This window comes from Rhamphochromis sp. 'chilingali', assembly GCF_963969265.1.
Source record: "Rhamphochromis sp. 'chilingali' genome assembly, chromosome: 11".
Classification (NCBI taxonomy): domain Eukaryota; kingdom Metazoa; phylum Chordata; class Actinopteri; order Cichliformes; family Cichlidae; genus Rhamphochromis; species Rhamphochromis sp. 'chilingali'.
The window spans coordinates 24,206,538-24,470,440 of record NC_137938.1 but is presented as its reverse complement, the minus strand read 5'-3'; the positions used below and the strand labels follow the sequence as shown (position 1 = coordinate 24,470,440).

General features: G+C 41.5%; 21 protein-coding genes across 33 annotated transcripts; 12 read left to right on the top strand and 9 right to left on the bottom strand.

Annotated features, from left to right (window-relative positions):
- The first annotated feature begins 253 nt into the window (after positions 1–253).
- arhgef5 (Rho guanine nucleotide exchange factor (GEF) 5) lies at positions 254–14,456 on the top strand. Of its 3 annotated transcripts, none has more exons than XM_080896387.1 (16): positions 256–859; positions 1,395–1,911; positions 3,313–4,078; positions 5,520–5,565; positions 6,293–6,342; positions 7,014–7,375; positions 8,226–8,386; positions 8,719–8,871; positions 11,469–11,598; positions 11,692–11,766; positions 11,920–12,009; positions 12,170–12,312; positions 12,508–12,651; positions 12,741–12,811; positions 13,565–13,669; positions 13,767–14,456. In XM_080896387.1, the coding sequence occupies exons 2-16, from the start codon at positions 1,417–1,419 to the stop codon at positions 13,907–13,909; spliced, it is 2,934 nt and encodes a 977-aa protein (XP_080752513.1). In that variant the 5' UTR covers positions 256–859; positions 1,395–1,416; the 3' UTR covers positions 13,910–14,456. The 3 variants fall into 3 exon arrangements, with proteins under 3 accessions (XP_080752512.1, XP_080752513.1, XP_080752514.1); XM_080896388.1 differs by having other exon boundaries at positions 272–859; positions 1,395–1,579; XM_080896386.1 differs by having other exon boundaries at positions 254–859; positions 1,395–4,078.
- A 6,315-nt stretch (positions 14,457–20,771) lies between these two features.
- On the top strand, positions 20,772–24,941 carry LOC308405699 (gamma-aminobutyric acid receptor-associated protein-like 1). The gene is made up of 5 exons (XM_080896408.1): positions 20,772–20,960; positions 21,859–21,948; positions 22,606–22,684; positions 23,512–23,630; positions 24,440–24,941. The coding sequence occupies exons 2-5, from the start codon at positions 21,859–21,861 to the stop codon at positions 24,503–24,505; spliced, it is 354 nt and encodes a 117-aa protein (XP_080752534.1). The 5' UTR covers positions 20,772–20,960; the 3' UTR covers positions 24,506–24,941.
- Positions 24,942–30,697: 5,756 nt separating this feature from the next.
- Positions 30,698–33,206, top strand: LOC308405697 (C-type lectin domain family 6 member A). The gene is made up of 6 exons (XM_080896405.1): positions 30,698–30,893; positions 30,974–31,081; positions 31,365–31,493; positions 31,852–32,003; positions 32,139–32,236; positions 32,517–33,206. The coding sequence occupies exons 1-6, from the start codon at positions 30,794–30,796 to the stop codon at positions 32,644–32,646; spliced, it is 717 nt and encodes a 238-aa protein (XP_080752531.1). The 5' UTR covers positions 30,698–30,793; the 3' UTR covers positions 32,647–33,206.
- On the bottom strand, positions 32,931–42,506 carry trpv6 (transient receptor potential cation channel, subfamily V, member 6). Of its 2 annotated transcripts, none has more exons than XM_080896393.1 (17): positions 42,389–42,506; positions 42,068–42,215; positions 41,875–41,972; positions 41,665–41,787; positions 40,957–41,097; positions 40,697–40,795; positions 37,163–37,338; positions 36,922–37,068; positions 36,736–36,815; positions 36,495–36,630; positions 35,639–35,725; positions 35,468–35,544; positions 35,210–35,375; positions 34,991–35,057; positions 34,624–34,892; positions 34,423–34,529; positions 32,931–33,470 (listed from the first exon to the last, which is right to left on the bottom strand). In XM_080896393.1, exons 2-17 carry the CDS (start codon positions 42,196–42,198, stop codon positions 33,239–33,241), a joined length of 2,136 nt encoding a protein of 711 aa, XP_080752519.1. In that variant the 5' UTR covers positions 42,199–42,215; positions 42,389–42,506; the 3' UTR covers positions 32,931–33,238. The 2 variants fall into 2 exon arrangements, with proteins under 2 accessions (XP_080752519.1, XP_080752520.1); XM_080896394.1 differs by having other exon boundaries at positions 42,394–42,482.
- A 7,491-nt stretch (positions 42,507–49,997) lies between these two features.
- On the bottom strand, positions 49,998–99,465 carry ephb6 (eph receptor B6). The gene is made up of 19 exons (XM_080896390.1): positions 99,370–99,465; positions 88,400–88,464; positions 82,055–82,327; positions 74,476–74,645; positions 74,093–74,388; positions 61,047–61,202; positions 60,373–60,644; positions 59,939–60,020; positions 59,085–59,209; positions 57,505–57,667; positions 55,809–55,923; positions 55,667–55,722; positions 55,301–55,417; positions 54,960–55,207; positions 54,649–54,867; positions 54,409–54,558; positions 53,148–53,332; positions 52,878–53,036; positions 49,998–51,346 (listed from the first exon to the last, which is right to left on the bottom strand). Exons 1-19 carry the CDS (start codon positions 99,425–99,427, stop codon positions 51,241–51,243), a joined length of 3,015 nt encoding a protein of 1,004 aa, XP_080752516.1. The 5' UTR covers positions 99,428–99,465; the 3' UTR covers positions 49,998–51,240.
- Positions 99,466–101,660: 2,195 nt separating this feature from the next.
- Positions 101,661–112,219, bottom strand: slc2a3b (solute carrier family 2 member 3b). Its single transcript, XM_080896396.1, has 12 exons — positions 111,863–112,219; positions 111,341–111,409; positions 111,088–111,203; positions 108,163–108,267; positions 107,478–107,638; positions 107,131–107,371; positions 106,543–106,705; positions 106,168–106,355; positions 104,315–104,419; positions 104,118–104,219; positions 103,820–104,023; positions 101,661–103,708 (listed from the first exon to the last, which is right to left on the bottom strand). The coding sequence occupies exons 3-12, from the start codon at positions 111,109–111,111 to the stop codon at positions 103,457–103,459; spliced, it is 1,545 nt and encodes a 514-aa protein (XP_080752522.1). The 5' UTR covers positions 111,112–111,203; positions 111,341–111,409; positions 111,863–112,219; the 3' UTR covers positions 101,661–103,456.
- Positions 112,220–129,684: 17,465 nt separating this feature from the next.
- On the bottom strand, positions 129,685–132,778 carry cox6b2 (cytochrome c oxidase subunit 6B2). Of its 2 annotated transcripts, none has more exons than XM_080896726.1 (4): positions 132,625–132,778; positions 132,046–132,215; positions 130,412–130,512; positions 129,685–130,042 (listed from the first exon to the last, which is right to left on the bottom strand). In XM_080896726.1, the coding sequence occupies exons 2-4, from the start codon at positions 132,149–132,151 to the stop codon at positions 129,989–129,991; spliced, it is 261 nt and encodes an 86-aa protein (XP_080752852.1). In that variant the 5' UTR covers positions 132,152–132,215; positions 132,625–132,778; the 3' UTR covers positions 129,685–129,988. The 2 variants fall into 2 exon arrangements, with proteins under 2 accessions (XP_080752852.1, XP_080752853.1); XM_080896727.1 differs by having other exon boundaries at positions 132,567–132,656.
- Positions 132,779–135,023: 2,245 nt separating this feature from the next.
- On the top strand, positions 135,024–143,077 carry rasip1 (Ras interacting protein 1). Of its 2 annotated transcripts, XM_080896043.1 has the most exons (16): positions 135,024–135,311; positions 135,985–136,106; positions 136,352–136,803; positions 136,977–137,237; positions 137,347–137,588; positions 137,668–137,832; positions 138,362–138,566; positions 138,813–139,111; positions 139,217–139,378; positions 140,302–140,342; positions 140,621–140,775; positions 140,925–141,037; positions 141,835–142,129; positions 142,337–142,500; positions 142,588–142,729; positions 142,832–143,077. In XM_080896043.1, the coding sequence occupies exons 2-16, from the start codon at positions 135,985–135,987 to the stop codon at positions 143,008–143,010; spliced, it is 2,997 nt and encodes a 998-aa protein (XP_080752169.1). In that variant the 5' UTR covers positions 135,024–135,311; the 3' UTR covers positions 143,011–143,077. The 2 variants fall into 2 exon arrangements, with proteins under 2 accessions (XP_080752169.1, XP_080752168.1); XM_080896042.1 differs by having other exon boundaries at positions 142,588–143,077.
- Positions 143,078–150,317: 7,240 nt separating this feature from the next.
- Positions 150,318–161,133, top strand: il11a (interleukin 11a). 2 transcript variants are annotated; one of them, XM_080896529.1, is made up of 6 exons: positions 150,318–150,352; positions 152,107–152,153; positions 156,332–156,489; positions 159,140–159,235; positions 159,359–159,520; positions 159,619–161,133. In XM_080896529.1, exons 2-6 carry the CDS (start codon positions 152,132–152,134, stop codon positions 159,796–159,798), a joined length of 618 nt encoding a protein of 205 aa, XP_080752655.1. In that variant the 5' UTR covers positions 150,318–150,352; positions 152,107–152,131; the 3' UTR covers positions 159,799–161,133. The 2 variants fall into 2 exon arrangements, with proteins under 2 accessions (XP_080752655.1, XP_080752656.1); XM_080896530.1 differs by lacking the exons at positions 150,318–150,352; positions 152,107–152,153 and adding an exon at positions 155,173–155,582.
- Positions 161,134–161,560: 427 nt separating this feature from the next.
- On the top strand, positions 161,561–171,730 carry znf628 (zinc finger protein 628). Its single transcript, XM_080896004.1, has 9 exons — positions 161,561–161,699; positions 162,152–162,716; positions 165,202–165,274; positions 165,362–166,300; positions 166,913–167,083; positions 168,043–168,376; positions 168,525–168,679; positions 169,065–169,307; positions 169,407–171,730. The coding sequence occupies exons 2-9, from the start codon at positions 162,331–162,333 to the stop codon at positions 171,402–171,404; spliced, it is 4,299 nt and encodes a 1,432-aa protein (XP_080752130.1). The 5' UTR covers positions 161,561–161,699; positions 162,152–162,330; the 3' UTR covers positions 171,405–171,730.
- Positions 171,731–174,336: 2,606 nt separating this feature from the next.
- On the top strand, positions 174,337–176,375 carry nat14 (N-acetyltransferase 14 (GCN5-related, putative)). Of its 2 annotated transcripts, none has more exons than XM_080895631.1 (4): positions 174,337–174,546; positions 174,982–175,149; positions 175,258–175,563; positions 175,647–176,375. In XM_080895631.1, exons 2-4 carry the CDS (start codon positions 175,069–175,071, stop codon positions 176,088–176,090), a joined length of 831 nt encoding a protein of 276 aa, XP_080751757.1. In that variant the 5' UTR covers positions 174,337–174,546; positions 174,982–175,068; the 3' UTR covers positions 176,091–176,375. The 2 variants fall into 2 exon arrangements, with proteins under 2 accessions (XP_080751757.1, XP_080751758.1); XM_080895632.1 differs by having other exon boundaries at positions 174,936–175,149.
- Positions 176,376–179,401: 3,026 nt separating this feature from the next.
- aicda (activation-induced cytidine deaminase) lies at positions 179,402–181,137 on the top strand (the record flags this gene model as incomplete). The annotated part of the gene is made up of 5 exons (XM_080897070.1): positions 179,402–179,463; positions 180,103–180,268; positions 180,379–180,661; positions 180,803–180,915; positions 181,029–181,137. The coding sequence occupies 5 exons, from the start codon at positions 179,402–179,404 to the stop codon at positions 181,077–181,079; spliced, it is 675 nt and encodes a 224-aa protein (XP_080753196.1). The 3' UTR covers positions 181,080–181,137.
- A 605-nt stretch (positions 181,138–181,742) lies between these two features.
- Positions 181,743–189,824, top strand: LOC308406128 (adaptin ear-binding coat-associated protein 1-like). Its single transcript, XM_080896995.1, has 7 exons — positions 181,743–181,916; positions 182,842–182,942; positions 184,935–185,039; positions 185,509–185,590; positions 185,715–185,823; positions 186,023–186,170; positions 188,218–189,824. Exons 1-7 carry the CDS (start codon positions 181,816–181,818, stop codon positions 188,328–188,330), a joined length of 759 nt encoding a protein of 252 aa, XP_080753121.1. The 5' UTR covers positions 181,743–181,815; the 3' UTR covers positions 188,331–189,824.
- A 100-nt stretch (positions 189,825–189,924) lies between these two features.
- mfap5 (microfibril associated protein 5) lies at positions 189,925–193,466 on the bottom strand (the record flags this gene model as incomplete). The annotated part of the gene is made up of 7 exons (XM_080896831.1): positions 189,925–190,429; positions 190,920–190,993; positions 191,803–191,890; positions 191,971–191,997; positions 192,092–192,124; positions 192,236–192,310; positions 193,259–193,466. The coding sequence occupies 7 exons, from the start codon at positions 193,464–193,466 to the stop codon at positions 190,317–190,319; spliced, it is 618 nt and encodes a 205-aa protein (XP_080752957.1). The 3' UTR covers positions 189,925–190,316.
- A 4,449-nt stretch (positions 193,467–197,915) lies between these two features.
- sbk3 (SH3 domain binding kinase family, member 3) lies at positions 197,916–202,969 on the bottom strand. Its single transcript, XM_080896471.1, has 4 exons — positions 202,505–202,969; positions 200,715–200,862; positions 200,116–200,318; positions 197,916–199,197 (listed from the first exon to the last, which is right to left on the bottom strand). Exons 1-4 carry the CDS (start codon positions 202,508–202,510, stop codon positions 198,412–198,414), a joined length of 1,143 nt encoding a protein of 380 aa, XP_080752597.1. The 5' UTR covers positions 202,511–202,969; the 3' UTR covers positions 197,916–198,411.
- A 9,698-nt stretch (positions 202,970–212,667) lies between these two features.
- epn1a (epsin 1a) lies at positions 212,668–230,278 on the top strand. Of its 5 annotated transcripts, none has more exons than XM_080896468.1 (15): positions 212,697–212,738; positions 213,479–213,528; positions 213,686–213,731; positions 217,125–217,285; positions 217,564–217,665; positions 218,041–218,199; positions 219,526–219,654; positions 219,985–220,105; positions 220,210–220,367; positions 220,534–220,605; positions 221,798–221,881; positions 223,110–223,389; positions 224,027–224,191; positions 224,427–224,669; positions 228,215–230,278. In XM_080896468.1, the coding sequence occupies exons 5-15, from the start codon at positions 217,597–217,599 to the stop codon at positions 228,679–228,681; spliced, it is 1,947 nt and encodes a 648-aa protein (XP_080752594.1). In that variant the 5' UTR covers positions 212,697–212,738; positions 213,479–213,528; positions 213,686–213,731; positions 217,125–217,285; positions 217,564–217,596; the 3' UTR covers positions 228,682–230,278. The 5 variants fall into 5 exon arrangements, with proteins under 5 accessions (XP_080752592.1, XP_080752596.1, XP_080752594.1 ...); XM_080896469.1 differs by lacking the exon at positions 212,697–212,738 and adding an exon at positions 212,745–212,966; XM_080896466.1 differs by lacking the exon at positions 213,479–213,528 and having other exon boundaries at positions 212,668–212,738.
- A 3,179-nt stretch (positions 230,279–233,457) lies between these two features.
- Positions 233,458–239,361, bottom strand: foxj2 (forkhead box J2). Its single transcript, XM_080895481.1, has 10 exons — positions 239,017–239,361; positions 238,338–238,703; positions 238,151–238,225; positions 237,959–238,051; positions 237,220–237,378; positions 236,630–237,131; positions 236,379–236,540; positions 236,185–236,286; positions 234,691–235,026; positions 233,458–234,373 (listed from the first exon to the last, which is right to left on the bottom strand). Exons 2-10 carry the CDS (start codon positions 238,659–238,661, stop codon positions 234,261–234,263), a joined length of 1,866 nt encoding a protein of 621 aa, XP_080751607.1. The 5' UTR covers positions 238,662–238,703; positions 239,017–239,361; the 3' UTR covers positions 233,458–234,260.
- Positions 239,362–239,495: 134 nt separating this feature from the next.
- On the bottom strand, positions 239,496–242,552 carry isoc2 (isochorismatase domain containing 2). Its single transcript, XM_080895484.1, has 7 exons — positions 242,414–242,552; positions 242,118–242,230; positions 241,630–241,754; positions 241,328–241,540; positions 240,690–240,760; positions 240,451–240,568; positions 239,496–239,635 (listed from the first exon to the last, which is right to left on the bottom strand). Coding segments are annotated over exons 2-7 (594 nt in total). The 5' UTR covers positions 242,119–242,230; positions 242,414–242,552; the 3' UTR covers positions 239,496–239,569.
- atg12 (ATG12 autophagy related 12 homolog) lies at positions 242,479–247,235 on the top strand. Its single transcript, XM_080895486.1, has 4 exons — positions 242,479–242,710; positions 244,882–245,018; positions 245,125–245,187; positions 247,046–247,235. Exons 1-4 carry the CDS (start codon positions 242,617–242,619, stop codon positions 247,103–247,105), a joined length of 354 nt encoding a protein of 117 aa, XP_080751612.1. The 5' UTR covers positions 242,479–242,616; the 3' UTR covers positions 247,106–247,235.
- A 106-nt stretch (positions 247,236–247,341) lies between these two features.
- On the top strand, positions 247,342–254,350 carry LOC308405070 (germ cell-specific gene 1-like protein). Of its 2 annotated transcripts, none has more exons than XM_080895482.1 (7): positions 247,342–247,850; positions 249,232–249,926; positions 252,998–253,180; positions 253,312–253,359; positions 253,468–253,620; positions 253,761–253,872; positions 253,973–254,350. In XM_080895482.1, exons 2-7 carry the CDS (start codon positions 249,731–249,733, stop codon positions 254,343–254,345), a joined length of 1,065 nt encoding a protein of 354 aa, XP_080751608.1. In that variant the 5' UTR covers positions 247,342–247,850; positions 249,232–249,730; the 3' UTR covers positions 254,346–254,350. The 2 variants fall into 2 exon arrangements, with proteins under 2 accessions (XP_080751608.1, XP_080751609.1); XM_080895483.1 differs by lacking the exon at positions 247,342–247,850 and adding an exon at positions 252,799–252,872 and having other exon boundaries at positions 249,880–249,926.
- A 1,379-nt stretch (positions 254,351–255,729) lies between these two features.
- Positions 255,730–258,906, bottom strand: LOC308405072 (visinin-like). Its single transcript, XM_080895485.1, has 4 exons — positions 258,868–258,906; positions 258,232–258,773; positions 256,254–256,365; positions 255,730–255,865 (listed from the first exon to the last, which is right to left on the bottom strand). Exons 2-4 carry the CDS (start codon positions 258,610–258,612, stop codon positions 255,777–255,779), a joined length of 582 nt encoding a protein of 193 aa, XP_080751611.1. The 5' UTR covers positions 258,613–258,773; positions 258,868–258,906; the 3' UTR covers positions 255,730–255,776.
- Between the last annotated feature and the right edge of the window lie 4,997 nt (positions 258,907–263,903).

Here is a 263,903-nt window from a genome sequence, read left to right as displayed (position 1 = left end):
ACCCCTCCCTTAGTTTCCCCCTCTGTGATTGCTTCATCTCTCTCTCTTTTTAAATCATAAGGAACAGTTGGTGTTTCTCCCTCCCTGCTGCCTCCCTCTGTACAACCTCTCCAGGGAACGCAGGCAAGTTTTACTAGGCCTCTGTTTGCTTTGCTCCAAAGAAGTTAGTATTTTCAAACCTACTTTCTTCCTCCCCTCCCCCACTCTCCTTCAGCGCCCTTACCTGGCTGTGTGTGTCCGTGTGTGTGTGTAGCGCAGACACACCCGACTACCGCATATCAACCAATCACTGATCCAAGAGAGGCGCTCCAAGGAGGTGTGCTTCCTGTACTTCGTGTGAGACAGGAATGGTGCAGGAGTGCGTAGAGAGTTGTGTATTGTGTGATTTGTTTTGGGTTTTTTTTTTTTTTTTTCGGGGGGTCCACAGAGGCGATCTCATCGGCGGAACACGGGAGTGAAGGAGTGAAGCCGTGGACGCACTCGGTTCGAGTTTTGCTTGATTTATGAGAGGTCTCCCTGTTCAGCGACTGCGAGGACAAGACTGGGAGAAAAAGGAGGGCAAAGATAAGTGTCAATCTGTTGAGACTTGTTTGGGAATTTGAGCGAAGACGGGAGGTGGGGGAGAGGCAGCAAAGACATTTTAGGCGTAAACATTAACTTCTCACCAGAGGAAAAGCCAGAGGAGATTTAAAGCTGAATGTATGTATTCTTTAAAAAAGGAGAACTTTTTCTTGGGTCAATCTGATAATGTGAACGCAAGGAGGGAATTTTCTGTGTTGTGCAATCCCATGTTTTTGAGCTGAGCTGGGGAGGAGGAGGAGGAGGAGGAGACCAGATCTTCACCGGATACAACATTCAGGTGAGTTGTTTATTATTATTATTATTATTATTTTAGATGGATTAAAAACACCACGCTGTAAATTGCTTCTGCTTTGAAGACAGATTTAGATCTGGTTAAGCTGCGAGATGTGGTTTGCATGCTACATGCCGTGCCTATGTGTCACTGGGCCTTGCTTTCTCGAAGGCTGCTTTTGGTATGCTGTTCTTTGCAGGTCTCTAATGCATTCTTAAATACTGTAAAAGGGTGTCCCTTTCTTCCACTGACTTGCTTCTTGATTTCCTGTTGTTAAAAAAAGATCTTGTCATTGATTTTTGTTTAAAGTGCAAAACTTGTTAAAAATGCAGACAGAAAACGCACAGATTATTGTCCAAGTTATAACATTTTAGAGGCTGTGGCTCTCCAGATGATTGATATGTCACTAATAGTCATTCAAATTTTTATTAAGCTTTATACTTTACTTAATTTGGTCAATATCGTAGTCATTTATCTGACATATTGGTTTGAATCTTAATGCAATGCAATTTCGAGACTGACACTGACTGCTCTTTTCTAGGTTCTCCAATAACAATGGTACTATGGGGACCAAAAGGCCCAGTTGGACCCTCTTTGACACTTTAACAAAAACAAGCAGGTCTGACCACAAGCTTCAGCCAGGTGGAAAAATCCCCCTGGATTCAAGTCCCAGACCAGCAATGACTGGTTGGTTTAAGCGAGAGCTAGAACGCACGACAAAGAAAGGTGACACATTTCCCAGAATGAAAAAAGGTCTTACAAGTCCTGATAGAAGATTGTGCACTGAGATGGATGAAGAAAGAGGGGAAAGGAGGTGGAATGACAGGCCCCCCAAAAAAGCAGAGACTGATGTCTGGGGCCAAGAAAGAGAGAGGACATTCCAGGTTGAGAAGGAAAGATATGAGGGTAGACGCAGAGAAAAGGATGAGGGGAAACCCACTGGAAGAGGATACATAGAAGATGAGAAGTTACGCCAGAGGGGACGATATCAGGAGTTGTCTGATATTAGGTTTCAAGACGGCAGAAGAGAGGTGGATGAATCTTGGGATAGAAGAATGGTAAGAATGGGTTCCCCGCACAGAAGAAAGGAGAGAGAGAACTATGCAGACAGAAAGGAGAATGAGAATGCAAGAAGAAGAGAGAAAAGGAGAGACATCAGGAGTGAAGGTGATGATGATGAGAGAAGGCCGAGGAGGGAAAGAGGGAGGGACAGAGAGAGGGAGGAGCTGATACTTCAATACAGCAGAAGTGAGGGGGACTACATGGGCAAAATGGCAAATGACAGAGATCGAGAAATGCAGCGATATAGAGACAGAAACAGAGACAAAGAAAGAAGGAAAGAAACTGACAGGCAGGACAAGGAAGGTGGGAGAGACTTAAAGGAAGATAGAAGAGACAGAAGAGAGTACGAGCCTGAGAGAGACAGGAAAAAGAGGGGAAAAGAAGCTGGTACTAGAATAGTTGATGCAACAGGCAGGAGCAGTCGATCACCGAAGGAGTGGGCTCCCGGTCCGCCAGCACGAGCTCACAGCAGTGGAGAGTGGAGCAGTGATCCTGACAATGAGAAGAGACACAGAATATACAGGGACAGGTATGAAGAACGGGAATCAAGGAGAGACAGCAGTTTTGAAAAGAAAAGAGAGAGAGAAACATGGAGGGATCAAGACAGAACTGCTGATAAAAGTCAAAGGCAAATAAGAAATGAGAGACAAGAGAGCGATAAAGGAGAAAAGACTGGCAATATGCCAGAGCAGAGAAGGATGTGGTTAGAGCCACAGAGGGGCAAGAATAGCACAGACAAATTTGTAGACAGCAACAGGCACACAGAGCGGAAAGAGCTACGGGGAGAAGGAGAGATGAGTATGTACTCCCAGACGGAGAGAGGAAGAGATGGGCGACCAGTAAAAGAGGAACCAGATTGTGAAAGAAGGCAGGGGGGGAGAAGTGAGTACAGGGAACAGGAGGGAGTCGGTGCAGATCAGGAGAGTGTGGGGGAAATCAGGAGAGGGAAGGAACATAGGTCTGACAATGATGCAGGGGTTGAGGAAAGCTGGCAAAAGGATGAACAAGGAGACAACGTCGTAGACGACAGAGAGGATGAGAATGGGAGCAATAACTGGCCACCCTCTGAGAGTGAAGGAGGAAGTGAGGCAGGGTGGAAGAAAGAGAGAAATGAAATGCCATCCACAGAGGATGGCTTCGTGACCGTGTCAAGTGGAGGAGAGGACAGTGAAGAAGGGTTTAGGGACTGTCAGGAATTCCAGGAAGGTGGAACCCAGGCACCTGCTGGCTTCCAGGGGTTTGTGGGAGATCAGAAGAGGGAGGAAGGACGGACAGTGGGGGAGGTGGAAACAGCTGACGGGGAGGATCAGGGGGAGGAGAAGCAGCCAAAGTACGTCTTCTGTGTGGTTGGGCAAACTCTTCCCCGATCAAAACCCAGCAATATTTTACCATTGCAGGTTGATCAGATTGGAGGAGTGGAAAGAAGCGACACGAATTTAGAAACTCACCATGAGTTGGTTGATGACATCACTCAGCAGCCTCAGAAAGACTTGCTTCAGAGATCATGTAGAAATGATGAGCACCCAATGATAAACAACTGGGACACAGGAAGTGAGCATAAAGTTCAGAGGGAGGAGAGGCTCTCCACAGAAGAAGCAACTGAAAGCAAAATCCACTCCAGAGCGCCTTCAGCGGTTCATAATTTAAAATATAGAAAGGAAATGAGACGTAAAGTGAAACAGTCATATTCTGAAATGGGAAGAAAGGACTCAAAAACTGAGAGACTTCTCCAGGAATGGAGAGAGAAAACTAAAGAGCCAACAGACAAAAAAGAGATGCAAACTCCAATTTCTCAATCAGCGATAGATCAACTGCAGCCCATCTTGGATCAGATAAACACTACAGGAATGAGTCCAGAGGAGGTGGAAGCTATTCGGATCAGACTGAGTGGGACATGGAGCGTGTCTGAGGAGCCCAAGCGGCATTCCCAAGCCCCCCACCTTAAATGGGCTAAAAATGTGGTCCGTGAGATCCTGGGACATTCAGAGGAAGAACCAAGCACAGAGGCCCAGGAAGATCAACCAGCTGCCAACCAGACTGAGACCAGCAACGCCAAGCCACAAGAGGAAGTTGCAGAAGAAACAAGGGAGGTACCTGCGATTAAGCTGAGTATGGAAGAAGATGACTTAGAGCCAGAGCTGGAAGAGCTGTTCGATGCGAGAGGTATGGGGCAGAGCCAAGCCCACATGCATGCTGACCAGTTCACGGCTATGCATGTTGTAACGCATACACACACTCATGCTGACACGGCGCTAGAATCAGAAAGGAAGGAAGATTGCAGCATGGACAAAACAACTTTAGAGCCTTCTGGTGAAGTTCAGTTAGGAAAGTCAGACATAAAGGTGACAGTCAGTGAAACTGAAGACGATGAGGTTAATTTGAAAGAAAGCGAAAAAGAAAAACTCAGAGAGAAGGAAGCAGAGATGTATTTAAGTGCGAACAACACCCTTTACAAGCCTAACAGCTGCCCTATTCTTTATCATGACTGCGAGTCTGAGCTCCTGTGCCCCTCTAGTGAGGGTGAGAGCCAGGGGGTGGACTATGGAAGGGATGAAAGTGAAGAAGAAAGACAAGGAAGGGAGCCTGAAGATAGGGTTAATGCAGTGGACGTGATAGTACCAGAACTGACTGAGGTGAATTGCGTAGAGGCAGAAGGGCAAGTAGGGAATCTGGAGAGCTCCTACAGTTCTCAGAAACTGGGTTCCAAAGAGCCGTCTCGAAGAAAGGGAGTCCATAAAACAACTCAAAGAAGAAATGTAGACGTGGAAGAAGATGAAGGTGTTGGAAGGGATCGCAGAACCAGAGTATTTTATGCAACAGGTAAAGAAAGAAGGTTGAGGATGGAAACATTGTGGCTGTCTTCTCAGTTCAGTCCTAATGTTTCCAGGAAAGCTGCATAGTTACCTCACCTCCCTCCTTTTTACTCATTTTTTTTTTAAACAAAAAAAACGTCTTTCCTCTTTCAAATCAAATGGCAACGCATGAAATTTTAATCATTTAATCAATGACATTTCAAGATAGACTGACCTCAGAGGAAACTAGATTTAAACGTCTCAGGATTTACTCATGCACCAAATGATGCTTCACGACTGTGTTGGTTTATTTATTTTTTTTAAATGAATTTTACTTAATAGTCATCTTGTCATTTCCACTTACTTGAAGCCTTTACTTTTATTTTTGCTCCTTTTTTTTTTTTTTTTTTTTTTTTAATAATTTTTTTAAATTTAATTTAATTTATTTTGAATCAGTCACGGGGACCTCAGATCATAGGCAGACTTCAGTGAACATTATCATTACCCCGATCTGAGCACAAAACGCTACCTTCATTGGAAACTACGTCAATGTTGAGTATACAGGTAGTGGGAGGAGATAAGAGTAGGTGGAGATGGACAAACTCCTGCCCCGGGAAAACCCAGAGCAGGAGTTAAAAAGTCACAGTTGAGCCACAAGAAAGACACAAGAAATAAGCTTTGGACACACTAATCTCTTCAGTTATTTATCAAGCTTACTAAATTAACCAGCTTATTTATTTAAATTATTGCCTATTTAAATGCAACTATGTTGCTGTACAATGTGTCAACAAATGGATACTTTTATATTGCAGATGATGAGGATGATCGGAGCAAAAGCTTGAGCGAAATGGGGCTGAGGTGAGAATAACTGTCACATATACTGTGTGTGTGTGTGTGTGCGTGTGTGCGTGTGTGTGTGTACAGATGCACATATATATGCTCTTTTTTTTTCTTCTTTTTTTTTAAACATTTGATGTACCTGATATTAAGAACAGTCTTGTCTTAACTTGTCTTAACTGTGTTGTTTGAGTTTGGGAGTGCTTAACAAATTTATTAGACAGCTTGTGTTTAAAACTAAAAAGGGTATATTGTTATTTATTAGGGCAAATAACAAATTTGAACTGGCACTCTGCAGTTCTCTGAAAATTCAGAATAGCTATCAATTAATTCATATCAATTAAGTAATCAAGCATATATAATCATTTTTCTGTTAATGAATGTAATTAAATTACTAATTTGGCATCTCAAAGAATAATAATATGCTTTACTGTGCTGTTTTTTTTTTCTGCTTTTGTGTAAAACAGTAAATTTGAACATTGGTGGAAAGCCACAATAATTCGTTTTAGTATTAAAAATATAATTTTGATTAAAAGGTTTGGATATTACAGAAGCATTAAAAAAGGATTTGGGCAAATGCTGTTAGGGCGGCTGTGGTGGTCTAATAAATTTGTTAAGTACTGTACATATTTCAGTGAAAGGTCACTCGTAATGTAAATTAATAAAAGAGAAATGCCTATAATTTACTCATTAATGCAAATAGGTCATGTCACATTTCTTATATTTAATTTCCTTCCTGTCGCTGTAGGAATCTTTTGGGCACAATCGAAAGACAGAAAAGTAATTCAAGGTTCTACAGTGAGTATCTCTGCTCTACCTGTCTTTTTTGCTTCTTTACCTTTTTAAAGTAGCCCATTATATATACTTTACATACAAGCCGAGCACATCAACTCAGTTCTTACGATGATTCATTGGAAGAAGGCAACAATATGTCGGTAACAAAGTGACAGGTTGTACTCTGCTCTAATTACAGTCGGGAAAAGTGTGATGCAACTTGAGTATTTCCCTCGAATGTGTGTGATTCATTGGCTTATAACTATAAAGGCCATAAACTTCGAGTGCTGTATACTAGTGCCTTGTCACGTTTATAAATGATGACTTAAAAGATCTAAAATGGCAGTGGTCCTTTTGCCTAATGATATTATGAAATGGATATTGGGAGAAATGGGGCAGTAATGTGTCTTTGGCTGCACTGTATATACCGGTGTATTTGAAAGTCACAGGCGTGTTTCTGCAAGCGTTCATATTTTCTAACATGTTGAGAGGAAACACAGCTGCTTCTACAACTTTGCCTCCACACACCTACTTGTTGGAATGCAAAGACAAATGCAAACAGCTCCTTATGGGTAGTGCTGTTCCTGTCTGGCCTGTTTTCCTTTGCTCCTTTTAATTTAAAAAAAAAAATGTCTACCTTATTTTTCTCTCGTGCACTCTTTATTTATTCGTCTCTCTTCCTGCCTCTCACCCAGATGCTGCACAACTCTATCAGCAATACAGTGAGGCAGCCCAGAACTCTGAGATCCTGCGTCAGGCTCGTTCTGAATTCCTCTCTGTGAGTGAGGACCAAACTTCGTCTCCTCTTCCCTCACCTCCTCCTGCCCGCAGAGCTCTTCCTCCCATTCCCCCACAACCACATCCCAAGTCCTTCTCCCACACAGGCTCTTTCCCTATCCAAAGCTTGCATCTCCCTGAATGCCCCAGGGGTGAACGTAGAGCTTCTTCCCCACGTCTGTCAATCTCACAGTCGTCCTCGCTGTGGCGAGATCTGCCGGGGGTCAGGAACAGTGCTGAGCTAGATGAGCTCACAGAGGACCAGAGGCGGCTACAAGAGGTAACTTTGACTTAATCCACATATGAAAGGGTCGGCATTTGATTGCATAAAAATCATCACAAATCATGCATTTTCCTTTAGACTTCACTGGAGCAGGAATATTATGCAAGTAACTTTCCATCAGATGATCAATAGCAGTAATATTATTAGTCATTTTTTCATAGATGGGCTGTCTTAATAGCAGCTGTTTGCATCACAGTTATCTGTGACTTTCCTTACAGACTTCCTCTTAAGCTTCTGAGCTTGATTTAATTGTAAATTTGATATTTATGTGTAAATGTTAAGGATCAGTGTAACAGTCTGTATTTGCATTTCTGGGGAAAAAACTGGCAAAACATTTTTGCGTAGTGGAAATTCAGACTCCTCCAGATACTTAAATGCCGTTTTTAACATTTCTAGACTTACTCATTGTTTCTTTTGAGTTTTTCTTAAGATTGTAGTGATTCGGCTCTTTTTGCTCAATGTTTCATACAAGTGCTCAGATTGCATTTTACGTTGTCAGCTTTTTAAAAACTGTTTATAGGAAGTCACGTGACTTACGTGAATCAGCTTTTCATTATCATTGCATCACACTTATCCCCACTCAAATTGTCTAAATTATTCCTTGTATTATTCCACACTAACCCTCCGGGTTTTCTACGTTTTACTGGCAGATGTGCATCTCTTGCGAGAATATTCAGTTGCATAAACATGTGCATTTTTCCTTGTAAACTCCCAAAGACTTGTTGTGAAATTGTGCTCCTTGGAAATTTCCCAGCCTCTAGCAGACTGACAGCAGTGTGGTTATTAGCTGCAGTTTTTGGGCAGTTGACACATGCTTAACGTTCGCACTTTTGATTTTGGTTTCAAGGTGAGGTTTGAAGTTATTACCTCAGAAGCTTCCTACTGCCGGAGTTTGGAAATTGTCGTTGACCACTTTGTCAAGTCTAAACAGCTGGGGGCACAGCTGACCACTCAGGACAAGAACTGGCTCTTTTCAAGGCTGGTTGATGTTCGTGCCATTAGCCACAGGTCAGAACTATAACTCTGCTATACATTTGCATTTACTTGAAATAGTTGTCTTTACATTTAGATACAGCTATGAGACTAAAGCCTGTCATTTACTGCTTTTTGTTAGATTTAAGATTAAAGCTGTCTGGATCAAATTCATTATTAAAATATGCATTTGCTCAAAAACCTCTTCTTATCAGTTACATGATTGTAGTTACTCATCATAATAAAGGTGTACTAATATATAGTAATAGTTTTGGCATGCATCGATATTCTTGTGCCCATTGTGCTTTGCAGGCACAAAGTTTGAAGTCGTTGGTTTTTAAAAAAAAATGCTGCTTTGTGATTTTTAGTTTTCTGTCAAAACTGGAGGAGCGGGTGGAATCAGATGTAATGCACTTCACCGTCTGCGACATCATTTATCGGCAGTGTCCGCTCTTCAGAAAAGCCTATGTGCCCTACCTCACCAACCAGTCCTATCAGGATGCAACTTATCAGAGACTCATGTAAGCCACTGAATCATGCTGTGTTTCCTCTGTTTGGTTCTAAAATCTTGTATCGATTTATTTTATTTTATTTTTATTTATTCATTTGTGGTGTGTTGGCTCCATCTTTTGGTCCCATTGAAACGAATTTCAAACTTCATTTGTGGTGTGTTGGCTCTCTCTAGTGGTATGCCTAGAGTGGTACGGCCTGTCTACCCTTTCAGGAACCATTGGAATTCTTTAGATTGCGCGAACTATTCATTAGTTAAGGTAATGGAAAGGGTGTATGCTTGGTGGAAAACTCCATATCCCACAATTCATAGTACGCCTCTGCCGAGTCAAACAATGGCGGCCACTACTTTGTTTTTATATTGCTCTTATTACTGTTTCTAGGTCACCAAATAAACTTTTAAGACATTTTCAGGCGAGAATGTTGCTGTGTAAACTTCAAATATCTGCTCGTTTTACCAATACATCCCATATTAGCAAAAGTGTTCAGATGTCGTTGGTGCCGCCTGACCGCTAACTCCCTAGCTAGCTAGTGCGGCTTGGCTGACAAGCGACAGCCCGGCCTGGATGCCAGCAAGGGCGGCTCACTCTCTCGTTTCACCCTTTCGTGATGAGTCTGGGTCACAGCTGGACTTATTTTTTGTTTATATGGGCCGTTGATTTATTTATTCAGTGAAATGTGGTGGATCTGCCAGATGTTAACTTCAAATATCTGCTCGTTTTATCAAGACATCCCATATTAGCAAAAGTGCTCTGACGTTCTGCAAAGAGCTAGACAGCTAGCTAGCTAGCCCGGGCTGTCTGACAACGATCCTGGCTAATTAAAGCCAGCGAGAAAACCTCACTCTCTGGATGTCGTTTTCTCTCTCTCTCTCACACACACACACACACACACACACACACACAAACACCGGTCTTTCTCGTTGACTCTGTGTCATATATGGACTTATTTTTCATTTTTATGGGCTGATGATTTATGTATTCATTTTAATAATGGTGTATAACAGTAGAAGGTGGTGAATTGTCCAGATGCTGGTCAATGTGAAAAAATAACTCAGTTCTTTGGTGGTGGCTAACGCGGAGCTCCAGCAGAGGCCAGCCGTTTTATGAAACAAAGGACAAGCAGAGACCCGAGGGCCACCGGTCCGAGTGTCAGGTGAACTTAACTTCAGGTGAGAAGTTTTGACCTGGAGTCTATCTGGGTCTGATATAAACCAAGTTTAGGTGTAGTTTAGTTTCGTTGTGCTGACTTTTTACAATCAGTTACAATAACTCGTACTGCGTGCTAGCTAGCATGACAGAGTTTCTATACAGCTGTGTGCGTGCTATGTTACTGATGTTGAACTTTATTTTATTCATAAGGTTAGTTAGTAGAGTTGCCAACCATCCCGTACAAACGGAATCATCCTACATTCAGAGAAAATATTACTGTTTCGTATTGAGCTGAAAAGGAACACAGTTTGGCCCGTACTTCAGCTAGAATGGGGGGGGGACACAAAGCTGGATTTATTCTGTCATTACGCTGCACAGCTGCCTCTTGTGCTGTCATTCTATCCCTCTCTCGCCTGTTGTAACTTCAATCATGAAACTGATCAATGATCAGCTGATCGGCTTTTCTCTCGTGTTTGTTTATCGCCCACTTTGCGCCAGAAAGAGGAAACCAACGGATATCGTGCTAAACAACAGCAGCGCGTTTAAGCTTTATCAGCTTTTGTTAGAATTTATTTGATATTAATTTCTAGTATCAGCTGATGTTTGCTGGAGCCACAGCTGTAAAAGCTGCTGGTCATTATGTCGGTTTGGATATCCTAGTGAGAGGGGAAACATGAAGATGAAACCAGGAGATGTCCTTACTGAATCATCAGAGCTGAACAGGTGATGGAGAAACAGGTTTACCTTTTAGGTGACATGAATGAGTTGAAGGGAAGTTATGAACGGTTTCTGAAAGACAAATAACACCAGGATCCTTTTCTACAGCTGACAGCAGGTAACTGTGCAGGAGCGGATCTGGCAAAGTTTTTGCTAGGGGGGCCAGATAGGGCATTAAAAAGGAAAGGGGGGCACAAAGAAATACTTTTCTTTCTTATTCTCATTTAATATCTAGCTTTTATTAAATAATTATCTGAATCTCACAACCAAAGTTTGTATAATAATGCAAAAGATTGGCTGTAGACCATTGTCAATCAATCAGAACGCTGTGTAAAAATAACAAACAGAATAGTGAATGCAAAATTGTGATGTACTTGCAGCCTCGTCCTCTTGTCTCTCTGTATGCTGCGCTGCATATAGGAGAGATCAAAATACAGTTTACTTTGATTTGCGCCTTGACCTGAATTTTAAAAATATTTGGGGAAAAAGCACTATGCTGCAAAAAATGAAAAATAAATATTTGCAAAATATCTGGATAAATATTTATTTTACGTGTTTGATGTGTGTGGCGGGGTGTGGTCTGCAGTGTCGCTGCAGGGGAGGTGGACCCACCTGAGCAGCATCTGCAATCGCGCCTCTCCGGGTTAAAGTCGGACATAAAGTCCCGCATAGGCACACTTAAAATTTCTTCTGAAATTTTTGCTGTCTAGTTATGGTTAAAATTTCTCTTTTCCTTCCAGGAATGAGAATCCAAGGTTTAAAATGATCGTGGAGAAAATAGAGAAGAATGCTGTTTGTCAGAGACTTCCTCTTCGCTCCTTCCTTGTGCTTCCCTTCCAAAGGATTACAAGACTTAAGTTGCTGGTCCAGGTGTGTATGAAAGCTCTCTGCAGCAGTTTTAGTTGACGTTTGGTCCTTTTTGCTATTTTGTCACCTGAACACATTCATGCTGTTTCTGTCCAGAATATTGTCAAGAGAACAACACGCGGCACGGCGGAGGCAACGCAGGCCATCAAAGCTCTAAAACAACTGGAGAAGGTACAGCGACACACTTTTTTTTTTTTTTTTTTTTTTTTTTTTTAAATTCACTGAATATTTACAAATAATAGCAAAATTACAGTTACTAAAAATAAGCGGAATATCTCAAGACTACTTGTTGTGAAATCAGTGTTTTATTTGTCGCTCTTCTAGATTATTCAACAAGGTAATGACAGCATCTCTCAAATGAAAAGCATCGAGTCTCTGGTTTCTCTCAGTGCTAAGGTGGACTTTGAGTGCAAGGTGGGTAATTAACGACCTTCCAAATGTGTCCAGTATGCTTCTCAACAATCAAAACTACCAAATCTCTGGAGTTAATTTTTCCCCATTTAAATAGTTTGGCATTAACAGTTAATATCTGCTTTATCTTCCTTTTTTTCTTTGTGTATTTTTTCTATTGCAGACTCTTCCTTTGATTAGCCAGTCTCGGAGGATGGTTCGAGAAGGTCCTGTCACTCAGCTGATGGATTTCTCTCTTAAGGAGACAGAGAAAAATGCTTATTTGCACCTCTTCAATGACTACTTGCTGCTTTCACTACCAAAGGAGTAAGAACAATCACGCTGTTTTGTGAATGCACAGTAATCCATCACAAGGCATTAAGCATCTCTCTCATTATCATTTGGTTCATCCTGTTACCCTCATATCTACTGTCTTATGTCGTCACCTCTTCAGTAATCAGTATTTCCTTCCGCTGTCTCATTTCTTCTGTGATTTTTTTTTTTTTCTCTTGCTGTTTGCAGAGGGGGAAGATTTACGGTAATTGATCACTGTCCAGTATCAGAGCTGCGTGTTGAGAACTGTCGTGTCAAACTTCACTCCCTACAGAAGAATCTGTTCCGGTTGTATATGGCACAAAAATCCCTGCTCCTCAGGACTGATGCACCGTAAGAGATTGGATAGTAGCAGTAGTGTCTGCAGTGTTTACCGCATAATAAAAATTTGTATAAGATGCATCTTATTTGTATTTTTCCAGGAGTGATAAGCTTCGTTGGATATCCGCCCTCTCCAGGCCCCATACTGAAGTAGATTTTTCTAGTGCACAAGGTAAAGTTTTCACCTTGGGTTAGATGTTGCAATTTGTTTAGTTCATGGTTAAATGTGAGTGAAACCCTTGAATTCCCTTTATAGCAGTCAATAAACCCAACAGTGTGTTAAAGATTCTTCTCCGGTTTATATCATCAATAACAATATGAATTTGTACATGACAGTAAATTAAACATCCGGCTAAAGCAAAGCATTTGATGTTTACCAAAAATAGGAACAGAAATTTTTTTTTAAATCAGATTTTTCTTTCACAGCAGTGCTGAGATTTGGAGAGTCTAGCATTCAAAACAGAGGCCTTTAGATGCAACATTGTAGACAATCTTGTATGGGCAAGTGATCTCAGTCTTAAAGGGAGAAAAGACTCTTGTCTGTTGTCTGTAATGTGACGTTCCTGCACCTAATGCATTTTTTCTGGGTGCTCTGCTTTCCTCCCATAATCCAAAAGCACGATTGTTGGGTTAATTGGTGACTAACTAATGCTAATGTAACTAATGTAACTACCTATTGCCCAATGTCAGCCGATGCATAGTTGGATGGACTACTGCAAAGGAAAACATTAAATTTGGCCCAAGATTTTGATTCATACAACTGTAGCATGATGATTTGTCTAAACACACATCAGTCCATTCAGTACTGGAGACAGCATCCCACAGTCTCCTGCAAATAACCTAAATATGTAAACAGTGGGAAACTTTAAGACAATAGTGTGTTAACTTCCTTTAACTTTTATCCTTTCCATTTTTCCTCTTGCAGATTTCGAACAGATGCAATGTATCCGAGCTTTTTTTGCTCAACAGCCAGATGAGTTGTCCTTAGAAAAAGCTGATGTCATTCTGGTGCACCAGGAAAGCAGTGATAGTAAGATCATCTCATTACTTTCATTGTCATTCCCAACTAGAAATGCCTACAAGTATTTGAAGAAATCACTTATGTTGGATTCTATCCTTTTTTCCAGACTGGGTAGAAGGGACGAAGCTCTCTGATCGGCAACGTGGATGGGTGCCCAAATCCCATCTGGAAACCATAGCCAGCTCCAGAGTCAAGAGTCATAACCTGTCAGATGCTCTCAAACTGACAGCGGCCACAGCCACAGCCTGACCCGAGAGTGGACACTATAAAGGATCAAACTCAGTTATCTGATTCAGGAACTGCTGGATTAAAGATGATGGACATTCAGTGACATTTCTAGAGGACAATGCAGCAGCTCAAAATGCTATAAGATTGCATCTCAGTGTAGCAGTGGCTCTCATTTGTTTCATGTGTTGAAACAATGTATTCACTTTACTGCATGAAGCAGCAAAGTGAACTGCTGAAGACTGCCAGAAAGGGGGTGTGGGTATTATGGTTTTTATCTGCTATGCACAGTACATTACAAATATTGTGTGTACATCAGTAGATTTGTTTTAAAAAAATATTTTCTTATGGAAATGACTTTTTCCCAAGAAATATTATTCTTGGAATCTGTATTATTTTTTGTTGTTGTAATATACGGTTTTTGAAAAATGGGCCCCTGCGTGCAGGAGAGAAATCATGAGATGTATCATAAGAGATCTGCCAGACAATTCCAAGACGTACAAGGAGGTTCATAGGTTACATGGGACACATTTCAGTAAACGCAGACTTATGAAATAAAAACATATTTGAACATTGTGTGTGACTTGACAATGAATTGAGGCTGATTTCAAGCTGAACTTTTAAATTTTAAGCTGAACTACATCAGCAGACGGACACAATGCCAGGATTCTGATTTTCAGGTGGGCCACAGTACTTCAGGTTGGGCCTTGTAATTACATAAGTAAATGGTTTTAATACTACATTCATAAATTATTACAAGCAGGCACACCCGGGTTTACAAATTAAGGAAACAATACTCAATCTATCACTCATGTCTTTGTTGTAGACCAATAATTTTCCTGTTGACTTAAACTCTGAGATCCGTATTGCAATAATTCTGTCACATTCAAATGATTATAGCTGATAGACTGGGTGAGCTACATTGAGCAATATCACAGTGGAGAGAGAGCTCAACATACCACAGATTCATAAATGAATGTCAATAGAAACTGCACGTTCTAAATGTTGTCCTACTTTTAATAGAAAATGTAGTTGCTACATTGAGTGACTTCATCCTTACTCTAACACAAATCCAGTTAACACCTGAATTATGCTTATGTGCTTTACCAGTTACCATTCGTTGCAGCCACAAACTGAAAGAATTTTCCTACTGCAAAAAATGTGAAGGCCTGAATAAAAATGCAAGAAAAAAACATATCAGTTAGTCAGAGGTGATCTGTGATCAAAAGCACAGCTGACATTGAATAAAACACAAAGGAAGTGGTTCTCTTTTTTTCATAGTTAAAAACTTAATATTCTAACATTTTTCACCATGTTCGTGTAAAGTATAATGTAGTGTTTAGACTCAATGTAAGCCTTTGTCAGCTGATTCCAATTTATTATTCCTCTCGAACACAAAACATCAGGGGAAAAAAATAGCTTTTTTGAGGAAAGACACAAACCCAAGTGTGTTTGTGTGACACGTAGAGGTCCACAAATTTGGAGTGAGGGTCAAAGCACTACCAGCAAAGACTACGAACATGTTAATGTCTTCAAACAAACTTTAATGCAACAGTTGCTGCTTAAATATGTTTGATTTTGAAACAAGTCAACTTTGATGAAGTGGCACTGTCTCACAATTCAACTACATAGTCATAAAAATCTAAATTCAGTAAACCTTCTCATGACATATAGGTCACTATTACATTTACAACAACACTGAACAGTCAGAGTTCACATTCTCTGACTTGGTCATTTAAAGCTTGTCTCATGTCGTGTTTTGGAGGATGGTGCTGCAGTGTTCTTGTTGGTTCCCAATAATGGGAGAAAACTCAAGATAATGCTGCTGTTATTTGTGGGTTAAGACTAGTTTATGGTGCTGCACCTAAACAAAGACAATTTTGGGAATGTGGCCGACAGGGAAGCTATTGAGACACCGTTATGTCCACTAAAGATTCAGTCTTCTCTATAGAGAGGTTAAAGCCAACAGCTCAAGCATAAACAAGAGTATAGCCCAATTTCCAGTTGAACCACATATTTTTTTTAAACTGCAGACAAGTTTCAACAAAAATCTACTCTATCTAGACTTGCCTGTAAACGTTTGCCCTGCACCAGTGCAGGCATAATGGTGGAGCCTTGAATTACTTCACTTTATGTGCTTAAATTGCTGACCAGTTTTAACATGTTAACTGTTGATGATGTTTTGGAGACATAGCAAGTGGCTGCACCTCTCTTTCTCTCCACGACAGGAAATTGTAAACTAAAATTAGGACTCCAATAGGAATACTAGGAATCTGAATATTTGTCCTCTGACAACAAATATTACGCAATTGTGTGTGCTGTGCTCCCAGGAATAGACTCCTAGAGTCCCGCATTTCCATAAAAACAGCCTTTTTAAAAATATAGAAATATGTTTGTGTTATTACAAGTGACGCAGTAATAGAGGAAATTAAATCGTCTAGATGATGTTGAGTTCACCTGCAGTTTAATTATAAAACTATGAATTTGCAATGAGAAAGTACAGTGAGCAGAGACATGCAGCTGGTCTCCTCTGAGTCCTCATGTCAGCAGCATGTTGTCCATTGTCCTTGATATTGCAGACAGTTGTCTTTTTGTTACGACATGGTGTAAACTCCACAACACTTATTTGTTGGTAGATTTAAAACTTTGGTAAAGAAATTGTGCTTAGAGAAGATCGCTTATTTATTATTTGTCTCCAATCCCAGTTAAACGATGTGTCATTAATTTGTTGATTGTTTTAAGCCAACTTTTATTTTGGCATTTAAACAAACTGATCTCAGCTTATAATTTAAATCACTGTGACAAATGAAATTCATTAAGCCAACTGACCTATGGAAAAAAAAAACAATAAATTAAATTTTAAAAAAATCTAATCTATGTCTAAACCCAACGATACAAAGCACACAGGCACACACACAAAACAACAACAAAAACACAGATCCTATGTCTCTTGTTTTCTCACACTGTATTTCACTTCCTCATCATCTCCTGTTTTCTCCAAAGTCCATTTTCACCTCTTCCAGTACGCTCACAGCTCAGCTTACAGAGTCCCACACCTTCAGCTTCCACTCAGGGTCTCAGGGTACAGACTACAGCATCCCTGGGTGTCTGCGACGTGAGCAAGTAGTCAGTCGGTGGGAAGATCGCGCATGCTCTCTGTGGACTATCTATGTAAGCTGGCTCTGAGATCCACTGCTTTTTCTTTTCTTTTTTATTTAAATTTTAATTTTCAAAGTTGCCAAAGGGAATACTAATTACAGTATTTAATATAAATGTAGCGATACATGTACATGTACTGTATCTGTACAGATAAAAATAAAGGGCAGGGTGCGACATTAAATTAAAATCCACATATACAAGGAGGGCGGGAAACACAGGTAAGATATATTTTATCTCATACGTCGAATTCATTGGGGAAAATAAATGCACTATAACTTAATAATACTGTAGATGCATGTTTGCTATTAGACATTTAATATTAGCTTGAAACTCAGGGAACCTGATCAGACTTACATTCTCCTTACTGTAAATCATTACAGAAATATCTGAAATATCTCACAAACAACAGGAGGGTTAGTGTTAAAAAAACAAAATCATGCCCAAGATATGCATTCACAGGAGTATCAGGAGCACCAACGAAGCTTGCTCCCCCCTTACTAAACAAATAAATAACCAGCTAGCACTAAGTAGACATTTTTCGAGGCAGTATCTCAAAATTTCGACATATCTCTCTAGTAAATAAAGTTTTATGGCTTTTGGATAGTTAAAAAAGCAAAAAACAAAAAAGCTTCCTTATTAATGAGCGCTTTTTATCCGTGCAGTCACGTGCCAAATGGGTGTGCTACAAGTGTAGATCAGAACACATCCAATGAATTCTGGATTTTTAACCTTCAGGTAGTGTCCTTTAGTGCAGGGCTAAACTTTCCACTGCACATTTTATGGTGACGCACCCACAGAGTAAGGAAATCGGCTACTGATTAGATCTTTGTTATTTCCTGAATTACAAAGCTCAACAAAACTCGACAAATCTAACAATTGTCTGAGCTGATAAAAAATGAAGGAAAGTTGCTTATTGTGAACAGAATAATGACTGTATGTGTCAAGCTGTGATGCTCACTTATTAAAATAGGTCATAAGTGTTATACAGCTCACAGAGTGAACAGCAGGCAAACTCAATTATCAATCAAGGAATCAATGGTGTCACAGGGTTAACATCCACCTGTGATTGTTGGCACAGAGGCACAGTGGTACGCCCCTGTCATCCTGTCTCACATTATTGTCTGAAGGTGATGTTGACATGGATTTGGCACAAACTTTTCATGGAATTTGTTTTTTCCTGCAATGTCTTTAATCTCATAAATTTTATGACGTAATTTGTTGCTGTTAGTGGGAAATGATGAATCTGTGTACAGAAATAACTGGAACTCAGGAAGTATGTAAACACAAAAGAGGATCCCCAGTTAAACTGGGCCCTATACTACGAAACAAGTTCAAACTATCTAAGATATCTTTCCATTCTCTGATTCACTTCACCTAAATTGGGATAAACAGCCACACATCAGCATGCTAAGTCATCCCAGGGTTTCCCCGGTCCATTCATGGACAAGGAGTGGTTTTGGCAGCATCTGGTCAATCTAAGAGGGACATGTCACGGGTCATATGACTTCACAGGAAAATGTCTTGGTGGTAGGTAGTAGGTGTCATATTTTAGGATTGTATATTAATGCTTATAGAACAATATAGAAAATTGATGTAAAATTGTTTGCTGCTAAAAGAAGAAAATTAAGAAAAAAAATTGGTAGAGGAATGTATATTTTAAAATTGTGCTGATTCTTATTTCATACACTGTTATCACGATTAACCTTTGCATATTTCATCTTTCCTGTTTTCTGTTATCTGACCTGAACATGTGCATGCTGTTTCGGACCAGAATATTGTCAAGAAAACAACACGCAGCATTGCAGAGGCAACAATTAAAACTAAAACTTCTTGAGAAGGTAAAGAAAGGGGCTCCTTCAGATTTTTCCAAAGGTGTGGCCATATGGGGGCCACTAAAAGGATTCGGGTGGCACGCTAAAAGCGGAATTACAAGTTTTATTATGCTGTTGTCAAATATAGGTTACTTGAAAAATACGACAAAAAAGAGAGAAAGAAAAGCAAATTGGGCCCCCCCCTCCCCGCGGTCCCCCACTTGGAGGCACCCCTGGGTACAGCAATGCTCTCTTTTCACAAAAAATACCAAGATAAAAGTTAAATAGAAAGTAGTCTGAATATCTTCGACGTCTTGTTGATAAATCTCTTTTTCTTTCATTTTCTTCTCTTCTGAATTACTCGAGTAATGAAATCATCTGCTAAAGTATTGAGTCTCTGGTCTCGTTTAAGGGTGGACTTTGAATGCAGATTAGATGCAAGGGTGGCCCAAATCTCTGCAGAATGCCTCCCACAGAATATCAGAAGCACTGGATCTGCATCACAAGGAAATCTCTCATTACCAGTTGTTTCATCCTGTTAGACAGTTTTGTGTCGTCATCTTTTCAGTCTTATCACAGTTTTCCTTCCGTTATCTCATTTATCTTGTATTTTTGCTTTTTGCAGACAGTGGAGATTTACAGCAACTGGTTACTTGTCTGGTATGAGAGCTGCCTACAGATGATGATGTTCCAGTTGAATGACACAAAACTCCTTGCTTTTATGGGCTGATTCACCATAAGAGACTTAGACAAGAGCAGTTGTGTCTGTCACCTTATTATAAAAGCTTGCATAAAATGCAGCTTTCTTTTATTTTCCCAGGAGTGATAAGCTTCTTAAAATATATATGTCGCCCAAGGTAAAGTTTTCATGCTGGGTTAATGTTGAATTGTGTTTACTTTATGGTTAAACGTGAGTACAGCCATTCATTCCCTTCACAGCAGTCAATAAACATTTAAAACTTCTTTAGTTTGCATTATCAGTAACAATGTATAACTTATGATAGCAATTTACACAACTAGCTAAAGCCAGACATTGAGTTGCGTGAGTTTTAACAAAACAAAAATGTTAACGTTTCAACTTTAATACACTTAAAAAGGCAGAATGTGCCACACGGAAAACATAAATAGAGAAGGCGAGCAGCAGAAAATGTTAACCTCACCTCCCTAGTTATAATTATGAGAATAATTGCATGGTTTATAAACATGCCTAAACTAAACTTCTGTGGATTCGTATTGGGAAATGCAACTGTCTAGAGCTATTATAAAAAAATCCACAATCCAGCAAACAAAGTTTCCATACCTGATACACTGCATTAAGTAATCGATCTTGCAATCTTAATCTTTATGTGGTGTATTTTTTGTGCATTGTATGTTTTTGAAATTGGGCCCTGCATGCAGGAGAGTGGACTCATATAATGCAAAATCTACAGGACATATCCAAGATGTACATACAGCAGCATAAAACATAACAAAACAATGTACAACACGTATTTGAACATTGTACAACACGCTTGGAGTTCTTTCAATCAATGTTGTTTTTTGTAAACAAAAACTTCACCACCGGCGGTAATTTTGCACGTACACAGTAAGAGTTCACTTGCATTAAACTGCTGGCATGCGTCTGCAGGAGCTGTTTCTAGAACAAAATGAACAGTTCAGATAAAGAAAAAAAATCACGCTGTGCACGTAGCCAGACTGTGTGCGATCATGGGTGTGGGGCATGGCTCAAGTGCAATCTCACATACAGCCACATATTGGTTATGTCTGCCGTCACTCAAGGAATATGAGGCGGTGACAACTGGTCACGGATCGAGAAATCCACCCAATAGATTCCGTGCTTTCCGCTGTCAATCTACTTGCTCGTCCCCGATTGGCTAAGTTTACAGTGGGCGGGGTTTAAAGTGTTTGTTGTTGTTTTCGTTGAACAGAATAAGTAGAGCGGTCGACATCTTTGACAGCGATAGCCGTCTCGTGCGTGATCGTGCGTTTTTTATTAGCATTTAAAAAGAATTCTGGTTATTTTTGGGGGGGAAATTTGAAAGCCCAGAGCATCACTGGAGTATATCTTTTTTTCTGACCTGTTTTGACTAAAACTTGTTTTAAAGGTATGTGAGCAGTCAGTCTTGATACGTTAGCTGCCGTTACTAGCATTACATAGCATCGTATCGGATTTCTCTCACTGTAATTACGATCGGCCTTTACATGCTAGACTTGGAGGCACTTGGACTTGAATGATTTTAAGGGTTTGGTTGTTTTATGGTTGCTTAACATACGGGAAGCGAGCTTAGTCCGGTGCTGTTGTGAGAAATGACGTGGCCTAACTTCATAATGACCCCAACCTACGTGAACCCACAAACGGGTGTAACCATGATCACAACGGTACATCTGTACAATCTGCACAATCTCTACACTGATAAAAATCAGTCAAGGAAATGTCATACATTATTTTTGTCCATCAGGAGCAACCTGACTGAACCTAAAATGCGTTTTAAGTCTAATTGTCATGGTCGTGCCCTGTTTTAGTAGAGTTAATGAACATGTAAACATTGTTTTGTTTCCTAAAAATAAATCTAATCAAAATAAAATAAAAAATTAGCCCATCATAACTTTGCAGAGCTGACTGTGAGGTCTGCAAAGTTTGACAAAAATAAAAATACATTTCCCGTTCCAAAAACGGCAATGGGTATTGTGCTGTTGACAGATAGATTTAAGGTACAATTTTGTGTTGTTTTTATTTTAATGGAAAACTCTAACCCTGCTTACAAAAATATGCAATGTACACAATGTCCATAATGTCCACAATTCCTAATACGACCTTTGCAAAACTCTTGACCTAAAGATGGATTGATATTAAACAATGATGCACTCTTCCAGCTGTCATCATCACTTGTTAACTGAATGCACTGGGCACTGAAGTCAGTCCACCAGTGTGCTTTCTCCTTTGTCTACTGCATAAATATAGCTATTGTGAGAAACTTCATGTTTCCCTGTGTATGGTTTCAGATGGGCAGTCAGTACCAGCGCTCAGTACCACTAGAAGTGAGGAGAGCAGAGGGAGAGAGAGTTCGGGCCAAGCATCCCGACAAGATACCGGTGAGTACAACAACAGTGACTTTTTCCCAGTAGACTTGATTAATTTTTATAAATTTATACACGGACAACAAAGTGCCTTAACAAGTTTAGCAATTTACTCTTGAAAATTATGCACAGCTAATTTAAGGTGGACTTTCTATGGTCATTTTAAGCATTTTTTTTTTAAATTCTTGGGCTCTATTAGAGTATCTTCGGTTAAAAAAAGATCTTTGTTTGTCTTCTACTGGACCTCAGTTCATCATCTCTCTAAAGCAACTGTTGTAGCCACTCTCCCTTTAAGACAACTTTCATCTGATTGGCTGGCACTTTAAAGTGGCACTTTTGCCTCTCAGGGATTATTTGGACATCTGCTGACCTCAATATTTGGAACTTTGGCCATGTTTAATGTGAGCACCCACCATTGTAACAGTATATATGTGACAGAAAGCAAATAAAAGTGTAATAGATCTACTTCATAGGTTTGTAATAAAAAAAAAAATGACAACAACATTATTATTCTTTAAGACTCATTTTAATTGGTGGTATGTAGACTGCTGTTTTATATATATATATATATATAAATGATAAATGATTTTTTTCTTGTTTATATTCAGGTACTTGTTCTCTGTGCCTTTGTTTGTTAATGATTGCTTTTTGTTTCGGGGTGTGTTTTTGCAGATCATTGTTGAGAGGTCCCCGAGGTCACGAGCTCCTGAACTGGACAAGAAGAAATACTTAGTACCCTCCGATTTAACAGGTGAAACGACATTACAGATATTTTGAAACCAAAGGAAAAATTAAAAAGTGAATGATTGAAGAGTATTTGTAAGCAGGACGTGTTATATTTTAACAGGGCCTGACAAACTATGCAATGTCAAAGCTGTTTTCAAATTACTTTAAGCCAGTGTCAACTTTGCTCTTCTGGTTTTGGTGATCAGCCAACACAGGACTAAACAGCAAATATCTGCTCTATCCACACAAGCCAACCGTATCTCCTATGATGTACTTTCCAAAGCTTTTGGACCAGACAGGATGTCCCTAATAAGTTAAAAGCTTTTGCGGGCATCTTTTTAAACATATTTAGAGATTTTCAAGTGTCAGTGGAGGAGCAGCACAGCAGGAGGCCATTCACTTTGATTAAAACAAAACTAACCACCTCCCATTACCAGTTTTAATGCATTTTTATGTAAATCAAAAGTGAATAAAAAGTACTATTTACATATATATGTAACTGTACATACTCATAATTTCAAACGAAATTCTGCTATTACTGCAACCCTCCCGCAGTACCTTCCCTGTCAACCAGGGGGCACCAGCCACACTTTGGGAATCATAGGTCTGTTTGATAATAACTCGATAAAATTACAGAGAGCTCTCCAGTTCTCCTTTATTGGTCTCTTTAATCTATTGGTAGTTCTCTTAACTTTACAGAAGTTTTGTTTTACGGTAACTGGTTGAGTCACAGACTGATCTGTGACTTGTCATGATCAGTTTTTTCCTCCTTTCTCATCTTACATGAAGTGAAACTCCTGTGTCTGCTATACACTGACCATCCACTCCTTTATCTCCTTCCCCTTTTTTTAGTCGGCCAGTTGTGCTTCCTAATCCGTCAGCGTGTGTCTTTGAGACCAGAGGAGGCGCTCTTCTTCTTTGTCAACAACTCTCTTCCCCCATCCAGCTCCCCTCTTTCTGCAGTATATGAGGTAAACATCTCAGTGCACGCACGCACAGACTCACAACAACAGTTATCCACATTTAGAGATTGCTTTCCTTTTCCAAAACAAAAAATGCAAAAAACACTACACTGTGGAATAGTCTTGAGTAGCCCCTCATTTCTTTATATTTTTCTAGGAAAATGGAAAATAGGTGCAGAAATGTATTGAAACAGGCACAAACCGGGAATGTTTTTAATAGATCCAACTAAAGAAATTAAAATTGGTTCTCTGCTAATTTGTCTGGTATGTATAGACACAACACTGGTTCATCCCTTGAGTTCGGTGCCTTTTTAATGCTTGAATAATTTGAAGGTCCATGTTAAGTGGCTTAAAAAGTAGGAAAAAGCTTTAAAAAGTTGCTGCTCTGGGCATAACATACTGAATTTGTCTTCACATTCTGAAACTCTTTTGGCAGATCTGCTTAGGCAGCAGTGTTACTTCGCTTTTTCTAATCCTATTAATACGCGCCTAACAGAAAGTAAACAGAAGTAAGGATGAGCTAAGTGATATTTTATCATCCGAAAAGTGATGCCAAAATCAGAATATATAGAAAAGAGAAGTGAACATCTTGATACAGTTGAGGGTTTGATTAGCTCTAAAGGTAACGTGTAAATGAAGACACATTTTTTTCCCATTCTTTTTACACTTCGTCAGAGAAGGAAGTTAGATAAATTGCTGACTTGTTTTATTTCACATCCAAAATAAACTTCTGTTTTTCATTGTTGTTGTGTGTCTCCAAGTTCACAAACTTTTCATGCTCATTTGTGGATTATTCCCTGCTATTTTAATGTGTTCAGGAGCACCATGAAGAGGACCTGTTTCTCTACATGACCTACAGTAATGAGAGCGTGTACGGTGCATGAGGACGAACGAAAGACTCAAGCAAGCAAGAGAGCAAATGAGAAGAGTGATATGGGCTGAAGAAAGAATTGGGGCTGTTTCGAAATGCTTCACATCCACCTTTTATTCTCTATAATAGTAGCTTTGATAAGTAACTACCGTGCATGGTGGAAGAAAAGCTTTGTATAAAACAATGTGGTGCTGGCATGGTTTTAACTTTCAACAGTATTTTAAGGGGAGAAGGATGGGTAAGTCATGTTGATTTCCTTACTCAGTAAACAAAAACACAGGAAGGTTTGAAAGCACGAATTCTTTGTAAGAAGTGGAACTTATTGCAATTATGTTGAGAGAGCTCTTTTTTTCCTCACTTACCTGTATTTAATGCAAATAGTACTTTTGTTTTTGTAAATTATCATAAACTTTTGTGGAAAAAAAAAGAAGCCATCCATTGTGTGCGTTCTTTTCTTATTTGTTTGCCACTGAACGGCTAACGTGAAGTACCCCTGAGCAAGGTACCGTCCCTACACATTGCTCCCCAGGCGCCTGATTGGTGGCTGCCCACTGCTTCACTAATTGAATGGGTTAAATGCAGAGAGAGTAATCCCCACGGGGATCAATAAAGTGAATATTATTAGTATTTATAATAATAATAATATGTGTGTGTGTGTGTGTGTGTGTGTATATATACATATATATATATATATATATATATATATATATATATATATATATATATATATATATATATATATATATATGTAAAACAGCAGTCTACATACCACCAGACGCTAATGTTAGATCAGCGCTTGTCTACCTGCATCCTGCATGAGTCAATCTCCGAACAGCAACGGGCGTGTCCAGAGGAGTACACATTGTTGCGGGGACATCAACAAAGCATGCTTAAGAACTGTGCTGCCTAAATTTGTTCAACATGTGAAATGCCCTACGAGAGGGAACAAAACTTTGGACCATGTTTACTCAATTATTAACCAAGCCTACAGATCTGTTCCCCTCCCCCACCTGAGCATGTCTGACCACCTCTCTCTGCTCATTGTCCTGGCATACACACCACTCAGGAAAAGGACAAAGGGCACCAACCAAACTATCAACACCTTTTTTAGGAAGCTCTGGCTCAGCTGCAGGACTGTTTTGCCTTCACAGAGTGGAGTGTCTTCGAACATGTCGACCTAGAGACTCGCACTGCTGCAGTGCTAGGTTACATCAAGCACTGCATGGACACTGTCACCATGTAAAAGCGGGTACGGGTAGACCACAGCCATAAACCCTGGATGACAAGTAAGGTTCAGGCATTATTAAAGGCACGCAACTCTGCATACCAATCTGGGGACCAGGATATGTAGAGCAGAGAAAGAGCAGACCTTAAAAAAAGCATCAGAGCAGCAAAACTTGACTATTTAAATAAACTATCGGATCGCTTCTCAGATAACAACTCTAAGAAGGTATGGGAGTGCCTGAAACACACCACAAACTACAAAGGCAATAGGGCAAATACAGATAAAATAGACATCTCATTAGCAGAGGAACTTAACCACTTCTTAGCCTGCTTTGAGAGAACTGTAAACACCCCTACCATTCACACCACCCTGCCCATAGCCGCCTTTGAGCACAGCCCACACACATTTACTCCCCAAGAACACCAGGTTTACAATGTGTTCAAAGCAGTTAATCAGAGAAAAGCCGCTGGCCCTGACGGAATACCTGGGAGTGTCTTCAAAGTCTGAGCTGACCAGCTGGCTCCTGTGTTCACCAGACTATTCAGCCTCTCCCTGTTACATGCCACTGTCCCTCACTGCCTGAAATCAGCGACAATAGTACCAGTCCCCAAGTCCACCATCATCAGTGGCCTCAATGACTACAGACCCATCACACTGACACCAGTGGTTGCAAAGTGTTTTGAGAAGCTGGTCCTAAAGCACATAAAGGACTGCCGCCCACTCAGCTTTGGCCCTCGCAGGTCCACAGAGGATGCTGTTTCCACTGCCCTAAACTCTGCTTAGAATCTTGGGACTTCAGTAAGGAAGTCTCTTCATTGATTTCAGCTCGGCTTTCAATACCATCATCCCAGACATCCTTATAGCCAAGCTGGTAAACTTAGACTCCTCCCCCCGCTACATGTGCATGGATCAAAAACTTTATCACAATCTGTCATCAGATCGTCCTCCCTGTCACTCAGCACTGGCTCACCATAGGGATGTGTGCTGAGTCCTCTCCCATACACCATCTACACCAGTGACTGCACCCCCCGCAACCCCGCAACATCATCATCAAATTTGCAGATGACACCACCCTGATGAGAATCATCACCAACGTTGACAACACAGACAGAGGTCCAGGGTCTGACAGAATGGTGTGACCACAATAACCTTACCCTAAACACAGGGAAACCACCTGTCCCCTCTCCATAAAAGGTGACTACATGGAGAGGTTGTCCTCCTTCAAGTTCCTCGGTACCCACATTTCTGAGGACCTGTCCTGGACTACAAATACATCAGCCTGAATGAAGAAAGCTCAGCAGCTCCTCCATTTATTGAGGGTTCTGAGATGCAACAGGCTGCAGACTGACCTCCTAGTGTCCTTCTATCGTGCCACAATCGAGAGTGTGCTGGTGCACGCCATCCCTGTGTGGTACGTTGGTTGCACAACAGCCAATAAGGAGAGAGGGTCATCCAGACCCTCTCTCCTTATTGGTCATCAAAACTGCAGAGAAGGTGTCTACTCTCCATTCTGGACTCCATTACCAGCTCTAGATGTCTCTCCATTTAATGTAAAATGTCTTTTTTGTGCAATATTTTGGCAGATGTGCAGTTTCCATCCACCCTTTTTTATTATTTGTTATATTCTAGTGTACATAGTGTTCCTATATATTTTTTTCTTCTTCTATATTGTCTTTTACTTTTAAACCTTGTGGTCTTGTTACGTAATTCCATTGTGCAAGCAACATTACAATGACAATAAAAGGTCTAAGTCCAAGTTCAAGTCTAAGTCACTTAGTGTCTGTGCAACTGCATGACAAGTTACATAAGCTCATTATCAGTTGACTAGGCAGGTCTGAAAAGCTCCAGCAAAATCGAAACTGTGAGAAAACAAGAAGAGGGGAGCCATGGAGATGCAAGAGATCCCCAAAGAGACGGAAAAAGCCAAAGAAGGGGATGAAGGACCGAGCGAACCGATGCTGGAGGTGAAAAAAGAAGGTAAAAAAAAAGAAGCTGTTTACATTGTACCAAAGTCTAAATTAAAATTATGTATACAAGTCATGCAAATGTTATGTAAAGTAAGTAAACTGTGCAAAAGATTCAAAACTTGTTTAATAAAAAGAAAATCCTTAAAGTTTTGAGATTTTTAAAAAAGTTTACTTTAGAAAATCCAGATTATTTGAAAGCCGACCACAGTTGGTTCATTTCTCTTGCTAAAATGTGTCCATCTGTATTTTTATCTTTAGAGGAAGCAGAACAAGACCACTACGCCAAACTGCAAATTTCATCTGAGGATGTCTATTCAGAAGCTTTCTCTGCGGCTGGTTCACGAAAACAAATACTGGGTACAGTTTTACACAAAATATTTGTGTCTTCAGCTGGTTGGTTGCCCAGTTTCGGCTCGTTCTTTCTTTTTTCAGTACGTGCTTTAGGTAAAACACAGGATTTAGTATCATTATTATACAGAATAATAATAAATGTGTTTTTTGTCTTTATAATCTACCATCTGGGAGATAAATTAAAGCAGTAAATATTTTGGTTTCTCACAAAAAACGATTCAGCCAAAGAGAAAAGAAAAAAAAAAGCAGAAGTGGGTTTTTTTTGGTAATCTTCAAACCGCATCACCAGTTACAGTAAAATGTGTATAATAGTAACCATTGCAGTGAAATTGCGCATGTTTAAATCTTTGTAGAATTTACTGTAGAGTCTGTATAATACTATTTTTTAATGTTTTTGTAGGATTATCAAATAAATATAGTACTGAATATTTGATATATGGTATTAAATGTTTCAGTTTGTAGTATTTAGGGCTGTGACCGTCTTTTTATTTTTAGTGATTTATTGTTGATGTTTTCTTGTTTTACACTAAAACTTACAATGTAGAGGCAGATTTCTTGTCTTTATTAAGACAATGATCTTTGACGTGATACATTATTTGTTGCTTTTCAAAACAAATGAATTTATTGACCATTTTGTCCTAAGTAAATTGTTTCGGCATAAAAAGCTCCCTCAGTTTTTCCCATGCATTTATAATGCTAATGATATGCATCAAGAAAATGTGTTTTTACTAATGTCTGGAGATATTGCAATATATATAAAAAAGAATTTGTGTTAAAAAGTAGAAAAATGAAAATCACTGCGGAGTAACAATGTAAGTTTACCTGAAATATAAGGTACTCTGAAATATTGCTGTCTTATAATTAGAAGCAGTATTAATACAGCTGCCACTGCTAATAAAACTGTTACTTAACATAATCAATAATCTTACCATTAAAGAGTAATATACAGGAAAATAGAACTAGATATATTGGTGGCGTTTCATGATTTCGCAACTTATGGTGTTATTGTCATGCGCTTTCGGTTTAATTCGTCTAAATCACATGGAAATTGTGCAATTTTTAGTATCTAAAAATGCTTTTAAGCAGGCTCAGCAGAACATGGGATTCAGGATTTTCTGTTTTAATGGAGAGAAGAGAAGAAGGGTGAAAAAAATGTTTTTCATTTAGTGTGTACTTTGGGATACTTTAGAGAAAAACTTATTGTGCCCTCTTCTTGTTTAGTTTTTTAATTGTATAATCATTTATGTTATCATATAATGAATTAATTACAAAAATATTTTCTTTATTAATCATTTGTTTAGCATTAATTTTCATGTCTCTTATAGAGTAAAATGTGATATAGAATATTTTACTAATAATTACCTTCTATCTACACGTTAGTATCAAAGGTACTGGCTGTATCGTCAAGGGTCTGAACCTCCCTTACTACATTATAAATATATATTATATTACTATATTATATTAAATAAGATAAAATAATAGTTTCTCTTTACTCTTCTCTTTGTAGGTATATACTGGAAACTGTCCAGAATACCTATAGTAATTAAATTTCACGTATGTCAACTGTAAATGCTAAGTATCACTAAAAGTAAGTATGTTTAGTTAATCAAATTACATCCTAAGTCCAGAAGAATTACTTACGTAATTGTGTAAAATTACTCTGTAAGATCTGGGCTTTGTTATGAAATGCTACTGCTATAATTTATGTTGGTTAATTAAGCTTAGTTCATGAGTTTTTCCTTCATCTGTTACATCATTTTAATCCAATTTGCGTGCAACCATTATGATAAGACCACATGTAGTTTGAGGTTGCTGTGCTGTTAATGTAACCCAGTGCGAATAAAAATTCGCCCACAGCCTGAAGGCAAAACGGTCTGACAGGAAATCTGTCTGTTGTGTGTCTTTACAAAGAACAATTTTAACTAAACTTCCCTCTAACCACATTACTCACAACCTGTTGTAGTTTGGCCTTTGTGTTGAACTTCCATCGTTCTTTATTGTTGTAGTGAGTCAGTTTAGTCGTTAAGACAACAACAACAGCTGCATAAATAAATAAATAAATAAGTACATAAGACGGCATGACAACATGGCACAGCAATGTGTCTAACTTTTTTATGATCACTAACCCGCAAAAAGGCAACAAAGCCAATTAAAGCTATCACAGCACGAGTCATGTTCTTTTTTGCAATTTGGTGAAATCAAATAATGGTTTTGTTTACAAGAATATGTTGTTAATTAGATTAATGGAAGATATTTTTATTACATTGCTGAGGTACAAACAAACAAGTCTTGCTCTCTTGTGCTTCATTAAGTCGTCACCCACGTCCTCTTTCTTTGCAAAACCTTGTACTATAACATGATATTTACAGACTAATGTTTTAAATCTGCATCAGTGACGTGTGCATCCTCCGTATCTCCAAAGCATTAGACATAAATACTGATCTGAAATTAGTTATCTGCTGTTTTGAAGGAGAAAGTCTGCTGTGTCTGTGTTTTTCTCAGAACTTTGTCACACACACAGACTAATGTTTAAAATGAGAGAGACAGGAAGAGAGTTTAAAGTTTGGGTCATTCAAGGACAAGCCAGGCACTGTGCTCCATGAATAACTTAGGAATCTATGAAGGTCAAGTTGCTATGGTGATGAGACAAAGGGGGCGTCCTATAACTGCACTGTTGCAGCCAGTCTTGAGTCAGCAGAGAAGACGGAGCACAACAGAGCAAACAAGCTTTCTCTCAAATACCAGGACGTTTTTCTCCATGTATATTAAATTCTGCCGCAGTTACGGTGAGGATAAGAAAGATGAGGCTGATGAAAACTTGCAACCCAAATTATCGGTTGAACTGGAGGGGAAGAAAGGTAGGAAGCTGCAGCTTTTGCAGGCTTCATGGCGGTCTTTGTTGTGCTCATTAACATTTATCTGATGTCGTCTTCCTCAGGCAAAGAACCGACTGGAGGAAATGTGCGTCTGTACCGTGGAGTGTGCTTATTCCTCACCTTAATGTGCATCGTCCTTCTGGTGGTTGTCATTATCCTCAGCCTGAAACGTGAGTAGCTGCAGCCATGGATCTGAATTCATGTCAGCGCTGTGATAACAAACCCTTCCTGGCACCACCATGTTTATAACACCAAAGCAGATTACGTAAGACTGAAGGTCCTGGCAGAGCAGGATCAAAATGGTGCACAGTTGTTTTCAGCTATGGATTTTTAAAATTCTATTTCTCATAACAGTGCATAACAAAGGAGTAAAACTATTGCTTATTGCTTTGCTGCAGCCTCAGGGCATTATTCCTTCTCTCAAATCTCCTCCCATTGTGCTCTGATTTCTAGTGCAAACTGGACCCACAGTCTGCCCGGTGGTAGAGGAAAGTGCAACAGCTAAAGAAGCAGTACCTGCGTTTGCTCCAGGATGCTCCTTCGAGAACTGCCAGGCCCAGTTCCCAGCTATTCACATTAAACGTGAGCAGGCACAAAAAGTGGGGGGGATTCTTTCTCAATCACCTTGTTTTTAGCTATAGTTCTGCTTTCATAATGATTCAAATTAGTTTTTAAACAAGTCTCGACTCAAGTTCGTGTTCTTCTTTGGCTTCTTTTTTTGTTTATAGAACAGGAAAAATTGAGACTCTTTTAGATTTCTGTGCAACTGAAAAAATACATGCATAAAGATGAAAATATGATGAAAATTAAATCACAAGCAAAACCCTTGAATATGCAAAGGAAAAAAAGAGTGTGGGAAGCTTCAGGTCTGATTAACAGCTTTTTACTTTTTCATTAACCTGTTTTTTAAATAAGCTTTTCCTGTTCTCTCTGTTTCCAGATCATGGCTGCCGGCTGTGTGGTGATGGGTGGATGACCTTTGGCCGATCGTGCTTTTTCCTGTCGACTTTTAGACTGAAGTGGCACCAGAGCGAGCAGAACTGCACCTCCAGAGGGGGATCTCTGGCTGTTATTACAAGCAAAGAAGTTCAGGTGAATCTGATAACTTTTATGCCGCTCTCTTCCTTCCTTGAGTTATTAACTATATGCTTATATATTACAAGCAAGCAGTTTATGAAGTGGTAATAATTGCTAATAGTTACGCATCAATGGTGTTTTTTCTTTTAGGACTTTCTGACACAGAAAGGGAATCTCCAATACTGGATCGGCACCATTAAAAAAGGCACTGAATGGACCTGGGTTGACAGCACAAAGCTGCAAGAGAGGTCTTTATTCTATAAATGATTCTATAAATAGTTATTAAAACAGACAATTGACTAGTTTAGACATAGTTGTTTGTGGTTTAGATCAGGGTTGCCACTATTGCACTGTGCATATTGGTGTTTGTACATGTGTTAATAAGCTTATAAAATAAAACATTTATTGCACAGCTGTCAAATTGAATTACAAGTGTACCTAATAAAGTGGACACTTTGTTCAAACAAAGAAAAAATCCAGATATAGATTGCAGAATAATAGTTAATGACTCTTTCTTTTGTTTTGCAGCTATTGGGCAGAAGATCCAAGAACTGGGAATTGTGGGATCCTAGACAGCACAGGCCCATCTGCCAGAAACTGGATTAGAGCTCCCTGCAACGTCGCCACTTACTTCATCTGTCAGCTGCAGCTCTTGTAAAAGAACCGCGAGCAAATCTGTTCCGCCAGCAAGCATCAAATTCAACAATAACATGCCAAGACATCTCTTTCCATTATCCAGCAAAGAAATATAAACAAGCTTTTTAGATAACAGTTGCTAAGTCTGACACTTAGCAGTTTATTTACAGTAGATTTTCTTGCAGCTTAGTGTGGAATAATTTCTGCTCTAATATTTGATTGTAAAGCTTTGTAAGTGCCTTGCTCCTTTGTTTTGTATGATTTTATTATCTGCTGTCTGCTTTACAAATGAAGTGACAGTGAAACTGTTTTAAGAAAGTTTTATTCTCATATAAAATTACTCATTACCTACATGATAAGATGAATCTCTATGTTGTTGTTTTTTAGCATATATTCCTGCTAGACATCTTTCATATTTCTATAAAAATCACAGTCTGTTCTATGGCATAATACTGCGGAAATAATTGCACTGTTTACTATGTTGAAAAATCAAGATAGTGTGGTTCTTTCACCCCAAGGTCACTGAAATTCAGCAATTCTTTACATCTACTTAATATGTATATGACTCAAAGTTGATGATAGGAAGGAACTTCTGGGTTAGATGGCATCTCTCTCTAAACATATTTAATGCTCTGTTCCTCCTCTGGCTCATCCTGTTCCATCTCCAAACCTAAAGCGCTGTGTCGAACCAGCTCCCACCATCCTCCTTTGTTTTTAAGTCTCAGCTTCAAGGTTCCCTTGAAGTCAGAATTTTCATCTCCCTCCGTTTCCTTTTCATCCTCTTTGGAGAAGACGTTTACGTAACGCCGCATCTTTTGCATCATGGAGTCATTTCTTTCCTCAACCCTGCAAAGAAGACGAATAAAGAAAAAGTCACGCATGTTTCAAAATTAATTATGTTACACTCTTCTTTTTAGTTTCCGTTTTTTTTTGGGGCCCCACCTACAAAACAAAAAGCTTATTCACTTACAGAAGGAAAACAGTTTTGCCCACTGACACTAAATGAAAGCCTTTGATGGACTTCACCCATGAGTAATGCTGTGCCTGCAGTGAGAAGCACCATTCTTATCGTATTACTAATACTATATTTTTCCCCCTACTTATACATACCTACTATTACACTTAAAAGGGTGTATTATGCACATTTTCCCTGTCTACACTAGCTTTCCATAACTTGCAGTTCAAAATGATCCTTATTAGTCTTATACTGGCTTGGAGCAACTCATATTTGTCCAATTCACTTTAAACTACCTGTCTTCTGATTGGTTGGCCCTCACAAACAGGAGCTTGTGCTCAAACAAGGGCTTGCATTCAAAGTTGTATGTCAAGAGTAGAAAGAACTTATAAAACTGAGTTACAGCACTTCGAATTTCAAGCTTTTGGCTTTTGTTTCATGTTTTCTTTCATATGAGCATTCACCACTTGAGATAAAATAAGAAAAAACACAACCAAAGGAATATTTGATGTGTTGAGAAATAGACTGAATTGATTTGTACTGAAAGGCAGCTTTTGTTAGCCAGGCTGAATGTTTTTCCTTTTTAACCTTGATGAGACGGACGCAAAAATGAAAAGAATCGACTAAGAAAAACATGCAGTGTAGCCTTAGGAGGTGTGAAAGTAATATAAAAACTACAATAAAAAAAAAGAATTGAGCATTTTATAGCGTGACATGAGCTGTGGCTGTCGTTTCTGTACAAACTTCCTGTTTGACTTTATTTTTAAAGATAACATCCCTTTCTGCTGTGTTAGGTGATTTCTGTGGGTTTCCGTCTGTTCCTGACACAAGGTTGCATCTTACCTGAGATACCAGCACTCTTTCAGGCCATAGTTCAGCCCACAGACCCCAAGTCGAGGCCAGAGACAGCGAGGAAGCCTCCTCTCCAGCATGAGCGTCGTGGCCACCACCTGAATAACAACATTACAGCTGTAAACATGACACAGCAATGCTTAACGCACGCTGAAGAGGTGATTACACATGTGTGTGTAATAACCCTGTTACCTGAGTCCTCCAGAGCTCATCTCTCTCCTGGCCCACCCTCCATTGTGTGTCACTCATCATGGCGGTGAGCAGATTTAGCAGAAGGATGTGGGAAACCAGAGAGGAGGTGCAGTGCAACACATGGACAATCGCAGGTATAGGGATGGTGTGGTCCACAGGCAGATCGATGAGGCCAACGCTGAGCTCAAATTGGGAGAAGAGGCTGATGGGATATGAGCGATACGCAGGAAGGGAATCTACCTCCTGAGTCATGTAGACTATCCAGAGGGCTGAGAAGAAAAAAATGTTTGTAAGAGAGCAGGAAGGTCTCCTTTAAAGAATGTTTTGTAAAATTTGTGTTTATTTTTATTGCTAACAATATACTCACAGGTGGAAAAGGCAAAGAGCACAATGGAAATCAGCCACATAAACTTTGTCAGGTCTCCAAATATAATCTAGGGGGAAACGAGACACAAGCGAGCTCAGTCTGAAAATGTAAAACCTCAAAAACCAAAACAACAAATGAAAACATGTGTGAGCAGGTGTGTGAGCAGAGCAAACTCATGTTTTTGTTACTCATGGAGCTCGTGTAGAAACCCATCCGCACCTTCTGTATCGTGATGACGTAAGGGCCAAGCATTTCGAAGCCACGGGCGAAGAACATGACATTACACCAGCCGAGGACCAAACACACTGCCATCACCTCGGCCTCCCTCTGCACCTCACAGGCTCTGAACACGCACAGCAGCACCACCAAGCAGGCATAGCTGATACTGGTCAAAAACAAGAGCAGCAGCAAGGTTAGGCAGTGTTCCCAAACATTATGCTTTGCTTGGGTTCTCAGAGGGTGTGTGTGCTTGCTTACAGGATAACATGGAAAGGGCCTCCCAGTGCCGTCTGGCCAAAGTAGCGCTTTGCTCCAACTCTCAGAATATCTGGGATCTGTTAGGAGCACAGGGGATGCATGAGGTCAGAACAGTTCACAGTAATGTACTGTTGAATATTTTTAAACAAAAAGCATATTTTAAATGTCCACCTCCAGCACAAGGATGACAAAAGCTCCAATGACGCTGATAATCTCTCCTGCGAGCCGCACATTATCCCCATGTGTTGTATAACTCTCCTGAGGTGGACAAAGAGGAAATGATGCTGTTATAAATATTAAAATCTCATTATTGTCTGACAGTGTAACTTATGTAGGTGTAAAGTTTGGCATTTACACATGCATTTAGTGGATCTTATGTATTTGAATTTTTACGTAAGTTATGGCTGAAGTAATTTGGGGCAAAAAAACCTCTGGTGGTGCTGTAGTTCAGGAAGTACTAACTGCCAAAGTAGAAGTGACACGCTATGAAAGTGTTGCCTTCCTAAAATGTGTAGCAGGCCCCAGTGCAGGTGGGGACTGGGAAAATAGGGGGTAATAATGGATTCAATTAGAGGAATCTGAATTTTTAGTGGGGACTGACCTAAACATCTACACCCAAAACGTCAACTCCATAAAACTCATGTAATAGAAGTACAAACTGAAAAAATTAAACAAAGATAAGAGGGTAGAAAACTAAATCAAAGTACTCATTATGCAGATTCGGTCGACTATTTGGATCATAATAATTAGTACTAACACGTGAGAGCTGGTTTAATGTTACTTCTAGGCAGTCAGTTTTATAAATGTTCATATTTTATTTCCAAAAGGTTAATCTGAAATATGACTCTTTAAAATAAATGTGCTGTAATAAAAATCTAATTATATTTTTGGGATAGTTCAAAAACAGTCAGCACATTGAACATAAAAATTTCACTTTAGGTGTCTCATTCAAACAGTATAGTGAGTAAAATGTTGAGATCTGTTTAAGGTTTTCTAATGTCTATGATAATTCATAGTTCTGGCCCACCTTGAGCGTCTTCTGTACCCAGACAGTTTTGTCTGCATCTGACGTTGTGTAGTTCTCTGGAGCGTTCTTTAGGGGGCGAAACATACAGCACATTGTGAAAGTCCCGATGTACAAGAGATACAGAAACAGCAGAAACCTAACAACAAAAAGGGAGGAGGAAACCCAGTGTGTTAAACAGCAATAGACATGTGTACAATTCAAGTATTTTAGTTCAGATTTAACAAAACTAACAAAATCTTACCTGAAGTAATGTTTCCCATACAGGTTCCACTTCAGACTAACCAGCTGCCTCACAGGAGTGACCTCCAGGATCTTCCTTGCCTGGAGAGCAAAAATAGAAGAGATATAAAAAATCTCAGAGTCAGAACTAACTTCCTGATAACAATTAGCATTTTCTCCTGAATGCTACCTACATATTCTTCTGTACCTCTTTCTGCTGGCTGGCCACAATGACCTCCAGCACTGACATGCTATCGGCCCACGAGTCGATCTCGGACAGGTCATACAGGTGAGAGGTCAAAGGGCCCAGACTCCACTGGACTACACGCCTTTTGTTAACTAGGTGCTGGAATATCTTTAAGAGACAGGGGGTTAGGATGAGATTAGGAACAATCTGTTCCACCTTTCATGTTTGGGTCACCATGTGAATCTTCCATGGTACTACTCACCACTGTGTTTCCCTCTTTTGCAGCCAGCTTAAAAGGTGTAAGGCCTCGGGAGTTGGGAACCATATCAAGGGGCACTTGCTGGTCCAGCTCTGCATCGCGTGCCATAATCAAGTCAATGACCTGGCAGGCAATGTTCTTGTTGGGCTGCAAGACCAAAATGTGAAGCACTGTGTTGCCTGTATGGAGAGTGTGTACGCAGGAGGCACAAGAAGACAGGAGAAAGCTATTAATTGTTAATAAGACGCTCATATTCAGATATGCACAGCTGGGTTAACCTCCTGAAGGTCCCCATAAACCAGAAATCAGTCATTACTCTGAAACATTTAGCTATGTGAGCAAAAACTGGCAACAATTAGTTTAGCATTTAAAAATGTTTTTTTTAATTTTTAACCTATACTCTCGAGGTACTTCAATGATCTTCTTTTAATTACTGACTCTGGGTGCCCCGCGGCCTTAGTTTTGTTGGACCTGTCCTCTGCTTTTGAGCTGTTGGACCATAACATTCTCTTAATAAGGCTTGAACATCTGGTTGCATTACAGGTATGGTCCTTGGTTGGTTTAATTCCTACTTATCGGAGAGGTCCTTCTCTGTCACCATGGGTACCTACTCCTCTTCCATTGCCCCTGTTACCTGTGGTGTCCCTCAGGGGTCTGTGCTGGGTCCTATGCTGTTTTCTCTATATATGTCACCCCTTGGTCATATTATTGAAAAGTACAAACTCTCTTATCATTGCTACACGGATGACATTCAAATTTATTTTGAATTGACTGAGGGTGATACTTCATCAATGCTTCGCTTCTTCGATTGTATAAGTGAAGTTACCCACATAGCAAGCAGTTCTGGCCCGGATCTGGTATCAAGCCGGCACTGCTGGCTGACTTCTGGCATGTAAAAACATATGTCATCCAGATATGGGCCAGGCCTGGCATAGATGGCACTGTCTATGCGATGGCATGCCATATCTGGCTCAATTGTGGTTTGGTTTATGTGGCCCGGGCCCATAGAAAACAGGTCTGGCCCAGATCTGGCATCAAGGTGGCACATCTGACTGACCGGTGTCATGGCAGGGTGTATGTCAACCAGATGTGGGCCAGGTCTGGCAATGGTGGCACTATTTATGTTCCTATTTTCCTATTTTAGTTAGAAGACCCAAATGCCATGTTGCAATACGATACTGCTATGGTAGCCAAGATTTCAAATGCAGGTTTGACAGGTTTGTGAGTGTACACTTTATCCAAAACCAAGTGACGGTTTACTCATCTTCACCAGTGGGTGGCTGTAGCTCAGGCGGTAGAGCAGTTTACCTACTGATCGGAAGGTTAGTGGTTCCAGCCCTGGCTTATCTAGTCTGCATGTTAAGAATGTGAATGTGTATGAATGCAGTTAGGTAGCACTCAGTTAAGAGAAAGTATGTGTGATTGGGTGAATGTGGCATGTTGTATAGAGCACTTTGAGTAATCCGGGAGACTAGAAAAGCGCCATATAAGAATCAGTCCATTCACTGTCTGAACAGAGTTTTCTCATGTTATGGTAAATGGTAAATGGCCTGCATTTGTATAGCACTTTTCTAGTCCATAGGACCCCAAAGCGCTTTACACTACATTCAGTCATCCACCCATTCACACACACATTCACACACTGGCGATAGCAAGCTACATTGTAGCCACAGCTGCCCTGGGGCGCACTGACAGAGGCGAGGCTGCCGGACACAGGCGCCACCGGGCCCATGTTATTTACTATTATGTTCCGGCACATGTTGTTATTACATGCCTTGATAAAGGTACACATTAGGCTGACATCTGGGGCCAGAGCTAAAACTGTTCTGGGGCAGCACAGGGCCAGCACTGTGTCTACAACTGGCCCGTGGTTGCACACAACTTACACATGGCTCACATACCGCAAAGAATGACGGCCCTTCGGTGGCCCAGATCAGGTTTGCTAGACGCAGTCCACACATGGACCAGCACAGGACCACCAGTGTGTCTGCAACTGGCCTTGTGCTGGCCCATGTGTGGGCCACATCTGGCAAACCTGATCTGGGCCACCAAAGGGCCGTCGTTCTTTGCGGTATGTGGGCCATGTGTAAGCACATTGTGTGGGCCAGATCCGGGTCATACCAATTTTGCTATGTGGGTAAAGACTGGCTGCTGAGCAATTCCCTTAATGACAAGAAAACAGAAATTGTAATCTTTGACAGTCACACCCCTAGAGCCCATCTAACTGGTGTCCTCGGGCCCTTCGCTGATTATCTTTCCGATTCTGCAAGTAATTTGGGTGTTTACCAGGACGGCTCCTTTAAACTTGACAAGCATGTGTCCTCTGTTATTAAATCTTGTTTCTATCAACTTCGTTTAATTTCTAAGGCCAAGCCATATTTACCATGTGAGGATCTAGAAAAGCTTATCCATGCCTTTGTCACATCCAGGTTAGACTCCCTATACACTGGGATTCATTCTGCCCTTCTTCATAGATTGCAAGTCGTCCATAACGCCGCGGCTCGCCTTCTAACTGGTACTCGTAGGCTTGAGTCTATCACCCCAATTCTCACTGGCCTCCACTGGCTTCCAATTAAACATCACATTGATTTCAAAGTCCTACTGCTTACTTGTAAAATCATAAATAATATTGCACCTAGCTACCTTATTGATCTCCTTAGCGTGAATACTCCCAGTAGAACACTGAGATCGTCTTACTTTTGGTGCAACCTAGGTCACGGCTGCAAACCAGAGGTGACCGCACCTAACCTCTGGAATAACCTCCCTCATACTATTCACGCGTCTCACTCGATCCAGACCTTCAAGTCTCGATTGAAAACAAACCTTTTTAGCTTAGCCTTCCCGGCCTCCTAGAGCATGCCTTTTAATTGTACTTTCTTGCCCTCCCCTTTCCTCTCTTTTACTCTTTTACTTACATTGTTTTATTGTTTTTATCGTTAAGTCTTGCTTCCTTATCTGCGTACTTGTGTACTTGTATGCTTGTTTAAACAATGCCGCCCACCTGCTAGCTTATCCACCTTTGTACTTTACTACTGTTTTATTGGATTATGTGAAGCACTTTGGCAACCTCTGGTTTTAAATGTGCTATACAAATAACGTTTTATTGTATTGTATTGTATTGTATAATGCCTCAGTAGTGTCTTTGATATGAACAGTCTCCTCAATATAATTTAGCTTTGACAAAAAAGAAGCCTGAAACTTTTACCTTTTCAGGCTGATGTCAATTTTTCTTTTTGCATTTTCAGCTGTTGGTTAGATAAGAAAATTGCTAGTTTGAGCCTGACAGTAATTCTTGAGGTTCTTTGAGTTTAAATTACAAGACCAGTGCCAGAAAGCTGCAATTAGTGGCAAACCCATCAGGGTTGATTTTGTCCTTTAGTGGTGAGAATTTTAGACAATGCTGTGATAAATCAAATTAAAAATAAGACCCTAATAACACATGGGATGCAGAATATTTTGTGGCTTAAGCAGTCACACAGTCAAATTTCCTAGCAGTGTAAAATAATACTTGATCTTCTCTCACTCAAGGGCTCATACCTTTGTAATCCTGGATCCTGGTGCTGGCGCCTGCATCGATTACCATGGAGATGATATCCATATTCCCAGCACAAGCAGCAAAAGACAGGATGTGCTCGCCTGATGAAAAGCCACGCGTTTTGTTATTTTGCACAAAATCTCTCTCTGCCTTGTTTTTATCACATATGTTGGGACCAGTTTGGGGTTTTATTGTCCTGCCACTGGCCTTGTAATTAATGGTTGAAACATTTCTTTACGTAAGTTCACTCATGCTGGCTTACCACAGTACATAAGTCCTCCTATCCTCTTCCTGAAATACAGACCAGTGACTCTAGGTGTGGACACGTCACCACCGCGACTAATCAGATGACGAACCAGGTCGATGTTCTGATTCACCACAGCAATGTGGAGAGGAGTAATCCCTGAGGCGGAGCACAGAGAGAAAGTGTACATCAGTTCACTGCCAACACACTGGTTTTCGTTTCACCAGCTTTGGTAAAACCTACACTTAATGCTTTTGCTTTATCCACCACTGTAACCCTGACAGGGTTTGCTCTCCAAAAGCAGCAGATGAGGCCTCATAATTGGAATTTGTTGCCCTTTATCGATTTATTGTTAGATGAATAAAATAATGAAGTAAAAAAAAAAAAACCTCAGCGATATGATTTGACTAATTAAAATATTTTTTAAAATATTAGGGAGCTTAGAAAGAAAGTGACTAAGACTTCTTTAAGTTTCTTTAAGTTTCTTCAGTTCGCTTACTTTCTAAGGTCCTTAGATTTTTTAAAAACCTGCTTAAATTGTTGTGTTAGGCTTTTACATGCCCTTGTATCCACTGTATCAAAAATCTCACAGATTTTGCTAATAAGCTGAATTATTTGAATTGCAGACCAAAAAGCTGCCAACTTGACATCTATATAGTTACACACAGCACTCAGTCTGCATGATGTGCATTGGTGTTTTGCAGTTATGAATTTCTGCATGTCAACCTTGGAAAAGTTCAGAGGTCATGGGCTCGTTAATGAGGTCAGGAGCTCCATCCATCAGAGCCACAGCAGCATCCAGGTTATCGTTCATAACAGCAACGTGAAGGGCCGTCTCTCCCAGGGAGCCTGAACAAGAAGATACACCTTCTAAAATCACGGAAAACACACCAAAAAGGCAGCAATGTAAGGTTTAAACTCCTTGTTCAGTCGTACCTCTCTCAAAGATATTCGTGGATGCACAACCTAGCAGTTTCTTGATGCAACCAGCACTGTTGTTTTTAGCCGCATAGAAGAGAGGAATGTCATTCACACTGAGGGACAGAAGGACAGAAACAAGAAATCAGATTTATGGTAAAACTTTAAACAAAACTGAATGTACTGGAAAGTGGTGTCAGCAGGAGTTTACCCTTTTGTGTAGAGCAGAAATGTCTCATCCAGCATTTCATTCCATCCTTTTTTGTTCTGAAGGCGAAACTTCAGCTGGCTCCACCAATGGTTGAGCTCGCTCGGAGCAGATCTGGCTAAAGACGGTGACATTGGCACCTGAGGTTTGACTAGAATTGTGAAATGAAAAGTTAGGAATGTTTTTTAAGAAACTCAAGAAAGACAAAAGTAGAGTGGGTGAAAAATAAATGCTATGGAGTCTAAATCCACAGGTGGAAAAAAAAATTGTTCATTTTGGTAGTTTTTTCTATTAATAAATTAAAGTAAATCTTTTCAGTCTTACCTCACCCTTAAGCAATGAAACTGCTGCTCCTCAATCTCTGGTGACACTGAGAGAAACACTCAAAAGTGGACACACCACCTTTAAAAATGTCCCCGAGGAGAGATGAAATCCCTGTGGCATCACCAATATATATATATGTCCCAGCCAAGAGGGAGGAGATATGAGAGCAAATGGGTGGAGAAGGAGGATGCGTGGAAAGCTGACAGGTAAGAATAAGACAGTGACGCAGTAATGAGCAAGGAGACTTTCACTGGTCAGAAGTGCCACAGAGAAAGCTGTGCTTCAACTCCCTGTTGACAAGGAATTCCTTTGTCATGCTGATCTAAAATTATTGGCTTGATCTCCTTAAAAGCAAAGTGACAATGGTCCAGTCCCCAGTTCGCGGATATCTATGCAATCACCAGGCCTCTCAGCATTCCTCTGACTACCACCGAAACCTGCATGGCCACTATGAAAATTCAGCAAGATCATGACAGTCAACACACCACTTGTAGTGAACTGTTAAGAAAACCTGTTTGGAAATTGCAAGCATGCTGTTCTATACCTCGCTTTATGGCATTGCGTTTTAGTTTGGATCTTTTTTTTTAATGAATGAGCAAAATCCTCAGAGTGAAACTGGAATTATTTGGAAAATATGGAGATTATAAAGGATTTTCCACCATGCTGCTTCTTGGACACACAAACACTAAACATCTAGCTTCATTCACAGTGATATAACATGTTGAGCACCATTCATGTGTCAACAGGAATGATCCCAGATGCAGTAATTACTGCACTACAAAGACTATAATGATCATCTAGAGGCTGGCAGCAGCATCATGTTCAATGAGAGAATGTCACTTTTCTCTGAATGTGGAAAACAAAGCTAATGGCGCGTGTTGTTTTGTGAAACTGCAATTAGTTTCAGAGTTGACACATTCAGCTGATAAAAAGCCACAAATTTCATTTACAGAGATCTGATTTATTTACAAACTATTGAATCAGCGAACATTTAAATTTCTGGTCACCTCGGCTGTAGTGGACACATATTTTTCTGCACCATTTTTAGGTCATGACTAAAAAGCTGGTTAACCACTGGATAAACAGGGTTTAGGAAGACTATAGGAGGCCCTGATAATGGCTGCCGATGTGGCCATCATTTAGTATTGTGGAGATAATAGCTGTTTACCAGACAGAGAGCACCATCTTTAAGCAGTGTCATAAAGACCAGTAGTTTCAAAACTGCTAAGGTCTTTATAAGAAAACAATAACACTGTAAAAAAAACATGATTTTGTGGCTTTGGTGTTCACTGTTTCTGGACATGTGTAACAACACTGAGTTAATTTGAGGTGAGACACCACAGAAAACAATTATTACAGAAATCTTATGACAGCTGACTCCTGAGTCCAGAGTGACTTAATAGTACTTGATGACCGTTATTTAAGAGCCAAACCAAAACGAAAGTTAAACTAGCCGTAAAATCCCACAAACTGTTTAGTGATAGAAATGCAATTAAAATGAAAGAAATCTTCAGGAAATATCTTTTGTAGTTTTTGTGAACTTGGTCAAATCTGTCAGGACAACAAGGATCAAGAGGAAGAAATTAACTGAGACTGATTCCTTATAGCTGTGAGTCTATAAATGTGTAAGGATTACATAATCCTGAATATCTTTAAAAAAAAAAGAAATATCCTAGAATGATAAAAAGAAAAATAGACCAGCGCAAAACCTTTTTTGACCCTTCCAACATATTTAACTTTGCATACCCCAAAACATTTTTATTTTTTAAAAAGCATTAATCAAAGCATTAAAATAGAAAATGATACAACATAAAGAACAACATGATTAACAAAGTGAATTGTAGAGGAAGCACTTGTGAGATATTACAACAAATGTACACCTCTGCGGCCTGCAGGATAAACACACTCCGTCTCTTAGGGTCACAGGTGAGTTAGAGGCTAGTGGCAGGGTACACCCTAGACAGGTCAGCCAACAATCTCACTGATAACCTGACATGCATGTCTTTGGACACAGGGACACCCACAGAGTCACAGACAGGACGTCTCTAGAGTGACTCTACAAAAGTCCCCTGACTGGCCAGAGATTTGAACCTACAACTTTCCACACATGGGCCATTAATCAAAGTAATTTGAAAAACTCTTTGAAAAACTGTAAGAATGAAATAAAATAAAAAAACTTCCCCCCGCATGCTTCTTAATATCCAAACTTTAATTATTCCTAATAGACTGCATTAAATGATATTGCAAGTAAGATGTATTATAATATGTATTTTAAATCATGATTAAATTGGATTATGTAAAACCATCACCCTCTGCCATCTGGAAAATTCCAGGTCACATGAGTCATTCTCATATTACTCTTTAGTTCATCATCAGATTTTTCAGTGTTAAAAAATATTTTGAATCTTTCTTTGACCCCGTAATGCCAAACGTGTCATATTTTATACACACGTTTTGAGACGTCAATGCGATTTTTTTTACCCCTTAAAAACCAGATGTGTAAAGTTAACACATAAAGTGTGAGCAAAAAATATTAAAACTCATATATGTGAATTAATATTTAATTTCTTGTTTAAACAAAATTGTCACAAGCTTCAATAAACACATAAAAAGGCAGTTATTTCATGGTTCAGGCTTCAGATGGTTACGATAATAATTCAGTAGGACGAAGTAAATGTTCACTCACGACTTTGCAGAAAATATTTTAATTTCATTTGCAAGGTTATACTGCAAATGAAATCAAATATACAAAACATAATTTTTAACAACTGTTCAGCCTACATGAGTGCAATGTCGTTGTAAATGAAAAAAAAAAAAGGTCTGTTACAAAAATAATGCTATTTTCAAAATTTGTGAATTACTGTTTCCTTAAAGTTTTTAGAGAGGGTAATTAAAATTAACGTTTTAGATTAAAGCGGGTTGTCTGTCTTTATGTGATCAGAATTGAAATTAAAGCATATTTTTATTTAAATCTTAAACCAATTGCACCTTTTTAATATTCTTCATCTTCATCAACAGTCTGACATGCACAGTGTTTATTTGAGCCTTTGTGTTTAACTTAATGTCAGTGGAAGATAGTTTATATGAGTTAAATTTAACATAGCACCAAGTAAATAAGTAAAATGTATTTATGTAGAACCATTGTAGACAAGGATCACAAAGTTATTCACAACAATAATCAAATAAAAATATAGACATTAAAACACAACAATAATATTCATAATTTAAAAGCAAGCCTGTACAAGTAAGTCTTGAGCTACTTTTTAACCGTTTCATTGCAGCCCACAGAAACGAAATCTGAACTGTAGTGGTGGTGCATACCATAGTTAAGAAGCCACAACCTCAAACAGACAGTCTCTTTTAATGTTCAGTCCAAAAAGATGAACCACCAACAGGTTTTGGTCCAAAGATCTCAATGACCTGCATGTTTTATATGACTGCAGTTCACTAAGTAAGTAGGCATTCAACCATGCATAGCTCTGGAAATAATCACAAAGATACATAATGCAAAGACAGCAAAATAGGTGTCAAGTGAGATCACTAGCGAGCCTAATAAGTAGCTGCACTTTGCAGTGAGTGATTTGTAAGTGATCCAAAAAGGACTTCCTGAGGCCAACGTACAGTAAATTACAACTTTGAGGAAACAAAAGCATGAATTATCATTTCTAATTCTGACTTGGACACCGTTCGACTGAGGCGGGCAGCATTTCACAGATAAAATGCAGGATCAAACAAGGCTATTGATATGTGTATTAAAACTAAGAGCCTGATCAAATCTGACACCTACATTTTTGACATTTGATTGAAACAATGATGAAGACCCAAGACTAATAATCAGAGTGCAAACAAAGCTGTCAGTAGCACAAACAAAAACTTTTCTCTGTGTTAACTGAAAATAATTAGCAGCCATCCAGTTCTGTATGGCATCAATACAGTCTTAAAGGATGGATATTTTTACAACATTCTTTGGAGTAAAAGAAATGTACAGTTGGATATCATCTGCATAACAATGATATGAGACACATTCAAAGGTGTTGAAGTGATAGCAAATACATATTGATGCATTCTCAATCACCCAGGAAAGTAAATCTCCAAAAAGTTGATTCTGTTCATCTGGACGTAGCATTTTGTGGGAGAAACGTTTCGTCACTCATCCAAGTGACTTCTTCAGTCTCAGCTGACTGCAGGTTACAACCGCTGCCCAAGCGAAAGCCTGTAGTGATCCCATGTGATCCATGTGATCCCTTTTTTTCTAAACACCGGGTCTCTGTGGCTTTTAAACCCCAAAACACGCTGCGCCAAAAATTGGTCCACCCCAAGGATCGGGTCCCCCGACACAAACAGAGCAACATAGTGTACGCTGTTAAGTGCCAGAAGGATTGCCAGGATTTATACATCGGGGAAACCAAACAACCTCTGGCAAAGCGGATGGCACAACACAGAGGAGCTACCTCGTCAGGCCAGGACTCTGCAGTCTATTTACACCAACAGGCCAGTGGACACTCTTTCAATGATGAGGATGTACACATCCTGGACAGGGAGGAACGCTGGTTTGAGTGCGGAGTCAAGGAGACCATTTACTTGAAAAGGGAAAGACCATCTCTGAGTCGAGGAGGGGGCCTAAGGGTACATCTGTCACCATCTTACAATGCTGTGATTGCAGCCATTCCCCAACTCTCTGTGAATGGTACTCATGGCCATTGATCAGTGGGTTTTGATCAGTGGTCATGAGAATTTGCATAATTAAGATTAAGGAACTGACCTCCCAGCCCATTGTTCCTCAGTGGGCTGGTTTCAGTCATTATCCAAATGTACTGTTTATAAGATTTGGGGAAACCTGCAGTCAGCTGAGACTGAAGAAGTCACTTGGATGAGTGATGAAACGTTTCTCCCACAAAACGCTACGTCCAGATGAACAGAATCAACTTTTTGGAGATAGCAAATACAGTGCAAACAGAACAGGTCCCAAAACAGAACCTTGGGACACACCATAGCACAAAGTTGCAAATGAGGACGCCAAGCTGTCAGCAGCAACTGAGTAAGTTCTGTCTGGAAATAAGAATTAAAAACATTTTAAGTCTGATCCAGAGATGCCCAGCCATGTTGCTAACCTGTCAATCAAAATACCATGATGAATTGTGTCAAATGTAGCTGAACAACGTTTTCATCTGCATCTCTCTTCACTAAAATGCCACGAGAAACTCTAAGAACAGCAGTTTCATTAGGGTGATAGATCCTAAAGTCAATAGTTCAAATTATTTGCAATTGAAAAGGGAAAAAAAAATCTGAATTCATTGGAAGGTCTGTAAATGGTTTTGTTGTGTATCTTTCGCTGATGTTGCTTTTGTGCTTTAATTTAAGAACAGTTTCAGTAAAGACTTAATTTTGTACCATTGTAAAATTTTTAACGTAAAATCCTAGTCTGCAAAAATAACAGCTGTTAATAGTTACCACATAGATGTGTAATTTTACTCTGCAATGTAAAAGAATAGAAAATGCATGAAGTTGAAAAGATCTTAAAGCTGTCTGTGGATGATAATTCCTAAAGTAAAGTTTTGTTGGTGTAAATATTGTTATAATTATCCCGCAGTTTGACATTGGGATGCAATGCTCTGCAGTATGAAAAATATATATACAGTAAAATACAGCAAGGCGCCAGCCAGATTACTCTGGCAGCCATGACATGGAGGTTTGTGTAGTCTTTATATCAGTCCAGATCTGCTCTGATATCAGCACCACTGGGACATGTGGGAGACCTGTTTCTGTTCTTGGATTACTGCTGATCCCAGCAGATCTCTAACTCTGATTTCACACAAACCTGCTGATGTGTGGAACGTGAAGTGCGAGGAGTTCGAGAAGTTCACTTTTGGACACTGTGAAGGTGATATTAGCGGAACAAGGTGAGCCTTGTTCAAACCAGGGGAAATGTTTACATATTTTTTCAAGCGAAATGTGACCATAAATATGTAAATCTGTGACCATGTTAGTCATTCTGTTGCTTTGTCCATGACCGTGACATGCCACTTGTGTTTATCTTTTGTTACACAATCTTCCGACACTATTGTTTGACCATGACAGATAGATAACTTGTTTCTATAAACTATTCTTGGTCAAAAACCATGCAGACTGCTGTCATGCTGTATGTACTGTTTGGCTCCTTTGAGAAGGTAAATAAAGCTACCACAACCATAATGTATAATACAGTATTAGTTTTATATTTGAAAAAGTAAAGTTTGAAAATAAATGTCATAATGTAACATATCTAAGAAAAACTTAAAGGTGCCAATCCATGAACTCATGAGTAATTTGCACCTTTCTTTCATTATCCTTCCCCGTGGCTGCAACCTGATTTTCTTCCTCTGTCTCACATCTTTTGCACCAAACATGATGTTAAACAAGAAAAATCTATCATATATTCTTTCTTCTTGGTTATATGGGCAATTTGTGTTGCTCATTCTTTATTACTGCCATCATGTCAAATTCACATCAGTCAAAATTAAACAAGAATTACTATTGTTAAGCAAAACAGTCCCAGAGCACGATGCTTCACTGTTTCTTCTCCAAACATGGCTCTTGTCATTGCGGCCAGCTCAATCTTTGTCTTGTCTGACCATAAAACCTTTGTCCAGCTGCAAGTTTCAGTCAATTTTTAAGGTGCTGATTTTAGAAACAGGTTTCTTTCTTAGTCGGCACCCTCTGAGTTCACGGCATCGCTGTCCACTGTGACACCGGTGTTCCAGCTATCCCTGGTTCATGGCATGCTTGAGGCTCGGTGGCTCGTGGGTTAATCCTGAGCATACCAACTAATTTCCTTTCATCTGAGGGTGACACTTTATGTCTCCTTCCAGACCTTGGCAAATTGTTGACACAGCTGAATAATTTGTACTAACGTATAGGTTGTTTTTGACGATCTTGTAATCTGCGGTTGTTTAGAAATAACTCTAAACTTTCACAGCTCTCCTTAGATCTTCACAGAGTTCCTCGGATCTTCCAATGAGTATTAGATTTAAGTAAATGTATGTATATATTTGAACCTATATGTATCCTTTTGACCCAGGGTTTATTAAAGATCACGATGACTAAATTACATGACATTAAATGGTAAATGGCCTGTATTTGTATAGCGCTTTTCTAGTCCCTAAGGACCCCAAAGCGCTTTACACAACCTGTCATCCACCCATTCACACACACATTCACACACATTAATGCCAATGATGAGCATATGTAAACTTACGACTTGCCAAAGTGTATATTAACAATGGTTTAGTCTCAGGATTCAAAACATATGCTTTGTGGTGTTTGCATGTGTGGGTGGTGTCATGCTTGCGTCTTCTGAACTGAAGCATTCATTTGCCTCCTGAAAATGACTATATTCATTATTTTCTTTTTGCAAGTCATATTTAATATCACAACTGTTTCCAGATAATTATTATTTTTATATAAGAGCAGAACGGATGAGAAAGAAAATGCAGGAGACTCCTTCTTTAAATAAAATCATATTTATTTTACAAATTTGCACAATTACGGAACAGTGGTGAACATTCATACAAGTAAACACCTATAAATGTGTGTAGCCTGACACACTTGTCTCACACGCGCGCGCACACACACATGCACACACATCATGTACAGCATGTACGCAATAACAGAGTTTCATATACAGCACACAGACATACGGGCAGCTACCTACAAAGCATTTTGCTTCCTTCCTTCAAGTGTAAATCAGATCAGATTTTGTCCATCTTGCTCATTTCACACATTCACAATGCTCCAATGACTCAGTGTCGTTACTCTAGCAATCAAACAAAAGAGGTGAAGTGTGAAATGCAGACATACTGTAAAGGTGGGTGCTGTTAGCTTCTGTGTCCAGCGCAGGCAGAAGCTCGTGTTTGCAGCTGAGGTGAAGTTTGTTAAGTGTTTTAGAGTAAGTGAGCTCTGCTGTCACTGAGAGGCTCTACAGTGAGTTGCACAAACAGGGCAGCTCTCAGACCTTGGATATGTCTTCTAAAGGCGGATTAAAAAAAACAAAACAAAACATGGCTTACATTTATTAAAAGCCTTTTCGTGCTTAGGTTTGATTTTCCCAATATTATGGCAGTGATTGCTATATAACTTTAAGGATCTGCAGTACCGACTTTGGACTGGTGGTTCATAGTATTTGCTGTAACACTGAACAACCTATACATTTTTCTGACAGCTAACGGTAACACCTCATTAGGTGATTCATTAGCTGCTAGGTAACACTGTTTGTTTAGCATTTGGCATTTAAAGTGGAGAGGAAGTGATACAACTTTACAAATAACTCAAAAAAAAAAAAATAGAAAAAGGCTTTGATTGTCTTCACGCAATTCTTTGTGAGGAGAGATCTCCCTAGATACTTTAACAAAAAATACTTTTGTGGTTTTATTGAGCACAGAGGAAACAGAAGCATTTCAGGCAAGGTGAGTAGAGGAGGAGGAAGGGAGAGATTGGACTGCAGAGGGGGGAGGAGAGGAGAAGGCAGACAACAATAAAGTGAAATCTAGTGGAAAAACATAGAGGAATCTTTAAAGTCCTCCTTGTCAGCAACTTTCTAGCCTCACTTTGAGTTGGGCCGCAGCTCCTGTAGTGTATCTCTCTTCTGTTAGTCGTCTTGAATGACTGGCTGAGAAAGTCTTTTCTCACTGCTTCTGGTTGCAGTGTCAGGTATATCAGAATAGACAGAGTGGCACTGTTAGCTGATTATCTCGCTCTCTTTTTTGTTACGGTTAAAATGTGCACCATCCAAATAAAATGTTGCCGAAACTGGACGCAACAAGCAAAGGAATGTGAAGCCCATAAATCCACAGCACAGGGTGTATTGCTGGTAGGTTTCAGACCTCCACCTGCCCCTGTGTCAGGTGAGCCCTGAGCTGCTGGGCTGCACTGACGATCTTCCTCTGGTGTCCCAGTAGGTTCACGCCGAGATCCTGGACGTCTCTGAAAGAGAGTTCAGACAACAATATTCAAATCTTGACAAAATCAATGTGTAAGAGCAACATAAAATTACCAAGGTAATTTTCTAACAGTTTGGATTATCCCAGAAAGTTGAGTCAGTTCACCTGGACGTTGCATTTTCTCCCACTGAAAATACAACTTTCTGGAATTTCCTTACCAGGATGATTCAGCATCAATTTTCCCATCCTACTGTTGCCAAAGTCCATCCATCCATCCATCCATCCATCCATCCATCCATCCATCCATCCATCCATCCATCCATCCTTTTTGCTTAGGCTGCTGCCCCTGCGACCCGGCCTCGGATAAAGCGGATGAAGATGGATGGATGGATGGATGGATGGATGGAAGAAAAACTTTTGAGATCAACAAAAAACCTGTGCGAAGCACACAGGTGTAATCTACAAAGTTTTATGATGATGGTTGAAATCGGAGCTCAAGCATGGGTTCTTCATGCATTCGTTCCTCTTGGACCTTCTTGGACCCTCGTGCTAACTACTGGCCCACCATTCTGTCCCTATTCTATTCTAAGATTGTTTAAAGAATTAAATCTGCAGGTTGCAGAAGTTTCTCCTTTCCTTATCTTATGGTGACTTGTTTTGGTTATCAGATACCTACAAAAACTGCAAAATCCTCTCGGCTATTTGTCCCTCATCAGTTGCACCATCAGAGCACCTTTATCTTATGGTGTCTGTTTCATAACACTAATGGAGTGCTCAGTGAGTTGCAATGAGACACCTACAGGTCCTGACCAAGCACCAGTATGCAGGGCTGCTCTGAAATGTTTTTGTGCACTGAAATGCACAAAAAAAAATCGGCCTTGTCACTTTTGTTGCAGTCGGTCTATCGCGTCTCTCTCTCTCTCCCTTCTTCTATTTTCTTATTATTCTAATTTCATTTCCCTCTGTCTGTCTCTCACTCTGTTTTTGGGACTGGTGTCCCTCCGCCTGCACAGCTTCTCCACAGCTAGTGCTACAGCTGCCTCCTGTGTCTATGAAGGCTCATTACTGCTTGTTGCTGGTACATTACTACTGTTGACGGCGCAGCAGCAATTGCCCTGACAGCTAACATGTTGCTCAATTTGACATTTCCTGTATCTATTTCTAGCTTCTCTTTCTTTGTCTCTCTTAGCTTTCAGCGCCACCTTTTCAGCTCTTCTTTCACACTAAACTCTGTTCAATAAGGTGTGTAAGAGCACAGCAAAGATTGGGGAGGGTCCAGTTGCATAAAGAGATTTGATAGGGAAATACAGTAATGAAAATGAACAAAAAGGCTGCCAGTGCTTCTGGCACAGTCTAAAAGTGCGTCGGCCCACTGGGCTCTTTACCACTATGCGACAACTCGACTTGAGGATTCAGTGGATACCAGGTGGCTGGTGTGCTTGATAATACTCATGACATAGCTAAAATTAAATTAATGACTGATCTAATTAAATCTTAAGTCAAGAAGCCAGCTTTAAAAATGTTTGATATATTTTTCTGTATTTTTACGTTTGTAACTATCCATGCATACTCACTCCATCGTAAGCTTGCTGACGCTGTCTAATGTGTCCAGGTGCGCTCGATCAAACTCATCCTGATACCTCTCCATCCTCAGCGCTTTCAGCCAATCACTGACTGTCACCACTGACGATAAGTCTGTGGGAGTGGGGCTGAGCAGCGGCTGGGAGCAGCTTCTGTAAATGTCAAAAATGAGAGCACGAGAATCCATAACTGCAGCAGATTGTGCATCACCTGCTGCCTCGGATATGCTTTGCAGGTGCGTTTGCCAGGAGCTGGCGTCTCACCGAGTTGGCTCAGCTTTGAGGGACGCAGGGTGCCTGATGAGTCGATCCAGAGAAGACAGGACTGAGTCGAAACCTGGTCGGTCTGCCCGCTCGGCCTGCCAGCACTGAAGCATTAGAGAGTGGAGGGCAGGGGGGCAGTTGTGGGGGGCCGGGAGACGGTACTGATCTGCTACTGCCTTCATCACCTGCAGACACAAAGAGGAAGGCATCAGACAGAAGTAGGGCAGATGGAGTCTTGTGCAATTAGCCTCCATGAAAGGTCACAGATCTCTCAGAGCTTTCAAGAATGACTAAGAGAAAATTATGCAAATTTCATCAGTTTGGCATTTTGTCACCGTTTAAATATGCCTGTTGTGTAACAGGAGGAGGGGGAGGAAAGTACATTTAAGTACTGGAGGGCCACATTTGTGTAATAATACGTTTATTCCTCTAGATTACTGAAATATTGTACATAATGAAGGCTGTTTTAACAGCTTAAGCATTTAAAATATGATTTACACAGCACAAATTCATCTTTATTTTGCAGATACAGTATTTTCTGCATCTGTCAGCGTCGGTAGTGATTTGATTTTATTGGTACTTTATTGCTACATGATGCACTGAATGCAAAATTTAGGAGATTTTTTGTTAAAAACTTCACATTGGCTGAGAAAGGCAGATAATAATGCCTAATCCATGAGCTTGGCGAAACTTTAATTTGGGCTAAAGAAGGACTTGATTAGATCACTGTGATCCCATTTATTGACTTCATGAGCACCTCATTCTTATGAATGATATGAATGCTATAGCTCAGGAACAGCTGGAAGGAATATTTATGGTGCAAATATCCGTTTGTACTCGAAGATGAAGTTCAAGATCACTTTGATGTCACGTTTTTGGATGTATCTGAAGAACTTATATGCAAAATATGAAAAGAAAATCCCAAAGGTCAAAAGTCAGCTTCACTTTGACATCATAATGTTAAATACACTTTTCTGTCTAATATTTAAAACATGAGCAGAGGGCACCGTTTAGTCCAATACTGAATTGCTTTTGTTGATATGTAATTTCTTGAACACTTTATTAAATTATGTATTATAAGACTTTTAAAAAACTCAGATGTAAATTGCCACCTGACAAGTTAATGGAAGAACACAACAGCAAAGCAGTAATTCAAGTTAACTGTATATTGTTACACCATAATAAAGATAAGTGCACTATACCAAGGGTTTTGCACATTTGCTTCTTTAACAATTCAGGAAACATTTTTCTTCATACTCACCTCTTGATTGCTCATGTCCCAGTACGGACGCTCTCCGTAGGACATAACTTCCCACATCAGTATTCCAAAGCTCCAGACATCACTAGCTGAGCTGAACTTGCGATGCTGAAATGCTTCAGGTGCCGTCCATCTCACAGGAATCTTACTGCCCTGATAGATGAAAACAGAGCAAAAAACATATACAGTCACTCAGTGATGATGGAAACCAAGCTAAAAGGCGCTCCTTCCCTTCTAACCTACCAGTGAGGCAGTGTAAGTTGGTATGTTGTGGTCCAAGCCCCTCATAAGCCTGGAGAGGCCAAAATCAGATACTTTACAGACCAGGTTGGAGTTGACCAACACGTTCCTGGCCGCCAGGTCTCGGTGAACAAAGTTTCTCTCAGAGAGGTAACGCATCCCTGCTCCAACTCCCCTGAGCATCCCGACAAGCTGGAGGACACTGAACTGACCTTCGTTCTCCTGAAGAAATTAAGAGACATGATGGAGAAAAAAAAGTCTCCAGTGTGGTGTAACATGTGCAGGAATTCCTGACAGTGCGTTGTTTTTCTCACCCTGAGGAAGGCATCCAGGGGCCCGTTCTCCATGAACTCAGTGATGATCCTCTCTGGAGGGGTACGGGTGATAACACCCTCTAGTTTCAGGACATTGGGGTGGTCAAACTGTCCCAGGACTCCTGCTTCACTGAGGAACATCCCCTTCTCTCTGTCTGATGCCCCCCAGCGCAGAGTCTTCACTGCTACCAGCACTTCCCTGCGACCCAGCGGATGGTAACGACCACGAGAAACCTCGCCAAATTGGGCTGTAATGGAATAAACACGGAGGAGATTACAGTGTGCTGCTGCCAGCATGTAACAACAGCAAGATTTAAAAGAAAGGAGACCATGAAACGTACCTGCACCAATCACCTCCTCGATCTTGAGGTGAGTTGGGTCGATCTCACGGGCAAATTCTTTGACGGCCTCGCTAGGGTCCTCATAAGTGGATGGGTCAACGTAATACTTAACTCCACCTGGGAACAAGAAATCTACTTTTGAAAAACTGATTCAGAACTTTTAGTCCTTTACTTTAGACATGTAATCCCAAAAACAAGGTAAAAATGATCTTTTATAATGCAAAGCTGATGAGCTTTACTTTACACACAGATAGCATTTCTTTGTATTATTCATTTAATAATAAACATATAGAGCATCTTTATTTTTTCCTGTAAAAAAACAATGAATCCCAAAATAAATAATTCATTTTATTATATTTCACTCACCTCTGTTACTGATGTACCTCTGGAGTCGGTCACTGTATGGACTCTCCCTCCTCTTACTGCCATGTAAAAGCAGTCAAAAACTGAAATATGAGATTAAAACATACATGCATTCATCTGTTATGGCATTTATACCACAACCAACCTGCGAAACACCACCACAACCACAATGGCTGCCACGACAAGGAGAAACGCGGCCCCACCCATGACTGAGCCCACCAGCAGAGGAAGCCGGGTCTGGATTTGCTGTGAATGCTCCTCTGCGGGAGAGAAAATGAAACACCTTCAGCTATCAAGTTCAGATGTGCTTTTATTGGATATACAGACCACTTTATCTTTAGTTACAGCGATATATGTTCTATTTGAAAGTTTGATATTGATGTTAATACTGAGGCAGAGATGTTTTCTTAGTATTAAAAATGACAAAATAACTACAGAGAGATGTTTGCTGTGTTCATACCGAGGTGTTTAACCTCTTAATTTTTGAATTCAGGTGTTTTCAATCCTATTCCCACAGGTGCAGCCATGCAGCCTGTTTTTAGAAACATCTGTAAAAGCATAGGTCATTCTAAATGCCCCACTGAGGTCGAGCGTGGGAACTTATTCCTCCTAGCTATTCCACAATCAACGGTAAGTTGTATTATTGCGAAGTGAATACGCTCAGGAACCACAGCAGCTCGGGCAGGAAGTGGCAGACCATGTTAAGTTATAGCACAAGGTCACTGAGACGCACCTTTCTGCTGATTCAATAACTGCTGAGTTTCAAACCTCTGACGTTAACACCAACACAGAAACTGGTTCACGGTGTGGGTTTCCATGGCCAAGCAGCTGCTGCAGGTGAAATCTGTAGGTGGCCCAGGACATGTATCCATATAGTGTAACTTTGGCCCTTCTAGTGGCACCATCCCGGTTCTAATTGTGGGTTTTTGAGGTTGAATTCTTTCTTTTTCAGGTGTTCAGAGTTTTGTTATGTCTTTTTTATTTTTGAGGATTTTTGGAGCCTTTAGTTCTTGTTTTAATTTAGTCAGTTTTAGAGTTTAGAAGTGTTCCTTCAATAGTTCCTGTCTCAACGTCCTGTGTCTGCTCACTCTTTAGCTCCGGTTTCTAACTTACTCTTTTATTTTGGCAGTCATTTCTCTCCTGCGCTTCGATTCTTTCCCCTCCTGTCTCGCTGTCTTTGATTATTATCACCTTTAATTTTGCTACCCTGGTGTGTCCACTTTTTCTAATTATATCACATCTAGTCGCTGATAGCTGGTTTTGTGCTTCTGGTTTGCAACACAGTCTTCTCATTTCTACATGATGAAGTTTACATTGAGCAAAATAAAGTGCACTGAAAATGATTCACAGTTTATTCTTTGTTCCCTAGTTTCTCTAACTGCTATCCTGAATTTATCATGCTATCCTGACATCTTCCTCTGGTCTTACTCTTACTATTTTTTATGTGAATGGTAAGGCCTTATATTAACCGCTAAGCTTTGTATTACATATAGTAATGCAACTTCACTGAGATGAATGTAACTGCAGTTACAGTAATTGAAAGCTGCCCCAGCTTTTGTCTGTTTTTCCTTTGTAAATGCTTGTTTTTGTACTAAGTACAGTTGTGCACACCCACACTCAAACAACAGCATGTGCATTTATTTTAATGCTTATGCCAATATGATCTTTTGACAGTTTTCTATAATCATTTCAAATCAGTTCAATTCAGTTGTATTTATATAGCATCAAATCACAACAACAGTTGCCTCAACATGCTTTCTATTGTAAGGGACAGACCCTACAATAACAGAATATATACTTTTTTCTTAAACTATAAAAAAATTAATGACTGTGTGCATTACCTAGAGGCAGCGTCGTGAAGTAGATGGTGTTGCTGTAGGGCCCGTAGCCTCGCTCATTTCGAGCTCTGATCTGGAAGGCGTAGATGGAGCCGGGAATCAGAGACTTGACGGTCACTGTGTTAGTCTCACTGTACACAGTCAATGCGCTGTCCACGTCTGAACCCTGACGAACAGAGAGGAAGGGTCTGTTGTTTGGGCTCAGTTTGTTTTGTGTACAATCACGGCCAGTATGTTCAGTAAAGGATGCCTTTGTGTGTATTTACCCAGCGAACACTTAAACCACCGTTGTTTTGTTGTTTGAATGCCATACTGTGTTATGGTGGAAAAAATGGTTCCATTATAAAACATCTTGTTGCCTGCGCAGGCTGGCCATTGTGAACACGAGTTAATGTTCTTCTTGTAGTTTCTAGCACATTTTTGTACATTATAATTTTGTCAGTTAAACAAAGAAATCTAAATAATTCTGGTAATACTGGAAGAGTAAGACAGGCTGCAGTCAAAACAGCAAGATCATGCTCACTGCTGTGAAAACAGGCCAGCTCACTAATAAAGAATACACCACACGTCGGGTAGGTAGAGAGATGCTTGTAGTCACGGTGAAAGTCAAGAGGCCCATAAAAGCTCACCATCCAGTACAAGATGGTCTTCTGATACAGATTTGATGTGTATTCAGAGATGCTCTCTGCATACCAAGGCTGCAACAGGTGGTTATTTGGGATGATGTTACTTTCCAATCAGCATCAAGGAGTTTGACTATTCTCCTTTGACTTCTGGGATCAGCAAGACATTTTCACCCAGAAAACCTGATCTTTTCTCTTTTTTGAACCATCCATCCATCCATTCGCTTCCGCTTATCCTTTTCAGGGTCGCGGGGGGCGCTGGAGCCTATCCCAGCTGTCATAGGGCGAGAGGCAGGGTACACCCTGGACAGGTCACCAGTCTGTCGCAGGGCCAACACACAGGGACAGACAACCATTCGCACTCACATTCATTCGCACATTCACACCTAGTGACAATTTGGATTATCCAATTAACCTATCCCCACAAGTTGCATGTCTTTGGACGGTGGGAGGAAGCCGGAGTACCCGGAGGGAACCCACGCAAACATGAGGAGAACATGCAAACTCCACACAGAAAGACCCCGGCCTGATGGTGGAATTGAACTCAGGACCTTCTTGCTGTGCGGCAACGGTGCCAACCACCGTGCCACCGTGCTGCCCTTTTTTGAACCACTCTCTTTAATTTCTAAAAACCATGCCACGTTCAAAGTCACTGAATTCACCTTTCTTCCTCATCCTGATGCTCAGTTTGAATTTCAGCTGGTTATCTTGACCACGTCTACATACCTAAACGTGCTGAGCTTCACGTAATTGGCTGATTAGATATTTGTGTTAAAAACATGTTTATGGCAAAACCAGTCCATAGAGTTGATACTGCATCTGTCTCATCACAACCATTTCGTAACCAAATAACTTGGTTTTGTAAGAGAGGTTGTGACGTCCCCTCACAACCAGCTGCTATCAAACTGAAAAACGAATGCTGAAACCTTCTGCCGGTATGTGTGACTTCACTGAACATACCTTGTCATAGTATCTGAGCTGATACTCCAGGATGTCTCCATTAGGCCTGTCTGGCTGAGGCCACGACAGAGTGATGGAGTCCGGGGCCCGGCTCAGCTGGTGCATCATAGGAACGGTACTGGGAACTGTGGGTGACAAGAGACGATACTTGAGCACGTTAAAACAGGAGAGCTGTTAGTTCACAAGTGACAGTGCCCACATGAGGGCAGTGTTACAAAACATGTAGACAGAATTCAGTTGAGCGTAAAAGTGAAGTAGGAGTTTTTATGGTGCACCAGTCAGGATCTAGTTTCACTCAGTGAGCTGGGAGCAGTTAAAGGGAACTTTCTGGCATTCCATTCATTTGATCAATAAGCTCTGAGAGCACTCACAGGAAGATTTTAGATAATGTGAGCTCATTGAACCTCCGAGCCAGTCTTGATCGGTTTCATGGAAAATTGTATAATGGTGTACTTGGTGTGCACAATGCCCCATTCTCCTCTCCTTTGCCCACTCATCTGCTTTCATCTTTCTTTCTCTCCGTCTCTTTGTCTTCCCATCTCTCATTTGTCCCTTTCTTCCTCCACAGTGACCATAATGGGATCTGACAGGATTTTGTAACCTCGAGCAACCTCCCGTTCAGAGAGCAGGAGCAGAAAACATGGAGCAAAGAGACCGAAAGAGAGGGGAGGAGGGGGAGAGAAAACTGACACACACACACACACACACACACACACACACACACACACACACACACACACACACACACACACACACACACACACACACACACACACAATCTACGCAAACGTCATCATCAGAGCGTCTCTTCCTCTTTCATCTCATCTTTTTCATCGTCTCCGTCCTGTTCTCACCTGACTGGCTCGTAGTGAAATTGATGCTTGAGTATCGAACTGGGAAAGGATTCAAAGCTGACACTTCATTCATGGCTTGCACCTGTCAATACCAAGAACACACAGATGTGAATTTCAAAGCCTTTTTCTCCCCATTTATATTTATGACACGCTTCAACGTTTGAGAAACAAAGACAGACACGTGCAGCGTCCACTATGACAGGTCAACAAACGCCAGGAAATGGGGAAATATCTGTCCATTATGAATAAGGAATAAGCGATGCTTTAGTCAAGGTATGCCGAACTAAATATTAAATGTTGGTGTGTATTTACTGATGCGGCACTTATAATAAAATAATAGAGCACAGTGGATTCATCTCATCTGTGGGTCCAGGAAGTGCTTCAAACTTTGAGTGAGATAAGACAAGGAAGAATCTTCCGTTTTTCCACAGCACCTGTATGAGATACGTGACCCTGGTCAGCAGGTTGTTGAGGGTGACCTTGGTTTGTTTCAGGTTGGTCTGGGAGGGGCTGAAGGTGACGCCCTCCCCACACCAAGAGCACAAAGCCGAGTTGGTGAAGGTCGGTGACGGACAGATGCGACACACCACCCCGTACCACACCTCACTTCGGCCTCCCATGTCCACCGGAGGGCGCCACCTCAAGGAAACCCCACCATCGCCGCTCTCATACTCCCAGGTCAGAGAGACAGGAGCAGACGGAGGAGCTGCGGAGAAAGCAGAGATGGGGAGAATGGGAGGAGTTTGACATACATAATGCAAGCGGTGGACTCTAAGATGGAAACATCTGGTAAAATGTTTAAGATATGAAAGAACCTGCAGGCTGGCAAAGACATTTATGCAATGAAAAGTAATGGAAAGAACTTTATAAAATAGTTTGATGGTGAGGCAATTTCGTATGAACGAGCGTAGGAAAGTTTCATTCTTAACAGGTTTTTCTGTTGGTGCAATTTAAAGATTAAAATAGTCTTTAAAAGCAAAAGGATTTTGTTCCATTGACTGTGTATCTCGGTTCTCACAGTCTGAGCAAATGACAAATGACTCCAATGAGGCCCCTTGAACGCCTCGCAGAGGAGCCAGGCGTAAATAAACAAACAGACAAAGCTCACTTGTGCAGGCAGAAGAGTTGGCATCGCTGGCGGCCCGGTAAAAGCCGCTGCGACATTCACACACACTCGATCCCTCATGGCTGGTTCGGCTGTTGGATGGGCACACAGTGCAGGGAATAGAGCCTGAAATAGACTTAAAGTAGCCCACAGGACAGGCTGTAAGGAGACATGAAGACAGAAGAGAGGTTGTGTTTTATTAACAGCTTGCGGTTATATAAATAAAGTGATCACTGCTCCATTAGCGGTGTTCACTGCTATGAGTTTGCAGGTTTAAACTATGAAATGCTGCAGCTGCTGTTAAAGAAACAAGCTTAAATTTGGGCTCAGATGCACATACCACTATTTTTTTTTATATGGTCAGAAAATAACACACTGATAACATTCAAGCCAGTTAAGAATAGCCAGCACTTGGATTTGTCGCTGAAATACATTAATAAAAGTTCAGCTGACCAAATATCTTTTGCGCTCAGACTAGCTTCTTCTGGACCTTTCAGTGATATCACACCGTCTTTCTCAAAGCTCAGTTGTCAGTGCACTGTTGAAGTAGATAATGGAAAGTAATCTGCATGACATTCAAAGCAAAAACTTGGGAAGACCTCAGCAAGCGGACCTTCGGTTAAGATTGCTTTGTCAACTCTGATTGCAAGGTGCAGCTGATACTCACAGGTTCACTGAAAGTGCACGTGTACATCATGTGCGACGTAGTTTAAATTGAACATCTGGCATTATTCAGACAATTCAGATTTTGTTTTATGTAAGGTCTTTGCGATCTGTATTATGTGCAGCTCAGAAGTCACGAATATCAAAAAAACAAACAAAAAACCCTCTTACTTAATCCCTTTTTATTGCTCCCCTCATTTTGTCCAGAACAAACTCAAACTGCAGTAACTGGTTTGGGGTTAAGCATCAATTTCAGCTTGGCTTGTGGTTCCCATTGGTTCAAAAGTTCATCTGAAAGGCAGCGGTCTCTTGTTTGTTGTTGGCTTAACCCGGAACTATCATTAACTTTTGTTTATAGAGGAAGTGGCCAGCAAACCGACAGTCACATACACACACACAAAGACACACACGAAAGGTCATAGTGAGCGTTTTGAAGGTGGAGGTTGACTTATTTACCTCATCTGCACCACTCTCCTCCTGGACAATAAGCAATACGATGATATTACTTACAGAAGCGTTAGTTTACTTCAGCATAAAGACTGTAAACAGGAGGAGACGGTTTAGCCACAGTCTCATGTGGTAAAAGCAATTAATGATAAATATTTATACACACCATAATTAGGAGTTTGAGTGTGTTGATTTGTGAGCTGTAAGGCTGCTGTAGGGCAGATTTGTCTCACTTTGGACAGAATTGGATGTTTTTATTCTCCTTTTGCAGTATTTATGCTAACCTGGCCTAACCGACTGCTTATATGATTTGTATTTATCGTACAAAGAGCAGCAGAGAGAGTGGTGTCAGCCCTTCTAGCAAGTAAGAGTAGAAAATATTTTCCCTAAGTGTTAAAACACTCCTTTAAAGTTTTTTAACTTGTCTAACTTGTCTGAGTTAATATCGCAACTCAAGCGTGGAAGATCGTTCTTGACCTACCTAACAATAACCTCTGTAATCCCTTCATGGCAGCAGTTTTTGTCTGACGACGGTGGTCTCTTTCAGCAGAGTAATGCACCCAGTATTTGAGGAATATGTAAAGGAGTTCAAGGTGCTGTGTAGCCTGTATCAGTGTGACAGATTCACTTTCACCCTACCGAACTTCAAGGATCTGATGCTAACGTCTGGTGCCTGATACCACACGACACCTTCAGAAGTCTCGTGAAGCCCACGCCTCGATGGATCAGAGCTATTTCAGCAGCACGAGGGAGGCCAACACAATATTAGGATTGTGATTCTAAAGTTGCGGCAGAACTGTGTAAAGATATTTATTAAGTACTAAACAATCCTTCTACAGTACGGTGCCTTATATAATGAGCCACTCCTAATTTCTTTATATTTTCTTAAAAACGAGCCAGATTTTCCTGTAATTTCTGTAAAGTTATCTTGAGCATTAGTTCTCTTTCAAGGTTTTTCTTTGCACGCTGGTTGTTTTTTTTCACTCCAGTCCTTGTACATACCAAGCCATTTTTAGAGGAATATTTTTTTGCTTATTAAGCCACTTAACACCGACCTATGAATCAAGTACAAAAAGGCACCAAAGTCAAGGGATTGACCAGTGTTGTGTCTACACATAAGAGATAATTTCACAAGGAATCTATTTTAAATTGTATCGTTAGGCAATTTGCTCATCCTGGCCTGTCACAAAAGCATAATTCTTTTCCTGTTTCTTTAGACGAATCTTTAAAAATGGCAAAGAAAGCACAATTTGTTGGATTAAATAAAGTAGAGCTGCAATGTGTGCGATGTGTCCTCAAAACTTTTGAGTAAACTGGAAAAATAAATGACAAAGTGAGAAGTGACAGGTCTAAAAAACTATCTACAGCAGATAAACAGTAGCTGAAAGTCCTCAATAAATACATAATGAAGAGCTGACACAGGATCTGAGAGATGAATCTGACCCCTGCGATAGAAACAAATTGAAGAATAGAACAAAAATGGTCTCAGTAAAGGGGTGGGTGTTAAGGCCTAATTGCACAAGAACTGAAATTAAGATCAGTGCTAACAGGTCTTATGGAGTGATGAATCAAAATTTGTGATTTTTGGTTCAAATTATCAACATAGAATAGAGACAGGTACAACAACGAGTGTCTGCAGCCATCTCTAAAACGAGGTGGAGGCTCTGTCATGGTCAAAATTGACAGAATTATGAACACAGAAAAATATGATACACCATGCAAAATGACCTAGTAAGTGTTTCATTGGCAATGACAATGATCCCAAACAAACTAGCACTGTGCAGTAAAAGCATACCTGGATAGAAAAATACACAATGTAATGCTATTAGTCGTGGATTGGCCTCTACATTGACCTTAACATTATTGAAGCACTGTGAGATCATCTTGACAGAGACCAGAACAAAAAGGCAGCCAACATCCAAAGAAGAGCTTTGAATGTCCTTCATGAAGCCCGGAGAACGATTCCTGAAAACTTTCCTAAGAGAGTTTAGGCTGTGTGGTCATACCAATTATTAACTTTCAATGCTTACTTGTTAGAACTGTACAAGCTCTCTTGTTCCCTTATATAACAAATTTCCGTGTATGTTTGGACACATTTCAATAATTCGCTGCACGCATTTCTCATTCTCCAAGCAAAAAATAAAGAAACAAGGGTTTTCTCAAGACTTTAGCACATTACCGTAACAGGACCACTTCATTCCTAGGCAAATATTTCCCTATTAAAACATTTTATTGGCCTTTTTTAATAAAAAGGCCTACTGTCCTCATATGTATTCAGGAATCATGTGCTGGAATTCATAATCCATTGGAACTGTCAAATCAAGTCACATTCAAGCATAAATTGATTATTTCTCTCGCTCTTTCTCTCTCATACGCACACTAACACGCACGCACGCACGCACACAAACAAATACCATTTGAACCTGCAGGCTGTGTTATATGACAGAAAAATCTGTGAAATCTGCCAGTTGTTAATGTCAACTGACCGCTGAGGTCAAGGTGACTGACACATGACTTCATGCTGCTGCCAGCCTGAGCCTCGAGTGCTCGTACTTATGAGGATTTTGAGTCCACAGCCTCCAGGTTGGTCTGCTGCCATTTTTACACTGCGAGTGTGTGTGGGCATGTGAGTGCCATTAAAGGAGTGTCGGCTAAAGGTTGCATCGTTCAAAATGTGCTCCCTTTGTCTGAAAGCTAAATGTAGAGTATGTGCGTATCCTCAGACAGACAACCTCTTGTATTGTTGAGTGCAAATGGCACACTAAAAACAAAAAAACATGACCCAGCAGTTTCATATGTTTTTGGAGCCTTACAGTACCCTCGGAGTTGGAGAATGAGAGCGAGGGCATCAGTGGGAGCAAACCCCTGACCTCGCTTATATAACCTTGTCAAGAATGCGTAGCATGTCTTAAACTTGACGTGCTAAAAGAGCGCACGGATGCATTTATGCATGCTTGGCGCTGGTGCAGCAGTGTGGGAGGGGAAGATAAGAAGGCACAAAGTGGAAAAAAAAAGTGGAGAATAAACAGATAAAAGGCTTCCTGTGTTCTCACTTGTCTCTGAGAGCGCACCTTGCTTTCAAACAGGTGTGAAGTGAGAAAAAGGAAGGGGGACTAAAATAATGCGAAGACAACAAAGAGAGAAACCAAACTGGGGAAGAAGTGAACATGGAGACGGATGGACTGAGACAGCTGTAGGATGAACAGCAGAATTATGTATATAAGCCTGAGATGATGGGTGACAATGAGGAAATTGAAAGTGGAAAGCAGCAGGAGGGCGACAACAGAGGAATAGAGAGGAATATAACTTCCTCCATCTTTTATGTCCCAGATGCACATTAGCAGACGTGTTCTCCTACAGCACTGACATGAAACATGACTTTGCTACAAAGCCTCTCATCACCAGCGTTATGAGCTCCCTCAACCCCCTCCTCCTCCTCCTTCCCCTCCCCCTCCTCTCCCGCATCCGCCCGATTTGAGCAGCCAATGAACGTGCAGAGCCCTCTGCCCTCTTGCTTGATCTGCATCCCTCTCTCAGTCACCCACCCAGCAATAAAACAGAAAGCGTACCACCATTATAAGCTCAGTCACAGATGCCTTTACATTACAAGTGTGCAAAAGTGCACACAGCAAAGTCCCAGCGAGCCCTGCCAACAAAACAAACGAGCGTCTCTGGCAATGACAGATATAAATATCGCTCGTTTGTTGAGGTGACTGAAAACTGAAAAGATGACACGATTAAGCGTCAGAAAATTAATCTCCGACTACACACACTTTGATAATTTATTTGTTTTTCATCTTTTCGAACCAAAGGTAAGGATTTTCTGCTTAAGTACAGTTAAAACTTTGTGCTTTTGATAGATGGAAATAAGCAATTAGCATTTTGAAAAGGGACCGTTCGCAAACAAACAATAGACGAGCTGAAAATGTGAATACCGATGTGCTTACAGCTTCACCCTAACTTTACACAAAGAAAAAACTGAGGTCTTATTTTTAAATATATAATACCTTTAAGTCTTGCTTCAAAAATCCCTGCCATGTTTTTATCATAATCCAGTGGATTACTAAATGAAGGGCAATGAAATGAAAAGGAGTGATGGGAAGAGGGCAGTGTGTGAAGGTACTGCATATAAACAGGAGCCAACTTTTATATGTCATGTTTTTCTTAATTTGCGGGTCATTTTAAAACAGCAAACCGCTCTGAAAGCAGTCAGGGATGAGATTAAGGTCATAAGGTCAGTTTGTGGCATCATTTATGAAACTAACTCACAACAAACACGACCGGGTGTGTTATTCGTGTGCTATTGCCACAGTGCATTGATGTTTACATGCAAGCGTGTATGTATTTACTGATAGACGGATGGGCGGGCGTATGGGGATAGGGATTAATTTGACAAAGGCTGCATGGAAAGAGAACGAGATTAGGCAAGAAGGATGACTGAAAACTGCATTTATTTTCTAAAGAGATAAAGAGATAAACACAAGCAGAAATAAGAAAGCCACGAGCTGAGTAATTTGATGTTAACATTGTACGTTGGTATGTAGATCACTGACCCAATTTCTGTCTTTTTTTCCTCTTCCTCTCCCTCTTTCATGCACTCATTCCCTCTTTTGGCTCCCAGCATAATCTCTCTCTGTTTCTCTCTCTCTCTCTCTCGCTCAGACGCACAACAAACGCACGCACACAAACACACAACAGTCACAGATGCGACCACACAACAGACTACATTCGGTAATTTAGTGGATCCTGAAAACAAGACACACACTGAATCGTGTGCTCTAATATTGTCTCTCTTCCTCGTAAGCTCCAGCAGCACTCTACCACACGTGAAAGCAAAATAATCCTTTGTTGGATTTTCACCGCTGATGCAGCGACAAAGAAAATGATTTGAAGACTCCCTCTTACATATCTTGACAAATTACTGCATTAGGCAAATCCTGCATGTTCACAGAAATCTTGGAAGGATTCAGGATTCACCGTCGCTCCCACGGTGAACATCGTGCAGTTTAACGAGGCAACCTTTTGACCTGCACACTCTTTGTCGAGCTGATGTAAACTGATTCAAAAGACAACAGTGTGCACTAAAAATGGATGTTACATAATGCAAATGTAAATGAAAGTGTACAGTGGCTTTTTTACTGAAAAAGGAGAAGTGGCAATGAACTGAACTCTGAAATTTGCTGTGATAACGTTTCATAAAGCTGGAGGATGTGCGGATTCACGTGACAGTTTTTGAGAGCCCGGCATCCCCATTTCACATGAATGTTTAAAAAAATGATTGTAATTTCTCCACCGAACTGCCCTGTGAAATATAATGAACACCATCATAAAGAGTTTTGACTCATGTAGCGATTGATTTGATATGATGTGTATGTATTCAAGCTGATTTATCACCGCTGCATGTCAACACCCTACAGCCCAGTCGATACAGTACGTCATTGATCATTTCACTCAACTGTGTTTCTCTCAGTACTTGACCTTTACTAATAGACTGGAAAATCAATTGAATTCCAGCGCTGCTGATGAGTAGGCTTACTGACGGCTTGATGAAGAAGGGGACACAACTGCAACTGGGAAAATGTAGTCGGTATATTCTATGAGACGATTATCTACTTTGTTATTTGGTGAAGAGTGTCTGTTTGGGACTAAAGCAGACTCAAAATAATGTCACACTTGCACTCGTACGTCCTCCCCTGGCCAAATGTTCTTGTTTCTCACCACAACCTGCCTCGGGGTAGTTGGTGGATGTGTCTGTGCTGAGAGTAAGGGCTCTGGGCAAAAAATCAGGACAAACTGACATGTTGAATATTTCAGGACGTAGTCTCACGCCACATAAAATATCAACATGGCTTCAAGTAAGCTCAAAGCTCCATCTGAGCATCCGCCACAATAATCTTTGTCCTAAACCATCAACAGTCGCTTAAGGGGACTCAAGCAGAAGGTGTGTATCTGAGGATGATGCACATCCAGCAGGGACCAACTCAAGCTGCCTCAAACTACAGAACTGTTTCATGTTTGGCTGAACAGGTGTAACTGTGGCTTATGCTCGGTCATGTTTCTGCCTGTCCTCTCTACGTCTCTGTCTCCCTTGTGGGATGCAAATGTCAAAGGAGAAAAACGTCCTGATGCTGCCTGGCAGAAAAATAAAATAACAGCAGGCAGCTGCTGCGTGACGTCTGCCTCTGTTCTTATCGTTTTATAAAAGACTCCAGAAGAGTTTTTATCCCGAACTGACTTCTGAATATTTTAGTGATCATATAGAACTTGGGTGTTCTTGTAGACTTACTTGTGATAAACAAGCTCATAAATAATCAAGGGATGATCTTTTAATGTTTGTCTGCCAAAGGGCCGGCTGTGTTTTTTTAAGTGTCTGATTTTTCAGTTGGATTCTCAATTTATCATCGGTCCAAATGTCGGAGTGTTGTTTTGGTGAGCCTGAAAAAACAGAATAATCAAGCATCATGCCCGCAGTAAACCGACTGAACTATGATGCCTGTGGTGAGTGTCTCTCACCAGGGATTTATTTTAAACCCATGGCAATGACAAATGGTTTCACAATAGATCTGACTTTGGGAGAACATCACAAGATGCAGCTCTTATTAATAACAAATAAACCTACTTTTTCAGTCAGTTTCTCACTAAGAGATGTGATTAAAAATGTATGTAACTGGCTCTATAACAAAGAGAAAACCATATGCGACTAAAAGTTATGGTTGCCATCTCCTTCAAAGTCTCCTTCTGACCACTTAAACATATGCATCTGTGACTCTGCCACAGATCTCAAGCTGCACCATCAACTTCACAGTCAAAGTGACCTGACCTTCTTTTAAAGGATCATCACCAGGAATGAGAGATGCAGTTATAAACAGAGACTTTTAGAAAAAGCTGCAGTCTGCAGCGCAAAGAAAGCACATCAGGACTGAAATCAACCAAGACCAGTACTCATCATCTGCCCTATTCAAAGGCTGTGGCTCCCTACAAGCTCTTCCCCTTTTTCCACAATGAAATTTGACTTGAAGTGCTTTTTTTGACACAGTGGTCAAGATCCAGTGTGTGCAGCGATTGCACACCTGTAAGTGGCCAGAACAGGTCTTCCAATCAAAACATATTTTGCTGCACAAGATTACAACCTTGAAGCAGATAGGAGGCATATTTTTTTTTATAGTTTCTGCCTACAGGCCCAGCCTCTAACCTTTTTGATTGCACCTCATATGAGTGACTAGTGGCACTGTACAAAACTATATCTATACGAAAAAAAACTTTTAAAGGAGTTTTAAAAACTATTCTTTCGTTTTCTTTTGTCCTCTCATTTGAAAAAAAAAATACCCACTATTTAGTCAGGTGTGTGCAAATTTTTTAGCAATCCATTTAATAGTGTTATCAAATCTTTCAAAAAATGAACATCCATGAAGCCATGCAGTGCAAATGCATATGGACCACACTTAAGAAACGTACGTCCTTGCCATATTAATCTGGTTTTGCAAATAAAGGAATGCATGATCTTGCCTTGGATCTAAAAATAAAAAGCTATTAGTGCTGCATGTAGTTAAAGGCAATCATTTAACACCGATCGTAATTTTCCCATGAGACTGAGAGGTGGGATCTGATAATCTCCTACGTGCCCCTAAAAACGATGTCTTGCTTGAGGTGACAAGCCTGAGTGTGTGGTTGTCAGGTGGATTTCCAACAGCATTCATTTACATTGTAGGAGTTTAAATAGCAAGTGTAATGCAAATTTTTGTGAAAATTAAAATGAAATGCATTTAATGAAATGCATGGGCATATTAGTTAAGACTGGACACTTGAAGGCAGTGGAAATTAGTGTCAGTCAACTTCTTAAAGTGCTTTTCCCTGTATTTAAAGTGCCAGCAGCATAAAAAAAACATACAGCTTCAAACCAATAATTCAGTGCAGCACAGCTGATAATTTGCTCACTTTGCGTTACTATTAAACAGCCTTGATGTTTAATTTAAACACGAACAAAATGTACAAGTTGTTAGAGTTAAGGAAGTTCATGCTCCAGTTTCCAAAGAGAACAAGGATCGGCTACTGTTAATAATCGTTGACGGCTGCATTGGCAGTTAACCATCTGCCTCTTTTCTCGACGTTCCCAGGGAGGCAGAGAGGACAACAATGCCAATCCACATCATTAGTCAGTGAAGTGACCAACAAAACATAATCATTAAAAAAAGAAAGGAAAGAAAGAAAGCCGCAACGTGTTTGATCAGTCAGAGACAGTCACTGGAAAAGTCTTCGCTCCGGCAGCCGAGCAGCTTCGAGGAGTGATTTGTCAGTAGTTATCAATCAAACAGAGACAAACGCAAGTGGCAGGTCGGGTGCAGATGTAAAGCAAAAAGAGCATGAACACATTTCACAGCTGACTTGGCAGGACTGGAGGATTAATTGCGCTGCCATTAGTTAGACTTGAGGAATTACAGCCGTTGAAATTCCTGTGAGAATACAGTTTTTTGACTGTAATCCTCAGACGTATGTGGACGGGGTGAGCATCGGCGTCCCGGCGAGATACGCTTGTGTGTACTCACACATTCGCACAAAGACAGTCGCACAGCCCTGCCGTCACGCCCTCGGTACTTTTTTGCCTGCTCAGTTCTTTAAAGTCATTAACTTGCATCCTCCTATCTTTCATTCTCCTTCCACGTCTCCCTATTTTCCCTCCACTCTCTCTCTCCCCCTGCGGTTTCTGTCACTTGTTCACAGACGAGTGGCCATTACATCGCTATGACCTAAATGTGTCACAGTTCTCTCTCTATGACTCTCTCCCTCTCTCCCTCCTCTTGCTCTCTCCCTGCATCCCTTCATGTCCGTCTGGACATCTATCAAATTTTTCCCCACTTCTTGCCCCTACTATTTACACCCACTTTTAAAAGCGCAACACTTTTTGACCAGTTTTGCAAATGCTGACCTCAGTATTATTGGCCTGCCTCTCCTTTGTCTCTCTGCCTCTCCACTGAAAGTCACTGGAAGAGTAAACAGTCAATATAGCACCTCTGATTTAACAGTTTCTCTGTATTTGTCCTTAAAAGTCCTGATGCAGTTGTTAAATCCCTCCAGATGCATTGCTTGGATTGTCTCGTCCTTCTTCGTCTCATCTTATCCTGACCTGACCTGTCTGCCCTCATCTCCTTCTGGTCTCTACATCAAGCACAGCAGAGTATCGGGGTGACAGCAGCTCCATTCAGTATTGATCCAGATGCTTATCTCAACAAATATCACAAAAAAAGAAAGAAAAAGAAAAGAGAGCTGGCAGGAAATCAAGCCTGGAGCTTAAGTTTTATACGTTTAGAACCAAAGCATTGCAACAGCAGTTTGTGGGTTTATCAGATGTTTCGAGCAAGATTTTTTCTTCACCAGCCACAGTGACCTCCTGGAGTCCTGCCAGGCAGCCAGCTTTGAATAAGCGCATTACCCGAAACACCACACGATTACTTTAATAGATCATGTTTGTCCCATTCAAGCAACTAAGAGAATATATGAAAAAATAAAAGAATATCTGCGATTTTGACCTTTTTTTAAATCTGTCTCTCACAGCTCTGTGACATTTATAAAAGCCTGTGTGGGAGGTGATCTGTGACGACCATGGAGAGGACATCGACAGCCTTACTACATGCATTACTGACTATATTAATTTCTGTGTGGATAACACCGTACCTACCAGGACTGTACGGTGTTTCTCCAACAACAAACCTTGGATTACCCCAGAAATTAAAGCTGTCCTCAAGCAGAAGAGGAGGGCCTTCAAATCCAAAGACAAAGAGGAGTTGAAAAGGGTGCAGAGAGAGTTGAGGGGACTGATAAGGAATGGGAAGGACAGCTACAGGCAGAAGATGGAGAACCAGCTTCAGCAAAACAACGTTGGTGAAGTCTGGAGAGGCCTCAGAACCATCTCAGGCCACAAACAGCAGAACTCTCTGCCTGGGAGGTATGTGAGGTGGGCAAATGAACTGAATCATTTCTTCAACAGATTTGATTCAACCATGAGACAGTCTACAACATCGGCTGCAGACTCACCCACCCCCACTGCTGCTGTTCCACCTCAGACACTTCACACCTCCTCTATTCACCCTGCTCACTCCCCCCCACCCCCAACAACAGCATCCAATACACACTCAACACAAGGCTCCAGCCTGTCTCTCTCAACCACCCAGGTTAGGAGGGAACTGAGGAGGATTAATGGCAAGAAGGCAGCGGGCCCAGATGGCATCAGCTCGAGGGTCGTCAGGTCCTGCGCGGACCAACTGTGTGGGGTGATGGAGCACCTCTTCAACCTGAGCCTGAGGTTGGGAAGAGTCCCACAGCTCTGGAAAACCTCCTGTGTTGTACCAGTGCCAAAGACTTCACGCCCCAAGGACCTCAACAGCTACAGGCCGGTGGCTCTGACATCCCACCTGATGAAGACCCTGGAGCGGTTGGTCCTGGCTCAGCTTCGGCGCCTAACAAGCTCATCACTGGACCCACTTCAGTTTGCCTACCAGCCTGGCATTGGCGCGGATGATGCCGTCATTCACCTCCTACATCGTTCCCTCGCTCACCTGGAGACCGCTGGAAGCACTGTGAGAATCATGTTCTTTGATTTCTCCAGTGCCTTCAACACTATTCTTCCCTCGGTTCTGAAGGACAAGCTGGAGAACTCTGGAGTGGACCATCACCTCACTACCTGGATTTTGGACTACCTCACCGACCGACCACAGTATGTGAGGACTCAGGGCTGTGTGTCGGACAGGGTCGTCTGCAGTACGGGGGCCCCACAGGGAACGGTTCTGGCTCCGTTCCTCTTCACCATCTACACTGCAGACTTCTCCCACAATTCCACCCAGTGCTTCCTGCAGAAGTTCTCTGATGACTCTGCAATAGTCGGCCTCATCACTGATGGGGACGACAAGGAGTACAGAGGACTGACTCAAGACTTTGTGGACTGGTGCCAGCTGAACTACCTCCAGATCAACGCCAGTAAAACCAAGGAGCTGGTGGTAGACTTCCGCAGGCACAAGCATTCTCCACTGCAACCACTGAACATCCAGGGTATGGACATTGAGGCTGTGGACAGCTACAGGTACCTTGGTGTTCATCTGAACAACAGACTGGACTGGACTCATAACTCAGACGCCCTCTACAGGAAAGGGCAGAGCAGGCTGTACCTGCTGCGGAGACTCAGGTCGTTTGGGGTGGAGGGCCCACTCCTGAAGACCTTCTATGACTCTGTGGTGGCTTCTGCTATCTTTTATGGTGTGTTCTGCTGGGGCGGCAGCATCTCTGCTGGGGACAGGAAGAGACTGAACAGGGTGATCCGAAGGGCCAGCTCTGTTCTAGGATGCCCTCTGGACCCAGTGGAGGTGGTGAGTGACAGGAGAACGGCGGCTAAGCTGTCATCCCTGTTGGACAACGTCTCCCACCCCATGCAGCAGACTGTGACAGCACTGAGCAGCTCCTTCAGTGGGAGACTGCGGCACCCACGGTGTGGGACGGAGAGATTTCGCAGGTCTTTCCTCCCCACTGCTGTCAGACTCCACAACAAAGACTTTAACTGAACAAACACACACATCCACACATGTGAAATAACACTAAGTGCAATAATCTTTTCTGGCATCGTTGTATTTTTACTCAGTTGTATATAGCATTCGTATTCTATTTTTATCTTATTGTATATTTTTATTCTATTTTATTCTACTGTATATAGTATATTATTTTATTCTATTCTGTACAGCTGTGTACTGTATTTATTCTTATTGTATTCTAATTTTTGCGTCATAACTTTTGCACTGTCCACTTCCTGCTGTGACAAAACAAATTTCCCACGTGTGGGACTAATAAAGGTTATCTTATCTTATCTTATCTTATAAAAGCATATGTCTAAGCTTTGCATCAAAGAAGCATTGATTTCTTTAGTGTCCGTCAACCTGAACAGTGTCCACCGGACTCACCCAGACAGGCAGATCCATTGAGGTTCGGCTCATAACCTTCATCACAGACGCATCCACCGACGGGCACCATCCACTCTCCTTCAGCATTGCAGTGCATGCGAGGGGGCGTGTCTCCTTGTGCCTTACTGTGAGGGACACACGTCCCAGTCACAGGCACTAAAGCAGTTGGCTCGGCACCCGAGGGAGTCGGTGGATACGAAGCTAGGTAGAGGCTCGTGGCTGGACAGCGGCGGTAGAAGATAGACACCCCCATGAGGGAAACGCAAGCTCCGCTGTCGACGACGGCCAAGACAAATCTAAGAAGAAGGGGGTCAGAGAGCATTCATAAGGTTTAGTGATGCTTTTAAATCGTGAGAAACAAAGTGTCGTACAGAAATGATTACCCTTTGCGTGTGAGGGGAGCAAAGCTGCGTGTCTTAATGTTGATACGGCTGTATCTGTTGGGCTGATACTGGTGAGGTGAGCTGGGCTCCACCTTGGAAAAACTCTTATCGGCTGCGATGGTGTCGATCTTTACCCAGCCCTCCCTGGTCTCCCTCTCCCCGCTCGATGGCTGGAGAAAACACAAATTAGACAGGAGACCAAGAAAAAAAGGATAATTATTGGTCAGGAGGAAACAAAATAGCTTAAAGAGAGTGTGGCTGACATCAAGTAAACAAGGGGGAAATTATGGAGGCACTGGTTTACATATAAATATGGTCTGGAAACACATGGTAAGATTAAAGATAAGCTCAGATCGTGCTTTTTTAGTCGCAGGCATATGCATACTATGAAGTAGTTTAGTATGCAGTGTAATCACTGACTTAAGATCTGTGCAGGTCCCAGTGGGGATTCGTGCTGAAGTCCCTGCAAAGACTTTCATCTCTGCACTGCTTCCTGCTCTTCTAAAGCCCTCCTCTGATTCCTCATCAGGCTTTGATTTGCATTTTTAAAAAGCATTTGACTTCCCCAAGGAGAAATGCATTCATCTATACAAACAGAGAATCCCTCCCACTGATGTCTCCTGATGTAGTTCAGGCAATTCACAGACTCAGTAGCTCGAAAAGCAGCAGAGGAAAAGCACTAAATTAAACAACACCAACAACGCTAAGTGCTTAAATAAATAAATAAATCATATGGGAAGTGTCAGTCTTCACTGACAACACATGGGGTTCAGAGATTTTTCCGCACTCCGTAGAAAACGTTCATTGTATGTGTTAAGGATGTAATTAGTGGGGCTGAAGTGACATTTATGGAGACCACAGTGACACTAGATTGTGCTTCGCACCAGTGTAGTCTGAGGATGGTGTCACTTTTTCTTCACCAATCAGTGATTATACAATTGCTCAGTACCATGGGACATGATAGGATTCATTGTTTTGATGGAGCATTAGGGGAATAACAATCAATCACCAACACAGCTCGAGTTTAATGACTCCGTCTGCAGGTGGCCTTGCAGCAAGCGGTGACAAAAAGTCAGGATTTAACACTTGTTCAAATCAACTGTGGCCATATGAGACTCAATTAGAGATTAGTTACTCAACTTTTTATATTTCCAGTTGATGTGTTTGTGTAGTTCTTGGAGGATGCTGAGCAGCAAAACCAAACCAAAACAAACAACAGGATATCTCAGTGCAGTCTGCAGCCCAGCATGTTAGGATTAGTGCACGCAAACTGTGACGTGACTGCCTTGCAACAAGCTTTGTAAACCCACTATTACATTTGTATAAAACTGCTAAGTGCTAGAGTAAAAACTAGATAAAGTGGTGAAAGAGTTTCAAGTGGGAAATCTGTGATTAGGAAGACTTAACAGGCTGTTTATCGTCCTAATCTGTCATTGTTAGTCTATTATATGTGGTTTACTTATTTAGAGATACAGTATGTTTATTGAATGTAACGTAAAAGTCTTGATAGTTTCTATCTAATGTATCAATGTATATTTCATCTGGATGAAATATGCAAAAGAATAAAGTTAGAATAAACAACACTGATGGAGTCAGTGAAAAACATCCATCTATCCATCCATTCGCTTCCACGGGGGGCGCTGGAGCCTATCCCAACTGTCATGGGGCGAGAGGCGGGGTACACCCTGGACAGGTCACCAGTCTGTCGCAGGGCTAACACACAGAGACAGACAACCATTCGTGCTCACATTCACTCCCGCATTCACACCTAAACAGTGCTAACCACTGTGCCACCGTGCTAACAGGTAACTGTTTTCTGTCTCGCTCATGATTGTGGAGGAATTTTGCCCCATTATTCTTTACAACATTACTTCAGTTTATTAAGATTTGCAGGCAGCTCTGTTCAGGTCCCTCCACAGCATTTCAGACCTGGACTTTGACTTGGCCATTACGACACTTTGATTCTTTTCACTTTCAGCCATTCTGTTGTAGATTTGCTGCTGTGCTTGAGATCTCTGTTCTGCTGCATAACACAGTTTGGGCTAAGCTACATCTGTCTTACATTTGATTCTCAAACTATTTGCTATACAAAGAAATTAATGTTCGACTTAATGGCCGCAAGGTACCCAGGCCTTTTGGCCATAAAACAAGCCCAAATCATCACCCCTCCTCCACCATGCTTGACAGCTGCCCTATTCAAAGGATGTGACAAGACAGAAGTCTTGCGGTTTATTCACATGTAACTTTGCAGACCTGAGCCGAGCTTAGACAAGAGCCTTTTCTCCTGGGAATCCTTCTAAACAAGCCAGTATTCTGTCTTTTTCTTGATCAAATGTCATGAACTTTAACTAGCTGAGGCCTGTAGATTCAGAGATGTAGTTCTTGGGTTTTTGCCATTTCTCTGAGCATTGCATGGTCTGACCTCGAACTTGCTGGAACATCCACTCCTGAGAAGATTGCGACGTTATCTTAGCACACACCTGAATGCTCTAGAGCAGTAAACTGCCAAAACATCTGTTTTTATTGAGCTGCTCGCACTTGTTGTTGAGCAATTAATCAAATACATTTGACTTGCAGCCTTGCTGCAACTCTTACGTCTTCTGGGTGCACTGTTTCTACAGGACTACACAGAGTCACATGAAAACTTTCTTTTTCATGTGACCATCAAACCCCAACCTGAAATCTTTAATTACCAGTCATAAAACACAAAAGCCTCAATAAATACTCACTGTTGTTACAGTTGCCATATTTAGTCTGTTTAATACTACATATGTAATTTATTTAACACTACAATTTGGCTTTTTTTTTTTTAACATTACTTACAGGTGGATTATATAGTGCGCATGCGCCAACCAGCGTGCAGCCTGTTACAGTCGCTCCTGCTTTTCTCTTTTCTCTTAGTTTAGCTCTTTTTTCTTACGTATTCTTTTTTTTTTCTGACTTGTATTTTCCTCCGTTTTCTATCTCTTACTCAATCATGTGGATTGAGAGAGTTTTTGTTCTTCTGGTGGCCGTGGAACTGTTACTTTTATCATGGAACGGGACCGCGGCACATCTCCTACACGCACGGACTGTTTACTCCAGAGATCAGCTGATCGCCCTGATGCCGGCCGGCTCGCTGGCCAGGCCCGCAGAAGTGCCCGCAGAAGTACCAGCTGAAATTTGGAGGAAAACACATCGGGGATGCAGAGGTCAAGGACAGAAGAGAAGAAAAAAGGTGACGGTGAGACAGCGGAGGCTCGAAGCGAGGAGGAGGTTTAAACCGTGTCTGCCGTCTATCGTGATGGGAAATGTGCGATCGTTGGCAAGTAAAATCGACGAGCTCTCAGCACTGGTACGGAGTCAGAGGGAATACCGAGAGTGTAGCCTGATGTGTTTCACCGAATCATGGCTGCACCAGGTCATTCCCGATGAGAATGCTTCCGTGGAAGGCTTCCACACTGTTCGGGCGGACAGGGACAGCATCGCTAGCGGTAAGCGTAAAGGAGGTGGGCTTGCTGTTTTAGTTAACAACCGGTGGTGTAACCCTGCCAACATAACAATCAAAGAAAGGATTTGTTGCCCGGACACTGAACTGTGTGCTGTTGGACTCAGGCCGTATTATTTACCCAGGGAATTCTCTCACGTCATCTTGGTGGCTGTTTATGTTCCCCCCTCTGCTAACCCCACAGCTGCATGTGACACTATCCACTCTGCCATAGCTCGGCTACAGACTCAGCACCCGAGTGCCTTTATTGTGATCTCGGGTGACTTCAACCATGTATCACTGGACAATACACTACCAACATTCAAACAATATGTGGACTGTCCCACCAGGGGAGAGAAAACTTTAGACTTACTGTATGCTAACGTCAAGGATGCATACAGCTCCTCCTCCCTCCCCCCACTTGGTAGGTCAGATCATAACCTGATTCACCTCACCCCCCGCTATGTGCCAATTGTGAGGAGGGAACCTGTGACCACCAGGACTGTTAGGAGGTGGTCAGAGGAGGCAATAGCGGAACTACAGGGCTGTTTCGAGGTGACCGACTGGGAAACACTCTGTGAGCCTCACGCCGAGGACATCAATGGGCTTACTGAGTGTATCACAGACTACATAACTTTCTGCACCGACTCCATTGTTCCAGCTCAGACTGTTCATTGTTACCCAAATAACAAGCCGTGGGTGACTAAGGACATCAAAGCCCTCCTCAACAACAAGAAGAGGGCTTTCAGAGGGGGCAACAAAGAGGAGGTGAGGAAGGTCCAGGTGTTACTAAAGGACAAGATCAGAGAGGCTAAGGACAATTACAGGAGGAAGCTGGAGTGGAAACTCCAGCAGAACAGCATGAGAGAGGTGTGGAGGGGCATGAAGACCATCACTGGATTCAGGCCAACCAACAGCAGGGGAGCTGAGGGAGGTGAGAATAGAGCCGACGAGTTGAATCTGTTTTTCAATAGATTCGACACCACAGTGTCTGCTCCCACCCCCACAACCTCACCTGCAGTCAGCCTGGAATCCAGAGCCACACCACTGTGCCAGCCTCTCTCTTCACATGTTGCCTCCTGTGAGATTCCTGACACCCCTCCCCCACCCATCACCTTCACTCAATACCAGGTTGAGATGCAAATGAGGAGACTTCACTCAGGCAAGTCTGCTGGACCAGACGGAGTGAGTCCCCTTGTCCTCAAGACCTGTGCCCCCCAGCTGTGTGGAGTCTTTCATAAACTGTTTATGCTGAGTCTGAGTCTGCAGAGGGTCCCGGTGATGTGGAAGACATCATGCCTCGTCCCTGTACCAAAGACGCCTCGTCCCAGTGGCCCCCAGGATTACAGGCCCGTGGCACTGACCTCCCACATCATGAAGACCCTGGAAAGGCTCATCCTGGACCAGCTGCGACCCATAGTAAGACCACATCTGGATCCCCTTCAGTTCGCTTATCAGCCTCGTCTCGGAACTGAGGATGCCATCATCTACCTGCTCAATCGTGTCTACACCCATCTGGACCAGCCGGCGAGCACTGTGAGGGTCATGTTTTTTGACTTTTCCAGTGCTTTCAACACCATCAGGCCGACCCTCCTGGGTGATAAGTTAGCAGCGATGCAGGTGGATGCTTCTCTGGTGTCCTGGATTGTTGATTACCTGACAGGAAGACCACAATATGTACGTCTCCCACAGTGTGTGTCTGACAAGGTGATTAGCAACACAGGGGCACCACAGGGGACTGTCCTCTCCCCCTTCCTCTTCACCCTCTACACCACAGACTTCAGCCACTGCACAGAGACCTGCCATCTTCAGAAGTTTTCTGATGACTCTGCGGTGGTTGGATGCATCAGCAGGGATGATGAGACAGAGTACCGGGCTGTGGTCGACTCCTTTGTCACGTGGTGTGAGCAGAATCATCTGCAGCTCAACGTGGCAAAGACCAAGGAACTGATCGTGGACTTCAGGAAGACCAGGAAACACTTGACCCCTGTTTCAATCCAGGGGGTCAGTGTTGACATTGTGGAGGACTATAAATACCTTGGAGTACACATTGACAATAAACTGGACTGGGCTAAAAACACCACAGCACTTTACAGGAAGGGCCAGAGTCGTCTCTATTTTTTGAGGCGACTGAGGTCCTTCAACATCTGCCAGAAAATGCTGAGGATTTTCTATGAGTCTGTGGTGGCCAGTGCGATCCTCTATGCTGTTGCATGCTGGGGGAGCAGGCTGAGGGTCGCAGATGCCAACAGACTTAATAAACTGATCCGTAAGGCCAGCAATGTTGTGGGGATGGAGCTGGACTCCCTCAAGGTGGTGTCGGAGAGGCGGATGCTGTCCAAGATAAAGACAATGTTGGATAACACCTCCCACCCACTCCATGACATGCTGGTCAGTCACAGGAGCTCGTTCAGTGAGAGACTGAGATTACCGAAAAGCACCACTGAACGACACAGGAAATCATTCCTGCCTGTGGCCATCTCCCTGTACAACGCATCCACTTAACACACTGTTTGCTGCTACAACTACACATGTTTCTTTTCCAAATATTTATTTATAAGTGACTTATGTATGTATGTATGTATATATATGTATATAGTGTACTATTCTTAGTTAGCGTATTGTCTGTCTTGTCTTAATGTTGGTTTAAAATGGAGCACTGTAACAAAAAATAATTTCCCCCAGGGATCAATAAAGTATTCTGATTCTGATTCTGATTCTGATTTTCAATCGAAGCTTAGTTTTATTAAAAATGTCTAGGTTAGAGTCCATCACTTGGGTTGCTGCTAGTTTCTTTTTTTTTTCCAAGATCAGATGAGTTTGTTTATATCCAGATGTTAGAAGAGTGTTTCTAGAAATACTGCCAGAACTGGGTGAGTGTTTGCTGCCAAATTAATTGTTGGGCTTGTGAGGATGTTAAGCCCTGTGACCTGAATTTAGGCTAATGCACGAGTGGCACAAGCTTAGGCAACAAAATTTCAAAACATGCCCATCAGAGGAGAAACCTTTCTTCATCTTTTTGTCATTTTTGAGCCCCGTGCAGTAGAGACAGACAGGAAACACAGCAGGAGACAGCCGTGACATGACATGCAGTCCTACCAGCTAGCTAGAAGTCAAACATGTGCTGCTAAGGACATTTTAGCCCATGTGGTGCACATGCTTTGAATTTAGCCATCAGATTAGCTTTTCTTTTAGAACTTTTCTTTTGCTAGGTTCTGGTGCTAACCACAAACACTTTAAGGGCCCTTTTCCAACTCCAGATTATTATTCTTGAACTCTGATAATGTAGCTTTGCATTGTTCACATTTCAAAATAATTATATTTATCATATCCTGGATCTTAGTGCAGCCTATCAGTCCATCCTCTGTCTGAAACAATCAGTTTTTAGCGCTTCTCCTTTTAAGCCAACTTTCTTCTGATTGGCTATCCCTCACAATTAAACTAAGACCAGCACTGCCAAAACAAATACCAGTAAGGACACTTTTAAGCTATAAACGCAGGATATTTAGGGGAGAGGAGTGTCTCATGATTTATGAAATGAAACATCATCAATTTGCAAATTCTGAATATTTTAAAGACCACTGTGATTTTCAAAGAGTTAACACAAGAAAATGCACCTTTGAGGTTTTCATGTATTTTGAAACTCAGTTTTTTTGAAGACCTGAGATGAAAATGTGCCCATCTCTAAAGCGCCTCGGGTGAATTTCTGTTGTTTAAATGTGCTATAGGCTATAAATAAATGTGACAGTCAACACAAAAAAAAATGTTCATACTTTTTTCATAGTGCATGTATAAATAAATAATTTATTTAACACAACACACAGTGTGCTACATACTGAACTCATGGGAAAGAAACGAAGTACCGATGCTTTCACGCGAGTATCAATCCAGGGACATTTGGCTCGATCTGCCAACTTCTAGTAAAAACTTCCTGAAGCTAAACACTCAGAGCAGCCTGAAGCTGAGCTTTTGGCTCCCATATGATTGAAGCTGCCCATGTTTAATATGAGTAGCCACCACTGTAAAACTATTTGACAGAAAATTAACAACAGTATAATACATCATCTTTAGAATCAAATGCATCATCGCAGCTCATCCAGTGTGTCACCTTACCTCAGCTACCCAAGTCCTCTCCAGCTCCCTCTGGGAGTCGGCCTGCTTGTAGTATAGAGTGAGTGTCTCCCTGCAGGCGGGCGACGGTGAACGCAGGCTCGCGCAGTCTCGCACAGAAAAACGCAACGTGACGAACACCCGTGGAGCCAAGTGGCGGTACAGGAAAGGAGTAGCCAACCAGTTGTCCTGCTGACGGGGATTTTGGTTGACATTGCAGACTTCAAAGGTTCGTATGAGCTTCCCTCGGTCATCCAGGACACTGACCTCATCCCACTGGAAGACAGAAACAATATTATGAGCTTGTGTAAACTGACCTCAGCAAAACAGAAATAAAACTATAAGCACAGGGCTCCAGAATAGGCCTGTATAAACTGTTAAAACGCCGGTATGTTTATGACTTTTCCACAGCCATGAATCTTACTCATGACTTAGAAGGCGGTTTACATTTTACAAGGTAAATATTGAACATATTGCTGCTGTTGCTGACATCAGCCTTGTCCTTCACTGGGTGTTCTCTATGGAGGCTACTTGAGATAAGTCTGATAGAGCAGTTGTTTTTTTGTTTTTTGTTTTTGCTGTAATATCACAGGAAAAGCTTTTGTTCCCTGTCCTCACTGATCTAGGTCGTCTCTATAGTGCTGCAGAGTAGGCTCTCTAATTACTTAATCAATGATTAAAAGAACAGTAATTTAATTAAACAGCTCCAGCCTTTCATTTAGAGCAACATGTTTCAGGTAGTGAAGACAAAACTGTGTTAACAGGGACGGTTCAGCTCTCACTGTGGTGAAGCCTTTGAGACTTTAGTGTTTTGGTGATTTTTGCCTGTTTGTGGTGCTTAAAAGTGACATTTAACAAGACTGATGCACAGCAGCACTTTTACCTAAATGCTTACATTGGCATACTAGCTAGCTATTATTTGGTACTTATTCTAGCATGGTAGCATGATGACATTACACAGAAAAGCTATCATTAACTGACATATTCAACTGCACCGTCTTTTTAATGTTTTTTTGTTTGTTTTTTTTGCATTTTTAATGTCTCTACACTGAAGTATTTTTGGAAATTGTGCTGTATACATGGTTTTAAATGTTGCAGAACCTGATTGTGACCTGACAACAAGGGATCTACATAGTTATTATTGATGAAAATTGCATTACGGATTCTTGCAACAAATTTAAATGTTATAGTCTTGTCCTCATGAGTGAAAACTAAACATGCTTAAAGTTGCTGAAATAAACATAATATATACAAGAACTGGGATTGTATGTGAAGATCAGATTGGTCCACCTATTGAGGATAGATGCAGACATATATATGCTCATTATATATGATCATTATAGTAAGGTTTATCAAATGTGATAATAATTAATGCATGTAATGAACCTGTCTCCAAACACTCATGGTCAGGACTTGGACTGATTACATTCACTCTCAGATCGGCGAAGGTTTGGAAGTAATTCTGACCTAATTTATAAACGCAGACAGATTCCCAACATGTTGCATTCAGTCCGGGTTAGACTGCACCAGTTGTATTCTGGTTATATTCCTATATCAAAGCAAGTGTGCAAAGTGTGATTTTGCAGTTTTGCAGCATCTGCGTCTCTGTTTGTGGAGGAATTTCTAAATTTCTGTTTCAGATCTGTGAGGTTCTGATTCGACTTGTGTATGTACACAATACAAGTCACAGTTCATCGATGTCATATCACAAACAAACTGCATGTAACTGCCAACTTGACTCCATTCTGTTGCAAACTGATAGCAGACCTTTTTTAATCACCTTCTTGACACACCAAAGTCACTCTGAAGATGACTTGGTCCCCATCTTCAAAGCAACCAAATGTATTAAGGTCATAATTTTATCGTCACAGTTGTTGTACTTCTGGTCTTCAGCCACTGTTTTCCCTGGTGTGACTGCAGCATTAACCAGTCATTTCAGCTGTGAAGTTTTGGGGAGTATGGATTTCTGTACTTTCATTCACCCAAACTTTGTTGAGATATTGGACTGAAGCGATGACCATCATCCTTCATGTTAAAAAAAAGGATAATCAATGTATGGTTTCAAAAAGTCTGCACTGATTATATTTGTTAATCAACAGAAGATAATGTCAGTGGACCATTTCCTTAGTACAAAGTACGAAATACAGAGCAACAAGGACGCCTGTGAAAAGACATATTGATGCTAGAATTTCTTCGACGCTCAGATGAAAAATAAATTCTATTTGCAGCTGTTGCTCCGAGGTGGAGGCCGAATTATCAGAGACACATCTGAAAGAAATAAACTTTTTTTTCATGCCTTGACATATCTAAAGGAAAGAAAGAAAGAAGTTCACGGGCGATGCTGGCACTTTGCAATTTTAATATGTTACAGTAGTATAATGCTGTATTATAATAACAATTAATGCGTATTATACAGTGACATGTGCTTGTTTTTTTTCTCTTGCACTAGTTTTGGCATTTGCATGTGCGCCATTGTTCACATGTGACAGGTGGCAGACACTTGTGTGCCTGACTTAGGGCAGCTGTTGTGCAATAAAATCAGCAGATTTTGTTGCATTTTTCGGGAAGATGAATCCACGGTAGATGCGCAAATGGATGTGAGTAAAAGAGAGTCGCACATGGAGAAAATGGAGCAGCCCGGAGACAAGGCTCTGGATGAGACTTTGTAAGATGAGACAAAATGTTAATGTAGCCGCAGGGTTTAGTTTCACCAATTATACAGTGCGTTGCGTTGAAGGATGAAAAGGATCTGCTTTAAGCCTGTGTAGCCCTGAGTGACAAGCAGGGTCTTTTCTGTTGTAACACAGAGGAATTATGTATTAGGCCTCATCATCATTATTCTCCCTATGACAATGGCAAGAGGACAAAAGGTCCTGACACCCTATCAGGGTGTATTTAGAGTGTGTGAATCACTGTTTGTGCATGTTAGTGTATCTCTGCATGCTCATGTCTCTTTCTCTGTGTGGCTCTGACAGCCAGTGTGAACAGAAATCTACTGAGCATTGCACCATGAGAGAATGCATTCATATTTGGTCCAGCTGAAATAATGATAAGATCAGTGAGGAGATAGAAAGAGCCGGAGTCGCTGTCAGTCTAATGGAGTGAAAGGGCAGTTTTCTCTCTCTCAGGCTTTGGTTCACTCTGTCAGACCAGTGTATGAGGGAAAACGGACGAAAGAGTTGGATCACACCGAGCTCATGGTGGGATGCAGGGATGCGGATGGTAGAGGGAGAAATGTGGGAAAAATAGCAAACAGAAAGAGTGTATGAGCATTTTTTGTGACACGCGGCGGTGGGTGCGGTAAAAGCTATGCTGAGTATGTGGCCAGGCAGGGACTTTTAGGTGGAAAGAGAAGCCGCCGTTGTTCGTGTGTGGCATCGCGTGCAGCTCGCTTCTGTACCTTTGTGAAAAAAACACAGCTTTCATTTGTTTTCTGACCCTACACCCCCACCTCACTCCCCCTTTGTCTCCTGCCCCCTTCCCTATTTTTCCACATCTTGTTTTCTTCCTCTCTTATAAAGGAAGAAAGAAAAAGAGGAGGAAAAAAAACGGGCCAGATTGGGGAGTAGGGGGCGGATGAATCGTTATAGGGACGACTCATCTTTGTGATTTAATTTGAACCGAAATGCCAGAGAGCCACGCAACCTCTGCAGTGACAGAGGACAGGGAGGGGCAGGGCCTCGGACACAACCGTGGACACACAGACACAGATACACGCAAGCAGAGAAAGGCACATGCGCATATTTATACACAAAAACGAAGAGCGGGGAGTGAAAATAACAGGAGGGTGGAAAAAAATAAAAAGGAAAGTCTGCAGTGAGACTAGAAGTCTCTGCTGGTTTGACACTGAAGAAAAATAAGGGCCAGAGTGGAGACTGACTTGGGGGATAAAAAGAAAAAAAATGAGGCAAAGACCCAGTGGCTCTGTGGCTGTGAAGGGCAAAGGGAGAAAAAATTAAAAGAGGGAGGAAAAACAGGCAGAGATGAAGATGCTTGTCAGTACATTGTAAAAATGGGAAAGAAAGAAAGAAAGAAAGAAAGAAAGAAAGGAAGAAAGAAAGCGCAGGAAGAGAGAAAACACATTAAAGAATATCCACAGACCCTAAAGCAAAAGTAGAGATGGGGTGTGTGGAAGGGGTTAAAAAAGAAAACACACACACACACAAAGACACACACACAACCTCTCTCGCTCTATCCCCCTTTCTTGGTCTGTCTTTCTACTTCTCTCAGCTTGATGCCCCGGGTCAAATAACCATATCTCCATCTCAGAAGCACTTCTCATCCAGGGACTATAAAGGGAAAAAAAACTCATGCAAATGCTTGACTTGCTCATGCACACACACACGCACATTCAAACACAATTGGATGCTCTCCTATTAGCAGCTGCCATCATGGTTCACAAGTTCCTAACACACATGAGGCCCTAATTATTCAAACATCATGTACAATTAGGCTCTGACACTGGAGGCCAGGCGAGGGTGGTAATGTATTCCTGCCAGATGTTGGTTAGTAGCTATTAGACTCCATCCTGACAATAGCTGGTCACAAGAGTCAACTCAGTTTTGTTTTGTTTGTTTTTTTTTTTTTGCCAAAAGTAACAAATAAATGTTTAGCATTCAGCCTGTTGTGGTTGAACAGGTGATGTCCATTTCAAACGGAGTCTAATAGATGCATCATTGTAGTGTTTCAGTAGGAAGGGTGTAACTACGAGCCGTATTAGAACTGAGATGCAATCACAAAGAAATGAATGAATTTAACAATCGGATTGGCCCCCAGGAGTTGACCCTCGCACAGTCACGCAAGTGACCTCCTCCTTCCTCCCCCAAACCTCCATACACACACACACATATATTTACACAGCTCAAGGCAAAGCAACAACCTTGAATACAAATCAACTCAAAAGGGAGATGGGAGATCTACGGCTCAATCTGAGAAGTTTAATTATGAATGACGACACACACACACACACACACACACACACACACACACACACACACACACACACACACACACACACACACACACACACACACACACACACACACACAGTGGAGTAGAACAACAGATAAAAAGAATTGGGGGAGCATTTAGACCTTCAAGGTTATCTTAAAGGAAAGGTGAGTTCCTGCCCCGTCTAAGACTGTGTTCAGCGCACTTGAGGCATTACCAGTGACATATGCCAGCCATTCAGGAAGATAATAATCCTTACCTCAAGCCATAACTAAACATAAAGCATTTATAACCTAATTCTTAATAATCTTTGATCTGCGACTTCTGTAAACTCCAAGTGCTGTTGTGGAGGCCTGCTGCACATCTCAGTCACTCTAATCTCTCCACTATTCAAAAAGTCCCAGAAAGCCCCATCCATGCTTGATTTTTATGTGTGAAAGTGAAAAGATGGTGGGGAGTGGATTACATTCATCAACAGATGTTGATAACCAAACAAACTGATCATTCATGAAGGCAGTCGTCTGCATATGTTTGTTGTTCTGGTCTTAAAGTGTTTTATTAACTGAATGTACAGTAGCTCAAACCTAATATACTGAATAACAAGGCACAGGTGATAGAAGGACACAGGTGGAAACAATCCACGGTGGATGCATGATGAGGTTGGGGAATAAAATCCCAAAGGCGTGAACGGAACAGGAAGTAAAACTAGAGCAAGACTCTGGAGAAAACTCACCTTCGAGGCACAAAAGAAAGAAATGAACGAAAAGTGGCTAACACTGAAACATGAAAGGTAACATTAATATGTGATGACAGACCAGAGAAACTGGAAGAACCACAAAACCAGCCAGCGTAACAAACCAAAACACAACACAGACAAAACAAAACCATGACATGTCTACAGATCTGACATTTCCAATATCTTCAATCTGTTCAACCTCACCCAAAAGACTTTTATCTGAGTTTAGTGACTGGCATCTAATGAATTTTGAAAATCAATCAAGATTTTCTTGTTGTTCAATGAACATCCTTGGCTTTCCATTATTTTCTAACCCGCATGTGCCGAGCAATAAATCCAGAGTGTAAACAGCAAATCGATCAGTATTAAAACGAATATCAGTTGCAGTCCTGTACCATTTATCACCATTATCGATTTAATGTCTAAACTTTACCACCAGCTGCCTGACAGAATGATGAAAAACGTTATAAAACTAAATGTATTATTTCATAGCATCCTGTTTTAAGCCCTCATTAGCATTACAGCACAAGGCCCGACTAACAATGCGATTATAACCCGACACTTCAAACATCAGCATGTGCGACACGTGTATAACACATTCTACAGATGGCTTTAATGCTGCAACAGCTGGAAAACGCATTGACACTCAGCTCCCTGCTTACCCCCGTATCTGGATAGGTGATCCAGCCCAGCTCTGAGGTAGACTCTGTTGTGTCCAGCAGCATCACTGTGGGACGAAGAAGCAGAGACAAAGATAAGGTTAGAAAAAACAGACAGGAAACAGTTGCGTATGCTTTCATTTTAACGCAAAGAAAACAGGCAGACGTGTGCGCGAGCTTTCAGTTTAAACTTTGATTTCAGCTCAAGAATTTAACTGAGAAACGGAGTCGGTGCTATAAAAGCTAAGTGACTGTTAAACAGAATTTGTAATCATGAGATATTCTCTGAAGGACTGAAAACCAAATAGTGTGTGAGGCTGTGAGGCCATAAAAACATATAAAACACGGATTTGCTCCAGTGAAACTGAAGCAGAAAAGCACTTTGCAGAGTATCCCTTTTGAAGGCGGTTGTATAATTAATCCTTTTTTTTCCTTTTGTAAAATACCACAAGTTGTTGGAACCATTAGTCCCATTTTCTTTGATTTTTCTCCCACCACATCCAATAAAATCCAGGAGAGCTCCAGCTGTGTGCATCTGTCAAATTTAATGACTGCTATAAAGTGATGATGCACTCTGGCACACTATTCTGGTGTTTGAAAAATTAAACTGATTGACCTGATGGGGCACTGTGATTAAAGGTCAAATTTCCCAACTTTAAAAGGCCATAACAGTTACTGTCACGATTTGTTGAAACTTGCCGTGCTGATGCTTTTCATAGCTTGTCCCAAAGGGAACCTTCGTCATGTTTCGGGGGGGTTAATATGTTCTGTGTTCCTCTTTTGTTGCAGGTTTTGCTCATTAACCCTGATCAAGAGCGAAAGCACAAGAATAGCATATGAGTTTTATGCTGGAGTGTGTTTTCCCATAATTTGCTTTAAGTGCTTCAAAAAGCAAGCTGGCAAAGAAATTACACACACAGACACACACATGCAAAGTGACTTTAATGCTGAGTGTTGCGTGCTGACACATGGCAGCTTCCCACACAAAAACTGAAGCCCTTGAATTTTCCATTAGCATTCCAAAACCGTGGTGGCTGCCGCTCCTTCAGTCTGGCACAGTCTGCGCTCGGTGCTGTTCAAGAGCCACCGACTGAACGCGGGCCAAAGTTTGTCGTGTACGCAGAGGTACCAAAAACATCAGACTTCAGATTTGGATGCTTGCACAGATGGAGGTAATGGAGGAAAACGCTCAGTGCCTGATTGCATCAAGCACAACGCTAATCAACTAAAGGGCTGTAGACACGTATACACACGAGACATTGTGGGAGGCCGGCGGCATTCGCCTCTGTTTACAAATAAATAATTCTTCTCATTGTCGTTATACAATTTTTATGTTTTTGCTTCCATTGCGTGTCACACAATAATTCACCAGAGAAAAGGGGCCTCTCTTTTTTCCTGCCTCTCTCGCTGACAACCAGACAAAGGGTGGCGGAAAAATATTATCTACATAATCAGCACTCGCACACGGGCATTTGAAAAGGTTCCCCGGTCCACCAAAACACCAATAGATACATTGTGTCTCTCTCCTTCTGCCAGTCAAACACAGAAGTACCCAGTGGCACCGTGAGCACACTCAATCCTGCCGCATGCCCCAATAAATAAAACAAATAATAAGAAAACTACATTATTTGTGGCTCATGACATGAATCGACCCCACCCCTACTGTTCTCTGACTGCTCTGTAAACAGATTTTTTCGGATTATAGTCACAGATGGACACCCCGCAAATCTGTGCTTCAAGCCTTCCTTTCCCTCCTCTCTTTTTCCCCCCTTTCCAAACCCCTCAGCCTGTCTATCCGTTTTCACCCACTGGCTGGTCTTTATGTCACTCTTAGTAAATTCACACATTTTTCCATGGAAGTGCTCCAGGATTTGGAGTGATATGAATTGTATCAAGAAGAGAATACAAATAGACTGTGACAGCTAAGGATTATATGCAGCCACAGGCATCAGAATAAACAGTTTTTAGTGCCGCGCACGTCTGGGAAGCTTGGCTAGTGGAATTTTTGAGGCAATTGGGATAAAATCAGCTAAAGGAAGAAAGCTAAACTCACCAAGCCAGGGATGCTTAAACCTCCGAATTTTGACAGTATCCACCAGTGAGACACCTTTCATGCTTTGTTTGACTCTAGCTGGAAACGGTGTACAATTCCAGCTGTGCGTGATGGCATGCAAACTCATTATTGATTAGTTTCTTGGCCCTGTGAAAAATAATCTTCAGTTTGTCAGATTGACTAACATGTTATATGTGACCTCATTAAGCACCATTTGATTTATATCAGATAAGCAACAGACACAAATGCTGCAAAAGTGTCATTCCAAATTCAATTAACCTTCTGCTTCAGGGCACAGTCATGCATAAATAACACGGAGCAAACTATTTTTGACATTAATATTTATGCCTCTACTATTTAGTTTCTTGTCGCTGGGCCTTGGGGACAGAGGTCCTTACATCGCCTCCGCTCTTTCTTCCCGGGATAAACCTGTACATGAAGATTACATGGAGGAGCGTTCAAAGTGCTTCATGCATGTCTCGTTGCGTGACATTAGCATGTTGAATAATTCACCATGACATCCTAAGATTAGCATTGAAGTGGTGTGTTATGCACACCTTTCAAAGATTAGTTGGAGCTTGGGCACCGTGGCTCTGGTGCGCGTCTGTTTGTGTGTGCGTGAGACAACCATGAACAAAAGAGAGGGACATTTACTGGCAGGTCCACTTGGCAGTAAAAGCCCCTTTATTTAACTCTCAGACAGCCCACTCCATGTGCGCAGAGCACTACAGCATCTCCGTTATTGGTCCATCCGATGGCTGAGATGCTCGAAGTTTGTCCCTGACAGTTTGACGAAGTGCTGAGTCTGCAATCTGAGCCTGAGTGCTGCGTTAATGCACGCTGGCCTCTTACGTCCTCCTGTTCCACTCTGATTTTTTTTACTCGCTCTGCTCGATAACTCTACCTCCATTTTGTCCCTTGTCCCTTGTATCCTCCTCCTCTTTGCATGTGGATATTATTCCTCCAAAATGTGACAGTAGGGTCTGTCAGATAAAGAGAAACACTCTTCTCCGTTACTGATGGCAGCTCTGCTGTTTGTGTGGAAAGTGGTTTGATACTCAGAGAGAGAAAAGGGGGAGACAATATAGTAGACAAAGCATCATTATGGAAGGAGAGGCTGGCGGGATTGTGTTTGCGCATATGAATGTGTTTCTTTTGCTCTTTCCCCCTCTCTTTCTGTCCACGGTGTGGGTGTAAATGCTCTTCTGCCTTGTTATAGAGGTGACCTGCATTAGTTCATGAATGTCCCCTCCGCCACTGGAGTGCTCACTTCAGCTGAGTGACCCTCTCTGCGCTCTCCATCCATTTCTCTGAGTCCAACACTTTTCCTCTCTGTGCAGCCATGCATACACCGACACTCTCCAGTGCTAAGTGTAGTGCCGTTGTTCATGTCACGCCTCTTCGACAGCAGATGTATGCTACTTTAACGCCAAATTTTGCAAGGCAGTGGAGCCCCTCCTGACTCACTCTGAAAAGAAATTTGCTGTAAATATTAATGCCTACTAGAGGGATCCGAGTGTAAATTATGCCTTAACACCAAAGTGAATGCACCAGCAGAGAAGACATAGTCAGCGAGCTCACAGGTAACAACACGTTACAGAAACACACTCATGCACACACACACAAAAAAATTCCCACAGTGCCTGCAAGCGTTTTGAGCAGCGGTCAGCTTGTGTTTTGTCTTTTGTCCACTCATCCACCCATCTCCACCCTTTCTTGATACACTCCAGATGCTCCCTCCCACAGACAGTCAGTCAAGGACAAGGCCCTTACCAAACCCTCATTACAAACAACCACAGTGAGAGAGTGATACGCCAAGTCAGAAAGCGAGCAGGAGGAGGTTGGACGAAAGGAAGGAAGGGGATTAACATGTCTCCAGAAATAAGCATGTACATGTCAAAGGGAGTTATCTCAAAAAAACTGAATGAAAGCGCAGCTGCACCAAAGAGCACAAACAACCAGGTTAGATGATCAATCCCTACGTGCAGGCAGCAACAGGCACAGGTAGGAGGACACATCAAAACAACTGACTCTCTGTCTTGATTACAGCATGTTTGCTAAAGTAAAACTGGCAGACATGAAGATTTTAAAATTATAGTTTGACTTCTTGAGAGAAACAGTTATTTGCTTTCTGTCAATCTTGTTGCAATAAAAACCTGTTTTAGTTGTTCAGGCAAGCTCGCAGGCAGATTGAAATAACAGGCATTAGTGGGATGGTGGCAAGCAGCAACCACTGCAGTTGAAAAAATGAAGCCAGCACAAAGTGCCAAAAAGTGCAGCTCAAATGGCTGACTCCAAACGTGACTGAATCCTCACAGACGCCATGTTAAAATGTCCAAATAAACATGTTACAGGCTGGTGCAAAACACAACAGCTGGATGGACTTTTTTTTTTTTTTTCAAATTTTCCAGTTTAAAATGTATTTGCTTTTATTTTCTAGCAGTTATGCAGCCAATGTGTCACCTCAGCTAACTAAATTGGACTTTTGTTGTGTTTGTGCTGTTTGGGCCTTTTACATGTTTTTAGAACAATTATCTGACAGTTAAGAAGAAGTCTGTGCTCCAGTTTTGATGAGTGAAATCCTAATGTTTTATTTATTTAGCTCGCACTAATCAGGTATCTTTAAGGTATCCATACAGTCTATGGATGCACATTGCTAAGCTAGCTAGCTAGCGGTACTTGATAACTTAGCACTCTAAATATAGTCAGTTCTAGCTCCAAAAACCAAGATGGTGACGTTAATGGGTCTCTCAACATTCCTGGAAGAGATTCATAGTGTTTCACTTTGTTCTTCACACTGAAAGTGCCACAAAGAGCTGTAACAAATGAAAAAAGTAAGCTTGGGAAAGAAGTTCAAACCCAGCTTACTTTCACACTTCTTCATAGCTGGCCAATCACAGTGTGAAGTGGGTGAGAATATTGTATTGTCAGTTTCAGAAAGTCACAGAAATGGTCCGACAAAGGCCTCCAAATCTGAAGGTGGTAAGGAATATATGACTAAATAAATTGTAAGTGAACTAAATTTAAATGTGGAGACTGACTCTTATGTCTGGTGTTTAATAGGAGACACAAACTGCCACTTAACTTAGCTTAGCAATGAAGGTGGAAGGTGGGTAAAATCTGCGTGCCAGTTCTCAAAACCTCATAACAAAGGATTTGTTATGATCTAGCCTTTATTTTTGGCTAGATCTTTCAGGATTGATATACTGTGGGTCTGGCATGTTGTATTTCAAGGCCAGGGTAGCAGTTTCCTGTGTGTCTGTGTGGCACTAAGGCAAGCATCTGCAGGTTCTGATTTAATGTCTGCAGTGCAGACATGAGGGTGGCATCAATTTTATAACCTCAGTATTGTGACAAGAGCAGATAAAGGTATAACCTACTAAGTTAAAAGTATTTACTCTTTCTTTATGTCTGTATCTAATAATTTTATATTTTTTGTGTTTAATCTACGTTCACATTCACACCTGAGGTTGCCCATGGTAACCCCATGCAGCTCTTTGTGTTGTGGAAGAAGCTGGGGAGAATGTGCAAACTCCACGCAGCAAGCCTCCAATCTTGATTCAAACCCAGGACCTTGTTGCTGTGAGCTGACAGTGCTAACCACCACACCGCCATGCCACCCTGCATCTCACCCTGTAACAGCAGGGAAAGGCTCCAGCAGCCCTGAATTAGGTAAGCAGAAGGAAATGAATGGATGGATCTGTGCCATAGATATGTCATAATTACAAAAAGTATTTGACATGCAGAAATATGACTAAACGTCATCCTCAACCAGCACACGATTAAACATGTTGCCAACTCCACTACCGAGGTATAACTCAGGTGTAACTTTCTCCTCTTCTTTGATCAAAGGACTTGATTTTAAAGTCAGGAGCAGATCAGAGATATTTCACTTGTTCATTTTTGTCTGAGAATTTCAACGTTTTGGAAAGACAAAAACAATCGTGATACAAGTTTTTACTCATCCACCAGGTCAAAAGTGACGAATGCTAGGGGTATAGTTAGAGTTGAGCTTTGTTAAATAGGCAAATGTCACCTTTCAAATAAAGTTTCATATAATTATTTTGGCATAACAGCTTCAATTTTAAATAGTTTTCACTTAATCCAAATAAGTAAAAGTACTATAAAAAGTGGGGGACATTAACCCAACCTAAACCCTACCCCTCACCCAAACGCTAAATGTTTTGCTAGTGGCATGTTGGTTGTTAAAAGGATAATAATTCACTCGAGTGGAGTAATGTGTACAAAGACAAAAGCGTAAAAGTTTCTTCTAAACAGGCTTGACTCCTCCATTAATAGATATCCAGTTACCACCAAAAACAGAAGCCGCAAACATCATCTTCTCCACCCTCAACCCTCAACCCTCACCGCTGCCAGATGAAGGAATGCAAGAGATCAGTTTAATTCAAACCCACTGTGTCATTTCTCATTAGTGAAGCCTTCAACAGCCTAACTCAGCTCTCTGTCCGTTCGGTTGGTGCCAGCACCCAAACTGCCAGGCAACTGCTTTAATGTGAAATTCAAAACTAAAAACTGCATTCCAGTGTTACAGCAGCCCATGCCACGTGTTCATCTTTTAGTATTTTTTTATTTTTTTTGGCTCTAACTTGTTGCCTGTCCACACAGGCGTATTATCTGTGACGCTATCTGCCACGACATTGCCTGGCTCAAAGCGGAGAGTCTTGGCTGAACCTCTTATATCACAAATGGCAGATGTGTCATTCATTTTAATAAAAGTGGCCTAATGTCATTACAAAGCTCTCAGCATGCTGGAACTAAAAATAAAGCTGGGTCACAGTTAAGTGTTGTAGTGTCAATGATGGGTTGAGTTGAGTCCTCCACTTCCCACCAGCATGTGATTTCTTGGTTACTGCAGCCCCGTGCACATGCAGGATGGAAGGACGGGCGCAAGAAGCTGCTGAGGGCTTTTAGCGGCATCCGTTCTGCAGCACTCCCACTGTGACAAGCATGCCATTTATTTTCTTATCACACTTTCTCTAGTTGATCATGTCCTGAAAGAGTGGCTTATTACGCCTGGGATAGGGAGGGCACTCTGCCTAATTAATACCCAGTTAAAACCAGAGACAGCAGGAACGATGGCCCAGATGACCTTAGAGTGAGAATGTCAACATGGCTTTAAATTTATGCAGTCTGGTGTTTCAAGAAGGATTCATGTCCTTTATTTAATTTAAAGCAGCAGTAAAGCAGTATGTATAGAGTGGCTAGCTAAAAGGATCTTACTTGCAGAAAAATGGCCTCTTACATCATTATATCCATAATACTGATGCATCAGTCTGTAAGCAGCATTGTAATGATGTAGCTGTCACAGTATTTGAAAGCAGGACCAAAATGCAGGACCCAGGCAGACACCAAATGACAAAAATGGACCTTTATTTAGCTGGCAGTCCAACTCCCAAAAAATAAAAGTCCAAAATGAAAACAAACCGATATCCAAAAGGCCATCATAGGGAGCCAGGCAAGATTGACAGATGCTATGACAATGCTTCACAGTGTAATAAGGGAAGTGGAAATCAGAAATAGGTGCAGAGAATAATGACAGTCAAAAGTCAAAGTCAAACAAAGGTGACAACAACTTCCAAAGTTAAACAGGTAAAAGCAAAAGAACCCAACAAAGTAAAGAGAGGCAAGAAAGCAGAATAGCATAAAGAAATCAAAACAGTGGCTGCCGGTGGAAACTGCGCTACTGTTGGCTGAAGGTAGAGAGGGATGAGAAGATGAAGTCAGAGAGGCAAGCCTGCGATGGTTCGGACATGTGCAGAGGAAAGATAGTGGATATACTGGACAAAGACAGAAGGAAAAGGACGATGGCTGTAGTGAAAGAGGACATGCAGAGGGTTGGTGTGACAGAGGAGGATGCTAGGGATAGGGTGAGATGAAAGGAGATGATGCACTGTGCCAACCCCTAAAGGGAGCAGCCGAAGAAAGAAAAAGAAGAAGGAGAAGGATAGCTAACTCAAAACGTAACCAACAGGGAGACAGTAGGTTTTTATACTTTTATAGTGCTGGTGTAGGTTAGTGGTAGATTCACAGCACATTTGAAGGGCGATGAAACAAAGTCTTTCTGTACAAATTAGTTTTTTGACATTGAAATGTTTCAGATGTGATATTTAAATGGTGCTATTTGGTAAAGTGGTAACAGCTGGCTGCTTTTTTTGTAAAAAGTTATGCAAAAATTTAGGGAGATATTTTATAACATCATAAGGGTTTTTTTTGTAAAATCTTTATGTGAAGCCCTGCAATAGACTGACAACCCGTCCACTCACCCTATGATGGTTGGGATAGGCTCCGCCCATCCTCACTCCCAACCGATGGCAGGTTATGGCTGCCCCTCCCTGAGCCTACTTCGGTTTCTGAGTTTTTCCTTCTCAGTGTTGGGAAGTGCTTGCTCATAGGGCGTAGTCTGATTGCTGGTGTTTTCTCTGTAATATCTTCCTCTACCTCTTTACCTTACAATACGTATTAGATTTGGAGCTATAGAAATAAAATGGAATTGAATGGAATTAAGTGTAGGGAGTTAAAATATATTGCATTTTTTTCAGAAATGTAATTAAGTAGAATTATAGAAGAAACGTTTTATTTTACGTTGAGAGAAATGCATGAATTCATTAATCAATGTTGTCATTAAAATAAAAAATCGATACATTTTTTGAGCAGCCTGTTGCCATCTGGTGATATTCAGAAGAGATTACCTTTTCAAGGCATGAAACAAGTTTAACTAACAGTGCAAGGTTAATTCCTGGAACTGCATAGTTCAGTGAGCATCGCTGCAACTCCGCTCGTCTATGACAGAAAGGGCCGGAGGGGCATCAGGTGTGTCTCCCGTTCAGGCCCTTCCTTGGGTGTGAGGTGTTAATCCAAAGTGAACACGCAATCCTCAACACAGATTCGTAAGGTTCAGAGGCTCCACATCAACAATGCATGTGGGCGAATGGAGCAACACTTACACATGGCTGCATTTGAGAGATGCAAATCAGTTGTCGCTCACTTGTGATTTGTCTTCATGAGAAGCGGCAAAGATTTAGGTTTTTTTTAACCTAGAGGAAACTATTGAAAAAAATGACACTTCCTCATATCTTGTGACATAAAAATAGACAATAATTCGGATTTTTGATGCAGATATAGTGTACTTGAAAAGCAGATGGCTCACATTTCACAATAGAAAGAACGACTTTAAAAATAGTTAACGTGCAGCTATATCCAGCCGGTCCAGACGTCATTTGCTGCGACGAAAGCTGAGGCAGATGCCAAACCGTCCATTCACGATGTAACTGGATGTTTCACTTCATGTGGATTTATAGGGACGCCCATGCTACTGGGTTAATACTGTATTATGTCGAGCTCTGTTTCAATTACACAGTCAGTATGGGCTCGTTACACTGCCCGGCCTCTCTCCTCGCAGTCATTCTGTCTCATCTTAGTCCAAGCCATCTGTTACAAGCGCGGCTCGAATCCACGGCGTGAGGCTGACATATAAGTTACCACTGTAACAGACTATTACTGACACACACCTCGCAGTAAACTAAAGCCAAAGAAGAAGATGAGCACGAACAGGTGCAGCTCTTTGCAACATAGAGACATATCCTTTGAAAGTAATTGCGTGCTGACTGCTGACACCCTCTCTAGTGCTGGGGACAGGGTGTAGGAGCGGGAGCTATGTATAGGCCAAATCTAAAGGCATGTATGCACCTATAGCCAAACACATATGGAGACGCACACACACACACACACACACACACACATATATGTATATATACACATGTATGTATATACACTTATATGTATATATACATATATGTGTGTGTGTGTGTGTGTGTGTGTGTGTGTGTGTGTGTGTGTGTGTGTGTGTGTGTGTGTGTGTTTGGCTATATATATATATATATATATATATATATATATATATATATATATATATACACACACACACAAAGCCAGTTTGAGTCATCATGTTTTTGCAGGTTTCTCAAGTCAGCCCACTCTGATCTGACAGAACACTTCATAGATGGAGTCTCACTTAATTATCCATCTTTTTAGACTGTCTGTCACTCGCTCTCTTTCTCTTTCTCTCTCTCTCACACACACAAACAGTCACTCAGTCTTGCACTTTTTAAGGCATACATTCTTTCCATTTATGTAAGCAAAGCATTAAAAGTTACCAGGAGAGAACTGGAGAAACAGGAGAAACAGGAGACACGCTTTAAGGACACCAGTGCAGAAGAAATAAAAAGGGGGGGGGGGGGGGCAATGATAAGAAGAAGAGGGGGCCTGCGGCTGTCACATCCATGAGATCATGTGTGACACGGGAGGGGGGTGGTAGGTCACCGAGTGCATAGCAAAGAGAAGGGGTTATGCGGCTTAATATTCATTTGTCTTCTGCCTTATTTCCATATCCTTTTGTTGCCGGATCTTGATAGGTCCTGGCACGCACCTGGCCCTTCCGTGCCAACAAACTACTATCTGATGTGCTTCTACAGTGGTGCACACAAGCATCTGCATGCATATTCACGTGCACTGTTGCTTTGAGACACAACACAGAGCCCAGAAAACTAAGGGCTGTCTAAGCAGGGGTAAAGCTGGTAATTATTCCGGGGGTCCCAAGGTGCAGGTGGAGGACTCATAATCCAGGGTGGCTTGACTCGTAGCGTGGCAGACTAATGTGCCACAGTTTCATACATTGTCAAAGTCCCATTAATTCCCACAGAAGCTTGTTCTTAGAGAGCTATAACAGTTGCATACTAAGTGCCCATCCTTCACTTGTGGACTTGTTTCAGGAACGTGATGAGAGCGCTGTACAAACACGGCATCAAGCTTTATGACCACACACACACACACATACACACATACACGCGCGTGCAGTCACAGGTTTGACGTGAATAAATGCAATCAAAAGTTTGGTTCTTACCTTCCTCAGCTGAGTTAGGCTGGAAAAACAGACAGAGAGACAGAAAGACACTCCACATCTCCACTACAGAATGACACTGACAGGGAGAGAGGGAGGGAGAGAGTATGAAAGAGAAAGAGGGAGATAGAGTGAGTGTGACAGAGCAAGAGGTGGGGGGTGGTGGAGTGGGGGTGGAGTCTGTTTGCTCCCTTTATCTAAGAAAAAGAGAGAGAGAGGATGGGGGGTGGATGGATGAATGGATGAGGGAAGCAGAAAAATATTTACAGAGCAGCAGATACAATAAGTACGCTGCCAAGTGAGGAAGTAAACAAAACACCGTTGTCACAGAGACAGGAGGAGAGAACGAGTGAGAGGAGGAAAGTGGGAGAGAGGGTTTATTTTCTTATATGGGAGAAACAAAGACAGAGAGGAGAGCCAACAAGAGAGTGACAGAGAGCGAAGGGAGAGAATTAATAAACAAGTTTTTCTGGTCTTTAAAAAAGCCGTCTAGACACGACTAACGGCGTCCATTGCAACGCTGGCTGGCAGGCTGTGGCATCCCTCTCATGTCTGGACACTGTGCTAACCCGCATTTTTTCAAGCTGTGGCATGTGAGAGTGACCAACTTTTTATTTTTTTGCTGTTTTTCTTGATCTCACTCAGCTCAGCCTTTATGGAAAATGAATGTCATTTAGACATGTTTTTTGGGACGCTCGCCATCCTTCATGTGGCTTCATGCTCTAACACCCCTCCACCACAACCACCACCCTACTCTCTCAGACACACTCCTCGCCTCATAGGACAGCTCATCCAGACAGTATGCAGACTCACACTCAGGCACACACACACACATCTGAGCAGCCCTTCTGGTCTGTGCACGCCACTAGCTGGCCAGCCTGCAGTACTGCAGCTTGTTGATGGGCTTTCATGCTCCAGTTCACTGCTGTGAGTAACTGCTGTGGACTCTTGCAGGGAGATGTGCTGTGTGGGTTTGACACAGTTAGATGGCACCATTCCCAGCCAGCTGGGGGGCCCCTTACCAAAGGCTGTGTGCTTCTTCGATGGGCTGAGGTACACAAGGTAAAGCCAAACAGGAAATGGAAGATTATATTGTATAGCTAAAGCGACCAATCAGACTGAAGCTTATCTTGTCCATCGTCAGAAAATTTTTGATATAAGCAAAAAAGGGAAAAGGGTAATTTCAGCTTTCATTCAGAGCAGGTAGCTTTACATCTTGGATTTAGCAGATTTTTATGCCAGATGGCCCTCTGACACAACAGCCAAGGGATTTGTGTGTCCTCATGGAATCAAACTGGGCACCTTTGTGCTTGTCAGACAAATATGTAAACATCTACAATTGACTTGTGTGCCCCACTAGGGGAGAAATTTCAATCTCAGTCTGGTTGTCCACATATAGGTGCTTAGAAATGAGATCACCCTTTTGGAGCACAGGTATGGGGTTTAGTCTGCCACACAGACCCGATTCAGTGTGACTCCGATCATTGTGAATAAATGATTAATCTGCTTAGAAATCATGGAAAACTGGAGTCGCTAACAGCTTTTAATGAATTCAGTGTGATGCAGGCACGTAAACAAATAGTGGGATGTAAAATATCTGTAGCCCACAGGTACTCAGCAGATTCTTCATCTGTCAAAGCATTATGGAAATTTGAGCCATGATCGCAGCTTAAACTGAAGACGGATAATGTATTACAAGACTAATGACGAAAACCTTTAATATCAACTTTCGCCTCAGTTTTGTCTGCGAGCAAATTCTAAATGAAGCATCGTAATCAGTGTCTTTTTGCTATTCCGAAAAGCGAGTCCCTTTGGATGTGACCTCACAAACACGAGATCAGTGATTTAAAAACAGATCACAGGAAGTTCCCTCTGCGTCTTCTGATTTGATTTTTGAGCTCGTAACAAAAATGTCAACACAACACCCAAATGTATTATTTAAACCCGATTCATCAACAGCGGCGCTCGTGGCTTGTGTTGTAATACCGCGCCTTACAGCTCACTGAGGTTTTTCCACAGCGAAACGAGAAGGAAACGCTGCAGTGGAGAAGTGGTTGCCCGATGGATTACCACGGAACGACAGTTAACATTAAACATTCATGATAACTAACTGGCTTTGACTTGTGGCCTTATAAACTCACAAAACTTATCATGTTCACGCTCATTAGTCAGGTGGCGCTTTTCCCTTGAAACATGTAAAACTTTTTCTTCTTGGTTTCTCTAAGCCAAGTGTCTCGCACGAAATGCAGAGCAGCAAAGGTCATCTCTAACTCTGACACACGCTCAACTTGGCTAAGTGTTTCTGTTTATTTACACAAACAAAAAAAGAGATAACAAAAGAGCAAAATATACATATTAAAAATGTGAAAACTGCAAAGCAACACAACTGCATCTGATACAGTGACACTAGGAGTGCAGAGTGCAAGAAAAATCAAGGTGGAAGTAACAGGTTTCACAGGACAGGTGAAAACCGCAAACCTCTCGAGCACGTGCGACACATTTACATGTAACGGGCGCAAACAGTATGCGCAATCATTATTCAGTAGTCTGACTGCCAAAGTGCTAACATAACCCTGTTAAGCTCATCAGTTTGTGCACACCCAGAAGAAGATGCTGCTCTGCAAACACCGACACATCATGTGCTGCAGCAGCTGATCAGTGTGCAGTAACTGGAGCCTTTACAATATATTCACATCATTTCAAACATTTAGAAACAAATGCAAACAACGACTCTTCGGTTCTAAAATAAATACAATTCACGTAGTGTTTTTTTAATTCAACATCGTCAAGCGTGTGTAATGACCTGTTTTGACTGAGATGTGTGTTTAGTTATCAGCAGACCACAATGTGCTTCTACACATCCCTCAAATGAGGTAACAGTTTCACACTAGCAAATACTTTAAAACACTGCTTTAAAACTGTATTTTATTTTACGACCTACTTTGCAATAGCTGCTTCTCTCAAATGCTCTACAGATGTGGAAAGAGTTTCAAGTGCAGTGGTGGATAAATATCCTTTCTGTGCTGTAACAGTTGGGAGCTATAAACATACACAGTTGGCCACCTGAGTTTCTAAAATCCAATCTGAGCTGTAAACGCCAGCATTTTTTTTTTCTCGTTCTACTTTGTACCCTGCAGTGAAATCTGCAAACTAAAGAGGTAAGCTTTTGTTTTTTTGAGAAGCCTTAAAGAGGCTTTGTTCAGGCTTGGCGGTGCTGGACTACGTCTCTCTCATCCTCACACAAATATTACATTTGATGCAGACGGCTCCGGCTTACAGAACTCGCCTTGTTTTGTTTCTTTCTCGGCACAAAAGCTGTCGCATCCAAACAGCGGACAAGCAGAGACATCCTCTGCTGTCAGGGTATGTGGTGCTACTGCTGGATGAGAGGAAGTCTTTGTTTTCTACATACATAAATATATTTATTCAAAATCTATATGGACCTGAAGTGGAGAGGAACTGCTGCTAAACCCCCCTCAGTGCTTTTTTTCTGCCTCAAGGCAGGCAACAAGGCATTTCAGAGAGGACAGCAAGTCAATCTTTTCTTTTTGGGGGGTCAAACAACCGAACTCCAAATCCGTCTTTTCAAGCTTGACCTCAATACATAAACCCCCAAATCCTGCAACCTTTTAACACTGTTGGTAGCTGAAGACCTCACACAGAACATATGCTGATCCTCTTATAAGGTAAAAAAGGATGGGAGCTGGCACCGGAAATGTCAACAAACCTTAAATACTGGTAATTCATTTAAGTGTAGACCGTGTTTAAAGCAGGATTAAAGAGGAATTCAGTCCATTAATTAAGCATTTCTAGCTGGGAGGGATCTTTAAAAACACTCTTTCATTTTTTTAAAAAGGCACTTTAAAAGCACACATATAAAATACCAAAACTTTTTTTTTTTGCATTAGTACACTGAAATGGCTTCTTCCAAACACACACCTTTCATTATTTCTGACTTATGCAATATAACTTAATATGTAAATATAAAATAGTATATATAATAATAGAACTTTTACACTAGCTATGTGCAAGGCCCATGTTTGTCTGCTTTGTTTTGCACCAAATCTTCCTTCGTATCTTCTACAGTTTTTCATTTTGCTTCTGAAGGAAGATTCACCATGGGAACTTTTTCTGTGGGGGACATCGGTGCAGGCTCTTTGTTTTCAACCACAACTGCCTCAGGCACCGGGGAGTGGGAGGGTTTTTCCACCCTGGCGGCAAATCCCTGTGCAATGTCGTCAAAGGTCCTCCCTTTTGTCTCAGGGACTCGTAGGTAGGTGAAGATGAAGAACAGGATGAGGAGGACCATGAAGATGATGAAGACGTAAGGGCCACAAATTTCCTGGGAAAATCAGAGGGATGTTTGTTATGAGACAAACTGGAAGACGACTATTATTTGTACATGTGTGTGAATGTGAACATTTTCTGCAGGGATGATAAATGTGAAAAATACCTCCAGTCTAGGGAAACCCAGCCCCACCAGGAAGTTGGCAGTCCAGTTTGAGAAACCAGAGACGGCCATGGCTGCAGGTCGGGGCCCCTGGGAGAAGAGCTCAGCCACGATGAACCAGGGGATGGGACCTGGACCCATCTCAAAACTGGCAACAAAGCCAAACACAGCCACAATTGCCAGATAACTTAGAGATGGGGTGGTCTTCTGCTCAGAGAAAGAAACAGAGAGCATGAGGAAAAGATGTAATGCAGCAGCAATAGGCTGGCTTCTCATTTTTATTTTACAATGACGAACTCACCACTAAGGACAGGGAGATGGTCATGATCAGGGCGCAGATGGCCATTCCAGCCAGTCCAATCAGGTGCAACGTCCTGCGTCCCGCCCGTTCAACCAGGAAGAGCTGGAGTTCAAAGAAACACAATTATCAACTGACATTCAACGTAATATTTAACCTGTACTAAATTAACGAAACCACCTGCGCACTCAGACACTTACAGAGACAACAGTAAACACTGTGTTGACGACTCCAGCGCCGATGGTGGCGTAGATGGGCTCAGATACACCAGCGTTACTAAAGATGCCTGTGGAGTAGTAAAAGACCTGAAAGAGGAAATGAAGGAAAAGTCAGTTAATATTGATTCTGATTAATAAAAAGTGCTCAGAACATGATTTGATTGCACATGCATCAGTTTGTTTTAGATTTTTGGCAGATCAAAAAAAAAAACAAACAGTTGAAGTTGATGCTGCAGATTTGGAGCAAGACTTGCATTTGAGTCTAGCAACATGAAAAGAAGTGAAACAATGTGAACACTTAATTAATACTATCATATTTAGGGTATTTTTCTTTTCCATCACAACAAGACTAACAGAAAGTTTTGTCAGTTTTTTTTAATCATATTGTAAGTTTTTGTAATTATGTGTTTATTTCCGGGTCGGGGATGAGTTCCTGCCCCAAGTGGAGGAATTCAAGTATCTCGGGGTCTTTTTCGCGAGTGATGGGAGAAGGGAGCCGGAGATCGACAGACGGATTGGGGCTGCAGCTGCAGTAATGCAGATGCTGCACCGGTCTGTCGTGGTGAAGAGGGAGCTGAGTGTAAAAGCGAAGCTCTCAATTTACCGGTCGATCTACGTCCCTACCCTCACCTATGGCCACGAGCTGTGGGTAGTGACCGAAAGAACGAGATCGCGGATACAAGCGGCAGAAATGAGCTTCCTCCGAAGGGTGGCTGGCCTCTCCCTTACAGATAGGGTGAGAAGTTCGGCCATCTGGGAGGGGCTCAGAGTAGAGCCGCTGCTGCTCCACATCGAAAGGAGCCAGCTGAGGTGGTTCGGGCATCTGACAAGGATGCCCCCTGGGCGCCTCCTGGGTGAGGTGTTCCAGGCATGTCCCACCGGGAGGAGGCCCCGGGGCACACCCAGGACACGCTGGAGAGATTATATCTCTCGGCTGGCCTGGGAACGCCTTGGTGTTCCCCCGGATAAGCTGGAGGAGGTGGCTGGGGAGAGGGAGGTCTGGGCCTCTTTGCTTAGGCTGCTGCCCCCGCGACCCGGCCTCAGATAAAACGGATGAAGATGGATGGATGGATGGATGGATGGATATGTTTATTTACTCATACATTTCTGTTTATTTTCTATTACACTCAGTTTTTTCCTCTCTCTCTCTCTCTCTTTTTTTGCCTCATCACTAACCCCTGATATATTATCTGATTCTCTTGTAACAAAATTCTCCTTTATGCTCAGCAGCTACAGTCGTCACACAGTGGCTTTAATAGTTTCTTTCCTCCTGCTGAGGCTGGAAACAAGGTTGCTGAGAGCAGTGAAAGTGCAAGGATGCAAGGCAGAGTTGAGTGGAAATTCTCCACGTGTAGTCATTTGACTATAAAAAATCTGATAAATATACGTTTTGGAACGGTTGCACAAAAAACAATACACGTAGCAGCGTGTAAAACTGCACCAGCGTCTTTCTGGTGAGTGATATGGGTTATGTTGCAGCCTTTAGCTCCAGGCTCCTTCACAGTGATTGTCAGGTCAGACACAGCAGCTGCTAATGAATTTAGTCAGCCCGGTTACATGACCTTATTAACAAAATAGCTATTAAATACCACTGTGCTTATCTTCTTCCAATCAGCCTCAAATTATTCAACTCAATCTAACATTGCCTGAAGCCAAGAAGCACATCTTCTTACGTGCTTGTCAAAAACATTTGTGCAATTTCAATGAATGCTCCTTTAAGCATTCGTGGCTAACGTTAAACATTGCTTTTCTCACATTACACTTTCTCCCAGTTTGACATGTGCTAATTATATCCCTATCACGTCGCTGTATTATAGGATGTGACGTCTACTCACAGCGTTGATGCCAGACAGCTGCTGGGAGAGCTGCAGGATAATAGCGATAATGATTGGCTGGCGATAGTTTGGCGAGCGGAACAGTTCTAAGATGGTCACTTTCTTTTCCATGGCCATCTTCATCCCTTCTTCCTTCATCTCTTGAATGTCATCATCCACGTCTTCAGTGCCACGCAGACGCACCAGAGCTACAAAAAGTAAAACAGATCAAAGAAATAGGAGGAGGAGGTAAGTATAAGTAAGAAAAAAGCAGCTCGGAGCGTTATATAACAAAGTAAAGTTTCCCACACATCATTAAAAATCAGTCAGAGTCGGTCTCACTAACCCGACGTTGCCAACTTGGTTTGTAAGTATGCAAACTGACTTAAGACTGACCTTTTCTAGCCTCCTCCTCTTGTTTGAGAACAATGAAGAGGTAGCGAGGGCTTTCAGGGCAAAAGGGCAGCATGATTGTCTGCAGTACGGCAGGCAGGATAGTCAGAGCGAGCAGGAGAGGCCACAGAGTGTCTGAGCCCAGCAAAAACTCCAGACCAAAGATCTGAGGAACACACAGCAAAAATAATGAGGGAACGAGGTGCATAAAATTGACCCATTTGAGCCAATTTACTCCTTGTATATGAAATTCTTCTCTTTCAGCTATGAGTACACAGACACACACACACACACACACACACACACACACACACACACACACACACACACACACACACACACACACACACAGGTACGTGCAGAAAAGTGTGAGCTCTCCAGTGTTTTTAGCTACACTGCCTTTTATCAGAGCAGTGTCTGTTTCCTCTTTCATTATACACACCGTTACACACGGCTTATAAAACAGGATGTGTTTCGTTTATTTATGCTCATCTAAATTTCGGTACCTGTTGAGAGTAAATGTGACCTTCTATAAAAAGGAAAAGATTATTATGTCGGTTTGCATGTTTAGTGTTGAGCGTGTTTGTGTACCTGTGCCACCAGGATGCCAATAACTACACCCAGCTGGTGCAGCGTGCCGAAGGCTCCGCGGACAGCGGTGGGAGAGATCTCGCCCACGTACATGGGCGTCAGACCCGTGCATAGACCGCAGAACACACCGATGATGAACCGGCCAATTATGACCATCTCAAAAGATTGACTCAGAGTCGCCAGTCCCATCATACCGCCACCCAGTAGAGCCAGGATGTTGTTCATCAGCATGGACTTTCGCCTGGTAGTAAGACACAAAAACAGAAGTGAAATCAGAGTCTGTATCGCACTCTCAGTAGTAGATCGTTTGGTCGCACCACCACAGTGTTTATCTTTGATTTTCTCACCTGCCAAATTTGTTAACCACTGCTCCAACAGAGAAGGACCCGATCATGCCTCCCACGCTAAAGATGGCCACAGCAAAACTCCAGACCAGAGTAATTGTCTGTGACTGAAAAGGCTCCCCGTATCGGCTCTGAGACACATTAGAGAAAAATGTCCGCAGTTTCTGAAAAAACAAACAAAAAAAGGTTGGAGTGTTAAGATTATTATTATTTCATGAAACATCAGCAAAGTCTACCAGATGTAGTGGCACTTAGGGGGTGTTTTTAACTCTTCCACATGGGGGCAGTATAACTTTTACCATCCTCATGAGAGCATACAAATGAGAGCAGACATGTAGGTCAGGGGCATCCAACTCCAGGCCTCAAGGGCCGGTGTCCTGCAGGTTTTAGATATCACCCTGGGTCGACACACCTTAATTAAATGATAATCGTGTAACTAACGATTCGATAACTAATCGTAAGGCTGGTGCTCCAGTCTGCATGCCAAGGTATTCTTGGGCAATCCCTAGTTGCTCACAATTTTTAACAAGAGTGTGAAAGTAGAAAGCACTTAGAAAAAAAGTGCTTGCATGAATGTGTGTGAATGGATGAATGTGACATGTTACATAAGGCACTACATAAGAACCAGTCCAGTTATCATTTTTGAAAACGTAGGAAAAACTGTGCATGAACTCAATCAATCACACACCTGCTCGGGTGCATTGATGACGCCGGTGTTGTAGCCAAATTGTAGGGAGCCGATGACTGCTGTTGAAACGCAGTAGAGAAGGTAAGGCGTCAACTTCTTCTTGGGCTGTTGAAAGAGGAGAAAACACAGAGTTATTATCTATCGCCACAATAAATTGCAGATGAAGCCTCTCTCCAATCAGTCCCTCAGTTTGAATGTCCTCTTCTGGGCTCTACAAAGCTTTCGTTGTTTACAGTCACACTGGTAATTACAAACAATGAGCCTTTCTCCATCTGTTCTCGCTTCTTGTTTTCGCATCGCTGCATTAGTAACTGTAGGCCCGCTGCAATGCAACAAAGCACCATGATTTGTGGCTCTGAGGTATTTCCCTGATAAGTAGCTAAAGACACCCTGAGAGACTAAGTCTGAATCCTCTTGGGAGTGTTTGCTCCTGCTTGTTTCAGAATTAAAATGGGCTTAGCACATACTAACAAGCTAATACACCTCACATTAATCCCTTACACTGGCACGGTTTGCTTGAGGAGTGACATTTCCAATATGTAAAGTCATTCTGCTAAGGAGAACTGAGGTTTAAATGACGCCAAACTTCAGTCATGCTGCGTGTGGGCAGCATAAAGAGAAAATGTGACTCTCGATCCAAGTTTTGGTTTGACTTTAAAACTAACCTAACGATTACATCCTTACAGATTGTTACATAACAATCTCTAAGAACTGTTGCAAAAGCTTTCCTTCATGTCTCCGATCTAATGAGCAAATGCTAATGTCCAAACAGGCTCATTAATGAAAGGAAATCCATGTTAATCAAGTTTAATCCATCTAGTTTTGAAATCTGCTGCTTATGCAACATTAACTCGACTAAGCAGCATCCGTGAAACATTCATCAGATGGATTAGGAGCCTGTTTTGTACAGTTTGTCAAGTCAAAAACAGACACTTTTAGAAACAGTCCTGCCAAGATAAGCACACAGACTTGTCCATTTATCATACATGATATTACTGTCTGGACAGATTAAACATCTTGAAAGTTTTTGAGAACAGAGTGCCTCAATATTAGCAACATTGACTTCTAAACAGCTGCTCACAGACTGCCTCAAACAAGCTGCCCGTTTTTGCATGTGGTTAAGCCTTCTTTCAAATGCTACATTTTTACAGGAAACCAAATGCCTGTACTATCACCAAAACAGGAAAATGCTGGTGCAATGTAGTTATCTTAAACTGCCACATGACAGTACTTTATAGCACTCATATCCAGTGTGCTGTAGTTATCAAAAATATCGCATGGCTCAGAATGAAACATGCATGCAAGAGGAACTGATGAACCAAATAAAGACAGAGGGCTGATAAGTGACAATATTTCACTGAGACTGAGGCTGCACGCTGCTCTGCTTCTCACTGAGATATCACCGCTTAAAACAAGCTGAATGTACAAGTGTTAGGGAATTAGCTATTTGTGACATTCAATAATGTGTGGGGTCTGTGCGGTTGCAGTCAGTCCTGCTTTTAATGAGGACATACGTTGGTGAACTAAAGACAATTTCACAATTCATGTTAGTTCTAATTCAAACTGAGACTTTTAGATGCGAGGGAAGAAAAGGTAAAAATGTTGGAAGTGACCTCATTTTTGAGAATAACAGTGACATTAGCACTGCGTGATCTGAAGAGCAAATGAGTAATGTGTGTCCGATTGTGGAGGAGATGGAGGCTGAGTGTAGCGGGTGCTCCTGGGTGCATGTGTAAACGTGTGTGTTACCTAAGATGTGACTTTAAAATCACCCTTAAAAAAATCCCCTCTTACTGGGGCGTGTCCAGCTGAGCGCGGAGCATTACAAATCTTACAACCATAACGCATCTGACTCTAGGTTGTATCGACTTGTCCCGAGGCATGCGGTTGTACAGTCATGCATTCACATGTTTGTTTATGCATGTGCCATTTGTAGGTTACTAGTAACATCAGCAGCCAAGCCCACAGTGTTGCTCAATATCTATTTTTCTTTAATGACTTTGGAGTAGAATTTGCATACCAGTCCAACTTTGGTTTGCAACTAAGGATTCAGCTAAAAGAAAAAAAGAAAGCATCAGTCTGCAGCTGCTTGAACTTCGCCTTCTGAACTCGACTCTCTTAAATTCTTGTCTTACTGCTGACTGATCTTTCCTCTCACATTAATCATTTAGTAATAAAATATTAATAAGTACATGCAGTTAGACTAGATTGAAGCCTGTCTTAAAATAATAATAAAAATCGGAAAGCAGAATTCAGCTTCCACATTCATACTATCTTGCAATTGTCTGCCCTGTCCAAGATTATGTAAAGAAAAAAGTTAGGAAATAACCATGAAAATGAAGTAACTGCAAGAAACGTCTTACAAAAGAGAAACCGCAGCTATGCTTTGCAAAATGCTAAGTTCAGAGGTAGCAGGGAAGCAGGTGCATTAAGCTCATTTATATGAGCAATAACACTAACTCCTCTGTGCTGCACGTATCAAAACATTGTGCCATTGTTATAAGAAGGTTTGCAGTCGAACTGCTATGCCCTCATCCCACCTCTCTCCAAGTCAGGACGCAATAAAAACAAGGAACTATGACATGCTCAAGTTCAGACTTGCCAGCCAACAGTCTCGACTCCCAATCACACTCTCTTACTCATGTCCTGAAGTGCTCAACTCTCATCCACCACTCCTGCTTTTGCCAACATGGAAAAATACAGAAAACCAGCAGGTCTATTGTATAAGGCTCACTCTGACTTGCCTCACATAAACTCATCCTTTGGTGGTTTTTTGTAGTGAAACTCAGCATCCGTTCCAGCGTAACGCATGTGGCTCATTGTCAAAAAGGTTCAAATTGATTTCTGATAATGAAAATGAATGCCAATGAAAACAATACCAGCGACACTTATACGAGAGCATAAGCGAAAGACTATGATGTTCACCTTGTCATCATCCAGATGCTGCATCCTGATCTCTTCTGTTTGATGTTCGCAGAAAGGACAGCGGGAGTCTTAATTCTTTATGCGCACACCTGTGTGCAAGCAGTCAGCAGGAAAACCTAAAAAACAATAAGCAAAGCAAACACACACATTAACATATTTTGATCAAAATCCAGAATCAGACAATCTTTATGGATCTTGAGGTTTACAAAGAAAAGAAGCCTCTTATATATATTAAGAGCTATAAAGTACATACCCCTAATGGATTCTGTTAAGGGAGAGTCTATGCGCAGGCAGTTGAGACACTTCTCGGCACTGTGTGAATCTGTCAGTTGTGATGGAGAATGTGTTAGAGCAATGACAGTAAGTCCCTCCCTCTATTTCACTCTGTTCACCCTCCACATGTTCGCTCCCCAGTTTTAAAGTTATAAAGAGTGAAAAAACTGATATAACCTCATCTTTCCCAATTAAATTACTGCCCTGCCTTATTTCTTATCCATATTTTTTTTCTTATCCATATAAAGCACAAAATAACGCATCAGTGACATCTACAGAGAACATTATAATAACCCATGTGATGCGATGGAGCCGGAGATGATGCTGAACTGATGCCCGGATTAAAGTTAAAAATGTTTACACCCAACAGGCTATTTTAACACTTTTATACGAGCAGTATCACTAAAGAATATAACAATGAAGTCCAAGCAAAGTAAATCTCTTTACAGAACTAAATCACATAAATGAATCAGCAAAGCAAGTTTTAAAATTAAAGTTTTACCGCTTTGTTGGGTTTGTGCCAGCCTCTGTGTATCCAGTTTATAATAAACCTCGTGTCTACACCTCTTATGTATCTTCAAAATTAAGTCCGCCTTCCTATCGGGGTGTGTTTTAAAGAAACCTAGACGCGCTTGGCGGCACGTTGCCCTGTCTTACTCATTGTTGACGAAAGCACACGATGCGTAGTTTCCGATCTGGGCCGATCACTTGTTAGGAAATCGCACAGCCGAGCTTCCGCTCAGCTGCAGAGAGAGAGACAAAGGGGTGGATGGGGTCTATGTGCTCCTGACCGCGTGCGGAGCGGAGTGATGGGCGAGCAAACGGTGAAAAGAGGCTCTGTGCTGGTTCGGTCGGCCGCCCACCGAAAACAAAAGGCAGTGTGCCCAGAACTCAGATACAAAGCCCGGTCATGCAGAAATCATGAGACCGGCTCAGTGGGTGGTTAACAACCCCCCCAATCCACCCGTAATTCTTCATCAGCTTTAATCTTGACAGTCCATCAAATCTCAGTCTGGAATTTAGCAAATTCTCTAGAAAACGTGAGAGCGAAAACGCATCCTGGTTTCTTTTGTTTTGATAATTTAGATTTGGTGTGTCTTAATTACATCACCAAGTGCTTCCAGTGCCCCTGGTATTGATTGGTTGTTTAGGATCAAAATACTTTAATGTACCTAAATTAAAAGGAACTGAATGATCACATCTAACTATCTGATCTTAACTAATTACATTACTTTAATATTTTTTTCCCCCTGGAGTCTGTCACAAGGTAAACAGAGAGAGACAGACAATTACTCACTCTCACATTCACACCTATGATCAATTTAGAATCATCAGTTAATCAAACCCTGCTAACTGCATGTCTCTGGACTTTGGGAGGAAGCCAAAGCTAAACCTTACATTTGTTGGTGTCACTGTACAATAGCAACATAGTTCAGTAAAAGTTATATAACAACGCTAGTCTACTGTAGTTGTAAGACTGACATTGAGATTGAGCACGTAGAAATAAAATAGCACTAGTTGTGGAAGAGACACCAGAGGAGGTCGGTGCCACCCTATACCCCAATTATGGATACGCCACTGGTCCCTTTCTTTCTTTCTTTCTTTCTTTCTTTCTTTCTTTCTTTCTTTCTTTCTTTCTTTCTTTCTTAAGAACAAAAATTTCAATATATTATTACAAACAGTCCAAATCAAAGTCACCTCAAAGGTCAGTTTGAGGTGATGAGGTAGTTTTAGTGAAAGGTAAAATTTTATTGTGTTAGCTACCACCTGCAGTGGTTTCTGATAATTACCAAAACAAACAAACAATGAAGTAAGTTTTAAACAATGTCTTCAAAGCTTTCTGACAGTCAGTTTATTTTAAGATTATGAACTCATGCCTGTGGTTCTTATGAAGCCGCCATTACGCACTGTTTAGGAATTGAGGAAATCCTGCATTGCATGAGAACACTATTATTCACACAGGCCAAACCCAAAAAAGGACTTAAACATGAGTTATGTTTTAACATTTTTTTTTCATTTGGAAAATACCTTAAAGCCAATAAGTTTAATGGGCATCAGTGTTTTGGATATCCCGTCCTCCTCCCGTCCTCCAACACTAAGCTGTGATATAGTTTTCTCGACTTTGACTTGTGGCGTCACTTCAGTTGTGACAGTGACTAAATGTCAAGGTTTTTCTTTTTCACGTGGGTGGCTTCTTCCCTTTTAGCCTACTGAGGAATCACAACTATTGATCTCGAAATAAGTAAACGCTAAAACAGGAAGTTAAAATGGCAACGTGCAGATATTCAGGTTCAAGCCTTTCAGTGCCTTAAGGGCTTGTAAAAATACTGTTTGTGCTTCTAAAACCACACCTGCCAGCATCTCTTCTTCTGCTGGTTCAATTAGTAAGGAAAAGCTGCAGCATCTTCTCTAGTAATTTAGTCTGAGTGAGCAAATTATAAAATATCTGAGCAACCAGATGAGTGATAGTGAAGAAGGAAATAAAGTCTCGCTCAGCCTGACTTGCTATCACAGATTTGAGAAGAGATACCGTTCATAATGCTAACTTACAATAATTTCCTGGAAATTTGTCTAATCCATCTTAAATCAACCCTTCGCGCTAACACTTTGTAAATGACCTCATTAATATTTTGTAAAGTGTTTTGTAAACTTATGAGTGGCTATTATATTGTTGGAGCTTGGACCCAGTGGATGCTTTTATTTTGAAAGTCACAGAGCGACAAGGTGCCGTAAATCAAGTGGTGTAAACCAGCAGAAGCGCGAGTTTTAATGCACAGAGAGTAGTGATGGGATTTCCGGCTCTTTCGGCTCCGAACCGGCTCTTCAGGTTGTTTTGTTGCTTTAATTAATTTATTATTAACAATAATATAAAATTGTGCACAAAAGGAATTACTAATGTAAAAAAAAAAGTGGTTTTATTTATATATGTTTATATAAAAATATATGTGGTGGCCCCTAGAAACAAAGCACGTACAAATTCCAAAGCACATTTCTTGTCAGGGTCCTGGGTCCCCTGACCCAGCTTTTTTAGTTCTTTGTGATTTTTGTAATATTGTACTTTACTTTGAAGGTCCGTGTCTTATGTGAATGTGTTCTGTTTACGCTTCCTTGTCTCGTCAGTTCTGATTTCCTCCAGCTGTGCTCTCCTTCTGTGTCTCATTCCCCTCGTTACTTCCCAGTGTATTTAAACCCTGTGTTTCTCTGAGTCAGTGTCGTGTCGTCCCTCATGCTGTGTGGATCTCCCTGTGTCTCACTGTGAGTTTTAGTTTGTTGTTTCCCAGTTTAGTTTGTATGTTTTTTTTTCCTGCCAGCAAATAGAGCTGTGATTTTGAGTTCATCCCCTGAGTCTGAGTCCTGCACTTTGAGTCCTCATCTCCTGCCTGCCACACAGCGTTTCATGACATTTCTAGCATTAACTGAACTTCCAAAACAGAGCTACCTAGATCATTTAAATTACACAATTGAAAGCATATGTGTATGGTTTGTGTATTTATACACAAGCACGCATATATATATATTCAAATAATTTAAAAAAATGTTCATTTACCTGTTACTACCACACACCAAATCCAGTCGTTGGTACTTCCTGGCTTGTGTAGCCACTAGGTAACAAAAACTCTGCGCCCTAGCATCCTGGAGCATTTCTGTTGTGTTTTGTACGTGTTTTGGAGTTTTTACATGTATTGGAGTTTGTACATGCTTTGTCTCTAGGGGCCATCGTAAATATACTTTTATTTATTCACTCCACATAAAATGTAATAAATCATATATTACAAAAATCAAGTATTCACAGTTCAGCTTTTAACTATTTACATTTTCAGCTTTTTCCTTTTAAACAAATTTAAAGTGAAACAACACAAAACACTGCAAACCACAACACAATTAAATATAAATTATAATATGAAAACAAAAAGAAGATGCACATTCTCTGTCATATGGACCTGCATGAATAAACTTTCTGAATCCTTTATCATCTGCAACTGAAAATAGTTGTGGATGATTACTATACCTTTCTAATGTGACGTTGTTGTCCCTGGCTCGTTCTCTCTCTCTCTCCCTCCCGCTCTGTTCCTGTGCTACTGCGAGCTTAACTACTGCCCCTCCCCCTCTTCCCAGCACAAAGCACAAGACTCGCATGCGGAGTGAAGCGGAAACATATGAGGTGCCGTAAGGGACATTATTACTGAAACGCTCTCACACACACAACTGAAATTTTAGCTCTAACACACACTACTGAAACGCTCTCACACACACTACTGAAACGCTCTCACACCCACTACTGAAATTTTAGCTCTCACACACACTACTGAAACGCTCTCACACACACTACTGAAACGCTCTCACACACACTACTGAAATTTTAGCTCTCACACACACTACTGAAACGCTCTCACACACACTACTGAAACGCTCTCACACACACTACTGAAATTTTAGCTCTCACACACACACAACTGAAACGCTCTCACACACACTACTGAAATTTTAGCTCTCACACACACTACTGAAACGCTCTCACACACACTACTGAAACGCTCTCACACACACTACTGAAATTTTAGCTCTAACACACACTACTGAAACGCTCTCACACTACTGAAACGCTCTCACACACACTACTGAAACGCTCTCACACACACACACAACTGAAACGCTCTCACACACACTACTGAAATTTTAGCTCTCACACACACAACTGAAACGCTCTCACACACACTACTGAAACGCTCTCACACACACTACTGAAACGCTCGCACACACACTACTGAAACGCTCTCACACACACTACTGAAATTTTAGCTCTAACACACACTACTGAAACGCTCTCACACACACTACTGAAATTTTAGCTCTAACACACACAACTGAAACGCTCTCACACACACTACTGAAACGCTCTCACACACACTACTGAAACGCTCTCACACACACTACTGAAATTTTAGCTCTAACACACACTATTGAAACGCTCTCACACACACAACTGAAACGCTCTCACACACACAACTGAAATTTTAGCTCTAACACACACAACTGAAACGCTCTCACACACACTACTGAAACGCTCTCACACACACTACTGAAACGCTCTCACACACACTACTGAAATTTTAGCTCTAACACACACAACTGAAACGCTCTCACACACACTACTGAAATTTTAGCTCTCACACACACTACTGAAACGCTCTCACACACACTACTGAAATTTTAGCTCTAACACACACTACTGAAACGCTCTCACACACACAACTGAAATTTTAGCTCTCACACACACTACTGAAACGCTCTCACACACACTACTGAAATTTTAGCTCTAACACACACTACTGAAACGCTCTCACACACACAACTGAAACGCTCTCACACACACTACTGAAACGCTCTCACACACACTACTGAAATTTTAGCTCTAACACACACTACTGAAACGCTCTCACACAACTGAAACGCTCTCACACACACTACTGAAACGCTCTCACACACACTACTGAAACGCTCTCACACACACACAACTGAAACGCTCTCACACACACTACTGAAATTTTAGCTCTCACACACACTACTGAAACGCTCTCACACACACTACTGAAATTTTAGCTCTAACACACACTACTGAAACGCTCTCACACACACTACTGAAACGCTCTCACACACACTACTGAAACGCTCTCACACACACAACTGAAACGCTCGCACACACACTACTGAAACGCTCTCACACACACTACTGAAACGCTCTCACACACACAACTGAAACGCTCTCACACACACTACTGAAATTTTAGCTCTCACACACACTACTGAAACGCTCTCACACACACAACTGAAACGCTCTCACACACACTACTGAAATTCTAGCTCTCACACACACAACTGAAACGCTCTCACACACACTACTGAAAAACCAAGACATTTCAGTTGAACAGGAAGGTGTTTCAATTAAACAGGAAGGTGTTTCAGTTGAACAGGAAGGTGTTTCAGTTAAACAGGAAGGCATTTCAGTTTGTAACCGAGGACAAGGGATGAGTAAACGGGGCAAAGAAATAAATTGATCGTTTATTTATTACATGAGTTAGACATAATAATTCCCAGTCAATTCCAGACAGGACTTACAACACATCCTGCTCATATCCCAGCTGCACATGAGACTTACCACACAAACTGTGCGAAAATAACAATACTGCAACCCGTCACACCCCGCTTAGCGACACTGCAATCGTGGCGCACACTGCAAACAATTCGGGTCTCAGCGCAGCTGGGAATCAGTGCTATGTATGGCCTGTGATCTGGGAGAAAAAGGGAAGTGGCACAAACAATTAAACAAAAAACAAAAGGGAGGTTAGTCCGCCCTTACACAACTTACTCTCAATCAATAACCGCCTTTACGGCTGGACGGACTAACCAAAACAAAATTACAAATCAATCAAAAGAACGAAAAAGGACAGCAGAGACAGCACAGAATATTGATCAGTTTCCCTGCGCGCAGTCGATCTAGGGCTTGATCAATTCTTCTATTAAAATTCGTGGTCACACGACAGTATACCCACTCGCACCTGAGTGAATTAATTGCCTCTGGTTTTTTCCACAGAAGAGCGCTGACTTCACTCCACACACCCACTACCTTCAGCCAATCACCTGGCAGAGAGCAACAAACTGCCAGGTGACACTTGTTACAAGTTAAACAGGAAGGCGTTTCAGTTGAACAGGAAGGCGTTTCAGTTGAACAGGAAGGCATTTCAGTTAAACAGGAAGGCGTTTTAGTTGAACAGGAAGGCGTTTCAGTTGAACAGGAAGGCATTTCAGTTGAACAGGAAGGCGTTTCAGTTGAACAGGAAGGCGTTTCAGTTAAACAGGAAGGCGTTTCAGTTGAACAGGAAGTTAATTCTTGACAAGGAAACTGAAGGAAAAAGTGTTAGATTTCAAACAAACCACTACACAGATGTCTACTCAGCAACCTGTTAGTTAGGGGTGTGTTTTTATAATCGATTCATCGATTAAAATCGATTCTGGCTTGGATAACGTGAAATCGATTCATTAAAATCCTGAATCGATTTTTTAATATAAATTTATTTTACCCGAAATGCCAGAATCTCTGGTGAAACCTCACAAAATTTCAACAACCACCAAACAGCTAAGACAGTAAATGAGAGCAGGTACACGGCTTCTGCACAAAGACGTAAACACACAGCGCAACCCGCGGATCAGAATCAGTGAGATGTCGCCTTTCTCACCCGACAGCACGGACACGGTCGGGGCTGAAAGCCGACAGCTCGCTGACTCTGATCTGTCGGCAGGTCCGCGCTTTGTTTTCACGCCGTTTTTGCACCGATTCTAAAGCTGTTAGTTTGATCTCTCTCCAAACAATATTGACTGAACCAGCAGCAAAAGAAGATCCAAACTGCGCTTCACATAAACATCGTCATGAATTCCCTCACTGTTTTGCTTCCACCACGATAAAATCGCACGTCATGCACAGCCCTCTCTCTCTCTTTCTCTCTCTCTGTACTTCAAGAACAGTTTCCCGTCTAAAAATCAGTTTTCTGCATTATTCGCTTGCTTGTTAGGCACAAGTCTACTGTTGTTTACAGCGCAGTCGGCCGCTGTTTTTTTTTTCTTTCATTTTACATACTTCCGAAAAGAAAACCTAATTTCTGCCGTTGAATACTGAACAAATTTAAACTTTTTAAAATTATGCGAAATGCAAAACGTTAGCCGTGTCTCTAATAAAACCGCTGTAACGTCAGAGGTAACGTTCATATGTTGATTAATGGTTTTCTTTCGTTTTTGATGTACTGCAGAATATTATAAAATCCCAGGCCAGGAAAACCACCTTCATGTTTTTATGTGTTTTATCTTCAGCTACTTTGACACAAAGGCATCTGCTGTGATGCTCACACCTTTGATAAAGTCTTGCGTGTGTCAGCTTCCTTTTTTTAAATACAAAAATATGTAAATGTACTGATCTGAATTATAATATTTCTGACTGTCAAAATTCCCCATAATCGAATTGAATTTAATCGAATCGTGGAACAAATCGATTCTGGACCTTAGTGAGACAGCTGCATTACTTAACAATATATTAGCCTCAGCATAAGTCAAAATTTAGAATAGCGGGAGACGTGCATTATCCTGGTTATTTTTTTGGCATATGTGCTTTTTGTCTTTTTTAGCAAAGAAAAAGATATCTTAAAATCATCAATAAAACCAGGGAGAGAAGGCTTAGCGTTCCTCCATTTAGCACAATGGATATGATATTTACTCAAAAGTATGATGATGTTAATAATGTCTGAGACATCCAATGCTAGATGATCCATATAAAAAAAATTATGATGTAATTCAAACAGTGGCACATCATTAATATTTAGGGAAATCCAATTTTTTAAGTTGCACCAAATACACTGTGTGATAGGGCATAGGAAAAAAAAGATGTTCTAGGGTTTCATTTTCATCAGTACAAAAAGAACACTGATCCACCTCAAAGCCAAATCTCTTTTTTTAGAAATTCTGCCACAGTATTAGTTTTGTTTAAAGTGTGTTTCTTTAACTTTAGGTAGAATAGGCTATTTCATAAATTTTTAGTATGCTTTATCCAGTGTATATGAAATAACTAAATTAGAACCATGCCATGTAACCATTCTGTTGTAACTATGAAATATTTTGTCTTTGAAGAAACTAGTAACAAATTTCTTATTGCATTTTTATCAAACAGCTGACATTGCCCTAGCAATAAATTTGGGAGCACTGATGAGAAATTATTGTATATCATAAAAATTTTAATCAAATGAAGCAGAGGCAGTGGGACCAGTTCACAAAATTTGTTATATTCTCTTTGAGAACAGTTTAGACAATATTTTTCTGAAAAGTCTGTGTAACTTAGAATGACACCGTTATCATCCAACAAATCTGTTATGAATATAATATTTTTGTTCAAATCAGTCACTCTTGAAAATTGATTTTTGATTAAGTGTTATTACCCTATTATTCCATAAGGTTGAATTATGGGGAGAAGTTGTGGGTAAATCTCATTTTCCCAAAAATGCAACGTCTGTTTTGGAAAGTTTGATATCTTTATGGGGATTTTATTTGCCGCAAAATCACATTTCAAAATAAAGTCTAATCCTGTATATTATTTTATTAAACAAGAATCATGGGATGTGGAGCTAAGTAGAGTCTGGCTGTGACAGACAAGATTTTAACCATTTAATTCTAAGGGTGCCAACCATAAATTCTAATTCTGGAGTTTTGATACCACCTTTATTGTATCCCTTCACAGGCTGAGATCTTTCTATGTAATGGGTTTTATTCCTCCACAAAAATTCGAAAACATTTCTATTCATGGTTTTCATGGTATTTATCATTTTTTTTATTTTATATCGTTTACGTGGCGCAAAAAAGGTTGGGGACTGTTGTACTAGCAGGTTGCTGAGTAGACATCCTTGTAGTGTTTTGAAATATACCACTTTTTCCATCAGTTTCCTTGTCAGGAAACAACTTCCTGCTCAGCGGAAATGCCACTGGTTTCAGTTGTGTGTGTGAGAGCATTTCAGTAGTGTGTGTGAGAGCGTTTCAGTAGTGTGTGTGAGAGCTAAAATTTCAGTAGTGTGTGTGAGAGCGTTTCAGTAGTGTGTGTGAGAGCGTTTCAGTAATAATGTCCCTTACGGCACCTCATAGAAAAAAGTGCGAGAGAGTGAGAGAAAGAGGGAAAAAAAACAAAAAACAAACAAACCACGGCTCGCAATAAGGAGGCGGCTCTAAGAGCCATTTCGTTCACGACCGACACATCACTAGTAGAGAGAAGGTGTGCTCTATGGTTAATGGACGGGAATTGGAAAAAGAACGGCTATTAAGGTGCAACACTGAGCAGTTTCTTAGCACCTGGTTGATGAGGGAACAAGGTTTGTAACAAAGTTTGTCCTGTGGATATGTACTTTGTTGTTTTACGGAGCATATAGCTGCTGACCGCTACTAAGGATAAAGGCTAAGTTTTCACCCACTAGAGGGTGCTAACATACCTCGTCATGTTTAGGCAGCGATGCAACGATTTCACTTACATGCAAAATTTGTTTCACTGTTATATGTTATTGTGGTATCGCAAGAAATTAGTAGGTTATATAAATATATGAGTATGCATAATAGTTATTATTCATAGATACCTACATCCTAAGTTCCTGTTATTCTTCTGAAAGAAACAGAATGAGTGTGTCGTTACAATGGTAATGCCAGGAGAGGCAGTATTAGTTCTGTGTTACATTAATGTGTAAGGAAGTGGAAGAAGAGTGTGTCCTGTAGGAGGCAGTAGAAAATGGATACTGATGTTCGGTACATGCCCTGAAAGAAAGGTTCAGTAAACCAGTGCAACGATACTTCATTGTAAGTCTCACTTATTGTATTTTTTATTTTTTGAAGATGCAACAGTTATGTAAAGTTAAAGATAATTACTTTGTGATTAATGAATAAGTCAAAAGGTTAAAGGTAACACACTGTTTGATTTACTAATAGTCTTTTAGTCTGTATGTTGTAGCTCTTATGGTGTGTTCACATACACGGCTGTTTAAGTTAATAAAAGGATTCTGAACCATCAATTTGCGAGACCATCTTTTCAACCGGGGATGCTAAACACTTAATGATTTACACCATCAGAACTCGCTGTTTGTCTATAGAAGGAAGTTAATTCCACCAAAATTGTGTTTGTGCTTCGTAGATATTGCCAACGGTTTAAAAACATTAACTTATGTTTTTGAATTTGTCTTCCATCAGAAAATTAGTTTCAGTTTTGTTCTGACAGTCTTGGTTTGTAATGCAGTTCATTTGAAAAGTAGAAGTTATGAAGCAATTTCATTTCTTCCATTTTCTGTAGCAGCATGTTGAAAACAATAAAGGTAGCTTACAACACTTCTTGCAAAATGTGGTATCAGTTACTGTGTATAGTGTCGTAAGCAGGTGGCAAAATGTTTACTTGATCCTGAATTTGTAAGTTTGCTCACTTCCAAATTAATTACAGTCTAGATTTTTAAAACCCAGGACTGAGTAAAATAAGGATTTGAACTTTTTTTTTTTTTTATAAGTGAGCAAACCTACACATTCAAAATCTGATGAATGTTTCCAGCACCTTGCTGAATCCATGAAAACAATGCTGAAAACAAGTAGCAACCAGGTGCTGATAATCATATGCATTTGGCTAACTGATCTAAAGCACTTTGAGGCAACAGTTGCTGTGATTTGGTGCTATATAAATTACATTTACAGTGGGGCAGTCAAACGTTTACTATAGGTCTTTACCAGGTTTGCACACACAGTAGCTGGTATTTTGGCCCATTCCTCCATGCAGATCTTCTCGAGAGCAGTGATGTTTTGGGGCTGTCGCCGAGCAACACGGACTTTCAACTCCCGCCACAGATTTTCTATGGGGTTGAGGTCTGGAGACTGGCTAGGCCACTCCAGGACTTTCAAATTCTTCTTACGGAGCCACTCCTTTGTTGCCCGGGCGGTGTGTTTTGGATCATTGTCATGTTGGAAGACCCAGCATCGTTTCATCTTCAAAGTTCTCACTGATGGAAGGAGGTTTTGGCTCAAAATCTCACGATACATGGCCCCATTCATTCTGTCCTTAACACGGATCAGTCGTCCTGTCCCCTTGGCAGAAAAACAGTCCCATAGCATGATGTTTCCACCCCCATGCTTCACAGTAGGTATGGTGTTCTTGGGATGCAACTCAGTATTCTTCTTCCTCCAAACATGACGAGTTGAGTTTATACCAAAAAGTTCTACTTTGGTTTCATCTGACCACATGACATTCTCCCAATCCTCTGCTGTATCATCCATGTGCTCTCTGGCAAACTTCAGACGGGCCTGGACATGCACTGGCTTCAGCAGCGGAACACGTCTGGCACTGCGGGATTTGATTCCCTGCCGTTGTAGTGTGTTACTGATGGTGACCTTTGTTACTTTGGTCCCAGCTCTCTGCAGGTCATTCACCAGGTCCCCCCGTGTGGTTCTGGGATCTTTGCTCACCGTTCTCATGATCATTTTGACCCCACGGGATGAGATCTTGCGTGGAGCCCCAGATCGAGGGAGATTATCAGTGGTCTTGTATGTCTTCCATTTTCTGATGATTGCTCCCACAGTTGATTTTTTCACACCAAGCTGCTTGCCTATTGTAGATTCACTCTTCCCAGTCTGGTGCAGGTCTACAATACTTTTCCTGGTGTCCTTCGAAAGCTCTTTGGTCTTGGCCATGGCGGAGTTTGGAGTCTGACTGTTTGAGGCTGTGTCAGGTGTCTTTTATACAGATGATGAGTTCAAACAGGTGCCATTCATACAGGTAACGAGTGGGGGACAGAAAAGCTTCTTACAGAAGACGTTACAGGTCTGTGAGAGCCAGAGATTTTCCTTGTTTGAGGTGACCAAATACTTATTTTCCACCCTAATTTACGAATAAATTCTTTACAAATCCTACCATGTGGATTCATGGATTTTTTTTTCACATTCTGTCTCTCACAGTTGAAGTGTACCTCTGGTGCAAATTACTGACCTCTGTCATCATTTTAAGTGGGGGAACTTGCACAATCGGTGGCTGACTAAATACTTTTTTGCCCCACTGTATTTGAATTAAAACTTAGCATTTTAAATGTTAAAGTTTATGACAGTACAGTCAGAAAAACTGAAAAACTACATCCTGGAGTAAGCCTCTTGTCTCTAAAAAGAACATGTTAGCACAACTTAGGTTTGCAAAGTTTCATCTGAATGTATTACAAGATCTCTGGAACAATATAAGATGAGATAAGATAACCTTTATTAGTCCCACACATGGGAAATTTGTTTTGTCACAGCAGGAAGTGGACAGTACAAAAGTTATGAAGCAAAAATTAGAATACAATAAGAATAAATACAGTACACAACTGTACAGAATAAAATAAAAATAAAATACTATATACAATAGAATAAAATATACAATAGGACAAAAATAGAATACAAATGCTGTATCCAACTGAGTAAAAATACAATGATGTCAGAAAAGAGTATTGCACTTACTGTTACTGCACATGTGTGGATGTGTGTGTTTGATCAGTTAAAGTCTTTGTTGTGGAGTCTGACAGCAGTGGGGAGGAAAGACCTGTGAAATCTCTCCGTCCCACACCGTGGGTGCCGCAGCCTGCCACTGAAGGAGCTGCTCAGTGCTGTCACAGTCTCCTGCATGGGGTGGGAGATGTTGTCCAACAGGGATGATAGCTTAGCCGCCATTCTCCTGCCACTCACCACCTCCACTGGGTCCAGAGGGCATCCTAGAACAGAGCTGGCCCTTTTAATCAGCCTGTTCAGTCTCTTCCTGTCCCCGGCAGAGATGCTGCCACCCCAGCAGACCACACCGTAAAAGATGGCTGAGGCCACCACAGAGTCATAGAAGATCTTCAGGAGTGGGCCCTCCACTCCAAACAACCTGAGTCTCTGCGGCAGGTACAGCCTGCTCTGCCCTTTCCTGTAGATATGCTTTGGACAGACAAGAACAAAGTGGAGATGTTTGACCACCATGCACAGCGCCAAACACGGCATAACCACACAAACACCTCATTCCACCTGCCAGTCATGATGGAGGCAGGTTACTGATTTGGAGGGTCACTGAGTAAACCATGAATTCCCCTGTATATCAAAATATTCTAGAGTCAAATGTGAGGCCATCTGTCTGACAACCAAAGCTTTACTTAAACTGTGTCATGCAACAGGACAATGATCCCAAGCATAGCAGAAAATCTAAGCAAGAGGGGCTGAAAAAGTAAAGAATCCAGATGTTGCAGTGGCCCAGTCAAAGTCCAGAACTCAAACGGTCTGAAATACTGTAGCAGGACGTTAAGAACGCTATGCATGAACAAATGCCTGCAAATGTCAATGAACTGAAGCAACACTGTAAAGAAGAGTAGGGCAACATTTCCCCCACAGTGACCCAACAGTCTAAAGTCATACAGAAACCATTTGCTTCTAAGGTGTTTCTACAAGTTACTGAAAGATGGGCGTAGTTTTCTCCATGCAGCTTCTGCATTTTGTCTAAGAATTTCTTAAATACATTATTATTTCCCCTGCTGAATTTACAATTTTCCTCACTTCCAAAGAAATATCAACCAGAATATTAACCATAAATAAATAATAAGTATTTGATCCACAAAGCAAAGCATGATTCAGTAATTGTGGGAGAAACCGTTGTTGCTGAGACATTTCTTGTAGTTGGTCACCAGGTTTACCCACATTTCAGGAGGGACTTTGGCCCACTTGTCTATAGAAACTCGTTTGATCATGTAGGTCTCTTGGCTGCTGCTTAGGAACTTGAAGCTTCAGCTCCCCCCACAGTGTTCCTCAGGATAGGGATACGGAAACGCCATTCCCATGACCTCAATGTGCTTCTTCTTCTGTAGTCACTCCTTGGTTGTCTTGACAGTATCTTTTTGACCATTGTCATGCTGGATGACCCATCCATGACCTATCTTCAGTATTCTGGCTGAGAGAAGTAGCTTTTCCTCCACATGTCCATTGGCCCCTCAATATGGTGAAGTCCTCCTGTACCCTTGGCAGAGAAACAGCCCCAAAAAATAATGTTTCCACCTCCGTGTTTGACTGTTGGGTGGTGTTCTTTGGGTCATATCATTTCTTTTCCTCCAAACACACTGAGTTGACTTAGTGCCAAAAAGCTCATTATATGTTTCATCTGACCACAACACTTTCCCCCCAGCCTTCTCTGAATTATTTAGACGTTCACCTTAGAACATAAGACTGGCCTTTAGATGTGCCTTTTTGAACAGGTGGACCTTGTGTGTGTGTACCTTAGATTTGATAAAATTCTTGAATACTTATCTAACACATCCTCTAATCCATACTGCCAGGAAAAACATTCAACGGGGGAAATAAATGTCAGAAAACATTGCTAGGGGTATTTTTTTTTAAGGTAAAGCATTGTGTCCTAAACAAGCGTATTGCACGAAAAGTGGTGTGTTATGGAAGAACATCATTTTGTATATAGTAGCTGGCAAGATTTAGACTCTTTACTCATGTGAAAGTTATTATCCTACTTAGGAGGTTTAATGGTGCAAATGCTTGGGAACAAAATACTTCAAATTAGCTACATTAAAAAGAACGATTATGCATGATTATTAATTATTATCAATCATGGTGGTGACATGGTATTGATTTAGAGGGGCAGCTTGTGGTCACTGAGTTGTCCATGAATTCCTAAATATACCAAAGTATTAAAGAGTCAAATGTGAGGCCATCTGTCCGACAACTAAAGCTTCACCAAAACTGAGGTCGTGCAAAAGGACAATGAACCCAGTGAACTCATCCACAGCAACAAATCTACAAGATAATGGCTGAAAAGAAGAGAATCAATGACAAAGGCCAGACCTCAACCTGACTGAAATACTGTAGCAATATCTTAAGAGAACTAATGCCTCCAGACTTCAGTAAACTGAAGCAACACTATAAAGAAGAGTGGGGCAACATTTCCACACAGTGATCTAAGACTCTGATAAACTCATACAGAAACCAATTGCTGGTATTTCATGTGTTTTTCTGAGGTAGTATTTTCCTGATTTTAAGACCGGACAGATGATTATATTTATATCCTGATAAGTAAACCATTTGAATCCTTAACTAGTTAAGGAACCATGTATGCTGCAACACAGGAAAGGCCTTGCTTATTACAGAAAATTGTCAAACCACATTCTGCATTTATTCCAGTAGCATGGCTCCATACTAAAGATAACATTTCATATATCTCCCTTTGGGCATCAATGCTTTTAAGCTTTTTAGCTGTGGGTGAACATAGGTTATTAATGTTAAGATTGTGGGTCATGTGGGTTATGAAGTAATTTCTTTTACTGCAAAGATCTGACAGACTGTGGAGGGATAGTACACTAACTAGTGCAACACTGCCACCTCATGTTTCAGATTTGCTATTGATCCAAAAGAGCATTTTTTTTTTACTAACGATTGTAAACACTCCTACTTATTCATTTAGCTGATATTTATTGAGCAGAGGCTGTTACAAACTTATAAATAATTATAATAACAAGGTTTATGTTTCATACACTTTTTTCAGTCAACTCAAGTCAAGTCAATCTTAGACAGAGTTCGAGTAGGCATTTATCAGATCCACAATAAACTGAAAGAAAATGTGATGCATAGTTTGATGCATACCGCCTGGGTCTCCAGCTTTGGAAACTTTGCATGTAGTGAACAGTCTTTGAATCAAACAAGCAATAAATGAAAACTAATTTTGAGCAGATATCATGTTTAACTTTAGATGATTAAGCGTATATTTTCTACAAGCTTACGTCAGGATTGATAAAGTTCTCATTGTAACCTTCTTGATTAATTTATTGGGGTTTCAGTCACCCGTTCATTAAAACGTCTCGCACTTCCCTCTCAGGGGGAGTTCAGTTGGTGCACACCCACCTCTGATGAAATCCATTCCTGGTGTAACTTCCGCATGCTACACAGTTCAGTTTATGACATAAATTTGGGTGTAGCACCAGCTATGCACCAATACACCCCATACAGTCTCTTTCTACATCACTAGCCAATGACTCTTACATGCCTTTATTGTATCCTCTGGTCAGTTTTGATCTGGGCCAACTATAAGAGAAGGACCACATCCTCCATTCAACTCACTTCTATGTGAGGCGCACTTTGGAAGGGATACATTTTTTAAGTTCCAGGCTCTCCCTTTTTGAAATAAGACTAAAATGCCTTTATTTGCACAGCAAGGTTAAAAGAAACACATTTTGGCACACAGGTCTTCAACAGGGAATAAAACATGAGTCAATGAACAATGAATGTTTCCTGAATAGGTGGAATACCACTCAGAGAAGAGTTTATTTGATATCTAAAAACACTTATTTTGGAGTAAAATATCTATTATTACAGGATATGATGTTCAGTTTTGCCAAACACAAACAGACGTGGATTTAAAAATAAATAAAATTTTAAAAACTCGTGCAAACTTCAAAGTGTGTGTTCAAAGCAGTGGTATGAAACCTTTCATGTGGGATTTCAATGAGTTTCCGACACTCACTGAAATTGCGACTCAGATTTGAAGCAGGAACCTTCTTGTTATGAGGCAACAGAGCAATCCACTGAATCACAGTCCTGTCACAGATCTTGTGATCCTTGTCAAGTAACCCTCTGACCTCTGTTCCATGCATTATTTGCAGTGTATATGACCACACCTGTGCTGCTTTATTCTTACACTGTCTGGAACAATCCTTAAGAAAATGATAGGTTGATGTCTTCAAGGGAACCTGGACAAATTTAGTGGGAACACAACTGAAGACGGTGCCAAGTTACCCCTTGAACCTTTGTCCTATATTATCTATTGTATATCTCTATCTATCTATATACAGAGGTAGTACAAATTGGGATTCCCTAAAGCCACCATCCTCCTTGATCTGACTCATGCCAATGGATCTGAAGCATTCTGATTACATTTAGCACCTATACAGCAGTATATTTTCATATAATTTGGATCACATTAGGGAAAGTAATCAAATTCCAAGCCAGAGAATGACACTTCAGGTGTTTTTACTGTGGTTTGGTATAAAAACTGTTCCAAATTGACTAAAAAAAAATAATGTAGGGTCCAATTATTTTAACTATTTTATACAGCGAGTGAGTGACAATAGTGCACCCTTGTGGTAAAAAGGGTGGTTTCAACAAAATCAGCCTCTGACCTCAGTGCTCCAGCCACTCCGTGGAAACAAAAAGAAAAGTTGATAAATAACAGTGGGTGCTACCATTCAGTCTACCAGGTCGAGGTTACCGAGATTTAAACTCCTCAGAGATCTGTAGTAGATGCACCTATGGTATCAATGTGAAAATCCTACATCCCAGCTTTCTTAAGTTATCACATTCAAATTTAGGTGTTCGCCCTGGGTGACAAGACCGCATCAGCATTTTGCTGAGGGTAACGAATATATCTGAGAGGATTAAATAAACTTAGTTACTCATGAAGGCCTTGCTGATACTAAATAACAGAACTGAAAACCTGCTACTGATATTCAAGTGAACTTTAAGACGAAAGCAGGCAGATATGTAACAAGGCCAATGTGAACAGAAGTTTTTGTCAGATAAAGCTTTAGAGCATTTTTGTTCATTAGTTATTGACTTCTGTGTTCACATTTTAGACATAATTACACTCTAAATGTAGTTGTAGGAGCGCACTCAATTTATTCAGCTTACTGATTTTAAATGCTGAGAAATAATAAAAGAATGAACTTTTTTGATAATAACACGATCGTTTTAAATTACAGATGGCAAAAAAAAAGAAAGAACTCACAATTGATTTGTGAAATTGATTTATTTGCTCTCTGGTGACTCACAAGTCAATCCAAGACAGCAGAATACTGAACAACTTCCTGAAATAAAGCTGCACTGGTATTTATTAAATCAACCACACTAAAGACCAGTTTATAACAGAGGCAGGAAACACATGTTTAAGCTTTAAAACTGTGCTTGTTGTGCGTGTTTTTAGTTTGTAAGACCAGTGCTAATAATGAAAGGGTAACAGTTGTAAAGACATTTGTAGGCAGATGAAAGAGGTTGCAAGTAATAGTCTTGCAGCCACCTGTCATGACGGGTTAGTTCAGATCTTTCCAGGGAAACTTCCGTTTTCTATCTGCTCATCCCATTTAGAAACCTGCAGGAGACATTAAAGAAAACATGAGGCTTAAGTGTAACTTACGCCTACCAGCAGCATTATTAGCCTTGGAAATGGTGATGAGACACAACAGTCTCACACAAGTTACATGTGATGTGGAAACTGTTTCAAAACATCAACTGCAAACAAGGTTTCCAGCTTTGACTGCAACACATGCAGCAGTGAGAACTTTGTGTCACAACGGTAAATGTGATGAAACGCAAAAGCCTAATGTGGTTAAAGAGCCCCAAACTCCTGTTTACTCCAGAACAGTCATTCAGAAGAAAAAAACAAAAAAACAAAACACTGGAAGTACAGGGAAACAAACTGTGGCAGTCAGAGACATCTGCAGTTTCTTCTTAAACTTACCCAGCTCATAGGGCAGAGGCTCTTGTAAACCTTCTGGTACCACTCACATGGAGAAACTTCCTGGCCTTTGGCTGACAGAGCTTTGTTGCACCTGTGGAAGTCTGCAAGAACAAAAACGGTACAGGGTTTACTTAAATGATAAAAGTCTTCTTGAAGACAAATAGTACCGGCATGAAGCAAAACTAAGAGCTCATTGTGAAAACAGGTTAAAGCTTTTCTGTTTACATAAAACATCATTTTAAGCTGAACTGGTGTTTACATTGCTGAAGTACCTAATATGAACACTGAATGCTTGGAGGAGGGGAATATGTCTTTTTTGTCCTTCTCTTCAGGATTTGTTTGATATGTTTCAACTTCCTGAATAACAATACCTATTGTCTGTCCAGTGCAGCAGCTGCTGTTATTGCACTGATTTTTATCTATTTTTTTTTTTATCTAACACATTTATCTGAAAAAAAGAGAACACAGAAAGATAACAGCCAGAAAACAATCAGGTTAGAATGTTAATATTAAGTAAAGTTTTGTTATGGTTTATTTACAAAAAGGTTTAAAGTCCACATCTGAGAGCGAGTGAACTTTTAAAGAATGTTTGGCGGTCTTGTCACTAAGTCAAGTATCTTTTACTCAACATACTCGCTCTTCATTAAAAAAAAAAAAAAATCCTTTCAGGATTAATTTAAGTACTTAATCGCTAAGAAATTTGTTTTTACATATCAGTTAAAAAAAACATAGCGATCCAAGTATAACATATAGCATATCATTATACTTGGATGGATTGTGTTACACAGTGAAGGCATAGTGATACTAGTGTAACATTGGGCTTTATAATGTATACTTTGTGAGACTCATATAGGGAAGTTTGAAAATTATGCATGAATTAAGAGTACCAATTCCAGTCATCAGTCTCTCCCCCTCCATTTATTTATATTTTGCTTCCAAGGAGTCAGACTTTGTCATTTTTAAAGTTGTCTTGAGTAACAGTTCTGCAGCCTTTCTGAAGACCTTTCAAAGTTTCTTTTGACATTGGCTGCTTTTCGCTCATTATTAGTCCAGTCCTTGTACATGAACATTTCCAGAGGAATATTTTTTTGGTTTCTTTGTTTAGCCAACGAACACTGACCTATAAAAGCATTAAAAAGGTCAAGGGAGGAACCAGTGTTGCATCCACACATAACAACAACTCAGCAAAGAACCAATTTCAGATTGCATTTTTGGCACTTTGTTACTAGCACCAGTCACTGATTCCCATTTTTAAAGTTACATCTAAGAACCAGACCTTTTAAATTTTCTACTATTTTCTACAGCAAATGACCAGTATCATGTCCTTGAGAAAGGAAACATCAAACAAAGACTTGACAGATGCACCTGGACCGACTGTCAACAAGGGACACATGGGGGGGAAACCGTATCATTTTTTTAACCTTAAATACTGTATTTCCGTGTTTGTTTACATGTTCCAATGAACTGCTCACATTTCCCATTTCCATAGCACAAAGTGAAGAAATAAAAAGTGTTTTTGCACAGTACTAAAATTAGCCCCATACGCGCATGTGAAGTGCATGTCCTGTTGTGTTAAGACAGTTCTGGTCGGGTTAATGTATGATAATGTGTGATCACAGCACAGCAGTCCTCACCCAGGTAGTTTTGGAAGCAGTTTCTGGTCTGGTTGGTGTTTGGGAATCGGGCGTCAAACGGAGCCGTCTTGTAGTTCTTGATCTTATCTGACACGGCTTCGGCCATTTTTCTATCCTTCAGTCAGTGGGAGTTTTAAACGATGTTGAAACAGGGCACGGCCTAGGTTAGCCTGCAGGGGAAACAGGAATAAAAAGGTGTAAGACAAACGAGACATTTAACTAGTGTTAGCTATCACAGAGGGAACAACGTTAGTTAACCGAGCTACTAGACGTTTACAGTCTTATTGTTACTAATTCAGATACACACAAATTACATGTTTTGAGTATATAAATCTATTGTCATAAGCACACAGGTCGGTATACAAATGAGCCCAGTCAACGTAATCACACAAAATAACTCAGGCAATAGGTTATCGCTAGCCGTTAGCTCAAAGCTAACGAGTTAATCTGTGTGTATACGGCCGTAATTAACACGCAGCACTTAAACCGTTTTAAACGACAAAAAAAGGCTGGAAAGACACCTTTAAAGGTTCAAAAGGTTAGGATTAGAACAGCATACTACGAAGTTACGAAGCTAACCTTGGGACGCTTCTTCAACGTGTCCTCTCTAGAAAAAATTGTCCTTCCTCTCCGACGCGCAAGGCACGCTGGGATATCGCCGTAATCAAATCCGTCCTGTTTATTTACGACAGCGTTTAATCTTTAACAGTCACATATTTGTATAATAATTGTATTTATGTTTTTTTCAGAGGTAAAAAGTTAACATACAGCGAAATAAGAAGAGTCAAGGGTCAAAGAAGAAGTTTATTATATATTTATTTATTTGCTTCCCCCCGTGTGACCTCCGGATTTGTTGCTGCTTGAGGGAAAGCGGTGGTTTTCATTCTGCGACATAATATTTCCAGATTTTGGATCAAAAGATGACCTCACCTTCTTGCCTTTAAGGCTGTTTGGTTCCAAGTCACTTAGACCTCAGATTAAATCAATGCCAGACCCCAGATATCCTTAAAAAAATCAGATACATTCCTGTGTTTCTGCTCTTAATTTGTACCCATATTTTGCTGCCCCCTCCCAGAGTTTCCGACACTGTGACATGATAAACAGAAGAAAATATGTAACCTATTAAGAGCAAATTTTTCAAAGCATAGCTTAACCCAGTATTATTATTTTATTTTATTTTTTTGGTGACATCTTCTTCTTTTAATGTTTTGGTTGCTCTTAGATATCTTGCATATATACCCACTAAATACTTCACTACTTATATGTTGCTAGGGTTGGGCTCCCTTTGATTCAACAAGGTGCTGGAAAAATTCCTCAGAGAGTCTGGTCCACATCGTGATGACAGCATCACACAGATCCTGCAGATTTGTCAGCTGCACGTAGGTGATGTGAATCTCCTGTTCCACCACATCACAAAGGTGCTCTATTTGAGATCTGGTGACTGTGGAGGGCATCTGAGTACACTTGAACTCATTGCCATGTTCAAGAAGCCAGTTTGAGATGATTTGACCTTTGTGATGATTTGACCAAGGTGTGTTATCCTGCTTGAAGCATCCATCAGAAGATGGGTAGACTGGCGTCTTAATAGGATAGACATGGACACGGCGTTTAAATGATGATCAGTTGGTACTAAAAGGTCTAACGTGTCCCAAGAAAACATCTGCCATATTGCAACAGCAGCAGCATGAACGATTGATACAAGGTGTTCTTTCATGTTGTTTACACCAAATTCTGATTTTACCATGAATGTCGGAGAAGAAATTGAGACTTATCAGACCAAACAATATTTTTCCAATCTTTTGTGTTCTAATTTTGTTGTAAACTGTAGCCTCAGTTTCCTGTTCTTATCTGACAGGAGTAGCACGTGTTGTGGTGATTTGTTGCTGTGGCTCTTCTGCTTCAAGGTTGACATGTTGTGCTTTCAGAGATGCTTTTCTGCATATCTTGGTTGAGAAAGGGGGTTATTTGAGTTACTAGTGCCTTCCTATCAGCTCAAAGCATTCTGGCCATTTTCTTTCGACCTCTGACAAGAAGGCAGCAAAGGATGTTCACCCAGAGAGCTACTGCTCACTGGATATTTTCTCTTTTTTTGGACCATTTTCTGTAAACCCTAGAGATGGTTGTGTGGGAAAATCCCAGCAAATCAACACCTTCTGAAATATTTAAAATCATTTAACACCCTTTTCACATTTTCTTCCTCATTCTGATGCTCAGTTTGAACATCAGCACCACATGCACTAACAAGCAGTTGGACAGGTGTGCCTAATGAAGTGACCGGTGAGCATAGGTAATACATACAGTACTCCTCTGTTTCGCAAACAATACGAAATTTTCATATCACTTCACTGGTAGTGACAATAACAGGAAATTTAACATTTAATCATAAGTAATATATTATTTTCTCTTTTAGTCATGGTAAGAACTTGGAAATGGTGGAGGAGTCTTTGTAATGGGACAAACTTTATTAGCCCTTTATGATGACTGTGACAGTTTCTCTTTCCATCAACATCTTCCTGTTGAAGACCAGGTCAAAGATCACAGGTGTCTCGCTCTAGCTTCCTGTCTCACTGTGTGCATTTCCTTCATCCTCTTTTCAGCAAAACTTCAAACTTCCTTGCATTTTGTTGAGCACTGTGATAGTCTTTCTCATCATAAATCACGTCACAGTACCTGGTTTAAATCAAAAATAGTCTTTTAAACCCATTAAGGCTTTTTCATATAATTTAGCTTTATTCTGTGACATTTTCATTTAACTCAGATGGGCAAAAAGATAGATATCGAGATTGTTTTGTGCAGAGTACAATACAGTATATTATATTCCCAACAGGGTGCCAAACACCCATGTGTGTGTTTGTGTGTGTAAATTTACCGTTCTCTCACTTCTACCAATCTCTGCCTCTCTTTCTCACTCAGTCAGGATATAGGTGTTGTCCAAAGCAAAGGAAGGAAATTCTGTCACTTAGAACAATGGGTTGGTTTCTCTATCTATAGACCCAGAGCGCCCGAGAGCCAGAGAGGGAGGTAGCAGCCACTTAGAGTAAAAAACTAATGTAAAGGGGCATTTTCTTTAACAGAAGAAAAAAGAATTATTAGAATTAAAGATACCTTTGTCCATTTTTAAGGAGCCGAGGCCTTTAGAAAATGGATTTTCATCCTGAGGAGAAGGACGAGCGCACATTTTTTAGGGTACTTTGAGCTGCGCATTGGCATTTTGGTGGCAAAGGATAATCAAAACACACTATAAAAAGGATTTGAAGTAACTGTGGGTAAGTTTGTTCAAAACCAAATAATTTGAGTAATTTCTTTCTTGTAGTATTTAGAATTCTGTGAAAATATCCCAACATGGTTTTCTAGGAGAGGAGGCCTTTCTGCCTAGAATACCAATAACAGATTTTAGGTGTGGACGCATGTCGAGAAATGGCGTGTCTGAGGGAACAACTTTAAAAAGGAACTCATTTTCAACATAGTACTAGCCTTTATCTCAAAATTCTAATCGTAGCTAAAAGAAAACATGTTATCCTAAATTGTGATGGTAGGTTAAATAGAAGTGTTACAGAGAATTGGACAGGCAGTGACCTTTGGAGTGGGTTTTTCCCTGTCACTGCGACAGCTGGACCTGAGTCCTACAAAACACACTTCCTGTTTGAGGATAGGAAAACACACTGGGATTTTCAGGGGCTGTAGGGAGGGCTAATGTCTTTTCATTTGTTTTTACCATGTTGACAACCTGCTGTAGATATCCTGTTGATATTTTTGAAGGTTGACATCATTCTATTGTTATATTGTTTATATCCTGGCACTGGTGACACACAGCCTTTGGTATGGTGCAGAGAAATATTATTAAGGGAAACCTAATGTTTATATATCTTATAAAAAGATGAGTTATTAAGTTGATTTTAGAGAGAATTGCCTTTTAATATCTGAATTCTTCTCGGTCAGATGGAGGGATCTGGCAGTCCTCGATTCAGAAAACTCCATTTCCCAGTGGGTTTGTGGATCAACTCCCCCAGGAAACACTTTGCAAAGCTTGGTGGTCGTTGGCCCAGCGCGCTCTCTGTCAAGTTGGTCTAAACTTCTTTAATTCGCTTTTTTTAAATTAATCTTTAGTTTTGTTCCAACTTGTGTCCTGCATGTAGAATTAGTTTGTGTATTGATCTTATCTTATCTCACTTCCACTGTCATTTGTATTCATGTCTTCCATTTATTTTAGTCCTTGTTGTTTGTCAGTCATAACTCACAGCTGACTTGTCCCTTCCTTTCTGCTTCCTCTCTCCTCCATCTGTCTTCCCTCCTCTGTTGTTTCCAGGTCGACTACCAGCTCTGACGCAGCCTCTCTCCACGAGGCCCCCTCTGCTCCTTCCTCTTCCCTTTCTAACTCCACCCCCTCGCTGGCTTCCCCTACCCCATCCCCATCTCCTTCCCCGGCCTTCCTCAGGCCGCGGCCTGCTGCACCCCAGTCCCGTGCTAAGCGCCTTTCCCATCTCTTCTTACGGGGGCGTTCCAACAGTGACCGGGACCGGGCAGTGGGAGAGAAGGAGAGAGAAGTTTGGGCTCATTCGGCAGCCCCCTCCTCCCACCACTACTTGCCCCCTGCTTCTTCCTCTGCCCCAGGCCTGATCAAAATCTATGGAGATGCACTCTCCAGTGGAGCCAATTATCGCTCCCTGCTGGCCAACATACACTCCACAGCTAGGCAACTCATTGCCCAGGTCATCACTCGCTACACTGAAAGAGAGCGGGAGGAGACAGATGACGCAGGTATGAAAGGGAAATTTTGGCTCATTTGGACCTCTGCTGCGATCCATGACTAGGAATTGTTTGCTTAAATTTTTTTTACCAATTGGGAATGACTTTATATAAACATAAATAGCAGTGTTATGGAAAAATAATTACCCTCCCCCTCATTCCCCCTTTCCTCCATTACTTTCTAGTTCTCCAGAAACACAGCCCTGAAGACTTCCTATTGTGTGATGTCATTGGAAAGCCCATCCAGCAGCCAGATGGAGCTATCAAATGGGAGACAGAGTGCCGGAGAAGCGTTGCCCCGTGGGAATGTCCTTTGTTGTTAGTGGACATGTGGCGGCCTAAGGATGGATTTGAGCGGCGCTTTGAAATCCAAAGGAAGGAAGACTATGAGAGAGAAGAGTTAGAGAGGGAGAAGGAGCGTGAGAGGGAGGGAGAGAACTACCAAGGTACGTATGAGATGCAGCAGATAGGTACAGTGGCAAGAAAAGAAAAAATTGACCATTTATGCACAGCACAGGGCAAAGCTGATTGATACTTGGGTTGTCTGGGCAACAGGTGTGCGCTGGCGGCGGAGCAGGATGTCATCAGGTAGCGGAGCAGAGGAGGGCGAACGGGGTCACCGTGGAAGGAACACAGAGCTGAGGAGGAGCATCAGCGACATGAACCTCAGTCTGCGACGTCGCCAAGGCAATCACGTCAGCAACGACCCCCGCGGTTCTGGAAACCGGCCTAACAACAGCGCAGGGGTGCATGACAGGAAGAACATTGTGAGCATGATCAACCCACAGCCAGGAGAGGTAAAGAGAAGGCTGCAGTAAGTAGAAGCTGAACTGACCACACGTTCGGTCTTCTAACCATCATAAACCATTTCTGCAGATCAGGGCGTCGAAAGCTGAAGGGAAGGTTGGATGGACAAACCAGCCGGCAGAGGATGAGAAGGATTATTCCAGCTGTGACCTGGAAGTGATGTCACAAAGTCTGATCCTTCCACCTACAGACCGGCCTTACTTCCTGTTGCTGCAGGGTTACGATCAGAGCAAGGCAAGACATGCTGACAGATGGTATCGCCCATACAAATTCTCGCAAACAACACCCACGCACACGTACATCATGTAAACACATAAACACACATAAACAGCAACGTACTCGTTGACATGCGCTCTCATGTGCGCATTAGCAAAAGCGCAGGCATGGCTGTAGTGGAGTTGTGCACACGCGTGCACGCACCCTGTGCATTACATCATACCTGCATGTCTGTAATCGCCACATACCATCAGGGTTTCCATCCCTCTACACGCTTCTCCCATTCACCACCCAGCACAAAACAGCCTCTGAGCAGCACAATGCCAGAAAATGTATCCATCAAATGCACAAAACCCCCCTGTGTACATCACTTCATCTCACACAATGACCTCACACAGGTCTCCATTGTAACAAACTGTGACACACTTCATTCCTTATCGACTGCCTTCTGTTTGGCTTAACATCTGATAGAAGATTGATATAAACCATAACACTTAAAAGATAACAGACCTCCCTGACTCACTGATCCACTGTGTGTTTTGTGTAGGATTTTGTTTTGTACATCATGTCGGGACATATGCATGTGTTTGGAAGGAAACCCACAATAAGGGAGAGAGAGAAGGATAGAGAAAGAGAGAGGAAGGGGAAGAGGCCGCTGAAGGTGGACACGTTCCTGTCTGCTCCTGACCTTTTGGCTAGACACTTACTAGTCCGGAGAGACTCCGCTGTTCCAGAGACACCCACTGGACAAGGTACACCGGCACAGATCATCGTTAGAATCTTGCTGCACTCTCTTGCAGAAAATACAAAACTAGAGAAGGTAGATTGTTCATCCAAAGTAGGACATCATTGTTCTCAATGTTATTCCTGTTAAAAGAGGATTCTTCCTCTCCATTTTTGTCAAATGCTAGTTCAGAGGGAATAATTTACCTTGACATGACTGTCATAAACTGGTGGGTAAATTTAAACTCAATAATATTTTGTGAATTTTATCCCAGCCCTGATGCGACCTTTCAGAGGAGGTGCAGTTACACACAATGGAGTGGCCCTTTACAGGGAGACGGTCCTAAAGCCGGGCGATGTGATTGGTCTGGGGAACCACTTTCTTTTCTTGTATCGTGACCCTCGTGTGACTCCGCCTCCACCGCTGGCACTGACCTTGCCATGGCAGACTGATGCCTCCACCACCTGCTGCCCTTCAGGGTTGGTGGACAGACAGGAAGCTCTGAGGCAGTACCTGGGCTCCACTGAGGCCGTGTTGAAATTCCATTCTCGTCACGCCGATTCCTTGTTACAGGTAAGAAGGGAAAATAGCAGACTTCTTATAGTCTGACTGTAGTTATCTAGTCGAAATAAACTTTTATTTATACATATATGTGTTGATCCTTTACTTTTCTCATAGGAGATCATCTCCAGAAATTCCTCTCCAGACTCTGGAGGCGGGCCTTTAGCTCCTGCTTATCTCCTGTCAATCATGATAGATCATGCCTCCAAACACCTGGACCCTGCTCTCCTACCACAGATATTGCTCAAGTCAGCCAATCTAATAAAAGAAATTGTGTGGGTAAGTAACACAAACAAACAAAAACAATAGCTTGATGTCATGTTTGGTATTGTTACTTGTTCACATCTTGTTTTTGCAATCCTCAATTTAGCATTTGCTGGTCATAAACCAAAGTATTGGACAAAATTAAAACTTTAAATGGCATTACATAAAAAGTCAGGAGATGGGTGTCAAAATATGTCACTAAAACACAACAATCTCAGCCTCCCAGTGAAAAGAAGGTGCGAGCTGATTCATGTTGGTGTATTCTTTTATATCTGTTGCCCACTGAAATAAATTACTTATTACTATTTCAAACCTACTTTGCGCACCTGAATTCAATTTATCGTTCCAGTCTTTCCATTTTCCGTCTTAGTGTCAATAAAACATTCAAAGGATCAGCAAATTCAGAAGGATTCATCCACTGGGGACCATGAGTCTCTAGACCAAAGCTCAAGGCCATCAATTCACCAGCTGTTAAGATAACTTGGACAAAATTAATGGACCAACTGGGAGACATTGCTTTCCAAAGGGTCATGCTGCTTGTGTAATTAAAAAAATACAACATATATAATCATATCTGTGACGTGTGAATTAATAATATGTTGGAGGAAGTCAGAGAGTGGCTCATCTATGGAACAAATGTTAAGTTTTTTATATTTAATGACAGTATGGTCGTGACCACACTTAAACAAGTCTGGCAGATAAACCTCAGGTAGGCAGCTTGAGAATGCCACATTAAGTCAGACAGAAAAACCAGCAGACAGACATATGCCCTTCATTGTGGCCTACTGGCTTGTGAGCAGGAGTGAGGATGGGCTGATGTCACTTCCCTCCCGCTGGAAAATCTGCTCTAACTGTCCAGGCTGCAGGGCTAGACTCCACTCCCCCTCCTCCACCCCCACACTAAGTCTCGTCTCTTCTGTTTCCAACTATCTTTGCAGGATAACATTAAGGAATTTGGGGATAAGCATCCCACGCAAAAGTAAGAATATTTATGTTCTACGTAATGTTTCCTCTGTTTAGAGATTTCCAGCTGAGTGATTCATGATACATTTGTGCCTGTGCTGTTATGTCTTTGGTAAATTTTTGTGGTATGATGGAAGCATTGTCTCGAATATAGCTAGATAATAATAACTCAGTCTATTTTTACTTCAGTATGGAGCGTTTTGCTTTTAGTGCACAAACACAAACCTGACAGGGGAATGTTCACAATACTTGATAGCAAACATAACTTTGGAATTACTTAAATGTGTTGTCCAGTTCAACAGAGCAAGAAGGAGAGATAAGCACGCCAAACGTCCAGAAACTGTCATCTGACCTTCGACCTCTCATGTTCTGGATGTCAAATGCCACGGAGCTCCTCAACTTCTTCCAGGTTAAAGTAGAAGTGATGGAGAAAGAGTGGGAGTTTGAAGGTGAGAATAACTGGAAAACAACAGAAGGCCGGGGGGGGACCTTTAGAAGATCAAACGTATAAGCTGGCACAGGAATTTGGCAAAGCTAAACAGAGAAATCAAAGCTGACACTGAGCCTGGAATTGATCATAATGATTGTTTCTTTGAAGCCCCTGGGGATCCAGTTTTGACAGCTGATATGGACACCTGCTCAGAAGCTCTGGCACAGCTGGATGATGTCATTATGCACACCTTCCAGCAGTGTGTGTATCACCTTACCAAGGTAAAGTGGAAAAAAAGCCAGATACAGCGGTCCACATACTCCGATGTGCTTTGGCTTCAAATCAACGTTACCATTTTATGTGTAATGTTGCATGCCCTTTTAAACTGTAACTCCGGATAGCCACTTCTATTTAACCTCACCGAGAGACAGCACAAATTACTTTCTTAAGACATAAAAACTGTTCCTTTCTGGAACAAGCTCACCACCACCCACAATTGATTTTAATTTTCTCCAGCTGCATGCAGCTCCTCCAGTCCCTTTGTGCATTGCATTCTGAGACCATACTTAGGATGTACTCATTTGTGAAATCATACTTTTTTGGCTTTGTGTGGAAAACCTGTATTGAATTGGAACATACTGACATGGAAATAGCAATACTAGAGGATAACATGTCCAGAAAGCCGATGCAAGCATGTTGATGGTGTAATTTTTAGCATGTTAGTCATCTTCACTAAGAGTCCCAGCATGATCCAATCTATGATTTAGCACAAAGTGAAAGTGAGTTTAACAGAAGTGTCATTAGTGTTGTATAGTTGTGCATTTGCTTATGAGCACAAGATTAAAAGCTTAACCTGATGATGGCGCTAGAGGAAAAGTCACCAAGGTCAGAGATCTGGACCTGTACAAACTATTGTGATAGCCATCACTTCAAGTGTTGCTACAAATCATCTTAACATCTTCTTCCACTTAATTCATTCCAGTTTATACTGTCCATTCAACATCCATCATTTCCGGATTTTTATAATATTTTTAATATAAAAATGAACTTACTTTTTTTTCTCTTTCTGTCCACAAAGACACTGTACTCCCTTCTTCCAGCCCTTCTGGACACCAACCCATTTTCCAGCGAGGAGAAGGAGAAAGAGAAGGATGGAGCTCAGGCTGCAGAGGGAGAAGAGAAAAGAGGAGGAGAAGAGGAGGTAGATGATGTGTCCACCTTGCCGCCCAAGGTTGCTGGACTTGTGGAAGTGTATCGCTGTTCCCTGATGCTGTCACGGGAGGCATGTCTTTCCCCACCGCTCACCTCGCAAACCTTCGGCTACCTCTTCTTCTTCACCAATACCTCCTTGCTCAATACTTTGCTGGAGAGAGGTGAGAAGGCACGGGGCAAAGAAATCCTGTGTGGTTAATTCAGCAATAAATACGGTATCACTTTGTAAAAACTGAAGCTAGAGATGATAAAAGTGACCTTTTGGATAAAAGGAAGACTCACTGCTTTACTCCTGATAAAACAAACAAAATTAGCTTTTTTCAAATGTATTTTCTGTTTTCTCCAACATCCTCTCCCCCTCTTTTCAGACGGACTGTTTTCATGGTCCAGAGCAGTACAGATCCGAACAAACCTAGACCTGGTTCTGGACTGGCTACAGGGTGCAGGATTAGGAGACATCGCCTCAGAGTTTATGAAGAAACTGTCAGTCACAGTCAACTTCCTGTGTATTCCCAAGACTCGACTCATCCAGGTAACACAGCTGCATGTACAACATGCCCTTTGAGCCCTCTCCTAGAATGCCATCTAACATCTCCTCCATTAACTTCTTATCTCCAAGTCATCCTGGGCCAGTCTACAGGAAGAACATGCTTTGTTAAGTCCTTCTCAGTTGCACCACCTGCTCACCCATTACAAGCTGGGACCCAGCAGAGCTCCACCAGCATCCTGGGCCCCTCCGCCAGGCACTGAACTCAGTGGAGGTAATAAATCAAAAGGGCTTATTATTGAACATTTAATAACTATAATGAATAGTGGCATTATATGTCAAGTAAACTGTTTCTCAACCTTTTCTCATTTTTCAGACATCTTTGAGAGCTTTTTGGACCATCCTCCTCTTATCCTGCCAAATGAGACACCACGCCTTGACCTCTCCCAGACAATCCCAAGCCCTGAGCTACAAAAAGAAGTTACACGTCTCCGCACCTTCTTGTGGGGACTCGACCAGGATGAGCTCCCAGCCAATCAGAGGACTCGGCTCTGAGGAAGCCCTTATATGTCTCTGTATTAATGTCTCATAGAAGTAAAAAAAAAAAGGATATCACCAAAAACATCAAACTGGACACCAGAAAATAATGCAAACTGGACATGCTTTCTGTATTTTTATTGGCTGGTTGTTGGTTTTCCTCACACTTCATATCATCTCATTTATTCACTTAGATATTGTCTAGCTAAATAAATGTACTAGCTCTGTCATGCCTTTATAGGATTTGTTTGAAAGCAAGGAGCAAAACCCCATGTCTGTTAGGTAACATAGTGTTGTGCTTTACGTGGCTGTTTTCCTTGGCTTCCGTGTATGTTTTCAAACTACTTGTTTTTAATAAAATGCTGAATTCAAGCCTAAAAGACTTACAGTTTCCGCATGGTCTTTGACAAGCTTGTTTCCCACAGCGGGGCCCCTGGGGCTTGGCACACACCTTTGCTTCTACACCAAAGAAACATTCCACAAGGTGGCGATGCAGGACTCACTCCACTTGTAGGTTAACCGATGAGTCTGCAGGTAGAACTGCCTGACTAAGGAGGTGACCGTACAACTGCATTATCGACTGATCCAAAGCACATTCTCATTTCCTGTAATAATGGCATCATTTTACGCAGGGGTCATGACTCAGCGAGCAAATGAGACTGTGATTATCGCACACAAAGGTTACCTTTACCAAGGTGAGCTGTTGTAAAGGCCAAAGCTGGTTACTTAAAAGCAGGAGTGAGTTTTCACTCCTGGTGTGTAGGGTTTCCTTTTTCATTAATGTGGTGCGATCCCCCTGGGTCCCTGAAGAAAAAGTCCAGCTCATTAAGCACAAAACAGCAAGAAGTTCTTGTGAGTAGACAGCAGACAGGTGATATCATCATTGAGAGTGAGTAACTTGAAAGTGCGTCTGTTCCAGTTTGGCAATATCCAGTCAATTTAACTGCGGGGTCAGCCAAACGTCTTTAGAAAACAGTTCCCAACTTTCTTTATTTTGAGTATGAAGCTCTGTGACGTCTCAGAGAAAGTTATCACGCTCCTCCTTTGGCGTCCATCCAAATGGCTTCCTTTCTTCCGGTCAGCTTCTTAGATGAGTTCCTTTACGGTAAAAAGCCAAAGAATTTCCAAAAACACATCAGTCCCGTGGGAGACCCCTGCTTACATCATTACTGTTGCCACTGGTTCTGTTCCCCCGCTTTCTTACTGTGCCGACACTGAAAAACATGCCACTGAAATAGACCAGTTATAGATTATGAATCATGAGGAGAGGCCCCCTGTGGTTAAATTCATCAATTAGGTGATTGTAATCACTCTCATTTGAAATTCAATGTGGCGTATGAGTGAGAGTGAGACTGCGTTGTGTGCTAATTTAAACTTTCCAGTAATGCCATACAGATGTAGTTTGTAGCTTTATAATTAAACACAGATGGAAGACAGACTGGTATAGGTCCGTGCTCATTGTGTGATAATACAGTAGTCTGTGATACAATGCGGTGACCAGTGTCTGAGTACTATCACTAACAAGTGAGGTTTTGTAAGGATGTGACACACACAAGGTTTTCTGTGATCTCAATCACTAACAAACTGTGCATGTCAGCCCCACTTTCTCCCAGAATTGCGTAGTCACACAGAGACGCACAACTCTTTTCTTTTTTTTCTTTTTTTCTGTCTGACACACACACAAGGACTAAGTACACTTCTTTACCCAGGTGCACAGCCCCACACCTGTTGTTGCAGCTCTCTGTAATTAGCCCGACACAATTATCATTGGTGGATGGAGGGAGGGGGTGAAGACAATGGGGCAGTTATTCCGTCCCTATCATCTCTTTCTCTCTCCCTGCTGTCGAGTAATGAAAGATACTTCCCTTCTTCAAAGGGACGGAGTTTCCTACAAAACGGCTGAGTCAGAGGAGAAAAGGAGGGAAGGATGAAAAGAAAAGGAGAACAGTAGGGAGGCACGGGTGGTAACGCAATGCTGCTGGTGTGAGGCCCAGTGGACCACAGTGATTGTGCTCATTGTTGTACACACAGGAGTGAAAAAGCCTGTGGCTCTCACACTTAACGCTAACAGCTACAACATGGCACAGCGTCAGTATCTATTTGCGATCTGGTAGCACTTTACCTGAGCCTTGCGTCATCCTAAAACCTACAGTATAAGAAGGTTTTTCAGGTCATATGTCAGGCAAAAAGGGCAGAAAATGCTGACTACTGGATCACTCATATAGGACAAAGAAATGAGACTTGTGAGGTTCAAGTGCAAACTAAAGGTAGTTGTAGCGTGAAGTCAGCTGAAAGTGGAATAATGTGCATGTCCCTGTCAGAGACAACAAAAAAGACAGACTGGGGGATGTAAGAATCTGTGTGGGGTTTGAGATAACTGAGGAGAAGGTCAGGGATGCTTGGAGGGACATCTGTGAGACGCAGACAGACGACAGGCTGAAGCTGAGGTTGGTGATGGGGAGACTGATGATGAACCAGACAGCAGAGCCTCAGTGGGGTAATTACAAGGCCAAGAGAAAAGCTCAAGGGACAGATTTGTTTTCTCCTAGTTACATCACCCAAACGTGAACTCCTCACATAAACACATAAACTTCTTCTTCTTTCTTTTTTTTGGTGCATGCATGCATGCACCTACACACAAATGCACACAGGCATAGGCCGTGATATAAAGGAACCCCTGTGAGGTCAGATCCACCGAGCTGAGGCTGTCCACTGTTAGTAGGACTAGCCAGGTAAGCCTCACAGTCTCTCTGGCAGCTACAACCACCACCACCAACCACTGTATCTTACCCTGCCCTGTCCTGCCCTGCCGCGGCCTTCTCTCCACTGGCGGCTGTCTGTCCTAGGCTGCTGCTGCTGGTTCTCTCAAGCAGCTTTTGCCTTCATGCACGTGCTGTTCAATTTGAGAGAGAGGTACAAATTTGGAATTGGTGGTGTTTTCCTCTTTACCAAAATGCCCTCATCTACCTCTTCCCTTCTCCTTTCTTCTTTCCTTCTGTTTTCCTGCTTCTCTCTCTCGCTTTCGTTCTTATTCAGTATGTTTCTCCCGGGCCAGGGGGCCTGTGGGCAGGGGCCTTATTCCACCAGCCTGGGGCTTCTGTCAGAGGCTTGTTCCATTTTGCGTCATGGTGTTGACTGAGCGGACCCCACACTTAACTCCCATAGAGCCATGGGGTTGGGCGGCAGGGCGGCCGGCGCGGGCTAACGCGGCCCCGTGTTCAGCGTGGTAATCTGATGGCCATGTTTATTTTATGTAGCGCTGCTTTGATGGAGCAGAAAAAGTCTTTGGGCTTTTTGTTTCAGCACTTTCACTGCCAGGTCAGAGGTGCTCGCCGTGGTTACGCTCAGGAAGAATAATATTTGCCCTTATATTCACTCCAAACAGGCTTTTTTCCATATTAGTGTCAGGGATACTCTCTGGGTTTCTGCCTTCCACTGATTCGGCACATTGGGGGTGAAGGGTGGCGGGGGGACCACACCTCAAAAGCATCGCTGCCTGGAGGATAATGAGGGTGTTCCACAGGTCGTCCCCAGGCCTGGTCTTATACCCCTGAGTGAACCCCCATCACACTCAGCTCAGGGCCTGAGAGACAGACCTGCAGCCACATATATGTATGTATATATATAATTCCCAGGAGTGAAGGAAAACACACACATAAACACATGAAAACACTCTCCCTCCTGCTTGGTTGCCGCAGGCTCCACCTCAGCTGTCAGTCGTCCAAACTTCCCAGGGGTTCTTTTTAATGGAGTTAATGAGAAAAAGAAAAGAAAAACTCCTCCTTGTCTGCCTGAGCCTTTCACTGCTTCACCTCAAAACTCACACACCCACTTATCAGCCTTGTGTCAGCTGTTTCAGATGGGTCGAAAAGCCAGAGAACCGCACCGAGTCATTTTATGAGGTTTTGAACTAAACATACGAGAGAAAAGCATAACTGTCCACGTTCACTGGATCCAATCCCAACCCTGCACAACCACACCATAAAGTACAAATGGAGTCTCATGTATTGGCTCTCATCTCATCTCATCTTGGTCTTTACTTACTGTGTCTCCATTAAGCTTTACAATGTTGACCTGGTCTAGGAAAGTATTTTCTGACTGCCAATTTAAATGACCTGCTTTGTCAAGCAAGAATGCTTCTTACTTTGAAGATTAATTAATACATAGCTTTTGAAAGAGAAAGCCCAGATTGTGGCTGAGAATATTGTTTATCTGTCTCAATTTTGTTATTATATCTGGCCAAGGTCTATGCTATGATCATGATATTACAGGAATGGATCAATGTCATACAAGATAAGACACCCTTGGGAGTTTTTTAATGTTTCATTTCCTTCTAGGTTGTTATTTATGATCTGAATACAGAAAAGACTGGGTTTAGGCCAGATAGGAACAATAAGCAAACATGCAGAAGCACATATACAGGCACACACTAGCATGCATGAACAGAAACTAGATCCCCATCAACCATCTTCTACATCTCTTATCTTTCCATTGAGTTGAATAAAAAAAACATACACAGGAAGGACTGTTTACACTTCCTGCCCTGTTTCATATATCCCATTATCTCCTTTGTATTCTAACACATCTGACATGTTTTTGGCCTCCCGTGCATCTGTGAGGTATGTGCTTACTCACAAATGAAGGTGCTTCTGTTCTGATGTAATCCGGGGAAAATGGGGAAACAAGGAGGGGGGTACTACCCCGGTGGTAGGTAATCTAATCCCTCCAGTCGCAATTTGGCAACTCAAAACAATTACCACCTGGCTGTTCAGAAAAACAGCAGCCAGACAAAAGGGGTGTAGGCTCGTTAGAAGAAGCTGATGTAAAGTCGCATTTAGTAGGTCACTACAGACGGGAGGCTAATCTGGATCAGGGTTTGGCAATGTTGCGCTCGCTGTTTAAACCATGTTTGAAAGCCTCTGCACATGCCACTGCGTGGGAGATGGCAAGAAAAAGTCAGGTGAGTGAGTCATACAGAGGCGGTGTCAGTCAAACCGAAGGGTTCACCAGCAAGAAATCGGTCTGTGAGGTGTGTGTCCTCTTCCCAGTCACAGTCACCCAATCAGGGCTGATTAAAGAGCTTTATCTTTCCTGTGACATGCCTCTATCTGAACGCCCTCTTCCTGCCCCACAGCCAGCTCTCGATCTCGTTCAGCACCCTTTCAATGAACGATAGAGTGATTTACGTCTTTGTAGTTGCTATCTTTATTCAGTCATTCTTTTCCATGGTACCACTTTGTTTTTTCAAATCCACCTCTTCCTCTGTTAATTTGCTCTTTTCCCTATTAGTGTCCCACCTATCTCGATCCAGTCATCCCAACCCCTCCTGTCCCTTTCTTGTCTCTTTATGTGTGTCATGGCCCCATCCTTTTCTTCATCCTCTCTCTCGGCCTCCTAATAAAGCCACTGCCTTTGTTCACAGTTTTAGAGTCATAGCCTAGACCTACGTCAGTCTAGATTTCCTTCTTCCGTCTTTTCCAATCCCACCTTTTATCGTCATTTATTATCCCAGATGAATGTCCTTGCCCCCGGTTGCTTTTGGGCATTTAGTCCAGTCTACTGCAGGGAATTTCCTACTTATCGTTCACTGGGCCATTCCTTGCATTCTTAGCATACTTCCTGGCACTGCTGGAGGTCCAGCCAGCCGCAAGGGTGTCAGCAATGCAAGGCAGGCGCTGATGCAAACTAACATCATTCATACATCCAGGGGTTTGCTTTTGATGAGGATGGACAGTGTGATTGATGAACAGAAAGAGGATGAGGAGAAGGAGGTGACATAAAAAGAATGAAGCGGTGGGTAGTGGTGGTGGAGGGGGGCTGCTGTCAATGTGTGTGAACTCTGTGCCAAAAATAGAAAATTCTGGATAGCTTTCATTTCTAAGTCCTTGACTCAGAAAATGTTATTGAAAAAAAGGAGACATGCAAGGCATTTAAATGTCTCCCGAAAGAGCAGTTTATGGGTAATTGGAAACAGCAGGGGGGTCAAAGTGCACATAAACAGTCTGAATAATTATAGAGAGATTAGAATAACTTTCATGTCGTTCCTCTTAGTCATAGACCTCAATGATACAAATGGTTCTCAAACTGCATCCTAAACTGAGCTTTTTATTTATTTATTTATTTTGCATTCCCACGATGAACAAAGGTCAAGAAAATAAAACTCGAGAGACACCGGGGGCTGTGACAAGGATGTGCAGATGTGCAAGGAAAAGATGGCCGTCAAACTTGTCAGCTGGAGATAATGATAAGGGTGGTTAAGAAGAATGCACGCAAACACATTACTTCCATATCTTACTCTCACTATTCCAGAGATAAGATAGCATGTCCAAGAAGTATGGGGGATAGACAGTTCACATTTTAAATAAACATTTACAGTAAATGTTTTTGTTCCTTGGAGAATACACAAAAAAAGAAAAGAGAAGAAAAACAAACAGCAACACAACAACCGCTGAAATTTGAATCTAAGACGGACGACAGTGTATCTTCTGTGCTGTGTTTGCACTGCTTTTAGTCAAAGTCACTTCAAACCAAAGTTGACATTTCAGTGAACTTGAGGTCCACCTCCCCTCCCTGTGCGGTCAAAGCGCAGCCTACTGAATGTGGAGAGAAGTCTTTCTTGATTTCCAGACATTTTCAAATATACTCTCTAAACCAGTTGTCCTCGGCTCCCAATCCCTTTACGTACTCTGCTTCAAAACATAAACATTGACAACATGCGGATATGAAACTTCCTTTCCTGTGTTTGCTCTCATTTATGATAAAATTTACACACTCTCTATGGCTGACGCACAGGAAGTGTTCAGGAGAACGAGCTGCCCATGTGCTCTCTTATAAGTTGTGTTATCTGCTATCATTGTTGTGGGAGGTTGATTTACGATTGTCAGTGTGTAATGAGCGTTAATTTAATGAATGGCAAGTGATGAAGGGACCTGAAATGCGTCAGCATTCAGAGAAACAGCCGGACCTTGTCAGGTTAAAGGGGATAGTGGCCTATAAATAGTTTTAAATGCTGGTGTGAACAGACGTAAGCATATGTGTCAATGTGTATGTAGGTGTCCATCTGTCTGCAAAAGGGCATCCTCCCGCCTCCCCCAGTGTGACTAAGGTCATGTCACGTTGACAAAGTTGCTCTCTAGGGTAAACTGTGACGTCACGCAAGTCCTCTTGCTTTTGTCTGCTTGCGCCCCTCACTCTTTCCCCATCGTCTCAGCAACCTCTGCTGCCCCCCGCTCCCCCACCACCGCACATTCACTTACACCCTTCCCAGTTTCCCCTGTGTGTTTGTCAGCAGCTCTCAGCTTCGGTAGAATAACACGACGACAGGCTGAATGTGTGACTGACGCAGACGCACTGCGCGCCGGTAAGTAGTGGTCAGCTTTGATTGAGTACACATCTCACATAGATGTAGTAACTCACCACAGAAGTGGTGCAATCCTGACAAAGAGACAGCGAATGCACAAGTAAGGTCTCTGGGGTAACTACTCTGCAAGCACCAAGGAATGCACCAAAAATAGGAGCTTCACTTTCACTCCCCTCTTTTTATTCCTTTACTTGAAAAAAACAAAACAAACAAACCTCTGCATGGAGTCAGCGGTGGAGTGATATGTCGGGCTGGTGAATAAAAATTTGCTCGAGCACTATTTCACGGATCTTTCTCTGCACTGTCATAGAAAACAGGGAGATCAGAGGTGAAGGGGAAGGTAGCGAGTGAGTGAAAGAGAAAGCGAGGGGGAGCTGAGGGGAAGCACTTTGAGGGGAGGAAGAGATGAGGAGAGAGCGGGACGCAGACAGGACACACCATGACAGGAGAGGAAAGAATGTTTAAGGCGACTGAGAATGAGAGTGAGAGGAGCGGGAGGGAGAACCGGAGGAGAAAGCGGGAGCTCTGAGACAGGCCTGGGCTCTCCAGTGTATTAACACCAGTCTGAGATGAAGGAAGCAAGCAGGGTAGATGGAAAGAGTGTTTGCACAGTAAAAAGTTCCTTGTGCGTGGGTTGCTTACTTCCTGCTGTACACCCCACCACCCCTCCCGCCCCTCGTCTTCTCCTTCTCATACTCCTTCTGTGACCTGTTCCTTCAGCTCGCGATTTCCTCACTGGCAGACGCATAAATGCTTGGAAGCAGTGAGAGAGAGCTGGGGAGGTGGTGAACGTGAGCAGGTGAGCAACACAGAGTCAGCGAGGGAGAGGGTTTCGGTTGAGTCTGCCCGCTACACATGCATGCACATACACACACATACACTGTGTTTTGTCACATACCATAGAGTTTGGTTTCCAAACAAAATGACCCTTGTAAAAGTGTGCTTAATAGAGAGTTGATTTAAACGTTCTGGCTCCCCAACTTTCTGCCAGGGAGAGACGTCTGCTTCATGCTCTCCCTTTCATCACTGCATCCTGCCCTTTTGCACGGCTCTGTGAACTAAGCCAGCGGAGGAAACCTGCCATAATGATGCTGGTTAATATGCTCCTTTAATGGGCGAATAAAAAAGGCAAAGCAGTAGATGCACAACAGCCATATCTGTCTTGAGTGGGCTGCTCGAATGGAAAAGGAAGAGAGCAATTGACACGCGTAATTTGTAAATCGCGTCTGCAGGGAGTTTTCTCAAATAAGAGCTTGCCAGTGGCACAGAGATGTGGGGACTTGAAAGAAGCCCCTTCTGTCTGATAGCTGTTTTAAAAAAAAGCGCAAGAGCACATTAAAGCTGATCTTTGACATGGACAAAGAAAGTCAGAGACGTCACTTTATAGCCCAATGACTGCAGCCCCCTTTCTGTGTGTCACTATTTCTTCTTTCCCCCCAGAACTATTAGCACACTCACTCGCTCTCTGACGTAGGTTGAGGTACAGTAAGAGGGGTTAAGCGGAGGAAAGAAGCGGGATGGAGCAGTGATAGTGATAGGTAGGATAGGATACCCCGCTGGAGTCCCCCAACTGGGAGCAAGCTGGAGAAAATGAATGAAGGACAGAATGGCGGAGGAAAGAGGAAGAAGACAGGAGGTTGAGGAGGTCACAGGGAAACTTGAAAGCGTACTGTTATAGGAGGATAAATATTAACAGTAATGGGTCGGACATTTGGTTTCCCCTTTGAACGTAATCTCCTGGTTTGTTTTTTCAGGCCCCGTTGGAATTCCCAAGAGGAAATGAGGGTGCAACATAAAAATGGTGAATTTATTACTACTTCTTCTCCCATAATCCCTTTTACCATCGAAGCAGAGTTGCGTCACGGCCAGCGTCTTCACTGTTTACTTATGACACTGAGGCAAGCAGAACATGAGACGTAACCCTAAAATCCACAAAGACTACTTTTTCACCCACCTGGACCTGGATATTGACCCACGGCAATAAACATTTATGGGAAAACCAACATTAACAGAATGGGCTGATTTGGTATTTGTTCTCATAATCAAAGTACAACCACAAAGCACACTAAAGTAAACATTGAACAAAAAAATCCCACATTACAAGATCTACTCTTCAAGCTTTTCCCTGTCAGTTTATTGCAGGATGTTACAAAAATACACACACTCCTGAATTTGATAGTTGTTTTTTTTTTCTTTTTTAAATGACTAATGATTTGAGCAGCTGTGTGGATTAACAACGAAGCAAAATGTGAGAGAAGTGAGCGAGGCATTCGAGTGATTCGAAGAAAGCATAGAAGTGCGAGTACATGTCATGGCGCACAGCAAACCCAGTGTAAAGTACGGGCGAAGTGAGAGAAGCTTGTGTGAGTAAAGTTTGTCTGGCAGCGAGGCAGGCTGGCAGGCTCTGTCACAGGTTCCCCTTCCTCTCTGATGTCTTTGAGGTCGTAGTCTGAGTGTCTCACTCTGTTTCTCCTCCTGTGGTGGTTTACACAGATTGGTGATGTAATGGGTAGCATATGAAGGCCACACACAAACACACTCTCACGCACAGACGCGCACGCAAACGCTCATGCATGTTATACAGACACCGCACTTGTACCACCGCATACCCATAATTACACACATATACTGTATGCACACCCATTTACACAAACCCTGGATTCCCCCTTTTCCAACATGCGCCGCTCTGTGCTCGCTCTCACACACGAAAAGCAAACGTCTAAACAAAGATACAGAGCTTTTTCTTTTTTTAAAAAACTTTGCACACTGACATCGATGCACGTGTGCACACTCCCACGTGCACAAACGCACACAGACGCACTCCCTGTGTCATAGTGTGTGAGTGATCAGTGCTGGCGGATGGCCTAACAGTGCTTCAGAACCACCCAGGAGACCCCCATCATAAGAGGCAGCCCGGAGAGGGAATGAGGGAGAGTGACTAACTTCACTCTTTCTTTTCTTCTCTCCCCAGCTGTGTCTTCAAACGTCCCTTTGATGTGGGAAATTAAAAAGAGCGAGTGTGTCAATATCTCCCTACGTCCAACTGCACTCATCTATTTCTTCTGCTCCTTCCCCCTGCTCTCCTCCTTTCCCTGCTTTTTTTTTCTACTGTTGACCTGAGAAAACAGAGCATGACCCTTTTTCACCACAACAACTCCGCCACCCACTCGTTGCCACCGGGCCCTCATCATTTGGAGGGTGTTTGTTTGTCTGTGTAGGCCCACCGCTGGACTGGCAACTCTGTGTGTATATGTGCATGAGTGTGCAAGTGTGCGCATACAAAGCCCACCACTAATTATTTTCTAACCACACCATGAGTGTATGTCTGTGAATGAGGGTCTCCTAATCTCACACCCAGACTCAAAAACGCTTTCTTCCTTTTCCCCGCTCTCTCTCCCGTCTCTCCTTCCTTCTCTCGCGTTCTCCCTTTTTTCCTCCCTTTGTGTATGTCTGAGTGAGATTCCCTTGTGATTTACTTTACAGTGTGTGTACAGTATGATGCATTAGCTGTCCCAAATGTGATGACTGGAAACTCATTTTTGCCCTTTTGCAACAGTGGGCCACGCTTTACTGCACCTGACTGAGTGTTTCCAGGCTGCCCCGCTCTGTATGTGTGTGTGTGTGTGTGTGTGTGTGTGTGTGTGTGTGTGTGTGTGTGTGTGTGTGTGTGTGTGTGTGTGTGTGTGTGTGTGTGTGTGTTTGTACGAAAAAGAGACACAAACAAGTTGGAGTAGTGAGTCTGTGATGTTTCTGCATGCATCAGCATGTGCGTTTTGGTGCCAGAAAAAGACTGTTTTGGTTTATTAGAGCTGAATCCTCCTTTCTGTGACACATCCACATGCATCTGTCTCTATATGATGTTGACCCAAACACAAACACAAATAACCCACCACCGCCTCGACACTCCTGTGGCGTGTGTCCGCTCACTGTTTCTATGCAACACTTTGAGAGGCCCCTTCTGGTCTGGACAGCACCTCTCCTGCTCCTATCCGTAGTCTCTCACTCTTTCCTTCACCCTGGAGAGGGAGAGAAGAAGTGAAAAAAAGAGAGGGGGTGGGGGGGCAGTGGAAATAACAGGCTGCTGTCTCAAGAGGGGCTCTGAAAAAAATAGCAAGGGGTAAAAAAAAAAAGGAGGAAAAGAAATACAGGAGAAAAAGGTGTTTGCTAAAAGGTATTAGCCATAATACTGTACTGGGAATGTGACGTGTGTAGCCTAAACCACAAGCAGGAGCACAATTTCTGTGACATTTCCCCCTGAAGTATAACAGGAAAAAAAACACAAAAACACACCAGCACGCAAGAAAAAGATAGGACAGGTAAAACTAGAGTGTAGAGGCTCGAAAAGATACATGGTTACATAAGATATACTGATACACATGAAAACAATGGGCTTTTTAAAACATCTGCAGTGATAGAGAGTTAGGGGGGAAGAGATTTGGCGATGGAAAGATAGAAAGAGGTAGATGCGACTGATTGGGGCAGGTAGCGAGATGCGACGGAGGAAGTGCCGGAGATAGGGACAGGACAGGATAGGATAGGATAGGATAGAGAGAAAGTGATAGAGGGGGGAAAAAAACAACGGAACATTTTTTTAAAGTTTCGCAAAGGGAGACAGGGCAGAAGGGAGGGGAGGAGGAAAGGGAGAGAGAGGGCGAGAGAGAGGGCGAGAGAGAGAGAGAGAGAGGAGGGAGAGGGAGAGAGAGCGTGTGTCTGCGTGTGTGTGTTTTTATGAATGAAGTGAGTCACTGCCGATGTGTCATAGGCCCGACGTCTTTATAAAGGAAGTTTTAAACAAGCCTAAACACTTCACTGCGCGCAAAAATTGGACTTACCACACTCGCATCCCTCTCTCTGCATTTCTGTAGCCTCTCTCTCTGTCTCTCTCCAAACTGCCAAAGTGCTTCTCTGCCTTCAGCACTCTATAAAGACTGCAGGGGCTCCTCTCAAACTTTACTGAAAAAAGAAAGTTTGACGATATTCGCTTTTTTTTTTTTACCTTTAACTTTCTGACTTTGCCGTCTGAGTGCTCGCACTCATCACTCTGCGCTCTCTCATTCAGTGTGTCCTGACAACTTTCCTCCTCACTCTGACAGAAGAGTGAGCAAGAAGAAACCGGAGCACGTGACAGTTTCCGGAGTTCAATTTATTTATTAATTTTCTATTTATTTATTTATTTGCCTCCGTTTTTCTGCTGGTTTGCCTATCTCTTGGATCCGAACCAATATGAAATGTAAGTGATTATATGACTGTGGGTTAAAAAAAAATCTTATAAATGTTTCTCATTTTTAATCAGCTTTGTTCTAAAATTTTTGTTAGTTTTTTGTTGTTGTTGTTAAAAAGTTGCTTTCCCCCCCCACTGTGCACAGGTTAAATTATTTAGAGATCAGAAAATCTAAGCAACTGCTTCTTTATTGCTCGACTGAAGATTTGGGCAACTTAATTCTGTTAAAGTTGCTCTGGGACGAAGAGCTCAGATGCTTCTGCAGTGTTATTTTGGCTGCGATTCTTGTGGTTCACCTGTAATTATCAAGCATTCATCATCTCAACACCACTGTGGTTCCCTTTTAATACTTAGTCTACCTTGTACTTGAACTTGAAAGGACAAGAATGAATGAGCTTACTGTTAGGAGAGTTGACTTGGCTTGACTTGGTCTATATAATTTATACCACCGGCTCACGTACCTATCGAGTTGCAGGTGTGACAATCAGCGGCATTCATTGCCTTGCTTATGGTAAAGATGAAATGGAGCTATTCTGTGTCAAAGCCTGGCATTTAATGTTTTAATGATTTGCATTCAGCCTGTGAAAACATGACTCTGAAGCTCTTCAGGATTCTTCTTGCCAAGTCTGGAGCTATTGTTTATATCATGGTGCAATATCTTCCCCCAAAGCTGACAGCCGTGCCCCGAGGCCATTATCATTATGGCGAGATGACAGCGCCTCTCCACTAATTGCTTCCGTTTTGTTCTACCCCTGCAGTGCTGCTCGACTCCTCCTCATCTCTCCTCTTCTCGCTGCTATTGGCTCAGCTGCCCGTGTTCACGTCTGCCTCTCCGGTGCCACAGCGGCGACCCAGTGACTTGGATAAACTGTCCAATCAGACCAAAAATCTAATGAAACTCACCACAGAACTGCTGGTAAGTGATGAAGCTGTCCTCAAGACCATTAGGTTTACCAATCAGCCTCTGACATCGGGAGTGGAGGCTGCGAGGCCCTGACCACCCCGTGCTAATTGAATTGGAAGACGATGCTGGTCATTACACCACAGACTGATCTTTTACTAATTGGATTTGGGTGCTAATGTTAGCTTTCGGTTTAGGTAACCTCACACATTAAACTGCACCCACTTTGCATCACGCACTATTGTGCAAACGCATACCAGGTTTGCTCGGGGCTTTAGTCCACCTTAAGCTGCTTTCACGAGTCCATCTGCATGCTTACACGGGGCAACAAACGTCTCGGGGGGGATTTGACTCAGTGATCTCACTTTTAATCCACACGGGAGAGGCGGTCTGACTCAGCAGCATGCCGGTGTGCCTGGTCACCTCCCCTGGTGGCGGTTGCATTAAGACTTGGTGGCAAAGAAGGTGCCAGTGGAGGTGCAGTGAAATTAAATCTACCTCCATCCAGCTACAAAAACAGCCAAGCACGCCGTCTGTGAAATGACAGCAGCGTGTATCGCATGCTTGTTTACACAGAAACATGTTTATGGTCGGCGGTTGGTGAAGTGTTGAGCTTCTCTCCCCAATTAAATGCGACAAGTCTGGCCCGAAATCCTATTGCGATGACAGTCGAGTTAGTAGGGAAATCAGATTTGAGAACTTAGACAAGATTTGGATCCGACAGGTGATTGTGTATCAACACTGTGTTTTAACAGGTGAAAAGAAAACTGCATCATATCTCTGGATCTTTGGTTACACATGGCTGATATTGATTCTATTTTTTGCATTATGCAAATCTTTAAACTCTTTTGTTCAGGAGATAAAATTAGAAATAGCCACATACTCTCTCTAGTCTTGTCCAGCAGTGTTGAGAAAGTGTTTGCGTGTGTGTTTGTGTTTGTGCTTTGAAATAATGTTATAGTCATTGTGTAGTAGCATCACAATCTGAAATCCAGATGTGAGCACACCAGGATTATCAAAGGGCATCCGAAACAGTGTTAGACAGTGTTCACTAACACTGGGGATTTATTTTTAATTCCCCCCCCCCCCCCCCCCTTTTTTTGTGTGGAATTCCACTAAAAAGAGGACAAAGTTAGGAAAGATAAATAGAATGGGAATCCATGGAAAGTCCCTGCAAAAGAGCAATGAAACTGATGCTTTAAAGAGGGAGAAATGTGCGTATGTGTATAAACATAGTTCTATATGGGCCCAGGTTTTCCAGTGTGCCTGTGTATGAGTCTGTGCACACTTGCATACATACAAATGTGTATACGTGTGTGCATGCGTTTGTCTGTATGCATTTTTGTGGCCGTGTGTGTGTGCATTGAGGGCTCTGTAAATAGCCGTGGTAGTGTAGGTGCGGTGTTTAGTGTTTTGCTTTCGGTCGCCACAGCAAAGTGACTTGATAAAAATCAAAAAGATTTATCACATTCCAGTATTTGCATTCAGGAAGAAAAAGGTTGGATGCTAGGTTCTGTCGGGTGAGGTCATGGTCTGGGATGAAGAGAGCGAGAGAAACTGGGATAAGAGGCAGAATTAAAGGCTGAGAAAGATGGGGCAAAAACCACAAGAGATGAAGAGAGATCAGAGAAACAACTAGATGACAAGCCGGTGTGTGTGTGTGTGTGTGTGTGTGTGTGTGTGTGTGTGTGTGTGTGTGTGTGTGTGTGTGTGTGTGTGTGTGTGTGTGTGTGTGTGTGTGTGTGCATGCATGCACATGTGCACGTCATGTTGCATGTGCCTGTGCACCTGGTATGAGACACAGGGAGAGGCGAGGGACGGGGGAAGTAAGGTACAGCAGGGGAGAAAACGGCAGCGGAGACAAAACATTGGACCACAGACATAAGTGAGCTCTTATAAAGGGCTGATGGAGAGACAATACAGGACATTTATCTCCAAAAACATCAACAAAAACAAGTGGAAGCGAACAACAAGTAATGCAAGGGAAGCACAGAACAACAGGTTAAGGAAGCAATAAGCGCACTCAACTTGTTTATACAAAACATTTCTCAGCAATCATTATTCTAATGTTGTTATGTTCCTCTGCTGATTAGAAATGACGCATACCACTTCACTCATCTCTATTTGTCCCTATTCATTACTAAAATAGGCCTACGTCTTTAATACTAAATTGCACTACTGATGAGCTCAGCTGCCCTTCCAAAGCAGAATCCCATAAACCTGGCATTAGGTTGTTTATCCCCCTCTGCTGGTCAAAGTGGGCACTACACAGGCTGAGCTGGGCAGCGGCACTGCGTCATTCTTTCTTTTTATAGCTGTGACCCTGGAGTTTCCCCGCAGGCCTGTGTTGTCTGTCCCACTTGGAGCTTTCTTAGTCACTGCGTATGTTGTTATCCACACTCCCAGCAGAAAACATCCTGTGGGTTCAGCTCATTTTCTCTTATTGTTGACATTTGGGGAGGCTGAATGTGGGTGAACTCACACTGACCCGATCGACCACACTCCCCTCAGTGAGAGCTACTGTCTCTAAGTGCAGAAAACAGGCACCCAATCAAGATGCTAGACTAATACTTTCCTCATGCTGCCGTGACTTGTTACAGGATGAGTAAAATTGCGCTGATGTAAATTGCTAAGGGGCTGCTCTGTGTCTTGTTTTCTCTTTCAGAAGGAGCATGCATTTGACTCAGAAGTGGAGCCCCACAGGTTCAAGTCTCTGCCAGAAATGAGCAACAGATCAGCCCATGACCTCAACAATCTTGAGGTAATGCTCTGATAATGTATTTGTGTGTGTGCATGTGGCGAGAAAGAGAGAGAGGGGGCGGGGAGCTGGCCTGTTTCGACACTCCCATGCTAAGTCTCTGAAGTATTTTTGCGTTGTTTCCAGCTGAAGCCCACGCTCTCACAGCTTCATTCCGACCTGAAGCTGTACGAGCACCACTTTGAGTGGCTCAACAGAGTGTCGAAGAAGCACCACCACCCTGCAGTGCCCAAGCTGGTGGAGATGATCAGAGAGATGAAATCTCTCATCACTCTGCTGCACCGTCAGGTGAGGAGCTGAGTTTGTCTGTTCGATTCTCAGCGCGCGCCACCGCCGCTGTGATTGAGCTTTCTAATCCGTGTGTTTGCCCGTCTTCTCCTCCACAGATGCTGAGAGTTGAAGCACCAAGGCTCAGTCCGGCGACCCCCTCCCTCCCCCCTCACCTCCCCTATCAGTTTGATGTCCTGCAGTCCACCAATGAGCTTCTTCAGCACTTCAAGCTCTTCTGTGACTGGGCATACAGAGCCTTCCTCAGCCTTAAGCCCAAGGTCACTGCAGTCCAATGATGATACAGAAAGTAAAAGGGGGCTGCAGAGCCAGTGAGAATACATGGACTTCCGTCCCCATCAAAAGGGAAACAAGACCATGTCAGTGTGCACTGTAGTTGACAGCATCCCTAAAGAGGCCCAAATATCAACCTGTGTGTCAGCATGTGTGTTGAGGAATGTGTCTTTCCATCAGAGCCATTGAGGATGCACCACAATGCAGCCAGTTACAACCATCGATTCCAGCTCAAGTTCCAGTTTAACTCCAATGATTATGTCAAGAAACCGTCATGTCATGACCGTGTTATTTATGTATTTATTTATTTATTGAATGTTAGTTATTTATTTAATTTTTATTTATTTATCTTATTTCTGTACTAACGTGAACTCATTTGCCCACATTTCTGTAATCTTTCCCTTTCTCTTGTGTCTCACTGAACCCAAAAACAAAAACAAAAAACAAAAAACAAACACTGTAGCACTTCCTGAACTGATAGCTCTGATAATGACATTTGTATAAATCAGCTTAATTTACTTTTACATTTTTATTTTTCTTCAGATGATAATTCTTCCAGTAGATGTAGCATGCATTTGGGGCACCCTTCACTATTCCTTATTTATAGGGCCCTTAAAGTATACGTTTCAAAAGCTCATAATGTCATCTCCAGCCATGGTAAAATATTCCACATGACACATTAATTTATCAATTCCTTATCAAATTCATTTTACTTTATTTCTTCCACGTTAGGATGGTATTTGAAGAAAAGCGAATCCTTTCTTTCGTACCACAGTCACATTTGTGTTTTCAGTGCCTGCTTCCCTTGTGTTCTGCACGTGGAGGCGTAGTTAACATTGTGGTAAAGTCATATGAATGTGCCCTGTTGCTAAGCACTGATGATTCTGATTAGATTCTTTGCACAAACTTGTCGGGATTGGCCCTTCCTAAGAGTGGGATGGCTGATTTTGAACCTGTGCTTTGGTGTAGAAAAGTTTGGGGATTTTTTTGTTTTTGTTTTTAGTTAAACACCCAAAGCCTTAAAATACTATGTATTGTGACACTATGTTCTGTACAGGTGTACATAAATGTACAAGAATGTAAATGTTGTATACAGTGCTTTTGTGTATTATGTCGTTTTCTACAACATACTGTAGATGACCAATTTTATCACTATAATTTTCATTCATTCCTATTCTAGTATTTGTTACAGTATTGACTATTTATTTAAGTAACTTGGTGGAACTATTTATTTTGTGCTGCAGTGGAGCAAGTCTCCTGTCCTTTTGTACTTTTATACAGTTTTTATTCTTATTCGCTATTATTATACCATCACGTTTAAATTATTGTTGTAACATCAAAATGCCTCTTACACACACTAATTGGCCTCAATGTGAAATATGTGCCTTGGTGAAATAAAAACTTCAGAATGTGCACACTGGTTTTTGTGTGTCTTTAAATATGCGTGGCCTACTACCACACCTGTAATATGAACTGTGTGACAGATGGACGTTTTTTGAGGGGGTGCACACTCAGAAACTACATTACCCAACAGTCTGTGCAGAAGAGTCGAGGCAAAAACTGATAAATGTTGAGCTCGAATGTGAAAAAAGCTTTTAGATTAATTTGGAGCATCTTGGAGTATGGATCCTTTACTAATAACTAGCTTACGCCAAATTTTGATTTTCTAAATGTTTTCTGGTAAGAACGTCAACCTGTCTGTTCAAGCCCCCAGCCAATGGGAGTAGCTCATCTATTGTACGTATCAGCCAATCGCTGCCGCTGTTCTTGAAAGGCGGCATTGGGTGGAGAACTGCTGTTAGTTTGTGCTGTGTTTATTGTTAAGGTTGTGTGGATTAGCACTGCAGCACCCAGTTTCTTTTCATATGATCAACAATATAGCTTTAAGATGAGTTAAGTACCCGCGGTGAGTACGGCCTCAGCCCGCATTCATGCACATTCATGGCGAGCAGTTAAAAGAAGCTGTTCCGCACTGAGCCGGAGGCTTGGTTAGCTTTAAAAGCAGGCCACTAACTGTTTTTGTTAATTCGCCAAAGAATCTGTGTGTGTGTCTGCTTTAACTGCTGGATTGAAAGAGCTCGTCGGAAGACATTGGGACAGTTATGGAGTAGCTCGGTGTGTAACTTTGCTGTAGCCGCTGGTTTGTGGTGCTAACAAGCACCGCACTGCGGGGAAGGACAGAAACCGTGCGCCAGTGTGGAGATACAGCGCACACGGACTGACGGCCGGAGGAAAGACAGCGGGGAGGGAGGACCAGCTTCAGAGATGGGAGGGAGGGAGGGAAATTTAAAGGGAGCTTTGGTACCAACTGTTATAATGTTGTAATACTGTATTTATTTCCATCTCCTTTTATCTCAGACTTGCCCTCATTTCACTGCTTGGGATGACAGCTGGTGCTACAGTGGCCAGCAGGGAAGGAATTTATGAAGGCACAGAAGAAAAGATGAAAGAAAAACCATGATGCCGCACACAAACTGATCCCACCCACCCCTCTGCCTCTAAGGAAAACCATCATCTGCCACCAGGTTGATCTGGTAATGGCCAACTCAGTGGCCCTAGTCGTCCAAGCAGAGCTTTTGCCAGCTCAGTCCACCACGTCCCTCTCACCTTTCCCGTCTCTTCTTGGTTCGGGGGAGGATGGCGAGGATGAACGGGAGAGAGGGGAGCTGGTGGAGGGAGAAAAAGGGGGAGTAGAAGGTGGCGAGGAAGTGGTTCTGGACATGGTGTCATCGTCAGTGTCCGGGTCAGTCCCGCAGCCAGAGCAGACGGATCATCCCTTCCAGTGTCTGGACTGTGGCAAGAGCTTCAGGTGGTCATCCAGGCTGACCCACCACCTGCGGAGCCACAACAATGAAAGGCCCTACCGCTGCAACCTCTGTCCCAAGGCCTTCAAGGGCTCCTCTGCTCTGCTCTATCACCAACGGTACCCACACTAAAATTATATTAATATTGAGGATTCACATATTAGGAAGTTCATGACCAGTTCTGATGTCTAAAATAATGTTTTGCTGTAGCTTTCTTCCGGTTAAAGGGTTGTTTTTCCTTCTCACTGTCACCAAGTGCTATCTCATAGGCAGTCATCTGATTGTTGGGGTTTTCTCTATATTTTTGTAGAGCCTTTACCTTACAATATGAAGCACCTTAAAGCATCTGTTGTTGTGATTTGGTGCTACATAAATAAAATTGAATTGAACATTTTAGCTGTTAGCAGATACCAGTGATGTTTTCCAGTTTGTTTTCTTCTGTTAATAATTCCAGTCTTTGTACCAGGAGGAGTAAAAAAAACAAACCCAAAACTGTGTTTCATAAAAAGATCAGCATCTCCTTGCTCTTTATGCTATGTTTGAACATTTAGTCACCCCAAAAAACCACAAAAGGCAAATGTAAATGCATATATGTTGGTATGAGTCAACAAGGCTAATATCAGCCGATATCCGTATTTGGCTGTTATATCATTAAGTTTGATACTGTTACAGTTTTGTCTTTTAAGGCTAATACGGTTCTGCACTAACAAATTTAGTCATTTAACCTCCCTCACCTGCACATCTCAATGTGTCCTCATTAAATATGTTTGCCAAAGGTGGAGTCTGCTAAGCAAAAAAAAAAAAAAATCACCCTTTTTCTTCAATCAGCAGTCATATTATCAATAAACACTAGTGACCCGGTGTTCTGACAAACCATCCTACTTTGGGAAAACGTCCTACCGTAAGTAGTTTATGCATATTTCTGCTGTCACAGAGTAATTCCAGCACAAATTTAAGTGGGTATGATGGTTTGCCACTTAACTTTGCCCATCAGAGTATGCCTGTAGCTCATAATTATAAAGCCAGGACGGTTTGCCACTTCATTTTACCCGTCAAAGTATGCTTGTAGGTAACATTCACAAAGATAGCATGGTTTGGCACTTCATTTTACCTGTTAAAGTATGCTTTTAGCTCATATTCACAAAGGTAGGATGGTTCGCCACTGAATTTTAGCTGTTAAAATATGCTTCTAGCTCAGATTAACAAAGGTAGGACGTTTTGCGACTAAATTTTAGCTGTTAAAGTATGCTTGTAGGTCACATTCACAAAGGTAGGACGGTTCGCCACTTAATTTCGTGTTGTGCGCATGCGCACAAACAACGAATAGGATGGTTTGTCAGGTAGGATGGATTCCCAGAACACCGGCTCATCCCATAACATTTCCTCCACCATGTTTTACAGATAATGTGGTAAACCTCAGATCACAGCTTTTTCTCTTCTTCTCAGTGTCATCTAGGGTTGGTTTTTTTTTCCCCAGAATGGTGAAGGCTCATTTAGATTTTTTTTTTTTTTTTAATCTAATGTGACCTCCTGAGTGTAATGAGGGGTTTGCACCCTGTTGTGAACGCTCTGTTCATAAAGGCATCCCATGATTGTGGACTTTGACAATGACACACCTCCTTGGTTGGATGTTGTGAAGTTGTTTTTGTAACCATGGAAATTCTGTCATCATGAACTTTAGCTGGCTTTGGATTTCTTTCAGGCTTTTTGGTGTTACTGAGTTGGCCAATGCATTCCTTCTTTTGAAGAATGAACAAAATTGTTGATTTGGCCACTCCCAAAGTTTATTTAATCCATCAGATTTATTTTATTCGTTTCGGTCTAATGATGGCCTCCTTCACTTCCATCGCCATCTCTTTGAACCTATTCTATTAGGATATCCAGTGAAAAGCTACGAAGTGCAAATTCAGCACTTGTGATCAACTCCAAATATTTTATCTGTTTAATTTATCACGAGTTAAAATCCACTGTGGAAGTGTACAGAGGCAAAAATACCAAATTATGTCGCTGTCCAAAAACCCTAATGGACTAACTCTATAACAGGGGATTCAAGAATTGTCTGCTACGTCTTTGTTTCAATCCTGATGGTGTTTTCATGTTCGCCATCTCATATCTAACTCGATGATGTACATTTCAAATACAGAAGACGTTCTGCAGTCAATTGGCTTCTACAGCTAAAATACAGATCCATTAATATTTTAATTCCTGCGATCAGGAATACAGGAATAGCATGTCATGTAAACAATATTTAATAAACCCAGTTTACTAGAACTGACCAGGAGATTAATCAGAAGCAGTGAGTGATTAGGGAATGAATGAGAAGAGGACTGAATATCAGCAGGAAGACATACAATCTAACCAGCACCTCCCAGCCTTCCTTTTTCACATCTTAAATCGGGCCACAGTCAGGTTGATGGAAAGTGTCAAAAAGGCAAATTTCAATGTAAAATAAAGAGCTAATTTCTGACATAAAACAAGATGTTATACTATACGATGCATAGCAAAAGAAATTACTTAGATATGGGTTTGATTGTATTTTGCACAAATAATGATGTCATATGATTAACCATGTTTTCCTCCTGAATAGTTACCTTTATTTTGCAGGTCACACTCAGGGGAGAAGCCTTATAAATGTCAGGACTGCGGCAAAGCCTTCAAACGCTCTTCTCTTCTCCAGGTGAGACGCCAAAAAAGGTTTTTTTTGTTTGTTTGTTTTTTTCAATGTTTACAAATGAGATATTTCACCATATCGGTTTCTGCCCAGGTCCACCAGAGTGTCCACACTGGAGTGCGTACCTTCTTGTGTCCCTACTGCCCCCTTACTTTTAAATGGAGTTCTCACTACCAGTATCACCTGCGCCAACACACAGGAGAATGCCCATACCCGTGTGACACTTGTCCGAAGGCCTTCAAGAACTCGAGCAGTCTGCGGAGACACAAGAATGTCCATCTCGGTCTCAAACCTTACACCTGCACAGTGTGTAACAAATCCTTCACGCAGTCCACCAACCTGAGGCAGCACATGAGGATACATACAGGCGAGAGGCCCTACATCTGCGGTGAGTGTGGACGAAGCTTTACTCATTCGTCAAACCTGGCCCTGCACAAGAACTCGCACTCCAACCTAAACGCAGGTGGGAAAGAGGGAAAGAGGGGCGAGGATGCAAGGAAGAGAAATGAGGTAGTGGAGGTGGTGGTGGGGGGAGAGGAAGTGACATCATCAATGTTGACAGACATGGTGGGATTTGTGAGCCAGGAAGGAACTGATGGAGTTGGGGTGGGGATGGAAGAAGTGTTCCTGTCAACCACTTCCTCTGGCCAGAATCCAGGCCTTCTCCCCCAGCTCACCCTCACTTCTTCTGGGGAGAACATGTGCACATCTAGAGCCATTGGGACAGAGGTTCACCTGAGTACAGACACCGGAGCCAGTGTGCTCTTGTACAGCTGTGGCAGCTGCAGCCACACTTTTGGCACACGGACAGACCTAGAGGAGCACCAGGCCATTCACATGGCTCCAGAGGAAGATGGGGTTGGTGGAGGGACAGGGGTCGGCTCTGGGATGGAAGTTGGGGATGGGCTGGTGGGAGCTGGACACCTGCTTGCTGACTTTGAGGAGGTGGTGGAAACTACCACAGTGGCTGAAAGTGGACACACGACAGAGGTGCTCCTTGGATTGTCAGAGGGAGTAGATGGCAGCAATGCAGTAAGTGATGGGTTCAAACGGATAAATGCACATTGCATAAAAATATTTATCTCAAAAACTGCCAACATCACACATTTCTTTAAATGCTTTAAAATTTGTAGTTGTACAATTAAGCCCAATTTAGATCCTACAAATAGTAGAAACACATTCATAATAGTGGTAGAACCGATTTGAAATAGGGCGTTAGGCAGAAAAACTGTGATAACCATGAATTGTTGGTTGTGCACTTGAAACCGCTGTCAGTCAACTCATAGGCTGACACAGGTTTTTGCAACAAACTTTGTGATTGGCTCATCCTGTAACTGCTGCTGCAGCTTATGTGTCGTCTGAACATGATGTTGGTGTGTGAAGGCCACAAATGATCAACACCCAAACAAGCATTGTTAACATGAACCCAGTGGTATGCAAAATAAACTGGCGTGAATTCAAAAGGTTTTCCCTGTTAGATAGTGTAGCTTCTGTTTTTTATGTAATGTGGGGCAGAAGTATAAGTACTCTTAATTAAAATATACTTTGAATTGGAGCAAATAAAAGTCCCTATAAAGCCAATGAGTTCAGTTTGAGGACATATATTTTTGATATGTATTACTACTTCCTTTGGTTTGTCCTCAGAATGTCGGCACCACCCAGGCCCAGTTTGACCTGTTACAGAGCTTCACTGAGGTGACTCAGAGCTCTGAGACCGTTCAGCCAGAGGCCAGAACCACATGGGCAGGGCTGTCATGTGGCTACTGCAATAAGACCTTTAAGACGAGCGGAGGCCTCAATAGACATGTATCACTGGTGAGAATGACTGTTGCAACTGTTCTACTACTAACACTTTTGTACAGATTACAAAACCTACAGCAAGACTAACATTTATCCATCTTAAAGGTCCTTTTGTTAGTGTTAGTATAAGTGTGTCATATATCAAGAATGGGACTTTTATGGATTGTTTTATCATGCCCATGCTGTGTCTGTAGCTCTACATGAAATCTAACAGGCCTTTCCAAAAGAGCCCTCCAGCTCTCTATGAACTGTCGGTAACAAAAAAAGTCCAAATCGCACACATTTAAAACCACAATCCAACTCAGTACAGTGATGCAGTCATGCTGAAGTCACTATGTTAGATAAAACACAATGTTTTCCTGCAGTTGTGTTACCATTTCCAATAGTACATTAATTTTTAGCTAATTTTTCACTCGTTTGTGTTTGGGAATGCTAAGAAATAATCCAACTAATTTTAAGTGGCACTGTAGGTGATATAGGGGAAAAAATGCACCCCACTCCCAGTCCTTGTTTATTGGTCTGAAACTGGTCTTCGAGTTTCCATAAGTTCCGATTTCCTCCAAGAATGTTTTCTTTTCCTGCTGAGGGAACATTGCCACCAAAAATAAAAGTAGCGCATTGGAGTGCACGAAGACTCTTACATGGTCTTGCAGTAAGCAACAGGAAATTTAGTGTCATTTATTGCTTTTCTTGTGGCTGAGATGTTTTAGAGTCAGAGCTGGCAGTGCCAAAAAGGAAAAAAGTTGGATCGTTGGTGTAGGTGGGACTAAAGAGTTGTGGCATCACAACATTATGAAAGTCTTCATAGCTTGTGTTCAAGGCAGTTTCTGAGTGAACTGTGTGCATTGCTCTCTGGGTTCTGCATTTTCTATAATGTACTAATATTTATTTAGATCAGTGCTTTCTAATAAAAAAAACAACAACTATCAAATGAACTACCTCCTGTTTTCATTTTCTTTTTTTTTTCCCTCCAGATGCACTCTCTTTCATCACAGTCCCGTTCCCAGTTCAGCTGCTCTGCCTGCGACCGCTCTTTCCCTCTTCTCTCCTCGCTCCTCACGCACCAACACTCCCACACTCCCGAGCAGCGTCTCCTGGCTGAGGCAGAGGCCGAAATCGTGTGCCCTCCATCGCTTTCCTTGTCTCTCCCGCTTCCCTCTTCTCCGAGCCAGGCTGACAAGCAGCAGGAGGACCAGAGGGAGATTCATGTCGACATCATAGCCGTTGGAGAGGAACAAGAGGAGCAGCCAGCAAAACCAACCAAAGCCCACAAAAAGACGGGATCTAGCAAGAGCACTCCTGCTGGAGGTAAAGATAATTAGAAAGAAAGCAGATGAGGCATAAAACTGTGCTGATATTCAGTCTCTTTTTTTTTCTATTTTTTTAAAGAACTCCTTATTCTGCTGTTCTTTTTGTTGTTGTTATTTTTAAACTCGTGTCTCACATGTTCACACAGAAAGGCCATACCGCTGTTCAGAGTGTGGAAAAGCCTTCAAAGGTTCATCAGGGTTGAAATACCACATGAGGGATCACACTGGGGAAAGGCCCTACCGCTGCACGGAGTGTGGAAAGAGCTTCAAGAGATCATCACTGCTCTCTATCCATCAGCGGGTAAGGCTCACTCTTCTGTTCCACTCAAATAAATCAAATAAGGTTTTAATTACCAAAATAATTTTCTTGATGTGAGGTTTCTTGATTGTGGTCTGTGTGAAACTCTACATTCCACTTGATTAGGTATTTTAGCTCTCATGTAATTACCTCTGGAGATGAATGCAGTCTACATCAGACAAATGCAAACAGCAAAAGGAAAAAAAATATGGTGTAAGTTATTGGTCTCTCATGACTAAAGTCACTGTCACTCAGTGCTTCAGTTGTAACAAGCGTTCATATTTTGATGTTCCCTGTGATGACTTCCACTCTTTGTCAAGCTCAGTTCTTCTTTTGGTAGGACACTAAAAATTAACTCCCCCCTTTTTTTAACATATATCTTACCTAGGTGCATACAGGTGTACGGGCATTTCAGTGCCCTCACTGCCCACTCACCTTCAAGTGGAGCTCCCACTACCAGTACCACTTGCGGCAGCACACAGGTGAGAGGCCATATGTGTGTAAAGAGTGCGGCAAGTCCTTCAAGAACACCAGCTGCCTGCGCAGACACAGTCAGATGCACTCTGGTCTGCGGCCTCATACGTGCTCCATCTGCTCCAAGTCCTTCTCCCAGACGTCAAATCTGAAACAGGTCAGTGCAGCTGCAGTGTCATGTTATAAAATGTTCAGTTTTATCAACTGATTTCATAACTTCTTTTCTTTTTTTTGGTTACTATTTTTCTGAGAGCAGCATGAACGCACGCATTCAGGCGAGAGACCTTTTCAGTGCACCCACTGCAGTAAGAGTTTTACTCATTCCTCCAACCTTCAACTCCACCTTCGCACACACTCCTCACGCAAGGACTACAAATGCCCCTACTGCTCGAAGGAGTTTGTCATGCACTCCTACTTGCAGAGGCATATCCGCACCCACGGCACTGGCGTTTCCCTACCATGCCCAGGTGGTGGAGGTAAAGACGGCGTGGCTGTGAAAGCCAGTGTTGGAGGAGTAACCACCACCACAACCCTGCTGAACCCCATCACCCTGGAAGCCTCAGGAAACAATGGCAGTCTGATTGTATCCCAACCAGCACTTAATATTCCCCCCAACACCTCCCAGAACTACTTCATGATACAGACAGCAAGCGGCCTGCAGCTCATTCCTCTGTCAACGCCTACGCCAGTCCAGCCACCACCTCCTCCGCCACCACCGCAACCGTCCCAGCCTCAAAACTTCCTCCTCTTGCAGTGCCCCTCCAACAACGGCAGCCAGTCCAGCCTGATTCTCCTCCCCACAGCAAACAACCCTCCACCAGCTCCAGAGCCTCAGTCCCTCCCCATGCTTCAGACTATCCAAGCATTCCAGCCTGTGCTTAACCAAAACCAGACTCAGATACCCCAGTTTCCATCTGTATCACAGCAACAACAAATCATAATTACTAACAACAGTAACAATGCACACACTCCAGTTGCCACACCAATGCACAACCTCTCAGCCAGCTCCCTACTTACGAAGCCGATACTGGGGAAGAGCACACGGACTGCACGAGGCAGACGGGGGCGCAAACCAAAAGCTACACTTCTGAAATCGGCCCCAACCCCAGTCAGTCACACTGCAGGCGGAGCTGCTGCAGTAACAAACTCTAATGTGACCAGTGGCACCCAGACTGTTACTGCTGCTAATACTACCACAAACTCATCTTCTCTACCCACAACATCTGACACCATTACCCCGACTCTGTCATCCCCTGCCACTGTAGCCCCCATAGCGGATACCTCAGGACCCTTGCCGACTGTTACCATGGTTACACCAGCCACCACAGTAGCTGCAGCATCAGATTCTGCTCCTGTCCCTGCAGAAAGGAAACCTCATTCCACTGTGGAGCAAATGAGGACTGGGGAAACTTTGTCAGGGAAAGAGTTTGTGTTGTGTTTTGATAATGAAGAACAGGCAAAGGAGGGGATGAATATCGGGGAGGCCGGGGAGTCATACGTGCTGCAGTTTGAAGGGAATTCATCTGGGGAGGCAATCGATGAAGGAATGGGTGGAGAGGGAAAGTCACTCGTGCTGCAGTTCAAGACAGATGTGCCAGGTGAAGAGGAAAAAGGGGTAGATAAGGGAGGGATGATGTCACTCCTGCAAGAATGGAGTGGAGAAAAGCAGGATGGGAGACAATCGGGAGGGGATGGCAGCCAGGGGGAGTCGTATGTCCTTCATTTCCACACTGACACACAGGATAGTGGTTCAACCAGTGCTACCTTCAGCCAAGGGCAGGACAACAGCCTGCAGCTTTCGTGCACATCTACCCAAGGCTTAGTACCCCTTAATGGGCAGGAGGTGGTGTTTGAGCTGGGGGGTGAGACCAAGCTGGAACAGGAAACTGAGGAAGGCATGCAGATGATAGCCCTGATAGAAGGTGAAGGAGGAATGATAGGAGAGGAGGGCCGAGGTTGCAGTACTGGAAGTGGCACAGTTACTGAGGGTGGAGGAGGAATGGAAAGTATCTTTCAGCTGGAAAGTGGAGATGAAATTGTAATAATTGAAGTCAGCACCAGCAGCTTAAGAGAAGGGGGAATGGAGAGAGAAGGGGACGGGGAGATCCCACAAAGTAGCGAGGTGAAATATGAAGGTGTAACAGCAGAGGCCAAGGAAAAGTCTACAAAGGAAGTGAACTCTGCAGTCAGCTCAGAGGAAGACGCACTGAATGGACCTAGCTCTAAACCTAAAGAGGTGCAGTTCTCTAACTGAGAACGGTGTGCATGTTAGAGACGAATAAAGCGTATGTATGAGTAAATGCCTCACTTTTTGTGGGCTGTTTGTTAGCACTTTATAGTCAGTTGAGTTCTCATGCAAGTGAGCGAGGACATGCAGTTAGATGAGTACTGTGTTGTAATGCCATGCCAAATGTTATACATTTAAATAGGCTGTACATGGACCTCAGAATATTCCTAAAGATTAGTTTAAATGATACTGTCGTTGGCAGTTTTATTAAGTAAATATGTTTTTTGTGAATAAATGTTGTATATTGCCTACTTTCTTCACAATGTTAATAGTAACTAATAATTAATAAATCTGTTAATACCTTTTGTCATTTGGATTTTTAATTATTTTTACTACTTGTAGGTAGGGTGTCCACATCCCAACAAACAAAATGTTGAACAAAGAGTGTGTTAATATTGTTTAGTTGTATTTCACCTGCTGTTTAGTTTCAGTTCAGGGATACATCCAGAGTTAAGCACGTCCATTTCTGAGGTACATACAAGCCACAAGGCAGGATGACTGGTCAGGTGTCAAATTCATTTCAGTTCATGGACTGCATGCCACCACTAAAGGCATAAAATTAATAAGAGCAACCCTTTTTTTTTTTTTTTAAAGTAATAGTAAAAGCCCACATCGCAGCACCACAAATAGCCTTTGATTATACACTCACACGACTATTTCTTAGATATACCTTGCAAGTACTGAGTTAGACCCTCTTTTGACTTCAGCACAGCCTTAAATCTTTGTGGCACAGATTCAACAAGGTGCTGGAAACATTCCTCAGAGATTTTGCATCACAAAAATGCATCACAGATAGCATCTGCAGATTCGTCGGATGCATGATGTAAACCTCCTGTTCCACCACAAAGGTGCTCTGTTGGATTGAGATCTGGTGACTGTTGGGGGCCATTTGAGTGCACTGAACTCACTGTCAGGGTCAGCAACAGTCCACATAAATGTGATGGGCAATCAACTTTGATGAGGGTCATTTGGCTCAAGTCACTTTGCTATTTCAAATTTTTGCTTTTAAAAATGATATGCTCCAGCTGCAGAAATGGGCAGTTGATTGTGAACACACAATATCCATATTTTCAAGTAGTGTCATGCTTTAACACTAGCACACGTTAATGAATGACCTGCTTATGGTGTTAGTGAGACATGAGAGTTACTTCCCAAAACGTGACTTGCAATAAATCATCCGCTCATCCGCACCAGGATTGCTACACTAAACTACTTTGAACTGAATAATTATTCAAATTCAAATTTTATTTGTCACAACCATACACAGTATGACATGGGGGTGAAATCCTTGTAGCTGTACAATGCCCGACCATTAAATGACAGAAGAAAAGTTTTACAATATTTACAATTTACAGTTTACTACAAAATTTACAAATTAACTTAGGAATTTACAGGAAAGAATGTGCAAATAGCAGAAGAGATTATAAAGATTATAAAGATTATAAATTATAGGATTATAGGAAATGTGTGGTTGTGCGTGTGGTGATGTGATGTGTGTGAGAGTCCAGTCTTATAGTGACGTGTGTGGGAGAGTCCAGTCCTACACCTGGTTCAGGGCCCGAATAGCCTGGGGGAAGAAGCTCCTCCTCATTCTCTCTGTTTTGGCCTTAAGGGAGCGGAAGCGCTTCCCAGACCTCAACAGTGAGAAGAGTCCATTGTTGGGATGGGAGAGGTCCATCATAATCTTCCTAGCTTTGGACTTGCACCGCTTGGTGTATTAAACTGAGGTTGCACTGTAATAACTTTTGGTCTTTAAGTTTTTTATCACAAAATAGTATGAATCAATGTAACTTATAGTTGGACTGTATCAGGAGAATTCAGCTGAGAGGGCAAAGTGACTTTACTGGGATTGGACTGGATCCGTGAGGCTCATCCATAACACTGATGAATAAAACAGTTTGATACGATTTGAACTTTGTTGTATTTTCCCGCACAACAAAGATCGGTCTTTAGTAGATGGACATGGTCAACAATAATACTCAGGTAGATACTAACACTCTGTGTGAATGGGTGCAAATGGGTAAATGAGGCAAGCAGTTGTAAAATGCTTTGACTGCTTGGAGTTAATAAGAACCAGATCATTTACCATTTATTTGTTACTAAAGAACTAAGTATACAAACGAAATATACCCCACACCATTACACCACCACCTCCAGACTGAACTGTACATACAAGGCAGGAGGGTTCCACAAGATCATATTATTTACACCAACCTCTGCATACCATCTCATCTGAATGTTCCAGCAGAAATCAAGACTCACCGGACCACACAACTTTTTTCCAATCATCTATTGTCCGGTTTTGGTGAGTCTGTGTGAACTGTAGCCTCGGTTTCCTGTTCTTAACTAACAGGAGTGGCACCTGGTGTGGAATTCTGCTGCTGTATACCATCTGCTTCGAGGTTTGACTTGTTCATTCAGACATGCTGCATGCCTCAATCATGACAAGTGGTTTATTTGACTTTTGCCTTCCTGTCAGCTTCATGAGGTCTGATTATTCTTCTCTGATATCTGGCATCAACAGGGCATTTTCATTCAAGTGCCGCGCACGGGATATTTTCTCTTTTTCAAACCATTCTCTGTAAACCCTAAGTGCGTGCGAGAGAAAATCTCAGTAGATCAGCAGTTTTCCGAAATGCTTAAACCAGCCTGGCTGTAGTTTTGGCCATGCCTACAGACCTAAATGCATTGAGTTGGTGCCATGGGCTTGACTGGTTTAATACTTGCATTAAGAAGCAGTTAAACAGGTGTACCTAATAAAGTGGCATACAGCAGCGACTTTGCCACTGTAACTCCATCCAGACTGGAACTTGGTTGACGTCACAGCGGCCACCAGACGTACGCAGCGCTGTCACGTTGCGTTCGCTATTCACGTAACAGTTGCGCAGTGTAAGTTTTACGTACGCAAATGGCGTAGGCAGCCACATTGAAAGCGTATAACGGGCATAAAATAGAGTAAGCTTGTATTCATAATTCCCTTCTTTCTGCAAGAAAACATATGATGGTCATTCAGTGAAACGTACCAAACGTACACGGGCTAAAAACCAACAGAAACGCACAGAGCGCGTTTCCCACCTTTCAGCTTGATCTGAGGTACTCTGTGCAGAAGGTAAGCGAATCTGGGGGTTAAATGTGTCAGGAGACCGCAGCACTTCGTAATAACCATATAAGGATTTGAACCAGGTCTTTTCGCTTTCGAGTGTACCTTTGATGATCTCTGTTAAATGTAAAGACGAAAGCTTGATGTATGTGAATTATACAGTACTGAAAAACGGTGCTGCAGGCTGCAAATCCCCCATAATCTCCATCTGCCTTTGTTGCTTGGAGCCAGCGTGGGTGTGCTGTTACAATGCAACTACTGGCTCAGTGGAAGCGAAGTCTAGTCCATTTCATAGTTTTGAAATGTATTGACCTATTTTAACTACGTCACGTTTGTCATACTATGTGTTTAAAAAAACACTAACCAGTATCTTACTGTCCAACAAAATCATCCACAAGCGTTTCACCAGAATTACATCCTCCTATCCATCCACTCCTCTTCAAGGCTCCCTGTGCAGACGGTGTGGATGCTGAAGTTTGCAACGTAAGACAGCGTTGGAGCAGGCCAGCTGTTTGAGCAAAAAGCCTAAATATGGTGAGGCTGGAGCTTGACCAGGTGGTGATAAAGAGGATGAAGGAGGAGGACATCGAAATTGTGAAAGCCCTTATCAAGGTTTGTATTTAGACAATGCTTTGGGCTTCATCATGTTGGGTATTAAGTCAAATCCTTTTGAGGTTAGTGCCCTTTATTTTTTTAAAAAGTGCATGAATTTCTTTGCAGGAGGGCTGCGAGGGCACGGAAAATCGTCTCATCCTCCACATCCTCACTCGCCCACTCTGCCTTTTCATCCTGGCTGTGTTTTCCTCAATTCTGCGCTGCCTTGTCCACTCTTTCATCCTGGCCCTTGCTATACCTGTCTTCCTGTTAATTGTCTTTCTCAAAATCACCATGCCGCGGTCAACCGGGGTCCTGGGCAGCAGCCGGCCCTACTGGGACTATGTGGGTAGCAGCTACAGAGAGGCACAGGATGACACCCTGCAGAATCCCTACTGCCGGATCAGTGGCAAGACACCATTTACAAAAAAGGTTAGTCTGTTGACTTGCTTAAATTCACTTTTTTTGGAGCAGTTTTTATTTAAGACTAGTTGCTAAATATTACTTCTGTTCAGCCAAAGCGCCGAGCTGGATCCAAAGACAAGGACAAAGAGACGACAACAGAAAAGATCACTCCAGAGAGGGAGCAGGCAGCAGGGCAGGTCTGGCTGGCAGAGTGTGAGGGAGATATCCTGGGCTGCATCTTCCGGGAGGGCGAGACACGAGCGGGCATCAGCAGGATTTGCAGGCTGGTGACAGGCTCCTGGTACCGCAGGGAGGGCCTCGGTCGGCTGCTTGTCCAAAGCCTGGAGCAGAGAGAGAGGGAGACAGGGGCACACAGAGTGTATGCACACGTCCCCTACCCCTCAAAGTTGGGGGAAGCCTTCTTCAGGAAACTGGGTTATCGCCAGCTTGGGGTGGAAACTAGTGATGAAGATGATATGGAACTGAAACAAGAGAGTCCTGAGAGAGGCTTCCTGGGCTACCCCCTCACTAAAGTGTATTACAAAGACTTGTGATTGAGTTTTAATGGACACGTGCAGTTTAAAAGGTAAAGAAGTGCGTCTGATTTCTGCGGCAGCATGTTCAAGTATTTCATTTTTGTAATCTTTGTGTTATTTATTCGATTATTTATTGAGTGTGCTGCTATCCCGAGGATTCATTGTTTTGAGTTTATTTTTTATCATCTCGTCATTTTCATTTAGATGAAAAACGGATTCTTTATTTAATCATTCAAAGATTGCATGATCATGCCTCAGCTGTGCTGTTCTCTGAGCATTTGTAATAAAGTAATAACTACATTTCATATCTGTTAGCTGTGTTTGTGCAGTTCCTTTTCTTAAGCAAAATCAACACTGTAAAAGGTGCGTGTGTGTGCGCGCGTGTGTGTGTGAGTGTGTGAGACTGCACGCATTTCTTTGTGTGAAACCAAACAGATGTGTAGGAGGCTGTACAGTTACTGTATAGGAAGTATGTGCGGTTTCGTGAATATGCAGAATTTATCTACTTTTATCTCTGCACTCCCTGACTGCCGCTGCTCACCTTCGTAATAGCTTGTGGGTCGATGAGGCTGCAAAAACAGCACAACCTCAATAACGTTTTCTTCCACTTTTAGTTTTCTATGTTATATTTTAGGCGATGGTAAAGTTATCAATCGCAAAGAGAGTGCATACTTTAATGCTAGTGTTAATTGATAAAATATATAGTGCTTTAACAATGCGTTCTTGTTCAATTATACATTATATTTCCTTAATGAAGAGGAAATAAATCATTATTTTCCACTTTCATTCATTTTAATTTATACACTAGAAACTGTATTATCTTTTTTTAAAATTAGAAGCTATTGTGGGTCACAGCATCATAAATGCAAGGATTTTTTGTTTTTTTCCATTTAAATTTACGTTATCACTAAAATACTACATGTAGATTCATTCTGCAGAAAGTAGCTATTAGCTGCATCCCCAAAATACTGAGTTATTACAAAGATTTAATCAAAATCAGTTATGCTTTCATTTGTATGGAGATTGTAGCACGCTATGTAAAAGTTATACATAGATATTATGACTTGAGCATGTGTGTGGTTTGCAGGTGAATGGCAGTTTATATGACTAAGTGGGGAAATACACACAACCCCCCTGCTTGAGGCTAACCTTAATATGGTTAGCAGCCCTCACGCTTGCATTGCGAGTCTACCCCACTGCTAACCTCAGACGATGTCAGTATAGCATCAATCTGCCACACATAAACACCACAGGATGTTTGTGCAGTGTTAATGTGTGTGGGAAGGAGGCATATCACACCTGATGTGAAGGCAAATATAGGCCTATACTTTGCTGCTAAATCATGCAAGCCAAGCCATAGTGGAAAATCGCCGTCCTTTAATTAACTTAAATGACAAAGCTGAAACACCTAGTAACACAGCGGTGTTGTAGCATGCACGAGTAAGTGTGTGGTCAGGGCATTTTCGCCTTGTAAAAGCTGTAGTCTTTACTTGTGACACTTCTCGGTCATCATCAGGTTGTTTCCACGTGACTGCCAAACAGTAGACACCTGTAAGCTGGGCCTCTACCCGCCTGATCTGTAGCTATTATTGTTGTCAGGAAACAGATGTGAGTTCACACACTGGAAAGAAAGTCTGTTTGTGACTGTGGTCATATGCGTCTGCACGGTATGGCTGTGTGAGTGTGTATGTGTGTGTGTGCCTGTGCGCGCATGAGCAGGGTGTGGGCGGGTGGGTTTCGGAAAGTATGACTTGGCATTTCTTACACCCGGTCCCCCCCATCCTCGACTACGGTTTAAATGCATGTCTGGCCATACGGTACTACTCCAGCACACACACACACACACATTCATACAGTGCACAGGAGGGGTGGTAGTGCACGCATGAGTGTTCATGAGTGACTGTGAGATGACCTTGGTCAACTGTGGTCAAACCCAGAGAGGTGGTTGGGAAGTGGTTACATATAGTTTGGCATTTGATCAGCCTCTTGAAGTCCAGAAAAGACACATGCGCTCAAGATCAAATGTGCAGAGACATTAGGCTTAGTGCGCTGTCAGAGTAATGCAATATGATGTGAGGTTGTTCAGTGCATGTAGACACACACACACACATGAATCACTCTAAATTTGGGGGCACCACACAATCACAGGATAAATTAGATAAATTTGTTCCAGATGATGTATAACATATAGACTGTGTTAATGACATGCTCATACAGATGGCCAACACACACATGCTTGCACACATACACACACAGATGAGCGCCAAAAACAGCCACCCTGGGAAACGGTGAATTCCCCAAACCACAGAGTGCATGAGAGGGTGAGGGGAGTCATGGGAAAGCAGGATGCCTGCATGCAGTGCCACTGAGTGAGCAGACTGGGCCCAAGCTAAAACAGACTGAGCAAAAAAGAAGCAAAATAATACACATCCTGATTTGGCACCGAACCGATGACAGCATCTGAAGGTTCAAAGGCTTGTGAGTGCGATTTATCCACACGCTGTGGTCGGTCAGCTGGCCAGCCAGTCCGGCAGGCACGTAGGACGAGGTGGGTCGATTACAGGTCTGCTCCCATCCTGACACAGTTTGGGAAAACCCAGATGAAAATACAAAGTACGTGTTACGTCTGGGAACGCCTGTAACTCCACCAAATCTTGGGGCCCCTGAGGAAGTGGGGAGGGGGGACCAGCTAGGTGGAAAAGACTGAATAGCACTGTAAATCAAGGTGAGACGGTATCTGGAAGCTTTTACTTGATGATATGGCAAAAACAAACAGTTGAGAGCCTGTGACTGCATGAGTCTTAAGTGTCTGGAAAGTTCCATCCAGTTGGCTCCATTTACTGACGTCTGTAAAAACTCCAAAGGTTACAAATCACGTCAAACGCTCCTCTCATGTGTGGTCCCTCGGATTATTTTTTAAAATCTGCGTTGTGTAATCTCCCCCTCCAATAAAATTCCTTTATTGCCTTTCACCAAAAGAATGGTTTCACTTTAATCATTGTTTAAACAGATGTCAAATTCTTTAAATAAACATAAGAACCACGAAGCATTCAAAAAGAAAACATTTGGCCAGTGAGTAATCCAATTACAACTTTAATTGCTTAGCAGCAGCACGGTGTAATCCAGCCGTCTCTTCTGTATCACGCCTCCCCAAATTATCTTTGAAAAATCATTCTGTCCAACCAGATGCTGCCTTGTGTTGTATGCAGGATGTTTATGTTTAGAGGTATATCTTCTCAGTTCCCTCCCTTTAACCCCCCAACACACACACACACACATACACACACACACACAAACACACTTTCACTCTTTCTCATTTACCTTCCTTTATGCTACCCAAGCCCGACGAGTGGCAAAGCGCGTCTTTTGAAATGATTGCAAAGCTAGACAGGTGAGCAAAATGGATATATTATATTTATATGTTGCATTTATCGTTCCAAACAACAACTATTTGACCAAATTGTGCGTGCAAACTATTTAATTAAGAAAAAAAAGAACGCTTTTTTTTATAGTTCTTTTACCACGCTACGATACTTTTGATGCCATTATAAGATTTGTCATTGGAAATCTGTTTCAATAATTATGACCCTTTACTCGTGAGTTATATCAGGGTTTCAGTATTAACAAGTGATGAATAACTGTCCTGCTTTCACTAAAAGTCGTGAAACTGAGAGTGAGAAAAGGTTTGTGAGTGAACGTAAGCCGCTTTCTGACTGTCCATCACTTGTGTTTGGTTAACCACAGGTTTTGCATGCATTACTTGTGCTAACTTAAGAGATAAAACTTGTATTAATGAGCGACTCATCTAAGTAGTAATAAGAATTAGTCTCAGACCTTAGTGGTGTAAAATTATTAATTGTGCGAATGACTAGGGAAACTTTCTGACACCACAAAGCTGCCACACCTTTTGCACTGAAATGTTGACTGATAAATTCAACATAGCGTGCTTTTAAATTGTATCTTGTTTTTTTTTTAATCTGTGCTGTGTCTACTGCAGTGTGCTCTTTAATGTTTTCTCCCTTTATTTCAGTATGCTTTTGCCCAGAAAAAAGTTCCTCTATCATTACAAGAATGTGCGCTGGGCAAGGGGCCGGCATGAAACATACCTCTGTTTTGTAGTAAAAAGACGAGTAGGGCCTGACTCCTTGTCCTTTGACTTTGGACACCTCCGCAACCGCAATGGCTGCCATGTAGAGGTAGGTAAAGTGGGAGAAGATATGAAAAGGGTCTGCTCAGTAGCAAGAGAGAAAACAGCAATTGAATGAAGGCTGTATAATGATTATTTTATTCTTATTTTTCTCTGCAGCTGCTGTTCCTGCGCCACCTTAGTACATTATGCCCTGGTCTATCTGGGTATGGATTTCATGGGGAGAGGAGGGTCAGCTACTCTATCACCTGGTTCTGCTCCTGGTCTCCCTGTGCAAACTGCTCTTCCAGACTGGCCCAGTTCCTCAAACAGACACCCAACCTTCGCCTCAGGATCTTTGTCTCTCGTCTTTACTTCTGTGACATGGAGGACAGTCGTGAAAGAGAGGGTCTCAGGCTGCTTAAAAAAGTCGGCGTGCACATCACAGTCATGAGTTACAAAGGTGGATGAATGAATTTATGCATATGTGGGCGATAAACAGAAAAAGTAGAGACATATTTGACTTTAGAGTTGTGCACTATTCCCTAAAATAGTCCTTTCCTGGATATCAGTAACAATTATTTATTTTGCTAATTGTTTTAAGACTTCTTCTACTGCTGGCAGACTTTTGTGGCTCAGCAAAGCAAATTTAAGGCCTGGGAAGATCTGCATCGAAACTCAGTACGTCTGGCCAGAAAACTCAACCGCATCCTCCAGGTATAACATGTAACACACAACATATTTTCCCTCAGGCAAGCAGGATGAGGCCAATCGAAATAATGATGTGTTCAGAATGATAATAATGTCCTGTTCTGCCTTTTCTCTTTCAGCCCTGTGACACAGAAGATTTAAGAGATGCCTTCAAGCTTCTTGGACTGTAAAACAAACCTGTGGCTGCCTCTGAAGTTAGCATTAAGTCTATTATTAAGTCTGATGAGAAAAAGATATGTTGGTGTTGGACCATCACTACAAGAGCTAAACTGAGAATTAGAAAAACTGAGAAAAAAATGCTTTCAAGTTGTGGCAAGGCTTGTAACATTGGGTAGCTGCTGCTTGCTGTATCTGTAGCGAAGTCAAATAAAGTACTTTACAATCAGATACTGGATTGTGTTATTGATTGCGAACGGTAATCATTATTAATGTTATAGTTTTATAGTACCAATTATTCTGGGCCGATAAGCTAACTACCGGTAGGTAGTAGCTACCATAACCCACAACTGTACTGGAATAGTTTTTAACCATAATCCACGTGGATTATGGTTAAAAACTATTCCAGTTTTTCACATTTAAACTGTACTCTGGCAATAAAGTCGAAAAACAAAGGTCGTAATCAAAGCAGCAAAGGCTTAATATCAAAATTTTAAAGTTAAACCGAAAACAATCCCATAATACAACCAAGAGCTATTAATCATTTGATTTGTTCCTTTTGATCTAGCGTAGAAAATGTGTGCGTAACACCCCTTTAATGTAGCAACGTGTCGGTAGCAATGGCGCAGAGGGACCCGCTTATGCGCAAATACACCGTCTATTACGGTCAAATAGCCGTTAACGCGGCGCGGACACACCACACCGTCACCATCACCGCCACCGGCGTACTCCGACTGAGTAAAAGTCAAGATGGCGACTGATGGTCAGTTCGAATATGAGTCGATCCTCTGTGTCAAACCTGAAGTCAACGTTTACCGAATCCCACCGAGAACATCTAACCGGGCTATCAGGTGAGGGATGGGGGAGGTTTCTGACCCAGCGCTCGCTTGCTGCTGCCTTTAGAAGCCGTTGCCTCAGCGACCTGCCTACCAACCTACCCAGCTCATCCGCTAGTCACGAAGCCTCACGTAGCGGCGGCGGTAGTTTATGAGCAGGTTGTTTTTGGGTGTGTATTTACAAGGTCATAGGGTTGTACTGGGCCCTGTTAGCCCACTTAACAACGACTGTATCGGATCGGCTACATCCCTCTCGGTTTGTCTGTGTTCGTGCTTTCATCCTGTGACACATCAGGAGAGATCTGGCACTTAAAATCAGCTATCAGCTGAGAACAGCGTGCTACACGTCCTAATTTCGCTAGTTTGTCGTTTAAGTACAAACAGAAGAGCATCCCTGAGGCTGCAGAGAGGCTAGAGTCCTCCTCAAGGACGCTTGAACATTGTTTGATGTTGCTCCATGTCAAGGGGTTAAACATGGGATGTCCTGGCTCATAGCCAATGTGGTCACCTCAATCCATTGTTATGTCTTTACTGTGCAGATAATGCATATGTTATAAAGAGGTCGATATTGGTTTGTTTACCCCATTTTTCATTGGCTGGTCCTTCAGCATGACCTGCTGCAGCTGCTTCTGACTGGACATTACACCAACCAAACAGTAGCATGTGCCTCAGGTCCCATGAGCCACAGGATTGGTTAACCGCTGACCATATGTATTGTGAGTAAGGGTGATGATGTAATATTTCATCCCCATGTCTCAGTGAAATGTCTTAGTCACGTTTTGCACACGTAGAAAATGAGTGTGTCTGAGTATGACAAATCATAACAGTAACTTTCCTGTGTCTTGCTTATTCACCTCCTCTGTCAACATCAGTCTGAGTAAACTGTCAACAATTCACCTACATCACAACATCTACCTCTGTGTGTGTGTGCGTGTCTTAGGGCTGCTGATTGGAAGCTGGATGCTCCTGACTGGACGGGACGCATGCGTGTGACGGCCCGGGGCAAAGTAGCCTACGTGAAATTGGAAGACAAAGTCTCTGGTGAGAGACGAGCAGACAGGGCAGCGCCATTGTTTACCGGGCTGTCGCTGCTGTAAATCACTTCACTGTATAGTCTCCTGTTTGTCACCCTGCCCCTCTGTTACTCATCGATTCCAAGGTGACCCAGCCTGCAGCCGAGTGAGCAGTCTGGAGGCTGCATCAGTGCATTTTTTAGAAACTTAATGTCCTTGTTTTCTGTAAAATACACCTTTTGTTTTCCATTCACGTAACATGGCAACAATTACAAGTTCTGGTCTGATTCTTTAAATCCTAAAGAAAGGTGGTTTATTTACTACCTCCTTCAGCATAGGATACAAGTAATGTCCTGCAGAACAATCAGAATAACAAATAGGTGATGCAGATCGTGTAAATTTGAATTAACATAACCTGATGATATGTTTTGAACCTGGAATAGCAGCCTTTAAATGTGGACACAGAACTGCTGTGATAAAATCTTCATCATGAAGTAAATCATTTAGAAAATCAAGATTATTCAATTCAGTTTTATTTATCTAACTCTAAAACACAAGAACAAACACCTCAAGGTGCTTTATATTATAAGGTAAAGTACCTACAATAATGCAGTGTAAATCCCACCAATCAACTAACCCATTTTGAGCAAAGATTTGGTGACAGTGGGAAGGAAAAACTCCCTTTTAGCTGGAAGAAACCAGGCCCAGGTAGGAGCAGCCATCTGCTGCGACCAACTGGGGGTGATGGGGAGAAGACACAATGTGAAAGAGATTCATAGCTGTATTAAAATGACCAAAGTGAGTTTAAGGTTTACAGTAATTGAGCTTGAATACGTTATAGTACCATGCAAAAGTTGTTGTTGTTTTTTATGGACATTGACTACTTTTTGGTTCATTTTCGGTCCAGTCCCTGTACCTGACCATTTTCAGAGAAATGTTTTTTTTCTGTTTGTTTGTTAAGCTGCTTAACATTGACCTGTGACTCATTCAAGCATAAAAAAAGACACCTGACTCAAGTGACAAACCAGTGTTGTGTCTACACATAACACTTAGGAAAGAACCCAGTTTAATTTGTACCTTTAGGCACTTTGTCACAAAAACACATAATTTGTTCCCATGTCTTTAGTTAAATCTACAGTAAATGCCAAAAATAACACCGTTGGAGAGCACAAAATAGTATTTTTTGTACCAGCAAGGTGATTCCCAAAAATTTGGCCTATGTCAGCATGGTGTGTAGTGTATCCTTAAAAAATGAGTAAACTGGATGAGAGTAGAGGAAAAAAGAAAAAGTGGGAGGTGTAAGACACTGTCTAAAGCAGATGAACAGAAAGCCTTGTCCTTAAGAGGAAAAACTACAGCAAAGACCTGAAATTTGCAGTTCAAGTCATCAGTATGTACGGAGGAGGTACAACAGCCATCTCCAAAACGTGTAGAAGACTCTGCCATGGTTTGGGGCTGCATTTCAGCCAATGATGTTGGTGAACTTGTCCAAATCGATTGAATTATGAAAACAAAGAAGTACCATCAGATTTTGATAATATAAAGAAATGATGAGGGATACTCAGGATGTTTGCATAGGACTGTATATCCGTTGTTGTATTGCTGCCTTTAAGATTATCATGAATTCATCTGACCTGAATCACATAAACCTTTATTAAAGTAAGTGAGGACATGATGACCAACTAATCTGAGTATGACCGGGATTTTTACTGACTTTATAGGCTATATATTCCTGTTTATTTAAAACCACCTGAAACATATTGCAACATACAAAGCTATAGGTGAGTATCTAAAATAAGCTTTTTGTAGTCCATCTTCAGGGCCCTGTAGTTTCAACACAGTCGACATCAATGATGTCATCGTCACATTGTTTAAGAGACTTTTGTGAGTGCAGTCAGATTCTCACCAGCTCCACACTTATTTAATTATTCTCCTTCACATCTGTCCTTTACCTCGTGGCATTTTCCATCAAACCTTCAGACTGTTTTGCCAAGCTGATAACGAACACATATCTTTTCAGGGGAGCTTTTTGCCCAAGCACCAGTGGACGAGTATCCTGGAGTTGCAATGGAAACAGTTAGCGACTCAAGCCGTTACTTTGTGCTGCGCATCATGGACGACAACGGTGGGTAAAACAATTATTGCTAAGCCATAAAATATTGAAAAAAAATGTGTTTGAACAGGATACAAGGACATTATCCGGATTGATGTGGGGTTTTTTTAAAAGTCTAATAAATTTAAATTAAAGAATGTTGGGTATTTTTTTAAAGCCTTTAAAATATTTTTTATAGAATCACATACTGTCTGTTTTAGAGATTACTGAACTGTGGAGTAGCTGTATCCATAATTTGTTTCGCAAAGACAAAACTTTATTACATAATTCAAATTTCGTTCAGTCCTGATTTTTATTTTAAAGGTCTTCATTTTTAAAGTAATGCAGGGACAGTGTTCATTACAGAAGTTCTGTTTCTGTACAGCACATTTTCAGCCAGTTTGTGCTACGGTGTGCAGGTCATTCTGAGAAACCTGTGGGTTTATTTTGTTTGTTATTACTGCTGTAACTTGATTGTTGTCTTTGTGTTTTTTTCTCAAAGGCCGCACTGCATTCATAGGCATTGGGTTTGGAGACCGAAGCGATGCCTTCGACTTCAATGTTGCACTTCAGGACCACTTTAAGTATGAAGCTGCTCTGTGAACGCAGCTCTAATCATGACTAATTGAGTTGTCAGTGTATTTTTTTCCTTTAGTGTTTCCTAAGATACATTTTTGTATCACTGCTTTCCTCCCTTGCTTTCTTCAGGTGGGTGAAACAGGAAACTGAATTTAGCAAGCAGGCTCAGGCTCCAGACTCCACTCCAAAGCTGGACCTGGGCTTCAAAGAAGGACAGACCATTACTCTGAACATTGGGGTATTATTTATTTTCATAGAGTTTCATAGTACTAGTGTGGTGTTCAGGCCTTTTTCAAAGCTGTACAAATATGTCTCTGTCAAGCTCAAATGCATTGCATCGCATATATTTACTGCTAGGTTTAAAAAAGCATCAATCATACTGGATATACCCTCATTCATGCACAGATTTTGTTTCCTTCCATCTATATCTTATCTAGCAATCGAAAAAGAAGGACAGGTCTCGTCCACAGAGTTCAGGCGGCTTTGGGCTCCTTCCGCCTCCCCCTGGGGGCAAACTGGCTCCACCCCCTTCTTCCAGATCAACAAATCATAACACACAACCATCAGCAGGAGGAAGTGACTCTGGTATGTAACAGTCCAACAACAACCCCATGTTTAATCTTCACCTCAATTTACAATGTTATGAGGTTAAGAAAAGATATAAAGGAGGTTTCAGAACTAGGGCTGCGGTATATCATATCGTCCAGTATGATACCGGAATAAATTTTTACGTGATTTAAAAGCGTCGTATCGTGATATCAGCGATAGAGCGGCGCCATGTGTTTACATTCCCTAGCATGCACAATAAGAAAACAAGCCCAGGCATGTCTGACTGCGAGAGTCGCATGTCAGCTTCCGATGATGATTTAGTAAAAGAGGGAGCTACTTCACTGAACTCCAAACACAGCACAATGGAAGCAACAAACTTATTTCACCACTCGAGGCAAAAACAGATCGTTGAGTTCAAGAAGGCTGCAAAGGTGGAGATGCTAGCAGCTGGTGATGTGCAGCCCAAAAGTAAAACAAATGAGTCACATGAGTCGCTGGCTATACTCCATATGACAGGAGGAGCATATGTGGATGGAAATTACTGATGCGGTTACTCTGTAGAAAAGTAGGGCTTTAAGGAGCTGGTTAAAAGTTCTACTCAAGGTAGAACATCCCGGTTGAAATGAAATGCTGTTCACTTTCAGTTTTATAACATGACAAATCTGTGCACAGTCCTAAAGAGTTTCAAGTTGTGAATTTTTTTTAAACACCGCATAGGCTTCTTCATCGCTTACATTTGACTTAATGCTGTGTCACTACTACGCTCAAAATGATGCTTGCAATTCCACCAGGTGCAGCGCAGCAGCTCTGGTCTGCGATACTTAAAATAGCATCGGGTCAGTTTTTTTATAGAACGACTGTCAAGCTGCACAGAGCCAATAAGGAGGGCAGGAAGTCAGGTATAGAAATCTGGCCACTTTTCAAAATAATAGACCACATGCACAGTTTTCTGAAACTCTCCTGTTGTGATTTGAAGCCGTGCTAAAGGCAACAGAAAACCGCACTCAAGACACAGTCTCACAGACAAGCGGCAGGTGTATTTCAGGGGTTAATGTGAAGGTCGTGAATCTGTGCAGTTTGCTGGTTGAGCCCAGTTTTTAATTTATGTCAGAAGCAGTTTTTTTGATTTATAGTGCAAATGAAGGTGAACCTTATTACTCCATTAATGCTTCGAGTTTGGGCGCTGCTTTTTCATTTACAGTGGGGGATCTGACCTGCTTAAAGCAGAAGTCAAACTGAAAAAAAAATGCTTCCAGAAATGAATCAGAGTGTTGAAGATTAGTTCCTTGAGCTTGTCTGTTTCCATTGAAGCACAAGTCAGTCTTCATAGTTGATGTAGTGAGTACAGTGTTGCGCAGGTCTATTATCCAAAACTATGACACATATTTTTTTTAAATATCTTTCATTTAGAAAATAGTGTTTCCTGTAGCTTCTGTAGCATAGATGTTTACAGAGCTAAACTGTGTCATGGTTTTCTACACTCTTCTAGTGGTATCTAATCATGCGCGCGGTTTCGGTTTCGTGTATTAAGATTTGTAGATGCCTGTGTAAGATTTCCTCCGCCATCTGTATAGAGCAGAGGTGAATGTGTGTTTAAAGCACTGAAAAACATTCCAAAAGCTTGTCTATCTGAAATCATTGTCCTGTTAGTGGCGCGGTGTGTGTGGTTTGTCCAGAGTAAATGTGGGAAAAGACTCACTAGTTTTGAGTTTCAAGTGGAAATTTTCAATACTTTACCACCATTGTGTTTGGGTGGCGGCAGAAGTTTCAGAGGTCGAGATCTAGAAAGCTCAGTGCATAAAACTGAAACCGTGTGCATCACTGATACCACCAGGGTAAACTGGAAAATAGTGCGAATACCACTGTAAGTAAAAGTTGTAGGACAATATTTTTTTGTTATCTGGTGAAATTATATTTTTATCGATTGCTTAGAGCTGATGTATTATTTGAGAAATCCTTGTATTGACATTCAGATAACTTTTTTAATCCCTCAAAAAGACAATTTGTTTGCAGATTATAACATATGACGTGTATTAAAGTTTCAGATGTGCGTCTCTCTTTTTCTTTGATTTCAAACTGCCAGGGTGTTTGCTAGACCTGGACTCCAGTAACTCCAACTCTGTGGCTCCACCCAACCCCACCTCGACAGGCAGCTCTGACCTGTGGGGAGACTTTGATTCTGCATCCCCGAAGTGAGGAGAGAGTCCCCCTGTTTTTTTCTCCCTTTTCTCTGTAAATTTATGCAGCACTTTTTGCAACTTTCTTTTCCCGATTACGGGGTCCCGTATCTCTCCCTGCCAAGCAGGGTAAGCCCCTGTCGTAGTTTTATTTCTCTTGAATTCCTCCTACTTTGTTCTGACCTCACAGCACCGTCTTAATTACGCTTACAGCTACAGCTGCGGGCCAACTTGACATATTCAGCAGGCTCTGCATCCCCATCATTCACTCCATCTGTTTGGACTCTGTATTTGTCTAGATTCGCCCTGTAACAGTTTATTCCGCCAATTTTCCCGTTCTTACAGTGTTTTATTTGCTAATGATACACAATAGGAATATCAAGGGAGGCATAATCTTGTCATCAACATCTAATGATCTACTGAAATCTAATGAAATGTTCATGAATGACTTAAATGTACAGAGAATATTTATTTTAAATGTGTATATACATATATTGTAAGTGGTTTGTAATTATTGTTGTTGGTCTACGTCCTGTTTCTCCAAGTCTCCAGCAGCGGGACTGATTATATGCACTGACTGACGGTCGCATCTGTCTGTGTAGTTAGTAATTCATGAAATCCGCAGTGAACGCCATGATTGGCTCATGCTAGCTTCAGTTTATTGCAACGTTTACCGCATAAGGATTTTACTTGAAAGACTCCTGTTAAGTCGCAGCTGATTTACAGAGCGGCCGTGCTCTTTAGCACTCTCTGCTCGGCTCTTGCGGTTCTGCAGCTGTCAAACACATATTCCACCGGGGACGGGCCGCGGGAGCCGCGCGCATTGTTTCAACCATAAATCAGGACACTTGGAAGCAGGAATGCTGGATGGGAGAGGGTGTAAGCAAAAGAAGGAGAGGCATCAAGTGCTTTTATCTTTGCCTCAGGGGGGAAGCAGAGATGATTTAGTCCGTGTTATGTCATCTTCACTCAGCACAGCTGTTAAAGTTGTGACTGGTGAGTCATTTAGGTCACGGCCTCTCTCCTCGTCAGTGAATCGCTCTGTGTTTCTGTCTCCGTAAGTGTTTATGAGAAGGGCGATCGGGTCGTGCTCAAGCACAGCGTGTTGTGCTGTACAGATGAGTTAAATGTGAACTCCAGTTCCATATCAAGGTGTTAAGCTATCAGCGGTATTGTGATGCAGACAAATGCAACGTGGAAATAAGATAGTCCGTGTTTGATGCAGTGTTTTGTTGTGATATTGTTGTGTACCCAGAGATGGATTATGTAAAAAATGATATCACACGCACATGTGTTGTAACAGATGTGTAGTGGAAAGTGGTGTGATAATGGATCAGAGAACAGAGTGTGTGTGAGTGTAAAGCCCCAAGGATGCTTGTCAGTGTTTGTTTATTGTCTAAATTATTTCTCCCAGATGTTACCTGTTATTCAAACCGTAAGTGTGTGTGCAAATGAATATGCAAAGAAAACTATAAAGAAAACACTTAATGGCCATAACGTTCTTTTGTGGTTGTTGTTTTTTTTTCTTCTTCTTTAAATTGAGTAGTAAAAAAATAAATAATCTCGTGAACAACTTCCATTATATTTTATTGGTTACAATAGTGCACATAATACTGAACGGTCAGTGTGTACCTTACAATCCACAACAGAGTGGGTCTTTGTTTTACTTTGTTTCTTATACGATTAAGTGACTCAGTGCTCCTATAGGCCCATTACTGCAGTACCTCAAATGGATCGTAAACCATGGAAGACATGACCTGTGTCCAATACACACGGACGAAATGAAATACTCACACAGTAAAAGGACGAATACATAAACATATGTAGATATGACTCAGCACACGTGTGTGTGTGTGTGTGTGTGTGTGCTCGCGTGAAAGAAAAGGAAAGAGACCCTCAGGTGTGGCGCAGCGGATTTATGGTGTTTTTATTGGCTGTTTTCGATGACGACGCCCATGGGTCGCACCATCGTCACCCGGTGGTCACGGGCCCATTCTAGGCAAGATCAGGCTTTGTTTGCCCAGGTTTGGGGGTTGCCACGACGATTGCGACAACGTTTGCTATTGGATGACCTCTGGATACGTCTGGGCCACCCAGACAACTCTCTGCATAATTCAGCTGTAATGTAAAGAAAGGGGAAAAAAGGGTTATTTATTTGTATGCATATTTTCATGGACTGTAAGATCACTGTTCCTTTATACAGACAGGTGACAAATGAAAGGCGAAACCTGAGCCCTGCAGTGGAGGAATCCTGTGGCTCTGACCTGCTGTGGTGTGGTTCATACCTGCTGTCATTTTTATCATTCTTCATCTATTAAACAAAAGATCCAAGTTTAATTTTAATAAAATAAAAGTGAGCGTTACAGCATCAGCAAATATATTATTATTATTATTATTATTGGCGATTTATTTGGTTTTTACCCTCAAAATCAAGCTGATGAATGTACCAACTTGTTAAACTGCACTCTTTGGCATCATCAACTGAGGGAACAAATTATATTTTTTTGGTTATTTGTTTTAGAGAATCACTGCCAAGGAGCAATGAAGCTGCTCCAGTGTTGTCTTTTCCTTTAATTTGTCACCTGTGTATACATTAAGACTAATTCACCTTTCAGATACTCATCCTCACGGCACACTGTCCTCACACAGATCTCTTTGTTGATCACATAAACACGAGGGAGGCTGCGAGAGCACCGGGGTAAAACATGAACATTATGAGGATGGATATACTGATACAGGCTGACAGGGTAACTGTGTTCAGTAATGAAAGTCTTGTGAGCTCAATACTGTTACACAAATATTGTACTAATAATTAAGGACGCTATTTGTAGTACTTTATACTTCTAGCTGTGTCTGTTAACATATCATTTAAGTAGTCTTCAGTAGTAGTTTTCCAGGCTTCTTGAAGGACATTCAAAGCTCTTTACTACTTGTACTGATGCAAAGATGAAGCTGTCATTTTCAGGGAATACCTCTTTGGGAATCACCCTGTCGGTGCAAAAATACTATTTTATGCCCGTCAAACGATGTTATCTTTGGCATAGATTAAATTACAGAAATGGCAACAAATTATGTGTCTTCGTGACAGGCTGCTGGTAACAAAGTGACTAAAGATGCAATTTAAAGCTGCTTTGCTGAGCTGTCTGTTATGTTTAGACACAATAGTGGTTCATCCCTTGAGTCAGGTGCCTTTTTATGATTGAATGACTCATGGGTCGGCGTTAAGTGGCTTAACAACCAAAAAATAAAAGTCCTCTAAAAATGATCAGGTGCGAGGACTGGACTGAAAATGTGTGAAAAACAGCCAAAATGTCCAAAGAAAAGCCTGGAGAACTGTTGCTCAAGACCATTTCCTTGTTTTCTTTCACCACCTGTCGTTAAAACACTGAAGAAAAAGTAAGACCTTTACTGCTCAGTTTTTAAAAATAAGTAAGTCCTTTTTCTGGAAAAAAGACTAATTAAAAGTGTGTTGTAGAGGATTTGCAGATCACCTGTAGAGACAAAGACTACCAATACATCTCTTGATGGGCTTGTGAACTGAGTACATCCTGGTGCAAGGATACGTCTCCTCCCTACATTCTGCAGAGTGATAACAGCGGAGACACATGTCATGTTGATATTGTGTAAATCACAGAAGTCCTAAAAGTGGAGATACTCACCGGTTGGTATGGCGTTCCCAGGTGCTTCTAGAAGTGAGGAAAGAAAAGAAAAAGAATAAATGAGAAAAACTCAAAGAGTAGCAGACGTCTGTCATCATTATCAAAAGTAAAAGGGCTTTACCAGTTGGCTGAGTTTGGGCTATAACCGTGAGTGCTGTGGAACAGAAACCGCATGAGGGGAGAGGTTTGCAGCATAAAAGCAAACACACAGCGACTCAACCATAATTAAACAAGTTGATTTGTGTGTCCTGTTTGGTAACGTTACCCTGGAAACTGCAGAGGAGCAGGACCACTGGGAGGCTGCCCATTCCTTCAGCTTGTAAGGGGTGAACTTTACGAGCTGCAGGAAACCGAAGAGGAAAAGAGTCGGGATGATTTCACAGAGTGGAACTGCTCAATATCCTCACTATGATTTTTTTTTCTAATTCCTTAACTGTTTATGTTTCCTTTAATCCCGTTACATAAATGCTAACAACATTTCAGCTCAGGGTAATGTTTTCCTTAGAGTTTTGCATCAGCTGAAAACACAGATGTGTAGCACAGTGTCGCACAAGAGCCTCTGATGTCATTTTTCCTACATTTATTTATTCTAGTATTTATTGGACTCCTTGTAAACAGATAAGTGATGCCTGATTTCCTTCCTCCTTCCCCCCCCCCCCCCCCCCCCCTTCCCTCTCTCATCTCCCGCCCTGCACCATTCCTCTCCTGATGTGTCACAGTAACTTTGGAGTCCAAGATGTGAGTTCTCGCAAAAGAATGTGTTTTTTGTGTGTGGCCTATTTGAGGACCCCTCCACCCCTCCTCTGTTACGCTCTCACATTCTTTCCCAGCTTTATTTTCAGAGAACATATCGCCGCTTTCCAACTGTACAATCATCGCCAGCCAATCTGAACTCGATGGTGGTTTTTTTTTTTCCACATCTTGTCCTTTCAGCAGCGATACATCCCAGAGTCACACATTTGCAATCACTCAGTTGAAAACACTGCATTTTTCTGCTTTAGCTGCTTGTTTGTCTCTGTTGGCTCGTTTGTGAGAGTTTTTTCACTCTTTATGTCTGCTGAACTTCGCATGCAATCAACCCTTCACTCGTCTACAAAGCCTTTTTGACTAAGTTAGTTAACTAGTCAGGCATTCTCCTCCTAACTTGTGTTTACATCTAATCAGAAGGATGTATCACCCAGTTAATGTCTTTGGCTGTGAGTTATCCTGAGTCTGCAGATGTTCTTCTGTGTAATTCCTACAGAATGTGTACAAATCAGGTGGAAAAAGAAACATAACTTGTACTCACAACTTTTGCTGTCGTCCACAACTGCTTTAGTTTTATGAATCTTTTGTCTTCTCTTCTTTTCCCCTCCTTCCCTCTCCTGCACCCTCCTTCTCCTCCTCTGCTTCCTCCTCCCTCTCCTCTTCCCCCTGTCCTCCTTCCCCTGGCACTTTTCATGCTTTTCGCTATTTTCATGTCTCGATTTGATAAAATCTTCTGCCTTTGTCGTCATATCTGATGGTTAGTATCCAATTATATTGCTGTGATAACACGCTATACTCACTTTACTTTGTAAAGGTAAACAGTCTACTGGACTGTATTATTCTCAAATCTAAAGGTGGGTCTTTATTACTGTTAGGATGCAGAGTAAGTTCAGGGGGCCTCCATGTGATGGATAAGAACTAAAGCTACCTGAACCTTTGCACAGTAGTGCATCTTTATATATTTTTACTTCCCCGTGTTTCACTGTTTCATCAGCATACATCAGCAGTTATCCTTCTCTGAATAAAGGTAGATTGAGCACAGGAGTTACAGACACGCTCAACAACTCATTTTCTTTGTATTTGCTTGAAAAAGCACACACAAAGATAAAAGAGATAGAAAAAGCTTTAATTTAATATTTCCTCTTGTATTCCTGTGACAAATGAGAAGGCTGTAAACATGAGCCATTTATTTCCTGGCATATGTTTGTAGTTATTTCACAAATTAACAGTCAAGAATGAGCTCCAAATCTGACTTTTGCAATACTTGGTACAGCCAGCAGATGGAGCAATGCACATAAGAAAGTGGTGCCTCCCATTAACAGACAATCGTCTTGACGCATGCTCAATCATTCAGGTAAGGATGCTCTCGTGGCCATTGATCAATGGTGAATGATCAATCATCGTGACAATTTGCATATTAATGATCATGATTATGATAAACAACATGAAGGCATGAATCCCTCCTGTCTTATATCAATGGTATTAATAGTGTTGGAAATATTTTCTTGGTACACTGTGGGTTCCTTAGTACCAAGCGCAAGCACAGCCTAACTGAGTGTTGTTGTTGTTGTTGTTGTTGATCATCTCCATGCCTTTATGACCACATCACAGAATGTCACAAAGCTCAGATCATTTCAAACTGTCTTCATTGAGGCAGTTCTGCTTGCAAAAGGAGTTCCAACCCAATACTAGCAAGATGTAGAAAACAATGAACTTAATTAAAGTTATATGAGAAATGGATCATGTTATGACCTTTATTTAATTTATTGCCTGAAGTTAAAGGCGATCGACCTTGTCTGTATTTACAGATTACACAGGTAAGAATTAATCATGAATGCTCTCAAGAAAATAACAACATGTAGCTCCAAAGATGGTTTCTCATCCCCGATAAGCCCAAAGTACTTACACTCTGTTATCAGCTCACGCAGCTCGCTGTTTGTTCTCTTTCGAAACAAAGAGATGCATCACAATTGCTTGGAAGACCACAAGTTAGACAGGGAGTGGACATTTTTTATTACTGTATATAAACTTGTCATCTGTGGACTACAGTTCATTACATACCTAAGCTATCGTTCAGAGTTGTCTTATCCGTGTAGATGAAGGCCACTGTTCCAGACCCTTTGTCTCATTGTGTTGAAAGCTTTCTTTCATTGTGACCTTTATAGCAGCTTTGGTGAAACTTGACTCTTCTTTGGCTTCTACGAAGTTGACCAATATAAATATTGCTACGCATACTCTTGAAGCTACAAAGTCTTACTGGCTCTCACCATGTGGTGGGCCAAGTCAGCTCAATAGGGACACACTCATCATCTCCCTTGACATATTGGGGCTACACGGACTCCAGGTTGAGCCTGCGGGATGCCCCTAACAAGGTCGACAGGGTGAGGATGATGACAGCTTGACAGATAGAGGCAGTGTAAGCAAAAGAGACGAGGAGAGGAGCCAATAAGCACGATCAGTCCTGCGAACGTATCCAACTACCCCTCGGTCTACACTTCTGTAGCAGGAGCTACAAAGTAAAGCTAAAATGAAGACAAAAAAGAGGATTAAAGGGGTCAGGTGCTGAGCAAGAAGGACCAGCAATGGTTAAGGCAAAACATGCCTGACTGTAAACACATGATAAAAACTCTAGTTGTTTATTAGTTGTATGGCATTGCATGAGGCATGCCGGCAATGCAATACATACCCTCTCTCCTCTCTTTCACCCCAACATGCTTCGCCTTCGCTCTTCGTCTCACTTACAGTCTCTGGATTTCAACCAGCTGATAGATTTTTGTTTTTTTCTAGTACTGCTGTGTTTCCTGTGCACGAAAACCAGCAGCGCAGCACACTTAAGCACTTCGTTTTCTAAACTAGATCCAGTGTGGCTCATTGATGCTTCTCGCTGTTCAAAACTGATAATCTCAGGTTCTCCCAGTCAGCCAGAATCACCTCTGCCAGTCCTGTTTAAGTAATTAAACCTGCTGAGCTGTAAGATGCTGCCAGGTGGGAGAAAAAGTTGCAGTGGAAATATTAGGCCATGATGGGCAGAGGGTTTGGCTTCCAAGTTGGGGTACATTTCGTTCATTTGGCTATATGAACATTTAATTTGGTCAATTAATCTGGCTCTTATATCGCTGTGCATTTTTGCAGACCTCATTCTGGTGACAGGTGAAAACCTTCATCAGATATCTGTCTAAATATCTGTTACATAGTGTGGAGTTTTCAGGCTGGTTTTCTCTGTGCCCTCTGTCTCACCTTTGTAAAAAATGCACTTTTAAAAACACTAATGCATGTCCTCTCAGAGTCAGAAAGAAGGCAGACGCTGTATAATGTAAAGGATGAAAAATAAGCAGGTAGCTTGAAGGCAGCGAATGTGATGATGTAGACCTTTACAGAGTTTAAACTTTCCAGCTAAAGTGTGCTTCATGCAATATTGGTAACACGCAATCTCAATGGCGCTGACATCTAAATACTAGCTTCTTTGGTTTCTGGACGTGGGAGTGTGTCTTTCAACTTGACAAATGTTCAAAGGTCTGTCATGACATGTGACTTGGAAGTACATACGTGAGTTAAAATAAACTAAGCTGCATCTCCAGCTTGGTTCAGCAATTCAGCAGTAGTCCACATGTGTAGCTGTCCTTGTTTCTCCTGTTTTCATCATCCCCGCTATCTGTCCTTCTGAACCTCCAACAGATTTGCACCTCGATCAGCATCTTTGTGTTGGCACTCGATTGTCTCAGCAGTCTGCACTATGTGTTTCCATTTGTCAGGCTGAGGTCCTCCTTTAACGCCAAATCTGAGTGTCACATGAGCTTTGGTTCCCAGAAACCAGTAAATCCCAAACCACCATTGCTAAAGGAGATAACAAATGTTTTCACGTAAACATTTGGTATTGTGTGACACAGCTGATACGCGGCCGTGATCCGAGATTAAAAAAAGAAGTAAGTAGAGTGAGGGAATGACAGCTGTCAAGTGTGAAGAAAACAGATCTGACTGTAATTGCAAAGATGAAAGGGAAAGACCAGGTCCAAGTGGCACGGCAGAAGAAAGGGAAAAGTAATCTGCACAAGGGCCAGAGATAAAACGAGATGAGGGTAAATGGGCAAGATGGGTCAAAGTGTTCCATCAGATTGTGCTGCTACAGGCCTGTGGGCGCCAAGGCAGCCTGACTTTTGTGTTTGGAAGGCTGTGAAGTGCAGATAGTCAGAGGGAGGTGATGATTTGCATGGTTTGTAAATAGATGGCCCAGAAGTCTATTTATAAATCCATCTGGAGTGGTCCTTAGCAGGGGTTAGCGCAGGCCCCACCAGCATGCACACACTCACGCACAGCGCATTAGCAGCTCGCTACCAGCAGGGATCCAGTCCAAATGGTACATTTGCTCCACATTAAATAGTCCTTGCACCATTTAATATCTAGCAGGGTGAGGACTGCGTCGTGTTTTTTCTTACATACTACTGGACAGTTAACATCACAGCATGACTGAGTGACGGCAAATGTGAACAAAGGCGCCATCAGCAATTCCGTGAAATCCATTTCGGAGGGTTCTGTATGCAGGCTTGCAGGTGATCTTTCAACAAGTAATTATTCTCTCTGACAGATACAGGACAGCTCTCTCCTGAATCCATACTGAGGCCAACTAGCCACTTGCAGATTTCCCATGAGGTGTGTTTCATTGTCAGTACATCACCTACAGTGGGCATCACTGAGAACAGCATGAAGGGGTTATTTTAGCCCTAAAATCCTTTTCTCTCCTAGTATAGGTGCCATGCCTGTGATTTTCATCACTCCAGCACGAAAGAAGATCATGCTGGTATCGCTGTCAGACTGTATTGTTAGTCCAATTTTAGATGTGCTCCTGCTGTTCTGCTGCACCTGTTGCTTCAACACCACATCCAAGATGTCATAATTTCCATAGATGTGCTTGTCTACGTGCTGTATGCAATGCTGTCTAAACAGAATAAAGTCTAGGGTGCTTTGTAGTGTCTTCAAATGTAGCTTTTATCTGAACCATCATCATCTGCAAATCCTCTTTATTGTCAGCCTGACTTGCTACTTATATAACACATGCAACACCACTGATTTATTTTGCATAAACCAACATTCCAACACAAGTCTTTAATAGCATTATAATTGTTACAGGAAAAATGATTCTATGTTTCTTTACCTTCTTTTAAATGTACAAAGATGCCTTTTGTCTGCCCTCTGCCTATGGTTAGATTAGTTTAGAATTATCTTTTTAGACTTTCTCAGCAAAGACATACTGTTTTGGGACATATTGTTTTAGATTGTTTTATCTCTCACAGCTTTCTCCCAGCTCTCTGCTGACGAGACTAGCGCCACATATGGAGTTGTTTATTTTATCTGTTTTGTATTTTCTTATCCTGTTCTCACTGTCTTTCCTATAAAAAGTGCCCAGCCTCTGTACACGTTGTGAGTTGTTCTGAACAGCTTACCCGTGTGCACGTTAAAGCATAAAAAGTGATCTTGTCTCATTGTGTCTTTATTTCTCCTGGGTCTTTTACAGAGTTTTCCCCCAACAATAATACAGCTTTTTGTTCAGACATCACACTTTTCTTGTATTATTTTCACACAAACACACATATTTACAAACGTTCACAAACAGAAATATGTACAATGAAGTTGCACTTTGAGTATTAAGGGTACTTATAAAAATATGAAAACGCTTAAACAGTTTCATAAAGACAAAGTTTATCTCTCCCCCCTTCCTTCCCTGAGAAGCTCTTCTTCTACCCCCCCTCTCTCCCTCATTTTTCTGGCTTCCTTCTCCGCCTCCTCTGCTTTCCTCTTCTCCTCTCTCTCTGTCTCCATCAGCCACGGCCCTCCCAGATAGCTCAGGATCTCCTCTGGAGTCCCTCTGTGTTTGGGCTCAGGGTGGAGTAGCTCCTTCAACAGAGTCATCACTAATGGGCTGAGGCCCTCAAACTGTGAAGGAGGAGGATTGTCTCTTTGTTTTCTCTCCATAATAATGTAATCATCAGCGTCCTCCTCACCCCTCCACTCGCCATCTCGCATTTTCTCGTCACGTTTGGCCTCACGGTCAAACCACTCCTTATATTTTCGGTAGCCACGATCATCGTGAGTGCTCTCCTCCCAGGGGAAGCAGCCAGTTAGCAGGCAGTAGACGAGCACACCAAGAGCCCAGCTGTCAATGCAGGGCTCTACTGATATCCAGATGTCTTCTACCTCTTCTTCAGTTCCTTCAGTCCGCCTTCTCTCCATCTCCTTCTCGGCCTCCTTGGCAGGTTCCACCTCAGGCGTGCAGAAAGGCGACTCGTACCAGACAGCTCGAACGGTGGTGCCGATGGCTCGGGCGAGGCCAAAGTCCCCGAGTTTGACCCAGCGACAGGAGCTGTCACAGAGGAAGATGTTCTCAGGTTTGATGTCACGGTGGACAAAGCCCAGAGAGTGGAGGTGTGTAACTGCACCGCTCAGCTGGGACATCACCCTCTGCACGCAGTCCTCATTCACCCCTGCCTGAAACAGACAGACAGTATGATTGAGTGGTGGCCCAATATCAGACAGTTATTATTATTTTTTATATAATATTTTATAAGACAATTAGGCCAAGTGGAGTCTGATAGGAGGACTGTGTTACTGGCACTAAGACAACAAAATCTTAACTGGTTGGTGACGCATTTGGAAATCCCTGTTTAACTTCATGTACTCTCTCTTCATTGAGTGAGAGCGGGCTGTTCTTATTCTTATCAGCGCTTCATTGTGTTATTGGCAGAGACACAAACAGGGAAGTAGGTGAGCTGGAAGCTGTTATCAAGCATGTCTTATGTTTAAACTTTTAGAAATGAGCGCTCAACAAGTACAAACTCCCAAAAGAGTAAAGGAAAATTTGTGGAATAATATGCCAATCTTCATGAATACAGTTAAACACTGTGCATGCTGCTGCACATCTTGTGATGTGATGCAGTTTGTGTGGCTGAGATGAATGTTAAGGTTTAGCTATAGACTCCTGCAGTGATTCATCACACCTGGTCACTGTTCACCTTCAGGGTTTTTGTTAAAGTATCGAATACTGCAGTGTTTTTTAGCTGATATGTCATAGTCTAAGAAGGAGAAGAAACTGAATTCAGGGTAGGTGATGTGAGTGAGGACATGTAGTTATATTATACAATAATATTTGGAGACTACAGCAGGAACACTTAAACAACAATACTGTGATTCTATTGAAAGTAATAAACTGTGTAGGCTGTAATAGCTGTAATAGCTTTTTAGTTCTTTGGATAAAATGACTGGAATATTGGGATTCTGGGGTTTATGAAGCAAAAACATATCAGCTTGTATAACATTTGTATTAAGTTTTGCTGCTGTATATGTTTTCTGTTGTATTAGTAGGGCGTGCATATAGTTTCTTTCATGCCACACGTCAGCCAAACTGACCTCGGACACTATAACACTGTAGAGGTCACCGTATAGACCGGCTTGCTGGGCAAACACATAGTAGGATGGCGTGGAGAAGAAGATGCCCAGGGCTCGTGTCAGAGACGGATGGGTGCAGTAAGATAGGGACAGATTGTATTCACGCAGGAAAGAGGTGAGCGAGGTAGACTGACGAGGGAAGAACTTCAGAGCCATAGGAGTTCCTGATGAGAGTAAACCAAGATGAGATCTAATTAGCTTTAAAATTCCCTTATAAATAATCTCACCACCTGTGAGTGTTGTCCATCACCGACACTGTGAACAAATATAACTTCCCCTTTGGGGAGACCATATTTCACGTCTACACCCCAGTTGCAGCAACTTTATCCGAGAGAATGTAAGAAAGCTCTTCATTAGAGCAACAGAATAAAGAAGGATCTGTTCTCACGTTACTGCAGAGCTGACCCCACAAAAAACATGTGGTTTCTTTACTAGAAGGAAAACTGAGTCTGAGGTGCTCAGGGACACTTTTGCAAATACTTCAGATAGGCAGCGAGTTTAAAAAAAATGGAAAAATGTTTAGTTAAAGAAGCTCCCACTGAACTGAGTCTTGCACTAACCTCTCTTTCTGTGCACAGCCAGCATGACTTTCCCATAGGATCCTTCTCCCAGGAGCTTCACCATCCGAAAGTGTTCAGAAACTTTCAGATTGGGCATGGATTGCGCCGAGAGGAAACATAGCTCGTCGAGTTCCTGAGCTGCTGCAGCCTGGGAACATATGAAAGCACACACACATAAATCCAAATTGATGAAATAAGATCCGCAGCTTGAGCAGCATGTGTTGATGTTATGAAGTCTGAATCTGAGGGAGCACGTTCAGATGCGTTACCTGAACCTCGGGCATGACAAGACCTCGGGACTTCAAACCTCACACATCACATTAGCTGCAATAGTAAAAATCTTTTTTTTTTTAATTCTATGCAAGTTTATTGGCTTACTATTTAAGTTTAAGATGTTTGTGCCATCCCAGCAAACATTTGGCAGAAAATACTGGAACATGTTGGGGTATATAGACACTCCAGACATCAGGATGTCTTATCAGGATGATCAGAACATTTGGCAGCGTGATTTAGTGTTCATCCCTATTGTTATTCGTTGCTTCATGAAGTCTCACGCATGATGATTTACTTTGAAGTAGATCCGCCACCACATAGCCTATAACACCAGGACGGGTGTGAACAACTAAGACAAGAGCTTAACGCAAAAGATAAAGAGACTCCAGAAGGATAACATATTTTTATTCTTGACCTTCCACATGTTGTGTAACTGTGACGTCCCTGCAAACACCTAGTAGTATTTGCTGTGCTGGTACCAATCAATATTTCTGGTTTGAATTAATATAATAAGCCTGATTACTGTTACAGAAAAACATTTCCAATCACTTACAATCATTCCAAATGGTTGGAAAATTGATTAATTTCAGCTTTGAGTCATTTTTAAGGAAACTGATAGACTTGATGTGCAGCCAATACTGGAAAAAAACAGGTTTTGACCAGCCTGCGAGCACGACGTTGTGCAGATGAGCTGTATTTTAAACAGACTAATGATGGCCCGTTTGAGGACTGATACTGCACAGATTAATGCTGCAGGTGCAACAACAGACTCTGCTCTGCAGCAACTAAAACATTTTATATCACAAGGAGGATCAAACATGACATTTCAGACAGCTTCCACATGCATGAAAGCAAAATGTTGAAATGTTTTTAAGCACATTTCCACGAGTTTAAGCCTCAGTGGGATTTCGTTCCAGGAGCTGTTAACACGAGTTGAAGTTATCGCATTGTCAGATTCTTTTGGTGCTCCTCATTCCACGCGTGCTTAAGTGAAAATGACTATCATTTATTTTATCTAGGTCACAGTTTAGCTGAGTGACTCCTACACATTAATCACACAGAAGCATCTAAGACACTGGTTGTATGCTGATACTTGCCATGTCCTAAGTCACTAAGGTGATTATTAATTAAAAGCTCTTTGGCACAAAGAAGTAAGTGTTATAATGTCTTAATGTAGCTCATCACTAACTAATTTGAAGTCCATTAGAAGTGTCAAGCATCGAGAGTTGAAAACACCACTTAATGATACAGTCTGAAGCCAAAGAGAAATGCTGTAGTAAAAAGTCATCAGTGTATTCATGCAACATCTGCATGCCATCCCATCAGCTAGAGGCAAATCATTAAGGCATTACAGAAAACCTGCAAACGGTCTGCATGTGCACGATATTACTGTTTTCTTGACAGTAGTTTTTCCTGCACTCACATGTTGACATTATGAGTTTGATTAAAGTCACAAATATGTATCTGAAAACTAGATGTAAAGGTTTGGATGGACAGGAATAATGTGCAATACTTACTGTCATTTTCTGCTCAGTTGGATGATCTCTACTCAGTTTTCTCTGCTCTTTTCAGCATCTAATCAAAGAGACTTTGAAAACTTGACAGGCTCCTGTTAGGGAGCTGCTGTTCAGGCTGAAGATCTACTGAATGTTTGCAGCTAGACTGATAATCAAAGTGGATATTTTTGCCTTGGCTCCCTTGTTCCATGCAGTAGCACAGCTGACTTTATAAAGGAGGCTTATAGATGTTTACTGGAGACCAGGATATTGGCTGTGTGTTTCTCCCCATGAGACACATGCTTAACTCCCTCCCTCTCTTTTCCTACTCTTGTGCCAAGACTCCCGCTCTCTCCGCCTCTGGCCTGTTATGCTGGCAAATACGCACGAACCAGCTACAAGGCATTTCAAACCTCCTACTCCCCGTGTGCCCCTCTCTACTGCACAGCACTGCTAATATCCCACCTCTTCCAATCTGTCAGTCAGCCTGACCACATTAACCCATCGCTCTCCTGCCTCCCCTCTCCTCAGCTGTCATTCACCTTGTACCCCCTCGTTTTCCTTCCATGTCTCTTTCTCACCCTCTCAGCCTGTCTGAGTCAGTGAAATCCACACACAGTACAGGATTCCTCTTTTAATCAACAGGTATGCTGGAATGATTGGAATAGGCCAACAAGCTGTATCCATGATCCCTGAATCTTACTGGGATTACAGCATATAGTTACAGAGCATTTTATTTTTAAATATTGATGTTCTCTCTTCCTTATCCTTGATATCTGCCACTTTCTGATGGAGGCATTTAAAATTGATCAAAATTAAAATCGACTAAAATATAATCATCACATCCATAAATGAAGGTTTTCATTGGTCATCATAATTCCTCTTCTTGTTACACAATGCTATCTGACTTACTCTCTTTTCAAGCACATATTAATCATCAGACTCATATTAAGAAGATCTGAGACCTTGCTTTAAAAGAAAAACATAAAACTTAATTCTGCACTTGATCTAAATGCCAGCTTTATTTCCTACTTAACACCAGCTGTAGGTCAGGCCTTTCCTCCAGCTCCCATAGCTTCAACACCCTCCTCCTCTTTCGGTCTGCTCAGATAGATTTCCCCTGGTACTACATACTACAGACATATTCTTGCCACTGGATTGTTGGCTGTGCATTATGTAACACAAACACTGGCTGCTATCACAACGGGCCAGTCCCTTCTCAGGTTACTAACACCACTGCTTGTGTTCAGCTGGTCATCACCGACGGGCTGCATGTTTGTGCATGTACCACAAGGCTCTTTGGCCTCTGCTGTGACAACCAACTTGCCCACTCCACCAACAAAACTCTTACTGCTCTCATTTTGATGCCAAGATGCATTCAGTTTCATTCACAGGGGCACCACAGGGGACTGTCCTCTCCCCCTTCCTCTTCACCCTCTACACCACAGACTTCAGCCATCTGCACAGAGACCTGCCATCTTCAGAAGTTTTCTGATGACTCTGCGGTGGTTGGATGCATCAGCAGGGATGATGAGACAGAGTACCGGGCTGTGGTCGACTCCTTTGTCACATGGTGTGAGCAGAATCATCTGCAGCTCAACGTGGCAAAGACCAAGGAACTGATCGTGGACTTCAGGAAGACCAGGAAACACTTGACCCCTGTTTCAATCCAGGGGGTCAGTGTTGACATTGTGGAGGACTATAAATACCTTGGAGTACACATTGACAATAAACTGGACTGGGCTAAAAACACCACAGCACTTTACAGGAAGGGCCAGAGTCGTCTCTATTTTTTGAGGCGACTGAGGTCCTTCAACATCTGCCAGAAAATGCTGAGGATTTTCTATGAGTCTGTTGTGGCCAGTGCGATCCTCTATGCTGTTGCATGCTGGGGGAGCAGGCTGAGGGTCGCAGATGCCAACAGACTTAATAAACTGATCCGTAAGGCCAGCAATGTTGTGGGGATGGAGCTGGACTCCCTCAAGGTGGTGTCGGAGAGGCGGATGCTGTCCAAGATAAAGACAATGTTGGATAACACCTCCCACCCACTCCATGACATGTTGGTCAGTCACAGGAGCTCGTTCAGTGAGAGACTGAGATTACCGAAAAGCACCACTGAACGACACAGGAAATCATTCCTGCCTGTGGCCATCTCCCTGTACAACGCATCCACTTAACACACTGTTTGCTGCTACAACTACACATGTTTCTTTTCCAAATATTTATTTATAAGTGACTTATGTATGTATGTATGTATATATATGTATATATTGTACTATTCTTAGTTAGCGTATTGTCTGTCTTGTCTTAATGTTGGTTTAAAATGGAGCACTGTAACAAAAAATAATTTCCCCCAGGGATCAATAAAGTATTCTGATTCTGATTCTGATTCTGATTCTGATTCACAAATACTGTGTGTAAGGCATGCATGTACAAAATGCAAACAGATTGCCCACTTTGTTGCTGATGATGTTTCACACAAACTTTCAGCTTTGCTTTACTGGCACATTACATAATACACAGTAGATAGATATATATACACAAAGTGGGCCCCATTTGTCCAGGTTCTGAACCTTTGACCCCTGCAGTGCTGGAGTTATGCTCTGGTTGGGATCTTTTCTGGCACGGGTTAGTCTTCTTGTCTCCCACAGGAATGGGTGAGTGCAAATTAGTACAAATAGTCCAGCGTCACCTTCATCCTGCAATGACACATTTCCATGCTAATGAAAGCAGTCTCTTTCAGGATGTCACTGCCCTTATCCACTGGGGTTTGATAAGTATGATAATGATGGTAATCACATCATCTTAACCAAATCATTTATGTCAGGCTTCAGAAACAGAAATAGTGCACAGTCACCTCACAACACAGCCTGACTTTCTTATATGCATTTTGAAATAAAAGAATCCTGTTACAACTTGGTATGTTTGTGTTTCCTTATTATTTTATTTTTTCATCTATGGGTACGACATTTTGTCCTTATTTCCTGTTTCACTGATAAAAGTTCATATTAAACATGGCTAAATGTTTCTACATGAGCCAAAGGTTGCACTAAAGGTTTGGGTTATGACATTTTTTTCTATTGCTGAATCTCTGTGATGTCACAGTGATGTCTTAATATGGGCACGGGACTGTTGTGGCAGCCAGACAAAATAAGGTTAGTTTAACGACAAGCTAAAGCTGCTTGTTTCAGGCAGCGGATGAAAATGAGGTGTTTCACCAAGATTGAGTATGCAAAACCATGCAAAGCGACTCTGATACAGTCTAAACAAAGAGGAAAAACCTCTCACCTCTGAGACAACTGGAGCAATATTTGATGGGTTTATCTCAGTAACACAGTCTTCTCACGACAAGAAGGTCCTGTGTTTGAGACTCCAGCTAACACAATGTTGCAGGGTTGAGCCTACAAACAAATACCTACTCAGAAAAAAAACGTTTTTTTTTAGTAATAAATAAATAACTAGACATAAAATGAACAGAAACAGATCTGAGAGTTCATTTGTCAGACAAGAAACCACAGTGATGAATGTTATTTACATCCAGAAAGTGACAGCACAGACTTTCAAAAGAGCATCTCGTGAGAGCTTCGGTGTTAGTTTGTTTGATTCCTCCTCTTCAAAAGCCCCTCCTCAGGCTGAGTCCAGGTCTTTCTTTTAAAACAAAGTAACAATCCTCTCCTCTTGGGGGAGTGGGCACAGAGGAAATACTAAATAAAGTTTCAGTGTGACATAATAGTGGAACGACACCTGTCAGAATAATTTATACTTGTTATAATCGCCGGCATTTTGCTTGTCCTCATAAGATTAGTGTTTCCAAAGCAGAGTAACATTACATTACAGTCATATAGTTTGCTTGAGTCACGCTGCAATGTTTTCTTCAATCCCCTCCTCCCTGGAGAGAAGGGAAAGATAAAGGGATAAAGAGATGAAGGATTAAAGGGGAACTTGTAACACACATGCATGCCAGCTGTTGTTCTGATCCAAGAGGCTTGCGGGGTATTTTTCATGGTCCCAGGGAAGGCAACGCTGGTCTGGTGTCACACCAGATAGTTCGAGGATGCCTCTCTGTGGACGGTGAGGGTCATTGCAGTTTTGGGCAGAAATTGTTGCTGCACGTTAAATCTTAAGATTTACTCAATTTATGGTGTCACTTTTCATGTTTTCATTCATTAAGAAGTGAAATACTTCCTGCTCAAATATTTCTCAATATTTTTCACATCATCAGTGTGCTTATGGGTCTTCTCACTCTGACAAGAAGCTTCAGTTAAACACAACATCAAAATAGTCTTTGGAATTTTACTTAAATGATGCGCTGTTAAATAAATAAATAAATAATTTGTTCCTTTCCTGATTTTTTTTGTGCTTATTTTTTTTAATACACCATAAAATCAAATTCGTTTCCAGAACTTAAAAAAAAAAAGTAGTAAAGCTTACTTAAGATAACTAAGGCAGGACAACTTGTTCATTGTGGGTACACAGTACTAAAAATAACTTGAGTTTTCTTTTTTTTCTTTTTTTCTTTTTTTTTGCCTGTCCCGTTTGGCTCTTTTGCCATCAGAATTGTTGTCTAAAGGCAAAGGAAGATGCCCAACGGATTTACTTTACCAAACTGACCATCCCAGCCTTGCCGTAATGGTCCATTTGATTCACCTTTTATTGTTTATTTTATTTTCACTTACTGAATACGGGACAGACTTGACTGGGGGAAAGAAGGGGAGAAAGAAAGAGGGAAAGAGAAACAGCTGAGAAGAGGGACGGGGGAGAAGGGCAAAAGACAAAAACCAACAGAACGGGCAGAGAAAAAAAAAGGGAAAAAAACGCATATATCAATCACCTGGATCACCTGCTGAGAAAGAAAAAAGAAAACAAGCAGAAGAGAACAAGAGTAATAGAATAAACAGCATCACAATGATATATGGGAATATGACAGTAAATACTAAATATTAAACATTATTGTGCAGCACATAAGATCAACAGAACACAGTGTGCTTTGAGGTAGGAGCCAAAAAGGGTGTAGTTTGTGGGTGTGATCACCCGTGTGTACACCTGTGAGCATGGACGCGCTTGTTTTTTTGGTTTTTTTTAAAAGGTTCCTTCATGTAATGATCTGCCTGAGGGTGTGGGGGGGCCACAGCCCGTCCTCCAGGGCATGAAGTAGGTATGGAGGAGATCAAAACTCCAGACATCCAGAGGCCCTCAGAACACAAGAGACCAAGGAAGACCAACAGAGGGGCAGCTGCGCCACTGTCCCAGAAAGAGCTGAGGAGAGTCCCAGATGAGGGCTCACTCAGCAGCCGCGGAGCAGAAGCCAGGGGGAGTTGCAGTGACGCGCCCGTGAGCTCCGCCGGCAGCCAGCTGTGCCTGAGTGACCGAGCCCCAGGCCGAGAGGCCGGGGGCACCCCACCTCCGAAGTGGCCCGAGCGAGCCCCAGGCTCCAGGCCCCGATAAGCGGCCGCCAAGGAGTGAGCCGGTGTGTACCTGGACGCCCATCCCCGGACACAAAGAACCACCAACGCACCGATGTCTGAGGGAGTCCGCCACTGGCAGTGGAAGTGGTGGTAGGGGGAGATAGGCCTCCAAACCTTGGAGGGCCTGAGATGTCCCCAGAGAGGTGGCGCCTGACACCCAACCTGACATATAGACACAGAAATACAGGCACACACATATACAAACATCCATTCCCACCCTCATGCTCTCATATGCACTTACTCCACACTCAACCAACATGGAGACAGACATAAAGAGACGCTGTACACACGATCACACTCCCCAAGCGTACTCTACGAACCGGGTCTAGGTACCCTTGCCCCTGGAGGGGGGAACTGCACCCAGACCCAGGTGGTGTTACCCTTTTCCCTGCGGTGGGGGGAGGCAGACCGCCCCGACTCCGCAGCAGCAGGGAGGCCCCACACTCCAGACCGCAGTCGGACGGCCAACTCCTCCTCCTAGCCCCCCCCCCCCCCCCCCCGCTCCAGCAGGCCGCAGAGAATGGGGGTGAGAGAAGACTCCAAACCTCCCTCCACCCGCTCATTGTAGTGTTGATGCATGTGTGTTCTAAGGTGCATTTAAAACCCAGGAGGGCATGGAGCTACCTGCCAGAGAGCAGCAGGTAAGCGCATGGTCCCTCCTGCTAGCCCTCAATGTCTACGTGTATTTAACTTTGAGAGGTGGGCAACGACGCCATGGGTGGGGTGTACACCCTGATGGTACTTTGGACTCCGTGTATCGTGCCCACCCCCAAGATCCTATATGTATGTGTAATGAGAGTGTGAGTGATGTGAATGTCTAAGTTGTGGGATAAAATTGAGGCAGAGGCAGCCAGAAGGGGACAGGGGGGGGGGGGGGGCGAGCCTCCTCTGCACCCTGGTGACATACCCCTACTCCAAGGTCCTGCATGTGTGGGTGGATGTGGTGGAGCGGGAAGGGGGAGGCAGCTGGAGATGGGGAGGGAAGGAAGGGAGGGGCAAGTGACCCCTCCCTGGGGCCAGCTCCCCCGCTGACCCCAGTAGGCACCCCCATACTCCGCCAGGGAAAGGGGGCCCAGGCCCATCCAGACCGGGGCCCAGTGGGCAGTGGACAGTCCACCCAACCCCACCACAGAGAAAACTGCACCCACCCCACCATCCACTCATCTTCCAGACTACATAAGACAATAAACACCCAGGCTGAGATCTTCCTCCACCTCTCCTGTATAACTTGAGTTTTCTGAGTGAGCAATACTAAATATTTATCCACTGACAAAAATCAACTAAATTAAATCACAATTTGTGAGAACTTTAAATTTTGCTTTCATAAAAATTGAGTGTAACTAAACTAAACTAAACAAATTATGTTTTATCATCCTGGAGCTTAAGAAATTTCTTATACGGTGTTCATATTAAGTGTTGTTGTATGTAAGCATAATTAAAAACACTTCTTGTAATGCAATTAAAATCAGCCCAACTTTTATTTTTAAATGCAAAAACAGTATTTCAGCCAACATGCTGGACACCATTCTGCTGAACAACAAACAAGTATACTGCAACCATTGTAGCTTGAGTTATTTAAATATTATCAAATTGAAATGTTATATTTATTTTTACACAATTTTAAACTTGAATAACCTTACAATAAAACAAGGTCTCAGATATAATTATTCTGAAACTAAACTTAGGCTTCCCATAACTTTGTACTGCAAGTAACATTAATAAATATAAAATGTATTTATTGTTCAGCCATAAGTGCAGTCTGTAGCTCAAACAACATATTTGTTTTGCATTTAAACACAGAAGCTTGGTATATTGTAATAGTTCTAAGGATAGTTTGTTTCTCAGTCCAGGCCTTCTCATTCCCGACACTTCACACTCAGCTGTGAACTGCTCCATTGCCAGCTGGAGACCACCACTTGATGGCTGACCAAGCCCAATAGGACTCCTCCTTCAGCTTGATGGCTCCCTTCTGGGATTACCACCACAAAACAGGCACCACCAATCACGCAAAATAAAATGACCATTAAAACAAAAATAAAATGACCATTTCATATGTTTGTTTGTTTTTTTAAATTATGAGGGCATTTGTATTGACCTGAGATACACTCTCTCAATCTACTTCTTTGTTTTTTATCTAGAAACAAAAACATAACAAACTACAAAAAAAAAAAAAAAGGTCAACAAGAAAAAACGATCAAAAATATATGAACTAATTAATAATTAATGATTTTAGTTGGGTGACTTATTTGTATGTTTTACATACAAAATTCCAACAGTAGTATAAACTGTCAGATAATGAAGTAAAATATAAAATATCCATAGAGAGGCAGCAATAGAGAGAGGCATAAAAGGCCAGACACTCAAGTAAAGTAAGCTGCCTGTGAGATGTAACCTACTTAAGTACAGCACAGAGTAAATTAACTTAGTTACATTGCACCACTGAAAAGCAAAATTTCCAGCTTAAATTTTCCTAATTTAAGCCAATTCAAATAAAGTTAGAGTTATTAATCAGCTTTTTTTTTTTAACAAAAGCTGCTGGTAACTTAAACTGAATTCTAACAAGCTGACAAAAACTGAGTTCAGTCTACTTAATGTTTTTAATTAAGCACAATATTAGGTTTTACAGTTTACTTACATGTTTCAAAATCGTCAAACAAGAATAGAATAGAATAGAATAGAATAGAATAGAATAGAATAGAATAGAATAATCCTTTAATTGTCCCACAAGGGGAAATTTGGTTGTAACAGCAGCCAGAAAGACACATATACAAACAAACAGTACACAGGACAGAAACATACACAATTTAACATATGGACAATGGTTGCTATAAACAGAGTACTGTACAGTTATTAAATTAAATAAAAATAACTACAGATAAGAGGCAAACCAGGTTGTAGTGCAAATCGGTTGATTAAATTATTGCAGTTACAGCGCAGATGTAAACATCTGTGTTTGTTGGGAGCCGTTCTGATTGTACAGTCTGACAGCTGCAGGGAGGAAGGACCTGCGGAAACGCTCCTTCATGCATCTAGGATGCAGCAGTCTCTCACTGAAGGAGCTCTGCAGTTCAGCAACATTTACATGCATGGGGTGGGAGACTCTGTCCATCAGAGATGTTATTTTGGCCAGAGTCCTTGTTTAACAAATTTTAACATTAGATAACAATATCCCGAGCAAATATAAAATGCATTTTTTAAATGATGGTTTGGTTTATTAAGGGCAAAAAAAGCTATCCAAACCTATCTGCCCCTATGTGAAAAAAATTATTGCCCCTTAAAGCTAAGGGTTGGGCCACCCTTGGCAGGAAGAACTGCAATCAGTCATTTTCAATAACCGGCAATGAATCTTTCACATCACTGTAGAAGAATTTTGGACCATTTATCGTCTCAGAATTGTTTTAAGTCAGCCACAGTAGAGGGGTTTTCAAGCATTAATGAATTGTTTATGGTCAGGTCAAAGCATCTCGATGTGATTTAAATCTGGACTTTGTCTAGGCCACTCTAAAACCTTTATTTTCTTGCGTCAGAGGTAGGCTTGCTGGTGTGTTTCGGAGCTTTGTCCTGGTGCATAACCCAAATTCACTTTGAGTTTCAGGGTATAAATTAATGGCTGGATGTTCTCCTTCAGGATTTTCTGGTAGAGAGCAGAATTCATGGTTCCATCAATTATGGCAAGTCGCCCAGGCCCTGAACCAGAAAAGCAGCCCCAGACCATCACATTAAAACGACCATGTTTGAATGATGGTATGATGTTCTTTTATGAAATGCTTTGTTAGTTTTACTTCTTTTGTGACATCTTGAGTGAGTCATTAATGTGCTCTTAGACTAATTTTGGTTGGCTGACCACTCCTGGAAAGCTTCACCACTATTCCACTTTTTTTTTTCCATTTGTAGATAATGGCTCTCACCATGGTTCACTGGAGTCCCAAAGTCTTAGAAATGGCTTTGTAACTCTTTCCAGACTGATTGATGTTGATGACTGTGTTTCTCAGCTATTTCTTTAGGTTGTGGTGTGAAGCTTTCCTTTTTGGGATCTTTTAGCCTATTTCACTTGGTCAGACAGGAACGATTTAAGTGATTTCTCGAATCAACAGGCTGGCAATAATCAGTCCTGGAGACAGCTAAAGAAACTGAACTGTGCTTTCTAAAAAAAATGTTGTTCACATTAATTAACAGTTCCTTTACTGAGGAGGGGCCAGCTAGGTTTGGATTACCCTAATGAATGAAATCATCATTTAAAAACTGCATTTTGTGTTTCTTTGGGTAATCTTTGTCTAATATTAAACCTCCTATCACAATGTAAAAATATAAAATCAGGGGCAAGTTCTCCATTTTCTTGCCAATAGTAAAACGAGTTCCTCATCTAGGATTTTTAAAAATGAAACCAGAGAGACACCTTGTATAGTATCAAACAGTTTTCTTTTCTATTAGCCACACAAAATCTTTTTTTTTTAATCTCTGAGAAGTCTGGAAAACGTGGAACAAACGTCTCCCAAATCAAAAATAATGACAAAAAAGAGGATGTGAGTTCTTCCCTTTGACACAAAATGAATATTAAAGAGGAAATTTATCTCAGATGTAAAAACGTACCCCGTATTACGTATTAAACGGTAATAAACAATCATTTCGATGTCTCTTTATTTGAGACTTTCATTTCATCTCAATTAATAATTCATGAGTCTCCTACTACCATCACAGGAAAACAAAGCTACAGGGGGTGCGGTCTTTCCTGTAGGCGAGAACGGAAGCGGAAATTCGGCCATCTCCTCGTACATTCAAGCTACAGCAGGGTCAGTAGACATTTATTTTAGATATTTATTGTGCCGGGTTGTCAGCCTTTTTCGACTCTTGAATGCGTGTATTCAGTAGTGTCCCAAAGCAGGACGTGAAGCTGGAGCTCATACGGTCTGTCAGTCATGTAGCGAACTAGCAACAGCTAACTGCTACCAGGCTAGCTGGCTAATGTGTCCGAACAGCAACAGCAGCAAAGTGATTTCTTTTATCAGTCAAAGTGGCAGGTAACCTTCACCTTTTTATCGATTTTGGGGTAATTCAGCGCTGGGACAGGAGCGACTCGTTCTGTTTAGTTACCCCGCTTTTTTGTGCCTAACTAAACCCCTCCGTGCACCTGTTAGTACTACACCCAGACTTTTTGATAGCAAAGTGACCGCAAACAGTTTCGATTAGCTTAGCTGGGAATAAGAGAGTTTGGTGCTCAGCTTTAGTCGATAAATTAAGCCTCTGCGACATAAAAATGTTCGCTTAATACCCGTATGTGCCATTTTACAGCGGGCATTATCGTTTGCTTGCAGCTAGAAAAACGTTAGATGACAGTTTGGTTGCTAACATGTCATTTAGTTAGCCTGCTATCTTAATAGGTGTGACAGGGAGCTCAGCATCTGCCTGGCAGGGTCGTTAACGTTATCTGGGTGGGGGTCACGTCTTCGGGAGGCTGTGCAGTGTTAGCTGGATATGAGTGATAGGAGGAATAAATCAGTTAACACTTATGCCTGCTTTTCGCCTTTTTTAGTTGGCTTCAACCATACAATCCATCCTTCATATAGAGCAGCTTCCTGTGACGTGAGTTATGAGTAAATAAACGCTACAGCAGATCGTTTATCGCTTGTTCTGTATGTGATATAAGTGAGAGATCTGTGTATTTTTGGCGCTTGAGGCTGATAAAGTGTGTACTGTAGTGCTTCTGATGAAACTTTGTGGGGGATCTTTTTCCCTTCAGTGTGGCTTCAGACTGACGATATCCGAGAAGAGGAGCTATATAAAAGGTATGTTATGTCACTTATCATGGTTATCACGGATTAGCTGGCGTGTCTGAACTTTGGCACTGGGCTTCAGGAGTCTCTGAACTGACTTTTGCAATGGTTGCTTTCTGTTCAGTTATGCAACATGCTCTCATGTTTATCTGACCTACAAATCTGAACCCCTTATAGCTGTCAGGCTCATGTAAAACACTTAATGATCTTTGGAACGGTTATGTTTTTCATATAGTATCCAAACTAAAGGCTTTAAGTTTGTGCCATTTAAAATCCATTTAAAATGTGTAATCGAATGGTTTTCACACAGCTGAAATGGTGTGAATGACAGTTTTAGCTGTGTGGTCAGATGAAGGCATTTTTGAACGTGACACTGGGGCCAAACCATCCTAAATCATCCAATTGTTAAGAACATTTTCTGCTCAACCTTGTCCGATGTGCCTGTCTTTTTTTGTACATTTTCACTGCATTTTTAATATTCTTTGTATATTTTAAACCTAACCTGAGTCATACAGGGCAGTAGGTCTTGAAAATTAAGAACGTGCATGTATTTAACAAAATTTTCTCAGTTGAAACTCTGGAAACTATAAATTTACTATATTTGGATTATGAATTAACTAACAATTTCATGTCAAAACAATATTCTACACATTTCATTTTGTGTAATTGTGAAATAAAATTATATATCACTCAGAAATTATTAATAGTTGGCTTTTGCAATGTGATTTTTTTTTAATTTTTTTTTATCAGTATGTGAATAAACATGGGAATTTACAAGATGGCTTTCATTTTCCCCCTCCATATTTTAGTTAGAAAATACTCTGTATTTGTCTGAAATTACAGATCCCGATTCATCATTTGATATAGTAAATTTCAGGTATTTATCTTTAATATTTGCTGAGGTATGCTCATTCAAACATGGTCCCAAATTTCAAAGTGTAAGCTAGAGAAGTATTTCATATATTAATATAAATCCAAACTTTGGACCATCTCATTTTTAGGGATATCTGCGATGTTCGAGCAGAAGGCCCACTTTGTTTTGTGATGGAATGACCCAGCAGTTTTCAAACTTTAAACCAGTGTTTATATCTGCAGAAACTAGCCTTTATGTCAGCTAAAATGGTGTGAATGACTGTTTTAGCTGTTGTGTCAGATGAAAGCACTTTTAAGTGTGACACCTACAATTTTTTTTTTTTTTTTTTTTTGGTCTCCAGTAAGCTCCACAAACATGCAACTTAGTAGTCGGAGTTTCTCTCAAGATCTGGTTTTCAGGTGTGTCTTGCTTGTGTGGCACAGTGTTCACATTTGTTAATACCTTACAGAAAATAAAGGCCTATTAACATCCCAGTCCAGCTGAAGCTATAAAAAAGTATATTTTTTTGTATTTTTTTTTTTCCTCCTAACAGTTCTTGATCTTGAAGTGGTTGTATGTGTTTTTCTCTATACAAAAAAGTGATCAGTTTTACCACTGTGCAAATTTGATCCTCCTCACTCTCAATCAGGTCATTTCATGTCAACTAATGTAGTACATTTGAATTTCATTGGTTACTTCTTGTGCAGTTACAGTAATCATTTTTTTTATCCAGCCACACTATTTGGGAACCACTGGTTTAAACATTGTCAGCAGGTTGATTTATTACTGCAAGTTACAACTTATTTTAATAAGTAACAAGCAGTCAGAGCTAAAATCTTATTTTTCTTTCGTTCTTTAACTAATCTCAAGTTTGTAACCAGCATGCTGTTTGTAGAAGTCAGTTTCTTTACTTTATTGGTTCAGTATGAAGAAGGATCTGCTTGAATCTGGAGAAACGGAAAGAGCGGCAATGTTTCTTGCCAGTGCTGGTTTGCCACCTGGGGGAAGGTCCTCATACAGTGGGTGGGGAAAATTTGATATTTATTATATTATAAAGGAAAGACAATGTGCTTCCTTTATTTTGATCTGTTTTATTGCCTTTATTCAGTTAGATCCATAAGTGTTTTGAGAGTGATAGTTTTTGTAATTTTGCCTCTGTTCACATCAGAAAAGTGTAGCTAGCCCCTTCAGTGCTTCTGTCGGTGTCCAAATACTTATGGACCTGACTGTATTTTTGTGGCACAAGCTGAGGTAGCATCTGTTACGCAAGGAAAATGCAGATTGTGGCAGTGAGAGCTTGCATCTGGTCAGCAACAGTGTTTCAACCTGATGCGTGAGCAATCGGATACTAAAAAAAGCTCAGCAGGTAGTGAGGGATGTGCTGTTGATCCACAAAAATCATTCTGCGTGCCTTTTTTCTTTCTCCATCAGCAAACAGAATAAGTCCATGTTTTTTTTGTTTTTTTTTTCTTAGACCAAATTCAGGAACTGTCAGTGGTGTTGCAAAACAGAAACTATACGTTATTGCACCATAAGGTTTCCCACACTTGTGGGTATCAATCTCTTCGAATTAAAATACTCATTTAAAATCCGTCTCAAGTTTATAGTTTGTTTTAACCATGCGTGTCATTTTCTTGACATCCATACGTGACTCTGTCTCTGATTAGTGTCAGCACTGGTTGATGATATGTTGTTTTTAATAATCCGTGGTTCTGCTCTTGAGGCCTGCAAATATGGGTTCAAGATTAAAGTTTGTGGCAGTGTAATGATTAGAGTACCTGAAGTTAAGTAAACGGATCCCTTCTAAAATATTTATCTTAGTGCAACTCTTGTATAAATTTAGTCTGGTGTGAAGCTGGAAGTTGCCTAGATGTTTAGATGTGAAAACTAAATTATTGACTTTGTTAAGGAATCAAGGTTGAGGAGCCAAAATGGTTTGCCTGAAAGTGTGAACGCCATCTTTTTCTGTAAAATCGCATCCAGTTAAATTCACTGCTACATTTCTGTCATAAATTTACTTTGTTTTCATTCACGCTTTCTTGCTCTTTTTACTGATTACTTTTATTTTTTGCTTCTAAAGATGGAATTTAACATTGTCAGTAAACATTATTTATCAGTTTGGCCTGGGGTAAATCTTCAAAGAAGATGTAAAGAAGAGAAAACAGACTTTAAAACTCACTGAATAATTATTTATAGTTAGATTGTAATGTTTCTCTTCACTTGACAAGTAAATAAAAAGACAACCTGTATTAGCTTTCAGTCAGATGGTCATATTTAAAATGACTGCATTCCTATTTTTAAGCTGTTTGCTCTAATAAGAGAAAAAGCTTGTAACTGATAAGTTGTCTCTGTGAAGCATGTGTGGATCAGCAACAGATCATGTGATATTTGTTGCTGAATATCTCCTTTGTCCTTTTGTTTTTTAAAATTTTTATAAATGGTTACTTTAGATTTAGTGACAGATTAAGTTTAAGGCTGCTTGCTGTGCTGTAGCAGAAGTATCCAAGTCACAATGCATTTACACTTACATTAATCTCAATCCTGCTCCCTAGTTTTCATCCCCCTTAGTCTGTGGTTTTGGGACCCAATGTTGCCACGGGAAGAAACAGACAAACCGAGACAAAGCACTCCATGAATGAGTGGCAGCCAAGATAGAGGAACGGCAATATACCAAGAGGAGAGACCCTTTTCCTGCATCAGTCTTGTGTAACAGGTGTGCATGATATTGTCTTTATTCCTCGTTTGATGCTGATTTGGGTTACCAATGCCATCTTCCACTCACTGATTGTTCTTCTTAAAGTCTGCTGCTCTTTCTTTCAGACTCTTGTATACGCACACTTCCTTACGAGTATTTCAAGTCTTCATCGTCTTTCTTGCTGGTTGTTTTATTGGTTGTAAGTCTTGTTGATTTGTGTGCGCTGGAAATAAACTTGTATTATTTGTATTGTACTAACTATACTTTACATTTCGTCTTGCCCATCTGCTGTTCAGATTTCAACAGAGCTCAGTGGCCAGACCGTTGCCATGTCGACCTCATCGCTACGGCGACAAGTAAAGAACATCGTCCACAACTATTCAGAGGCTGAAATCAAGGTTGTCTCTTGGCTTCTTAGCTGGCTTTTCTTCTTCTGTTTCATTTTCTGCACACATTCCCATTTTGTATCTAGGACTTAAGTGTAGCAAATGCATCTCTGCCACACAGATGATGAGATTATGCGGATTCCGATAATCTAATATTTCTTTGGAGAACCTCCTCACTCTTCCCCTTGTTATGTAGAGAATGAGCTAATCTAATCATATCGTACCCATTCATTATTCTCTGCAGCTTGTGATCTGATTGAATTTATTTTGTTACTCAGAACACTGTGCACCAACATGTCACAAAGTAATGTCTGAAATAATTCCCATCTCAGTCGGTTTGAGTGGAATAATTAATGGTTTATCCCTTTTGTGTGTTCTTGTGTCCAGGTTAGGGAGGCAACGTCGAATGACCCATGGGGCCCCAGCAGCTCCCTTATGTCAGAGATCGCTGATCTTACCTACAATGTCGTGGCCTTCTCGGAAATCATGAGCATGGTGTGGAAGCGCCTCAATGACCACGGCAAGAATTGGAGACATGTGTACAAGGTTTGTGAGTCCAGAAGTGAAGTTGGGGAATAACAATACAGATTAAACACAAGACTGTAAACACAATGGGAAAACTCCAAAATATAGCATATCATTATCTCATTATTTCATCCAAAGGAAATAAAGCATGCTACTTAAATTGTGAATATTTAAAAGTAAGTTGTTTGGAACAGTTCATCAGATATCTGGTTTAATAAAAAGGGCGAATCTGGGACTTTGCAGTGTGCAACCTTTTTTTTTTTTTCTGCATATTTCTGTCTTTTTGCTTAACCGAGAGACCCAAAATGTTCCTGCAAGTATTATTTTCATACTAATCTCGTGGTATTTACACACACAGAGCACCACTGTGACTATTGGTTGACATAGTATTTATGCCACCCCTCCTTCATTAGGTGCCTTGGTAAAAGCTGACAGTGGCGAACGCAGCCTTTTTGAAATGTGTAAAAATATGGCACAATTCTTACAGACCTTTGGAAGGAAAGTGCCTCAATTATAGGAGAATTCATAGTCACAATTATTGTATTAAATAGTAAGATTACAATTAATTTTTGGTTTTGCAAAAATCGACTGACTAAACGTAAAAGAAGAATGATGTCTTTTATACAAGTGTATTTCCATTAACTTTAATTCAACTGAAAAACTAAATAAAGAAATAAATGTGAACCAAACTAAATCTGCTGCCTGGCTGGAAGTAAATGTGGACTTTTATATAGAGGTTACAGTAAAGGAAAGGAATGTCCAAAACAGAGTGCAGCATAATAATCTTTCTATCAGAATCAGCTTGTGTTAATAAGTCGTGGAAACCGAAATTAAGGTTCACCTAATTGCACAGCCATAGTCTTTAAAAAACTGCTTGGTAGACACATCACCCTTAGATGTTTTGTAGTTTCAGTGTCTGCAAGTGCGCTGCTTGGGTCCAAGCAACAAAAAGTCTCCCATCAGACATTTTGCTTGAAGCTGTGTGCAGTTCTGTTTTCTTTTCTTTTTCTTTTTTCTTTTTTTATGACTGCGCAGGTTTGTTTACAGGACATTACCAAAGAGTGCACTACCTATGTGCCCTTTAAAAAAAGTTTTCCAGGAATAACTACTTATCCGCAATGTCTGAGTGTCTGCAGCAGGGAATAATTGCCACCTAAAAAGGTTTGGGGCTTTGGATGGGAATCCATGGCGTAGTTATGTCTGTAGTACAGAGATGGTCAGTAATTATGTGCGGGATTTAAAAACCGAAAGCTCAAATATTTGTTTTTATTTTTGTGTGTAAGATGTTTATTTTCTTTTTGGGAATTTTTGTATTTGAAAATTTACAGTTCTCTCCATTTTCTCTAGGCTATGACTCTTATGGAGTACCTGATCAAAACTGGTTCAGAACGTGTTGCCCAGCAGTGCCGAGAGAACATTTACGCAGTCCAGACCCTCAAGGATTTCCAGTACATAGACCGAGATGGCAAAGACCAGGTACACAGACACACCCATGCATTCAAAGCTGAATGGAAAGGAGAAGTCAGTGGTGATTAAAGTCCACGTTTGTGGAATGCAGGCGCACTCTGTAAAACGTCCTTGACTAAACTACAAGCAGCATGTTTGACTAGGTGTCTCTGACCTGTTGTGCAACTACACAAAGCCAGCCATAAAAGTTTTATTGGTTGTTGATAAATGAGCTTTGCTTGAGTTAAAACATTTTTTAAATCAATACAGTATGCTGTGTAAGTAACTGCTTTTATACTTGATTTTGTATCTGTTTTATGTTATGTATTAAATTAACAGTGGTTCGCTTTGTTTTTCCAGGGTGTGAATGTTCGAGAGAAAGCCAAACAGTTGGTGACGCTGTTAAAAGATGAAGAGAGACTAAGAGAGGAGAGGATCCACGCCCTGAAAACCAAAGAGAAGATGGCACAGACCTCCAGTGGTGAGACACCTACTCTAAGTAGTTAACAGACTGATCCAGTGGTCACAGTTGCAGTATTTATAAGAGGGTTTGGTCCCTTCTGTGCATATTTATCTCCACTTTAGCCTCCTCAGCCCCCTCAGCACCCAGCCTGGGGGGCAGCCTGTCGCTGGGCTCACACTCTGGGGGTGCTGATAGTGAGCAGGCTTGGCCACAGAGCTCTGGAGAAGAAGATCTGCAGCTCCAGCTGGCTTTGGCTATGAGTAAAGAAGAGGCAGAGCAGGTAACACCAAGTAGACCTGTTGAGCTAAGCTTACTGGTCCTTTACTTCAGATAAGTTTGCAGTCAGTCTAATGTACACGTCACTTATGTACACAAAGGCTTTACAAATATTGTACATGCAGCACACCTAGCTTTGCTCTCACCATTTAACCCCTGAACTCCCCCAGAATAGCACGGACCCTCTGGAGGATGCAGAGCTCCGCTATGCACTCACACTCAGCAAAGAGATTCACCAACAGGTCAGGGGCAGAGAGTGTGTCCAGCTGGCTGGAGAGCCAGTCATCAACTATCTGTCTTTCTGTCAAATGGAATTTCTCAAGCAAATGTCAAGTATTGATCGATCAAGAAAAAATGAATTAATGCTCGTATTTGCAGTAATCCTGTTGCAGTAATTCAGTTTAAAAAGTCGCATCCTAAGAGGCGCTTTTCAGAACCTCATCAAGATGTGTTAAAACTGCAAGAAAAACGTGCACCTAACAAATTAATCATCTGCCATCTAGAATTTGCATGTCACTTGCAAATATTTGCCATAATTTATTAACAATGAGTGGCTTGCAAGTATTGATTATTCTTTCTTTCTCATTGCCGTCTCTGATAGCATGCACTTAACCCTAGTCTTGATTTGAAACATTTCTTTCCTAACCTCTAACACCCTCCTGCTGTTGTAACTTCCTGTTTCTGTGTTTACTGAGTGCTAACCTTGTTTGTCTGCATCAAGTGTTTGCAGTCCTGCACTTACTGTAAAACTAGACTAGTTTAGCCTTTCAGATTTAATGTTAATGTTGCTTACTGGCATTAAAGACGATCTGTTGTCTTGCAGATAAGTCTGTGTTATGCTGTCAGTCCTCAGTGAAATGTGTTAGAATAAAGGTGGCAATAGGCAGGATCTTAAGTTGATGTTCAAGATCTCCATCTGAGCTGAAATTAATTGTTATTGATTTCATATAAAAGGCTTTCTATTTCTACTATAAAAGTTTTGTCCTTCAGGTGATAAAGAAGCTCTGCTGTGCGCAGCTACCGAACTGATACCATTGTTGGTGCAGGCAGTTAAAACCCACACAGCAGTTGGAGTATTCACCATGGCAGCATTTGATAGCAAACAAACGAACCACAGCTGCTTTTGCACCTGTATCCTCCCTCTCAGGAGCCGTTTTGCCTACCCATGTCTAAGACATCTTCCTGCCACCGTCTTCAGTTTTAGGATGCCGCGTGACAGCGCTTGTAATCTAAATTGTGTTAAGCTGTGTAAAAATTACAAGCTCTTCACACACATTGTGTGAACAGCCTTATCTTTTGCCTTTGAATCATGATTAAAGGTTAGGGTTTCCTCTTTTGCTCATACTGACCTTCAGTGTGGATTTAATGAATCTGTGCCTGTGGTGCGTTTTTGGAGTTTGCTGATGGATATAATTGTGTGTTTGTGATTGGCAGGAGGAGCGGCTGCGCAGAGGTGATGACCTGAGACTGCAGATGGCTATTGAGGAGAGCAAGAGGGAGAAACCAAAACCAGAAGAGGTGGGTGTTTTTGTTTTGTTTTAATGAATATAGATAAGCTGCATTGGATCATCTGCTTTACTTGGGTCTGTGTGTGTCTCCATGAGTAAATTCAGCTTTGTTAGCTGTGTGTCTGATTAACAAAGTGTGACTTGACTTGAAGTGAAAACTTTCAGATACTAAAAGTGTTGGTAAAATACAGATGGACTGTTCAGCAAAAAGAAAAAAGCAGATGGTACGTGAAAGCATTATCAGGTGTCTTATTTGACTTCATGTGTAAGCAGTGTTGCTAAGGATTCAAATTTGCATGAAGCTTGGAAACACAATGTTTTCATTGTACTGGGGAGACACATTGTGCTCCATAAAACGCACAGTGCGTAGATTTTATCATGACTGATGCAATAATCCGCTCGTTCGTAAGAAAGCTTTGGGTCCAAAGCTACTCCTCAGTGTTACACAACCCTTCAGGTCTTTCAAGTTTCAGAGCTTAAGACACATTAATCATTCTCTGAAATGTGAGATACCTTTGTGCTTTCATTCAGTTTTTTTCTCCTCTACAGTAATAAAAATCAGTTCAGCCGTTGCCAGAATTTTCCACCAAAAAGGCATCTTTGTTGAGACTGCAGATGGTCTTCAAAGCATAACTAACAGCTATTATTATTTTTAATAATAAATTAATTAATATTTCTAATTTTCAATTTTCTCCTTTATCAGAACACTATTATCTAACCTCAGAATGTCACCTGAGGTTCTACTCCCCTGATCCTTGGTTCATACAAGCCAACATTTGAGATTATCCCAATTTTATTCATGTAAAATAGTTGCTTAAAAAGACCAAACACGCATAAGAAAAATGGAAGCCTCTGCAAAAACAATGGAGAGGAAGAAGGCCTTTAACCGCCCACACAGTGAGCAGTTTGGTTAAGGCTTACTTCCCTAAACTATTTGGAAAACTAAACTTTTGAAACAAAGATTGAAATCACTTTCATTTAAGTCCCAACTCAAGTAATAAATAATTTTAAAAATGTGCAAAAAACAGCGAAAGAAAAGTTGGTGCTGACAGAGGAGAGATGCCAACAATTCTCCTTCTGTGGTTTTACATCTCATCAGCACTATTGATGAATGCCCGAGAGAGAGAACAGGCTAATAAGACTGATAGAAAATGATAAATGTGCTGGCATAGTGAACCGTGTGTAATGATGTCCATCAGCTGTGCAAGCATTAATTCATTAAATGTTCTCTTGTACAGAGCGCTCTGATGGAGCTGAGTGCTGTGGACCCCTGGGGGACCCCTGCTGCTCCTGTCGTGAGCTCCGCCGGGCCCTCACCTCTACCCACAGTTTCTGCCTCTGCCGCCTCGGGCCCGTGGGGCACAGCCACCACAGATCCATGGGGGGTAGCATCACCCACATCCCCTACAAGCTCTGATCCTTGGGGTGGGGGAGCTCCGCCTGTTATAGCTCCTCCTCCAGATCCATGGGGTGAATCGTCCAACAAAGTAAACAACGTCGACCCCTGGGGAAGCTCAGGTAAGGATCTTCGACCCGTGGTCATGTTTGACCTCTGTCGGCAGTCAGGTGGGTGGGACTGTACTTGTTGCTGGTGATTAAAACAGAACCTTGTCTCTGTGGGTGAAAGAGGATGTGGAGACTTTTTCTCCCCTTCACTCCACGGTTGCATTTCCCCTCATACATGTCACCATGCTGTCATAGCTGATCTTTTCATCCGTCTATACATGCTTTCTCTTTGTAGTGATGAAAGCAAGCATGCCATTCCCCCTCTGTGTCTAAACCAGGGATTTTTATCCTCTTGTTTTTACTCAGGACTGACTGTGGCTGTCTCAACCAGAGCTTTCTCTTCTCTTGCCCTCTGTATGCCTTTTTCAGTTATTTATCTATTTTTTTATTTTATTTTTTTTTTAAATGTATAAGGTTGCTTCTTATCTCTCCTTTACCTCCGATAAGTTTCAGATTATCTTTAGGAGTAAGTAATGTGGCTGTCAGTTGCATCAGTCCTCCTGGAAAGTTAACAATGGAGAGGTTGAGGAGAGAGAAACACCTCTGTTGTTGCCCAGCCCAGCTTCCTGTCCCCGCCTTATTGTGAGTTGTACCTGTAAGGTGTTGTGTTAACCCTCCCCTCCCTTGCGTGTCCTTCCCTCCCCTGTAGCTGTGACCCCCCCCAGTGCTGACCCCTGGGGTCCTCCATTGCCTCCCAGCACTTCCTCCTCCGGGGGGCCAGTAGACCCCTGGGCAAAGGACGGGCCTGTCCCTGCCTCTGACCCCATCACCTCTGACATCTGGAGTGGCTCCGCCAAACACACTAACGGCACAGGTACATTGACACTTAAAACTACGTGAACTCTCACATGCTCGGGTTCTGGCGCAAAATTGTAAACAGAATTGACATATTTTGCACACAAATTTCCAAATGCATGCACTCAGCAGCTGTCCTGTCTAACATTTCATCCTCCTTTGTGTGAGTATGTACTCGGATATTGTTTTTTGCTGTTATGAGTGCGTTTTTAAGAGTCTGATTTACTCTTTCTGCTCCTCATTACCTCGCTTAGGAGATCCAGAGCAACTAGGATCTTCAGGAGCAGGCGCTGACAGCACAGGCTCACCGGTACCCTTTGACCTGTCCTCTCTTGGTTCTTCACTTCCTGTTCGGAAGACTCCCGAGTCCTTCCTGGGCCCCAACGCAGCACTGGTGGATCTCGATTCTCTGGTGCCGTCTAAACCCAAACCCAAACAGCCACCGCCTCCCTCTATCTCGTCCTCATCAGCACACAACCCCTTCCTTCAGAACACAGGTTAGTTACAGCTGAACTTCATGAGCTCGACGTTTTGTGTCCAGAAAGACAAATTCAGTCTCGCTGAATTCCTGTGACTCGTATTTAGGGAGAGCCTGGAATATTCATGCATTTCTGTAAGCATTTATATGAAAATGACTGACATTAACATGAAACTGCTGTGTAATGGGGCTTTGCAAACTTTAGGGGCGTACCTTTTATCAGCCTATGGAAGCATTTACAGAAATTGAAAAAGGAAAGAAAATCATTGAGTTAATAAATCAGTAGAAAATATATAACTTATTTGTTTAAATGTAAAATTAAAATTTGAGTAACTGTAAAAGTAAAATGTAAGAGCAAATGTTTGCGTTTCCACCTTTATTTTGTGGGACTGAAACAAAATATGAGTATTTTATTTGAAAGATGAAAAATGAATTTAAAACATGCTTGTCAGGGAAATAAAAACAAAATGAAGATGTAAAATGATTATCACAGTGGTTTCTGATTAATTTGGTCGATCAGTTTACTAATTCAGCTCCCGTCTCTTCATTTTTATTTATTTATTTTTTTTGCATTTGCCTCACTTTCATGCACATGTCACAATATCATAATATCTGATCAACATGCAGAAACCAGGCTGAAGTCCAAAATATTGTTTTGCTTTTTTGTTTGCTAAAATTTTAAAACTTCTAGGTTAACATGGCGAAAATTGATTTAATCTTCTCTGCGAGATTGTAACTCGGAGATGTCAAACTGTCTCCATTCTTTTATTCATTATTGTGGTTTACAAATAACGTTTGTGGCATTTTCTGATTCGATAACGAGAAACTTCTTCTTAATCACAATCCACACATCGTTACCGACCAAACACAGACAATAATGGCAAAAAACACAGAAGTTTCAGAATGAACTGCTCTTTTAGAAAGTGCAATGTATTAAAAATTAATTCCATAAAACGTCTGTTAGCAAATCAAAGACAAAACGCAACCCTTTTAATTGTATGTGCGTGCCATATTCACATTTAGTTTGTTTGTTTTGTTTTTTTAAAGAAAACATTTTCTTAATTGCAAAAAATATATAATAATCTCAAATACTGTGAAAGATCATTGCATATATATCTTAATATATCTGGCTATGTGAACTAAGCCAGTAAAAATGTATCTTTACTATGTCTTAAAGGCTTTCTGATGTTAATAAGGATGATGTTATGATATAGACCAGGGGTAGGCAACCTTTCTGATGATGTGTGCCGTCTAAACTTTCCTCAGAAGTCAATGTGCCATATGATTGCATTAGCAATAAATTTAATAACGCTCTATATTAACAGTTTCACACTATATAGAACCACTTTGTAAAATTATATTTGTTTGTAGATGTTGGCAGCTATCAGCGAATAGTTATCAGCTATTTTGAAACAAAAAACAGACACTTTTTATCCATAACAAGAACTTCATAACAGCAAATGAACTGTACAACAGAAATGCAAATGCTATTTATGGTCTCCTCACAACAATGATAAGAAAAATTAACTGGGCCAATATGGCATGTTTGTTAATGCAGAGACACACATGTTAATGTGATTTCTGGTCTCCCACTCAGAGACACAGGTCTCCGAGTGTCCAGCATTCAGACGGCTACCTGAGGACACTATTCGTGTGAGAGAAAATCTGCTCACACAGATACAGTATGTAGAGCCAAAATCTGTCAATAAGACCTCTGCAATGTTCTGAAGACAGTTAAACCTGTCAGGTAGTGATGTCCAGCAGGTGAAAATGCAAGTTCCATGAACACGCACAGCTGTGGATTCCAGCTGCGTTCGTAGTTCTGCAAACTTTGACCCCCACAGAGTCAAGCTTTCCAGTTCAATCAGCTGCATTTCAATGTTGCATTAACTGGCATTAACTCAGCCAGTTAATGCGAGACAAATCCAGCTGCTCATTAAAGCTTTCTGGTTTGATCAGAAAAGAAAACATTGGTCCATACACCTGAAAGTCCAGAAAACCTATTGTGAATTCTGTCTCAAGTCTACGGAGGTAGCCATGTATTTCCATGGTGCTGATGCTGCGCTGAGCAGACAGCTCCTGAAGCTTTTGAAGTGTCAGAATGTGGAAAGCTAGCAACGTCCCTCTCACCGGTAGGCTACGTTATTTTTAGCCAATTACAAGTTGAATCTGGTAGTTGGGGTTGTTAGCTAAGATACCATCAATAAGAAGCGGCACAACTACTGTGTCTATGTGAGCTAATTTGCGATGTGCACCGCTGGCCCGGCCATTTATTTGAATGCACCTTCTCAGATTAATTCACTGCATGTCGTGCCCAGGGCTGGACTGGGACAAAAAACAAACGAGAGAAAAGCTGATCACTGATCAGTTTCATGATTGGAGTAGCAACAGGAGAGGGAGGGGGAGAGAATGAGAGAAGAGGCAGCTGTGCAGCGTATAGACCCAGAATAACTCCAGCTTTGTGTCTTTACGGGACAAACTTTGTTTCTTTTCAGCTCCATATGAAACGTGTAATATTTTCTCTGAATACGAGACGATTCTGTTTTTCTCTACTAACTAACCTTATGAATAAAATAAAGTTCACTATCAGTAACATCATAGCACCCACCCAGCTGTATAGAAACTCAGTCATGCTAGCTAGTACGCAGTATGAGTTATTGTAACTGACGGTAAAAAGTAAGCCCAACGAAAATAAACTACACCTAAACTTGGTTTATATCTGACCCAGATAGACTGCAGGTCATAACTTCTTATCGGAAGTTCAGTTCACCTGACACTCGGACCGGCGGCCGCCTCGGGTCTCTCCTCCTCCTGCTTCCCCTTTCGCTCATCTACCTGCTGGCCTCTGTGGATCCTCTGCCACAGCAACCACCAAACAACTGAGTTATTTTTACACATCGGCCAGCATCTGGCCAATCCACCACCATTCATTGTTTATGCTGTTACAAAAAAATAATAATAATCGGCCCATAAAAATGAAAAATCACCATTGACCCATCAAGCAAATGTCCGGTATCCCGATGGCCAGTCCACTTATGGCCATGCCATCAGTTAACCCAGCTGGCAAGCGTGCCCAGGGTTGCCGACCCCTGGTATAGACGTTAATTAATATTAACAATAATTCACTGACCAACCTAACAACCCTCGGGTCAGTTTAATGGCTCATGAAAAAAACTTTTATTTTTTATTTTTTTTAAATATTAATGCAATCTAAATAATATTTTTTTTTTATATCATTTCACTTTCAATCTGAAAAATGTTATGAAAGCCTTGTAATGAATATGGTCTAGTACACCCCTGCCCCCCTTTAGACTCACTCTGTCTGCTGCAAGTTGTTCCTTCCATGTAAAATATGACAGCTGCCGTCAGCCTTTAGAAAGCTGTATTTGTAATTTAACCATTCTGATATCAGACTACGTTAACAGATCGTCTGCATGTTTAATACAACTCCACAGCCTCCAGCTCCACATTAAACTGTGCCAATGTTAATAATAACATTAAATTAAAAATGTGTTAGACGAGTGAACTTTGATTTATCCCGTGTACGTGTTTCTTCTGTCCCAGGTTCATCTCCTGCTACTGGCATGGCAGTGACTCCGGGCAGTACCATTTCCAGTAGGGGGGTTTCTCCAACACCTGCATCATCCAACCCTTTTGGGGTGGCTCCTCCTATGACCTCCATCTCACCTCAGCCCTCCTCACTCGGCCTTAGCGGCCTCCGCACCAGTCCTGTGCCTCCCAATCCCATGCTGGGCATGGTGCAACCAGGAATGGGCATGGTGCCAATGAGTATGGGAATGGGGGCTCCGGGAATGGGCCTGGGCATGATGCAGCCCAGCCCCATGAGCATGCCGTACAGCGGGCTCTCCCCAATGGCACCCCCAGGCTCAGGTCTGATGGGACCCGGAGTCGCACCACCTCCTCAGCTGATTTTGGGTGGGCCCACAGGACCAGGAGGGGTGATGGGTGCTGGAGGATCAGTGGGAGGTGGAGGAACGACGGGCACAAGCACCAACCCATTTCTTCTTTGAGGAAGTGTCACCACTACTTGGCTCACCTTTCAGCCTCCTCTGTCATACCTGCTGCCCCCTTCAGTCACCCCCCCCCCCCCCCTCACCAATGCAATTTGTGTCCAAAAAGAAAAATGTCTACATCTCTATATTTAAAGAAAACAAACAAACAAAAAAAAACGAAATCAAAAAAATGTTTCATCTTTTCCTTTTTTGAAAGCATTATTTCATTTCAGAATAATTATTTCGTTTATTTAGTCCTTTCATTTCACGGGTTATTTTACGGGTGGGAAATAGAGATCTATTTATTTTGTTTTAATTCTGTTCTGTATCGTACTTCATGTATTTGTTTTTGTTTTTCATTTTTGGTCCTTTCAGTCCTGTCTTGAAATGAAGGTAAGTCTGTGATACCTCGAGGCTTTTTCAGTAGTGTCTCTATTCTAACATTACTGCACTGGGAGAGAGGGAGGATGAGGAGACAGCCACTAACAAACTGGACAAAGAAACTGTTGTACCTGCCTCTTCCTCTTCTCTCCCTCTAGGATGAAGACAAACACTGAATCACTGAAATGAAACGAGTGCATGAAGAGCTATTTTTAATGAACTGTAGACTGAGATACGGGCTGAACAACCTGCATTAACATTTCAGGCACAATGTGGTCAAATTGTTTCACTTTTAATTTAATGGTAAATGTAATTTATTTTTTCCAACTTTTTGGGAACAAATAAACAAGGAGGATTGTGTGATGATGCCATCTAGATCAAATGCCTTTCCCCCCCCCCCCCCCCCCTTTTTTTTTTTTCCCTTATTCTGCTTCTTCCTGGTTACTGTAGAAAACCTAAAGAGCTCTGACATCTGTGATCCAATGGGGGGAGGGAGGGAGTGATGTTCGTTGAAAGAGTGTGTGTGTGTGTGTGTGTGTGTGTGTGGGGGGGGGCAAAGTGCGAATGAGAACACAAATGCTCATTTTTGAGTGTGCAAGTACGCAATTGTTCAAATGTTCATGTCTTTGTATGTGTCTGTCTCCATTTTCCCCCCCCCCCCCCGTGTCCAATCTCATTTCAGTGACTCAGAAAGGAAGAATCCACATTAATTATTTTTGCTTTTGGAAGTTGTAATAATAAGATGTAATGTGGGGATTTCAAATGAGGTGTTGTAAGGGTCACCTTTGTTTTTTTTGTTTTGTTTTTTCCCTGCCAATCATATTTCACACTCTTCTTTTCAGTAATTAAAAGCAGTTTTTCTTAATCACACATTTCATATGGGATTCCTGGCATGCAGGTGTCCTAGAGCAGCACTGTCCTTGTGTTTCATCCCCCTTTCCTTTGGAGAGGGACGGCAACTGATGCTTCTTTAAAAATAAGAAATAAACAAAAAAAGACAATTATTTCAGCAAATGGAAGGAGATAAAACTGGGACTCGACAATATGCTTTTCATGCTGTTCTTTTAATTTAGTTTGATGAATTTATTGTTATTTTATATCAACAAGAAGAATATCTCTTTTATCGGGTAAGGTGGAATTTTGTGTGGTGTTGACTGTGAACATTCACATTTGAAAAGTAAAATGGAAAAAAATCAGAAGAAATTTATGAAATAAAACAAAAACACGAAATGTCTTTTGCTTTTTCGTTCTTCCAATGTGACTAAAATCTTGTTTCATTATTTGAGTAGGAAGATGGGAAATGAGTGCATTAATGCATGTAAGGTGAACTAGCAAACACCGTCGTAGTTACATGCGGCTGTCTTCTTGTTTGATGGCAGATACTCCCTTCACCCTGGCCAAAAAGGCTAAAATGACCAAAGAAAAAGTGGAAAACAGTTAAACATGAGAGGTTTTTGGACAAAGTTTGTTTTTTCCATTGTTTAAGCACTGCTTCCAGCCAAGAGTGATGCCATAAATCCCCTATAGCTGCAGAAAAGGCTAACATTGTTATCTTTTTACAAAAAAACAGCTGAACATGAGAGGTTTTTGGACAAAGTGTGTGTTCTCCATTCTTTAAGCACTGGTTTAAGCACCGGCGTTTCAAAAGTACCGGTTTGGTACTGGTATCGGATAAAACCTAAACCATACCCATCCCTATTCTTGGATGGATCAGCTGAAGTCATGTATCTCTGTGTCAGGTCTTTGCTGGATTTTCGCCTGTTTTTTAAGGATATGACTTTTCAGATACCATCCATCATCCACCATTTTTTAGGCTTGCTACTTCTTTCTTTTGTCCAGTTTCCTCAGATTTCTTTAAGAACACACCATGCCAAGTAGTAAAATAGCTCTGTGACTAGGGATGGGTACCGGTATTCGGTGCCATGATGGCACCAGTTCTGACATAAACGGTACTAGTAGTAACCAGACCGAAAAGCAGCGCACATTTCGGTGCTTTTTTCCCCCCTGAGATGTCAAGGATAGTAGGCGGGCCCAGGTACGTACGTTATTTTAGAGCAGAGCTACAGATTAAAAATGCCCAAGGCGAAGCGGTCAAAAGTCTGGCTGTACTTCACAGCAAAAGATGCAAACTCAGCAGCCTGCAACAAGTGCTTTAAGCTGATACTGTGATACTGTGCAAAGGAGGTAACACCTCAAATCTGATGAGACACCTGGCGACGCATAGCGTTTTTTTTAAAAGCCGAGAAATGTGCCGTATTTGATAGCTTGCTGCCAGACCTCACACCGAGCACATCTACTGCGGGTGTGGTGCCTGTTATCGGACCCGGAGTTAGCAACATCCCCCAAAAACCCGAAGAGGAGAGTCCTGGCCCCTAGCCCTGCCAGTGTAGCAGAAATGATGACGGATGATGATGGCAGCAGCAGCCGTTCTTCTCTGCGTGAGTAGCTTAATGTTGTTCGTGTGTAATTTACGCTGAGTAGGTTAACCACGTTATTACATTAATGCATGTAAGGTGAACTAGCAAACATCATCATAGCTACATGCGGCTGTCCTCTTTTTTGATGGCAGATACCAGAGGTGGGACCAAGTCATTGTTTTGCAAGTCTCAAGTAAGTCTCAAGTCTTTATCCTCAAGTCTCAAGTCAAGTCTCAAGTAATGTCAGGCAAGTCAGAATCGAGTCTCAAGTCACTGGTGTAAAAGTCCAAGTAAAGTCACAAGTCTGAAATTTTGAATTTCAAGTCATTTCGAGTCTTTAAAAAAAAACGAAAAAAAGCATGTTGCAGTTTTATGCTAAGTGTAAATATTAGACCATGTAATTTTAAAATCTGTGTTTTTCTCAACACATGACAAAATAGTGAACTTAGAAAATATACACAAATTGTGAAATTGCACCTCTTTAAAATGCAGCTCAATTAAACCTAGCTCCAAGAATAATTTTCACCGACAGTTCTGAGATAAGCTGCATGTTATTCTTGGATGCGGTTGTAGGACTGGCTTTAAAATCACATGACAAAAATATCATACACATTAAAAAAAACTGCATCACCAACGTAGCCTGGACAACATTTGCAAGTTAGATGAAGTCAGCTATCTCATCTTAGCATATTTATATGCATATTTATAATCATACGGTTCTTGGAGTGAGTGCATACACTCATGAAGTTTAGTAACTTCAGGTCACTGCAACAAGCCCAGGTACAGTTTACCGACGGATGGGTGCAGGACCTTGAAATGCACCGTGTAGAAAGTAAAGACCATCGTACGTATCATAAGTTTACCAGTCTCACAAATCGTCGTCATAAATACACATTCGTTAACCGTTTATTAATAGGACCTTTGAGCTCAACGGTAATTAATTAGCAGTGGAAATAATTTTTGGTAGCATCACAGAAATGTAGCAGTGACAATAATATTGTATGCTGTAATCCTACTGTGCAATTAGTGATACAAAACAACTGTTTTATCCTGTGAATAAAAGTATATGTTTTTGTCAATGTACCATAATAACAGAAGCGAAACGCAATATTGTGTCAGGACAATTCACTATTTATGCACAATAAACAAAGGAGCATAGCGCGACAATTTCTGTTCAGCGCCAGACTTGCTTGTAACCTATATCACCAATTATGTTAAGAAAAATGACGCATTAACTACAACAGCAGACTGACCTTTGTGTAAATGCTTGGAGCAGACTAACATGTGAGCTGGAGGGTTCTGGGACGTTATATTTTGTCTTTGAATGGCTGCAATCCAGTCGCGTCTTTGTTACTTCGGAAACATGGCTCGAACAATTTCTCTTCAACGACATAATCCGATAACAACCGATCTCTTTACCCGTCGGCTTCCCGTGGCTGTCATGCGACCGGCTATTGCAGTTAATAATACAACAGCTTCTTGACATTTTTGTGTTTCTTTTTATCGCTGTATAACTGATTTTAATTGAAAGCCTGCGTGCGCTAGTACCGCTTGCCACGAGTTCCCAGAATCCTTTGCGGTTCTATCCGTGAATGACGTCACATTTTCAATCTCTATATAATATGCATGTTAAATTTTATATTTGGGGTAAAATATCAAGTCTTTTCAAGTAAACCGGTTCAAGTCCAATTCAAGTCCCAAGTCATTGGTGTAAAAGTCCAAGTCAAGTCACAAGTCTTAGAACATTTTTTCAAGTCAAGTCTAAAGTCATAAAATTAATGACTCGAGTCTGACTCGAGTCCAAGTCATGTGACTCGAGTCCACACCTCTGGCAGATACTCCCTTCACCCTGGCCAAAAAGGCTAAAATAACCAAAGAAAAAGTGGAAAACAGCTAAACATGAGAGGTTTTGGACAAAGTTTGTGTTTTTTCCATTGTTTAAGCACTGCTTCCAACCAAGAGTGATAGCATATAGGCCCCATAGCTGCAGAAAAGGCTAACATTGATATCTTTTTACAAAAAAACAGCTGAACATGAGAGGTTTTCGGACCAATTTTGTGTTCTCCATTCTTTAAGCACCGGTTTGAGCACCGTTTAAGCACCGGCACTGTTTCAAAAGTACCGGTTTGGCACTGGTATCGGATAAAACCTAAACGATACCCATCCCTATCTGTGACAGGCAGCAAGTAACAAAGAGCCTAAAGATGCAACTTAAATTGAGTTCTTTATAAGTTATGTGTAGGCAACACTGGTTCATCCCTTGAGTTTGGTGTCTTTTTAATGATTTAAAGGTCAGTGTTAAGTAGCTAAACCAAAAACAAAAAAAACATTCCTCTGAAAATGGTCAGGTACAAGGACTTGGCTGAAAACGAGTTATCAAAAACAAAAAAAAAGCAGCCAATGTCCAAAGAAAAGCTCTGAAAGACCTTCAGAAATCTTGGAGAACTACTGCTCAGGAGCACTTTTACAAAAGCCTGGCTCCTTGGAAGAAAAACATAAAAAGATGAGGTGAGGCTCAAGACCTTTACACAGTTCTGTGTTTTACAATCCAATAGACACCAGCCTCCCAACTACCTACATAGGATATGCTAAACAAACAGTATTACAGCATATGAATTTGAGTAATATTGAAAAAATAACTATTTGAACCTCGGGGGGCATTCAGTCATATGTGACAAACTCGATCCCATACTTGCTGTCAGAGAAGCTTTAAACATGTACAACAGAGTGAGACAGCTTCTGCAAAGAGTAGAGTATTTTCTCAAAAACATTTTGGGGTTTCCACACAGAGCGAGAGGGTCAAACAATCAGAGAGTCCCAGTCAAAGTCGTCCTGGATCTCCTCACTGTTGCTGTGCAGATTCTTTAGTGGGGGACGCTGTCGTGGCGTCATCGGCTGAGGATGAATCCCAGCTGAGAAGGAAAAAAAAAGAGGACACATGGACTGAGTATATAACAAGAAGGAAGTGAGAGAATGTCAAATCATATTTTTCTATCTAAACAACTTCTTTTAAACAGACAAAACCTGCTGTCCAGATTTATAACAATTTCTGTTCAATCTTAGGAGAAAAACTGTTTTTAATTCAGTGTTTCCATAAATAGCTCTCATAGCAGAAACATGTCACTGATCTGGAAGATTATTCTAAAACAGGCTTGGGGAAAATATGAACCCATCCTGTCTTATTTCATAAAAGTAAAGAAGAAAATATGTTTTTAAGTCCAGGTCTCACCGGCTGTGCTTGCAGGCTGTGTTAGCTGTGGTCTCTGAAGACCTGGTCCCTGCATGGGCAGAGCCCGCCGCGGTGGTTGTGCACCATTGGCAGGGGGAGCTATTGAAGAGTAGGGAAGGGGTGAGGGCTGAGTGAGGCTGGAGAGGGTAGGGGGTGGGTTGAAGTTAAAGGCTGGTAAGGGTTGAGGGGCACCAGGGGCTACAGGGGAGTTATTCCCAGGGGTGATCATGCCTTTCTGAGTGAAGAAGCGGTTCAGAGAGTCGCAGAGGGAAGTGAAGACCGCCGGGTCCAGAGCCCAGTCGCAGAGCTCTGCCTGTCTCATGCTCTGAACAAGGTCTGCAAATATAAAATGAAACAGCAGATCAGAGCACGAAGGTCCAGTCTGTGGCTTTTTAAGAACAATATGAAACATCACAGGCCTTTCTTTACAAAATACAGAAAAGCTTTCAATGGATTGGATTGATTGTTTAGTGTGCATGATGTGCTTGTCTAACTTCTAAAGAGTCAGGCCGCCCAAATGACAATAAAAACACTGGAGGAATATAGCTACGACAACTCTTGTTTCTTGGCTTAATAATAACTTGCACACAGTCTGCAGACAGCCATTTTTCACAGCAGCCATTTAACATGAAACAGCCTTTCAGTCAGGTTGAAGTCTGACTGAACCTTGGTTCTTCATTCATAAGCTGAGTTGTCATGTTCTTTTTAGAGGGAAGACTCTTTCTCCTGGCAGCTCTTCTAAACAAGCCATACTTGTTCAGTGTTTTTCAGATTTTACAGCCGTGAACTTTAACATTTAACATCCTGAGGCCAGTAGAGCCTGAGATGTAGTTCTCAGAGTTCTTGAGTCTTGCACCTGGGGGGGGGGGGGGGGATTTGCTGGGACATCCACTTCTTGGAAGTTTGTGAGATTGACTGAATGTTTGATTAGGATCAGTTAATCAAGTGTATTTGATTAAAAGTGTAGGGATGATATTTATCCTATGGAAGTTGTAAATGTGTGCATGGTTTTTCAGAGGACTTTTTGCAATCTTTTGTTTTCCTGCCAATGTACGTAGCACTGAAACATGTCTGTGTTTAACCACTATTTCATGTAAATGGTCGCAGTGAAAGAGGACTGTAATCTAGGACAATAATTACTTTTACTAATCAGCTGATCATTTCTGAAAAATTGCCTAATCTCCTTTTTATAGGCCTGCTGTGAAATCTTCTAACTGCTCGCTTTATGTAGCCATCACTCCAAAATACAAAACTAAATACTTCAGTGTTACATGTGACAAAGATAAAGGTGAAACCAGAAAAGACTAAATAAATAATAATAATAATAATGATTAAATTAAATGATGAATTAATGATCAAAATGACTGAATTCCAATCACTCTATTAACTGGCTGATTAAACATTTTTACCCATGTCCTCACGACTCTAAACTCCACAGATCTATGAACCCTGATGATTGATTAATGTGCCCATTTAAACAAGAACAAAACAGACCTGGGTGACCAGTGAGGTCTATGTTTGCCCAGTCTAAGTTGCTGGCAATGCGGAAACTCTCCTTCAGAGAATCTGGGTTACTGAACCAGTCAGCTGGCACCGCTACAAGTGGAAGGCAAGAAGGCAACTTTAGAAGCATTGAACTTTTATACAGTTTATGCATTTCTGGTTTGAGAAAGTCGCATGAGACTTACTTAATTGTGAAATGCGCTCAGTGTCGGCAGGATGTGCAGCTGGTGCAGCCAATGCAGGTGGTGCAATTTGTGCGGTTGCAGGATGGGGGGACATGGGTAGCAGAGTTGGAGTGTGAAGTGGGGTAATGTCATTATTTGGGATCACCAGGGGAACTATATCCGCTGGAAAGAAAAGAGGCAATTCCTTCAATCCATCTATGCAGAATCTAAACTGTACAGTGTCAAAACACAGATACACACATGCCACTTACACTGCGAGCCTCCCCTCTCGCGCACTGTCCTGAACAGAGACTTGAAAGACGCATACAGATCAAGTAAGTTGAGCTCGTCAAAGGTGAAACGCAGCAAGGGATCAGTAGGGGGGTTTACTGAAACGACGGGAGGGGCGACGGCTGATGATGGGACAGTCAGTTCGGATGAGTGATTGGGTCCCGAGACGATGCAAATGGGAACAGCTGTCGGATCAGGCGCGCAGGAGAAAGCGGGAACAGACACAGGGTCTGAAGTCACAGGAAAAGACAGCGCAGCGTCAGAGAAGGAGGGAGCAGCTGGAGACGCTGTAGACATGTTGGCAGGAGCCAGAGGTGTAGCAGAAGCAGGGGGGATGGAGAAAGTGGGGCCAGGTGGGTGAGAAGGTGGGAAAGAAGTGATGGATGACATAGGGGCTGCAGGTGGGAGCACCGCTGATGGCGAGACGGATGGATGAGGGACAGGGAGACTGGAGACAGAGGTGGGCATGTAGGGAGATGGTTGCTGTAAAGATAAGAATAAGGTGTTATGAAGAGCAAGGTGTTGTTTAATTAAAGTAAACCTTATAAAAGGAGTGAGAAAGTGACTGTACTTTGCATGGGGGAGGAGAGAGGGAGGCAGACTGTGGTGACTGCTGCTGGATGCCTCCAAGTGACTCTGAGTTAAAGAGCTGTTGGTCTGTGTGTGAAGCTGATTGAGGCTGACGAGGAGAGAGCCCCGTCTCTGCTTTTAGTTCCTGCAGTTGAGGAACCTGTAACAGCACAGCATAAATACTTTCAACAGCAACAAAAAAAGAAGTTGTCAATATCCTGCAGGCTAATATATATATTAAATGTTAAATAAGACTGAGCACCTCCACTACAGCCAGAAATTACCTCCTTTCAAAAAAAAAAAACCAACTCCCTTTTAGCTCTCAGCTTTTATCAAAAAAGAAAGTTTGCTCAGTCTAATCTTAAAACTAGAGATGCTGTTTGTCTCCTAAATCCAAACTGGGAGTTGGCTCCACTGGGGAGGGGCCCGGAAGCTGAACTTTTAAAGACCCGGGGAAGCACATTGGTACACTTCTTTTCATAGGACGTAGCCATACCAAAACTGATATCTTAGTCCATCTTAATGTTCTCACACATTGCAAATAATGGCATAATTAGAAAAATGTGGCGGTTTTAATAATCTGCCACATGCTTGAGGTTTGGTTAAGAGTTTTAAGCGTTAATGGGCTATAATTTACATCTGTGTTTGCACTTTATGTGGTCTCATTAAACCTCTATGTATTTGACAGGTGGAGAATAAAGGTTTGTCACAAAAAAACACCCCGAAAACCAAAAACATACATCCTCTCTCTCCTCGTCCTCTTCAGGATAGGAACGTTTAGGTGCCCTCACTTGATGTCCGTCTGAAGGTCCATCCATTGTCCAATAGGAACCCTGGAAAGACACCACAGGTTTGTGAACTCATGCTCTTTTTTTTAAACAGTCATCAATCTCAAATGATGAAAACTCCAACAGTAGGTAGAAGTAACTCACCTTGCCAGGGTCGTTCTGCGGTCGAGGAACTTTCCTGAAGCATTTATTAAGGGACAGATTGTGTCGAATGGAATTCTGTTGGGAATGACATGTGTCAGGAATGTCCAGTAAAGCAGATGTTACACTGATTACACTTTAGTGACATATTATTACTGCTCGCCCACACTGATAATATGTTGTAGCTTACTTTCCATCCGCGGCCCGCCCGGCTGTAGTAGGGGAAAGTGTCACTGATCCAGGTGTAAATGTCATTTAAACTCAGTTTCCTCTCAGGTGCAGCGGCTATTGCCATGGCGATTAGAGTAGCATAGCTGTGAGGGGGTTTCCCTTTACAGTTAGAAGGGGAGGGGTCCGGCACTGAGGGTAGAAAGTCTCCTTTCTCCCTCCCTCTGTCTTTTTTCTTCTCCTTCTCCCCTCCTCCTCCTCTCTCTTTCCCAGAGCGCAGGCTGCTGATTCCCAGCTGGGGCAACCAGTCAATACTGGTAAGACTGGAGTCCAAGTCAGAGGACATTTTTCAGTTTTAGTTTGTTTTGTTTTTTTCTCAGTCCAGGCTCTGAAGGATCAGAAGAGAAAGTACTGGATCAACAAGTCTTTTTACATTTTGCTTACTCTGAATATAGTAGGCAGTCAAAACACTGAGCACTCCCACAGAGGATTTCCCTCTGCCTGTAACTGTGTCAGCAGTCCTGTTCCTGTACTTCCCAACTAGCGTCTATTACACACCAGTAAGTTCAGACAGAAGACACTTTGTGCTGCTCGGGAAACTTTCCACTCACCAGCAAAGCCATAGCATGACTATAGGTACATATGTTTGCCAATTCCAACTACTTGTGTTGTTTTCTGAGAAGGAAGAATGACTTACTTACCTCTGTATGGTCACTCGAGGCCCAAGGCCTTCAGAAGTGTTAATGGCTTATGTTGTCATCAGCTGTGCACAGCTGCTAACAAACTGCTGTACGTCCTCTCCTTCAGGTCTCTGTCCTCAGCATGTCGGTCCCCGCAGGGCTGCAGTCATACCTTCGGCTAGTGAAAGTTTGTGTAACTTTGGAGAAATATACACACAAAAAACTTATCCGACAGCTTCCTTTTTCGCTCTCCCTCCCTCTCTTTGCTTCCCCTCCCTTTCTGGTTTACCAGAATTACGTCACTCACTCCTCCTCCTGCGTGATATCACTCTATGCACCGCCTCTGGGAGCTGGTTCCACCTCTTTACTCTTTCACCAGCCTTTTCTCTGCCTGTCAGGTTCTGGTTACAGATAATGCACCTGAATTTTCCACTAAGACAAGTCCAAGCTGTTATGCAAGGTACAAGGGTCTGATTCATATACACAAACACACACAGAGCAGATTTAAAGTAGCAGCATCGCTTTATTGGTACAGCTCTTTACAGTGGGACACAATGGTAGGACATGGGTCTCTTTACAGAGCGCTGAAGAAAGCAAGGAGGCCGGTGTCAGGAGACGGATGCGCCAGAAGCTTCTGAATCTGTCAACACAGTTTACGACGTGGGTTAGTCATGTAATCGTATAAATTTTGGCATGTTCACACGCGCAAAAACAGGTGTCTGATTGCTGCACCCTTTACAACAAAAGGTCAGTGGGGATAAGTCGCAAATTATTACCACTCACAACAGCTTATTGTGTGTGTGTTTGTGTGTGTGAGAGAGAGAGTGGGGGAGAGCGTGCATGGGCCATTTCTGTTGCACCTGGTTTTTGTTTGTGTTTTTGTCTGTTTTGTGTGACTTTAATGTTTAGCTCTGTTTGAATTTTCCCTTTTTTTTTTTTTATTCAGCCCCTGAATGCCAAAACATTATCTTATGCATGTCTGAGCATAGACATCATCAAACATTTAAACTGACATGCTGTATCACTGCAAGAAAAGAATAAAGTAATTTTGAATTTGATGATAGCAAACTGTCTCCAAAAAGCTGGGATGAGGGAAAACAAAGGGTTGGAATTAAAACAGCTGGAGGAACATTTTGCAACTAATTAGGTTTACTGGCAACAGATTGAAGTGTATTTCTTTTTTCTCACCAAAGAAAAGGATTAAAAAAAACATTAAAGGAATTTGTGTTAATATTGTAGTTATTGTGTAATTACTTTAATAATGATGATATAAACACAGAAATGTGTATTTTGCTCATTTTTTTGTTTGGTTTTCTTTAGGGGGTTAAGCCTGTTCAGTGTCTGTTTTGTACATTGACCACCAACTGTTTATGGAATCTAATATGTGTTGACTGAATAAACTAAGCTAAACAATACTGAGTCAGGAGGGCGACAGGAAGCATCTGTAGCAGGTACCTCCTTGAAGTTGGGGTGTTTGGCATCTTGAACCAGCTGCAGCAGAACAGCCTCTGTGGTGGTGAGGTATGCTCCGCTCTGTTTCAGTCGTGACAGAGCAAACAAACGATCCGTTTGGCTGAGGAGGGAAGTGAAAACGTTATAGTAAAGTGCACATGTAACTTCCCCAAGGCACACTCATTCCGTGTGTGTGACATCTCTTACTGCAATGAAAAAATACTGTTCAAATACACCGATACCTTCTGGATGACACGGCGTCAGCTACAATATGAACCTCTATCCCCTTCTCGAGCAGATCAAAAGCTGTGCACTGAGCAAAAGACAAGGAGGAAAGTTTTCTATTTGTCAACTAAAACTGCAAACTCAGTCAAACACAGTTACAAAATTACATATTTATGTTACTTAATGACAGTGTAATAAATTAATAATCACCTAACATCATTACCTCCACCACTCTGTTTTTGTGATTAAAACTTAACACTTAGCCGACATTATAAAGATACAATATCTTGCATGCATCCAAGTGCACCTTAAATTATTATATTTATGTCATTTCTGCAGGTCACAGATAAACTGCTTGTTGCTTCTTTTGTGGAACAACTGATAAGACACATACTGATGTGACATGCATTGTTTGTGCATGTTAGAGAATCCAGTTGAAGACTAACGTCTCCATATAATTGTCTCCTGATAACTACAACTATGCTTCGCATATAAAATATACATTTGAAAAATATGAAAGAGTTGGTGCCTCATTGAATAATTGTATGCTCAGAATAACAGATACTGAATGTCACTCTATTCAAAATACCCAAGTCAATGGAAAGATTTTGTTTCGTTTTAACGGCGCAGATGCTGAATCCCATTTGTGTCTTACAGCGATACAGGCGTGAGCCTCTATTCCACACAGTATGGCTTGTTTGGGGTTCCCCAGGGCCTCCAGCTCCTTCTGCACCTCCTCTATCATCATGGTGAATGAAGTTTTAGCATGGGCCTTTAGGTCCTCAGCTCCCAGCTCTGGTACTGTGGGCCCAAGACCTTTAGGATATTGCTCTGTCAAAATGGGGGGGATGCCCAGGATACGACTGGCCTGTCAGAGAAGAGGAGAAACCTGGCAAATCTGATTCAGACTCTCCAAATTATTCATCCTCGACAACTGTGCTGATGAGGAGAACCAACCTGGAGCAGTCTGGCTGCATTGCTGACAATGTTGGTGAACTGGAAGATGTTGGGTCTGAACTTCTCCTGCATATCGCACAGGAAAAGCACTGCATCCTTGGTGGAGAGCCTGCCAATGTTTGCCACTACAAGAGCAAGGTCACAGAAGGCATTCAGGTAGATTTAATACCATCTTGTACTATCATCAGAGAGATTTGAAGTAAAATTTATAAAGGTGAAACTTTATAAGTTTTATAGCTTACAACTGTAGCACAGCTGCTTGTTGCAGTCTTTAACCATTATTTGGACAATCGTAGACTCTAGCTAACCTGTCAGCATGAGTCTAAAATGGTGCGTTTTCTTCCTTGTAGGACATTATTTCCTTCTTTGATATTGCACTGTTTTGATAACAAAGGCACCAGTGACAACTCAAAAACAGCTAGACTCAAAGGAATTTGCTAAGATCATGGCTCGTTTTAGCGAATTAAAGCATAAGAAATGTCACTTACTCTTGTTGCTTTAATAGTCCAGAGGTGAGGTAGAGAGTAGTGGGTAACAGGCTGAAGGGGACTGCAGAAACTTTAACTGTCAGGTTAAAGTATTATTTCCCATGTGACGTCGCCTGTGTAAACCAAATAAAATATTTACATGTCTTACTTGTAATAGAAAAAAGAACGACCGAATTTAATATTGCAGACAAAATTGCGTATATGTAATCATATTAACTAATAATAAATAAGTATATTTGTTATTAAAGAGTTAATATATTAGCATCTATAGTCGGATGTAAAAAATAAAAACTAACCTAGCACGAAGCTAAGAAGACCACGGAGTTCAACTTCGGCTTCAGCCTTTCTTTGACAGGCGCTGCCTTCCTGGGAGCGATTATTGACCAATAGTATTGCGAGCTGTAGAGATTGACGCTTCTTTTGCGCCAATAGCCGCCGCTGCTGAGCAAATGTTGAGGTGGTTGGAAACCATAAAGTAACCCGGAGTGGTGAACCAAAGATGTCTGACACTGCAGAGTCCCCAACAGAGACGCAGAAAGAAGAAACACAGCCGCCGTCAGACGACTCGACGACAAATGACGAGAAGAAGAAAAGTAAGAGAGCGGAAAATAACTTCTCAGTTACGGGAAAACAATTGTGTTTCTGATGACTGTTGCTAATGCTAAAGAAAACACATCCGGATGTGTGACGTACAATATGATTGACAGTGAAAGTCGGCCACTAGGGTGGAAGCATGTTCTCTCTTCAGCCAATAAGCGCGTCGTTTTCTAGCAAGTGGTACTGCCGGTTTGGGGAACAGCTGAAGCTAATGCTAATAAACATTACATGTATTTTGTATTCTTATATGTTACATAGTTCACAGAAAGTCTCTGTTTTGCCATATTTGATCAAATATACTAACCAGTCGTCTCAATAGCAACATATTCTGCGTGCAAATGCAACGAGGATCTTAAGGAGCTACACTTGGCTCAAATCTCTTAAAATGTCACAAAATCCATGGAGCTGAAAATCTGGGATATGTTAAGAAGAGAACATAAACTAGAATATATAAAACTTGCATGGTGTGCCTACGACTGTGAGTTTAAACCTAATAAAATAGTTTATAGAGTCGAATCCTGGACTGCAAAAGGAATAACAACAGCTACTACTGATCTTCTGATCTACACAAAGGGGAAATTAAAAGGCTTTGAAAGATTGATATCACTTTATAATATGACCTCTAAAAACATAACTTTTTCTGTTGGCTCCCGATGTGCGATTACTTTGAACATACCACTAAAAATAGAACATTCCATCTCAATTCATAATTTTTTTTTACATTTGCTGCTCAACTGTCTCCATTTGCCTAAAAATGTTAAGCTCCAAAGTTTTCATATATATACAAACCACTGTTTGTATATATATGAAATTATAACTACGGAAATAACGTTAAATATATGCATATTTTTCATTTTTGAGACCTACTGTTAAAATATTAGCTTCATAAATCAAATACTTTTAAAGATATATTTGTTTTAATAAATTGTCCATCAATCCACTCCCAGGATACTCACTTAGGCGATGTTTGAACATCGAAAAACTATAAAAGATAAGCCAGATGTTTTCACTGGCCTCTCTTGCCATAAAAGTCAGTCAATATCTGTAGTTTGGGACTGATCTAAAAAGATCTGAATATTTCCTTGTTCTACAAAAAACAATTCAAGCAGTTCAAAGTTCCATACTAAGAACATACTAATGAAAGTAATAATAATAGGTAATAAGAGACAAACAGCAACTATTTTTGAATGATATATAGCTAATGCAAAATAAAATGACTATAATACTTTTTAACATGAACTTCTTAGTCACAAAAGGGAAGAAAATGCTACTTTCCTTCAACCTTCCTGCTGGATTTACCAGAAATATGAGTAGACAGTCTAATGAACAAAATTAGGAGTTTGCAGATGTTATATCAATTATAACTACGGAAATAACGTTAAATATATGCATATTTTTCATTTTTGAGACCTACTGCACTGGAAACATTCAAGAGTAAAGAAAATAAGAAAAGTAAAGATAATAACTCACTTAACCTGCGTAGTTTTGCAGGACTAATTTGCACAAATACCACAACAGAAATTTAAATTAAAATGAGGTAAAGAGACAGCTTAGTCTGTATGTAGCCAGACATCTAATTTCAATTTTGCAATACCCTGCCTAAAATTTAATGAAACAAATGAATGAGGTCATAGTAACTTATAACTAGATTTTAGTAATTGAATTAGATCTGGGTGTTGAATGTTGTTTATATTACTATTAGAGGTTATGTTTAAGCTTAGGCACTGTTTGGGTTTTTTTGGGGGGGGGGGGTTCTGCCCTTCAGAAAAGCTGATGTGAAAGCACACGAAGACAAGAAGTTAAAGGCGGTTATTATGCACATTCCACATTAAACACATCACAAAAAATAACAACACCTAGAGCAATATGAAATGTGTTTGATATTTGTTTGATATTTCACCAAAACACTATTGGGGGAAAATATTACAGTAACATTTTTGAACTCTGTGCAGCACTGGCTTAGTTGCATAGGTAGATGTTTACTTGGGATGAGGGTTTGCCTTTACAGTGTTTTTGTTTTTCCACCATGGTATAATGTAGTGTCTATGCATCAGTGACTGCACCTTCCCAGAAATTCCACTGTAAATTCAAGTTGAGATTTGCCTGTGCCAGTCGGCATTGCAACAATGTTGAATAACTTTCAGTTTTGTTTTCTTCATTTTTATAGTCGATGTGCTGTTGAAGGCAGTGGGAGACACTCCTATAATGAAAACAAAGAAGTGGGCAGTGGACAGGGGGAGAACAGTACAGTCTCTTTCACAATTCATATCTCGCTTCCTCAAGCTTGATGCCAATGAACAACTAGTAAGCATGACATTTTTTTCTACCAGCTTGTTAATTTTTGAAGTCTTATAATGGACATGATTTAAAAACCAATTATGAAAACTAAATCTTTTTTTTCTTTTCTCAGTTCATCTATGTTAACCAGTCTTTTGCCCCCTCACCGGATCAAGAAGTAGGGGTCCTCTTTGATGTGAGTGTAGTTTTAAATGGGGCAGCACACACAGACATACAGTTTATCAACAACATTATGTTCCCTGTTGTTTTATTAATTTAATAGCGCACAGTCTGGAGTTACAGACCGAGTTGGTCTTCACTGAAATATTACATCAGTAGCACTAGTGTTAGGCAAGTATTTAACTGGGTCCAAACTTCTTTGGACACTTCTTTTTGCCTCTGTACATCAGCTCAATTAATTTTTAACTCAAACCATCAAAATGTGACTAAAGTGCAGACTTTCAGCTTTAACTCAAGAGTTTTTTTCTTTTTGTTTTTGTTGTTTTTTTAATACAGAATCCATTGTCAGAGGCGCAAAATTAATTGGACAAATGAACATCATTTTAAATATAAGTATTGTTTTTAGTAATTGAAAGAAAATCCTTTGTAGTCAGAGACTGCCTGAGCTCTAGAACCCAGAGACCTCACTAAATGCTGCGTTTCCTCTCTTAAGCGTTTTGACCTTTACTGCAGCCAGTTGCTGCTTCATTGTGGTTCTCTCCACAACCAATAACTGAAAATCTGCTCTATCAGGTTGACATGAGGCCACTGACATGGCTATTGAAGTATATCTAATTTCTTGGCCGTGAGAAACTCTTGAGTCGCTTTTGCAGTACGTTTTGGGTCATTATCCATTTGGACTGTGAAGTGCTGTCTGCACAGTTTTGAAGCATTTAGCTGACTCTGAGCAGAGAGTGTAACCCTGCACACTTCACAATTTGTCCTGCTCCTTCTACCAGCAGTGACATCATCAGTAAACACCAGTGCCCAGCTTCCACTGGCATTTCCTCCACCAGATAATGTCATATGCTTCGTGAGCTGTTCTTTCCTTCTCCATACTTTTCTCTTCCCATTGTTCTGATACAAATGAATCTAATCAGACCTTCTTGTTCTTGAGGGGTTTACATGTTATTGTAAAGCCTCTATATTTCTATTCATGAAACGGTCTCTTGCTTGTGGACCTGAACAATGCTACTGCTTTATCCACTTGAGTTGTTGTCTGTGTTTTTTCAGGCCATTTGGTGTTGCCTGACCAGATTCCTCCCTTTTTAAGAATGAGCCAGATTGTTAACTTAACCACTCCCAAAAATTTTTGCTGTCTCTCTGATGGCATTACTTTGTTTTTCCAGCCTAATGAAGGTTCCTTTACTTGCATGAAACTACTGTTTGGACATCTTATCGAGAGTTCCAGTTAAAGCTGCCAAATGCATGTTCAACACTTGGAAATAACTCCAGATCTTTTATCTACTTAATTTGTTGTTAAATAACAAGGGAACCTGCTTCACCTGGTGATTACTCTGGAAGTCTTTGTATAAAAATCATTGTGGTTCCTAGGCAGTTAATGAAAACTTCTGTTGAACCCCTTAAACTAATGCTGGACATCTGCACTTCAATCACATCTTGTTTTCTTGATTTAAAATCCACTGTGGTGGAGTATAGATGCAAAATTAACAGAGGGGAGAAAACGGTCAATGTCCAAAAACGTATGAAACTTCTAGACCTAACTGTTTCTGCAGGTTCAGCCTGTGTGACTGGACAGGTCATGCAGAGCTTCTACCAGCAGAGGGTGCAATAAGAGACAAGCCTTCTGTGACATAATCTTAAATCCTTGAGCACTGGTAAATGTCTTAACAAGTAACAGTAAAAACGTCAAAGTCTAGATCAGTGGTTGGCTGATCACCTCTCTGCTCTCACTGCTAGATCAATATCTAGTTAAAAGGTCCTTTCTGATGTCACAACAGCAGTTAACACTGATTTTAGACTTTGTTGACAGCTCACTCCTGTGTTTGACAGTTTAACTTCAACGTTTGTATTCCCGTCTTTTTGTCTTTCAGTGTTTTGGAAGTGATGGCAAGCTGATTCTACATTATTGTAAATCTCAAGCCTGGGGTTAGCTGCTTTCTACAACTACATTTTCCCTCCTATCCCCATCCTTAACTTCAAAACACGACAACATAGTGTTGTCTTTCCCCTTTGCTGTTTGCTGTCTTACAGGTTTTTTTTGTAAATACACTGTAAATAAATTATTGTGTATATCATAAAAGTCTTGACACTGTTCTTGTTTTTTGTTCTGTTGCTAATCTGGGGAAATGTACATAAGGTACTATAATGTTAATAAAAATAATAAAATAGAGCTGTAATGCAGTGGAACTTAAACTGCTGCTTAAAGTTTAGGGAGGGTTAGTGAAGGCCACCGCTGAAAAGGGACAGACACGGGAAGAGAGGGGGCACTATAGTAACAGATGGACTTAGAGGGATTACATGATTCAGGGTGGGTTTGTGTCATAAATTACCAAGAAAGACAGTAAAGGGAGTAGAGTGGCTTGGAGACAGACATGCAGTCACTCCATTGGTTCGCATCTCCATCGGAGGAGGATTACACGGGGCTTGCAGCCGGAGAGGTAAGGGCCACTGATGCTCACACTGGAGGAGGAAAGCTGATGCACAGAGAAAAGATGAAGAGAGTAGCAACAGAGAGGGTATTCAAGATGGAGCAGCTGAACTAAAGTTATGAACGAGCTTTTTGATTAAGGGCTTATCAAGAAGGCAGAGAAAAACCACAATGTAAGTTCACTGCAAGGCAGTGAAATATGTTTTATGATGGACATGAAAGACTACAGAGGGCGAGAACAAAGTCTGGTAGGTATTTTACTTATTTAAAAATAATTTGTTCTGAAGTCATTTGTGGATTCTTCATCAGCAATCGCAAAAACATAATTTCTTTAATATTTACACATAGCAAAAAAACGTCGTTATTACACTGAGTGTTCAATTAAATCTGTCATTTGTGAACGAAAACTGAACGAGCTATTTTGGATGGACGTCTGCAAAAATTGAGCAAGCTGGAAAATGATGCATCAGCTAGTTACTGACGTGTAAAGGCTGAAAATATTTATTGTCTTAGCAACAGTCGACATGGTAAGGTTCATGCTAAGAGTAACCATTTCAAACATAATCTTATAAATATCAATACTTGGTCACTGGCTGCTGTTAAACCATCAGTAATATGCAGAGGTAGACTTTCACACAGATTATCAAGGTGCTTTGTGGGGTAATTGTTTCAGTGCTGAATGAATTAAACTGGCATCTCTGTGATGGTGTGACGCACTGAGCGGTAATCTAAACAAACAGTGCTTAAAAGATGTGCAGTTCTGAAAGGACATAATGTACATCTGAGAATAAACGCAATGCAAGTATTTAGGAAAGCCTTATCTCTGCTGAGCATTGGCTTTAACTGCCTCAGTAACACTCCAATGGTCATTAAGCGTATTATCATACTGATGGAGTTTTATTTCCAGCAGTACAGATGACAGAAACCATGCTAAGGGATGAGTGATGTGCTACATTCACCTGATTTAATCTGTGTTATGTTTCAGGGGCTGTGAGCTGACAGGGGGACATTGCATGAGAGAAAGATTGGCAGCAGACATGGTCAAAGTGTACTTCACACTAAAACACACCTAACAAAAACAGATTAAAGCAGATTTCCAGGGATTACGTGTAAAATTTCATTTAGATCTCTGGCTTATCTATAATTTCATCAAAAAAGTAATCTAGTGTTTTGCTCCCCTGCATCGTGCCTTCCACTTAAGGCCCACAGTTTATAATGAGCGGCAGGCTCGGGCTTGAGTGCGTTAATCAGGAAGCACAGAGATGTTAGCCGGGGTCACAGGAAAGTACACATTACTCAGCCTTTCACAACCCCCCTTTAAACAGCTGGAGGACTTATGTGACTTCAGGCAGTGATTGACAGTGTAAAGCTAGATTTCATTATATGGGCAATTTCCTTTTACCCTCTGTTTTCTTTTTTATGCTCACTTGCTCTCAATTTCATTTAACTTTTTTTGCAAAATAATAAGTTCAGGAATCTATTTTGATGTCCTCTTTAGACATACAAGTTTTATTAATAAATTCTAGTATTTGTAGATGCTTTTTTGATACAGTTGAATTGATCTAATACAGGAAAAAAGGGCTTCGAGTGTTGATTTCAGAGGACGCATGTCTGTATCTGTTCCCGCAGGAATCAATCGCTCCTCATACTGAAGAAGTCAGGGCAACAAAGAGTAATATCCTGGAATCCCTCGGTTCTCTCCCACTGTGCCCAAATCATCCACCTAAATCTCCTCTTGTTCATTTTTTTGTTCCTTCTGTCCCTCTTTCCCACGTGTATCAAAATCAGAGCATCTTGTTGTGCTCCCTGCTCTCTCTCTTTCTTTATCTTCCTTTCTATTAATCCCACTGACTTTACAATATCGTTCCCCATCTGTTTTCTTATCTTCTTTCTTTACTGTTACATCACGTTTTTATTTGTTTTCTTTTTAAACCTGGCCGCCCATAACCTCTTAAAACCCCCACAAAGCATCTGTCCCACCCTCTCAGCTCCATCTGTGGCTGTTTTCATACCTTCTGTCCTGCTATTCGCGTGTGCCTTGTCCCGTTCTGTCCCCTGTTTGTCTTACTTTGACCTTCCTCTCTCTATATCTGACCCCACCCGTACCTCCATCTTCTCCCGCGTGGCCATGCTGGAACGCATGTCCCGTCGCTCTCGCTCCCTGCTCTCCCTCACCTTGACCTCTTTGGCTCTGGCCCTCTCTATCCTGGCTCTCTGCACCTCCTACTGGTGTGAGGGCACTCACAAGGTGGTCAAGCCCCTCTGCCTGTCGCCTGTCAAAATGAAGAACTGTGGTCAAAACAACAGTGAGCCTTACACCACAGGTAGGAAACTCAACATATCCAAAGGAGTTCTGTATTTATTTACTGTTAATGTATTGTACATACACTTACAGTGTCATCGTCAAAAGGAGTTTACTCCCTTCCCGATTTCTTAGTTGTTTGGATATTTGTTAAACTTAAATATCTCAGATCAGACAAACTTTAATATATTATACAAAGATAACCAGAGTAAACACAATGCCGTTTTCAGATGCTAATTTCACTTGTTAAAAGCTATCAAAACCTGAATCAAGAGATCATTTAAATAGCTCCTGTCAATAAAGTGAAGAAGGCTAAAAGATCTCAAAAGCCAACACATTGACATCTATCAGTCTAGAAAGGGTTACAAAGCAATTTCTAAGGCTTTGGAGTGCCAGTGAACTACAGTGAGATCATTATCCACAAATGGAGAACACTTGGAACAGTGGTGAAGCTTCCCAGGAGTGGCCAGCTTACTAAAATTACTCCAAGAGCACATCAGCGACTCATTGTAGAGGTCACAAAAGAACCTAGAACGACATCTAAAGAACTGCAGGCCTCACGTCTCTCAGTTAAGGTCAGTGTTAGTTCCAAGTTCCACGGAGAAAACCTCCTGCTGACCAAAAAAACACAAGGGCTCATCTCTCATTCGGCAAAGAAAAACTTTAGATGAGCCCCGAGACCTTAGGGATAATATGATGTGAACTAATGAGACAATGCTGGGACTTTTTTGAAGGTTTGAATCCTGTTACATGTGGAGTAAAACTAACACAGCATTTCATAAATAGAACATCACACCAACAGTCAGACGTGGTGGTGGTAGTGTGATGGTCTGGGATTGCTTTGCTGCTTCAGGACCTGGACGGTTTGGTGTAACTGATGGGACAATAAATTCTGCTCTTTATTAGAAAGTCCTAAAGGAGAATGTCCGGCCATCAGTTTGAATTTTTGCTTATGCAGCAGGACAATAAAACATATCAGTAATGGCTCCAAAAACCCCAAAACAAAATAAAAGTTTTGAAGTGGCCTAGTCAAAGTTCAAAATTCAATCGTGGCAAATGATGATTGCAGTTTTCGTTGCCAAGGGTTACACAACTAGTTATTTGATTTAGGGCACAATTACTTTTTCCGCAGGTAGGTTTGGATAACTTTTTCCCTTTAATAAATTAAATCATCAATTAAAAACTGTATCCATTTTTATTTGCTCAGGTTATCTTAGTCTAATGTTATTATTTGTTCGATGAAACATGTAAGTGTGACCAAAATGCAAAAAAAAAAAAAGAAAAGAAAAAAGAAATCAGTACGGGACAAATATTTTTTTCATCGCATTGCTTTTTGGTAACCTTTAACCTTTTATCGTGTACCTGTTTATTAAGACTTATGCTTTTATGATCTGTGAGTCATCATATTTTATAGTATAGTTTTGAAATAGCATCACTAAATCTTTAGGGCGTCAGCAGAAATTCAGTGTCAAAGTGCATCGTCCTTTGACCTTTAGACATTCCATGAAATGTGGAACCATGTGGAAATGCTTATGCTTCATAGTAGTGTTCAGGAGTATTTAAGAACATCAGGTTTTGACTTGGACTAAAAGAAAAAGCAAACAATCAAATCGGAGTCGACTTCTGTGCTGCACAGAAGTTGGGAAAATACACTGGTGACTAATCCAGAGTCTGCTGCATCACGTTCACAGACATGTCACAATTTGCTTGTAACAGCAAAAATTCTTGGATTCATTCTTGTGTAAACAGTTGTGATATTATCTTGGCATTTAGCCACTTGAAGAGCCTGGGATGATTTGAAAGTCTTAACTGTAAGTAGAAAGGTACAGCCAATCATAGCCACAGCCTTATGATACACCTTCAAAAGCAAACATGCTGTCTTTCATTGCGTTTTATTGCAGTAGGTTGTATAATCGCCAACGCAATACAATAAAATAGGATTTAATTAGGGATTTCTATCATTTATAGACAATAGATAAGATTTGATTTGATTAGACAGATTTGTCAAAATAATTTTAATTTTTTCTGGAGCTTCTCTCTGGTTCTCAGTGTTCAGGAACGCTTCATGTAAAGCAGATGGAGGCAGCTCTGCTTGAAGCAAACTCCATCTGCTTCATCTGAAGTAAACTCCATCTGGGGGAAGTTTGCTGAAAAGAAAGCTCTGCTGAAAGGAAAAAAGCTCAACAGGTGGAGTCTTAGGTAACACTGTTATGTGAAACCACGTTTTTAAAGTTTAAGATTGAACCTTCATGCCTAGGTGCTTTTTGAGGCTATGCTTCTATCCTAAGTTAAACAGTATCTAGAGAATTCAAATCTGCTCCTCAGGCACACTGAGATTGTTTGCGGTGCTGGATCGGCTTACACAATAAAGTGGATGAGGCTTTCTGACACTGAACTGTTAGAAAGCAATTGTCCTTGCTTTTAATCTCCTTTCCCCCCAATACCTTTGTTCCACAGTGTACTCAGTTATGGCTTAGTATTAATCTGTGGGGTGTGAGGTTATTTCTAAAGGTTTCGTTGTTGACAGCTCTTATTGCATATAACAATCATCTTTGACACTACACGTGCTTTGTGAACTCACACAGAAATATTTCATTTTTACTATGTACAGTGCGTCCATTTAACTCTCCCTTATGCTTCTAAACCTCAGGACGTGTTTGGCACATCATAGTGAACACTGACAAGACTGCATGTACACAGAGGCTTGCTGATTTTGAGGCACTGGTATAATTAGCAGACTTGCAGGACTTTTGTGTTTACCCCTAACCATTCTCTTTTTAACGACACATACTTTTACATGCTTACCCCTCAATTTGATACCCGCTATTCTGCTGTCTAACTCCCTCGTCATTTATATGTTCTCACTGCCTTTTCTTGCATTGTGTGTTTGACAGTCAGTGGATCCGCTGTTAATACTCACGCCTCACCAACAACATTTCCTGAATTTGTTAAATGTTTGCATCATATGGTGAGAAACTACATGGAGACAGAACGTACCCCTAGTGAAGGCTGGATTATACTCTGACCACATTAAGAATGAGCAGGTGCAGAACCGAACCTTAAATTTGCTTTTTTCCACTGTCACCCTCTCAGAGAGTCCCACTCAGAACCCATACAACCGCACGCTATCTCCAGCCAGGAGAGAGGAGCTGGCTAAGATCAGACAAAGGCAGCTGGCCAACGCTGTCCACTACATATGGGAGACGGGCGAAGACAAGTTTGCTTTTAGATACTTCCACACGGGCTTCTGGGAAAGCTGTGAAAAACACAGTGATGGTAAGAGGCACACCTGGGCAGTTCATTTTTTTGGTTGCCGTTTGGTTTCAACTTGGATTGTTAATCAAAGCTGATGTTTTTCACTTTCAACTACAAAACTTTATCCTTAAATCATGACGTTTTGTTGGCAGGGGAGAAGTGTCGCAGCTTTATAGACTTAACTCCAGGAGAAACTCAAGGTGAGATGTGAACTGCTTAACAGTCTCCTGCCTTAATATTGCCATGTTGCCATTTGATTAAAAGTTAGCTTGTGACAGTGTGCTCACACTGTTGTTGACATGTTGCAGGTGTGCTCTGGCTGTCAGTTGTTTCTGAGTTTACATACATCGGTCTGCTGGGAATGGGGTTCTTACTCATGTGGCTGGAAGTCTTGTGTTCCCATAAAGAGATGCACTCACTAAAAATCAATGCCTATGCAGCTATCTGCACTGTGTTATCAGGTCAGACTCAGTCTAATGCTCACTTTTACATTATTTTGTAACCCGCGTGTGCATATTCAGATATATCTATTTTATTGCATGTTCCTCTGATATTTCCGGTTTATGTTGGATTAAGTTTGTCTGTTTCACCTCCTGTGTAGGTCTTCTTGGGATGGTGGCACATATGATGTTCACCACAGTGTTTCAGATGACAGTAATTGTGGGCCCCAAGGACTGGAGGCCTCAATCCTGGGACTACGGCTGGTCATTTGCGTAGGTGCCAGATATGATTTAAGCTTTCGTCGGGACTTAATGTTTCACTACAAGCTTGATATTTCTCATCTCCTAACTATGTTAAATTCCCTGCTCCTAGTCTCGCCTGGGTGTCCTTCAGCTGCTGCATGGGAGCTGCTGTCGTCACGCTCAACTCATACACAAAGACCATCATCGAGCTTCGCCGCAGACAGAGACTACGTTTAGAGGAAGCCAGAGCCACCACTCACGCTCCATCCTATGACGAGGTGGTCCCAGGGGGAGGGCTCTACTCTGTCAGTGGCCTATTGCAATGTCCAGATGGGATGATTGATGTGGCGTGGGCTCCAAATGGCAGCGTAGTCGGAGTGGGAAATGGGGATGTACCAACTTTGGTTTTAGTAGGAGGCTGTGGCCCTGAGGGGTGTGAGGACTGTGAGAGAGAGATGGATGAGATGGGGGAAGCCATGGACCGAGTTGATTCACCTTGTTAGCGAATCAGTAACACGTATCAACTGAAAGGGCTGAAAATCTGAAAAGGAAAGACACTTTAACTAAGGTGGAGAAGGTCAATGTAAGCAGACACATCCTTTCTTTCTCGTCGTCCACTTTGACTCTCTGTGAACATGGGATGTACTGATTGGGCTCAAGGTCCAAAGAAATCCACACATATCAAAACGCTAAGCCTACAACGTATGTATCTGTGTATGTATCTCGTTCACATGCAAGCCTGCATTTTTCTGGGTATTTCTCAGTGCCTCATAGTAGGAAAGAAATGTATGACTTTGTTTGCAAATGGAAAGAAATGCTTCCTCTATTCTATTGTTTATATATTAACTTGAAAAGCATCATCTTAGCGATCAGTTCGTTTCAGAGGACGATGCGTGTATTCCTGAAAGAACAGCACGTTCTATAGAGAAACATGCTGCTCATAAACATGTTTCCTTTTTTAAACTTCTTTGGTCAGAAACTTTTGAGAGACAAATTTTTTTAATGCAATTCATGTATAGCAGAAGCTACCACAAGCACAGCCTCTCTGGAGATACACAGACAAACCCATAGAGATGGAAAGATTACAGAGATTTTGAAAAGTCTGCTCTCTGATGTTGAACAGAAGATTATGTGTAAACCAGTAATCCCGAGTTGGATGGAAGGGAGGAGGAATAGAGGGAGGAGAGTGAAGCAAGAGGGGAGCAGCATGTGGGGGGGTCAGGATGAAAGTTGGAAAGAATTGCCTGCACACACTAATATCTGCAACACCGAGACACCAGTTTCAGGAAAACAACGCTCTAAAAAATTGCATTTAGCTCCTGTCATATACTATGTTTGAGATAAAATTGTATAAGTACTGAGGTTTTTTTGTTTTGTTTTTTTACAAAAGTCAAAAACAAGTAGTTAAATTTACCTTTAATTTTTGTAGGTTATACATTTGAGGTAATCCTGGATTTACTGTCAGGGATTAATACAACTGAAAAAGTAAAACCTAAAGTGAAAATTTTATCAACTACCAGCATTTTAATATGCAGTATGTTTCTAGGTCAAAGGAGATTTAATTGTTTTCCAGGAGAGATAAGATAAATAGATTTCCAAAGCCCAGATGAATGATAAAATCTTTAATTTTTTTGTACAAGTGAGTAAATTACAATACTGGAGGACATTTCAAATTTCTAAAAAACAAGAAAAGCATAACAAGCTAATAATTAAGTATGATACTTAATGTGTATAAGTATGTGTAACACACAAATGTACAGAAACTGTAGGAATGCTTATTTACAGAGGGGCCGAGAATTTAAGGAAGAGGACGGAGAAAACATCTGATACGGAGAGAGAAAGAAGAGGGAAAAGTGGGTTTTTAAAAAAAGAAAAATAGTTTAATAAAAACTGAAAAGGGGTCCAAGAGGAGAAACGTAGGAATGAGAAGGGATTTAATGTTTTATTGGTTCGTAATGGATCAGACGCATTGCGTTCTCATTTTCGATCACTCCTGTAATGAACTCTCCTTCAGCCAGTCGATCTGTGAAGGGAGGAAAAAATAAGGAGTTAAGACGAGAAACGTATAAGTACAAAACAAGCCAGGAAAGTGAGATAACACGAGGATGGATTATTGTTATCTAAACAACATGTTCTTATCTCGTGTGCTTGGTACACAGTAGCATGTGATGTATAACTTAAGATGTTTTTGGGCCAATGATTTGTAATAAAGCTTGCGTGACACAAGTGATCCTGTAAGTGGAGACTTGCCCCCAGGTGGATTAATACTTGTATTACTGTTAAGCCAAACAGCTGATTGTAAAATGTAATCTCCCCCACAGGATGCTGGAACATCAGCTAAAGAAAGGTAGCAGAGGCTTCCATTGATATTATCTCCCTCTGAGCAGAAGCACTACCACTACACGTCCTACCATTGTCTTTCTTTTCAAAGCAGCCCCACAGCTTGTTGGCTCTCTTCTCGGGTGTGTTCTCATCATCTGGTAGTTTGCTGAGGTCCTCTTTGGGGATCAGCTTAAACAAGGCCTGAGAGGGGGTTGGGTATAAGATGGAAAGTAATGCTGCATGATTTTTCTCATCACCAGCACAGTACATAAAGCAGATGGATACTGACCAAAGAATATGTAAGCACTAGTAAAACTGAGGATGCTAACAGCCTTCTTCAGTTAATTTATTAATGTCTTGTGCATATTTGGAGTTACTGGTATTGTAGTGAAAATATGGAGGCCAGTATTTTTTTTTATAGTTTTTAAACATAGACTATTTATACAAATTGCAAAATCCTTTTATTACAAATACATAAATATTCAAACAAGCTACAGCATTTCATAGGGCAACTCTCCTGTCATCTCTCAGACAGTGGACTGAATGACTAACTGAGTGTAAACCTCCTGAGTGTGCACTTTAGGTTCAGGCCTTTAAGTTTGTGTCCCACTTAGAGAGGGAGCACTCATCTCCCACATTTAAGACACCTAGATTAACATGGATTAGTGCCAAGACTCAGGCCACAGGCCAAACACCAAGATGTCATCTCTTTTCCCTGGACTATCCCTCAATCTCGCCCCTGCTCTGATGTTATGGTCAGTACAGTTTAGACTTCAGACTGTGATCTACGCTGACAGACATCAAGGTTGTGAAGTCATAAAAATAAAATTAAGCAGCTGGTTTCCTTAAAATAAATCACACTTGCAGTCTTTAAGGATTTGTCTAACATGTCAGAACAGTGTACTTGCGGGCTGGTTTTGAGGCATTTCCACCTTTTTCACTTATGTTTTCTAATTTAACATATTATTTATACATTACATAAGAATACTTTCTGGAAAATGGAGGCGGTGTATCCTTTTACCACACAGTAAATTTGTATTTGTCGACCTCTACCTCAGTGTTTTACAGACCGGAAAGAATCTCATCTTATAGTAAGTTTTTGAACTGCTATCGGGGCTTTAAAATGCAGCTATTTTATGCAGTGTGCTGTAAACATGGTGCTTATGGACTCAAGCCAGTTGGCCAGGAATTCAATCCCATTACAATGCCAGCTGGATTCTTGGCGCATCTGTCTAAACCGCTTACAATTCCATATCATTTGTCTGAAGAGAGAATATAGAAAAGTGTAAAACCTCCATAAGTTTCATAACATTTATTATAGTACAGTCTTCAGTCCACAGTGGCAGTCTCACAAGTAAAACAGCCGTGGATTAGAATCGAGATGATGAGTATACTCTTGTTTAGGAGTGGAACTTAAGAGTAGCTCTGCTCAGGAGTAGGGCTCCCTATATTGTCTGCAGGCTAAACCTGTAATCGCCAAGATTATCAGGAGTTTTAGGCTCAAATAGACTGGCTAATAGGGCTGCCAATTAAGACTGAGACCTACATACCATGAGAAGAATAGTAAATTCTTAGTTAACAGCAACACAGCTTTAATGGATTTTGCAGAACGTGGACAAAATAAGGAGATAACCTAACAAAATAATCCATTAATAATGCTAGTTGACCTAATGTTACAGAGTTAAACCAGTTAAACATAGAAAAAAAGCAAAAACATTAGATTCAATAACAGGCATTAATGTAAGGTTTTGCGTTATGTTGCCTTATGTCAGTTAATCCAATAAATTTAATCGGACATCTCCGTTCCCTCCTCACTGAAACCACGGCTGAGAGAATAGCTTGAACTTCTGATTTACAAAGTTGTTATAGTGAAAGAAAAATAACACTTTAGGTTTTTGGGGGCTTGGGGATTAATAAAAACCAGAATAAGAAAAAAAGATCAATGTTTAAAATGAATCTCTTTCTGACGGGATATGAGTTAACATTAACTGCTTGCTGTCACACTAGAACCATTAAAGCCACTCATCCATTCATCAATGTCGCTTTTATAAACTGAACCACGCTCACCTGGCATATTTCTTTCACTTCTGCCTTGGTGATGTATCCGTTCTTGTCTACATCAAACAGGGAGAAGGCCCACTCCAGTTTTCGGGTTGTCCTCCCAGTGGAGGTCATATGTAGTGCAATGATGTACTCCTTGAAGTCTAAGGTGCCGTCATCGTTGGTGTCAAAGGAGCGAAACACATGCCTTGCGTAGCTCTTAGGATCACTGTCAGGGAAGAAGCGCGCATAGATTTCCTCAAACTCCTCTGGTGAGATGCGTCCTGATGGACACTGCTTCTGAAAGTTCTCGTACCACTGGGAGATTTCTTGCTCAGTAAATTTTGTGGTGAGCTTCAGGTCCTCCAGGATCTCCTTTGATATCGCGCTACTGGTTGCATTTCCCATTGTAGTTTCTTTTTAATATCTTTGCAATGTGTTAAACTGCTTGGCTGGGATATGCCACTTGATAGGCTTTCTTCTCTGGTGTCAAATGACTCTTCTTTTTCCAAACTATTATTGCTTACTGGCTTGATGTCTTCTCTCGATGTCAAAAACCAAGCAGAAATCTGAAATATAATTTTGAATTGTGATATAATTCACTTAACTTTAAATTAATAACAACTTGCTTGTTAAAATGTGCAAAATGTGCAGAAACCTTACCAGTGTGTTGTGTGAGCAGATGATGGCTGAGGAACCGAGTGTCTCTCTCGACAGTAAGACAGTGAAAGATATAGGCGGGCGGGGAAAGCACATCCTACACGAGTTGACTAGGTTAAGTCTGTTAATGCGGGATTTAAGGTGGATGAGCATTTGACCAAATTGCAACCCCAGATCCTAATTTTATCTATTGTCTGTTTGAAAAGTCCAGAAAGCTCTAGTGTACGTTTATACCCCTGCTAAATTACTTATGAACTCTGGCAATCAATTTGTCCCTGTTAGTCTTGTACTCACTAATTTACTAGTACTAAATTGCTGAATATGAACCGATAAACAGAACTTTAGTGCATCCAACTGTAAGTTACAGTTCACTCTGGGAGCCAAACGTTACTTCGGTAAACTCACCAAAAAGTGAGTAGGTGCTTTCTAGCAAACTGTGAACAAAGCTTCAGGTGGGTTTCAGAAAATTCTGTCTGCTGTTTTAGTTATGACCTTCAATAGGTTTGATTGAGCACTGAAAGCCACTCCACCATCTGTCCAGGCAATTTTAACTCCCCCAGCAACCCACGTCTACGTCCAATCCCACCTGCGCCCTTAATATCCCTGTCACTGCCGACCCCGTCTGTGCACGTCCTCCTTCCTGTCCTACAGTACTGCTTTCCTTTGAGTCACTAGTTTAGGTTTATATTACCTAGCTAAACTTTGTTTTGTTTTTTTACATGTTTTTTTGACTGTATGAATTTCTTTAATCTCAACATTAATAGTTGCGGACATGACTTACATTCTCTTTTCTCCGCCATAAGGTACTTTCATGTTTTAAAGGCTTACTGAACTGCACACTAACAAAACACACACTGATGACTTCACTTGAATTTTTTTCTGATAGAAACTCTTTTCTGTCTAGTCTCTTGTAACTCAGCTCCGATTGACTTTTTCTTGTCGTTTCCATATTCATTGCCAACAGCTATGTTCTCATTGGAGGCTATCAGGTATTATCAGTATAACAAACTCACTTCATGACACTTTGGCTGCCACATTTACGTCATTAGTCTGTTTACTTTGTGTCTACTTTAATTAGAGCGAAAGTATTATCTTGATTGTCTTAGGTGTTGTTTCAGACCAACATAGCATGTGTAAAGGAGACTTCATGAGTTATGCACACGTATAAGAAACACACATAAACACCAGAGATGAAAGCAGCATGCACTTATCGTATTTAGGACATGTATTTCCCTGTATGATAATCAATAATTCATTTTTTATGTTTAAACTATAATTTGCTAACTGGATTAGTCAAGCCCCGCCCTCTCCTACACAAGCCAGAGAATAGCCAATTACCCCCGTCTTCATCCTATAAGGGTGACGGTCAACTGAATTACCCCTTCTCTACAGAACAATCCCTGACATGTGATCTCTACTCTCGTTTGGGCTAATTGCTAGAGCCAGAACGAGCAAGGATTTGTAGCTACTCTTGAGATGTTTTTCCACTTGGGGGAGAGAGTGCGTAAAAATATCGGTAACATGGGCGTTTGGCATCTTAGATTAATTATGATTCTGTCAGAACTTAATAAAGAAGTTTTAACATTGCTTTGCAACATTAAATCTGTATTTCTTTCACAGGCAGGAACACATGCACATACAGTAACATAAACAATGAAAACTCGAAGGTTTATTTGTATCAGAAAATAACATGACTATAAATATCCACAATTAGGTCAGTGACAACCTACTTGGCAGCATTATATGGTATTAATGGGCTGTATCAAGTGTCGCATGTGTTACAGCACTGACCTGTGAAACGTCAGTACTGACGTATTCTATAAATCTGCAACACTTAATGTGTCAATGAAGGATCAGCCTTATTAATTACTATCTACATTTGGTAACAGATCTCTGAAACAAGGTTGTCTTGAAGTTAATCGTTTATAACTTGAATTTGTGTTGACCTATAGTTCTGTTTTAATATAGACAGGCTCAGGATTGAAATTCCCCAATAACATTTCAAAGTTGAGTACGAGTATAAAGTTTGAGATGTAAGAGCACTGAGAAAATAATTCGAGAAATAGGAATGCCAAACAGGAAAACGTTTAAAGAAAAAAAAAACAATCTTAGTCCAAACAGTGCCTTGGTGGGACGCAACTCAAATCTTAAGACTGAAAGCAAGAGGAAAGGAGGAAGGGAGTTGTTTCCAGATAAATATCTGGTAATGGCTCATAATGACGCGTAATGACAGACGACAGCTTCCTACTAAACACAAGGAAAGAGGGGAACAAACATGCTGTGACGGAAGTCTTGATGATTGCGTCCACAATTTTGCAAGGCCTCGAGTAGGTGATGTATTTCAGAAAAGCACTTTGCCGCTGGCGCCCATTTCTACACCCACTGTCCAGAGAGAAGTCAGGAGTGCCTTTAGTGTCTAATCATAGAGAGTTTCATATTTAAAAGATACTTACTTTAAGACTTTATTTAAGGACCTTCACTTTTATAAAGTTTCCTCTGACGTCTAAGCTCCTGGATCAAGACTGAGGTAAGAAATGTTACACTTAAAATGTAAAAAAAGAGAAAAAAATTGACTTTTTTGGCTGTCTAAAATTACAAATATTAACAATTCATTTGGCTTTCTAGAATAAAAAGCTTTTATATCCTAATATTCAGGTCCACTCAATTAAAAAAGTAAAGAGTTACAGTTACAAATACTGGTAGAAAACCTGACGTGACAAACGCGTGTGTGAAAGGTTGTTTCGATTATCAGATTAAAACAATGTCCAATCTTTAAAAAAGTGTGTACTGAGCTAGTTTACATTTAATTCACTGAGCCTGCAGTGAATTGATCGATGCATATTATACTTTACAGCCACAAAATACACATCGGTCATCAGTTAAGGCTTTTTCATGAAATGTGTATAATATGTATGGCTATCATTATAAAATACAGACCCTATAAGCTTTGGACGTTTTCTTCTGGTTGCCTGCCTAAACAGGTTCAGTTATTTCAAGGAAAGCTCAAACACACTGATGGGAATTTGACACAGTATATAATTATACAAAGTTTATACCGACAGCTTGGGATGATTTATTTTAAACTTGAAGCTGCATAACTGATACCAGACATGAAAGCAAAGTGGGGGGTTTTCTAATCAAGACTATGTGTGATATCGTAGAAAGAAGAGAGAAGAAGCTACATGTAAAAAGCCCTCTTGGCCATCTACCAAGCAATAAAAACAGACCATGGCGTCCAAAATGGAAACCCTTGATCCTTCAACTTTATCAGATGTCACCTCTACTGTGAGATACGGGTCTAAATCGGAAACCGTGACCTTACCAGGAGGAGTTGTGTCAGTGGCGGGCGTCACTGTGGTTACTGGAGGCGTTGAACTGTCTTGTGGATCCTGCATGCTAGCTTTTGGATTTTGGGGAACTCTCATCGGCTTCAGCTGCCTGGCTGTGGGGCTGTGGGACCAGCTGAACTTCTATAAAGGGGGAACCTCTCATTTGCTGGGACTGGGGCTTGTGATACTGGCCCTCAGTTTTGTGGTGGTGGTGGGTGTGGCAACAATTCACCTCCTAACCAAGAGAAAAAGACAGATGACAAAAGAAGTGAGACAGCATGGGAAAGAAGTTCTTGTAGAGAGTGGTAGGGTAATAAAAAAAGTCACAGTATAAACAGTGTTTAATGACAGACATTAAGGAAAAAAGATCTCTGATCTTTTAGAAATAAATTATCACCATTCCAACCCAACTCTGTACCACTACTTATTAGGTATCTTTAATCTAAATAATGTAGAAATGCAGTTATTCAGTTTTGAGGCATTTTATTTCAACTTACAGTCATTAAAATTTTACACACTAATATTGTAGTTTTGTATTCTAATTGAGCCGTGTAGGCTGGCAAAGTTCTTCTTAATGATCAACATATGTTATTGCTTATGCTTATGACTTGTTGCTTTGTAAATCTAAAAAAAAAGCAGTGAAAATGAGTTTCGTCTTGAGCAGTGGTTCATGTCACATTAATAATAATAAGCCAATAATGTAACACTATTCGACTACATTATGCACATTGTGCTACTTACACTTAATTAAAATTATGAATATAAATGTTTAATCCCACTAATTATTTTCCTTGTAATGGGTTTTTTTTTTTCACTCCTGCAGCTTGTAATGTGTGCACAGAGCATAAACAGAATGCAATAATTGGACTGGGTAAAATGTGAGAGAATCAAAAAAAGGAAGAGAGAGACAGGGTTTTATTACAACAGAATACAGGACATTGCTCATTTTAACCTAGTGGGTCCCATGCATGCAGATACCTTTTAGGTTTTGTATTTGCACCCAAACTTGATATTAAAAACTCAGCAGGACGACATCTTTATAGAAACACTGGTTAGTGAGGATAACCCAAAGCCTTTCACAATGTTGCTGGGATAACAGAGACCTTCCTGTCTACGTATCTTTTAGGATCAGATATGGGGATTATCCTGAGCTACATTATCCTTAGTATTTTGCCTTTTATGATTTTTTTTTTAACTTTAAGCACCACAAATGTCATTTGAGGGTTTAGTTAAAGTTACTAGTAACCAGACAAATTTACAAATCACAGTGAGCATGATTCATAAAAGTGCAGACCAACAGAAGTAAGGTAGACTATAAAAAGCACTGGAGTTACTAATACACAGAAAAAAAGTTGTTAATTCTTTTTTGGGAGTCTCAGGAGTGTGTGTGACAATAAAATACTAAATATAATTTTAAATTGTATATTATTTTTCTAAGATTTGTGTTCACTGGGGTCCTTCATTTTGTATTTTTGGTCAGATCATATTTGATTTTATTGAGCTTTCCTGCTTGATTTGTAATTTTTTGTTGTAGGTTATGTTTAATGTTTTGGCTACTGTAACGAGAATAAATAAAGTACAAAATAAATGTTATATTTCAGACCTGTGCTTCTCATGTGATGTGCCCATATGTCTTTGCTGCTCACTGACCTGAAAAGGAAAAAAAAAGTGAAAGAGAAACTATATCACCAGTAAGACCCACAGAAGTTA

Bases quoted from the DNA above. Each gene is read 5' to 3' on its own strand.
- arhgef5 (XM_080896386.1), top strand. From the start codon at position 1,417: ATGGGGACCAAAAGGCCCAGTTGGACCCTCTTTGACACTTTAACAAAA. The intron at 11,599-11,691 runs GTGTGTATGAAA...GTTTCTGTCCAG, and splicing joins GACTTAAGTTGCTGGTCCAG to AATATTGTCAAGAGAACAAC. The intron at 12,812-13,564 runs GTAAAGTTTTCA...TTCCTCTTGCAG, and splicing joins AGATTTTTCTAGTGCACAAG to ATTTCGAACAGATGCAATGT.
- LOC308405699 (XM_080896408.1), top strand. From the start codon at position 21,859: ATGGGCAGTCAGTACCAGCGCTCAGTACCACTAGAAGTGAGGAGAGCA. The intron at 21,949-22,605 runs GTGAGTACAACA...GTGTTTTTGCAG, and splicing joins AGCATCCCGACAAGATACCG to ATCATTGTTGAGAGGTCCCC. The intron at 22,685-23,511 runs GTGAAACGACAT...CCCTTTTTTTAG, and splicing joins AGTACCCTCCGATTTAACAG to TCGGCCAGTTGTGCTTCCTA.
- LOC308405697 (XM_080896405.1), top strand. From the start codon at position 30,794: ATGTATATTAAATTCTGCCGCAGTTACGGTGAGGATAAGAAAGATGAG. The intron at 31,494-31,851 runs GTGAGCAGGCAC...CTCTGTTTCCAG, and splicing joins CCCAGCTATTCACATTAAAC to ATCATGGCTGCCGGCTGTGT. The intron at 32,004-32,138 runs GTGAATCTGATA...TTTTTCTTTTAG, and splicing joins TTACAAGCAAAGAAGTTCAG to GACTTTCTGACACAGAAAGG.
- trpv6 (XM_080896393.1), bottom strand. From the start codon at position 42,198: ATGTCACCGTCTTTAGCCAGATCTGCTCCGAGCGAGCTCAACCATTGG. The intron at 41,788-41,874 runs GTACGACTGAAC...CTTCTTGTTCAG, and splicing joins CACGAATATCTTTGAGAGAG to GCTCCCTGGGAGAGACGGCC. The intron at 36,816-36,921 runs GTACAGAAGAAT...TTTGCTCTCCAG, and splicing joins TGGCCAGCCAGCAGAAAGAG to GCAAGGAAGATCCTGGAGGT.
- ephb6 (XM_080896390.1), bottom strand. From the start codon at position 99,427: ATGTGGAGTGTCTTTCTGTCTCTCTGTCTGTTTTTCCAGCCTAACTCA. The intron at 55,924-57,504 runs GTAATGCACACA...TCTCTCCCGCAG, and splicing joins CTTCACGACGCTGCCTCTAG to AGGAGCATTCACAGCAAATC. The intron at 55,723-55,808 runs GTTGGTTGTGGT...TTTACATGGCAG, and splicing joins GTTGTGGTGGTGTTTCGCAG to TAAGAGGAGGGAGAGTCCAT.
- slc2a3b (XM_080896396.1), bottom strand. From the start codon at position 111,111: ATGCAGCATCTGGATGATGACAAG. The intron at 106,356-106,542 runs GTCAGTCTTAAG...TACTTTTTGTAG, and splicing joins AGAGGAGGAGGCTAGAAAAG to CTCTGGTGCGTCTGCGTGGC. The intron at 103,709-103,819 runs GTATTTTTCACA...TGATTTTCCCAG, and splicing joins TGGGTTTCCCTAGACTGGAG to GAAATTTGTGGCCCTTACGT.
- cox6b2 (XM_080896726.1), bottom strand. From the start codon at position 132,151: ATGGCCGAAGCCGTGTCAGATAAGATCAAGAACTACAAGACGGCTCCG. The intron at 130,513-132,045 runs GTGAGGACTGCT...TTGTTCTTGCAG, and splicing joins CTGCTTCCAAAACTACCTGG to ACTTCCACAGGTGCAACAAA. The intron at 130,043-130,411 runs GTAAGTTTAAGA...TGTCTCCTGCAG, and splicing joins GCCTCTGCCCTATGAGCTGG to GTTTCTAAATGGGATGAGCA.
- rasip1 (XM_080896042.1), top strand. From the start codon at position 135,985: ATGGAGGGATCTGGCAGTCCTCGATTCAGAAAACTCCATTTCCCAGTG. The intron at 137,589-137,667 runs GTAAAGAGAAGG...CCATTTCTGCAG, and splicing joins TCAACCCACAGCCAGGAGAG to ATCAGGGCGTCGAAAGCTGA. The intron at 139,379-140,301 runs GTAAGTAACACA...CTATCTTTGCAG, and splicing joins TAATAAAAGAAATTGTGTGG to GATAACATTAAGGAATTTGG.
- il11a (XM_080896529.1), top strand. From the start codon at position 152,132: ATGAGGGTGCAACATAAAAATG. The intron at 152,154-156,331 runs GTGAATTTATTA...CTACCCCTGCAG, and splicing joins GAGGGTGCAACATAAAAATG to TGCTGCTCGACTCCTCCTCA. The intron at 159,236-159,358 runs GTAATGCTCTGA...CGTTGTTTCCAG, and splicing joins ATGACCTCAACAATCTTGAG to CTGAAGCCCACGCTCTCACA.
- znf628 (XM_080896004.1), top strand. From the start codon at position 162,331: ATGGCCAACTCAGTGGCCCTAGTCGTCCAAGCAGAGCTTTTGCCAGCT. The intron at 165,275-165,361 runs GTGAGACGCCAA...GTTTCTGCCCAG, and splicing joins AACGCTCTTCTCTTCTCCAG to GTCCACCAGAGTGTCCACAC. The intron at 168,377-168,524 runs GTAAAGATAATT...ATGTTCACACAG, and splicing joins CAAGAGCACTCCTGCTGGAG to AAAGGCCATACCGCTGTTCA.
- nat14 (XM_080895631.1), top strand. From the start codon at position 175,069: ATGGTGAGGCTGGAGCTTGACCAGGTGGTGATAAAGAGGATGAAGGAG. The intron at 175,150-175,257 runs GTTTGTATTTAG...ATTTCTTTGCAG, and splicing joins TTGTGAAAGCCCTTATCAAG to GAGGGCTGCGAGGGCACGGA. The intron at 175,564-175,646 runs GTTAGTCTGTTG...ACTTCTGTTCAG, and splicing joins AGACACCATTTACAAAAAAG to CCAAAGCGCCGAGCTGGATC.
- LOC308406128 (XM_080896995.1), top strand. From the start codon at position 181,816: ATGGCGACTGATGGTCAGTTCGAATATGAGTCGATCCTCTGTGTCAAA. The intron at 182,943-184,934 runs GTGAGAGACGAG...ATATCTTTTCAG, and splicing joins ATTGGAAGACAAAGTCTCTG to GGGAGCTTTTTGCCCAAGCA. The intron at 185,591-185,714 runs GTATGAAGCTGC...TGCTTTCTTCAG, and splicing joins GCACTTCAGGACCACTTTAA to GTGGGTGAAACAGGAAACTG.
- sbk3 (XM_080896471.1), bottom strand. The intron at 200,319-200,714 runs GTTAGTGCAAGA...TACTCTCATCAG, and splicing joins GGCTGTGCACAGAAAGAGAG to GAACTCCTATGGCTCTGAAG. The intron at 199,198-200,115 runs GTCAGTTTGGCT...TGTCTGTTTCAG, and splicing joins ACAGTGTTATAGTGTCCGAG to GCAGGGGTGAATGAGGACTG.
- epn1a (XM_080896466.1), top strand. From the start codon at position 217,597: ATGTCGACCTCATCGCTACGGCGACAAGTAAAGAACATCGTCCACAAC. The intron at 219,655-219,984 runs GTACACAGACAC...TTGTTTTTCCAG, and splicing joins ACCGAGATGGCAAAGACCAG to GGTGTGAATGTTCGAGAGAA. The intron at 221,882-223,109 runs GTGGGTGTTTTT...TCTCTTGTACAG, and splicing joins AGAAACCAAAACCAGAAGAG to AGCGCTCTGATGGAGCTGAG.
- foxj2 (XM_080895481.1), bottom strand. From the start codon at position 238,661: ATGTCCTCTGACTTGGACTCCAGTCTTACCAGTATTGACTGGTTGCCC. The intron at 238,052-238,150 runs GTGAGTTACTTC...GTGTCTTTCCAG, and splicing joins CGCAGAACGACCCTGGCAAG to GGTTCCTATTGGACAATGGA. The intron at 234,374-234,690 runs GTGAGACCTGGA...TTTCCTTCTCAG, and splicing joins ACAGCCTGCAAGCACAGCCG to CTGGGATTCATCCTCAGCCG.
- isoc2 (XM_080895484.1), bottom strand. The intron at 241,541-241,629 runs GTTGGTTCTCCT...CTTCTCTGACAG, and splicing joins ATGCAGCCAGACTGCTCCAG to GCCAGTCGTATCCTGGGCAT. The intron at 240,569-240,689 runs GTATCGGTGTAT...TTCCCTCCTCAG, and splicing joins GACGCCGTGTCATCCAGAAG to CCAAACGGATCGTTTGTTTG.
- atg12 (XM_080895486.1), top strand. From the start codon at position 242,617: ATGTCTGACACTGCAGAGTCCCCAACAGAGACGCAGAAAGAAGAAACA. The intron at 242,711-244,881 runs GTAAGAGAGCGG...TCATTTTTATAG, and splicing joins AAATGACGAGAAGAAGAAAA to TCGATGTGCTGTTGAAGGCA. The intron at 245,019-245,124 runs GTAAGCATGACA...TTCTTTTCTCAG, and splicing joins TTGATGCCAATGAACAACTA to TTCATCTATGTTAACCAGTC.
- LOC308405070 (XM_080895482.1), top strand. From the start codon at position 249,731: ATGCTGGAACGCATGTCCCGTCGCTCTCGCTCCCTGCTCTCCCTCACC. The intron at 249,927-252,997 runs GTAGGAAACTCA...TCACCCTCTCAG, and splicing joins CAGTGAGCCTTACACCACAG to AGAGTCCCACTCAGAACCCA. The intron at 253,873-253,972 runs GTAGGTGCCAGA...CCCTGCTCCTAG, and splicing joins GACTACGGCTGGTCATTTGC to TCTCGCCTGGGTGTCCTTCA.
- LOC308405072 (XM_080895485.1), bottom strand. From the start codon at position 258,612: ATGGGAAATGCAACCAGTAGCGCGATATCAAAGGAGATCCTGGAGGAC. The intron at 256,366-258,231 runs GTGAGCGTGGTT...ACCCCCTCTCAG, and splicing joins AAGTGAAAGAAATATGCCAG to GCCTTGTTTAAGCTGATCCC. The intron at 255,866-256,253 runs GTAGGACGTGTA...CTCCCTTCACAG, and splicing joins CTTTGAAAAGAAAGACAATG to ATCGACTGGCTGAAGGAGAG.